We start from the raw sequence: 288,358 nt of genomic DNA, 5'->3' as shown, positions 1-288,358 counted from the left end.
ACCCATGAACACTGGACTACTTAGTATGATAGAAAAGCATAAAATACCTGAAAGACCAAAGCTTTATCTAGTCAGAAATGTATCTTTGTGTAAATCCAGTTTAAAGGCTGTCTTCAAACTGTGGGGAAGCAACAACTAGATGATGAAAATAAGATCTTTCACCTCTGAAGTACACATAATTAATCACTTCATTTCCTCTCGTCTGTTGCTACTTCATGTGAATATTAGAATAAATCAATCTCAAAAGTATTTTTAAAGAGTCCATTATTTCTTACACATTCAGCCTAACAAATATCTGGATGGCTAGGGGCATTTCACAAAGCACTACAGATACAGAGGTGATAATAGATCGTGAGAGTCGAGTATTAAGTATCCAATTCTAATACTTGAATTCCCTCTAAAGCGTAGGTGCCTTTCCCTGATGCTGGACTGCTATGCAGTGAAGTCAATGAGATGAATGAATTTCTGACTGCTGATCAATCCTTACTGCAAATCTAAGCAGTATTAAATAAAGTATTTACAGAATGTCTCATAATACACAACACAAATGTATGTATATGTTCACGCCATGCAAATTCATGCAAAACCAGACAAAAGAAATTGATTAATTCAGAGTGCTACTTCACAAAGTCAGAATGACTATCCCTTGACAGATAAAATGAAAATACACCCAAATAAAAGAAGAAGCTCATTGGGCAGTTTCTTATTAAGTCCCAGTTTGCCACACTTGGGAATGGCTGAGCCAAGAGTTATATTTAAATATTAAGGTTTCCCGTGCTCAGATTTTCAAAGACAGCCTTGCAGTTCTGTGATCAGATATGCCCAGCTCTCTATAGATGATTGAGTTAGAACATTTAAAGATATCATTCTGACTCTAGTCCATGGAAAATAAACTGTTGCAGCTGGATACATATGTATGTATATATGTATATTTCTGTATGTATATGTGTATATATATGTGTCAGCTAGGGAGTTAGAGTTCTTTGTGATGGGAATGATTAGATATAGTTTTGAACTCTAAAATAAGCTTTGCAAGGCTGAAAATCCTTAACAATATACTCTATTGTGGTTTAACCCTGGCCAGTAACCAAGTGCCACGCAGCCAGTCGCTCACTCCTCCCCGAGGGATGGGGAAGAGAATTGGAAAGGAATGTTATACTTTCAAGTATAACAACATAATAACAACAGCAGCAACAATGACATTTATAATGAAAAGGAAGGAGAGGGGGAGAGGAATGAAATCCAAAGGGAGGGGAGGAAAGAAAACAAGTGATGCACAATACAGCTGCTCACTCCCTGCTGACCGATGCCCCACCAGACCCCGAGCAATGATCAGCAGCCCCAGCCAACCACCCTCCCAGTACATGAGAATGATGTCTCATAGTATGGAATACCTCTTTGGCTAGTTCAGGTCAGCTGCCCTGGCTGTGTCACCCCCCCAAGTTTCTTGTGCCCCTCCAGCCCTCTCACTGGCAAGACCTGAGAAACTGAAAAGTCTTTGACTTAGTATAAACATTACCCAGCAACAACTAAAACATCAGTGTGTAATCAACATTGTTCTCACATCAAAGCCAAAGCACAGCACTGCACCAGCTACTAAGAAAATTAACTCTACCCCAGGTGAAACCAGGACATCTATGAGCTAATGGTTCTTACTCATTTTCACTCATTATTGCTATGTAATCAAAGCAGTCAGCCCTTACCAACCAAATCCTGCAACACCTCGAGGCTAATCCCGTATTGTTAGCTCTGATGGCAACAGCCCTTGATGATTTTAGCTACTGAGGTCAAGATTATCAGGTTCACAGGCATGTCAGTAAAAGAAGCCAGATTTGAAGTCAGTAAGTGCATAGGTGGGTGCTCAGCTCTACTCACCTTCTCAAATTTGTGATCTTGTCCCTTTGTGAGATGTTTCACTTTCTGGAGCATTGCCAGCCTTTGGCCTCCACCCTGGACTATGTGCTGCACAACACTTGGGGCAGAAGAATAGTTTTCACAGGTCACAACAGGTGCCTCATTCTGATGTGGGCTGTTTTATTTCCATTGCTTTGTTGTTGCTGTGTTGTTTCGGTTTTGGGTTTTTTTTTAACAGATATATTTTTTTCCCCTCCATCTCTCATGACTGTGCTTTCTCAATGTTTAACAGCTGATCATCAGCAAGTTGTAATTCTCAGGTGTCTCCTTGCAACCTGTGCTCATATTTTCAAAGCTTTTGTTGTTATCCCAGGTGTAAATTGTATATCTTAACAAGAAAAACATGGAATCAAGGTCTCTCTCCCACAGTAATTTCTTATACCAAGTTGGTAAGAAGCCTGAAAGTCCAGGACTGGGGTCTTGCTAACTTAGCATAAAGCACAATTAGCAAAAGGTCTGTTGCTAGCATGGCAGTACTGGTTTTATTAGCTTGTATGGGTATGTTATATTAGCATGCTTGTCTTTGGGTTCAAAAGACGATAATTTTAAAGTCTTCACAGTGCTGTTGTATGTTTATGAGAACAACAGGCCTCCGTTGCAGCTATGCGATTATTGTAAAAGGAGTTTTCTTATCCTTAGTGAGTCTTGTGCTCTGCTTGCTCAGTTTCATGCACCATTTACAACCCAGACTATGTAGCAAGGGAGAGGTAAAATGGCTAAAGTGGTTGTCAATACCTAGACAGTATTTCCTTTGGAGGAAAAAACTCATCAGCTTGTTTTTATGAATTCCCTGACTGCAGTAATACAGTGAATTTTCTGTGGGAGAAAGAATTATTTTTCTTTCCACCTTAAATTTTCTAAGAATCACAATGTTGGAAGGGTAAGATCGGTTGCGAAAAAGAGGAGATAGATCAGAGATTTTCACAAATAGGACTACTGTATATCCAAGTATCCATGAATATAGTTTTAAGCGGGGTTTGGTCCATAAAGTCAGTTGGGACATAATGTAAGGGGTTTGTATATTGTAAGAGGATTGGAGTATTCATTAGCCTAGTCAGATTTGAAGTGTGGGCAAATAAACTCTGTAGCACAAATAAAAAACTCTAAGAATGAGATAAAGCAATAAACTTTTTAAGCTGGCAGGTTGGTTCATTTCTATAAAGAAAAAGGATCACCAGGATGTGATAAATTAATGATGATGTACAGAGGCTGCCGAATTATTGCCCAAGCTCGCTCCTGCCTGTCTGCTAGGGAATTTGTCCTGTTGCTATTGTCTGGAAATTTATTACCTTTATGTCAGAAATAGATTTGTTTGAGAATACGTTCAGGTGAGTTGAATAGGCCTTCAAGGTCAACTAGAAGAATGCTATAACGATGGGCTATATGCAGATGATGGGTATACCTTAATGGCAGTCATTAATCATCAGACTTACCCACTGCAACGTTCTCTAGAGCCTCTTTTTTCATATAAGGGACTATCTTTGTTCACTCTGTGAAATATCATTAGGTAACTCTGTCTCGATAGGTTGTTAATGCTAAACCTATCCTAACACAGTTTAATCAAAGACTGTATTCTACATCTTTAGCTAAAAGCAAACACAATGGCAGTTCCAACCTTTACTTGCACACTAAGGGGTACAAGTCATAATGTCTGAATAGGTTCTTTTTTAATCAAATATGACATTTTAGTTTGACGTATAGTTTATTCACATGGTTTAGAAAATACAGGTTACACTATAACCAGAACTCAGTAGGATAGCCCAAAACTAAAGCTAAATAAGAAATAAAAAGAAGTATACTGCTCAGAAGTCTTTCTTCTCATCCCAAAAGTGGGCGGACTAGAAAATACAGTTAATTAAAAAAAAAGTGAAGTGTTACTTTTTTATGAGTATAAACAAATCACTTCCTCCTGAAAACCACTTTCAATCACCTAAATGGAAGATTTCATAAGAAACACTTGTCAAATAAGAAAGCACAAAAGAATATTTTTAAAGGTTTTACATATAACATTCGTACATACTTAAAAATAGTTTGAAATACATAATACTGAAGAACATACAGTGCAGTCAACAAAATAAATGTTTTGCTGCAAATTGTACATCATTACACTACCAAGCACAAAATACTAAATAATGAATTTGACAGTAAATCACAATCCTAAATTCCATTTAGGGGAAACGAATAAAAAGAATTGTGAGAATAAATGCTGTCAAATGTAAGCTGAAGAATAAAATCTGTTATAATTCTTTGTATAAGATTCAAACCATGAAAAATAAAGTGAAATCTGTTCTAAAACAGTGGTATATATTTAACTTACTATTCATAGAAACCAAGTTTGGTAGGTTTTTTTGGTTTTTTTCTTTTAGTTTTAATCAGATTCCCATTGTGTTCATAAAATAGAAATATTTCATATCAATCTCACAGTGTCAGACTAGAAGAGGTGCTTAATTAGTACATTTAAACATTTGATAAATGTATTTTTCTGAACATACATATGTTTGAAATTTTTAAAAAAGTTAAGTGAAAAATTCAGGCAAGAAACCATGTCATTTGTTTGAAAATGGAATTATTTCTTGTCTTTTAAAATAGATTCATTTTTTTCATGGTTCCTTGACAAATGCTTCCTTTCCAACCCCAGTTTCCGGGATTCATAGAATCATAAGATATCCCGAGTTGGAAGGGACCCATGAGGATCAACTCCACACAGGGCAATCGACAAGTTAAACCACACATCTAAGATCATTGTCCAAATACATTTTGAATACTGATGCCACTTCCCTGGGGAGCTTTTCCCAGTGTTTGACCACCCTTTCAAAACTTTTTCCTAATGTCCAATCTGAACTTCCCCTGACACAGTTTTAAGCCATTCCCCACGTGCTATCATCGGACACCAGGGAGAACAAATCAGCGCCTCCCTCTGTGCTCTCTCGTGAGGAAGGTGTAGATGGCAATGGGGTCACCCCTCAGTCTTCTCTAAGCTGGACAAATCACGTATTTTCAGCTGTTCCTTGTATGGCTTCCCCTCTAGTCCTTTCACCATCTTTGCTACCCTCCTTTGGACACATTCTAGTATTTTTATATCCTTCTCATATTGTGAATCCCAAAATGAACACTGTACTCGAGGTGAGGCAGCACCAACACTGAATATAGTGGGACAATCACTTCTTTCAACTGGTTAGCTATACTGGGCCTAATGCACCCCAGGGTACAGATGGCCCTCTTGGCCAGCCAGGCACATTGTTGGCTCATATCAAGCTTACCATCAACCTCATCCTCTCTTTCTGTAGAGTTGCACTCCAGCCTTTTGTCTCCCAATGAATACACATGTCCAGAAAATGACACCATCCCAGGTACAGAATCTGACATTTGTCCATGTTAAATTTCACTTTGCTAGTGGTTGCCCAGCTCTCTAATCTGTCAAGGTTTCTCTGTAAGGCCTCTTTATCCTTGAGGGAGTCAATTGCTCCTCCTAGTTTAGTATAGTTGACAAACATAGTGTGCATTCAACTTTTGTGTCCAGGTCATTGATAAAAGCATTGAAGAGAACTGTGCATAACATTGAGCCCTGGGGAACACCACTAGTGACTGGACACCAACTAAATGTTACCCCATATAGTACAACTTTTTGAGCCTGACCCTTAGCCAATTGTTCACACATCATATTGTATACCTGTCTAGATATGTGCTGGACATTTTGTCCAGAAGGATGCTGTGAGAGATAGTATCAGAAACCTCTCTAAAATAAATTTTAGCACACACACCCCGCCCCGCCCCCCCCCCCCCCCCCCCCCCATATTCAGTGCCTCCCCTTCATGCATTAGACAGGTAACCTTGTCATAAAAGGAAATTAAGTTAGTAAAGCCTGATTTTCCCCTCATAAACCCATGTGGGCTTTGACTGATGACTGCATGGTCTTTCAAGTGTTTTTCAATAACTCCCAGAGTAATCTTCTCCATAGTTTTACCGGGTACCAAAGTAAGACCGATGCTTATAATTACCAGAGTCTTCTTTCTTGCCTTCTTGAAGACTGGAATAACATTTCCTAGCTTCCAGTCAACCGGGACCTCCCCAGATTTCCAAGACCATTAATAAATAACTAAGAGATGTCTTGCAATAGCATCTTCAAACTCTTTCAGTACCCTGGGATGAATCTCATAGTCTTATGTGTATTCAGTTGCAGCAGCAAATTCCTCGTTATATCAAACAAACATTGAGAAAAGTTGTGAGTAAAAAGCTGGCAATACTAGATGCAGGTAATTTGAGCTTTTTAAGGTCTTAAAATGTATACTACTTGCACACCAATGAGCTCTTGCTACTGCCTGTAATGACTGGGGTAAGTAACGTTCCTGGTCTGTGTCTCAGTTTCCCCTAACCCTCCTTTTCTTCTTCACTTGATGAAATTGGAAAGACAAGGATCATCCCTCCCAGTGCATGCTGACAGTATGGCCCTGTGAGACCTGCACTTCAACTGAGTAATCATGGTAATTTTTAAAATTTTTTTTGATAGGGTATTTCTTTCTGTCAGTTGAAGTTATTCCTACTACCTCACTCATCTTTTGCTTATACCCTGAATCTGGTGATGCTTAGGAGAAAAGAAGAAACTGGAGGCATGACAGAGGTGGCTCTTAACAATACAACTCTATTCAACAACATAAAATTAATCTAACTTTTCTTAAATGAACCTTTTGTAATTGTTTGTCATTAATGATGAGACATCCAGAGCACAGCAGTGTAGGGGAGCTTGAAATCTGTAGGGTGCCAGGCTAGAAAATTCAAGATAAAGGTTCATCTTTTGTGAAAACCAATTAAAAATTCCTCACAGCTTTGCAATTGCAAGTTAACTGAAGGAGGAAAAGCTCACACAGGCAAATGTCCCAGGTCATGTGCTTTCTCCTGGATTCTCTTGTTCTTTCTGTGAAACCAGTAGAAAGGAATTCATGGCACAGTGGTCTCAGGCAGATTAATTTTCGTTACCTTGGGTAGGAGTGAGTTATCAGTTTTCACTGATCAGCTAATCCAAAATGACAAGATAAAATGACTGGGAGTATGCCCTTAGCTATCTGCAGGTCATGACTCATGCACAGAACATGGGGCATCACTCAGGCTCTCAGAGCCATCATCCACAGCTCATGTAGCCATTGTCCCAGGCTGTTCCTTTGGAAGAGGAAAAGGAAGTATTTCATTTGAAAGGGAGGGAAGAGAGCTGCAGGATGCAAAGAAATGACGATTAGAGACTTTTAATTGTTCTGGAAAAAAAACCCAAAAACAACCAACCAAAAACCAACCACAAACCCAACAACCAAACCCACCAAGGATTTGTTATTGTTTTCTTCTTCATCCCCTCTCCTCACAGAGTAGAAGCTGCTCTGCTGGGAAGTTCTCATTTCTGTCTCTTCTACAGGCAGATGCTGGAAACTTTAGAGAAAAGACATTCCTAGCACAACAGCTTGCTGAGGGGGCCACAAACAAGGCAAGTGTGGCCGGGACCATCCACATAATTTACATCTTTTCAAATTGGGTTGGTGGAGATGGAGATACTCACAAGTTCAGGTGAGAATCACTTCTCACTGTGTATGCCAAAACTGACCAACAGAATATTCTCTCAGAAACTATTCCTATTTGTTTTCCCATTTATTATTTTTTTTAATATTTTTTTTCTCCTTTTATACAGAACGAACAGTAGATTCATTTATTTCCCTTTTTGGGCAAAACTTCACTTCTACCAATCTCTTTTGCAAGAATTACCTTTGTCTAAAACCACAAAAATACCATGAGGTGTATGAAATCTTTATTTGTAATTATTTTGTATACCCCCACTAACTTTTAGAAAACTATTCTAGCTGTGGTCCTTTATCTGATCTTGCCAAGGAAGCTGGAAGATTCTACTCTTATGACAATTTCAGATATTGATTTTCCTATCTGTAGAATTATAAAGCTGCTGGGAATACAGGTACTCCAGGTAATCCAGTCCAACCCATCAGGATACAGCTAAACCATTTGTGACAGAAATCTGTCTAACACTCAGTGATAGAGATTACCTAAATTTACCAGGCAATCTATACTCTTACTGTGGTGCCTTTAGGACAACTTTTCCTTTGTATCACCCACATTTTTCTGCTGAAATCTAAATATATGTAAGAGTTCACATTCCTCCAGCATTTGTCTGAGTAGGCAGCTATCACAAATGCAGGTCTTCTTGTAGGCACCAAAGAACATCAGATGCTGAACATGTCTTAAAATCAACCCATCTTGTGTTCAAGCTTGGGTGACATAGGTTTCAGTAACCATTTGTAATCAACCAAATAAGTGCTTTGGATTTTGACTTTATTAGGATTAACAAATCACTGAACATATCTAAAAGTAAGCCACCTCTACTAAGGTACTGAAATTTTGAAAGAGATCCATAAACACTCAGTTTTGAAAATGTTGACTGAGACACGTATCTTATTAATGTTGTCTTTTTACTCCTAGGAAGTTATTGGATAGTACAAAAGTTGGTGATAACCAGGATATCTGATATAGGTATTGCTCAACCTATTTTTTTGAAATATTTCTTTGAATAATTGACATTTAAAAAACTAAATTAGCATACTTTGAATTATTTAGAAACCCTCAAGTGCTAAATAATATGTTTGCTATTGTACCACCAGCTTTTTGGCATGTACACTGGCAAAAAAGCTCTTATGATACTCTCAATTTTATGTTGTGTTTCCATTCAGATTGTCTGGTGAATCTTGTTGATAACAGCACCTAGCTTGCACACAGAATTGTCTTTCAAAGTATTAGCACACGTATAAATTCCAGTAAGCATTTGATCACACATACTGGAACAAAACTAAGGGACTCTACCCGAAGTGTGTGGGAAGTGATTCATCATTCCTTTTCTATTCTGGCTTCTCCATCATGATAGAACATTGAGAAACAAGGATTTAAGTGTTTTTCCCCCTTCTTCAGAGCACTGATGTTAGTCAAAGTCTTCCCTGCCCTAGGAGCTGCCCAAAGCCTAGCATAGGTTGTTCAGTGAAGGGGCTGCTCACTCACTTTCAGTGAGGTATTGGCAATTTATGCAAATGTTAGCTGCAATGGCTGTTTAGGTCTGTGATTATGTGAGTCCTGAAATTACTTTTGAATAGTTTATGTTGAAAAAACAAGCATTTTTCTCTAAATGAAATGTTAGTTTAAAACACAAACAAACAAATGAAAAGTTGTTTAGCTCGACATCTGACAGCAGTGTGCTTATGAACTTACTATAAACATCTTTTCAGAGACATGGAGAAATTCTGAGTGGACTCATACTAAAGCATTATTTATGTGTCTGTTTCAGTTCTGTTGATGGCAATAGGATGTAAATACACATACACGGCAAGTCTCGATGTATAAATGGGGTCTTGGAGCAAGTTTCAGAAATGCAGTGGCACTGATGGCCAACATTTATGCTTGAAGCAGACACAGCACAGGAGAAAGGCTGTACTTGTACTGCACTACTCATACGCTTTGATTCCAGCCTGGAAAACCTACACATGGGCTGTAATGGCTCCAGCAAAGCCAGAATTTCACCTGGAGAATACAATACTGTGCACACCCTTCTGAGCCTTGATCTAAAATTAAAATTATTATTCTGTGTTTACTTATTAATGGATAAGCAAGTTACTGTGACAGATATTATTTTTTGTGAGTCAGACCATTAGCTGATGTCCTAAAATTATATGTTTTAAAACTCCTTAGCAATTTGGTAATCTTTTATTTCTTCTCCTCCTACCCTAATGTAAGAATATTGTATGTATACAAGAAATTGTGTACAAGTTCTATGAATGATCTGTGTTTTTGTAAATTAACGGAATGTTTCTCTCTCACACACTGCATATTATTCAAGTATCCCAATAACTGATGCTTACAAAGTAGTGTGTTTTGCATTACGAAGAAAAATAATCCTTCTTCTAAGATATAACACAGCAGTATCACCACAATTTCCACGCTGTTTTACACAAAGTTATGTCTGTATTAAGGTAATATGGACACAAGACACTGAAAATTGATTTTCAATTAAATATATTAGTCATATTCTAACTCTAGGACATCACTAAGCAATCATCTTAGCTCCAGCCTCTTCAAAAGGATCTTTTTAAATTGCCAAATTTACATATAAGTGCATTTTCAGTGAGTGTACTGTGTTTCTCACAGAGGAGCTGACCTAAACTGGTATTTTCCTTTTCAGGATGTATAGTTAGATTTAAACATTCATTATTTAAAATTTAAAAAAAAATATATAATTTCTTTCAAGTGAATTAAGTGATTTTTTTTCCTTTCCCAAAAGGAAAATTTAAAAATGAAAATTAAATATATTTTATTTATTTATAATATAAATAAATTAAAAATAAATAAAAATTAAAATAAAAATTAAAAATGAAAACAAATCAGCATTTTGTTGCTCTCCAGCATCAAGCAGCTTGTCTTCTCCATACTAATAATAATGTTCAGATACTTGCTTCCTCCCCCTGTTGTCTCAGTACTTTCCAAATACTATACCTCAGAGAACACATGTATGAGAAAGCTGTATTTTTAAAAGCATGATTCCAAACTACCCCATGATTGCCCTCATCATTTGGCTGCCTTGCACAATTGAAAATAATTTTTTATATATATATGCATTTTTGATAATGTGTGAGTTACCTGGCAGACCTAGAGACAGAAATCAAACCTTTGGCTTCAGTGCCATTTTGAGAGAGTTTTACATTATTTTGCTTCCAGATTTAATATGATGTATACCTCCCAGGACTGTCTTCTTAGTGGCTCCAAGCAAACAAATAAGGCATATTTCATTGATTATTGCTTTTCCTAAAAATGCAAATCCAATGCTGTTTATTGATATGGGCACAGACCTAATGCAATATTCCGGTTCCTAAGAAAGATTAAGTCAGATTGTACCTCATGGTTCCCTCTCTACTCCTACTGAGTGGTCAGTAGGTGTTTATTTCCAAAAATCTGTGCCAGCTTAAAATATTGCCACCTCACACTATTTTTCATTTTCCCTTCCCTAGGTACAGCTGTTGCTACAGCTCTGCTAGGGAAACATATAATTAGGCAAAAAAAGGGAAGCTGTTTTGAGCATGTCTGGTGAGTATTAGAAAATATTTCTATACAGTCCTTGATATCAGCAAAGCTATAGAGCTGGAAATCTCCAAAGGGTGATAAATGAGCACTTGGGATAGGTAAAAATCTCACTGCTTGATCCAGAAGACAGCATCTATCCATGCTATTTTGAGCCCTCCGGCCCATGATTCTTATGGAGAAATTATGACTATTTGCTTGATTCAGCTTCTAATTAACCTCCCAGCACTGATAGCTCAGCACAGTCATCAGCTGTGGGATGTTCTGAATCAAGTAGCACAGCCTGGACTTCATTTATATCAGGATTTGGCCTGGCTCATTGTATTTGAAGAACTGAAGGAAGAAGATAAGTGAATACATTGTCAAATGCAAATTGATTCAGCACTCAGCTACCCTCATTCTTTTAAAATCCTTTGACTAGAAATTCATTTAGTCACAACATAGAAGCCCTTGGTCTGCTTACTGACACCTATGGAGAAGCTGTAGCATGAAATCTCTCATTACAATTTGTTCTTAGCACTGTTCCAGGCACTGGAAGGCATGAATGACAGAACATGGTTCCCATGAATGCAACAGTTCAAAATGAGACAAATTTACCTAAAAAAATCTATTCTTCATATTCAGATAAATTGACTTTGTTTTATGAAGAAAACTACCAATGGCATACTATAAAAGATACAATAATTCAATCTCACCGGCTGTTTTGCTTCTTATCTAAAATTATGTCTTCTAAAGACCTCATCTCCTCTGTTTCATTACAGCATTCAATATTTCGAGAATGTAATAAATGCTAAAAGAAATCTTAATACACAGCTTAGCAGGAATCTGACAGACTGAACAGAAAAATTTACCATGAATTGTGTCTCACCGTGCAGGGTGTATGCCCGAACCCAGCTGACTGGAGGTGCAAGGTTGATTAGGGAGACCTTGATAAAAGAAGAAGATGTACAACCTGACTTTGTAATCCCAGTTTGTAAATGAACTATTGAGCCTGCAGAGAGGCTTGATTGAACACAGGAATAAACTAACAAACCAGCTAGCTACTCCAAGATGCAGCAAGTACAGATGTGGAAGGCAAGGTTGTGATGCTGTTTGTACAGGGTGACTGTGTATTAAAAGGGAGTGAGATCCTGAAGGGAGGACGTGCTCCAGTGCATATTATCATCTGATCTGTAATGTTCCAGCATTTACTATCACAATATTGCCTAAATAAGGTAACAACTGATAAATTGAACACGTGTCCTAAGGGCCTATGTTCCTGAATGATGGGAAATACGACCCTTGGGGAGAAGATGACTGTAAAGTCTTGAGGTTTGTTTTTTCTTCATTTGCTCCCCACCAGACTTGTCTAACACATATTTAACTGTTCTGAGTTGATCTGTCTAATACTGCACATATAAAATAACAAGTATATTGGGTCACAACAACCCCATGTAACAGTACGGGCTTGGTGAAGAGTGGTTGGAAAGCTGCCTCACAGAAAAGGACCTGGGGGTGCTGACCGACAGCCAGCTTAATATGATCCAGCAGTGTGCCCAGGTGGCCAAGAAGGCCAACAGCATCCTGGCTTGTATCTGAAACAGTGTGGCCAGCAGGGCAAGTGCTGGGCACTGGTGAGGCCGCACCTTGAACCCTGTGTTCAGTGTTGGGCCCCTCGCTGCAAGACAGACACTGAGGTGCTGGAGCGTGTCCAGAGACGGGCAGCGGAGCTGGTGAAGGGTCTGGAGCACAAGTCTGGTGAGGAGCAGCTGAGGGAACTGGGACTGTTTAAGTGTTGGTCTCTTCCCCAGGTTACAATAGAACAAGAGGAAACAGCCTCAAGTTGTGCCAGGGGAGGTTTCGATTGGATATTAGGAAAAAATATATTCACTAAAAGTGTGATCAAGCATTGGAACAGGCTGCCCAGGGAAGTGCTTGAGTCACCATCCCTGGAGGTATCTAAAAGAGATGTAGATGTGGCACTTCGGGACATGGTTTAGTGGTGGACTTGACAGTGTTAGGTTTACAGTTGGACTCGATGACCTAAAAGGTCTTTTCCAACCTAAAAAGTTCTATCATTCTAAGATTCCATGATTCTAAGTGTATGAAGGTTCTTGCCTAACTTTCTTTTGAGCACTATGGCACATTTTAAGCATTTGCCTACTTATCCTTTAGATCTAGGAATCTGTGCAACACAGGATTCTGTAATCTAAGGTAAACAGCTAAATTCAAATTCTTCTCTCATTTATCCCTGTGTAGCTAGGGACTAAATTCCCTGAAGTGAATAGGATAATCCTGGTGTAAATAGGAAGAGAAGTATGCTTCTTTAGTTCTTGTAAATATTCCCTTTAGAAAATACTTTTAATGTGTAGAGCCGATTGAACTTTGAATGCTAACATGTTTTCATTATGGAATAAATAGAGCCTTTGAAAAGGCTTTTTAACTTTTTCTCTGTAATGTTCAAAATTACTCTGTGGGAACTAGCTCTTTAAAAAACCCCAAAACAAAACAAACTGAAATCTCCTTCTCCCCCAGAACCTTAGGGGTTCAAATTAAGTCAATAGAAATCAAGACCTTCTGTGGGCTGAGAGTAAATGCTCTTTTCCTCTGTAATCTGTGACCTCCAATAGGCCATTTTATTTCTAATCTCATGCTTTGCATGCTGTGAAGAATGAAATGTATTTAATTCTTTGACTCAGCCTCCCTTTATGACTGCATGAAAGAGCTGGTGAAAACTGCAGGTGAAGTTTAGTAGGAAAGAATAAAGGAGAAAGTGCTCTCACGCATGTTCCTGTATTCCTAGGGCTGTTGCAAGTGTACACACAGCATGGGAGATTACCTACAGTGATAAAATCGAGGGTTAGAAAGAAATTCAGTTCTGGAATGATAAGAAAGAAAGATAACCACATTTTATTTGTTTAGGATGGGAGAGGCTCTTTGCGTGACTCTAGGACTACCTCTTCAGTGTTTGTTAGAATAGAATAGGATAGAATAGAGTAGAGTAGAGTAGAGTAGAGTAGAGCAGAGTAGAGTAGAGTAGAGTAGAGTAGAGTAGAATAGAATAGAGTAGAATAGAATAGAATAGAATAGAATAGAATAGAATAGAATAGAATAGAATAGAATAGAATAGAATAGAATAGAATAGAATAGAATAGAATAGAATAGAATAGAATAGAATAGAATAGAATGGAGTTCAGTTGGAAGGGACCTGCAACAGTTATATTGTCCAATTGCCCAAACAGCAGCATAGCCTTTACTTCAGAGCAGTTACATCATTTCCCTCTGACTTGTGGGAAGCTGCAACTCTTTTTAATGCTGTTTGGCAAAGCAGATTGCTGTGTGCATGCAGTGACTATTTGGTTGCTTCTCAGGGAACCTGTCTGTTGGACCATTTATTTCATGTCTACCTGTGGCTGATAAAAATGTTTCAGGCTTTGGAAGAAATGCAATCACTTTTAGCCACTGCTGCTCTTTGGAACAAGATGGATCGTTTATATCTATACTAGTGAAAGAAATGTGTTCGAGGAAAAGTCTGAAACAAAGCAGTTCATACACACCCAATGAAATATTTTTATCTCCAAAATAGGGCATGTGCATGAAAACAGCCTACTGGGAACAGTGCTTGCTGCTTGCTAAGCTGCTGAACTTGGAAATGCATGAAAGCCATTTCAAGGATCATTCAAATAATTTTAAAGTATATTCCATTATTGTTAGCACCCAGGAAAGTTTCTAGACACTGTTTAATTTACTAGTAGAGGTGTAACCACAGAGGACCTGGGGATTGTCTGGCTGCAACAACTACTCATTTGCAGCCTGTATTTTCCTCTTTTTATCCTCAATGTTTCTATGTAAATGCCAATCTGCTTCTTTCTGTTCTTCCACTAATATTCAACGCTTTGTCTCCTCTACCCTCTAATACTAATATTTTACCCCCTGTAGTGCTCTTAGTATAATTCTTTATATCTTCTCACTTTTCTTGTGAGTTCACTCTTTTCATAGGCAACACTTTTACTGTACTCCCACATACATATGATTCTTTCCCTCACCTCTATCTTTTTCCTCCCCAGCCTAGAAGGAAGAGGCTGTTCCTCCATTTTCATCCTCTCCATACTTACCTTTGACATTGCTGGACATTTATATTATTGTTCAGTGACTGAGATGCATAATTGAAGGAGATTTTATAGAATTATCCTTGCTGCCTATGTCATAGAAGACAAAGACTTCATACGAAATGGAGAAAAATCTAATGGAAAACACCTTTCTGAGACAGTAAAACAAGTCTATTATGGAAAAATCTCATTTTTGCTCAGTGAGCTAATGCCAAAGATTCCACAGCAGTGGGATTTTCTTACGGTGCTAACAGCTGTGTAGAGTTCTGCCCACCACTCCAGGTAACATTGTCATGGTTCTTTTCACAATAATCAAACTATCTATCCAGTCTAATTTTCCTCCATCTTCCCACTAATATATTCAAAGAATCATGTAATGGTTTGGGTTTGAAGGGACCTTTAAAGATTATCTAGCCCAATCCCCTGCCATGGGCACAGACATCTTGCACTAGACCAGGCTGCGCAAAACCCCATCCAACCTCACTTTGAATACTTCCAAGGGATGGGGCATCCACAGCTTCTCTAGACAACTTGTTCCAGTGTCTCACCATCTTCAATGTAAAAAATTTCTTCCTTATGTCCAAGAGAAACCTGCCCTCTTCCAATTTAAAACCTTTGACCTTTGTCCTGGTCCAGCCTTTTGACTGTTTTTGTGGACCTCCTCTGGACCCGCACAAACAGGTCCATGTCCTTCTTGTACTGAGAAACCCAGATACAGACACAGCACTGCAGGTGGGGTATCACCAGAGCAGAACAGAGGGGCAGAATCACCTCCCTTGACATGCTGGTCATGCTGCTCTTGATGCAGCCCAGGATAAGACTGGCTTTCTGAGCTGCAAGTGCACGTAGAGATCTTTGTCTTCAGGTGGAAGTTTACAAGCCAGAACTGAACTTTGTACATGGAGGCATACAATAAGCAGAGCATGGGACACAGAAATTCAGAAAGAGGAATTTTTCCAGTGTCATACTGTCAGTAGGGAAGTAGTAGAGGTTTCCAGCACACTCGCGCTAATTTTTTTGTCTCTTTGGTGTTCTGCCAACACCAATCAAGTTTTTATTTGAGAGGCAGTATTTTGTGGCATGTGGCATCCCTATTTCAGGAATAATAAAGGCAGATCACAAGCTGGCTTTTTAAGCTATGATATGTCACCTTTTTCTAAAAATGATTGTGCGACATGATTTTCGCTCCATTCTACATGTCACAAAATGCCGCAGTCACCTCTGATTTATTGATTTATATATTTGTCAGTATAGTCAATTCTTCTTCTGTCTAGAAAAAGTATAATATAAATTATGTCACATATATTAGCAGCATACATCAAAGTAAAATTCAAATACATTTAAAAAGAAGATTTATTCTAATTATTATTGAAAGAATGAACTGAGGGATGAATAACTCAGTGGCTGTATACTTTTGTTCTGTATCTTCATATCTTGCCTTATTTGTGCCTTTTTTTTTTTTTCTTAAATCTAGGATGGACCTGGAATTCCTTTAACTGAAAACCATGTTAAAGTTGTAAGACATGGTATTTTTCAAACAGTAGACAAAATAAAAGCCAATCAGATAGGTGTTTTTAATTTCATGATCCTTAAAAATCCCCACAAATGTTGCATATGTATTTGACATCTGTGCTGCCCTTCTATGATCTTATCAAAATTATCTGGAATATTTACAGTATAATAGGAATTGTTGGCCTCCCCACTGCCAATGCATCTGAATCTGCTCTTATGTGGTGGTCTTTCTAGAGTGAAATATGTTGCACTTATGACATGTGTCAAGGCTACAGTTACATTTGACAGGAGAACATGAAAAGCTGAAAAGTAACTTGCAAATATTTATCTTTTAGAAAACTAAACTTTTTCAGGAATAGTTTTAGTAAATGAAGGTATAACGTCTAAATGATAAGCAAAGCAGTAACTGACCAGTATTTTTCTTCATGAGACACTTAGCCATCAAGCCCTAATGAGCAAGCCACTTTCAACCTCTGAGTAGTGTTACATGTTCAGTTTGTCAAGCTACAATGACAGTTTTCATTCAAAACTCATTTCACTTATTTTTAGGCATTGACAGCATAGAGCAAATGAAAAAACCCATGGCATATCCAGCAAGAGATTCTCAGCTCTATCATGGATGCTTTAAGATGCCTGCTAAGGCAGCCTATCTTAACCTACTATCAGCCCACTATCAGGAAATTGTAGATAGCCTTTGGCTAGATGCTTAACCAAACTGCCCAAAGACGAATCCTACATGAAGCTTAGTGAGCAAATCAGAGCAGTTATACTGCACAACATGCAAAGTGTTTCTTACTGATATGCAAGTAATTTGAAGTATACATGAAGTACACATTTTTGTTCAACAGCAATGGAGGCTTTCAAAGCAGAGTTCTGTCAATATCCTCAACTTCTATTTTATTTTTTGTCATTATTTCCTTTATTTATTTATGTATTTATTCATTCATTTATTTATTTTAACTTATAAAACCTAGATGTTTTGTTGTTTTTGTTGATTTTGTCCTTGTTTCTTAGTGATAACTTCCTGTTATGGATGTGATGGCGTGGACACTTACTTCAGACTAGAAAGAGACTGCAAAATCCAAATGTCAGAATCTCTTTATATGAGCCATTAACTAATACTTACAACAGAATCATGTCTGATTGTTGCCAACTCTCAGCTAGGCCTAAGCCAATGACAACAAAGGAAAATGTTCCAAATAGTTCCCAAAATCACACTCACTTCTACTAATACCTTTCATGTTTTATTTCAAGAAGAAATAATATGATACCCTGAAGCACAGAGAAAGTCTTGGGGTCATCTAAGGTGGAAAATGTAGTACCTTAACCAAAAGCTTACACCAGGCTCATTGCAGTCCCATATTGACAGCAGATGTCAGTATTTCTTAAAGGTTATATATATTAGAAAGCAAAAAGTGCCCTGAGGCTTTGAAAAGGATTCTGGGTGCTTGTGAACACTCTAAGTGATCTAATTTTGTAAGCAACAGATTTTGTTCTTTTCATCACCTTATTTTTAAACTGTGTTGAAGAAGGTGTTTGTCATTGAACCAAAGGACTAACAATTTAAATTTATGTATGGTCTCAATTCTGAGCAGTGCTGAGTAGCCTGAACTTAAACATGGCTTTAGCTGGGGTTGGAGGAAGAAGTTGCTGTCATTCCTAAGCAGCTCCCATCACAGTCAGTGGGGATATGAACTTGAGATATGGAGGAAGTAATTAGGTCATGATACAAGAAGGCAACCTGCTAATCTCAGAGTGGGATGAAAAATACCATGTAAACTTTTAGAATTTGTTAAATATAGAATAAAGGTTGAATATAAACATTTCAGAGACAATGATGTTATTACCAAATAACTTTCAAATATATGTGTAAGAAAACAGATTTTCATCCAAATTATTCAATCCCTTACACCATTTAACTCAAACACGTCCATCTGTTGAAGTCTTTGAGACTACTCATAAAAGTAGTTGTGCATAAATCATTAAAATTCAGAGCAAGGATTATAGAATCTTTCCTCAGATCATATGACCTTGAGTGACCTGTTGGAAAACGGTTACACCTATACAAGCTGAGGAGCTGGCCCAAACCTTTGGCTTATCAAAGGAAGAGAAATTTATATTCACTTCAAAGATCAGCTCCAAACGTACCTAGTAGTTGTTAACGCTTTTAGACAGTAGGGAGTCAAGAGTCAGAAAACCTCATGTGGTGCTCACAACGAACAGTTACAGAATTAATGTTGTTCCAGCAACTACTCAACACTGAGGTAATGTCAGAAATACTGTGCACTTTTCCAAAATGCTGTGTAGTTACGAGGGCAGCTGTAGTCAATAGCAATGAAGACATGGTTACAACTTTCCCCAATGCTAAGAGAGAAACCTAGGCATAACAAAGGCAATGGGAAAAGTTTTAAGATATATTTGATTTACACAACTATAATTGTCCATTGGCATTCCTAACATGCACCATACCTGGATTCATGATATATAAATTCAGAGAACACTTTACAGTCTGAAAGATCCCCAGAAAAGCAAAGAGTATAGAATTATAGGCTTACTTTGATCAGATTCAACTTCTTGCAGGTGCAGAATTGGTTTGTGTTTTGTATGAATGAGATAGGAAATCCCCTGAATGACATTTCTGGCATTCCTGGAGCTGCTAACCACTATCACAATTATTACCACTGAAGGTAGAAATGGAAATTATACCACCTAACTTTAGACTACACCAGTCAGTCAAGCTTCTCTTTATAGTTACTGGAGAGAACTAAGCTGTTTTAGAATGTCATTCCTATGACCAAAGACAAATATCCTCAGGAACAGAAGACTCCACCATAGAAGTGTTTTTTCTTTCCAGTAGCTATAATGAAAAAGGTAATGGAAAACTAACACAGATGTAGATATTTTCTGTATAATCCATATTACCATGTATATTTGCTGTGATTAATTTCAGATGAGAGATTTTGTAACAGAATAGATGGTAGTTGTTTGCAGAGCAGAGACTGCTCCATTCCAGGTACCCCTCTATGGAACCTCTGTACTGCAACTGACTGAAGCATAACTTCTGAAAAGCCATATAGCTTTGGTTTCAAGACATGAGGTATGGGGAATCTACTTTTTTTTTTTCTTGTGATAAATATTTTTGTTTCCTATGATTAATACAATGCTATAAAAAACCACTCACACTTAATTTCTACTTGGCATTTGCCTGGTTCTATGTTTTTATGTCATATGTCTTTCCCTTATGGATAAAGGAGCTGAGCCAAAGGTAATTTCATCTTTTAAAACATCTACATGCTGTAATCAAGTAACTTCTTGGTCCTCTAAGCTAAATAGCTTAAGCTCTTTAAAAGTCCCAATGTAATTTTCCAGCCTTAACATAATTTTTGTGGCTTTTTTTAACCCATCATGTAATGCCCTTTTACAATTTGAAACCAGGAGAACCTAGAATCAAATGGTCTGGTGAACTGAGGGCATCAGATCTATTACATGTTCACTATGAAACAGGTTGAGTGGAGTTAAAATTTATAAAGTATTCATCAGATAAAAAACTTCTTAAAACCTTCTGTCCAAAAGAATTGCTTCAAAAAATTACACAAGGTACTGATGTAGTATGCAACAGAAGGGGGCAAATTAGTCTCATCTTACTGTGTTTCAAAGTTGTCTAAACATCAAATGATTGAAATTTTATCTTGAACTATTTTGTGTAAACATGTGCAACAGAATGCAAAAAACCCAGCCAAACAAAGAAAAAATGAGCAAAAGTAGAGAGTAACATGAGTACAACACTCAGTAAGCTCTGAAATGTATGCCATCAAGGGTGCTCAACTGCAACAACCTGGCTTGATGGCTGCATCTACTCTTAATTCATAGACAGGGTAAATTAAAAAAGATGTATTTACTAATCCTTAAACAAATTCTTTCTCTGACTTTAGTCCTGGTGGCACTCCACTGACTGGTTCTATTTATCAGGCACAAAATTCGCCATGTGAGTTCAAGTGATAGAAATATTAAGGATTTCCACATTTAGATTAATTTTGACAGCAAAATTTTGACAGCAAAATATTTCCTCATGTTTGCAGATATCTCACCTCCATGAGCTACACTCAGTTCTGCTTACAAACTGTGGCTGGGATCCTGCTTCTTTTGTCTGGGAGTAGGATTAAGTCCCATGATTTTTTAAGGGCAGCCCTCTAGGCAGTTTTAAAGCAAGTGGTAGGTACGGGAAAGGTTTTATAAACAATCCTGTTAGGTGTTAATAGGATCAGAATGATTACCTCTCCTATCATACTGAAAATGCACCCTCAGAGAGATTTTTCTTCACACTATTTATACTTAGGTAAGCCCTCTGCAGAAGTTTCAAACCAACCACAACTTTAAAGTAGCACGAGTCTGCACAGGCCAAAGAGATGTTATGACACATATCATTTGTGGTGGAAGAACAAGCTTTTACATAATCTCTCTGACACTTGGTACAGATTTTGCATCATCCCACAAAACCCCCTTCCTCTTTATAAGGAGTGGAAAGAAACAATGTTCAGAGAGCCAGGAGTTCTGGCCAGTTTGGGGTAGTAGAGAGTTGTCAGTTAAACAGCCCAGACTGGTCTAATATGTGTGTCAGAGCTGGTCAGCGAATCATGATAATCAGGCCTCAGCTTTCCTCCAGCAAAGCAAGAATGTTCTCCTTGAAGCATGCCACAGACTGAAGTTTAGCCAAAATGAAACTGTTGTTTCAGGAAAGACAGCGAACCCCTCATTTCTCACAGGCAATTGTAAAAAAGTAAAGAAGTAAGGTATCTGAAGTCTTGCCAGCTCATTTGAAGCAGTGGGTAGTCTACCAGCTTCTGACCAGAAGCTCTTGCTACAGGATTCTCATACCTCAGAAGGACACCCTGCTGATCAAAAGGCAAAGACATTTCTCACTGTGAGAATACGGATGTATTCAAGTGTGCACACATACATACACCAATGCTTCATATGCACACACATACCCATCCACACATATGTCAGGTGCCAGGAAATAAACCTTTCCTGGCCACTCAGTATGGCCATTACCACATACAAAAGTGCAATCCTTCAAGTGTCGTTCTAAAAGTTGTCAACACAGACTTCAACACTGCTCACTTTACAGGTAAATAACACAGTATTTATGCAAAAATACAGGAGAAAAACAAGATTTGTAATGTTACAGTGATGATCTCTGAACACATCTAGAGAAATGCCCTTTGTGTTTTGATTATAAGACAAGTAAGTTAACTGATAAATTCAAGAATGGAGAATTCTCCTGCTACTCAGTCTGGACATTCATTCTTAAATCTCTTTGTGTTCTATTTTGTGTTCATTCTGATGCCCTTGATTACCATACAGTTTAAGGAATCTTTCACTGTAGCATCTACTACCAATCCTGATAATGTCTTGGTGTTCTTTATAAGACAGTGTTTGCTAATGACCAGAGAAAACACCCAATCAAAAGAAGTGGTATTTTATGTTATTATTAGTATTTCCACTTTGAGCAAACTAATTGGACTAGAGTTTAAACTAAAATTTAGAAAGGCTATGACAAGGTGGAGGAGTTGGGAATGAAGCAGTGAAGTTGAGCCTAGGAAAAAGGGCAGGGGAGAAAGTGCAATTTTAATTAATCAATTCTCACTATCCAAATCTATTTCATTTGGTGATAAATTAATTTTCCCCCAAGCCAAGTCTTTTTTGCCTGTGCTGGTAATTTGTAAATGATCTCCTTCCCGTTATCCCAACCCATGGACTATCTCACCTTCTTTCCCCTCTGGCCTTGCTTGAGGAGAGGGGTGTGAGACAGAGTGGCTGGGTAGGCATATGGCAGCTGGCAGGGGTCAAGCCACCACACTAGCCATTTCCTTATTCCATACTCTATATTATTTTGGAATCAGACTTTTCTATCCCAAAGCATCTATTTTTTGCTATAAGTTTCTCTTAGTCATGTATTGTCCTTATAGTCTCTTTAAATGAATGTTTTGATACATGTCCTAGAAAAACACACAGGCATTACCTTGAGCCTTGGCTTCAGTAAGAACATTTCAGGCACATTGTTCCATTTCGATTGTCCTCTTCATTCTGTTTTATTTTATACCTCCTGTACTTAGAATGTAGTATTTTCTATCTTTTTTTCTGAATGACGTCTGGCTATGATGTGGACCAAAAATAACTTATCCTACGACATTGCAGATATTGAATGTGAATAGGCACCGAGCAGTAAAGACTATTGTCTTACTGCTGAGAAATTCTCATTCCATTTCATAAAAAAAAAGATCATAGAAAGTCTGTGGTACTTGTCCTAACTCTATAAGACCTCAGGTTCCATGACGCCAACATAAGGAATAAGCATAACACTCGGATACTTAGACCACTTTAATGCAGGTCTTCAGGTCAGCAGCTCTCAGTGCCTTATATACTACATTACAGGGAATAAGAGACCTGTGCAAACTCTGGAAATCAAGGAGAACAAAGAACTGATAAGCTTTATGATCAGCGTAACAGGCAGCTGTAAAAATGTTCTGGCCACTGTATTAAACCTAACCACTTGGTTAAGTTTTCTCACAGTAAACGAGAACTTCAGCAATTGATCTGAAAGACAATTTTAAAGTTAACACTTCTGATTTGTAAAAAAATTACAGAAACAAAGACTTCATGTCTGAGTAATGTCAACGGTATTATTAGCCCATGTATTAAATTAATATTGGTCTGAGATACTCAGAAGATACAAGCACCTGAATAACCAAAATGGTAATATATCTGTATATCTTTTTGGAACCAGACTTTTCTATGTATCATTTTCTTTTAGTCTTTTATAGGCCATATAACTTCTTCAGATGACTGAGATAAATTTGCAGATATTAACATGGGAAGTGAGGACAAGAAGTAGCAAAAGAGTATGAGCTGGGTCTGCAAAATGTAATAGGCAACGGAGGCTGGCAGCAGGGGATGACTTGACATGATAGTTAACCTCTTGTAATTAAATGAGGTGTGGGTGATTGCTTCAGCTGAGGGACTGAAAGAGACCTGACACCATACAGGCCACTGAACTGAAAAAGTAATTATCTTCACAGCACAGACCAGGAAGCATAACAGTCACACAATATTCTGAAGAACCTTTTCCAACAGAAAACACTGGTCATGCCAGGACCAACACTATTAAATTCTGCATATTTTCACAAATATATCTAAGCACTATCAATTATTTCAGGGTCCTCTCCCAATATCTGGCAGCTATTTCCCCTGGTTTTACTTCTGATTTAATCTTATTGATACATAGACATTCACATAGAAAAGTTCTGGATAGCTTACTAGATCTTTTTATTTTTCATATTTTTTCATATTCACTATTCGCTATTTAGAGTCCAAACAGCAAGCAGACATCTCTGTACAGTGTCTAACAAAAAGAGAAATTAATCTGCATCTCACAGTCTTAGTCTTGACCCATGACCCATCCTTGTTCAACCATTTTATCTCAAATCCCCAGATAATTTTTCCCACAAAAAATTTGATTCTGATAAAGTATTTACTTATGCCTTCCATTTTCTCTTGACTGTAGGAATGCTAAGATGTTTGGACTTTAATAAATATCTAGAGTTTGAAGAAGTATAATATACACATATAATTTGTGATCAGATTCAATCAGGTAAGATATTAAAGACTCTAGAGTCCATTTTTCACAGATGCATTTGGTATTTTATACAAGCTTTTCTGCTAGCAATCTAAGAGGGCATTAGAGATGTAAGGAAAGAACCATGCGTTTGCCATGTTCTAAAACAATTTCTCTAAGTCAAAATGCAAAACATGATAAAACATTGTGAGGAAGTTACCCCCCCCCCCCAAAAAAAAAAAGAAAGAAAATCAGAAAACAAACAAACAAGCAAAGAAAAACAACCTAAAATGGGCCTTTCAGAAATGATCAGTATTTCCAAGGCCTTCTTTTAGGGAAATCAGTAGATTTACACTTCATCATAGTCGTAGAACAGATTTAAAATAACAGGTGGCTGTATTTTATTTCCCTGAGAACATCTTACAAATCTGGTTTTAGGAGGTTGAATGGATATGGTCTATCAAACCAAACACATCTTTCATGGGAAAACAAAAACACTGAAATCAGTATTTTGGTGGAGTTTTTATTAATTAGCTTGTGGGGGTTTTTTATTTCATATGTTGATTAATGAAAGATATAAAATATCACAGCAGAAAATATGTGGATGTTTAAGGTCTAGAGTTAGGAATGTAAAAGTTATTATCTTAGTTAATATCAGCTGGTTACCTAAATAACCTTTTCTGATAGTAGCACAAGCTGCCTTTCAAACATAGAAGAAATATCTTAAAAGATAATTAAAAGACCTGAAATTAAGGTTTACTTTTATGACTTTTTTCCTGCCTTAATAAGGGGGTCATGAATGATATGTGTGCTTGTGCATACATGTGTAAAAGTGTTAAAATTGTCTGGATTCTGTTTGTTCTGCTAATTATTGGTAAATAAACATCCACCAGTACTCCCTGGAAATTTTATTAAATTTAATATCTCTAGTAAAGCTATATTAATGAAATTTTTAAGTTAGCACTTCTGATGTAAAAAAAAAAACAAAACCAGAGTTATAAACTTTGTATGTGAGTAATGCAAACAGTACCATTAACCCACATGTCAAACTCATGTTAGCCTGACATATTCACAAGGTCTCAAGAGCAGAATGATGAAAACAGTAATATAGTTATGCTTATCCATCAGTACAGGATGTATTACTACTCAGAAATCAGCTTCAACACTGGGATGTCTTAAACTAAAACAATATAAATAGATCCCATTTGCAATCTAAAAACTAATCTTAAAAATGTCAAAGTTCCAAACTTATTAAACTATTAAAAATTGCAACATTATTATATTGGGGAAAGACCATAAGTTTGCACACAGAGTCACAGAATCACAAGATAGTTGAGGCTGGAAAGCTTCACGATTGAGTCCTCTCTCAGACAGGGACACCTAATGCTAGTTGCCTGGAGCCATGTTCAGCCAGGTTCTGAATACCCTGCAAGGATGGAGACTCAGCAACCTTGCTGGGCAACCTCTTCTACAGCACATTTTTTTTAAAAAAAAACAAATATTAAATTGATGACCTATTGTTTCTCTATTCTCCCACTGATTAACTTGACTAAGTTTTAAACCCGTCTTGGATTAGAGCTATACAAGGGACAAGGCCTGGTTCTGCCATTTAGCAGCTTCAGCACTTTACATTTCTTAATTCAAAATACATTTTCTTTAACATTATACACCATTTTTTCTTGGAGTTAACCTTATACTAGGAAGAAAATGTTCTCAGAATTTAAAGTGGAATGCAAAACTTCCCTTATACAAGTACAGTTTTAAGTATGGTCATGCTGCAAGAGAAATTACATAGAAATTTATTGAAGACAACATCAGCTAATTATCCACACATTGATTTAATACATCAGAATGAATGAATCTTTTCAGAATACCAGTCTTCCCTGATGTCACTTCCCCGCCCCCCCCCCCCCCCCCCCCCCCCGGCCCCAAATCAAGTGAATCATTTCTCGGTCCTTTGTTCCCACACACTCTAGAATTCTTTGGTTATACCACATACTGACTTCCAAGAAGTATGGAAAGAGTCAAGACTGTAAAGATGAGCACTTCTTTATGAAAAAAACTGATTAAGAGCACTAGAGAGAGAAGTATAACTGTAACCAGCATTTGCACTGGCTGTTTCCCCCATTCTTCCTTCAAAGGTCTCCTTCACATGCATCAGTTCCTGCTTCTACTCACTCACAGGTGAAGAGCACAATGCAGTGAAAGGCTCACTGTGAGAGAGATTCTTACTTCCCTAAACAGAAACCTTTGTCTTCAGTTTTCTTTAAGAAACCTTTTCTTAACTAAAGAGAAACATCTTCTGAGAGTTCTTGAAATTCCTCACACCTCTGAGTTCTATATTACCATGTACAATTATGCTGTTATTGCATGAGGACTCGTACCAAAACCAATAGATGGAGAGTTTGGAGGGATCAAACAGCTCTTAATAACAACAACAACAAAAAGATAATCAGCAAAACTAAATGTGTATTATCAGTAACCATTCTTTTTGTGGCTCTTTGGCATTCAGTATGCCCTAAAGAATCCATTTCTGTAAGATGAATTCTAGGATAATGCTCAAGAAACTTTGGGGAAGAAAGTCCCTTCTTTATAATCTCTACTGCATTACATAACAATTGTGAGTTTGGTTAATTAGTGCAATTAACAGGCAGTGCTCAGCAGTCTGAGGCAGCTCCACTAATCTGTCACTTTACCTTAAAATGAATCTTTGCATTCAAAATAACACAGGCAGTTAGAGTCCTCATCTGTTGTCTCTTGATGAGCTTCCCACTCCAATATACCTTGAAGATAGTGATCATGTTTTAAAGCTGCCCTCTAATAACTGCTCCTTTTTCTGTCCTCTCCAGCAGTGCTTGCCCACCCCAGTTCCTGTTCTAAGCCATCATTTCACAGACTCATGAAAATGAAAAACCCTCCTTCTCTGCCCACTTGCTTCTACCAGGAGCTGCAAACGCCTCCCACATTCCCTACTTTATACTATAATTAGAACAAATATTTGAAATACAAATACTGTCTACTTCTCCTGCTGCAGTCTCTTGTTGCTCTCCTGTCACTCTCCTGTACTGCCTAGAAAGACTTTGAGCCTTATTGAAAATCATTTTTTCTGGTGATTTTTTTTTTTTTTTTTTACATAAGGTTTTTGTTTAGGCACCTCAGCACAAGAAATCTTAAACTGCTTTGTTACACATGCTTAAGGGTCTGTGCAGGGCCTGTATTGTCTTTAGAGCCACCAGTAGGTCTTTTAGCTCATTCTGTACCTCACCTTCTCCCTCAGTACTCACAACTTCGTAAGCCCTGGCAATCAGATATTCTTACACTAATTATTTCTTTTGAAGCAGACAATAGATGCTGTGATGCATTTCAGTCTAACTAAAACATCCTTCATTTATTGCTTTGTCCCTCAGAAAGTTCCCTGTGCTGGAGCTGGACCACTGTTCTCTCTGCCTTGCACAACTGAACCCAGTACCACAGCAGTGGTCCAGACTGAAGGTCAAGCTTTGGTAGAACAGTCTCTCTGGAGACAACCTGAGGTAGGCTAAAATGCAGCAACATAACTACCAGAAATGAGCAGAGAGAGAAGTTCATATTTTTCCTGTCACTCATCTGTTTGCTTGAAAACAAATAGCAAACCAACAGCAACATACCATGCATCTACTAAGATCTACTAAGACTACATCTTCCCACCCCCATCACGATGACTCTTCTACAGACCTGCTGAAGTCCCACAAATCCACCAGACTGTGAGCTAGCAAGAAGATATTCTAGGGTAGCTGGGAACTTTTATTGTTAGGTGTGGTTTAGGCAATAGAGGCTTCTTTTCACTTCCATCATGATTATTACTCTTCCAATCTTTTATTTAATGTTTCTGAGACTTTGACACCCTTGAATTGTTAAAGGGAACTAGCCTAAGAATGAGAAAAATGCTGAGGCAGGAGGGAGGAACACCGTGGTTTTACTGAAAAGACACCTTACAGATCCAATTTTGAAATCACACTAGTGTACCTGGTTTAAAGCATCTTTGATTGGGGCAGCTCCCCAGACACTCTCCATTAAAAAAGAAAGTGTGGGTAGGTAACCTTCTGCCTTTCCTTCAGTGGCTGACACATCAGGGAGTGGTCTTGGAGCCCTGAGAAGCGCAACTGAAAAGCATTCCCACTTCCATCACCAACTGTCTCTTGACACCTCTTCTGTCTGTGTTTCCAGTTACAAGAAAAAGATTGGGCTGGAAAAAGAAGTCAAAGTGGGACTCTACCTGAACCCACTGTGAAAACAGCAGTTCTTGTGAGGCACAGCTGTTAAGAATTACACTAAGATCATAGTCAGACTGCCTACTAGGAAATGTCCAGTTTTTTTCAGTTGGTGATCAGTATATAGGTGCTATTTGAATTCACTGATGGCATGAAAAGTGCAGGATTGGAAGGCATGGGGCTCTATGTCTTTGCTTTGCTGAGTCCACATAGACCCTTTATTGTATTGTATTGTAGAAACTGGAAGAGGTGGTGGAAGTACAGCCCTCTACCTGAATACTTCTGTTTGTTTGTTCCTCCTTTCCTTGCCTTATTGGAATCTGAAATTCTTCCACTGCCTTATCTGTATACAACTGAGAACCATGGAGCACTCATCTTGTTTGCCAGAACAATGAGATAAATTCACCTGTACATGCATGCTTATAGCTGCGATAAAAGAACACTGAAAATTGAACATTAGAAATTAAAAGAGCAAAGTAGAATAGTTTCTGGGGTCTGGAATCAGTTCTATCTTGTGTTTGTATGCTCTGTAATTAGAGCTGCATTTCTGGTATACAGGAGATGTTGTCTTCTGAAACGTAGTTCTGATTCAAATCTGACCAAAATGTTTTTTCTTAATTTTTATAGCAAGCAGAAATGAGAAACTGACATTATTGTCTATTTTCGTTGGAGATCTTTGGGTAAAGCTTAATGAGCCAGGCATGTTTCGAGAGAAATATCCGAGGCTCAGCAAACAGGGATGCTCTTACAAAACTTCTTGTATGCCCAGTGACAATTTTGATGCAATATTTTATTTTGTAATTTTGCACAGTCTTTTGTAAGCTATCTCTGGCTGATTCAGGCTTCATTTCCACAAGATAGTTAATATGTGTCTTTCCATCAGCACATGTAGGATTTGATCAATGCTTTTTTCTTCTGTGGCTAGTGGTACCATGGTTTGTCCCCAGTATCAATCTAACATACTGTTGTGCTGTACACCCAGATCTGGAACTTGGAAGTATTCCCACATATGCAAGATTAGACTTAGCATCATAAAGTCAATAAGAAGTTTTTTATTTATTTCCACTAATCAGCACTTTAAAATGAATGATTAATTTCATTATGAATTATTTTGGGTTGTTAATCCATAGATTTTTTTTTTGTTTGTTACAAGTGTACAGTTTCAGAGAAGACAGGAAAAGCTTAGCTTGTTTAGCCTAGTGAAATGGAATCTCAAAACGGTATGATTGTTCTCTATAAATATACCAGGAAAGTAAATATCAGAGGAGAAGAAGAGATGTTTAAGCTAAGGAGAATATTGGCATAGACAGAAAAAAAAACCTGATTGTGAATACCAGGTTTACAGCTGCAAGAATCTGAATGGTTTTCCAGTTAGTAAGTGAGGGGATGAGAAAGAAAAAACTGAAAAAAAATTAGGATTCTGTGACATATTTGCCTGAGATAGCAAGGTCAAAGACAAGTATCTAAGAGGTTCCCTCCTGTATAGTGTTCCTGTATTTAATGTGTTTATCTTCAGAATGATTGAGACATCTGGCTGAAAATATCAGCACAGTGCAGAAATACTCATCTTGCATATATCAATCCAAATGGTTTATTCTTACTTGCAGTAGGAAATTGCCAGCAGTAGGCATCTGAGTCTTATTAATGAGCGGTACTACAAATCTCCCCCACACTATCAGTAAGTGTGGCATACACAGGTTTTCCTTAAAATAAATGACTCAAGATTTAGGATTCTGTAAATGAAAAATAATTAAATAGCAACCACAGTTCCTCTCAGACACAGTTCTAGGCTCCCAACTCTTATATCTCCATATAGCTTACAGATCAAATTCTGCTCTGTAAGTGCACTGCTGTAAATACACAGGTATTTCTACTAAGTGACCCTCTTATTTTTTTGATGTACATGTGGAGGTGATGTTAGTTGATTGTTAAGGTGATCAGATAGGATTGTGAAGCCTATTCCAGTGCCTCTAGAGAAGCACTGATTTTTATTTTTTTTTGTCTTCTCCCCTATAGGAGCAGAAATAACAAGGGAGTCTAACACCAGCAAAAATTAAGACCTGGTGTTACTATGATATTAGTGTGGTGCAGACATACTAAAACTACTTTGGAAAGATCCAATTTATTTGCTAAATCTAGATGGCGCTACTATTGGCACTTTAGCTATGACTGAAAAGGGTAGATCACCACAAATTCCAGCTAAGCATTACTTTTATATTTAAGAGGTGCAATGGGGGAGAAAAGAGAAGTGCAGAGACAACCCATGAAAGAACCTAGCATTATGTCTTTACCAGCTGTCAATATGGTTTATAGATGGAAGATGACTAGCAAATTCCTGTATTGCAACCCATAGCCCTTCTCAATTGTTCCCATGTGCAATAAACAAGATAAATAAGTTTATTATATTGCCCCTAAACTTCTACCCACACCCTGACCAGCTTGTTTAATGTTACCTCTGCTGTCTCACTGATAGCCTTCAGTCAGCAGCAGCATCTATTAAGGGAAGAAGCACGTGCTCGTCTTTAATCCGTCAGAATAATATACTGAAGACAAGTAGATGATTCTGTGTCTATGAAGAATGAAGAAACAATTATTTTCCTAAGAGTGAAGACCAGGCAATTCAGCTGATAACAAATAGAAACAGCAGTTTTGAGAGTGGCTGGTTGTTGCCAGTGAGACTCATCCTAATCTGCACGAAGGGCAGAGGCCAGTGGCTCTTCTCTGCCTGATTAAGGATTTGCCTGCCTTGAATTTGATGAAGCATCTCAGAAGACTGGTGAATGTGGGAAAGCACGTGTCTTTTATGCATAAGGGCTGCATTAAGTCTTAAGAATTGCTTGATAACTAACACTAATAAAAAGATAAATAGATAAAAAAGACTGCTCTCTGTGTGTAGCAAAGGTACCCAGAGATACCTGGCCCCTAGTAAATCAGATAGATAGCTTTCCACTGGACCTGCTGGAGCAGGCACATACTGAAGGAGAAAACATGAACCAGGTTTCTTGATGCTGGGTATGTTGCTTTTAGGAATAAGTTAATGCAGAAAATGCTGTCTTTAAAAACATGCCCTCCTAGTGGGGTGCTCTTCTCACCAAAAAAACTCAAGGAGAGGAGTCTGCTCAGAAACACTGTCCTTAGTGTCATATTGTTTCCATTTCCGTAGCAGCGTACCGGCCAAAGGCCCCCACTAACCAAGGCATTTGAGTAGGACTACAGGAACAGTAATAAATCTTAAACTGAAGTGCCATAGATCGTTACCTCAGTTCTTCTGTAAATCCTTGTTTATTTTACTGTTACTGCCTGGAATAAAACCATATTGCAAAGCTGCTAGCCAGCATGTAACGTTGTAATACTGGGAGTAGAAGATTCCACCAAAGTCATTAAAAGCTTTGAGGTTTACTGGGAAAGCCTTACCACACTAGGAAAGGAAGCTTGTTCAACAAAGTCAGCTGCTAGATACACCATCATGAATTTATTGTCCTGGAAAGATGAAAAGGTCAGTGATCATGATTAGCTCTGTAACACTTGGCTTCCAAAGGACTGCAACTGGTCAGGTCTCCGAGTTGCTCATTGTGGTGATACTCCTGATTTCACCCCAAACCTTGTGAACTGAAACAAATGAAGAACAAAAATATGGCACTTCAATAAACTTTTTATACTCAAAATATGAATAAAATTTCACTGCTGACTGTGTACATCTACTTTAACAATATGCTATGTTGAAAGGATTTTGTTCTTTACTCATCCTCTCCAGCATGCCATTTTTGTATGAAGGAGCACTAGCATATATGTACAAATTGTACTCTGTGGGCTTAAGCATCACATGCCTCTTTCACCATTAGTCCAAGGGTGTGCAGATAGTTTTTGCAGTAGTTTAAAATAGTCTTCAAGAGGTAGCTAGCTGATTCTTCATGGTAATCAAAAATGTTCTTGACTGAAGGGATGTTTTCAGAGATCATAACTCTACTGCAGAAGTATTGCCCTTCAGTTCCTCTTTACCGTTCTTATGTGCCACAGAAATTCTGTCACTAATTTCCAATTTTATAATTCAGTCTGAGTGACAGTATGTTCAAAGTCCCACTCATTAGTTCTCTTGGTGATTGAAATAGTCCTTACACATCAGGGTGCCTATAAAATAAGCTCCTGTGATCATAGAACCCTGAAGACAAATAGCTATATGTGCCTCTAGCACTGCCTTCTTATTCGTTTTCAAAAAAGTAAAACATTAAAACAAATAATTCTAGAGACAGCTAAGCAGGGGACAGTATAATAAGGAAATACAGTCATTTTTTTTCCTTAGTACATTTTCATGAGAGGCTGTGAACGGATTGTAAAAGCTTTGCTGTAAATAGGCTTCCCGATATAGCTGTCTAATAGCTCCAGGATTTTGACAGGACCCCAAAATGCATCAGCCACTGCAGAGGCATACAGAAATCAGTATTAGTATTGTGCAACAATTTGGGCCAACAAAAATCTGAGACAAAAAGGTATATTTAAACAGACAGTACATGCACTTACAAGAAATTGTTTTAAAAGCAAATTTATGAATGCATGTAATGAAGACCATGCCTTTTTTAGGACTGCGGCACCCAGCTTGTTCAGGCAGCTGAACCAGGACCTCAGTTGTAGCAGCTAAGTGCTGCCATCTCCGATTAGCAATGCTGCTTCTGCAGCTGCTTGCCCCAGGCATCTTTTCAAATGTCGGAAATATTCCTGGAGATTTGAGCAAGTTTAAATGATGAGGGGGGAGGGTAGCAATAGTCTAGGACAGAAATTCATTATGAAGGGGCAAATGGAAAATCTAGAATGGCTATCGCAGAAGTCTTCAGTGTAAGTCTGAGGAAAGTAATGATCTCATCCATGTCCACTGAATTCAGTAGGAATTGATTCAAGTTCATAAAAAAAGAGTGGTAAGAACTCCTAAAAAACTTCTGTGAATTCTAAAAAAATCAGTTAGAATGTTCTCATGATTTTTGTAATTTATGCATTTGTTTACATAATTTTCTGAACTCAATTTCTTTTCAAGTTACTATTCTCTTTCTAATATAAGTAATGGATCATTTGAGCACTGTGTGTTTGTATGTATATAAATATGCATTATGCATATATATATATAAACCATTTTCTTTCATTTATAAAAATGGGTGACTCAGAATGTGCCCCTAAAACCACTGAAATTCTGTACAGAGATGTAAGAAACTGCTGCCAGAAAACTCCTTTAAGTCCTTAGTCATCAAGCTTTTGTCCATTATTCTTTCTGCCAGAGTACCTCATCAGCTGACGTTTCAGGCAGTATTGTTGCCCTAAGTCATAACACAAAGAATAATTTTTTTATTTTGTGTTTTATTTGAGAAATAAAATGTAAAATCTCATTATCGGGTAGCTAGATGATTCAATGTGTGTATTTTAGATTTTAACTAATCTTAAAGTTTAATGTGCCTGAAATCACAAAAAGAAAACTACTTACTGAAGCAGTTTACAGTTCAGATGCAGTCTTGCATAGAAATATTTAAACATTTTAGGCTAGCTGTCTTGGTACATCTATTCCTGAGTCTCTGTACTATACAACAATCCAAGGGTTAATCTGCCATGGCAAGGAGCTGGATTTACCTGGTTATTTACATGATGGATGGATGTATCCTAGCCTGCAGCCTGCACGGTGGATAAGCTTATAACCAGTGAGCAGCCACAGCCAGTGTGTGTACTTTTTCCTTCCTAATCTTATAAGCAATGGTGAGCACAGGTTGGTTTGTGACGAAATGATTCATGTTGTTGGTAGTGAAGGTCATCTCCTGCTAGAGAAATTTGGCTAAGTTAAGCAATATCTTCCACAAATTGCTGGGCTGTCCTCCTGAGCTCACTGGCAGCACCCAGCTCTGGGTGACAACTCCTCAGCTGATGTGCAAGGTGCTTCCCCAGGGCCACCACGTCCACCTCACCTACAGGGGAAGATACTGCTACTGCAGGTATGCAAATCTCTTGGGACCAGGCTCTGGTGTGCAGACAGCCATGATAGCATGATGGGCCAGACACACACAGTCATCCCTGCATTTTCTCTGACAGTCTTAGCAAAAGAAAGCCCAGGTCCATACAGATGCTTAAAAATATTGATTTCAGCAAGTGCAATATTTTTTTCTGCAGCCTGGGCTGCATAGGTGAACCGTGGAAATTCACTCCTGTCTTGGAATTGGTCTGCCTCCTTGGTTTTTTTTATACTTCTAAACATTTTCCTTGCTGCCAAGGAAACCTGGCGTAGGAAGAGCAGTTCAGATGGCTCCTGTTGCTAAGGAAACGACCAAGGATGCCTGCAGACCTCTGTGCAGAGCTCTTAAGTACAGCTGTGCACTTGGAGGGCTGAGTTCCATGTGGATGAAAAGGCTATGGAGAAAACAGAATTGCTATTTTTCATTTTGTTTGATATCATGAAGGTCTTTAGCATTTAGTGTCTGAGATGGATCTTCCAAAACCATAGCAGTGAGAGTATCTCCCGTATTCCCTTAGCACTATTGCCTGCCTGTACTTGCAATCATTTGTGTACAGAGCAAATAATCAAGCAACATCTGTAACTGCCCTATCCAATTCCCCTCAGTCTCATGTTGAGTTATTCCAAAGAGATAGACAGGAAAGAGACATAGACAGATGTGATCTGTTTGGAAATGCAAATGATGACTCTTCAAAAGTTTTTTGTACATCTGTCTAGTTAGTATACAAAACCAGCAGCAACCTTCTAAGAGCAGTAGAAATTATATGTATTGGTAAATCACATGCTGGAAGGGTATTAGATTAATTCTTGAGAGTCCCAGTGATATTTCAAAAGTGTCTATTTTGTGATGAGTTTATGTATGCAAATTCATGTAGCAAATCCGATGACATTTCTAGTCTCCCTCAAGGACTTACACTTGGCTGCTCATTAGTTGACCTTCATGGGCTTCTTATCAGATATGCATAGGCTTGTTCAGCTTTTTTACTATAATAGTACTTCTCTTACTAATTTCAGCTCACACGACACAAATTGTTTGCCTTGTAGCTTAACCAATGGTCTTATAATAATAAAGATTCAAAACTAATTGCTGAATGAATTATTGACCAGAAATAAACTGAACACAGAAGGCAAGTAACAATTCAAGATGTGAAATAAATAAGATTTTATATGTCAGTCCAGTGTGTTCAGTGCACATACTGAGTGTTTCTCTTCTAACAGGTAATTTTTAAGCCATTCCTGTACATCATTTGCAGTATGTGAACTCTGGGTATATAGATTGTTATAGCCCTTTCTCTGCCTCAGTGTTTGAGGCCCTCAGTAAAAATGCTAACAGGTACACAAGCCATTATGCTCTGCATCTTGTGGAACTGGCCAAATAAAAAGCAGCTGCATAAATTAATGACTCATATGGAAAGCTGCAAGACCTTTGGGTTTATACTAGCAGCAGAATAGGAAGCAACAGCTGGAAATGAACTGAAAGCCCAGCTTTTACCTTTTGTATTAAAAATGTAGTTGAGGTTGCAACAGTAGAACGCTGTTTTTCTTTAGCATGTCTCCAGACACCAAAATACTGACCATATCATGGTGAAAAGAATATAGTTCAGCTGCACGTTCAGCATCTCTCTGTCTGCCAGCCACAAAACTAAGAAGCTAGTCACACTTTATCTTTGTGTTCATTGTGAGCAGTTAATTTGTGAATCTGACTCATCCTTAGTAGTTTTGGACACATCTTTGAAACACTATATTGCTCTTTTCCATAACTGTCCTTCCAAAACCTTGCCAGTGTGTTACCCTGTTACCACACTGTAGTGCATGGGGGCTGTGAAGAGTCAGAAAAAAATTTAGACATTTGAGAGGGTTTTGAGAGGATACCTTTGCAAGTTAGGCACTTGTATCAAAATGAGATCCGTGGTGGGAACAGCTGACTTCTTTCCTCAGACAGGCTTTCTGAGACAGAAGAGTCCAGGAGAAGTAAGAAGAAAAAATGTTTCTTTTCTTGCAAAGACATCAAATTAAGAAACATAAAATCACATTTTTTACTGTAACAAGAGAAGTCTCTTTCAGAGAATCATGAAAACTGAGAGAAGTAGCAGCTTATTATTTCACTATACCTCTTGAGCAGAGTGCTAGCTTGAAGAATAACACACTACAAGGTCAAACTCTTGGTCTAGATCAGTCTGACTATGCAGTTTAAAAAGCCTTGGTCTTCCATAACCTGTACAGGTGAACTAATGAGAGGGCAGGGTCAGGTTCACTATTTTGCTGTATGACCCTAAACTATAAAGTTTCATGACAAGATATTAAGTAGAACTGGTACATTATAGTAAAAATCCGTCACAGAAATAAATCCAATATTTCAAGAAGAAATTAAGAAATGGTTTGTTGAAAGCAAAGCCCAGCTCTGGAATCCAGCTTCTTTAGATATTGATAAATAGGGAATCATGACTCACATTGCCTTGCACTGAGATGTTACCTTCAGGAAACAAAGGGCTAGATGCAGTTAAAATCATATCTAAGTGTCATGTAAAGCTGTGCTAAAAGATTTTTTTTTTGCTGCTGTTTTCCACTATTCCAATAAAAATAACTGAGTTCAGTGTTAAACTCCACACTTCGTACAAAGAATCCTCTGATCCTGCTGAAAGATGCTTTCCCGAAAAAGATAAAAGAACATGTATGACCAGGGTACTCAGAGCAATCCTGTGGAGAAGTGACAGTCTAGCAAGCAACGGTCAGCAAGGTTTAGGTGCTGTATACCTACCAGAAATCCCAGGAAGACCCCTGGGGAATCTGTTGTTGGTCCATCTTTGTGTTTTTCAGAAATCACTTGAACAACCAAACTCAGGTTGAGTCTGATGGGGAGCCTGTTATTCAGTTAGTCATTGATTTCTAGTTAGTCAGCACTGTGAATTCACTGCAATGCCACTCTTTCTAACCCTGGTGATCTGTGATTGGGAGCTGACTGGCATTTTTACCCAATGAAAGTAAATGCTCTTTTCCCAAGGGTACAATAATTTCTAACACATGGATAAATTCCCCAGTATTTCTTTAATGGTTTACCCCTAGATTTCTTATTTTCATGAGTTTACAGAAATGGTCATTTTACTTACCTATAAAAAATGATGTTTAGTTTTCCTGAACACATCTGAAATAAAACTCCATTTCCACAAAACTATAAAACTGAGATGAGTGACTTCAACAGCTGTAGAGAAAAACAAAATTATGAATTGGGAATATTAAAGCAGGTGGTTCAGAAGCCCCTGGTTAGAGGTAAGCAATAGTTATGGCTACAATTATGATTACTTGTGCACAGTTTATGTTAGAAACCTATTAGCAGGCAATGAGAACAGATCCTGTAATGGCAATAGGGAAATGGTTTTCTCTAATGAAGCAGAACTACGATTCTGACTGGGAAAGAAAAAGCTGTTACTATGGCTGGAATAGGAGAAAAAATGAGCAAAATGTTTGCCTAGCTCATGATGATTTTCCTTACATGATTTTCAACTCACTGAAGATTTGAATTTTCAGGGACCTAAAGATTATTCACATTGAAACACTGGTAAATGTGAAGCTGTTATTATAAAAATACCAGTTCACCCATCTTGAAAAACATCTGGAAAATGTAGATTAAACACATTAGCGGAGTGAAAGATACAGGTAGAAGCACACTACTCAGAGCTCCATGATCCAGGATTCTCTTCTTTCTCTTAACATAGTATTACCACACCTTAGTTACCACTTACTTACATTTTTTCAATAATCACATACCACTGGTATAGTAACAGTGTGTATCCAGGAGATCAATACCTCTCAAGCTCTGAGCAGTTCACAGAATCACAGAATGGTTGAGGTTGGAAGAGCTCTGGGAGGTCCTCTGGTCCAACCCACCTGCTCAAGCACTTGGCCCAGGACTGTGTCCAGATGGCTTTTAAATATCCCCAAGGATGGAGACTCCACAGCCTCTCTGGGTGACCTGTGCCAATACTTGGTCATCCTCACAGTAAAATGGTGGGTTTTGATGTTCAGAAGGAACCTCCTGTGTTTCAGTTTGTGCCCATTGCCTCTGGGGCTGTCAGTGGGCATCACTGAAAAGAGCCTGGCTCCCTCTTCATTACAGCCTTTCATCAGGTATTTATACATATTGATGAGGTCCCTGCCCTAAGCCTTCTCTTCCTTCGGCTGAGCAGTCCAAGCTCTTTCAGCCTGTCCTCATATGAAAAATGTTACAGTCCTTCCATCATCTTAATGGCCCTCTGCTGGGCTCTCTCCAGTAACTCCATCTCTCTCTTGTGCTGAGGAGCCCAGAACTGGACAAAGCAGTCCAGGTGTGGCCTCACCAGGACTGAGTAGAGGGAAAGATCCCCTCCCTTGACCTGCTGGCAATGGTGTGCCTAATGCAATCCAGGATATCGTTAGCCTTCTTTGCTGCAAGGACAGTAGTTCTTCCATTAATGGCAGGTGTCTCACTAACATTTGGGCAGAAGCCAGCTATTAACATAGTGTCTTTCTGGTTATTTGTTTAATTCCTTTCACAGTGAAGAAGTTGTGGATGAGGGATCACAAAGATTCAGTTCTCCTTCCAGATTTCCTAAATGTGGTGAATAAACTTGGGCAAACTATCAGACCTCTATGTAGCTTTTCCTGAAAAAATAGGTATCAGTATTTCCCATGTGTGAAGTATATTGAGACTTATTCATGAGAAAGAAATTTAAAAAATGTAATTTTTTTATATAAGAAATTGAAAGCTACAAGAGTTATATTATGGAAATGTCCAGCAATAGACAGAGCTTTGTCAATGAAGTACCTTTTGTAATAACTCCATGCAACAAAGCAGGCTGGGGTCTATCTGATGAGAAGCAACTTTGGAGGGCAAGACCTTGCCAGACACTTGAATCAAAGCAAAGGACTCATTTTTGCTGCAACCCAACAGAAATAAAATCCCAAGTGCTGCAAACAGTCAGATTTATTTTTTTTTCATTCTCATTTACTTTTGCTTTTGGAAACATTTAAATATGTTCAAAAACTGTAGAAAAGTTAGTGAAAATGTTTGACCTAGTTTTGTTTAGTTTTTATGATGAGCTTTTGCCCACCCTTATCAAACAAAGGGAAGTAGGACTCTTCTTGTGATGGAGCCATAAGGACTGCTGCAGTCAGGCTAGGCAGGAGATAAGCCCATCTGGGAATGAAGTGGTAAGCAGGATCCCAGCTTTAGGAACAGACGTGTCTTCCCAGCAAGATTCCTAAAGGTGCGTCAGTGGTAAGTTTTCTTATATCTTTTCAGGGACAATAATGACAAAAGCTATAGAATAAAAGATTTTTGTCTTGATTTCTGCCTACATTTCTATTTATTTCTTTACTTTTCTTTGCTTGGAGTTTACATTCACCATGAGTGAGTTAGTCCTACAGTTCTACTTGCAAAATTTGCCTTACGTTAGCAATTCTGTCTGAGATCACATTTCAAAACTACACCCAGCTGTTTTAACTCGGAGGATTTGACTTCCCTCCCAGTGGCGTATAACCACCAATTCAGATATAATGACTATGCAGCTACCCTATTTTCTGTACCATTATAAATCATCCTTAAGCAGTAATCCAAGCATCCTTGACAGAGGTCACAGTTGAGACACCTGTCTTTGAAGGATCACAGTGACAGGAAGCTTTCTCTTTGGAAACCATCAGCATTTGCTAAACGCCCTACATTCCCTGTCTCTGTAAACGCACAGGTCTGAGCAGTGGGATGATGACAACCAAACTGTAGCAATGTTTCCTGAAAAGGAGGAAGTGATCAAACCTTATTTATTCCACTAACTCGTAATTTGCTCTGTGTGCTGGCTTTGACCTTGACTTACTGCCAGACGCCCACCCAGCTACTTTATCACTCCCCCTCCTCAACAGGAATGGGGGGAGAAAATGAGATGAAGAAAAGCTTGTGGGCTGAGATAAAGACAGAGAGATCACTTACTAATTACCATAATGGGAAAAACAGACTCAACTTTGTGAAGATTCATTTACTTTATTGCCAATTAAAAATAGTGTAGGATGTTGAGCAGCAAAGACAAAACTGAAAAAGCTTCCCCCTACCACCTGCTTTTTCCCAGGCTTAGCTTTACTCCTTTATTGCCAACTCTTCCACCCTCCACCCAGAGTGGCACAGCGGGATGAGGAATAAGGGTTGTGGTCCCAGAGGCTCCTCTCCGCTGTTCTTTCCTCCTCACACTTTTCCCCTGCTCCAGTGTGGGGTCCTTCCCACAGGAGACAGTCCTTCACAAACTGCTCCAGTGTGGTTTCCCCATGGGCCACAGTTCCTGCAGAAAACTTGCTCCTCAGTGGGCTCCTCTCCATAGGTGGCAGCTCCTGCCAGGACCCTGCTCCTGCATGTACCCTCCATGGGATGCACCATTTTTCAGGGCATATCCACCTGCTGCAGCATGGAGTCCTCCGTGGACTGCATTGTTGATGTCTCCTCTGATGTTATTCTCCACAGGCCGCAGAGAAATCCCTGCTCCAGCTCCTGGGGCACCTCCACACCCTCCTTATTCCCTGACCTTGGTGTCTGCAGGGTTGTTTGTCTCATATTTTTCTTACTGCTTTCTCACAGGTGCTGCACACCATTTTTACCCTTTCTTAACTATGTTATCACAGAAGTGTCACCAGCATCACTGACAGGATCAGCTGTGTCCTGTGGTGGGTCAGACTGGGTGGGCTGGCACTGGCTGTGACCAACATGGGCAGACCCTGGTCTCTTCCCACAGGCACCACCCCTGCAATCCCCCTGCTGCCAAAACTTTGCCACAGAAACACAATACACTGTGATAGTCTCTCTGCTATTGCAAGCATGTTCATCCTTCATGTCACCTGGCTTAAGCCTTCATTTCACATCCCACTTTCACAAACTGTGACACACACACAGAGATACCAAAGCCATTCTGCTGGAAGCTCCCACACTACAGTGAAGCATGTCTGGCTCATGTCATAATTTTACTAAATATCTTTATGACAATGTTTTAGGGATTTTCACAAACAGTGACACACACACACACAGATACCAAAGCCATTCTGCTGGAAGCTCCCACACTACAGTGAAGCATGTCTGGCTCATTTCATAAGTTTACTAAATATCTTTATGAAAATGTTTTAGGGAGATTTCTCTGTAATTTCAGGAACTGTTCAGTACCCCCATATTTTCTAAGTGTTCTCACTTTCAGCAGTGGAAGATGTTCCACTTGATATCAGAAGCATGGCTGACAGAGCAGAATCAAAATCCTTGTCTGTCACAATGTGAGATTTCTGCCTGTTTATCATCCACAGTTTGGATAAGAAAGCAGGTGATGCAAGACCGGCAAGCAGCAAAGTTATGCAATAAATTAAAAAAAAAAAAAGAATTCAAATACTCAAAACCAGAGGGAAGAGTTTATGTTTTCTCTTATATGCTATCTCTGGGGCTCTGAACAACTGCAAGGCGAACGCTGTGATGTCCACTACATCAGACCTTTTACTGACATCAAAACAGCACATCCTGTACATGGCCTCAGACACAGGGGACAAGCGTGCTCACACTACAGAGATATCGTGCTGTTGGAAGCTGTCTGCTAAATATAGCAGTAGGACTGGTTGGTGTAGGTCCGGTGACTCTGTGTATGTGTCAACGCCTTTTAGTCAAGCGTCCCAAGGACATGCTGTTTAAGTGTGCAAGGGTGTATCAGTCTATTCAAAAGTCCTTTGCCCTTCCACCTTAATGGCTGAGTCTTGTCACTTGCAACTGGGTTTCACAGAGGAAAGGAAAGTTAGGCTTCCTCAGCTTTTACAGCAATGGAAAGCTGGGTAGAAGAAGAGGTTAGTCTCCCCAGTTAAAGCAGGGGTAACAGCTCATCTGATGTATGTTATGCAATCAATATTATGCTTGGAAACAAGAAGTTGTAATGACTCCAGCTACAGAGAAAGCTTTGATCCAAGTTCACACCTTAGCAGATATGAGGTAATTTAAGTTACAAACCCACCAGAGCCCAAGCTCCATTAGGTCCAGTGGCCCCAGGGCTAGCTGGTTTTCTCTATGATCAGGGTTCTGTGATTCTTAGATCCAAGTTTCACATTCTTACTTTTTCTAGAAACCAGGCCCTTTTCAGCCAAAGGCTACCTATGTTTCAACCAGGTATGACAGACAGAGCTTTCAAAGATACCAGTTTTGTGGAAACAGGCTGGAGGAAGAAGGGAGTTTCTGCTGTTGCCTCCATTATGGAAGCCTGGCATCAGAGGTCACACAGGCAGAGGAACTCAACCCTGCATAAAAAATTTGTAGGAAACTGGGCTTCTTTGGATCTGAGTCTCACAGCGATGAATCTGGACTTATAGACCTCAGTGACCATCCCGTACACCAGATGTCCAGCCACGGAGGTCAAGGGGAACAAGTTTCAACTTTTTACACCTCAACAGATTCAGATTTATATCAAAGCTTGTGTTCAACTTCAGCCTTTTTTGTCTCTAGGGCATTTGAAGCCTCTGGAACAACGATGTGTTTTAGTCTGGCCTTTCTCCACACCCATGAATAGGTTCTTCTGCCAGATCCAATTTTAAATAAGGAAAGGCTATTGCTTCTGCAGGAAGGGAGGTTTAGGATGAAGGGATCTCAGTGCACAACCCATACTACTACTTCTCAAAATTTTTCTAGGATATAATATAATGGGTTGGGTTGGGTTGGGTTGGGTTGTTTGGGTTTTTTTTTTAATGTTTTACAGTCTTTTAAATAGCTTTGCATTGAAAAACCATCAGCAATCTGTTAGGTATAGGTTAATCTATGACATAAATTGAAACAGAAGCACAGTTCCAAAATAAGTGCTGTTTGGTGTTTTGTCTTTTCTTAGATAAGTTTTTGATATTTCCAGCTTGGCTGACAGGCTGAGCTGTGTCCTACAGTGGGTCTCTTTGGGAGCTATCTGGAATTGGCTTTATCCAGCAAGCAGCAGACCCTGGCCTCCCCTTGCAGGTGCAGCTTCTCCACCTGTTAGCAAAACCTTGCCACCAACACCTTCCTAGAATGAAAACAGAAGATGGACATGTTATACACTGGACAACCAGAAATATTGCAGTGAGAGAGCAGAATCCCAAGATTTTCCTCCATGCTCCCATGAAGCATCCTGAACCTCTTTCTCCCTCTTTGCTTAAACTCATGGATCATGTCCTGCTCTGCATTCTCCTCTCAAATCAGGCACTTTACATGGCACCTGCTTTTTTTTTTTTTATTATTTGATTTGCCTCACTTAAAAACATTCAATCAAAATTTCTTGCCATTGTGTTACCTTTTAGCAGCTCTAAAGATATGAGAATGAAATTCTGTTTTAAAAAGGCAAACGTGGTGAAAAATAATTGCATGTACTCATTGAAAAAAATGCAGGTTTGGCAATAGGGTCACCATCCGTATCATATATTTTTTCCCTTCATTTTTTTTAAAGATTTTCTTCTTTTAAATTATGTTGTACATATTGATGTTGGGTATCCAGTCCTTATTTAAATTCATAAAATGTACAGTAGATAAACTTCCTAAATGTAATGTATAGTTTGGACTGTGAAAATTAGAAATGATTGAGTTGTTTTAAGCACCAAAAAAATCCAGCATGTAGAAGCTCAGTATATTTTAACATCAGATGATAAAATTAAGATGATAAAATTCTAATTATTTTTCTTGTGTTGTTACAAATAAAACAAAATTTCACACAGTGATCTCATTCAAAATATGGGATTTAGTTGAATATGTTTTGAATTCTGTTTAAAATAATCTCTGAAACTTGTTTTCCCTCTTTTAATGTTTGTTTATCTTTATGCGAAACTTAGGAAGAAGTTATTCATGAAGAACAAACCAACCTGTCCTGGTTTCAACTGGGATAGAGTTAATTTTATTCTTAGTAGCTGGTGCAGCGCTGTGATTTGGATTTGGTTTGAGAACAATGTTGATAACGTGCTGATTTTTTTTCAGTTGTTTCCAGGTAATGTTTATACAAAGTCAAGGACTTTTCAGTTTCTCAGGCCTTGCCAGGCAGAGGGCTGGAGGGGCACAAGAAACTTGGAGGGGACACAGCCAGGACAGCTGACCTGAACTAGCCAAAGGGATATTCTATACCATGTGATGTCATGCTCAGTATATAAACTGGGGGTGGTGGCCAGGGCTGCCGATCTCTGCTGGGGGACTTGCTGGGCATCAGTCGGGGTGGGGGTGGGAGGGTGGGGGTGGTGAGCAGCTGTATTGTGCATCACCTGTTTTCTTTCCTCTCTTCCCTTTGGATTTCATTCCTCTCCCCTTCCTTCTTTTCATTATAATGGCAGTTGTTATTATTATTGTTGTTTAAATTCAATTATTAAATTGTTCTTATCTCAGCCTTCAAATTTTACATTCCTTTCCAATTCTCCTCCCCATCCCTCTGGCGGGGGGAGCGAGCAGCTGCGTGGTGCTTAGTTACCAGCTGGGGTTGAACCACAACACAACCACCGAAATGACAGGCACCTGCTTATCCAGTCTGTCAGCTTATATTGGAAGTGAGTACATAGCAGCAGTTAATCTCACCTGTAAAATTATAGCCACAGAACTAAATACTGTTCCTAACTGGTACAACCAGATGCTGAAAATATGCTTTCATGGATTTTCCTTTCCATTTTTAATGCAGTATATTTATAAGATACACTACACTAAAAAAACAGTGTCCTTTTCAGTTAACAATTTCACTAATAGCCAGGCTAGTATTACCACTGAAGCAGAAGCTGGAATTAAACATCTCTGTCTGTCTTTATCTAGATTTTCATTATCACAACATCATTTCTCTAGATACATTAAGAAGAAAAGCCTTTTCTTTTCTGAGTGCACAGTGAGTACAATGCTACCACAAATATAGCACAGTAGATTATAGCACCACATTTCCTCTGGGTCTTTATTCTCACATCCTGTTCACCTCACTTAGCATTATAACATAGCTTCATAAAGTTTTTTGCATTTCCTCAAATGCACCTTTTCATCATCCAAGATGGTCTTTACAGGCTGATCGAAACAATCCATATTTTGCTTTCTGGTGGAGTTATCACATGATGTTACAGGGGAATCGAGGCAGAGGATGGCTGTTGGGAGGTTCTCCTCCCAGGGAAACTAGAAAAGGATGGTCTAGAAACTAGAAAAAGTGATGGTCGGAGCTGATGATGATAAAAGACACACAGAGTGGAAAGGAGGCATGACGGACATGATATGCAGCATGGATGAACATATAGATTTGACCTTAGGTATTGATATCAGAAAGGTTTTCTTTGCAGTACTGCATTCACACTTTTGTGAGAAAAAGGCAAAAGAAGGTTTTATTTACCGTTGCTGCTCTATGTGCAATAGGATTACATCGCCTACATTTTGCTTATCTCAGTACCAAAAGAGCTTGCTGAGATGGAAGCACTGAACTATTTCTGCGCTGTGTCTAGAGTGCTGTGCCATGAATGTCTCTGTAAGATAAGGCACCTACAGCAGTGAAGACAAGGCCAGTAACATCCAGTTTGCACAGCTCCTACCCACACCCTGGTTCAGTGCTGAGGCTAGCATGAGATTCGTGTTATGCTTACTGCTCCATAAGCCCTTAGATTGCTACTGATGGTAAAGCAGCACTTAACTTTTGGGTACTTCACCAGTGGAGACCATGCCATGAGACATTAAGGATATGTCTATACAATAAATTAAATATAGTCAAAACAGTCTCCAGTACTAAGAACAATTGGTATGCAACAGCTGTCTCCATATTCTCAAACTTCCCTACGCTCCAAAAATAGGCAAATGCCTTTCAGAAATTGTCCCTGGCCTGCTGTAGCTCCCAGGCCATTCCCTGCTATTGTCTGAGAGAGCTGGCTAGCTCGCAGAGGTGAAATTTATGGCTCAGACTTTTCTAACAACCTAGAGTGAATTGATTTCTACAGTACAAGTGATGTTGCCTGGCACCATTTAATTTTTGACTACACTAGGACTCTGTTTTACAACTGGCTTATACGAACAGGCCTTTGCTTCCATGCAGGACTCCAGTAATTTAGCTGGAATTCTGCATGATAACAAAGTCCTAACGCTGCAGGTGCAATGGGAGTGCTGGGACCAAGTTGAGAGGAAAGATAAAATGTCAGTGACAGGTGAGAAAAAAATTGGAATACATAGTCATTAGCCATGAGGAAAAAAAAAAGTAGGTCAGCCCTACTAAAGGCACTTGTAAAAGAGTGGTTTCAGCAGGATTTTGTTGTGGACAAGATTCCAATCAGCATCTGTAACTTTAGTAACATAAAAAAAAAAAAAAAAAAAAAAAAAAAAAGAGCAATAGGAAAAATATTGCTTCTAGTCTTTTAACTTGACTATGGGAAAATACTTTGTTGGCTTTTTAACTATTTTACTCTTTTGCAGTATGTACACAGTGTTGCAGAGACCTTGGCCTAAATTTAATGTCTTAGGAGCACCAAAATATTACCTGTGGGTTGAATTTTTTAATGCACTCTGTTTTCCAGTCATGTCTGCAATTAACAAGTAATTCATGGGAGGAAAAAAGATGCGATGGAGAAATAATAGATTTTGAAGTGACCATTAATTAGAGCTGATCAGAAGCTGATTAATGTAGCTTCTGTTTTTAAAATAAATTCGCTTTAGTAAAAAATTCTGTCTTTTCACAGTCAGAAACCCAAAACTGTCTCAAGAAGAAATGCAATTTTCATTAATAGAGATTAGTACTACAGTGACTTGTGGATCTAGAAATATTTTTTTAAGGTATGAAATATTTATTTTATTTATAACAAAGATATAATTTGCATACAACAATATAGCTTTTATAATGCTGATTCCATTTGAATCTGACTCCAGAGAAATTAAGGGAAATATATATATATTGCAGAGAAGGACTCCAGATCCTGTATATGTTAGTATCTTAAAAAAGGCTACAAAAGTAATAAAAAAAAAAAAAAAAAGCCTAAAAGAATTGTAACAAAATGCCTCCAAGGAAAATTACACTAGGTTAGGTGCCTAAAAAAAGAAGGTATCCAAAACAGGATGATGCTTTGGAACCACTTGACTTTCTTCCTGGACTAGCAAAGGTGTTTCAGTGGCTGCTGGCTGTCCAATAGTATAAATTAATTAAATTTAGATTAAACTATTCATCCTTAAAAGACCTCAATTTCTTACAAAACCAGCAAAAATCAAAATAACATCATCATAACACCAACAAATGTGTACTATTTACACAGACGCCACCTCCCATCCCTTCACCACAATTACCACAAAAATTCCCCACAATTATTCGGCTTTCTAACATTTTCACCTATCAAGTGACTCTATCGCTCTCCTTCCACCAAGCGAACAAGAAAGAAAATAAGATAAAAAGCTCTGAGTCAAGGTAGGGATGGGGAGGTCACTCAGCAGTTACCATCACAGGCCAAATAGACTCGACTTGGGGAAATTAATTTAATTTATTGCCAGTCAAACAGCAGGATAATGAGAAACACAAACAAAGGTAAAACACCTTCCCCACACCCCTCCCTTTTTCCTGAGCTCAACTTCATCCCCAACTCTTCTAGCCTCTCCCTGTGAGCAGTACAAGGGTATGGGGAATGGGGAATGGGGGTTGTGGTCAGTTCTTAACACTTTGTCTCCGCTGCTCCTTCCTCCTCACACTCCTCAACTGCTCCAGTGTGGGGGTGCCCCTGTACTGGATCTGGCTGAGCCCCACATCAGCCCTCATAGCGCTGTGCTTGTACTGGTGACTAGAAAGGTGGTGATGACACGCCAGTGTTTTGACTACTGCTGAGCAGTGCTCACACAGCATGAAGGCTGCCTGTCCAACCTCCACCCTCCTCTCACCAGCAGGCTGGGGGTGGGCAAGATCTTGGGAAAAGACATAGCCAGGACAGCTGACCCAAAGTGACCAGTGGGATGGGATATTCCATACCATATTATGTCTGCTCAGATATAAAAGCTAAAAGAAAGTAGGAGAAACACGGGGGGGCATTCATTATTTACAGTGTTTGTCTTCTGAGGCAACTGCTACACATACTGAAGCCCTGCTTCCCAGGAAGCAGCTGAATGTCACTTGCTGATGGGAAGTAGAGAATAACATGTTTTGTTTTCCTTCACTTCCACATGTGTGACTTTTGCTGTTGGTTCATTGAACTGTCTTTATCTTGACCCACACTTTTTTTCATCTTATTTTCTTACCCCCTGTTTTGCTGAGGAGGAGAGTGATAGAGCGGCTTGGTGGGCACCTGGTGTCCAGTCAAGGTCAACCCACCACAGCCTCCCATGGGAGACAATCTTTTATGAACTGCTCCAATGTGGGTCTTTCCCACAGGCTGCAGTTCTTCAAGAACTGCTCCAGCATGGATACTTTCCACAGGGTACAGTCCTTCAAGAATAGGCTGCTCCAGCGTGGGTCCCCCATGGGGTCCACAATCCTGCCAGGAGCCTGCTCCAGCATGGGCTTCCCATGGGCTGCAGCTTCCTTCAGGGCACATCCACCTTCATCTGTGTGGGGTCTACACAGGCTGCAGTGTGGATATCTGCTCCACTGTGGTCCTCCATGGGCTTCAGGGGAACAACCTGCCCCACCATGGTCTTCACCACAGGCTACAGGGTGATCTCTGCTCTGGTGCCTGGAGCATCTCCTGCCCCTCCCTCTTCACTGACCCAGGTGTCTGCAGAGTTCTTTGTCTTACATTTTCTAACCCCTCTTTCCCACCATTTTTTTACCCTTTCTTAAATGTGTTATCATAAAGATGCTACCAACATCAGCGTGGCAATGACAGTAGCTGGTCTGAATACAGCATAGTATGCTGCCTCTGTGCTGCTGAAATGAACTGTTTTTCAGGAACAGATTTGCTTTCTTGCTACAGGCAATTAAATTACATTTTTATATTAGGTATTTAGCTCCCACTTCAAGAAAGGCCACCAACCTTTACTGATCAAGTCGGGAAGCGTGAAATAAATTGGAACTTTCTCTTGTCTCAATTAAACCTTTTCAGCTAGTATATGGTTTGAAGGAACTAAAAAGACAAGTTTTCTGATGGTGTTTTGGGGATACTGGCCACAGTTAAAGACGTTCATCTTGTAAACAGAGGAGTGACACTACCGTTATGTAGGTCGGCAGTAAATTCAGTTGCTACTTTTGAAACCAAAAAGGATCCTGCTGCTCTTGGCGTACATCTCCTTTGCATGACCATGAAATTAGAGAGTCCTGGGTGAACCAGCAACTGCAGATGAATTCCTGAGATTTCTTAAAATCCAGTAAAGCAAAATGTTAGGACCTAAAGGATATTCTTTGATAAACTGCTTAGTCTTTTTATGTTTACAATAAATGTCAGATGTTTACAATATGTCAGATGAATCACATAGAAGTGCCCATTTTTCTCAAGTATGGGATATTTGATAAGAGGATTAGCCCAGCTGTAGATCTTTGCAACTAAAACAGGAGAAATAAATTCCAGTTTTCACACACTTTTGTATACCATAGTCACACAGTTATAGGTACTTCTCTGAAGCCTAACAATCCAAGTTGGCATGTTACATATAGTATAGACAGAAAATACTACCTGAAGACACCTCCACTATCATCATCAGAGCAGATGTATAAAACACTCTACCTCCCTAGTTTAACTAATTGAAAAATCTAAGGGATTCACTGGTTATCCAAAAAGAAAGGAGAGGCAAAGAATTTAGGTTATCTAGTCAGAGAAGTAGGTCAACATATTCCCTAATTTAGAAGGAGAAAATAAACCATAATGAGAGCAGCCAATCAGGATAGACCTTTTTTCTTACATTTAAGTAAATTATGGAAATTAAGGAAAGATCAGAGAATCGTTGGAAAGTTACAGCTCTCCCTGAGACGTATCAATCGTTTTCATTTCTCACATACAAACATAACACTGCCTCCCTTTTAGGCTGCAAATTAAGAAAATTAATATACAAACATGAAGTTTGAATAATTTAAAAGTGTGATGGTTAACCTCATTTCTCTAGTTAGTAAAAGGAAAGGAAGTCTTCAGAAAATATTCTTTGTTGATATTATAGTCCAATTCTTACTTTCTGGTGGCAACAGAAGTTCAATTTAATGGCTTTGAAAGATACACCAGTAATGACCCAGAACCAAAATAAGCATCATGCCATTAGCAGGCACTCAGCAGGCAGTGAGCAGGTGGAAGATGATTTTGTGATTCAGACTCAGTTCCTACATATAATGATCCTGTTTCCTCTGAACTATCTGAAAACTGCCCAAAAGGAATCAGAGAGGACAGATACGTGCAAGATACCCACCTTACTCATTCATGAAGGGACTTTTTCAAAACATTCCAAGAGCTGGACGAGGTGGACAGCCATGGAGTTTAGTCCTAGAGTCAAAACAGAGGTTCAGCAATGTGATGTACAAATCCAGATTAGGATCCCGAACAACTGTGAGTCTAAAGAAATCTGTGTTACACATCTAACCGTATTGTCCAAGCTGTGACTGAATCAATGCTAATAAACACTGGTTTGCCTGGAAATATTCTGAGGCATATTCAGTATACTTATATAGACACCACCTGTGACTGTATTTGGGTGAGTCCCTTAACTCCTCTTTACTTAATTTTTTTGTATGTTGATGCTTTATGCAGAAACTGCAGTGATACTGCCTTACACAGAAAAGCAAACCTGGATACATACTTTGGGTGTTATGTGAATGAGTTAAAAAAAAAAAAAGTAGTAGAAGTAGCCCATTTAGAGTGCTGCATTCTCATATTGCATGCTTTATTTAGAAAGGATTTCTTGAGAAAATATACTAGAAAAACAACATTTTCTGTATTCTCCACATCCACTACTTTAAAAAGAAAGAAAAATTCTTATCTGAGGGGCAAAAGAGAAGAGTCGTAATTTTTATGCCCTTTGATTAACCTGAGCAATGACCTCTCTGCATGATTTTCTACACTACATGACTCAGCTATGGGAAAGCATTAATTCTTGCAGGATGTTTCCAAGCAGAATATCTGCATTGACTCCCTGTCTTCTCTCAATATTAATCTAAGCATCATAGGGATGATGAATTCTTCTCATATCTTCTACCTTCTCATAGTATTTAGGTTGTTGTGTTTCAAAGTAGAATATAATCCTCAATAAATTAAAAAAAAATAATATAACGGAAGATTTTCCAGAAGGTAAATTATAACTAATAACTTGCTACAGTCATACTCCATTAAAAAAGGTCAGCAGGTAAGACTAGGTGCTGCGTTCCGCGGTTTGCATTGTGCTAGACTGTTCCCATCTCCTGTATACTTTGTTCCAGAAGAAAACCCTGAGGTGTAATATTCCCACTACATGTAGTGCATTTGTTGGGAAAATATATTGTGAGTTTATACATGGGTGAAAGCAGCTGTCATGTGGCTGTGACCAACCAGCACACCTCCACAGCAGAGAAGAGTTCAGAGAAGGGCAAAAAAATCAATGAGCTCAGGGAAGAATGTACCATAAAGAAAACTAAACTTGTCTCAGCACCAGGGAGGCTGGAGGGTAATGTTAGTTTTAGATAAGACAGCCGCACCATTGAATCATCAGGTTCCCTGAGATAATACAGAATAATGTCTTCCTAAGCTACCCAGATAAGCATGCCAGGGGTGGGAGGGCATACACATGGCTCAGCCCAACAGAAATTACAAAAGCTGGTCAACTACTAGAACAGATTCGGAAGAGACCTTGATCAGGCTTCAACTCAGGCGTGCCTTCCTAGAGACTGGGGACACCCAGCATCGTGACAATGAGCATACAGAAACTGGTAACCAGAAACATGTTTTTACTACGATTCACCCAGTACACTGCAAGTGGTATATTATTTTTCTGTTGTGATTTCAGTACATTGCTGCATTACTCTGCTAAATCAAAATCCCAAATATACCAAATAAGTAAATTTGATGGTTCTCTCCTGGTCAGAGAATATTGAACTCTGAAAGTGGCAAATGTGGAAATGTTTTTCTCAAGATAGTCAAGACAAAAGCTAGATCAAATGTTAGATCAAAAGTTGAAGTGGGTCAACTGAAATTTCAAATAATACCATCAGAGTTCACAACTCATGGAAAGCAAGGCATAGGAAGCATACAGTCCACACCTGGTTCTCATCCCAGTTTTTAAGTCACAAAACGGATCACACCTGTCTCTGAGTTCTAGGAATATTCCCATGTCCCAGTCTTTCATTGTTGAGCTGTAGACTGTCTGGGATACTCGTAAACAATTAGTTACTCCTAAAACTGCAGATTAATACTTACTATGAGATATATATATATATATATATAAATTAAGAAAACTTCCATGGCAAGATTGTCTATTATGCTTTTGTAGGAAAGTAAAAGAAGACTTGTAGACAGGGACACAATGTGTGCTTGCCTCTGCAAATCAGTGTGAAACGCTACACAAAAATAGCTAGCTTTCAAAGCATAAAGAACATACTTACAAGGATACATTAGATCAAACTGTCAGATAAATGTCACTGGGCATTTTAAATGTACAAATAAAATAATTTGGAATACTACTGTTTTGGAAATTTGTAATAACATTGTTCCTTTTTTATTGGTAAAATATAGGGAAAAGCAGTAGTGTTTCAATGAAGAAAGCATACCAGATGATTCTCTCTCTACTGTTGAATAAAAGACTGTGATAGCAAATAACACAGCTGTAGTACCATAGTATAGCATTGAATGCTCCTTGAGTTATTTATTTTCTGTGTTTAGTAAGGTGTATATATATTTTTAATAGAGGAAGTGTATTTTTTTTTCCTTAGAGGATGTCAGGTTTGGTTTTCTACAGTGGCTTTTATTAAGAAGAACTTGTCAGTCACTTCCCAAGTGCAAAGTAGAAGTAAAAATAAACTTGAGGCTCTTTCACTCACAGCCTCAAACACCAAAGCTGGTGTATGAAGCCAGCTGATTTGCTGCATGTGCCATGTCTCTTCACACATTTCATTGAGTGAGCAAGCCACAGGGGGAAACAGGGTGACTCACAAATGAAAGTAACAAACTGCAGCACACTTTGACCAGATTAAATTAGTGAGAGAGAACCTTCTCTCAATAATAAAATAAGACTGCTTGTAACAGACAAAGCACTGGGTTTTGGGGTTTTGGGGTTTTTTTTGGTCATTGTGACATATGTCATAAGGTGAACACATAAAGCAGTAGGTGACAGTCTACATTCCTCTTTGCAGTATGTGGGGTGGATTCAGCCACACAAACATATGTGTCTACTGTCACATTAGGCACTGTGGGGGTAGCCTGCAAGCTTCTAGCTGGAGCTCCAGAAAGTTGTAAGTTGCCTGTAAACATGCCATCAAGTAGGTATCTGAGATAAAACAGGATTTTTAAAACAGCACTAAATGTCTGTAGGACAACTCAGGCCAGTTCTTACCTTCTTTGCTGAAGTATATACGTGTTGGTGTCTCTGTCTATCTATACACATACACATGCATGTATGCCACCCACAGTCAAAGGAGATAACCATCTATATTTATGTATGTGTGTGCAATTTCCCTTACACAAACACATCCATCCTCTGCATCCAGAACAAGGCTTTTTACAGACTGCTGCACCACATACACCTTCTGACAGGCCATGTCACCTCAACCAGCTCTGCAGTGTTCACTATGCAATTAATGCACGACATTACCTGCTCTCCAGGTAACGTTATTTTTTTAAAGTTATGTAGTGATCATTTTAGTACAAGCATATTCTCTTTTTTTTCCCTTTAATCTAGATGACCTGGTCTTCTAATGGGGCTGATGGGTTCTTCCAGAGAAGAGTTAAGCACCATCTGCTTTCACAGACAAATTCCCAGTCACCATTTCCCTGTTGTTGAAATATTGTCAATCATTTGCTAAGGTCTAAGATTTTTAATAATACTGGGGTTTTTAAAGTTCCAGTTTCTTCTCTGCCAGAAAGACTTTTTTTTTTTTTCACTATTTTTTATTTTTTTCATTATTTTGTCAGCAGACAACATTTGGCTAAGAAGAAATTTACTCCTCATTACTGAACATTACTCACTACTCATCACAGACCATATTCTCAATCTGTGAATCAAGTGAATCTGTGCATCAAGTGAGGCATAAAGGGGTACTCAGGCTTTCTCCACAGGTGCTCTGTATTGTTGATAGCAATACAGAGAAGGTAATGGTTAATCAAGCATATCGCCTCCCTTCTTCTCTTTACTGCGTGTGAATTGGGCACAGTCTTGCTCTTTTCTCCTGTCTCAGAGTGCTAGACAGCGTGTTTGATTTGGTGAGAGGAGGAAGAAAGCAAGTCATCCTGGGAAGCAGGACTGCACTTTATGTTTTGCCATAGAACAAGGAAGAATCAAAGTCAAGACTGCTTTTCAAAGATGGGGGTTCATTTCTGAGGAACAGTTTCCCCCCTGACTGAGTACATACAGACTGAAATCTAAACTGGAAATTGTTGTATTCTGTATGAGCAATGCAGCAGACACAAGTTACATCTATCCAATATATTCAGTTAATAATTTCAAATGAGCATTGCTTTGCTTTCAATAAAAGGGCTGACACACCTTCATACAATCAAACAGTCATACAATGATTATAAATGTATCCATATTTTATTTAGGAGAGATGTTTTGTTCCAATTAGAGAGGATTACTGTACAATAATTGGCATATCTCTAAGGGCTGCTTTCTATGAAAAGGCAATAAAAAACCTTAATTCTGAAATGCAAATTGCATTTAAACCAACACTTTTATTCTATTTCAGTAAACTCTGATCTCAGTTGGAAAGAACTGTGTAACAATTATATTTTTGTACAAGATGGGAGGAGTGGTGTGGGATATCGTCCGCTATAGATGTCCTTGGATCAGTCATGTTGGATGGAATTCATTTCACCTGTCTTTAGACAAATATATGTTAGTCATCTAGTTTAATCTAATTTTCCTGGACTGCGTGGAGACAGATGGGCACCCACACAAGACAGCTGAGCCACCCTCAGCTGTTCTGCATCTATGGGATGGATGAATTGTACTCCAGATCATCTTATGTCTTCCCAGTAATTAAAAAGAGGGCATAAATGGCTAGTTTAGAACAGATACCTAAATTTTCAATAGCTGAAGCTATGCTACATGAACCCCGAGTCTTTGTCTCAGTGTGACTCAGTTCTTCATAGTAATGCAATTTCATCATTAAATTAATGCTTGTATTGGGTTCGTGCAGCAAGGCTTTGGTAGTGGAGGACGGGCTGCAGGGATGGCTTCTGTGAGAAGCTGCTAGAAGCTTCCCCTGTGTCCCACAGAGCCAGTGCCAGCCGGCTCCCAGAGGGACCCACCGCTGGCCAAGGCCGAGCCCATCAGCAATGGTGGTAGCACCTCTGGGATAGCATATTTAGGAAAAGGGGGAAAAAATCCCAACAACTTCAGCCAGAGAAGAGCGAGAACGCACGAGAGGCACATCCCCGCAGCCGCCATGGCAGGCAGGAGGGGCAGGGGGCTCCAGGCCCGGAGCAGAGGTTCCCCCCAGCCCGCGGTGAAGCCCACGCTGAGGCAGGCTGTCCCCCTCAGCCCGGGGAGGCCCACGGAGGAGCAGATCCCCACCGGCAGCCCCTGGAGGCCCCACGCCGGAGCAGGTGGGTGCCCGAGGGAGGCTGTGACCCGTGGGCAGCCCACGCTGGAGCAGCTCCTGGCAGGGCCTGTGGCCCCGCGGGGAGAGGAGCCCGGGCTGGGGCAGGTTTGCTGGCGGGGCTGGGGACCCCGGGGGGACCCAGGCTGGAGCCGGCTGTGCCTGAGGGACGGCACCCGTGGGGGGACCCGGCTGGGGCAGGGTGTGAGGACTGCAGCCCGTGGGAAGGACCCACGCTGGAGAAGTTTGAGGAGGACTGTCTCCTGTGGGAGGGACCCCACGCTGGAGCAGGGAAGAGTGTGAGGAGTTCTCCTTTGAGGAAGAAGGAGCAGCAGAAACAATGCCTAGTGAACCGACCGTAGCCCCATTCCTCATCCCCTGCACTGGCTGTAGGGAGGAGGCTGTGAAAATCAGGAGTAAAGTTAAGCCTGGGAACAAGGGAGGGGTGGGAGGAATGCGTTTTTAAGGTTTGGTTTTTATTGTCTCATCATTCTACTCTGATTTGATTGGTAATTAATTAACTAATTTCACAAAGTCGAGTCTGTTTTGTGATCTCTCCCTGGCCTTTTCTCTGCCCATGAACCTTTCTTTGTCTTTTCTCTCCCCCATGCAGCTGAGGGGGGAGCAATAGAGCGGCTTTGGTGGGCACCTGGTGTCCAGCCAGTGGCAACCCATCACAGTGCTGGTAGGTTTTAACTTTAATCCACAAGAAGTTCTAAATATACTTTGACTACATACATCTTTACTTACAGGGCAGTTCCACTGACATCAATTCTATTGTTCATATAAGAGCATCATTCATTGTCTTCTTCCTTTCTAGGGGAAAATTTGTTTCCATTTCCTTTGTGCTTTGTTCATTCTCTCTGGCCTTTTCTAAAGCTGATAAAGGACTAATTGTCCAGTAATTAAAAAATAGGAAATTAATAAAAAGTTCTACATTTCCAGAGTTTTTCTAGAAATGCCAACTGTGACTGAATACAATATAAGGCAGCAACTAGTAAGAACTTTATAAACATCTACCTGCAAATTTTTAAAGAGTTGACTAAGGAGTTCTCTAGTTACTGAATACTGATTTTCAATAATTCTTGCAATATTGGGAAGGTTCCTGAAGACTGGAAAAGGCTAATGTTGCGCTTACAATGTTGCTCAAAGTATTTAAAAATAGACCAATCTGACCAGCATCAGTAAATACGGGAATGGCTGACACTCTGTTAATGAACAATTAAGAGAATGATTAATGATTTATGGAAAACCATTAGATATTTTCCATGTAGTTTGCTCTTTTAATGATCTCAGTTTGGGTATTAAAGGTAATGGATGCTGGTGTAGCATACCTTCACTTCTGTAATGATAATGACTCAATATTCTTTGACATTTTGATTAAGAACTAAAATGATCTGAAATTAACATGATGCACCAAGTGCATGCATTAAAAATAGCCATGACAGATCTCAAAGATAATTAGAGAATCAGCCAGTGTGTTTCTGAGAGAGCAGAAGGAACTGCAAGAGTGAGTTCTTAGCTTTTTGAAACATGCAGTTCTTTTCAATAACTTAGAATAAAGCAAAACCACTGACAAATATTGTTGATGGCACGTATTTTTGGAAAATAGTAAGTATGAAGGGAGAAGGTGAATTCCCCAGGGCTGAGCAAATGGATTGCCTTGTCTGCTAAATGGAAGCAGATAAGATGCTTTTTTGTACTGTCAGTGGAAGTTAAACATCTGGAAAATAGGTGTTATTGAGAGAACAGGAGAACTTCTGCTGGTTGGCGGTGCTTCTGGAAAGGACTCTGGGTTGATGGAGGAGCAACAGCTGAACTCTTACAGAATGTCTGTAAGACCAGTATACAGTATACAGACCCAAGCAGGACTTGGGTGGCTACATTTCCTTTATACTGATAGAGCTGTGACTGTCATCTTATCCACATATGCCGGTCACAATTTGTGAGGGTTGTTGATAGCCTGGAAACTGAGAAATCAAAAATCTTGCCTTATAATGGCATCCTGGGAGAGGAAGCTATTTTGTTTATCAAAAATTCTAGAGTGATAAAGACTTCCCTTCAGTACCTATACTGTGATAACTGGATAACAGGTACTTCAGTCCAGCTGCCAAAGATATAACAAGATACAATCCATACTGGAAGTCGGATTAGGCAAATTAAGGTTAAATTAAAGATGTATTTTTTACAGTTTCAGCCTAATTACTCACTAAGAAAATTTACAATAGTTCCCAGGGCATATTCCTGACATTGAACATTTAAAACTAGGATACATTAGTCATTTTTAAAAGTCTGATTCAACTAAAAATATGGTAAAATGACATGGCTGATGTTAGAACCAGCCAGACTGTTTTCTTCCAGGAAGTCTCAGTTGAGGTTTTTAAACAACAGTGAATCAATGAAGTTGACCTAATAGACGCAGATACATTTATTTTTGAAAATGTTTAGAAGCTCTTAGCATCCAAAGTTCAGTCACTTGCTCAAGGTCATGCAGAATGTGTGCAGCAGAATCAGACACTAAGCCATGATCTCCAGTACTCTTCTTTCAATATACCCTTCTTTCTCACCATTTGAGGACCATTCAGACCCAGCAGTGTCCCCATTCTGAAAATCTTGAGTGTTGAAAATAAGCAACAGAAACAAATGCAGTTGCAAAAGCTTTTGTTTCTCATTAATTTTCAAATCACTTCTAAGCTGATAAAGCACAATTCAACCCACACTGGATGCTATGCATGGTTAACTCAGGGTGGTGGTAGGAATGTTATTACTTCAAATGAATTATTTACACCTAACTTCAAAATCTTTAGTTTGCATGCTTTTTAGCTCCAGTTTTTGTTACAGATTTGCTAAGCCATCTTGTCACGCAGGCCATCCTGTTTTGTGCAGTACAGCCTCTACCTAATGCTTGTCATACAAAAAATTCTCTACTACACCAACAGCCACCATCTAAGTCTCCAAAATGGCCAACGAAACCTCATGAGAAGCAGTCTACTTTTTATACGTACTTACTTTGTTTAGCTGAATGCTTGGCATCATGGTACTATCTTTTTTACCTTTAAATATAAAGGATTGACATTCCTTAAAGGATATTGATCCTTCATGTTTTACATTTGACTGGAACTCACACCCAAGCATAAGACAAATTTAAAAGTAAGAGATGTGCATGCAGAACTCAGAGTCTGAGATTTGGACTAAACACAGTGGTGCCCAAGACTCTTGTGGTATTATACCAAAACATGTCGTATGAGGCACATGGGCTTGGACAGATGGCTGGCATCACAGGAAACAGAGACAAGTGTGCAAAGACAATTAAAAAAATATATAATTGAGCTTTAATGCTTTGTTTCCTCAAGTCCACCTACACTTCAGATGTTAAAAAGAATTAGGTCTCATATAACCTAATTATCTATCTGCCCAGATAAAATTACGCATTTCAAAGGATCTTTGTGGCACATTTTTTTTTTACTTCAGCTTTATTCTTTTTTCTTTTGTTTAAAAATGAGCCATTTCCCCTAACTTAGTGTGCATGAAAACTAGAAAGGTAATTTAAGTCACCTATTCTAGGTATTTGAGGTTTTTTTTTCTAACTACTTAACAACAGCTAGTTAAGAAAAACAGACAGTGGAAAAAGAGAGAAGTGGGAGAGCAATGTATTTTACAGGCACATTAAAAATTCTCATCTGTGCATCGGTAAAGGTGTAGGTGGCTGAAATCTGTTAGGTATGTAGTAACCTAGCAAGAAAGGGGTTACTCAGTTTCTTTCTTCATGTAGTGTCAACATAATTGCTCATTACATTAAAACATTACCTCAAAGGATCCCAAATATTTGTTAGCATGGGTGTTTCTTCCCCCATAAAAGTGGGCTCAAATAAGAACCATTCACCCACAGGCTTCCCAACAAGGAAGCTGGAGACATGAGAATTCATGTGTCAGCCAGCCTGCGAACCAAGTCTGGCTCATCAGGCTAGGCAATACGCAAAAGAAAGGTTACTAAAGGTTTTCTCTGTCTCATATCCAGTTCACCGAACAATTTTTTTATTGTGGTCAGGAGGGCTTTCATAATATAGGGCTCAAACTTTGGTATTTCAATCTAGCACAGTATAATCAAAAGTTACTGGCTTTGTTTATTTTATCTTCAATCTATGCTGTTATATTACAAAACCATTACAGAAGATATCAAATGTTTTGGGATCTAGGATCATTATTTACAGTGCAGGAGGCAGACTGTGAACATCCCATAACAGACTTTCTATCTGTCCATATTGCTTGTTAGGGGTGTTTCTTCTTAAGCACATTAGTCAAAAGGAATGCTTTCAAATGATCGAAAAATACTTAGTTCAACTAGGGGCCAAGGCTTTGCATCCAGAACAGTTACCTTTAACATTCTACAAGTTGTATTACCTGAGGAGTGTGTCAGCCCCTCACTGGAGCACCAGGACCTCTTTGTAACCACATTCCAGGGAGCGTGGCATGCCATGGGAAATGGTAGCTATTTTGTCCTTTCACAGACATTTTTATCCTAAGAAGCAGCACCGAATAAGGAGATCAAAGATTGCTGTCCTGGAAGGTGTTACCTTATTTTTGATATTGCCTTATCTTACCAGGTAAGAAAAAGAACAGCAGAAATACCATATAGCACATGCCTTTGCGTCTGCTCATAATGCACAACTCATTGCACAGCCCATATCCACTGAACACCTTTAACAGCCAAGAACAGCAGCAATAAAACAGGAAAAAAAGAAGAAAAAAAAGAAAAAGTAAGTGTAATTTTCCCTGGGAAGCCAAGTTTGTAGCAATTCCAGGATCCCTAGTGCCTGAAGGCTCTGACTTTATGTGAGGCTGGAGCTCAGCCCCCACTCAGCTATGTTTTGCAGGTGAGCAACTTCATGCCTAAAACTGTCAGTCCTGGAATAATCCGTAGCTATCCCACTGTTACACACCCTGTCATTCTGTCAGGCAGAATTTTGTAGGTTTAGGAACACACTGCTTCCAGGGTCTTAAAGCAATTCATTTTCATTTCCAAAGTAAACGTGCCAGATTCCTTAACACAGATCTAGGAACACTGAAAACACAAACTTCTTTGTAGGGCAGTTCATCAAGCATCCAGACAAAAATACTTCCAATCTGACATGTTAGAAAGTAAACATTTCAAGCTCAATGAAATAGAATTTTCTGCCAAAATAGTTTTAGTTGGATTTTTCCCTACTATGTCTAACTTTGTAAGTCATAAACATTGAATGAAGTCACTACACTGATACAGTCAGCTAGGGGCATTTCTGCAGGGCAATCAATTTCTTGAGGTGTCTGTCCAAGTGGACAACACATACCATGTAAGTTAGATCTTTGGAATAAGATTTTAATAGCTGAGGCAATAAATCACTATGTTTTATTTTCTCTATACATTGCTCATGTTTTACATTCTTAACTTTTGTCATGTATTTGTTTCCCTTGAATCTTTGTTTTCCCTGCTATGTCTGAAAACCCTGTGGCTAAAAGTATTTGTTGTTTAAATATCTTTCTTATGGTAAGATATCATCCAAACTGGAATATTGTGCATCTCTGTTGCAGGGAAAGGACCTCTAATAAGTAATCAACATCTGAACAAGAGAGTTTATGTAAGATTTATTATGGAATCAGACTTCAAAGCAGCCTCACTGTGTGCCAAATCTCCTAATGAACACCATTTTTCATCTTACTGTATATTGTACATGATCCAAAGCCCTGCATGCGCTTTCTGAAGGTGAGAAGAAAGCCAGCCATATAACATGTTACATATAAAAATAGAAGTGCAAAATGTCAAATCCCGAACTCATAAGATCCTTGAGAATAGTTCTGACATATCAGGAACCAGGACTGACTCAGGGTTTGTACCCTGACCTTCTGCCACCCTAGCGAAGACAGTTCAATTGTTACTGAAACTGTTCTTCTGTGGAATTTTACCATCCATTTTTAAAGCTAATCAGCACAGATTTTGAAACACCACCCTCCAAATTGTGGCATTGGAGGAGCCAGTCCACAAGAGTCAACCTGCATAGCTGAGGCAGCAACAGGGACCTGGGGCGCGAAGCCGTTCAGCTGTCCCACTGTCAGCAATACCTGCTCCTCCAAAGCCAGACCTTGAGTGGTCTTAGTGAGATCACTGTGCCTCTGTACTGGCATATTCAGGCTAAGAACACACCACATTGAATCTCTGCCTTATCTTTATATTACTCAAGTGCAGGTATTTATTCCCAGATTATTTTAACAGCTACAATAGTCTGAATGTACCATTTGCCTTAGTACAATCCCATTGCAAAGTAATGCAGTCAGGACTTGGGTCTTCTTTTTATTTTAAGCTGATGAAGCCTCTGCCTGGCAATGGTCTCCTTTCCACTATGACTCATGTCCTCCTGTGTCTCAGTGATCATTTTTATGTCAGCATTTGAGATTTTTATTTGGTCTGGAAATAGTATAACCAGCAGAGATTTATCGGTTATAATTGTTAGCTGACATACCTGACACTCAGTCAGAATGGTTAACTCAATTCCTTATAAAAATCCAACACCTTAAGGAATGAACTTCAAAAAATGGAATGTGTAGACTGTTAGATGCCAAAAGTTTATGCATTCATGTCTCAGAACAGGCTCAAATGATCAAAGTATCCTTAAGATGCTCTATCATTACAAATTGTTCTCATCTACAAAATAAGTCGCTTTTTGAGAAAAAGTTTTTAGGGAAAGTTTTTGTACCTGAGGGCATAACAGAAGTTTCCTATGAGTACAAAAGAAAAAAAGGTGTTAGGAATTTAAACAGTTGGACAAGAAAAGACTAGCAGGTAATTTTGATGATGGTGACCCCTTCCCTAAAACCTAGGCTCAATATCTGCAAGTTTTTCTTTTCAAAGTTATTTTTCATATTCATTAGCACACTGATCTTTATCACTGGCTTTCAGAACAATGGGTCATGTTGGCTGGAATACTAAGAAAAATGAAGATACGTAAGATAGAAAATACGTTATTATGATGTTTGCACCCCCAGACTGGTACTCCCTGTGGATTTTAATTCCTTCTTTTTTTTTTTTTCCCTTCTTTTTTTTTTTTTTTTTTTTTTTTTAATTATTGCTGCACACAAAGGGTAATTTTCTAGGGCTTGGTATTTTTTGTTCTTTAAGAAACATTAATTTATAATTAATAGATAATTTAACAAAAATTTTGTAAGTTCTAATTGTTTAAAATTGGGTCTAGGAAGATTTGTAAGTTTGAATTCTGCTATTCCTGATGCAGTGGATGACAGCTGAACTCTGCTAATGAATCTAAGAATAAATGCAAATGGAAACAAACGTTTCAAAGAAAGCTTCAATTTCTGACACGCCATGCCAAGGACCACCACAAAGGTATTTATCATTACAAAGGAGCATAAACTTTACAATGTGCTGTTTTTCCTCCAGAAAATGCTGTTTTTTCAAAAGCAAAGTTTCTGTGAATATGTGGCTTTTGGTAAATCTTCCCTGATTTTCTGCTAAGTATTGTTCTTAGCTTCTTGGCTAACACCACTAAGCCTGGCATGGACTGCCCTGGTGGGTGTCCCTTGGGCCTCCTGGAAACCCTCTCAGCTGGCTGCCCATGTTGGTGGTTGCAGGAGGCAGCCAGCCCACCAGGCCGGACAGGTCCTGTGCTCCAGGCGCAGGGCTGGTACTTGGTCTTCAGAGTGTTTTTCCTCCATGGCCTGGGCATCCCTTTTCCATTTGATAGCTATTCTGCAAAGGTGGGCAGTGCAAATGCTGTGCCAGTATCATTTGGCTGCTGATCGTTCCATAAAGCACACATTATTTTTCCAACACTTGGCATGCCAATAAAGAGTGACCCTTTGGACAGGGTAATATGCACATGGTGATCAAATTTGGAGGCACGCTTTCAAGACTTTTCCTCATATAGGAACTGCTGTAGAGGCTGCCAAGCCCCTATGGACTGGCCAAGGAGGCAATCCTTATATACTCCACCTACCTAAAGTCTGTAATGTGCACACACACACCAAGAGACAGATTCAAGTAAGTGATGTTTCAACTTGTTGGCCACATTTTCAGTATCCCCCAGTAAAACAGTTTTTTTTTCTGTTAAGAAACAAAACTTAGACATCCAGGTGTGTTTTACAATATTTTTCGTTACATTTTCTATACTATATATAAGTAAATCTCTAAAATAATGTGTAATTTTGAAACAAGAATCTGAAACTCTTTGACTATAAAGATTAAACATTTATTTTTGCTAAAAAACCTGGAAAAAACAACACATTTTTTTAGCTTAAATACATTTATAGAAAAAGTTGAAGACATTTCCACAAATTTTGGGGAATTTTTACCCCAAAAATGCTGTTTTAGTAGGCAGCATTCATATAGATTGTAATGAGAAATATACCGTGCTTAGAACTTCCTCACTGCACTGTTAAGACTACCAGACAACCTAAATCAAAAAAGAAGAATTTGAATTCTTAAAAATAAAATGCACATATTATGTGCAGTTCTCCTGTAGTCTCTAGAAACAGCCTGGATTGTAACCTTTAAGATATCCATTTTAAATTAGTCTTGAAGAATGCAAACTTTGAAAAGCAACAGAGTTGAGAAGGTGTGGGAATCATGGAAGTATTTATAATGCAATTTCGAATAAAATTATTTTCAAAAATGATATTCCTGTGGACTCAAAATTTTTTTTAGGCTGCAATACAGATCTCTCTGGTTTTGCTCAGATGCTTTTAGAAATTTAATTAACTTAAAAAAACCTCAAATTTATACAATACAAATAATGAAACAAGAAGGAGTGAGAGTGTCACGAACAAAATAGCTACCATATTTCTTGGTGTGTTGAAAAAGAGACTTCTTGAACAAAAATGCTACTTCCTCCAATCTGATGATGTGCTAGGTTTTAGACCAATATAAATTGAACCTAAGTGAAAAGTGGGAGAGAACTGGATTCCTGGCTTAATGGGAAATTACTCAGATTTATTTATTTTTACTTCTACACTAGAACAAGGCCAAAAAAGTCAGTATGTCTTATGAAACAAAATTCTTATGGAAAACATGAAAGTCCCCACTTCAGGCTAATGAGCATTTTTTTCTCACTTAAATTTCTCACTTCAAATTAAATTTTTAGAAACCCTGTCCTGGTCTGAATCTTTCATAATGCTTGGCTTCCACCATCCAGTGATTCAAGGTGAATGCTGCTTTCTTCAAATTGCTGACAGAGAAGAAAGATCGTTTGGGAGCAAGGATGGGAAGAAGGCAGAGAAGAGAAGAGCAAAAGGGAAGGACAAACAATAAACATAAATTTCCAGCAACTCTTTCCAGAAGATTCAGCTACACCCAGTCTTTATTTTTGACACTGTACCTGGTGGTGCAAATCAAAGTTCTTCACCTTTCTCAAAGCTGCTTGGATTTCTGCAGAATGAACTGAAATCAAGAAAAAGGTGGTTTCAAATTCTCATTTTATATTAATCTCCCCAAACCCCTCAACATGAAACCAGTGCTATTCCTAGGAATCTTTCACCACTATTTAACCACCTTTAACACATCCTAACAAAGTGTTTCTTCACTGAAGTACTCTGAATATTTGTGTGCTTGCTGTGCTGATTTTTATTCTTTGAAATACAAGACCTTCCATGAATAAGGTTCACATGCTTCTCAGTAGCTTACAGTGTGTTGTGTCCCCTGTACGCAATAACTGACACTGTGATTTTTTCCAGAAAAAAGGGGTATCATCATTTTCATATCTCAGCACTCCGTATCTTCCTTCATCTCTCCTGCAATCTACAAGGAACAGAGACATGCAAAACCAAGATCCTTTAGGATCTCTGCCTGTTCTTTAAGCTCTGTGGAGCTTTTTCTGCTGAATTCCAGGGTGTGGAAACAGTAAAATCTCAGTCCAAGGCATTCTGCTGTTTCTGTGCCTGGCTGTTTTGCAACCATCTCCCTTTTGTGTGTTTTGCCCCAGTCCTCAGCTCCATGCTTTGCCAACATGGGCATCCTGGCCCATGGTATCAGTGTGTGCTGGCAAAGAGGACACATGGGTTGCTGCTTGTATTTCTGATTTCTGATGACAGAGTCCCTCTCCTCCCCATCCCTTTCCTTTAACAGAAGAAACACCTGGGGACATATAAGTTGCGTAGGTATGTATGTACAAGTACAGCTACTGCCTCTTGTCACTGGAGACTCGGGGTTGTTCCAAGGTGGATATTTGACGTGAAGCTACAACTCAGCAGTGCATCAGTGGTCATTGATAATTGAGGTTTTCCCAGATCTTCTATAGATCAGGGTTTTCACATAGTGCAGAGGAAGACAGGCTGATACAACAGCAGAGGCCTTGAGAAGTGGAGATGCAGGATGTGGTGTAGGGGAGTACAGGGATGGGATGGTAAGAGATGGGGCAGAGGCTGGCACTGGAGACCTTATGGCTATAAACAACTCACTAGTGGTCAATTGCAGAGACATTGGACTGGACTTCAACAAAACACATTTTGGGGGTTGAATGACCCTGAATGAATCCTAGAGCGAGTAAGAAGAAACCACCAACACGGGCATACTAATCGTCCCATCAAAGGACTCCAGACACTGACAGCTTCATGTAATAGCCCCAGTGCCAACACCAGGATGAAACCAGTGAATTTATGACCCTGAGGAGCAGAGGAAGATGAACATAAAACCAGGAAAAGGGGTAGAAAACAAGAGAAGCATGTATAACGAGTTTAACTGCATTGTTATCATTACTGGAAAATTTTCTGCATAGATGTATTCTTTCCCTTTCTGCAATAATTACTCTTGGATTAGCAACGATTCTTCAATTAGACTGTTAAGATTTTAATTATACTAATAAACGCTTGAGTTTATACAGAAGATGTGTTTTCTTTTTTACCAAAACAAATTTTTTTTGAGTGAAACACCAGGTCCATATCCCAATAAAGAAGTAAGAAATGTACTTACTGGTATAAACAGTAACGTTAATATGACAAGAAGACATGGGTGTTGTCAGAATAGCATCTATCGGTTGTAATATTCATACTGGGGCAGGCCACTACATGAACCCTTGAAAAATGTCCTTTTGCCCTGCCCCTAAATGTTACCTGCTGCAGAATGATACATCCTGAAAAAAATAAGCAAAATATATGGTTATATGGAGCTGTGTATGAAGCTGTCTGCTGCTTTGCCTTCTGCTGAAACAGTCTCAGATGACATTAAAAGTCAAAGAATCTCTCTTAGCTAACAGACATCTGCAAGACAGGAACAGTGAATTCAGCTCATCCCTGGATTTCCATGCCTACCTGAATGGACTGTTATTTTTCTTTTATGGAGAAGACTATCGGACCCTATGTTCTGAGTTTTGTTACTTCCAAAATATACAGGGTTTAAAGCTTACAGCAAGCCTATAGTTTAAAATGCTTGTTTCTTGAGTATGTGAATAAAATCGCTGCATATATCAAAAGAATAAGAATTACAGGCTATAATCCATTACCCTTGAGTCACCATCTATCACAGCCAATAGCAATTTATTAGTGTCGGAGAAAAAAATGGCATTCCCCTTGTCAAGATGAATTCTGAACAGCCTGTTATTCAATGAAAAAGCCATCATACTCTCCTTAATCAGCAGACAATAGTAAATTAAGACAAAACCCAATGATGTTTCTTCCTTTAATCACAATTTAAAGAGAAACAAAAAGGCTACAGAATGCTGATATGGGTCTGCAAGGGACACAGTGCACTGGTGGATGCCAGATGCAGAGTGCAGCATTTATTCTATAGGCCTATGAGACAAAAGATACCACCAGTAATTAAGGAAAACTGGTCCAATTGCAAATGGTGAATAAGTTAAATTTTCTTACAGTGGAAATCAGTAAGACAGTCAAAAGCCATTGGGCATGTAAATGGAACAGGAAAAGCAGATCTATTGGGCATACTTTGAGCTTGATCTCTTTCCTAATTATTCTGTTTGTATTTTAATAGACTGACTATTACTTCAGTGGTGTAACTCTAGGTTGGTGCTGGTAATGAGATTATTCAAGATTTTTATTTGTAGACCTGAGGAAGTTCCAGATAGTGTGACTAATATATTCTGCTGTGACATCCCTTCAATAAATACACCATTAATTTCTTTGCTTTTTCCTTAGCTAAAAATAAGTAGCCATAATTTACACAGTACTGTCAGCTTAATGCATATTAATTATGGCTGTAGGAATTCCCATCAACCTCTCTAAGCCCTCATGGGTTTAGGAAGTATGGCTTGCTGCAGAACCATTTTTTTAGTTACCATTTTGACACTGATAATTCATGCTACAAAAGATACTTTCACTATGCTCCCTCTTTCAAGATACCCTTTACAAGGGTTATTTTGTTACCCCCTTTCTGTTTTGTCTCTGGTTAAAACTAAATCCTACAGATGCAAAGGACTGACAGATTTTGTATGAGAAAAAACAAATCCAGTCTCAGAAGATATGATTTTAACACCAGACTCAGATCAGTAATCCTAAATTTTACGAGCTCCTATGAGTAAATGCAGCTCTTCTACTCTCACAGAAAGCTACAAACTAAATTAAGTCTTTGATCATGAAGTAGACCTTACTCACCTCAATAAATCATGGGGGAAGGCAATTTGGCAGCCTATTTGTCAAAAGACAAGTTATGTGAAGACATGTAAGCAAATGTAATAATTTGTTCTGTTTTCTGCATTCTATTCACTGATTTTGGGAGGTGGGGAAATGTCTTCAGGCAAACAAAATGTGAAGGACTATCCACTAGAAGATTGCTGCTGGAAGGAAACCACCACTTTTTTGGCATTGAGGAGAATGTCACAACTTAAAACAAACCTCAATCTTTGGGCTTTTTCAATTAAAAAAAAAATCCAAAAAATAAAAAGATTTTTATGTTCATTCTGTTTTGCTTAAAGAGCTAATCTAGTTTTTACATATCTACAACTGTTCCCACAATGTTTTGCTCATAGATTCATGGCTTGGCTAAACTGATGGTTGGCTATTAGCATGTGTGATTATTTCAAGGCTCATTATGGCTCTGACTTAGCACATTGTTTTATGGGAGATGGTGAACTTCCTCTGATCTCCCCATGCCTGATCTCCAGGATTAACACCTTCATTCTTCACCTGAAAGCAGGTCTGAAAATCACTAGACCCCTCCATGACCTGATGACATTCACCATAATGTGAGAAAGGATTTTTTTTCCGTCTGAAAAGGAATTTTTCCTAAATTCAGCGAATTAGCTTGCACCCAAATCTTTTCTCTCAACTGTCTGAATGTGAAGGAAGGAGATTAAAATCAGAGATTAAATGCACTTGGGCTGCTGTGGAGCCATCAGGGAAGAGTTTTATTTTTATATCAAAAGTTAATAACCTCTAATTTTCCCCTTTTCTTTTTCAGGAATAATATCATACAGTTTATAGTAAAAGGAGCCTGAGAGGTGAATCAGAATGGTACAATATTGGTAGAAGTGCTTTTGCTTTCGAAAACATATGGTAGGAAATCATGTAACATTATGAACATTACGCTACCATGTGAATAAAGCTCATGGAACATAACATGCCTACCTTCAAAGATTACTTCTGAAAATGCATTGTAGAAAGTTGTGATAGACATGAAGGTCTTCTGATTGCAGTGCATCTGTTCTAAACAAGAGACAATGTTTCATTGATTTAAGAACTTTTACTTTTTTTTTTTCCATTTAAAATGCAAAGAAGGAGTTTTGTGCAAAAAATTCTTGCTTGTTTTCCCAGCTGCATCAGTTTGTCCAACATAAAAAAAAAAAATCCCCTCTCTTAAAGTCCTGTTTTGGTGCATATACATACTGACGGATGCTGATACATGCATCAAACCTACATTTATGCAAGTCAATAATCAACCGATACACTGACTGAGCAAAGTTGATACAGTACTATTTACTAAATTTTGTACCTATAATTTTAAATATTCAGTTCTACAGTGCATTCAAAATGTTAATTACTAACTAGATCTGATATCAATTCTAATTTTCCAAGAAATAATTGTTGCCATATTCCTCTTTTTCAGACATGAAGACAATCTGCTATATATCTGAATAGCGATCTTTGGTTTTATGTTGTTTATAACAACAAACTGTATTCTGAATTAGTCTTTTTTAATCCTTCATGTATAATTGCAGCTTAAACAAACTGATACTAAATATTCTGATGGTATATTTATTTATAATGATAAATCATTGTTCTGCTTCTTTGTTCTGTCAGGATGTGAGTAAATAAATCTGATATAACCATGAAACTTATTTGCATGTTTGGAAGACTATTAACCTTAGGGAAATTGATTTATTTGCACAATTCAAAGGAAGTTGTATTTGTATTCCTTTTAGAAGTATGGCACATACTTCTAGTACATAAGTGTTTACCATTAAAAAATTTCTAAAAAGTTATCAGACTCATTTTGAGAAAAAAATATTTCTAAAGTTCCTGTATCATAAAATATAAGAAGTCATAATGCTTTAATTAGACATGTAACTGTGGTATAAAAATAGGCCAACCTCTAAAATCAGATTGTATGACATTACAGATATGTAAAAATCAGGTTTGGGGGTTAAGTATTCCATTTGGAAACAAAATAGCTACATGCTATAGTTATAGCGTTAAACTGCTGGCTTCTTTCAAATGTCCATAAAGGAGAAGAAAGCACATGTGTTCAAAAGGTTTTTCAAGCATTATTAAGTCTAGCGCTGTCTAATTTGATCATGGACTCCATTCTGCTAGCCTTCCTCATCTTAATCCATTTATTGTAAGGGACTCTTCCAGGGCTAAACCTTCAGCCAGGCTGAAAGCATTAGCCTTCATTTTGTAGAACATTATTATCTAATTGAGTATGTGTCTGTATTACTGCTTAATATGAAAACAATACATTTTTCTATGCATATATTTGTTTTTGACATTTTTGATCCTATACTATATTTGTAGTCATCATTTTGATACCTTGTTTAACTTATAAATAAGAACATTATAGCTATCTGAAAAGTAAATTAACTGCAAATAAAAATCCAGATAAATCCAGTTAGAAGCTATGTTCAAGCTATGCAGGAGCATGCAAATACTGGGGTTTTAAATCATGGTTGTATTACAGATGTGAGAGCCTCTCCTAGTTAACGTCTTGATCTGTATACCCTGGTAACATCTTGCTGTTCAACGAGGAGCCATCATATTTTTTACTGTAGTCAGGAACTATGATTCCAGGGTACGTTACAATATGCATTAGTCAGTAAGTCTAAATGCAATCTATATAACTGGCAGCAGCTATTAATTTTCCTTGTGGGAGAACTTTATGTTTGAACAAAAACCAGCTTTCAGGATAAATTCAGCATTGGATCTAGATCACATTAACTTCCCACAGGTCATAGAAAACCACATAAATCAGTGAAATTTAAAATCAAGACTGAATTCAGAGCTATCATACTATACACTATAGTTTATAGTATCAAACTATATCATAGTATTATTATATTGCAGTATAGTATCACAATACATTACACTGTTTGGAGAATGGATCTAAACAAGACTATAAACTCCTTTAAATCACTGAAAAAAATATTCCAAAGTACCCAGAAAGAACTAAAAATGTTTAGCCTATATCACAGCTTGTTTTTACAGGCACCTTTCCAGCCTACGGACCAGCTGTTGAGCTTTTGCCCTTCTGAGTTCTAACTAAAACATTTCTCCTGTTTTTTTAGGAGCATGACTGCCATTCTTTACAAGATGATGGCAGGAATATGGAGAAGTGGGGATGCACAGAGGAAGAAAGAGAAAGGCACAGATTCAACCCATTCCTGGAAGCTATCAGAAGTGCTTATTTCTGGTATTATGCCCATTTCATCCCCCAAGTGCCTCTTCAGCAGTTTCTTTCTTTTATTTAATTAACTTTCTTCAAAGGTTTTCCAGCCAGAGACTGAAAGGAGACAGCACTATGCTACCATACTCGCAGATCCCAGCCCCTCATCTGAGAGGAATTTCCCTCAGTGGGTCCTCCTTGAAACAGGTAGATAGCAATACACATGCTGGGTAAGAGCATCCCTAAACCTACCTTCCTTCCTTCCTTCCTTCCTTCCTTCCTTCCTTCCTTCCTTCCTTCCTTCCTTCCTTCCTTCCTTCCTTTCTTCCCCAAAGCGGATGCTGTTAACAGATAGGTAGGCAACCAAGAAACTGGGAGAAAGTTAAGGTGACATAATTGATTAACTTTCTAATTAGACTGACATTCAAAAAGATAAACCTATATGTTGTGAAAAAGGCATGACAATCTGTGTGACCTAAATTCATCTCTGTAGAAGTAAGAGTGCATCCATGTGGAATAGCTGTCCTGCTTTTGCAGGACAATTCCTTATAACATTTCCCCCCAGGCTGGCTGTTTTGATGAGACTTTTAGCTTTGCTTTCATTTGGGTCCCACGTGAGCCCAGTCAGCAGGAGTCTGCCCTGACTAAACCATTGTTGTCCAGGGATGTCAGGGAAAACTTGTGAGACTGAGACAGTGCTGGCTGTTAGGGGCTGCCGTCATACCAGGCAGCAGGCTGAGTCCTGCCCAAGTAGGGTGACCTATGGCCAAAGCACAGACCCACAGCCCAGCCCTGCTGCCTTCACCACGTGCATACGCTCAGGAATTTCCTTTGGTGTTTTCTGTTTGAGGTTTTCTGGTGATAAAATACTGACGGAACAAAAACTGAACCAGTCATGTCTGGGTGAAGGGAGCTTTCACTGGAAAAGTTTAAAGCTGTAGGGGGATAGACAGAAGAAAGGAAATAAAACCAGGCTCTGAAGACCAACTTATCTAACTATAAAAGCAATTAAGTGGGATGCAGAATGCCATATGACTGTAGAGGTTTGACCATTTAGGATTCAGTTTGTACCTACTGCTTTGTGGAAAACTTGGAGATAAGTTTGTTGGTTGTTTGTTTTTTTTCTAACTGGATGAGTAATAGAAATGTTTTTGAAGACTTGAAATTTTAAAGGGGTAAGAAATATGACTGTCTGCATTCAATAATTATCCCATCACTGTACCATTGACATATGAGCATTGTCTTAGGAGATATCATCCTGAAACCTTTTAAAGCCATTCATTTTATTTTAAAGTCATAAAATCCCTTGGTTTTATCTCCCATCTCTAATGTAAACAGTGCTTTTAGAGCCAGAACCAGGCCAGTTTGAAACATTTTGTTCTCATACTCAGGAGGGACTAAATTTAAAACCGCTAGTGAGCCAACACCTGCTACGAATAAAAGATAGGCCCAACTTCATGCTCCAAATTTATTTTTCAGTGCATATGGGAGATGAGGTAAATCTCCAAGAGGCTGCTCAAAAGTTTCTGGGGGAAAACACACATAAGCAACAGTACTAGGAGCATAAAGTATCATGATAAGGGAAAAGTAATTGTTTCAAAGGATTATCACTAAGGGACAGCCCAAATTTGTAAGCATTTTGAGATTTTATTTCTTTATACCCCAACTGGTTAAAACATAGAAGTAAACTGCATAAATCTATTTCAGAAGAAACTGAATACAGAGAAGGAAATAATCAGAGGCTGTGGCAACGTTTGATTCAGAGATGTAGCTGATGAGATCAGACTTATATTTGTACTTCTCAGAAAGGATGAGGGCCAGTGAATCATGACATTTCTCTTCTGGCAATGAAATGTACATTTAGTTCTATTGTATGCCCAGAATAAGATTTTAAAGCATTGCGTATGTTTTCTTCACGTTCTCCATGCAAGAATGAGTGTCACACTGAGAGGACTGACTCCTTATGCCATTAATAGGCAGAAAAATGTATTTTGCTTTAGATATAATTTGAAACATCACTTTTAAAAACATTAGTTTTCCCACACTTAAGTTTGGGTTTTTTTAATCTTTCATTTTTTATATATTGTTGTACACAGAGCTCCTATAGAGAGCCACAGTCCAAAAAAAAGACTGTCTGAATGACAAATCCAGCTGCATGCAATCACACTGCTTTTTTATCCTTTCTACACCCCTCCCTGAAATACTCTTCTGCCAAGTTGTCTACCAAAATAAGAAAATCTAGTTAGCAGGTTTTCTATAATCACTTTCCCCATGCTGATGAGTTAATATTTATCCTTGTATTCTCCACATCCATTTGATTTATCCACCTGTGGACGAGAAGGGATATTCCTTTATATACACATAACTGTAATACAGGCATGATGGCATAAGGCTTCAGTGAAATCTCCAGAAGCACAGCAAGGATCCTGGATATGTGCCTAGGCTGCTAGTGTATGCTGAAATCAATAGCGAACCTCACTATTGCTATTGTTTTGTGTGCTAGTTGTATTTAGGATGGCATTGTTATGACAAGATGAAATACAAGTTTTACTCCACTGTGAATAAAATCTCAGCCTTCAATACAGAGATAATCTCTTCCTTAAATATTAGTAGACAACCTAGCTTGGACCTCTAGGAATCATCATACTACTTCTAGTGCTACTGCTACTACTAAGAACATGAGGAAGTTTAAAATTTCAAAACCACAATCTAACAAGGAAACAAGAAAGGAAATAATGTAAATCAACTCTGAGGGCACCAGGGCAGTACTGTCAGACCAGATGGAAATTATCAGTACAGCTTTTCATTTTATTGGATGCGTTATAGTCTCCTGTCAGCAACTTTCAGAAACCCCTGGAGTTGTCTCTGACAGGGAATTTTCTGAATGGCATCTGTTAAAGCAATATTGAAAATAAAAAGTTATTTGTTTTTACTGCTATTCTAACAATAGCCTTGATAACATACAATTTACATAGTTTGCAGACATATAAAAAAGCAAAGCAGATACAGACAAATCTGCCCTTATCTGCCTGCATGCTGCTTAAACTTTGCAGATATGCTGTTACAGATCCTGTTGCATCCATTTTAAATTATAAGGCTATTCTTTTGCTGGAAGATGTTCCTCATCATTATTATCCTCTTTAGTGGAGTTCAACAAATAGAACAGATATTTGGTTTATAACTGAAGTGCTGAAGTGGTACTTAATGTAGTAGAAACTCAGAATATTCCCCATGAAAGTAGAGAAAGCTGGACCATGACACTCCTGTTTCACATTGTGAGTCCAAGACAGCCTTTGTATCTTGACTGTCTTTCCCACCAATAATTTTGCCATGACCTGTTTTCATGAAGTTTGTAAAATCAAGCTTAAAGGCAACTCCTCAGTTACAGCACATCCACAGCCCCCCTCTAACTGTAATGGAGTTTTACCATGTTTTTCATCCCATTTTGTGCAGGCTCAAAATTAGGCTCATATTTCTCACTGTTGTTATAAACAGGCAAACACGCTGGCTTCATAGAATCAGAAACTCTTTGTGTTGCCTCTTTGGCTCCAATTTTGGTTTACGAGAGCTGTTCAGTTTGGCAAGTTAAACATCACACTTCTGCTCCTGACTTCTATGGCTATCAATATAATGAGCTAATTAAAACAGAAAAATCAGCTCTCTGCTACCTACAGAAATGTGTGCCTCCCCGTTCTTCTTTGTAATGGCTAGATTTCAACTTTGATGACAATGACATACTATCTAAAAAGTATCCTCATGGTTTCTAAGAAATATCATTAAACCTGATTTAGCATAGCTGCTATCTATTTACATTTCACTCATTCCTGTATGGATGAAACATTAAAATGTAGATATTTTGTTTAAGTAGATGAGGACAAAAGCTTTTTTCCCCCTCTCATAATAGCTGTTTATATTTCATTGGAAAATCAAGTGATGAAAATATTTGAAAATTTGAAAACAGACATTTTTATACAGAAAAACTGTAACAGCTTTTACCCCAGCCTGATAGTAAAAGTAGTTCACATGTTTTCTGTTATTACTCTCTTCCATATGACAGATTTCCTGTCTGGAATACATTTTTCTGTAATGCATTACTGCCTCCCGCTCCTGGGACTTCTATCTTTAGGGAATCATTGAAGGCTGAGCCTGACTGGGGAAGGTGACCAGAAGGAGAAAGTGGCAACAGCAGGAAATTACACTATAACTTCTATGACACAGGCATTTCTAAACAGAAAAATATATTTTCAGTGAATTGCATTAGATTCCTATGTGCAGTGCTCCATTGTTTTAATTAAAAATTTTCATGTGATCTGGTCTGCTTTGAAGAAAAATATCTTTAATCAAAACTCAATTTCCACTAGGAAAATTTGGGGTTCTGTTGTTTTGCTTTGTTTTTCACTATGAAGTGTAGGTGTAGCATTCAAAGGTAAAACATGGCAGAATTGGACTGAAAGCTGCTGAACTCTACAGTGTAGTTTTACAGAGGTAGAACAAGCATACACTTGTTCTTTTTGCACTTACCTGAATCCTCCACCCACGGCAACATATTTCCAACACTTTCTACATCCTCAGCTGTGCTCCCACAAATCCTAAAGGGTATGAAATACCTTCTTTAGGTGCTCCACTATTCTGTGAGGGAGAGGACCTTGTACTTGTATATGGTCACTGTTTTCCTGTGATAGGAATTAACAAAATAAATAAATAAATAGATTAAATAAAAAAATATTATTTTAAAATGCCTGCAAAAGACTTTCCATATCAATGTTTTCTATTTTCACAAAAAAATATTGAAGACATTATAATATGAACTTTAAAGAATTTTAATTTAAGGAAGGTATTCTTAAAATCATACTGAAAAAAATCCATTTATTTATGACAATTATTAAGGACATATTTTCACACTATTTTTTTATTAACTTTGATATAATCTGAAAATATCAAATCACTAATTATAAGCCAATATTATGGAATTCACACTTGTTTAAGTGATGAATGCAAAAAAAATATATTATTCCCTTGCTCTTCTAACTACAGCTCTTACCACTTCATTCCTAACGTTTCCGACTGTTAGTATATTGAATTCAACAATTCTTTTCTGGAGAAGTTAGTAAAATACAAGCATTTTTACAGAGTAGTGCAAAAGCTGGCCTGTAGTGTATTCCTGGATCTACTCCAAGAGCACTGGTGTCAGTAAAAGAGTCTATTAATCTCAGTGATCTTTTATCAGGCTCCGCAGAAAGTGTGGTATTGCAGATTTCCTTAGCACAGAAGTAACAGAAAAAAGCTTATTTTAATAAAATTCTTGTAATCAAAAGCATTGTAAATATGTTATTTCTATTTCAGGATAGGATGGTAGTCGATTGTATCTGAAAATGTAAAATCTTTCAAAAATATTTTCCTCTACAGACTGGAAACCCAAAGACTTCAAAGTGATTTCCCACCCCCACCCCCTTCCCCCACTGCATTTCCTGCTGGTGTTTTAGTTCCTTCAAATATATTTAAAATAATAATTATTTTACTTCCAAAACTTTCTAGTCTTGGAGGTCTACCACATCTCTCCTTCCCACTCTTTTTTGGACATGTCTATAATATTTTTATCATATCTCAGAAGGGATTTACGCTTATGTTTTCAAATGTTTTCTGTAATCCTTGTGAATCCTACAGATTTCAAAACACGTTTTCTTCAACACCTGGAGTGGCCTGCTTTAACCCATTTTTAGTCAAGCAGTCTGCTGTACAGTGTCTTGTATCCCAATGACATATTAACATTTAGATTTAAAATGTTAGCGTTCAATGAGACACTGTACTACACTATCTTTAAATCATTTCATCTATCACTTTCTTGCCACACTTTTATGTACGATATGATGAGAGAACTAAAATACTTATGACCATCAGTATCTGTGATGATAGAATGAGCCAAAAACTTCAGGGAAAGGTAAAACCCATCCTTCATCCAGTAGTTGGGAAAAGGAATCAGGCTTTTGCTGGTTTAGATCTGATTCACAGTAGGTGACTAAGAACATGAAGATGGAAAGCAATTTGGATGAAAGCAGTTCCAACACAGGTGTTTGTGATTGTAAACAAGGAGAAAGAAATTCCCATGTGGCAGTTTTCCACAAACTCAAGAAAACAGTGAGAGCTTCTGAGATGGTTCTCCAAAGGATAACATGGTTCAGATGAGCAAGCAGTTTTTAAAGGGAGGCAATATTAAATGTGAAGGAAAAAACTGCCCTTTTGTTATACGTTACCATTGCAGTATCAAAAGGCTTGTAATGACCATAACATTAACAGTCATATAAAAAAGAGGCTCACAGAGAAAGTAACAAGGATACATAGAAAAGTATAGTACAAGCTTGTACTTCAAGGAAAAATAAATCACTTAATGGAATATACAAAGAAACACATAAAACTGAAAAGGCACAAAAGGTACATTAGAAAAAGTAGAGCAGTATAGGCCTCTGTAAGGAAGACAATAGGTTTTTGACATGGAAAAGAATGAATTTGTGTTTTTTCTTTATTATTATTATTATTGTTGTTGTTATTATTATTATTGACATTTATATTAATATTCATGTTAATGTTATTTATCTAACTTGTTTCAAGATTCTGTAAAAAGGTTAACAATAGCTATACATTCAGCACAATTACCAACAGAAGCACAGGTCAAACCAGAAAAAATGGTATTTGGAGTTGTCAGCAAGACAAGAAGTATACTGCAGGATTTCCTGGAGGAAACACAAGACCTCAAAGATCTTTAATGGGCAAACACCATAGCTATTTTTCAAAAGGTATAAAATGAGTAGTCTAGGAATTTATAGATCAGGCAGACTTGCTTCAATATCAAAAGGGATCCAACAAAAAAAAATGCAGCATTAAATTTGTAAGTGTTGAAATATTCTTGATGATAAGAGAAGATGATAGTGAGTGTGAATTAACAATAATTATTATGCCAATTATATGCATTTTTCTTCTTTAACCTTTTAGACCACCTGGTAAGAGACAAGTAGATTACTCCATAGTTGTTGCCTTATGTAAGGCTTTATGGTATCCCAAATTACATTATTGTAAGCAAAATAGAGAACCATGGTCTGGATTCAGTGATTTTGTAAGGTAGGTACTAACTGAAAGACAACATTCAGACTAACTGAAAGACCAGTCAAAGACTTCAGTTGAACTGAAGGACCCTATCAATGAAGTCTCATAGGCAACCTCTGGAGAGCACACTGGGGAAATGTTGTGCTGATGTCCGGGATTTGGGTCCTCCAAGCCACCAGGACAGGAGTTGGCTAGAGCACATTGTGAGCCTCCTCTTCCCTCAGATCTTGCCTGATACTGTTTTCACAGAAGTCAAGGAGAAAAAAAATTGAAAGGCAAGAATATGAAAGAGGGAAAACTGGGTAGAGACAACTACCACAACAATGCATCTCAGCTTCAACTGAATCATAGGGGGAAAACAAGTCATCGGTGAAATGCAGTTATTCAAAACTGACAAGCATCTTACATGTGAGACATGAAAAGTCCTCAGAACTAGTTATGCTTTGATGGGAGTACCTATGTCCACTGTTGGAATCCACACCTTCCAAACTGCAAACAAGCTAGGAGTTGGAAAGAGAAAAGTATAAGGCATAAGAAAATAAGATATCTGAACAAAGCATATGTAAATTACATTTTTGTGTGACCTGGAAAAACAACCAGAAAAGGTGACATGAACATGTTTTTGAAAAGAAGCTGCTGATTGATTGTTCCATCTGTGTTCCTTATGGGCAGGAGGAGCTGTACCAACTTATTCTGCAGAAAATCTGATTTAGAAGAAATATTAATAATATTAGTAAAAAATTTTTCTAACTTGAGGTTTGTTAAATGACTTCAGCAAACTGCATCACAAGGTCAGCAAATTCCTATCAAACAGGATTTTCAGGAACTAATTAAGCAAATATTTGGAAGGACACCAAGTGTAGGATACACTTAATTCTGCTTTACAATATAGGATGAATTGCAGGGTGCCTTGCAGCTCTCCCTAGACCTACATTTTTATTATTATGTATATAACGAGCTTCAACATCAAATTGTTTTCACAGTCTAGGAAATGATGACCTGAATGTCAAATTTGCTTATGCTGATTCATGCTAATGTAATCAGCTAGGTAACTGGTGTTTCTACTGATAAAACATAACATGGGCATGAAAAAGAAAATAAATTTTACATGGGTTCGATCCTAATTAAATGCAAAAGAGATATACTTATTCCCAGTATTATGATTATTCTGGTTCTCTCCTAGTAGGTAAACATTCATATTCATGGAGATCTGAGGGACATTTGTATTCCTTACTCACAGTACTCAGAGTACAAACAGGATCACACCTGATTTCATCATAAGAAATAAAATAACTATGGCAGTGGTTTAGGATTTGCTCTTTTGTTGGCCTTTTCCTCCCTGCTTCAGCTGAGAAATATTTACTGTATAATGATGGATCACGTAATCTTACTCTATTTCTTAAAGTATTAAATAACCTTTCTTTGTTTTCTATGTCTAACAGCTTGCCACATGGTGTTTTTCAGTGAGGGAACACAAGGTCTTCAGGTATCTGTTGGCCTGTATTGGACTTCCCATTTTACCCAACAGTGCGGGATTTGGCAAAGCCATTCACAAAAGCTGTTTGACAATAGCAGAGAGGAATACAGGGGCAATGAACAATTTGACACTCACCGCTCTTCCACCTTCAGGCCTTTCAGAGTGACCAAAGAAAATCTTTGGTCTGAATGACAGTCTTTTGTTGATATGCCATGTAACTTGCCTCTGGGGTTTTTGATGTATCTTTTTGCACGCTGAGCCAGCCCAGGCTCTCAATAGTATCTGTCATAATAACATGACTTTATTTAAGTTTAAACTTAAATAAACACCCTCAATGAACAGTACCTCTTGAGATGGTCTGCTACCCACAGCAAACACATTAAAATCACAATTCTTATACTCACCCTCCTTTTTCTTGATCTCTTGTGGGGTGTCTCATGGCTACCATCATCATCACATCTACCCTCGGATCCAGAACTTTCCTTCCCAGTACTTCTTCGAAGTGATGTGCCAGCAGGCTAATAGACCTCTCAAGTGCTGACAAATTGTTTCATTAATACTATAGGTAACTCCCTCTTTCTTTCCAGTGGTTACTAGAACCTGCAGATGCCATTTTTGTGGGCTAACACAGTATGTCCTTATGTCACCAGGTTTCTATGGATGGAGCTGTATGTCCCTGTCTTTTCTATAATCTTTATCAAATATTTTCTTAGCATTTGAGAGCTCAGGTTTGCAGTCTGTATTTCCAACTGACAGTTTCTTCAGCACTGCAGACTTCTAAATAAAGTCCTGAATTAAACTGTTTTTTTTAAATAATGACATTTAGAAAAGCATTAGATTTCTAAGGAATTATCTACGATATCGAGATATAATTTTATCACCAATTCACAGTTATGTTTCTATCATTTGATGTAAAGATAGGAATAGAATATCTAACGTCATCCACCACAGTCAGTAAGATGAAGTCATCATAATTATTACCAGCATAGTAAGAACGTTTCTGATAGTAAGTGACAGGATATAACAAGGTATGCTTTGTTGATCTATATTAAGCTCATTGACTTGCCAACAGTTACTGAGAGACTTCAGGTGGGTTTGTGGGGTTTTTTTCTTTCTTTTCTGTGCATAAGTTGAAATTGCAGTTTTGATAAGTTTCTTAAACTCTTTTGTTCCTTTTCTCCATATTCATGCTGGCTCCTAACTATAACCTTCCAATGTGATTTAAATAATTCACAAAATATGACACCTGCTGATGCCAGGGTAGGATATGCCAGGGAGGCAGTGTGGTTTCCATTGGAAACCTTACAAAGCTTTTACATGGGAACATAACATATTAGCCTATGTTTTGCTTTGAGTGTTAAGAGTTTTATGAAGCCAGAAGTCCCAGAGTCAAGCCTGAGGAACAAAAGAAAAAGCTTACAAGGAGTTCAGGAAGCCACTTGATGATTTTCACACAACTCTGTTAATGACCACTGAAGTTTTCAAAACCTTGGGTCTGAACTAATTTCTGCCAGTCTGCATGTAATTTCTATTGGCTTCATTAGTGCTGGAAAGAGGAGGGTGGAATTCCAGTTAGCGTATTTGGGATTGCATGTGTGGTCTGTGTTTTGTTGTTTTTTTTTTTTTTTTTTTCCTTTGGACGTGGTCCTACCTGTCCTTCAGAAACTCAGCCAAGCAAATTTGGAGACATTTTTTATTGCCAAGGAATCTTGATTCATTGACTTATGTGTTTCCCGCCTACTAGCAAAGAACCTGCATTGCGAAAATTTGAATACCCTCATCTCTGACCATCATACGCATTCTCTTTGTCTTTGGGACTGTGAGACTATACTGCAACTTAGGAAAACCTCAGTGTGGTGAATAAAGCAGCCTCTGCCTTCACCATTATCTTTGCTGGGGAGCATCATCAGTAGTTCCTGGGTCATTGCAATTTTTTTCTGGGCAATTCATAATTACCTTCATAAGTACAGATTTAGGCTTTTCTACTATGGCCACACAATTTACTTCATCTTGCAACAGGTCCCTCCAAAAGCTCACCAACTGCTTTAGAGTATCAGAGAAAGGGAAAGGACCCTCAAGTCTGTAATTGATCACACATTAATGTGAGGATTGATTCCTGCTGTTCTGTGGAAAGAAGACACCATTATTTTAAAACAAAAACAAAAACAAAAACAAAACCAAAACCAAAACCAAAAACAAAAACAAAAACAAAAACAAAAACAAAAACAAAAACAAAAACAAAAACAAAACCAGCAGCCGGAACCACTGTTATAAAAACACCCATCAGTGGAATTGTTTGTACTGATGGGATCATAGACCTGATTTTTGGTGGGGAATTGCATTGGGTAATTGCATTTTGCACAAAATGCGGTTCAGTTGAATGTGAGATTCTTTTGCCTTACTCAGTTGTGTATTGCTGTTACATTTTGTTTAATGACTACCTCTGTCTCCTGTTTTCAATACAGGCATCTGTATTTCGTCGGTAAGAAATGTTCTTTGTCAGTGAATTCTTGTCCAGAAGCATGAATTTTGTTAACATGTGAAAGCAGTAAATTTTCAATGAAAGTTGAAATCTAGCATTGTGTTGTTTTGAGGTTTTTTCCAGGTAGATGGAGAAGTTCTTATTTGTTAATTATAATTGTGTTTTATTATAGATTTTTTGCCAAATATAAAATAAAAATAAAAAGAATATCTGTGTTCAGTAATGTTTATAATTTAAATCAATAAAAGGAAAGGAGATAAGCAACTGCTTTCAAAAGGAAAGATGCAAATCATACTTAAGAAATTAATGTGTTTTCCTTCACTCATTATTTCCATATTTCTTTTAGCTGCAAAGGGGAAGAGGGCCAAAAAACCAGCTACAGTCATAGATGTGGTAAGGATTTTTTACTTTTCTCCCTTCAAAGAGCTACTGAACCAGAAAACAATTTCGACAGCAATACTTGCCATCAGCAGTAGCAAAACATGTAGACCTAGTATTTTTCAAGATGCAATGCATTTCCACAATTCTTTAGTAAAATGGCCATGGGGACTATTTAAATATGATATTCATCAGCATTATCCAGGGCTATGCTTTTTCTTTTTTTCATTGCAGCACTCTACCTGTACCAGAATGAAAACCATTGTGTTTCATCAGTCAACAGCCTAGAAAGAGAGTTTAACATGCTGGTGTAACCTGTGCTTGGGTCAATTGCAAAAATACATCCATTAGAAAACAACCTGGTGCCCAAAGAGCAGGTCAATCAAATATACCTAGTGTTGCACAAGTGACTGTGGAAGAACACTTAAAATTTGGGCATAAGTTATCTAGAGAGACGCCACATTCACTCTGATGTTCCCTTCAGGTTTGGTTCGTTGCCTTCAGAAGTTTTATTCTAAATATGTATAGGGTACTTGTTTGGTGTTCATTGTTAATATTTTGGACCCAGCTGTGTTTTTATAATACATGATGCTGTCTCACATCTGTACATGGGCTTATAGTTCATATTTTTGGATGATCATTTGCACGTACAAAACTTTGAACAAGACAATTCCTTTCTGTGAATGGGGTTCTTAAAAAACAGCATCCTCATCACAGCTCCTGTAGTTAACAATGTTTCACACCCAGAGACCTCTATTATTATTGCTACCAGTGGTCCATATTTTTATCTCTAGAAAAATTTGAAAAGCTAAGCTTTAGAAGGAAATAGAACTGTCCTTGGCAATTCTACAAAACTACAAACTAATTCACTTCAAAAAAATCACTAGAAAACAAAATAAATGTCATTCCTGATACCATCACAGCTATAACATTTAAAGTCTTTCTCATAGTGCCAATAACTTGTTTTATCTTTGAGCAGGCTGCCTGACTGTCCATCTAAGAAAGAACTTCTTTTCATTTCATTTGAAAATACAACCTTTAAAAGAAAAAAAAATAAATTTCATTATTTTGGTATAGAATGCCATTTAATTATACATTGACTAAGAACTGTAAAATTTTTATCCATTCTTATTTTTGTATGCTATCACTGGCTTTTGGTTTGCTTTTTTGTTTGTTTTTATTTCTTTTTTTTTCCTTTTTTTCTTTCTCAGTATGTTATTTACCATAGTTTAAACCATTTCCCTGAGACAGGCTATGGATTGATATTGTCTGCCAGACAGCCCTGGTTTGTTCCATACATTTTGCCTGGGGCCATATGATGATCACTGATTCTTTCCAAATTTCTGTCACAATGTTTGTCCGCTCATTGTGCTGAAATAAATAAATTATTAAGAGCTACTGGATTATGTTCTCTACAACACTTGAGTGAAAGACCTTCACTTACCTCTATGTAGAGCAGAGTACTTCAGATAATTACATTTTGCCAGAAACACACTTACAGGTTTTAGCTATCTTTAGAACAGGAGGCATTGCAAATGATTATGCAGTGTGGTTTTCATAATTAAGTATATATTTGTGGTTAGGAGATCTGGCATCAACTTCTTCACTGTCCTCAGTAAGGCTGTTACTTCACCCAGTTGCTGACTTGTCAAAGTCCCTGCACAGTCTTTCTGTTTGATTTTATCCTCCTGTCTTTCATTGCTATTCTCAAACTGCCATTACTACCTAAATTCACAGAAGATGAGGCCAAAAGTCCTGCAGGGCAGCACAGGGCTTCCGTGGTGGCCCTGTGGAGGCTGTGTGCCTGCGGCAGGAGCACCAGCCTGATCCCTGTTTCCTGGCCACACTGCTTACCCGTGTCATGAGCTCCACGGAGCCACCCAAGACACCTCTGTACCCAACTAGATAGTGATTGCCAGAAACACAAGTCCTCAGTTTTCATGTTTAGTGGTTTAAGCACCCTCTGATAAATAGTTACTCTTCTTCATTAAAGGCAGGGATGATGACAGTGGTATCACTATAGGGAACAAATGGCACCTCATCACCACTTGACACCACCCATGCTGTGATGGATGCTTTTAACATAAAGCGCATATACCGTAGCTCTGTAGTCTCAGGCAGTGCTGTCACAGCGTACTGATAATTCTCAATTCATTCTGATGCTTGCATGCCTGCACACAAGTGCACACTCTCCTACACATATGCTTATCTAGTCATCATAACCATTCTCAGTTAAAAAAACATAAATTAAAAAAATGAAATTTTTCCCTGAGAGAGAGATATCAAAATTCTCTTAAGTGGGGATATTGCCTTAGTGTCTATTTAAATAAAGCAATGGGAAGGTTGGTAACTGGCATTTGTGTGTGTGGTTTTCCGTGTACTTATTGTTTCTCAAACCAAATGTCTAAGTGAGACAGTAATAATAAGGAAAGAATGGGAAAAAATGTATGTAAGAATGTAAAAGAATTAGAAAAAAACACACTTCCTCTCTTACAAAGCTAAAATGAATTTGATAGCTTTATGATGAATTAATGAATTATATTTTTGTTTTAATTTTGTTTATTTTGTTTAAATATGTGCAATCACACACTTAATAATGTATGAACATGCCATATAAAGTCTGACTCTGAGTTACTTTAATGTCAAAATAATTAAAAAATAAACCAAAGATTTTAAATGTATAAAATTTGAATATTAAGCTATACAAAGTGGGATATAAAAGTGCAGTAAATGATAGCTCAAAATGTGCTTTCAAATTTTTGTAATTACTTTCATGTGAATAAAGACTATTTATGCAAAAATAGATCTACACAAGTATCTTCAAATGGATATTGGTGACTTAAACATGAAATAAATAGTTAATTGTTGGCTTTCTGAATTGTTATAACATTTATTCTTAGGATAATATGGCATTTCCATGACTTTTATGTCATGGAAATACACGTATGTAAATATACATTTATGAGTATATTTGCCAAGTGAGTAATAGAATTATCCACACATAAATAATAACAGTAAAAAAAGTCTATGAAGAAATGAACAACCAATATAGTTGCTCTGAATTTCAATAAATGAGCACAACAGACAAACATACCTTGCTTCAAGGAATCTCAGCAATATTCAGGTCCAAAAAAAGAACAGTGCAATTGCATTTGAGAAAATTAGTATCAGCAAATGTGCACTGTAGAGCACATAAACATTATTATTATAGCCAAACTATGCTCATTCATGCACAGTAACTTCATTTACTCATATCAGATTGATGTAATCAATCAACATATATATAGTCTCTTTACAATAGGCACTTCCCTGCAAATAGATGACAAAATTAAATTGTGAGAGGGTGGGTAAATACTCAGCAGCGTTTGGTGACATTTGTTTAACAGCTAGTTAGAGGGGTCCAAAAAAACCCCCTAAACTGTATGGATAGTTGAAGCCCAATGTTCAAGCTCATTCCCTGACTTTTATTTAGTACATTTTTCACCATGGTTATATTCATTGTGCTACGGTATATACGACAATTTTAAAACAAGAAATAGGAAAAGACATGGTAGCTTTTCTTTGTGAAGCTCTGGGTATTTTTGCACTGTCAAAAAACTTGGCTCTTCATTGCACTCCTGGGCCTTTGTCCATATAGCAATACAGTTATTTTATACTGGAGTTTCTTTTCTGAGTGTTCCTCTCCCAAAAAAAAGCTCAGCATGGCAGGATAGGTGTGGAGCACATGCTCTGCCCCCCTCCCCTCCTTGCCAACACTATCCCAGCAAAGTCTGCACCTCCGAGCACCCACCCATGACTTCACGTCACACCCCTGGACATTCAACTTACAGCTTTGTTTCTTGCCATAAAAAAATAGCACTGTAGTACAGTCCTCAGACTGTTTTGGATGCTTTGAACAGGGTGGGGGTGGGGGCACAAAAAGTAAATAAACAAAAATATCCCCCAAACCTCACAACTACAAGAGACCCCAAGCAAGTAAAATCTGATCACTACAGTTTAGGTTTGCCAGTACATGCGCAGATTCTGTGATCATGTATGTCCTCTGTTTAAAAATACAGATGTTCTCTGTGTATCATTAATGACATAAGATGAAACCTTACCAAGCTCCATTATAAACAAAGGGCTGCTTGTTGAACAAGACAGTTATGAATAGTTTCATGTCACCCACATCTTCAGGCAGATTGGGTAGCAGCCTGAGAAACACATTCATTAATGTCTGGGTCCTTCTAGATCATAGGTTGGAGGTTGCCTAATGAAGATTAATAAAGAAAAACAGAAAGTAGAAAAACAACAAGCATTTCCATTCATATCGTTACCTAGAATATTCCAGGTGGGACACCAAGACATAGGACTAAATGCTAGAACTGGAACACTGCCTCTGTATTACGTAAAGAGACTTTAATCACAGGAAGGAAGACTGTATATATTTTCCTTCAGCTTCTCTGTCATTTTCTAAGATGGATTTATTTTTTATTAGACACATGCTTTTACAGGCGATAGACAGAAAATAGCCAATGTTCAGTTTGGGTCATGTCCTGCTATCAGAGAAGATTTATTTCTTCAGATGAAACTGGCAAGGTGCAGCAGATGGTGACTGAGACCATTTGTTGCCAAGAAATAAAATATTTTACAAATCCATGCAAAATACAGAGTTAACTTTCCATGTGAGGTAATTCTGGATTAAGCTGACTTCCTCCAAACCTTCCCATGAGCTTCAGTAGCTTTGAAAAACATTTCTGAAAATACATCTGAAAATAATACTTCAGAGAAACATGTCAAACAAAATAGCAAAATTAAAGAGCATTTTTGGAGCATAGCTAGGAAGGTCAGCTGAGCTTGACTTTCAGAATTACTGGTTATGCTCCTGGTGAAAAATTTCCTCATCTAAACTGCTTTTGATCTTTTAGTACAAGCCAGTTAAGTTGTGAGAGAGAATACCACTGCAAAAAAACCATATCTGATTCCTTAAAAGAAAGTAGTTCTCTATATAATGTCTGAATCCAGAAGTAAAAAGCCAGGGAAGTTCAAGCATGTCTGTGTGTGATTTAGTGCTTCTAACAGGGTTATTAATAAAGCATTTTGGGCTTCTAAAATAATTTTCTCTATCATCTTGTGATAAAGAAACAACTACAACACAGCACGCACTGCTCTCAGTGTGGGGTTTTTTTAGAATAATGAAAAAGAGGGAAATTTGGATTATTTCTATACAAAGAGGATATTTTCTCCGCTGTAGTTGGTAGGACAGTATAGCTGGGGTGGTGGTCTGGGTCGGGGGAGAGGCATGCTGAGCCAGCTGTTGAGAGCTGGCTGTGGATGCTGGGGTGGGAAGGAGCAACCCAAGCTGTAGGTCCCCATGCCCATGCCTGCCCTCGGGGATCCCAAAGGACTGGGGGGCTGCAACCAGCTACGCTGGTGCCTGCGGGTGGAGAAGCCCACCCCATCAAGCTGGCATGGCACGTGCTGACTTAAGGGGAATCCAAAGGGGTCTGAAAAATGTCTCATACCCATCCAGCTGTTTGACTGTCACTGCCTCACGCTTGAATGACAACTGGCGATGTTTCAGCAAGGTTACCAAGGCAGTAGAGCTACGACTATTTGTGTAATTAGGCTGATGCAGTGTCACTCTGAAAAACAGTCAAAAAGGAGATAAAAGAGAAGTCTCCTGAATATCTCAAATTGCCTGCATATCAGTGCAAGAAACATACATTAAAAAGAAAAAAATCCTTAAGAAGATAGAAGTCAATACTTTAATTGGCTTATCAGAAGCTGACAAGAATATTAATAGAAGTGTACAGCTTGGTCAGGCAACAACAAAGAATATTTATTTGCATAGAAGTGGTCAGTAATAGAGATCAATGATGAAAAGCATTTGTCCTGGGTGTTTTAAAGGGAATAAAACTGAGAAGAAATATGAAAGCAGTATTTTAAGTATGCGCATGAGGGTTGCAAAAGTGAATTTAAAAAGCTCTTTCCACAGGACCTGGATGACATAGCTTATTTATTGAACACATATAATTTATGTGTTCCTTATCAGGGTTAAGTAAGATGGCCCATCCACCTAAGGCTGGTAAATTGTCATGGTTGGGTAAGATGACACATCATGATACTGAGTCCTTTCTAACTCCTACCTGCAACTAACTCCTAACCTCTCCTCAAGCTTTTGTCACACATATGAGATCTCCTTTGTTCCTTCCTTGCTCCTTAGGGTCATGACTCCCACAAAAATCAGTTTATTAACAGTCCAATTAAGTTTATATAACAGTTTGCACAATTACAAAAGGAGGCGTTAGTCTAGACGTGAGGAGAAGCTTTCTACCAACACTGGGAATTGTGCGCTAGACTGGTTTAGGTGGCAGGACTATGGTATTTCCAACTTAAAAATAGTATAGAGCTGTACAAGGATCTGTCAGGCAGCGTTCCGTGGTGGCCAGTTCTGCTTTAGGATGTTTTAATTTCTCCACCACAGCACTCCTAGCAGCTCCAGAAAGCTACTCTCCAGTGAGACACTGCAGCCACCACCCCTGACGTGCTTCAGGACTTACAGAGGTCCTAATGCAGAGTCTGAGACTGAGTATCCTGCCTTTTTTGTGTGTCTTTTCCTCTAATAGTTCAATTACTCAGTAGCTGTGTTTTGTGTTTTGATTTTGGAGACCCAGCTTGGTGAAGTGGAAAACAGATCTGAGTGCATCTCTCAGCTCCCGCAGCATCACTGCATCTCTTGGGGCTGCTGCATTCCTGGCTCCAGCAGCCCTCCCCTGTGGCTGGAACAGTGATGAAGTGAGAGATGTCTCCCATATCAGGACAATAATTAAGGACACTTTTGCACCATGATCGCGGTCCTGTTTTCTGTCTAACAGGACAGATCAAACCCAGGGCTATCTGGCACCAGTGCTATCCTCTCATGGGGCAGAGACAGCAGAACCAAGAACTGGGAAACGTAAGGCTGTGCTCCATGAAGAGGATTTCTACCCCATTCCCCTCCTGTAGGATTTCTCCAAAGACCAAAAATAACCTAACTGAAATTCTTTCCAACATATGTTTTGTTTATTAACACATAATGGTGTTATGTCTTACTGTTTACGTGGGTTATTTCTTTTCACTAACAGTAACCTATTAACACTAATGCAGAAGGTTAATTTTAAAAGATTTATTGTCTCTAAATTAATTATATTAATTTAATGAGCCATCAGACTTCAGCAGTTTTCCCAGATAGAAACAAGATGGAAAAGTGTCATTATTATTATTTTTTTTAAATTACCTTCTTCAAATTTAGCATTTTTGATGGTCGATATTGCCTGTTTTGGAAACTGTTGTTTAGGAGACAAAGCATGAAGAAGTTCTTTATTCATGTGTAAGGTATGAAAGCAGCTAGCGCACAGGAATTTTTTTCTAGGGTGACAGATGAAATGGTTCTAACATTATGAAGTGATTTAATGTTAAAACCAAATGATGACAAATACAAATATTTTAGCAGAGGGAAAGGTCTCTATAGACATAAAACTGTTACAGAAGTCACATCCAGAAAGAAAATGATTTAACAGTCACAGGACCTCAGTGATTAGAATATTTGATTTTCCCATAGGTCAAGCAATCTCTTTAGTTTTGGGAAACTATTCATAGATTTTAACGTGCATACTAAAACTAAAAATTCTTGAAAACCTTGACAGTTGCTTGCATAAATGTTACACAACTACACGAAGGAGTATTTCCACCCACAAAATTATTGAGGGGGGTGGGGGTGGGGCGTGGGGGGAAGATTTCTAGCAAGTCATGAAATACTACATTATGTATTTAGGCAAAGTCTTTGGGTAGCAATGATGGAAAGTGTATAATCTCAGTGAAAGTGCCAGCATTACATTGTTTTACAATGGATATGATTTTAACCAAACTCCAGAAGGCAGTTATTGATAAAGCTTTTGGATTTCCGTATTCAGGTCTTTTTTGCAATGTATCTAATTCTTTTTCCATAAAGTCTTACTCGGCAAAATCAGCATTAGCTTTTATAAGTCATTATTACCAACAGTGCTGTTCTAGTTTACACAAGCACAGGCTACTCTATTGCACTAAACATCTTTTTTGCACTTTTTGTACACTTATTTATTACCATTCTTTTACAGCAACAACATGTATTACTTCAGTAGCATTCCAAAGTCTTTAATCTCTACCTCAAATTATCTAAACAGCTGCTTCAAATATTTTTCTCCCCTAGAGAAGTGTCATGAATAAAGCGGATGACTGTTAGAAACACATCTTCATTATCTCTCATTCTGACATTTAAAGTATATTTAGATTAACTGTATCTTTTCCTTTTGCATTCTTATCTGCATGATCATTCTAGTTATTGTATTCATAGTCAGGAATTTTCAGAATTTTAGTAAATTTAAGAGAATGCATCAGAGCATTTACAAAATGTAGATACTCAAGACTGATCTGGAACAAGTTGAAGTAAATGTAAGGAAACGTTAAGGAACTGATTATGAACAAACTGATTTATTTCAAAGCGATGAAACAGTTGTTTCAATATTTTTCTCAGTTCTGCCTCTGATGTCTGAGTAATTGTGATTGTAGAGTCTTTACAGACCCTGAAAAAGGCAATTCAGTAACTCCACTAGGCTCCACAGAGAGTGTGTAGAATAAGACAGTACAGGTCCAAATTATGTTCACATCATACTCTGTTGCTTCATAGAAATTTTCAGTTGAAAAATAGTGCCATGAAATACAGTTACTCTTTTATTGTGTCTCTCAGTTGTTTATCCCATCTCAATGTCTGACAGGTCTAAATTTTCTTACTGGAAAATGTAGTACCCCTTCAGCATCAGACCATGTCTAGGTTGAGGGCCCAGAAGGCACAAACCATAGCTGCCTGCCCAAGTCCTCACTAACCCTCACTTCCAGTTATGGCACTTTATAGACCATGTGGTGCCTAGAAAATGAAAGGACTCATAGATTATCAAGCAATCTGGATCTTGACTTAAAAGAATGCAGTCGAGACGATGTAACTCATTTTACTCCATACGCTTACGGACATGACATTTGTAAATTCCTTATTCCAAGTTGCAATATTGCTTACATGTCCTTCCCAGAAGGCTATGCTCGGTTGTGTTTCTGTGGGCTACAAGGCTGAGATCCGTTGCAGATATTTATATGAAGGCTAAGTGCCATGTTCTGTCTTGAGGAGAACGTGGCATTCCTGTGGCAAGATGTATCTCATCCATAAAAATATTTTGCCTAAGCATTTTGTCTACATTGATTGCAGTGCAGCTTATATACAAGAAAGTATCTCATACAAACATCTATACTGCAGTTTTTTTAACATCTGGTGAGGTGGATCTCACTGGAGTTCTTAGGACCTGCATAGAAATGAGACACCCATGGAAGCAGGATCTGAGCACCATATTACATGCTAAGCTATCCTGAGATATGGAGGCTTCAGGTTCTTGAGGAGATGACAGTATGGCTATGATAGATCTCTATTTTCTTGATCCCAGCTAGTGGTCCCACCATAGCATTGATGGAAAACATACTCTTGTGTAAATCAATCACCCTTCCCGCAGCAAGGGCAGCAGTGACCAGAGTCAGGGAACAGATGCAGCAAAGCTGTTGCCCCTTACTCCCACACAGTCAGTCATCAAGCGATGAGTCTAAAGCTCTGTGCACTAAGACATACCTGCACAAAACACCCAGAGAGAACATGCTGTACTACACCTTCATCAAACAAATCGAATGGCTGTGTGACTATATTATGGTGAGTATGGTGCCATAAAATACTGACCAGCTTCTCTCCTTCAATAAAAAATAGCTACACACATACATGATACACATTTTTCAATAAGATCGTACATGGTTTTTATTCATTGGTTTAGAATTGAGCATGAAATTCTATAAAGTGTGTGAGATAAGAAATAAAAGAAAGAGAAGGGTAAAATTTATTCTTTATGTGAGCCTATTTCATGCCTTACACAGATGAGCACCTTACACAGCTGTGCAGGGACCGCAAATTGTCTCCACAGCACCATCTATCGGTATTTCCTTGGCCATGAAACGTGCTGCTGAAAATACACACCTGGGAGCTACACACCACGCTTGTTCTTCCCACTGGCCTGTCCAGCTTCTGTCACTTCTCTCCAGCTAACAGGTATGGACACAACACACTGGAGGAACTGGGGAATACAATGGCATCCATTTATTTTAAGATAAATAGGAGCTTGCTCTCTCAGAATTACTCATTAATCAATGTTCTAAAAATCTACGCAACAAATTATCCTGCTTTTCTGTTTCACATAATCAAATGTGAAGTAAATTTCTGTCAGAATTTAACATCACTAGGAGAAAATAATACCAAAAATGTAGTTAAGGACTGCATTAAGCTCTTTGAAATCCAGGAAACCAATTTCATACTGTTCTATTACACACACACATACAAAAAAAAAAAAAAAAACAAAAACAACAAAACCAACCCAGAAAGCTATGAAAGCACTCTAAAATGGTAACAATAAAACCTTTAGTCAATTTTCTTTTAATTTCTTTCTGCCTAGCTATATACAAGCATAAAAGATCTGGCAAAGGATTTTTTTTCTAATTGTTAAAGGAAAGCAACTTCAATCTTGAAACATCCTTCAATATCATCTTGATATCCTGTGGCTCAATGTCATCAATATGACCTGCCATAGAAAATTACATATGACCATTATGCTTAACTGTTAGTGAGTCTCAGTATGCATAGCAAGACTGGTTATAAGCAATCCTTCATAAACAGAAATAATCCTTTTCCAGCACTTTACATTCATGAAAACATTTAAAAAAAAAAAAAAAGATTAACTTTTTATCTAAAATGCAGAATCAGTGCAGAACTCATTCTAGGCAAATCTCTTATTGTTACTACTTACAGGGCATTTGATGGTTTTAAAAGTATTTATGATTTCTTCCTAGGTACTGAGTGCACAGTCATAACGGTGTTATAAAAAGAGGTGATTGCGATATTGTAAGGAAGAAAACCAAGTCTCAGAAACAGGACAAAAGACGTATTTACAATGTAGGAAGAGAATCGATGTCTCAAGCCTGAATATCTTCCATCTCCTACTCATTCTAGTGTCTGTCTGCAAAATGGGTGAATTTTATACGCTGTCTGAGGTTCTACACAGTCTCAACACAACCCACCACCAAGATGAACTGTTATCCTGCAGATTGTAGGAAACAAATCATTAATATACCGTAAAAGCCAAAGTTTTAAAAACATCTCACTTTATCACACAATTTAAAAGCATCACTGATGTATTTGTCTGGTGGAGAAGGAAAATTATGGGTTTTTTTAAAGGCTTGGGTAATTAGTCTGTGATTTTCATTTACAACAGAGTTCCAAACAGAGTTTGAGGAAAAAAATATGTATGCTTTATCAAAGTGTGAGTTGAAAAAAACATGGAAGTGATAAAACTGCCAAAAAGCACCTTTAAGGACAGGATTCAGTTGCCTGATGTCATTTTAGGCACTGCAGAGCTCTTGGCTGGCAGGATATCCCGTCTGCTCCTTTGGCCAGCTGTGGATCTGCTGTCAGGCTGGGGTTACACCTGCCAGCCTTACATGGACCTTTGGGATACCCTAAGGAACCTAAAATGGTGCTGATGGTTGGGCAATGGAATTCCTCATTTACAGTCCTATTGTCTTAAACCATAATGGGCACAAGCCAAATTCCTGTGCTCGAAGCCACTAGTGCCCTGCTGGCTTTTATGGGACTCTGCCCAAGGGGAAGAATTGCCCGTTTTCAGATGTAAGGGCCAGGACAGATATTTGCTCTCTTAAGCTACATATGCTTCCAAAGTTGAATCACGCTGTTCAAATGGCATCTGAGAGTGCAAACAGATTGGCTGCATGTCTTTCTTAAAAGCATGAAAACTTAGTTTCCCAAAATATCGTCTGTAAAAAGGGGTACACTAAGTTTTGGACAAAAAATGTCTCATTACAGGCACTCAGAGAATCCTAAAATAGGAAAAAAAGCTACTCTTAGAAAAAAGTTCACATGTTTCAAAGATATGGAATCCGCAACTTTCACATGTGAAATCTTCCAGTATTTAACTCTTTTTTTAGTTAGAAACAACCTACTTATGTACAGTTCAGGTTTTCCTTGCTAAGACAAAAAATCAGTTACTCCTACTTCTCATGAATATGTTAGCAGTCTCTTTACAACTGTCTTTTAGACAACTATAAACTATATAATACAGCTTAAAGGTATCTTTTCTTAGGCAGAACAAGCCCAGTTGAAATATTTCTGGAAGATGACATTACCTTATCATCCATGATGCTGACCTCTAGGCTCCCTGAAGGTGTTTTTTTTACACCACTGCCAAACATGAGGTCTGAGGTTGATGTAAAGTGTTGCTTGGCTAGAGCAAAATCATGATTTCTCATGTGTTACACTCCCACTACTACATTCTGAACAACTACTGCTTTCTTGTCAATACTGCTGGTTTTGCAGCAGCTTCTCATGGCTGACTCTCCGAGCGCATGTGCCATTAGAACCTCCCAACTTTTCCTACCAGCTTTCTAAGTATGTCACCACCTTCTTTCTTTTCAAGTGCTGTTCTCTGGTGTTCCCATTCCTGTTATTTCAAACTCACTTTTACCAGATCCGAGAGGCCTTCATCTTTACATTTTCAGCTGTTCTGCCCCAATAAAACAGAAAAAAAAAAATCTTTACACTCTACCTGCTGAGGATGTAAACACACATCTTGACAATTCCAAGAGAAGTCTCCTTTTTTTTTCTTATTTTTTCTTTTTTTTTTTTTTTTTGGGGGGGGGGGTGGTGGCGTGGGGTGGGAGTGGGCGGGTAATGTTTTAGCTTGTGTTAAAGATGTTCAACTACCTCCTCTCCCAAATTGTTTTGAGGTAGACCTCTTTATTGAAACCCTGTTTTTTCTTCCCTTACAGACCTCTGAGGTATCTGCCTTCTCTTACAAGATCATGAACACATTCTTGGTAATATAATGTTGCCTTCTTTTCCCAGCCTTTCTTTCCTGAACAGCCTGTACCCTTCGACATCAACACTACAATCCTTTGATTTATCCTACAAAGTCTCTGTCTTGCCAATTAAGTTATAGCTTTGTTTGTGTAGCAAGACATCTCGTTCTTTCTGTTTATTCCTCATACTGTTAGAGATGCCTAAAATGTCTGGCTAGCTGCCCTGGAACCCTGTCTCTTGTTTCTTTTTATCTCCTGACTGAAATATCCCACTTGTTTCCAAGATTTCAGGTCTTTTACCAGGTTAACACCCTTATAAACACAGGTAAAGGTTTCAACTCTCTCAGAAAATGAGAAAGTGATCATTGCTTAGGTTTACATTTACTCTTCTTAAACAAACTGTGCTTTGCCAATGTTGCTGAATGCTTTTGCCATGTAACTGTAAGGATCATGATTCAAACACCTAATGTTGTGTGTCTGTAGTGCTGGGGTTTACATGTGACACAGGAGTCCAATCTCCTACAAGAGCCAAAAGGGATCTAGTGGATTCAGGTGCCGGTGCACGTGTGTCCAGTGCCCTGTGAGATGCTGGAGTATCTGAACTAACCTCCAGAAAGGTACAGGTCGCCTATAAGACCAGTTCCTTGGCAAGGCAAGACAAACCTATCTGTTTGCCTTCTGCAGGTGCCTTGGATAGCCTTGAGAACCTCAAACAGCATGAAGTACCTCTGCTCCAGTGTTTGCCCCCTTCAGCAGAGTGCTTAGTGACTATTTAGCTCATCTGGAAGTCAAAACTCACATTCAAAGCTGAACTTTTCTCTAAGATCCCATGACTGTATTGAATAGATTTCCACGGACTCTAAAGTGAGCTTAAGACACTCAGCAGTTCAGATGTGTACACCTAAATTTAGATGCCTTAAATCTGGAGCTGAATCGTATTTCTGCACTGGGTTTGATCTGTTAGACCTGTGCCTTCCTAAAACCTCTACACTGAAAGACTGTGTCAGAAAAATCTCAAAAATGTGACAGCTGGGTATTCTGAAAGAATTTAAGTGCTTACTTGGAAGCACAGACATTTGAAAATCATGGATGACAAAACCTAAATGGCTTTGAAAAACACCAAAATTTTAAAGGATGTCATTCTGCTATTAGTTAAAAAAATGGAACAGACAGCAGTGAACTGTAGTGCACCAGTTTCCACCCTCTGATGTCAGAAAAATAAGCTTAAATCATTCAAAAACTCTGGGTAGGAGAGGAAAGGAGAAAGTGTTTGTAGCATTTCAGTAAGAATAACGTGAACTCTGGAGAACTGACAAATGTAGCTAGGTAAAGGAAGTTTAATTGCTTGCTGTCCACTAAAAATATGAATTGTTGGGATTTAAATAGTAACTAAATGGGAAGCCTACTTAGGATTCTGCATGCTTCTAATGTAATCTGCAAAAATAAAATTAAATAGCAATTTAATTGCCAATAAGCTAAGGGACCTGATTTCCTCTTTTAAAATACAAACCCAAGTATCTTCTCACCTGAATAACTTGGAAGTCTTGAGAAAGTCAGACAAGAATCTGCTTGTCATGACCTAAAATTAAGATAAAGAAAATACCAAAATTTGGTATTGGAAATTTTTCAGTAGTTTACTTGTGTTTCGCCCTGTCTTCACCCCCAATCCCCACCCCCCTTTTAATGAAAACAAACTAAAAAAGAAACAAAGCAATATGATTCAAGAATCTGGTTGACCTGGCATAGAAAAAGAGCCTGAGTGTAAGGGCCCCACAGCTGAGGTCAGTACTTGCTTTAAGGAAAGTGTTACTGTTTATTCACTTCCTTGGATCAATGTCCTTTGCTTCTCTTTTCCCTTGTATGTTCTTGTCTCTCTCTTCACTCTGACCCTTTTCCCCCACTAAACCTTCACAAGAGCAATTTCTTCACCAATAAATGTTTCATAAAGATCAAATATTTCCGCTGTCTGTTCCCCATCATTGTGTCTCCCCCCGCCCTTCTTTCACAAATTCCTCATGTTCTTCAATAATTCAATAAAAGGAATCTCTTTTTTCTCAAGTCTTGAAAACTTGAGTTTTGACTAATGGTATTTAAGCACATAAATGGCAATACGCTGAGTTATGTGGAAGGGAAGCTTAACAGTATGGAATGCCTGGTGTGGGCTGGCACACAGAACAATTTAGCGCTTGCAAAAAGTTCTGGCTGGGAGAAGTACATGGCTTGTAACAATAGAACTAACAGAATTAACTTGTTACAGATTTCATAAATCAGAATAATACAGAGAAAAAAAATGTAATCCTTATTCTTTGCAACAATGTAGTCTCCAAAACAAACATAGATAAAATTTTAAACTGCAACAAGGTATTATTGTACTGTGTGATTTCACATTTTACACCATTGCTAATGAGTAATAGACCAGTGGAAGCATATTTAAAACTACATGAAAAACAGAAACCTGAGAAAATCTTCCTCCATGTATCCTAAATTAATAAAAATTAATACAATTCATGTTTTAATTAATTGGCTAAGATTATTTTAAAGAACTGCTCTGAATTTCTTTCTTATATATGTAAATCTCCATCTTAGTGAAAATTTCATAATCCTTTAAACTTTCGTGCTACTAGTAAGAAAAGCTTTCATTAATACAAAAAGAAAAGATGCTGAGACGTAGGAATATTATGGCACCAGAGCAAATCTGGTTAAACCTTCTGCATTGCTTTTTCTTTCCTCTCTAAAGATAATGAGCCATCTCTTCAGGTAAGCCAGTTCAGCTTCACTGATTTGGGTAAAGTTACATTGATTTGCATCTGCTGCAGATGTTTTTACTGGTACCCATTGATATCAGAAGGCAAAATCAATTCGTATTTTATAAATGCTCCAACTTGGTCATATTTTTCAAGCTGCTTTTAATCTTTGGTTTTCTCTTCGTAGTGGTTCATGACATAAAACAAGAGATATGCCCCAGTGATATTTGCACAAACTGCAGAGGGAAAAATCCCAGTCTGCTTGGTATTTTGGATATATAAGATTTAGCTGAATTGCAAATGGTCAGCTGCCAGGCGTGCGTCAGGTGTTCTGAGGAGAATGGTGTAACATGGGGATAGAAACAGAGAAGATCCCAAGGGCAACGTAATTTAGTGTGACACTGTGAGCACATTAAAGGAAGGCCCAGTTACCACATATCCTCTAAAACCTCAATATGTGATATGGGTTTCACAGAATGTTTAATTTTCCCCCTATACCTCTCTCTCCCTGCCACAATGCTTACTGCTGAGAAACAGTTGGCAGCTAGCTGCCTGCTAGGAATAAAATATACTAGCATAAACTCAGAACGTTGCAAAGATCCAGACCCCACTGTCCTGAACCAGAGATAAAATTGTATTTACTTCATTTTCATCTGAGTAATACCACAGAGATTTTATCTGAATGTTAGTTTAATCGGGAATTATAAGCATTGCTCAAGACCCACAGGAGGCTGCAAACAGGTTATCGTGTGTAAAATGCCAGAAAGTGTAAAGCACATTGATAGTGCCATGTTGCATTCACCGCTGAAAAGGAGAAAGGTCACAAGCGACACATAAAAAGACAAAGGAAATACTATTAGAGGTATTTGCTTGTGGAAAATTAAACATTACACTCAGAACTTGGCTTCTCAAGACCCAGTAAGGAAATGTACGGGGGGAAAAGCACGCTGCTCTGGGAAAGTGAACATCAAATACCTCTGAAAGTAACTCTTGTCTACACTTCCAACCTGCAGTAACACAGTGTGGTCTCAGTAGTGGGCATAGCATGCACAAGGGGTACAAACGCTACAGTAACAGGCAGATCAGCTCACACTAACAATTTCAATGCAATCTAATGGTGTAGCCTTTCCCACACTTCATTGCAGGCTTTCAGGCTCTCTGCGCACTAGGGAGCCTCCACTTACCCAATTCTCTCCCCTTGCTTTTGTGTGGATGTGCACGTATGGGTCTATGTATATACATGCATTGCACACACGTATGCGTGTGTACTAGAACAACTGGCTCAGCTTCCCATAACAGCTGCTTTTGGCATTTGATCTGTATTTGAATCAACACGAGTTGATCTCATGAGTTCAATTAACATCTCTCAGGGGAGCCATGCAGAGGCCTGCTTCAGCGAGCCTGCATCACATGCCGCTCAGCACACTAGCCTGCCTCCCGAGCAGCTCCCCAAAGGCACGATGTTTCTGCCGAAATCCTAACAGATTTGGGGCACATCTCAAATATGCATGCCGGTGGTTCCCCACAGCAGCCCGATGCAGAGGCTTGATGCTGCAACCGTGGAAGTCCCAGAGCAGAATCAACCTGCGATCGGCATCCTCACCGCTCAGCTCCGGCCGCACTTCAGGCGGAGTAGCTGCATCACAGCTTCGCTGTGCTCTGCTCCCCCCGGAGCCGTGCTCCCCCCGGAGCCGTGCTGCCCGTGCGCGCAGCTGCCACCCAGCCCGCTGTGGCTGCCAGCTCCCTAACGTTGGCTGTAGCGGCGTTTTCAGGTTCGCCTGCCTGCTCAGGCGCTTCACGGCTCAGTGCGCTGACGCCTGCGACAGAGACAGGAATGAAGCGCAGCACGACGGACACTCTCGCTCTTTGCATTTCTTGCACAAACACACAGACACACCCCACACCCCGCGGCCCGGGCAGCCGGGCCCTGTGAGGGCGCTGCTCGGCGGGCAGCGCGGAGGCTGCCGGTGGCCGCGCTGCCCGCGCCCCGCTGCGCGCCCCGCCGGGGCTCGGCCGCGCTGGCGGCTCCTGCCCTGCGCTGCCCCGGGCTAATTTCAACCCCCGTCCCCGCGGGAACCCGGACTTGGGCGCTGTTCACCCACCGGACGAGCCCGGCCGGCGCGCAGCGGTGTCGGGCGGCAGTCAGCCCCGCGGCGGGGCCGGGGGTGGCAGGGGGTCTCGCCCGGGCTGGGGGCAGCGCCCGCCGCGCAGCCGGGCCACCGCAGGCTTCGCGTACGATGGCAGGTTCCCCCCCAAGCTCCGTGTCTGCACCGTGTCCAGAGCACAACGCGGAGCCGAGTCCAAACGCTTCTAAAAAAAGAAAAAAAAAAAAAGACCGGACTATCTTGTCGTGCATCTTTGTCTCCGCACGTTGCGTCTTTTTCCTACCATTTCTAAGCTCGTGCATGTAAATTCCCAGATTTTTAGGGAAAGAAAGAGCAAAGGGAGGAAACGCTGTCTAGCCTTATTCCGCCCGATCCTCTACTACGCATCCTGGCTCGGCTCGGCCCCGCACCCCGTTAGCGCCCAGGCCGGCCTGCCCTGGCTGCAGCGGGCCAGGCTGGGGCAGCGCAGGGCACGGACGCTGCAGGGCGGCCGGCGCACGGCAGGGCGTACCCGGGCGCAGCCTGGCCCGAGCCCCCGCTGGGCGGCGCGGCCGGAGGCTTCGCGGCGCCTCAGGAAGGTGCAGCGCGGCCGGTACCGGGACCGCCCAGCCGCCCCGCGCTCGAGGCGCACCGGGAGCGGCCTCCGGGCAGGGGCACGCACAGTACCCCGCTGCGACTGCAGGTAGCGGCTTAGGTCTTTCCCGGCTGCAGAGAGACGTAACGGCAAACTTTCTGCGGCGCGGGCCGCCGCTCGCCGGTGCGTTCGCCTGCGAGCGATCCCGCGCGGTGCGTGGTCTCGGCTCACCTACAGCCGGGCTCCCGCTCCAGGTGCGCGCCCGCCTGCGCCTTCCCCCGCGTCTCTGCCCGGGGGACACACCTGGGTGCGCACCCGGCCGCGGAGCATCCGCGCAGAGGCAGGGCGGTGCGCGGAGCCCGGCGGAGCCCGGCGCGGAGCCGCGGTGCGCGGCGCGGCCGCGGGGGGGCGCAGGCGGGCAGCGGCGGTGCGGGCGCGGCCGCGGGGGGCGCCGGGCGAGGAGAGCGGCGCGGCCGCGGGGGGCCGGCGGGGGCAGCGCGGCGGGGGCGGCGGGAGGGGGCCCGCCGAGGCAGAGCTCGCCGCCGGCCGGGGAGGGAGAGCATCGGCGAGGACGGGAAACCCCAGCGCTTGCCCCTCTGCGCTCTTTTTGCCTTTATTTCCGTGTCTTTCCTCCCTCCCCATGCTGCGCAGCCTGCGCTTCGGTGGGAACCGTCGCATCGGAAGGAGCTGTTACTTTTTACAGCCGGCATGAGGCTCCCCGAGGGAATAAGGAGGTGCCGCACTAAGCAGCCGGGGAAGGACCTGCCTGTCATCTGTTGCACCGGAGCCCGGCTGCAGGCGCGATCCCCGCAGCTGGAGGTGATGGACACCCGCTAACTCGTGGGCGTGTATCCGAGAGTGCCTGCATGTGTGGCAAACATGAAGAAAATAAAAATGGGGAAAAGTGGCTGAGATGGATGAGAGCCAGTGAAATAAAACAAACACCTTTTAACGGGATTTCATTTACAAAAGGGTACTTATTCCAAGGGGAAATGTAACCTCTAAAACTGTTGGAGGAAGATGCCGGCAGTCAACGCATGCACCTAAACCAAGTAAGTTGTCACCAACTTTGATATATTCTCTTTCTGAATCTTTGACTCCCTTCTTGCCCCTCTACCAAAAAAAAAAAAAAAAAAAAAAAAAAAAAAGTCCCTAGGGCGGTCTGGGGTAACTTTTGCGCCGACGCAAGCGTAAAGCCACATTGTGCACCTCTTCGGTCACAGTCCGGAGGAGCATTGCGATCCCTTCTTTTCTCTTGCGCGTAGTAAGCGTGTGCTGTTCGCTCGCAGCCGCTGCCGTGGGACGCGGCATCCCTCGGTGGCTGGGCGCAGCGTGACACCTGCAGGGCAGCAGCCGGCCGGGCACGGCGACACGGTGGGGCGCTCCGCGGCCGCCCCCCGCGCCGGGCAGCAGCGAGGGCGGACGCGGGTGGGGGGCAGCGCGGCCCCACGCACTTGGGTGGGCTGAGGGACCCGCGCCGCTGGGTGCTGGCGGGGAGCCGGGGCGCAGCTGGCGCGTCCCCGCTGTCCCCCTGGAGAGGGACCCGGCTCCCCGGCGGTGCGGTCCGCAGGGACCCCCTGGGAAGGTTCAGGTCCTGCCGGGAGCCCCCGAGGGGAGCCGGCGGAGCGGCGGGCAGGTGGGCAGGGAGCGCGGCGGAGCGGGCCGTGGGACGGCTGCTGGGTGCGTGTGGTGCCCGGTGGGGCTCGTCCCCCCTCGGGTTCACGCTGGCAGCAGCCCGGCGGCGGGCGGGCACCAGCCGCCCGGTCCTGTTGGAAAAGCAGCTGATGCTCCGGGGTCTCGAATGCGGACAGAAAATTGCGCTCTGCGGAGGGGCACTGCTGTGGGATGCACTGCAGCTGGTAAAACCTGCAGCCTCCTTCATCTAGTATTTCCCTGTTTTTACAAGAAAATGTCGTTCATGCACTTTTGTTTCACTGGACTCCGTTCCTGTTAGCATGGCAACCAAAATTTAGATTTCTCAAAGCGTGCCTCGTGAGATGGATGTTGCAATGCTAAAACACCTTTGAGGTGGAAGAAACTAAACCCGCTTTCCAGTCTGTCTTTTTCTTCCAGAGAATGGTTACTACTCCAAAAAATGAATGAAAAATAATAAAACTGAGATTGCACCTCAGTTTTGTCCAAGAAAGAAATACTTCTTTTTGTAAGAATTGTGTTTTCCTACAGTACAGACAGAACAGGAAATAGTTTATTCTAAGTCCTACACACTGAATTAAATGCCAGTATTGCAGCACCTTTAAATCCAGTCTACTTGAAATTTCAAATTTAATTGTACTGCAGTGACATAGCATGTTTCAGTGTTTACATTACTTTCTCCAAAGCCGAGGCCTGGATACCTTTGTAAGGTTATCTACGCAAACATACAGTTTTTTTTCTGATCGTTTAACCTCATTCTCATAAGCAAGAGTTTTCTGTACAGTCAGCGAAGCCAGACACCTCAGTAAGACTGCTTCAGAACTGTCTTAGAATAGCAGAAATTCTGGACTTACAGAAGACCTGAGTTTACACCCCTTTTTCAGGCAAGACTCCAAAATAGGCTTTGTACTGTAATATAAAAAAGATCTGAAACTCTCATGCACAGTTTAGCTTTCCTTGGGTGTTGCCTTCTATACTGGAAAACATTGGTTTTGCTTGCAGAAGGATCAGGTTCTTTAATATAATTTTTCTTTTTCTTCTGTTGTTCAGACTTAGGAACAGATGAGACTGTATTTGGAAACAGCAAAACAAAAATACGTCTGTCTTTTAAATTCAACTTCAGCCACTTATTCTGGCTCTATATATAGTAGTCATGGCCCTTAAAATAGCTCCAGAAAGAAATTCCATTTCTTTTTATCTCATCTTATTTAGAGCCAAATACTGCTAGTTGGAATTTAAGTCGATTGAGGTCACTATAGATCTGGTATGATTTTGAATGTGCCTGCTGAAAATGCTGGGTCCTGAGCAATGTGGCTCCACTCTTGGTGAAAGTGGATTTCCATTATTCCACGTTGGAAAGCCCGCCAAGTATGTATCAGGGGACACATGTAGAGAAAACACTTAAGGGGTTAGCTTTCACCTTTTTGTGTGTGTGTGTGTGTATATTGCCTCACTTAAATGACAAGTAAAAATGAGCATGACTGCTCTTCCCAACACCTGAGACCCGTCTCCATGCCACTGCACTATTGAATCTGTCAGTGTTTTCTGGGACATGATTCATTGGAGTGAGGTGGTAAAACCAACAGGGAAAATCCTGTGCAGCATCTCTGCCTGCCTCTAGTGATTCTGGTAATCAGTGCTAAAAGGGACTGAATTCCTTTTGAGAATGATGACTAAAGCACCATGGCTTGTCTTGTGGAAAGGCAGCAAGAAGCTGGAAGAAAAGACTTTTTTTATAACCTGTTTCAAGAAAAAGCAGACAAGAATAGAGGAAGCATTGTTCTATTCAGACACTTAATGGTTTCTATGAGTGTCAAATTTACTGTTACCTTTTCTGTTCAGATTTCAGTTGTGTTGGATTATATTCTGGTTGCTTTATCAAATATAATATTTAAAATTACTGAAAACAGGTTGAAGATAAAACTTTGCGTATAAATCAATTTTCCATCACCATGTTTTGTGACAACAAAAAAAATCCCAGAAACCATCTGTTTTAGAAGCCCTGAATCCATTGAGGATGATGAGACAGACTTGCCCTTACTTTACTACACTGACACTACTTTTAAGTAGTGTAGTATATAGCATTAGTATAACACTAGCAACAACGGTGCCAGGATCCTCATGTCCACTGTGGTTTGCTCCTGCAAAACAAATTCACCTGATTAAATACATATTAATTAATACAGTTTTAAATAGTGAACACAGAGGAAGGCTGAGCAAATTAAATCTTTTTGTAACAGATATCCATGCAGAAATCCTTCATAGGTGCATTAGCTTTCAGTCAACTAGAATTTGAAACTGCTAGAAGAGGAACACCTGGAAATAAGACACAATTCTTTTGCACAGTGAAGTTTTTAAAGACATTAAAAGGGTTTTTTGGTGTGCCACACAGGCAAAAGCAACAAATAAATGAAAATTATTTGTTGTAACAGGTTTTTCTTAGAGTTATGGCTAGGTTTGGGTTTTTGCTCCCTTCAAACTTCTGTTTTGGTTTAAATTCTCAAAGTACTTCTTCCACTGTTTTACAACCACTTATAATTTAGAAAGTGACTGGTGTGAAACAAAAACTGAAAGGAACCTTGGGTAAAAATTACTTTTTTTTTTTTTTTTACAGCTAAGCTGTTTTTCAGAGACTGTGGGCTGAAGTGGGACAGGAAAACTTCCTTAAATTTGAGTGAATTTTACATATGTCTAAGAGTATGAACCCGAACAAACCTAACCTCTGAAGTCTATGAGAGCTTCTGCAATTGCTTGGTTGCTGAGCCTCTGCTAATACACTCATCAGAAAAGCTTCTCACATACCTGTGCATGTCAGGTGAACCATCTGAATGCTATGACAATAGCATTACCTGTTATATTATGCAATGGGTAGAGACAGGAACAGTGGCTAGAGAAAGATTTTTCACTGGGCTTTCCTGAGACAGAGGTTGTGGGATTATTCTGGAGATACTTTCCACATATAACTGACAACTTCTGAGGAGCAAGCAACCTTTCCCCAAGAGGCAAAGGCCCCCATGCCACCACTGGTGCGTGGACAGTCATTGAGCAGCCAGGTCTTGTGGTGGTGCCCCTAAGGTCTTCCAGTCCTAGGTCAACACATGCTGGTTTTCCATGACACACAAATTATTATTTTTATTATTATTAAGTGATTACTTTTATCAGTTTTAAGGACTAAAAATACAGCCTTCCTTGGCTCAGAGAATTGTAAAGTTTATGCTACCTGCATTCACATCTAAGAAAAGACTTGAAAAATAGATACCAGGGTCCTCATGTCCTGGTGGCAGCTAGTCATGTGAAGCACAGTTCAGTTGACTTGCAACTGCCACTCTAGATGGATGCTGGTCTCCTGCAGGTCTTGTAGCATACAGACAAGCCTTTTGTAGCTATGCCTGATACCCTGAACTGACATGAAATACCTGTTCGTCAGCTATTGAGGTGAACCTGTATGTAGTGTCTCTCTTCCTTTCCCGGAAAGAGAAAGGCAGATGCAGAAAGTGAGCCATCCTCTGTATTTTGTCATCTCCTTTATAGCAGAGCAAGCATCCTCCAGAGATGCCTGTCTCTCTTTGCTAACTGTGCAGTAAGACCCAAGACAAGGAACCTTCCTTCTTAGCTTGGATTCAGCTAACCTAGCTTGTGCAGATCAGGCTGTACAGCATAAAGGTTAAATAAGCACAGAGGTCAGTAGATCCAGGACAAATGGTTGCTATAATCAGACTAAAATGCATATTAAAAAAACCAACACCCAAAAACAAAACAAAAAAAAACCCCAAACCAAAAAACCAAATCAAAACATGCATACACATGCACATGCTCCAAGCTGCTGTGCTAACTTTAAAACGCTCCGTAAATGGCATGAACTCACAACTGCCCCTTGAATGCACACTTCTGGGAGTATGCCAGCTGCCACCTCTGCAATCCAGTTTCCTCACACAAGATTCTTCAAAATATATATAGTCTTTTGCAAACTGTCAATTACCTAAAACATTTGTCACTTTTCAGCTCAGGTGTCTGGTTCTCATGCCAGTCAGCGAGAGGCAGCAGCTGCTAAAGAGATGACATTTTTCTCAGTGAAGGCCAAGCAGCAGGGGTGATTATTAAACTAGGTCATAGAGAATGAGAGGGAGGAGCATTAGTACAACTGTCTTATCTGCCCCAAAATGTGTGGTGACAAGTTGGCCTGACCCGAGAGCTTTGCTGCTCCTTGTGAGAGAGATAGAGGCATTCTGTGGGTAAAGACCTTCCTGCAGGAGGCTCCGTATAGGATCGACTGAGAATTCAAATTTCTCATTTTAACCATCATTTAACCAAAGTACCCATTCACATCAGAGGAGGACAGCAGTCCTAGGAAAATCAATGCAGTCCTGTGTCCATTAGATGAATGGACACGGTTTTGCCTGTGTTCCTTCTGTGTTACCCTAAATCAGGGGAAGAATACTAAAGGATTCTATTTTGAAGATAAAATCTCTAATAGTTTAGCAGATTAGCAGTTTGGTATCAGACTTGAGAGTACTGGACTAAGAGGGAGCAACAAATTTGCTCCCAATGAAAATTCCATTGTCCTCTGTATTTATATGGGTTTTGATTCTAAGAATTGATATATTTTAAATTTAGTTTGTATTTGCCAATAAAAAATTTATTTCATGCATTGATTGCTACTATCATTTCCATTCTAAAAAGTAGAACAGGTCAATTTACTTTTTGAGTAGAGGAATGAACAGTAGGTTTATCAGAGAAGACACAGGGTCGTATTGTCTCTGATTTAAAATTAACCCCAGTACATTTTTATATAGTAATTTATATCAAAACCATGATTGCTGACAAATCTTGAAAAGCTATAAAAAGGGATTTTTGTACCAAAGCTCAGGGTTTTTTCATGTAGCCACCACAAATCTGATTGCCAGTCATAAACCAACCATAGATGTTCCTTGTATAGTCACTGGAGAGAAACGGAAACCTCCAGTGGACAAATTAATCCATCTGATTCATACACCTGACAGAGAGTGGGGGGAATCGGGTATTTCTTGTTGATGATTGTTGGATTTCACACAGGTAAAGTAAGGCAAGGTGAATCTCACCTTACTGGTATCAAAAAAATAATTAAAAAAACATATTCAGAGGGGACAGAATAGAGATGTCTGTTTTCTTCTAGGGTCTCTCAGGGTCCTATAGACCTTCATGGTACTGATGCAGACGATGATGTCACTTCGTAACAATAACTAGATGACTACAACGTAATTCAAATATCCTGTTGTCTGCTTTCAGAATTTTTAGGAATTTGTGATTGGATTGGGTAGCTGAAATACGGCTTGTAGCTGTGGCAATGGGAATGGGAGTGTCAGCTGGACCCTTGTAAAAGAAGAACGCACTGTCCTGGGCACTCTCATCCTGCCTCCTGCGAGTGCAAGGTGTCTCTTCTGGAGAGAACATGCTGCATCTGTGGAGCCAGGGAAAGGAGGCACAGATTCTCTTCCGATGCTCTCAACATTGACATCTCCACAGTGTACGTTAGCCTACTGAATACCTAATTACAACAGAAATCATCTTTCAGTGATGACGGAGTGGTTTTAATCTCTGTTCCTGTGGAAATGTTCATTATTACCAAAACACTTCAAAATAAATCCTTTCGCTATGCTTCAGCGTTGACTGCTACATACAAACTGCCTATCTTCCACTGGAAAATAACTAAAATATCCCATTTGTGTTTCGCTCATACTGGCAACATTTTGTTTTAGTTTGGGAGAGATGCTTCCCTTTAATTTTTGCTGGTAATCACTTAAAGCGATTAGTACTGCTGTCAGTCCCTTGAACTTGTTCATGCTACTTGGTGAGTTTGATTTTCACATTTGGTGTGTTCTTTAGTACACTTGTACCTGCAACACTGTCAATTTAAAAAACGCATGCTTTCCCTGTGGTGGCTTTATTTAACCGCCTAGCAGATACCCTGCAGAAGGAATTCTGGCCATGAATAAAACCAAAACCAAGTTGCCTGCCAAACAGTTGTCTAGTTTGCCCTAAGCCTCTTAGCTACAAACCCGTCATTCAACAGGCAGTAATTGCTTGTCTTTGAATTCATCTCGACACCTTAACATCAGACCTGTGAGTCAAAGCTAGTCTTTATAGCTTTTAGAAGGAACCTAGTAACTTCAGAGAGTGATTCATGTGACCTATCTTGAAGGAAATTAATTGCCCTCTGCAGAGCGTGCATTTCTTCCCATTTCTAATAAAGAAAGATTGGGGTGACAAACCAGCCTTGGATGCCAGTGTTTTGGATTCCTAGGTTAGCAAATATGAACTACGCCTTTATTTTTCAAGTGTTTTAACTCAAAGTACTTCATCACGCCACATAATGATTAATAAAGCCTCCTAAGACTAATATGAAGTATATGCTATACTAATTTTTTTAAAACTAATCGGAAACCTGGCACCTACGGCACAGAGATCACAGATTGCAAATTGATGGCATAATATTATATATATTATACTATTATATACTATGTATAAAATACATAGTGTGTATATGTACACACTATATATACGCCATGTATATCATACACTATTATATAACATTATATATAATAGATGGTAGGTATTTGTACTAAATCCCGTGCTATAACTATTCTTGTATTTTCTTGTAAAAGGCATTGGGCTTAGTACAGAGCAATTGCAAAATAATATTTTGGTCTGCCCACTTAATAAAAATATTTTTGTTCATGATTGTTTTAACTTAGTGATATTAACTTTGAGCATATTTATGCAGAGGCCAGTTATATCAAATACTGGCGTGATCTGAGATGATTTCATTTACTGCTGCCGTGTCTTTACGTAGAACTAAACTTCCACAATTATTTTTTTTTTATTTTTTTTTTAGGATTTGCTTCTTCTACAATACCTAAAACAAGCACACTGAGCATGAGTTCGATTATCTCTTCTTTTGAGTGTGAATTTGTTCACAGGGGAGGGAAGCAGGGCATGCTCAGTGAGCTGGGTTGCCTTTCAGTGGTCAGGCACTAGTCCAGCCTCAGAGCTGCGCTGACTTACTGAACTGACAGCACACACTGGGTTTTGTAGGGATGGGTTGGGATAAAAGAAGGATTTCTCGCTCATCCCCAGAGTGCTTCCTCTTCACTCACTTCTTAGAACCCACCCTCATTTTGCTACCGCTTCTGCTGGCTTTTGACCAGGTAGGAGCTTCCTTCCATCTGAAGTATTCCTTTCTGAAAAATAACCTTTGGGTTAACTGCAGACAGGATCCGGCTTTTTAGATCTTTATAACTAAAAAAATGATCCAGTGCATAAGATGGGATCTGGATATATGCCTTCAATCCATTCTGTCATTTTGTTTTCTTAAAAGAACATTACTCTCATAATAAGCTATTTCCTTGCTTAGCACCTTCAGTGAAGCACCACACTGGTTTACCAATGTCTTCTTACTGATGTGCTCTTGTGCATTCACCCTTGTCAGCTATTAAGGTTGGATTTGCCGCTTGCTCAGCATGTCAAGTCCAGAAATAGTAGTTGAGCTCTTGGTGACACTGAAGAGGATTTTATTTGTCTTCAGTGTTACGAAGCACCAGAATCTCTGGGGAAGAGCCAGCCACCTCACCCTGAGGAGCAGTGCCCATGTGTGGGTCTGCAGTTCTCTCTGATGAGATGGCGTTCAAGGAGCTCGTTAGCTGGTCAGTCCTCAAACTTCTGTAGTTCTTCAGGGCACTGCTCATAACACCTGAGAAATGTGTAACTTAGCACAGCATGTTTTGCACTACCCAAAGCCCACGTGATAGAGTCCTTACTTTCAGGAAAAATCATTGCTGATTAATTATGCTTCTCAGTGATAATATACCACCAGGCTTCTCTTAAAACCAAGGTTTTGCTGACTTTGGGCAAGCCTTTTGAGCAAGGGCATGAGTAGGACTTTGAAGAGGAAAGAAATAAGTTGACGTTTCAAAACAAAAATGGACAAAACAGTAGGTGTTTTCATTTCAAAGCAGTCATATAAATAAAAGGCGATAAAGACCATGACTGTTGAGAGACACTAGCACATTCAGATAGGTCAGCTTGTGCTCATATTCTCCATAATATTCCCGTTGACAGTTAGATAATAGGTATCTTTCAAGGCTTGATTTCCTTCTGGAAACATAGTGGTTTGGCAGAGAAGTATGCTGGGCAAAATGACACTTTAGTCATTCCATTAGTGCTTTCTTGCCTAATTGTCTATTTACTGATATTTTAACACTCTTTACATAAACCCTTTGCTACAAAGCAAAGCCTACAATAAAAGTATCTAGAACAATCAACAGCTCATACTGGCAAAGATTTATGGTCAGCATGTGATGGAATTAATTTTGAAGAAATAAAATGCTACCTGGGTTTTGTAATTTAACCTTAATTCAAGAAAGTATTAAAATGTAAAATCTTGGTGTTCTACTAAAAGCAATGCTTCAGAGCATGCTTCTTGTTAAGCATTGACTTTATTCTTCTTAGTACAAGACGTTTGCCTGAATCCCAGTTTAGGGAGTATAAGGTGAATGTTTTACATACGAAAACAAAGAAAAACATCAATATTACACAAATGTGTATAGAGAATCCAGCATCACACATGCTAGAACTATATTAAAAATGTTTCTGCCATGCATGTTTGCATTTTCCTTTGGAAGTGTTGCTTTGGTTCACAGAGATGCAGCCTATTACTTGATTTTTTTCCATTCCTTTATCATAGCTGTCTGAGAAAACTCCTTTTATTACGTGCTTTTATTACATAGGTAGCTGTCACTAAACAAGCCTATTTTATAGCCAAAGATGACATACGCAAAAACTCTTTTAGCAGCTTTTGCATATTGTAAAGCTTCCTAAAATCCCACAAGTTGCCTGCCTTTCAGTTTATTTGCATACTTACTTGTTTCAGATTGTAACTGTGTGTGCTCTTTGAGCTTAGAGAAATATGAAGATCACAGGTGAATTTAAAATGATGGTGATGTCAAAGTAATTTGAAATTCTAGCACCCTAATGTGAAATTTTACAAAATACAAAATGAAACAATTGTGCCTTCTCATCAATCATACATGCATTGGTTCAGATGGAAGATGTAATTTTGGAAATTTGCCCCCTTGGTTCCAAGAGAATTATAATGCTCTGGCAGCTTCTTGTTTCTTCTCAATAATTTAGCAGTTTATGAAAAATGTATTGTGTCTCCTCCACTCCAATGCAGTCAATGCAATTACAAGTTGTGGAGAATCTAGTCCAAAATCTTGCTGCTGTTGAGTATTTTAGAAAAATGTGTAGGCCTAAAACGTTAATCTATTTGCCGTCATTGCCATGGTTGCACCCTGCATCTGCCCTGTGTAATGTTGAGATGGCTTTCAATCATTTTCTCCATTCTTTATTTAAGTATTTCTTTCTGTTGCAGTTCACAGACTGATATAGTGAATCTTTTCATGGAGGGAAGCAGTGAATCTTTGCTTTAAGTACACTGCTATAGTTGACAAGGACTAAAATCACACTGTATCTGATTATAAGAATTCCTGCATCTTTCTGTTGCTGGGAAATTGATTTTAAGAATGAAAAATTAAGTAGGCAATGACACATGTAATTTTTACACAAACCTCTTTTTAAATAGTTTGTAAAACATTCAGCAGCCATTCTGAACAGATTTTTTATAGAATTGCTAGAAAACTGATTGCCATTTCAAGATTGTAGCACATTAAAGCAAAAAAAAAAACCCCAAAACAGTCTTGTAAGTCTCTGTTATAAGCAAAACTCTAGAGTATTATTACATATTCAGTATCTTCAGGCTGTTGTTCATCATTCCAGTAGATCACATATATTTCATTGAACGTGAAGTAACACAGTTTTAATGTTTTACCTACTTATGTCACCTGTGAAACCAGGTGTTGTTATGCAGGAATCATCAAAATTTTTGTTCAATTTCCTCACTCTTGCTTAATGTCTTGTAATAGCTCAATAATTCTTCTGAGTAAGAGCTCAAAACACTGCAGCAGAGCTAATTTCCAATGCAGGCATTCCACTAGCCAGTTTTTTTTAGGAAAGGTAAATAGTTCTGTTTATATTTTGATAATTTTGAAGGAAATAGTAGTGTCTATACCCATAATCTGAAAGGTTTACAGATTTATGGATGCCCAGATTGCATTCTGTGCAAAAATATGTTTATAGATACTTATAGTTTTATGTGTATTTACATTAACGCAGATACCTTTATATACACACGTAACAGAAGAACACATATGTATGCTTACAGATAGAGATATTTATGTGCACTATGTGACTGAGACATATTAAAGGTTAATTTTTGCTCTGGTGAGTAAAAGAGAAGAGCTATCCAGAAGTCAGGAATATAGCCCATTGAAGTGTCCATCTTGTGTGTGTACACACAGAGTTATCTGTATCTCGTCTGGGAATATTTACCTCTCTCTGCACTTGCTTATGTGATTTAAATGCTAAGTGTTTGAGTCCAGTCCTTGGCCAAGTATGGCTTCTTTGCCACCCCAAGCAAGAGCTGTGAATTGGAGTGTGATGGCAAGCCTCCAAGACACAGAAAATTTGTAGCCATCCAGAGGCAGTTCCTTTCCTCACAAGAGTCTTGCAGGAGGTGGAGGCTTCTTAATAGCCAGCAACTTCTGGGCATGGAGCTGACAGCCCTGACGCTGTGCAAACTTACAGGCAGCTTCTACTAAAGAATTTTTTTCTTAAGCCGGGTAGCAAATACAGCTTGACTAGGACTGAGCTAGTATCTTTCACTTTACTTATTATCCAGAAGGTAGTTTTTTGGTAAATATTTACGCAGAAATAATAACTCATCCATTTTGAAAACACAGCAGCCTATTAAGCAGCTTCACGTAAGTCTAATGATAGCATTTTTAACTGTTTGATCCTTAGATGAACTGCACATGGCAGCTGTGCAGGGAAAGCTTTTGAGAGGAGGCAGGATACTCTTGTGCTCTCCTGCTTCAGAACTTCCTCAGAAACCCGCTTCTGAGTGCGGAGACCACAGCGTGCATGCTATAGAAAGAAAAGGTAGTTGATCCTTCAGCATCCTGCTGGTGGTTTCACAGAGCCATTGCAGCAGCAGAAGCGTGGGAGCTGACAGCGTTTTGCGATCTCCTGCACTCGGGTGCAAGAACTGGTAGGAAAATAGAGGAGGAGGGTACAGGTACAATGAAAAAGGGATTTTAGAGTAAGCGGTGTATATTATCTAAGCCAATCTAAAAACATCATCCTGGCCTGACAGTTTCAGTCCCCCTGTGACATGCACCTGGAAACGTTCCTGGGTGATTGGTTCAAAAAAGCAGTTACTTGAAACCTCTGCCAAATCACCTTTGTTGGCAGAAACAGGAAACACATAACCACCATACTTAAACTCTTCATCATCTCTGTGCTCACCTGTCTACGACACACTGAGCAAGCAGCCCCTTTTTTTCTTGAACTTGTGAAGCAGCTGCACAGGGTGACTGAGTGTAAAAGTCAGAGGGGCAAAGACAGCTAATCCCTTTGACTTCTCCAGATAACGATGTTTGAGTTTCTCACAAACTGCTCCTTAGAAATTACTTTTCTAATCTTCATTGCACACGCTTAAAAAAAAATATTTAATTTTTTTTAGAATTGTGGCACAGAAAAGTTAAATCACTTCTGCCTCATTAATCTTTAATATCTATCATCTGCAGATAATTTATCCAGTTCCTTTGACTGCTAGCTAATAACTTATACAGTGGAACTGGTAAATTCCCAGATCAAATAAGGGTAAGTGCTAATACCAGGACAAAATTAATATAAGGATTTGGCTTGGATTGCCAGGTCAGAAATTAAAATGATAGCCAACAGCTGTACACAAAATAGATTTGGTAGTTCAAGTGAAGTAAGTAGCAGCTGTCTGAAGAATGCAGATAAAACAGAGACTCGTTTTTGCTGAGGTCCATAAAGCAGGCTCTTTATTGATTTGGTGATAGGTTTTCAAATAAATGTTTTCACAGTTCTTTCCTTTAATAGTCTACTGCTTAGCTCCTTGTTGTTTATAATAATATATTCCCTTTATAATCATTATAATTATAGTACTGTGGCATAAAAAAAAAATAAATACACAAGGTTGGAACACAGACAGACCTGAGGGCATTGGGATTCCTCCTCCAGCTGTCTAAACCTTGGATGCCAATGCAAAGAAACTGAATAGCCCTCCTCAGGGGCAAATCATTGTCTTCAAGTATACTAGAAACTGAATCAACCTCTGAAAGTTCTTTTTTGAGTAAGAGATCCCAAGTAATTATAGCTTAATATCTCTAGACTGCTGACAAAGAATCTGTTCTTGATCAGAGTGGTGATGTTGCAAGAAGAGTGACAGCTGCTAGCCTCATCTCTCCCTTTTTCCCTTTGCTGCCTTTCTGGGTTTCAGTAGTGATTAGAAACATGACTGACCTAAAATAGCTAAGTACAGGCACCGCCAAATTTCCTATAACATTAAAACCAAGAAGAGGACATTTCCAAAATATCTATATCAAGTTTTATTTAAAAAAAAGGAAAAGAAAAAGAAAAAAAAAGGTTGCTACAGGATTACAGGTGTAAAATGGATTAGAGATGAGAACAGAAAACAATAGTAATTAAGACCAATTCAAAAGAAGATTTAACAGCTGTTCAATTCCAAAAGATTAAGAGAATGTTTAAATAAAACACACAGAATAGGAAGAAGCACACCAGGGAATAGAAAATACTAAAGAGATTTCAAAGAGGTTTTAAGGGTAGATAAAACCATGGCTTGTTGAAGAGGGAAGAGATGACTTTAAAAAAGAAGAGATTGAGGGGCCCAGTGAAGCCAGATTACAGTGAGCCAGAAAGCCAAGAAAATCACTTGCTTTGCCACTTGCTAGTGTAGATGACTGAAATGGGTACTAGTAATTTGACAAATAATAGTTTTTAGGGCATACAATAACCAGAGCTATTGAACTGCATTTGTAGTGTAACAGTGCTGTTGTCCTCATACACAGGTATGTCTTCATTGCTTTCTGACCTATAGTGTCTGGCACATTTAAATAGAAATCTTAGCTTAATGAATTTATGAAATAATTTATCATTTCCTAAGCTCCAGCCCTGCAAAGATTTGTTTTATGCACTGTGAGTGATTGCCTACCCAGTTAAGTCAGTTTGCTTTGCCACTGACTTCAGCTGCGGTATTACTTCCATTACTGAATAGTCATAATGCCTTTAGTATTTTAGCAGCATTCAGGATTGAAAGACACTGTGAGTGGTGGGACAAACTGGCTTACTGGAGTGTTGGCAGTAGAGCGTGGAACATTTTACCGTATACCATCTTGGAGATTTCACATGAAAGAAATCAAAGGGTACATGAGAATGTGCTTAAAATTGCCTGGGAAAGCACAAAGAAAACAAAACATGATAATACCACTGGAGCCTTAAATAACATTATCTGAGTGACACCAGAAGTCAGCTATGTAGTATCATGGATGTAATTGCTGAACTTTAGCAGTCCTGGCAGCTTTTGAGAATCAAATGAATCATGTATTTGGGTGATACAAAATTCTTTTCATATTTAATTCTCAAAATATTCTCTAGCTGTTGAATAAGAAGCAACCCAGACCAAGATCTACATCAGGTCTTGGCAGTCAAGTAGGAAAGACTCCAAACAAAGGAAAAAGTTGTAACATCTCTTAAAATTAATATAATGTAATAGATAGATGAAGCTGGGCAATGGAAACAGTCCTTTTTTCAAATAAAATCAATTGAAAGTGTGAGACTGCCATTTCAGGTGTCAGCTTATCTTGATAATTTGTGTTTTTCAGAGCGCTGTAAAAATGGTGTAACTTTCTCTAGAAATAAGTGTTAATTTCCTAAGTACAGGGTATGTAAATCTCATTACTTGTGCATAGTAACACAGTGAACTGGTAAACTGAGGTGGATTAAAACCTAGAAGATAACTGAAATGAAGAAAATAACCTGTGTTGAAGTTAATGGAAGTTTTTCAAGTAATTTTAATACAGTCACAGCTTTACTGCTTCCATCTAAATTCTTTAAGCCTAATAGCTTGTGTTTGACAGTGGCAAAAACCATATTTCTAGATAGGAGTACAGTAACAGGAAGCATATATCATCATTTGTTGTATTTGTTGTACTCTCCCAGACTCCAACCACTTCAGTGCACGTTATTTCTTTGCCAGATACAGTTTCTCTGTGTTTTGTAATCCTCTGCAGGTTTGTGTTTCATGAACTCAACCAGTCTTCTGTGTAACCCATATATACTTCTAGCATCTTCACAATTCTTCAGCAATGAATTCCTCAAGTAACTGACTGAAGACTCATCAGCTCTTGTTTTTTCTTGAACCTGACTCCTACTGCCTTCACTTGATTGCTCCTGGATCTCATACCTGAAAAGCCAGTGAACAATTAATCCATGTCTGTCGTCTTCTTGACACCCATAATTACACAGACCTATATTAGACCTTCCATCTGTCATTCTTTTACAGAGTGAAAAATTGTAAAAGACTTTGTCGTTCCACTTCTGGAAGCTCTTCTGTAAGTTTAATCGTTCTAGTGCCCTTCTCTGAATGTTTTCCGGTGCTTCTGGCTCCTTTTTTTTTTTGAGATAAGGAGCCTAGAAATGCATTTTCAGTCCTTTGTGCCACTCTGAAACTAAAGACATATATATTTCCATTAGTATGGATGAAGGAAATTCTGTTTGACAGGAAATGGGCATATTAATTAGATAAAATTAATCTTATCTTTTGGCAGCCATGACTCCAAATTCTTTGTCTTGCCTCTTGTTATAAAAGAAGAGTTACAGAATACTTTCCTTTTTCCTGAAGCCAACTTGGCAGAGGTAGCTGAGACACGTGGGAATATAACTGGTCATGACTCATTTAGGCTTAGACAAGAAAGGAAGATTTATAAAATATCTTCTATTTTGTTTACGGAAGTGTATTTCAATGCTGGGAGCTTAACTTCTGTTCTTCTCTTTGAAATAAAGATCACACAGCTCTGTAAAACCTGAATCATTATCTTGTGGAAGTGCTTGCTAAGAGTAGTAATCAGTCCTTTTAATTCCTGCACATGTGTTAAAATTCTGCTTATTGCTTACTGTAGCATATGGATCTAATGCAAATTGTACATGAACTTTCATTACTCACTTCAATTTTCACTGCTTTTGCCCTCTAATGATTCTCTACCCAGCTGAACTTGTCATTTCAGTTTGTCAAAAACGTATCTCAGGCAGGCTGTTGAACTTGGAATTTAAGAGAATAGGAATTTGCTGAGTATTCAATACTGAAAATAAGAGCAGGGAGACTACACATAGAGCCGTTCAGAATCTACTGTTCTTTTCTGTCTGTTGCACTCTAATTATATGTGCCACAAAGTTGCAGTTCCTCTTTTTCTTCAGACTTGTGTAGAGTTTCAGTGTATGTGCTTCTCTTCAAGGCATCAAAGGAAAATAAAGCGGAGATCCTTTAGCAAAAAGTTAACAGTTCATTTGTTTTTTCCAATTTGCCCATTGAAGGGAAAGGAGTCATGATTCAACCTCATTTCTCTCACATCTATCAGGAAGGTTTAGAATTGATGTTATAGTAGTGTTGAGATGCATTCATAGTCAAGTTCCCACTCAGTTGGCATTGACAGCAACATAACCCAGCCACGGGCTACAGCGATGCTGATTTTCATCAATCATGTTTTGAAACTTCGCACATGCCAAAGGGTGATGTCAGTTCCCTAATACCACAAGGTGTTGTCTTTGTTACTGTGTATGAACAGCTGAAGCAGAGGGAGGGCTGAGTATGTGAAAGCCACACAGAAAGCCCATGGCTGAACTGCTTCCAAACTTTGAGGAAACATTAACCTTGGAAGTGTTTTACTGTCTACATACCCATCCTGTCTTATAATCAATTTTTAATTACAAGCAATACAAAAGTGATATGATTCTATCATGCATATCTGTGGCAGAGCATTAGGGAAGATAATCTTATAGTTCAGAAATGCCACAAAGTCTAAAACTTAAGTCAGTGCTACATAATGTGAATAAAACACCCTTTGTGCTTTTCATTTTGTTGTGTTGCTGGGTTCTTTCCTCAGCAACTGCATCACAAAGCTTGTTCTGCTTTTGACGTGTTTTGATCTGGGATTCAAATATTCACTTGATTTCAGCAGTGCCAAGCATCTTGATCTTATTGACATAGATCACACTGTTTGACAACATTTCTCCTTGCAAACCCTTGAGACATCACACATTTGCATTACTTGTTCAGAAGGAAAAAGGCTCAGCCTGTGGTGACTCAGTTTGACTTCTGCTGAAAATCTTGACAGAGTTACAGAACACCGCAGATAAGCTTTAGTCATATTTGACTAAAGAAAAAAAAAAGGTGAAAATATAAATTAAGTGGTGACACATACAAGCATCCTTGAGGTCCCTCAGTTTTCTCTCTTGGGCATCAATGATGAATAATACTTATTGTTATAGGTGGCCTATTCTGCTTATGGGACCCAGGGGGTTTCCTCCTGTCCCAGCCCAATGGATGGGAGGCTGCAGTTACATGTCCCCAGGTCCAACCTGCCACCGTGCTGATCATGTATTCCCAAAGGACAGATGTGCATGTGGGCACGCACACATACATAGCGTGGCTGGCCACATAAATCAGCACAAGCAGAACACGATGCCTTTACCAGCTTCTGCACCCAGTACTCAAATAAAGGTGAACACCAGAGAAGGTCTGGTCCTGTCCTTCTTTGTATGGAAGCCCCTCTGGCTGCTGGCCTTAAGCGCGCAGTGTAGCCTGGAGCTGGTCCCAGGTCCCCTGATCTCCCGTGGTTGCTGGCACCTGCACCTATGAGTTCCTTAAGCTCACTGTTCCACTCCAAATGCTGGCACTCAGACCCCTTACCCTGGTTTCATGCTACCCAGTTTTAAGTTTGCTAATATTCAATCCAAGCCACTCAGAGTAGAGAGCACACCTGCACAGAAGATGGTTAGAATTAAGATTTAATGAGAAGAAGGGTCAGACTGCGGTGATCAAGTGCAGGGCTCAGTCAGACAAGTGAACTGACCAGCAACCTGCCTAAACTTGACCAGCTCCTTTTATCCTGTTGTCTCTTTAGTTTCCTGTATTTGTTTCTTCCTAATCTATGACAATCCCTTCTTTTCCCTGCTTTTGATCGTTAGTCTAAACATCCCTTAGTAAGTTTTGCGCATTCCCTAGCCCACCCTAAAACATCCCATAATAATTTTTCCACAATCCCCAAAATATCTTCCCCCTGTGTCTCACATGAAGTCCTTTACCCTGTAGGCAGTAACCCCATCTAGCTGCTAGCATGGCTTTCCAGGGAAGCTGTACTGCCTTGGCTCTTCTGGGTGTGTTTCACACTGCAGAGTGATTGAATCATTTGCCTGCAAGGATCTCAGAGAGCAGCCAGGTCCAGGTGCTCCCTTTGCATAGGTGGGCTATTGGGGTTCCTCCACCTGACGCAGCTCCTCTGGTCCTCAGGGGTCACCATCTTTACTGCAGTTAGCCTTTAGTCAGATAATGTAACATATACTGTCTTTGTGGTTAAATGACTGAATGAGCGGATTTGCCAGGAGTCATCTTTGTGGCTCATTTCACCTTTTTAGTTATCTCTGTGAAAAGTCCTGAATGGCCACTGTAATTTGTACCGTATTTGAATAAAGTCAACTCCAAATAAAACTGGACAATGTAACAGCAAATCTTCATTTAGGGAAAGGCAAACTGAAAGAATGCAAAGCAGAGAAAAGATTTTGCCCTTTTTAGTTGATGCTGCTGGACTTCTGACGATGCTAGTTACACACATGGTACTCCTTTGCTTTCTTCACTGTGTCATGAAGAACATACTTAGCTCTTTCTCAGCAGTTTTAGGGTGGGCAAAGTAGTAGCTCTGTACTGTAGCTCAGCGCAGAAGTGATCCTGTTTCCTTTCAGTGCACATTATAGTAAAAGCTGATACTGTGCTCTTCAGCTTCCTGGACAGAAGATAACAAGTGCATCATTCATACTCTAGATGAACTCCTTTGTAGCTTAATATGTTATCTTCCCTGATCCAGTCAGACAATTTAAACTGTCTCTGTGCCACCGATGCATCCAAGACTGTTTCATATTTTATAAAATCCTGGTTTACCTGGAGGAGTCTATTAGATGCCAGATTTTTGCTTTCTTCCCTAGTGAATGTAAGTTGCTTGAAAAGCATTGCTGCTTCATTGTTTAAAATCTCTGTGATCTTTCATTAAAATTCATTGTTCCTACTGTGATGACAATTACACGCTCCAGCTAGGACTCTGCTGAGACCCTGTGGTGGGTTGACCCTGGCTGGATGCCACGTGCCCACCAAAGCTGCTCTGTCACTCCCCTCCTCAGCTGCGCAGGGGAGAGAAAATAGCACAAAAAAGCACATGGGTTATCATAAGACAGGGAGAGATCACTCACCAGTTGTCATGGGACAAACAGACTCGGCTTTGGGAAATTATTTCAATTTATTACCAATCAAATCAGAGTAGGCTAATGAGAAATAAAAGCAAATCTTAAAACACCTTTCCCCCCACCCCTCCTTCTTCTCAGCCTTACCTTTACTCCTGATTTTCTCTCCCTCCTCACCACCGGTGGCGCAGGGGACAGGGAATGGGGTTGTGGTCAGTTCATCACAGTTGTCTCTGCTGCTCCTTCCTCCTCAGAGGAGAACTCCTCACACTCCTCCGCTGCCCCAGCGTGGGGTCCCTCCCACAGGAGACAGTCCTCCTCAAACTTCTCCAGCGTGGGTCCTTCCCACAGGCTGCAGTCCTCACACCCTGCCCCAGCCGGGTCCCCCCACGGGTGCCGTCCCTCAGGCACAGCCGGCTCCAGCCTGGGTCCCCCCGGGGTCCCCAGCCCCGCCAGCAAACCTGCCCCAGCCTGGGCTCCTCTCCCCGCGGGGCCACAGGCCCTGCCAGGAGCTGCTCCAGCGTGGGCTGCCCACGGGTCACAGCCTCCCTCGGGCACCCACCTGCTCCGGCGTGGGGCCTCCAGGGGCTGCCGGTGGGGATCTGCTCCTCCGTGGGCCTCCCCGGGCTGAGGGGGACAGCCTGCCTCAGCGTGGGCTTCACCGCGGGCTGGGGGGAACCTCTGCTCCGGGCCTGGAGCCCCCTGCCCCTCCTGCCTGCCATGGCGGCTGCGGGGATGTGCCTCTCGTGCGTTCTCGCTCTTCTCTGGCTGAAGTTGTTGGGGTTTTTCCCCCTTTTCCTAAATATGCTATCCCAGAGGTGCTACCACCATCGCTGATGGGCTCGGCCTTGGCCAGCGGTGGGTCCCTCTGGGAGCCGGCTGGCACTGGCTCTGTGGGACACAGGGCAGCTTCTGACAGAACAGAAGCCACCCCCGTAGCCCCCCCTTACCAGAACCTACCACGCAAACCTGATACAGCCCCAGACTAACCTAATGCTTGACCCACTAAATTCACAATACCAGTTCAAAAACAGCACTCTTCACATTACATCTTAATTTCTTTACAATTAACAGGTCTCACTTCTCATTAATTAATTTCTCCCTTTTCTTCTTGGTGTTATTGTACTTATCTGTAACTGTGCAAAACAGATATTGTTTACCCTGAAGAATCACATTTCCTAATGGCACACTTACTATTAACAATAGCACATTATAAGACAGGGATTGGTCAGTGATTATTTTATCTATTTTTTTACAATGTTACGGTTACATTTTATCTAGTTTTACAAAGATGAATAAAGAAACAGACATCCAAAGTTTTCATTATTCATTGGTGTAAAATAATAACTAAGCATATTTCCATTTTAAGGCCAATTGGGATGAAAAGTATTTACACATACATTTTGGAGGTAATTATCCACAGAAATTATTATCTGTTCATGAGAATTAAGATAATTTTGTCATCATGAGAATCACAAGTGAGTCATAGAGAAACAGGGGAAGAGAGAAGTCCTGTCAGCCAGCTTAGACCTCTCTGCTCCATCAGCATTGCTAGAAGTGTAGCTAATGAAGGAACAAACCACAAAGGCAGACATTAGAAATATATTCCCAAGCAAGGCATCTGGATCTTGCAGTTGCCAAGTATGGTCTGTTTATACTCATCGTAAATGTTAATGCTATGACTAGAAGAGAAAAAGGAAGAAGAAGGCAGGACAAAAGAGCAAGTCGCAGCAGTAGCAGAACATGGTAGTAAGTCATCCTTCCTGGAATGGACTGGTTATGTTACAGGAGATGAGGCCATATTTCATTCTAATCACTGGGCTTTGTGTTTGCAAGCTGTAAATAATAACTACTGCCTTGGAAAAAATTATCATAGTTCATAAAAGGACCTAAAAATTCTAGATGAGTATGGTTGGACTGTACATTTCACTTAGCTGACTGTAACAAGAGAAAATACTTCAAGAAAAAGTATGATTTTGATTTTTCATAGTACTTTTAGTGCACCATATGAAAAGCTAAGAACTAAAAGACAATGTATATTAAAAATACTGCCAACAGGTACTTGCAAAACAAAAACTGTACTAGACTTAGAGCAGTGAACTCCACAGTAAACACTGTAGTATGTGGGTGGTGCTACTTCTGCTGTTCATATACAGTAAATACCATTTCACTTTTGCTTGAGAAAGAATACTTAAAATTGCAAAATAAATGTCATAGTGTAATCAAGTAGTTAACATTTAGAAATGGTACTATATTGCTTGTCCATAGCTAGAGAAACTAACATTAAAAGATTACTTTTTAGGTACAAAATTTCTAGACATTTCAGCCTAAGAGATATTTAAATTTGCAGAAAAAAATTATATGCAGTGAGAAAGAGCTTAAAAAGATACTCAGCTTTATTTGAAAATAATCACATCTATATGGTTCACACAGGTGATACTAAGTACCTGAACACACCTGCATATGCCAGTGAAATGTTTCATAAATAACTGCCAAAGGAAAGTGCTAACCCTGAACTCGATAGCATCCAAATAGTTTGGAAGAAGATATTAATTTTATGTAGAGCTTCTTTTTATTAACAATTGTAACAGCAAACCAGCATTTTTCTTGCATAGAGTCACCTTTCAATAATTGTGTTTATCTGTGAACATTTTAATCTTTAGAAGTTGTTTCAAATGTTTCATAAGACAAGGGCAGCTGTTCTGTAATTTTGAAGATTTCTATGTGTTAGGCAGAGCAAAAATGAAGAAACCACATAAATTTTAAGATTTTTTTGTTTGTTTAATTATTCCAAAGCAGTGAGGCATGTACAAATACCGCATAATATACACACATGTACACAGTGTCTCAATAGCTTAGTCACTTCAGGGCAGAATATTGTCTTAAAAGGTGGGTGCCCCTCTCATTTTTTCTCAGTCACTGTGGGTGAACTCATGAGCACAAACATTCATAACTGAACAGAAGCTTCAAAGTTTGATAAATTCATTTCAGGCTGATCTTTGCAGTGAAAACAAGGAAGAATCTCATCTGCTACATGCTAAAGATGAGGGGAAAGCATTGCGGTAAACAGAGCAAACAGAGACATTTAAATGCCTGCAATGGTATGGACATCTAGCTATGTATTCAAGTGTCTGATTATGGCACAGTGAATGCCAGATAATCTCCAAAGTTCTTCCTGTGGTATTGATCCAAAGATTTCTTCTGTCTCAGACAAGCCAGTGGTTTATTGTCAGTAGGAGTCTGTGCCACATGAAGGTTCCCCACATGCTGCAATGATTAGTCAATAGTGGAGGGTGAATATTTGCGAATTGCTCTATGATACAAAAGAAAGAAGAAAAAACTGTAGAGGGATGAAGCTGGGTTAATTATCATTAATAATATACAGCTGTGGGCTGGCTTCAGGGGCGGTGGGTTGGTTGATGTAGATAAGGTGCAGCTGTGGCTGGTTCTGTTAAGGGGTTGGGCAGCCGAGGAAGGGAGAGTAGCTGAGGAAGGGAGAGGAGGAAGAAGCGCATGGGGTGAGGAGAGACCAGGAGAAGGCAGCAGAGGGACTGGTGTGAAGAGTATGTTGGTGTGAGATGGTAAAAGACCTTGTTGCAGCTTGATAGTTTGGAGAGTGCTGTGACAAAAAAATTATTTATTTCTAGCTTCCTAACCATCACATAGATTAATCACATTAGACGTAATCATGTGATGGATACTTCCAGGCTGATATAATACCAGTCAAGACTGCTAGTGCTATTATGATTGCCTTTAATAAGAGGAAATTGTTTTAATCTGATGATTTTTATATTCTCAGAAGAATGTTTTCTCACTACTATTTGTTCAAATTATGATCTTGGCTTGGTTCAGTTTCCGTGAAAATTTTGCATGTCAGAACTAGTTCCTCACAGACACTCCTGACTACATGAGCTAGACTTACTTAAGCAAGGAACAGAGATGGTGTCAACTGACCACAAGAAGTAGATTTACAAAAAGCACACCTCCTGTTATACCTGTGCTGCTAATGACAGTTGTTTACCTAAAACATTCTTAAAATACTCTTCATTATGGTGATTCCATAACCTTTTCTTCACTGTGCTTACAATTAAGAAGTTTTCTATTGATGTCACAGATAAGTTGAAATGAATAAATACAAAACACAGTACAAGTGAAGAAAATGCATGAAAGTAGGTTTTAATAAAAAAAAGTCTAGTTAAAGTAACTGCTACCCTGTACATAAATCTTTTGCAAGCAGGCTGAGCAGCAAATGGAGACTCTTGGAAACTCTCTTGTGCTGTAATGAGGATATGGTGTCTGTCATTGTGGAGGTTTTTCCCTGTATAAGTCTAATAGGAATTTAAAAATATATTCATTTAATATATATGATTTCTAGAGCTCCTAACTTCATTTTGGTTATTTTTTTATGTGTGGTTTTTTGGTGTGTTTTGTTTTTTTTTTTTTTAAATGGATAAATACAGTGTTTTAGAGCCAGTCCAGTATGCCTATGTACATTTTAGATGAATGTATGAGTAGGCCAAATAACTTCATTCCAGATCCATTCTAACTCATAAATGTTGACTTAATTTTGAGTTTTGAGTCATGTCAATCTGCAAGATCTTCATTAAGTTCAGTAAGGGCAGTATTAGACGTTCTTCCCCTGGCAGGAATAAGAAAAAGAGCTCTTCTGTATGCAGTTGTGCATGCCCCAGGTAAAATCAGTTTTACAATCCTAATTCTGTGATTCACTGGGCAACATGACTCACCCAACAGTATCTTGAATTCCAGCCTGATGCTCTTTGCTCACCAGGTAACTGAGCAGAAGCGCAGCTATTCTGAAAGCTTTTGTTCCCCTTCCTAAAATTCTGTCCTAAGCACATTATACAAGCGTGATCAGACTTCTCGCTGGTACAGTAATTGTGACTATATATGAGTGTATGTATAGTTCTGCAAGGTGGAGCTGCATGCATGGGTTCTTTTACTCAGTCTTGCAATATTTGTCTTTTTATCCCTTTAAATGGTGGTAAATGGGGTATGCGCCGTTCTTCTGGAAAAAAAAACATATATGTAATTCTTAAACAGGCGCTTAGAATTTAAGCACACAGTGAACTCAGAGGCTACTTTACTTTTAATAGTGCAGGATGAATATCTGAGGGAGGAGGAAAACAAAATAATTAAATGTAGGAACATAATCTGTAAGTGGAACAATTCCATAAAAATTTTGTTAGAGGCCAAAGTTAGATCCACTAACTACACATTTAATGCCTTTAATTGGCCACACTGCTTGCATTTCAAATTAAATTTGCTTTTCATTTATATTAAAAGTTGCTTTTATGCAGTGGCTCTGTAAAAAAAGAAATCTCTGCATGTGCAGGAAGAAATTCTCTGAATACTTTATGTCACTTGGCATTTAAGGATCTGAAAGTATGGCACATTTCTTGAATTCCTATACATAATTTTGTAGCGAAATTCTGGCATGTATTACTCAGTCTAAACCAGATCTTTGTGTAGTTTCCTTTCTGTCTTGGATTTTTGCTTTTCAGGATATGGTGGACAGGGAGCGATGTAAAACAGTAAACCCAAAAACTTGTAAGTAAATGTAGGCAACAAAATGACCTGAAGTAATGGTCTCCTTAGAGGTTTGCTGCATGTAAAATGGTACAACTCAAGGCAAGATGAGAAGGTTTTCATAAGCTGAATACATTCAATTTTTTATATGCTCTGTGCCCCTGTGCATTCATAACATCACTTGTAATGGCCGTGTAGGGCAAAGCCTTCAGAGTACCTTTAAACCACGTTAAACCCCACTGAGATTTAAGTAAGTGCCAGAGTGCTTTCTGAATCAAGGATAGTCTTCTGCTAGCTCTGTAGGGTGGTTTTAATAAAAATGCATTTACAATTTATGTTCATGTCCCACCTCTAAATTTAAATCCATCACCGATGCCATTTTAGAAAAAAAAAAACAAACAAACAACAAACCAAACAATGGCCCTACCCATAGCAGTGATGTGTTACAAGAGATGGTAGAGAAGAGTTGAGGGTGAGTGTTCATTTTATGCAGCATCCCCTGTGATGCTTCGGTTCCACTGCCCCTTTGCCCTTGTGCCCTGTGTCTCAGTGCTGATACACTGCCCTGCAAGGTTGCACTGACAGAACCCAGTCAGACAACGTATCTCCTGCTTGTGCGTAAGTATTGGAAAGGCAACTGAGAGATGTGTACCATCCATACCTTGAGGATACAGACAGTCGAAGGCTTATGCTGTTCCTGCCACGCTCCTATTCAAAACCTGACAATCACTGTCCTACTTTTACAGACCTAGTTTAGATTATGGAAACATGGAAACACTCACTCAAGCAAACATTGAGCTTACTGGCCTGAAAAAGGACCTGTTTTTTTTTCTTTTTGGGGGAGGTGGGGGAAGGAACATCTTCCTGCTGGGATGGGATTTCCTTTTGTTGCTTTTTCCAGCGTTCTTAGTATCTGAGCATCTCTTGACAATCTCCTAGGGTGCCATTTGGCTTTTATGGATGAAATTCTTGTTAGGCTGGGATCAAATGTTGTTGGCATAGCAGCACTATATTTTGGAGGAGTTTTAGGGAAGTCCATGTTTGGACAGCTTTTCATGATTTCTTCAGTCTTTCACTGGTTCAGTGCTTCATGATCCAGCTATGTGAAACCCGGCTCCTTGACTAGAGATCATTTGCAGAGTTTGTCTCTGGGCAGTGCTGTGAGTGTTTTCTAAATTGCCATGGGTGTTGTGGTCATGGGAACTTGAGGACCTGGCAGCCTTACTGAGTACGATGGGTAAAAGCTTTTACCACCTGAGTTGGTAATCACCAGTGTTCCTTTATCAGGAAAAAACTTTACATTAGTCCATGCCTAGTGACCCACACTGACCTTATCTCCCAAGCATGTATTCTCAGCTGTGCAGCACACACAGTCATGAGGACGGTTTCCTCCTGTCTGTCACAGTGAGTCTGTGTCCCCTCTTGAGCCAGCCTGGGGTTCCCTCACTGGGAGGGTCCCAAGTTATGCTGACAGATCACCACAGACATAATGAAGATTCATAAAGTCATTTTCCACCTAAAATACCAGAGGGGTGGAATTTTATTCTAAGTACAGGTCTTAAATATGCAATTTTAGGGTCTTCCATAAACCGGTGAGTCTGGAGTATTAACCTTTTATGCTTTTATGTTCTATGTTCTGAAGCTGCTTTAGCTCTGTCTGGACTGCATTGCCGTGTTTAGTGATAGCAATTGCATTGTTGCCTCTTTGTAAGATGACAGCGTGTTTGGCAGATTTTATCTAGTATGGCTGGTCCAACCTTGTAATAAAAATGTTATTTTGTTTTCTGGACTAATTTACAATTGGAGGAACAGATCTCAGGTAATAGCTATTTTCCTTTGCTGTTGCTGCTACTACTGCTGTATTGTTTTCCTCAGCACTGCATACCCAAAGGTTTCTGTGGATCTTAAATTCAGCCAAATACAGTGAAATACCCTCATCAGTGTCTTGTAGGCTTTGAGTGTAAGGTAAGCCAGAAGGACTGCAGCTCCTTGTGGAGATGCAGTTGGTGAGGTTGGGGATGGGTGGAGGAGGAAGGGCAGAGAAGGACATAGCCTCTTCTGTGGTGTAACAGGAAGCGTGGGGCCCAGAGGGTGGTGGTGATGGGCCGCTCTGTAACCCGACAGCTCTCCTTGCCCTCCCCTTCTCCATGTAAGCAAATCCATGACTGACTCTTCATCAGAATGACTTTCAGTCAAATGAAATATAGTCTTCTCTTTTGCGTTTGGACTAAGACATTAGAGAGAGGACTTTGCCTCCCCCCAGGCCATCAGCTGCCTTTGTGCAGCAGTGCCAGTCAATACAAATTCAGCCTCAGACTTTGCCTGTAAAAGAGAGATAATCTCTCGTTCAGGGAACAATTTCAGCTGGGGTTTGCTGGTTTATGGACACCAGAATACAATTAGCTGGCAGTGAGACCAGCACTGTGCCCCTCTCGGCAGGGGCGTCCTGTCAGCGTGGCCGGAGCAGGGACACGGTATCAAGCACTTGAAGACAGAACTGACAATAAACGCATTCTTTTCATTTGTATTTCTAGCTCTTTCTGAACTAAGGCTTCTCGCAGGGACTGTGAAGTTCAGAATTGTACCTTCTAGACAACGCAGTATAATTCTTCTGTTATTTATCATGTTTTCTTGAATAATAACAGCACAAGCTGTAGAACCTCCCTGAACGTATGTCTTGCAAGGACTGTGTTTCAAAGTCATTGCTGTCGTGTTACGTCAGTGTGCTGTGTTTGAATGTCAGTGCCATCTATCACAAATAGGAAAGTAACTTCCTGTGAAAATAATTAAAAGAATAGAAATGAAGTTAAAATGAAAGCTACAGGCTTTCCCTGTCAAGCATCTAGCTTGCGCCTCTTCTAATATATCATTAATTAAAGCAAAGTGTTCCCATAAGTGTATCAATAATTTCAAAATATTACAAAATCTTACCTTTATTTGAGCTGCAATATTAAATTAAGGAAAATGTAGCAGGTTTTATTCAATATTTCTTTATTTGCTTTTCTCTGTGATTATTCCTCAATATGTAATATAAAAATATGTCATTCCTAATTAACTTTTACAGTTACATAATATTTAACTGTTACATTCTTCACCCTAACTGGGAGAGAAAACCTCTGTCTTTTGCTGACATTTTCCCTGTCAAAAGACTTCTAAATTTACTGAGACTGTTCATTATTCCTGCTTTCGTTTAGCTGATTTGTGATTTGCATCATCATGCAGCCTCGTTTATCCTTCAGGCACTGAAAACCAAAGTACAACCAAGGTAAATTTTTACCAAGCAAATCAAAACCACACAGCCAAAGTAAAAATGATCTTCACAACCAGGCTGTCAGCAAACACAGTGTGAAGACACTATCTCAACTCAAGCTGCTCGGCACTTTGTGGATAGCAAAACTCATTTGCAAATTAGTATTGGGTGGGTGGCACCTGAGCACTCCCTCACCTGATGAGGAGAAGTCTCTCATGGAGCAGCAGGGTGTGCATTACTTCTCATGGGGAATGTTTAAGAGGCATTTGGACAGTGCCCTTAATAATTCACTTCAACTTTTGTTCAGCCCTGAAGTGGTCAGGCAGTTGGACTAGATGATCGTTGTATGTCCCTTCCAACTGAAATATTCTATTCTATTCTAGCCCAGTCTATTCTAAAGACCTATCCCAGGCAGGTTGGTTGCATCTCTTTGCCCAAAGGGAAGAACAGAGAAAACAAAGTAATATATAAATTGTGTGTGTCTCTGTTACCTCAGTACAAGGCTGTATATGGCTGAAGCCTATTCTTTTACCCACGTCTGTAGACAAGTCACAAAACACCAAGGAAGATCAAGGCCTCATTCATATTGTAGAGGTCAAGATGCCCAGGTGGAAGAGACATGCAATTCATCTGACTAGATGTGCCTGGCAGGCAGAAATGCAGTGTGACGCCAGCGTGTCTGGCCAAAGGTGGGCAATGTGGTCCTCAGCTCCATCCTTGTCCTGCCCCTGTGCTTGGAGCCCAGGATTCCAGAGAAGGTTGCAAATGGGTTGACCCAAGTCTCTCAGCATGTTTGAGTGGGACAGTCCAGCAGCAGCTGAATCCCCTGAGTATGGGGACATCTCCCCTCTGGCCTTAGTGGGTTGGAGGCTTCTGTTTTCTGTAACAGGGTGGTACATAACCTGTGATAGCATTTTGTAGTGAGGAACGCAGGACTGTTGGCAGATCTTCACAGACATCAGGGGTGCTGGCAGACCAGCGTAGTTAAGGCGCGTTAAGGATCAGTAAACTCCGAAATAAGGCTTGAACCGACATTTTTTGCTCTGTGGAGATTCTTTAGCAATACTGCTGTGGTGCCTCTTGCACCGTATCCTAGGTGCTTGCTAATTCTCTTCTTTATGAGGGTCTTTACATGAGAGCAAAACACCTACTGAGGAAATGAATCAGCGTTGCACGGTTCAGCTCTTGGTTTATTTCAGGCAGTTAAACATGGGCACATGGGACATTTTTTTCAAATTTCTAGTTCCATTAAGGTGTAATGAACCTTGCCTGAGGGTGCTTTATACAGATCACCTGAATCTTTTATAGCTGCTATTTGCATATTTTATATAAAGAACCCTGAATCTCAGTGTGGCATCCCTCTAACTTTATCAAACAAATATGAAGATAATAAGAGGGAGGCACCAACTTGCTTGCAAGAACAAGTGAATTTCCCCACACAGACACACACACACAAACCAGAGGTTTTTATTAATTAAATTAGATTTATAATGGAATATTTCTATAGGAATAGCTAGCCGGATTGCTTTCCTGTTATGTGAAGAACAGAAATTTCTTTTAATATAATTTGGTATTTATGTGACTTAAAGATTGTGTGAGCATTTTTAATGAAGTCACCTAAAATGTTATATATGCCGTATTTTGTAACCTTACATTTTGATCCAAAAATCTGTTTAGTGTTACAGAGATTTGGATCTATTTCAGTCTTGTATAACATAACTGCAATTGATTTTTGTCTTTAAATATGTAATCCATAACAGAAATGTCATCACTTTTAATAGCATAATGTTTAAGTATTCAAATATGAATACAAAAACATAAATATCCCAGTAGGAATGCAGACCTGTTATATGGTACGAGCATCTGCAGTAATAATATTTTTTCAAATAGTTCATATTACAGTTTGTTCTGTGTCCACTCATTTGGTAATGTGCACTTAACAAATTAAGACTTAAAAAAATGTACATCACTGCATCTGAAATCTGAAGTAGAAAGTAAAGAACGTAATACATTCCACTAATGAGATTCATGAATTGCCATTCAGTGCCAATCAAAGTCAGTAAAACATCAAGATAGTAAGAATCAAACAGATTAAAATTGAGTCTGACATTTAGGAGCATAGTTGAGATCAGAATTATATTTTAGATGAAAACTGCAGGGGGAGATTAATATTTTCAGAATGTTGAAATAATCAGATTTGATATATTTGGAACGATGTTTCAAAAAGTTTTAGTTATTTTGTATTTAATTTTTAAATAATGTAAATGCACTATTAATGTCAAAGTTGTAACTTTTTTTTGTACTTTTGATTCATCAGTATATTTTCTCCCCACACTTCCATCTCTCAGCATTTCATCTTCTTGAGGAATATTGAAATAGTCTAATTTGGAACAAAGCACAATTTTGAAACTTTGAAATCCACTGTAAAAAGGCATCTTGATCCTCTGCAGAGTGTTAGTCTGTCATTAAGTAATGACCCCAAACTAAAAGACTTTGTCAGTATTTCAGCATGCAGATTTCATCCTATTGTTTGGCAGCACATTGTGTAATAAATACTCTGTAAATTGTAAGAGTTGATTAGCACATTCATTAGCTGTTTGGACTGTTGATATGATGACAGAGTTTTAATGTGATTTGATTTATGAATTATTGACATAAAACATGTTAAGTATGGAAGTCTGCAGAGAAGAGAAGGCCCAGATAATACACTCAGACTAACTAGCTATTATTACAAGTATCATGCGTTTCATGCCAGCTTTCTGGGCAGCTGGGGCAAAGCTACCACCTCTGGCAGGGCCTTTCCATGTTATTAAATTTTCCTGAAAAATTACTTTGTGATAAGTAATGGAAAAGATAAGCAGAGTTGTGAGGGACAAACTGAATGCACGTTGCTCTGAATTTGCATGAGTTTCCAAAGAAATGCAACACCCAGGGCTCTGTGCCTCTGAGCTGAAGGTCTTCTGTAGGCAGAGCAAAGGAGAGGAGAAAGTACGCAGGCAGTCTGTTCACATCAGCTTTATTTTCCTGAACGTTTCCTTGGGTTGTTTCTGTGCTGGGGAAGAGAGTAGAGATTACCTAGTACAATTTAACTGTTATGCCCTCTCTCTGCTCTGAGTGGCATTAAATTCAGTGGTTCCTGGAGCTCTGTCTGTAGCAATATTCCCTGCCTGGAGCTACACCAAGGTGGAACAAGTAGCTACACTGGGAAATGTAAGAACAAATTAATGAAAATTTAACTTTTAAGTTATAGGAAGAAGGAGAAGGAAAAAAAGAAATACCAAGAAGGCAGTTTGGTTTTGTTGGCAGATTTGTCAACACAGTGTCTCAGCTACAGTCTCCACAAGCCAGAATTGCATTGATAACCAACCTTTGTTTTTGCCATTTCTGTTCAAGCTCAGCAGGTTCCTGCACCACACCATAAGGAGCGACATATTCACATCACAGGCTGGAGCTCCATGTTTAATTCACTAACACCAAATAAATCCAGCAGCAAACATAGCTCTGATCAAAGTACAGAGGAGGGAAGGTGTGTGTCTGCGCACTGTTCATATGACATGTACGTGTACTACATAGGCACTGATAGCATCCCTGGGCAAGGGCTGTAGAGCCATGTGCTGGCATTCACACCACCCAGCACGGGGGCACTAGATGCCTCCTGGTGTTAAGGACTAAACTCACCCTAAGCCCATCTGCACTGCCTTTAGTAACACCTTCCGAGCGTGTCCGAAGGACGGGTGGGTGGAGGTTATGCGTGTGTGTATCAGCACAGCAGACTGTTTTCATTTGAAAAGGCTATGGGGAGTGTAATTTATTTTAGATGATAATTGCTGGCTTTCTCTTCTTCCATACAAAGGAAATCAACAAAGCAGACATTATTACTCCAACTTTAATTAGATATTTCCACACCCTCTAGCTTTCAGGTTATTGTTTTTTCCCAGTAACTTTCTCAACCTCTGTTGCTCTTCTGTTGGAACAGATGTAGTCTGTAAGAGCTACTACAGCAGCTCTTTAAAAAATTCTCATCTAAACTAGCAGTACTTGCTACTAGTAGTTTTTACTCTTAGTTCTATGTGAAAAAACTGTTTGGTTTTTTTTTTCAAATTTGGGTATTTTGTATAGAATTAAAATTGTATGAATCAAACAACTTATAAGTAGAAAATAATTTCTTTGTCAAAAAAAAATTGTCATAAGCTATTTCTGCAAGCAGAAATACGTTCTTGCTCATAGCAGTGGAAGATGATGCAGTAATTCACCTGATTTTCAGTAAAGCTACTGATCTCAAATCTGAATTTGATCAAACCAGAAGAATAGACACACCTCAAAAGGTCATACTTGATTTGAGAAAATTTGTGAGCAGTATATAATCTGGTTTACATTTCCTAACACAGAGGCTTAAATAGAAAAGAAAATAAATAACTGGACTCTTATCTTTCTCTAGCAAGAAATACCGTAAAAGATGGTTCTACAATATCCTAATCTCAGCTATGTGTATTATTTGCTTTGGACAGTTCTGGTGGGACTTAAGAAAATGGGGATGTTTTCCCATGTCTGACGCAAAACAAAAAAAAAACCCTGAAAATAAGCTGAAAAGGCACTTATTTCCAACTGAGTTGTGTTTCCCTTTCAGAGTACTTCCTGAATCAATGTCTTCCACACCTTATTTAGAAGATACTGTAGCAAAAAAGAAGCACCAGTTGATTCCCACCTTTTAAGACAAAAGTTTACAATCCTTAATTTAAGGCAAAGATTAATATGTTTTACTTTTAAATTAGGAATTGCACCGAAGAACAATTATTGGAACTGTATGTAATGATACCACTTTTGGTGTTCTGTGTTAATATATTTTGACTACTTACCAAAAAAATTAATAATCATTTATTAATCAATTTGATAATCATTTCAGCCTTGTGTCCTATTACATTTAATAATTCAGGTGGTGTCAGTAACAGTCAGTCAGTGGTTATAGTTTAAGATCCTATTTTCAAGTCTGCCTTCAGAAGCGTTCATTTGGAGACGATGTACTACATCCACTTAGTGAGTAAACGTCACTGATCCATTAAAAAAAAATAATTACAATCTCAGAGCAGTTTCTTAAATATAGTCTCTAACACAGATGAGAAGAATTTTGACATGGTCCACAGAGAGGAAAGAAAATGTTTAATTAATTAGAAGACTCGAAACCTTCAGTTATTCCACAGACTTCTTGCTTAATTTTGGAGAGATGTCTTTTAAAATATTTTCCGCATGTCATTTTGGTGGATGAGAAGGGCCACACTCACCAGAAACACAGCAATACTTGCAAAAATGCTATGGCAATGGACAGTGCTTTTGTTGGCATAGGTGATGTCACTTAGGGTGGTACTGGAATTATTTCGGGGAAGAGTCCCTTGAAACATGAGACTTATCCCACATTCCAGTCCTCACATAGCATGTTTCTATCCAGAGTGCAGTCTGCTGAGGGAAGCTGATGATGGCTCTGGTGCTCTCCTCCTAAACCACCATCTTCTTCCTTCCCAGTAATGAAGGTTTTCTTTCTTCACACTTCCTTCAGTCTGCAGTGGATTGCACCCTTTTTCTGCCAGCTTTCTGCAGCTGGTTTTCCTGGGTGCTGGCATCTGAAATTCCCAAGCTGTTGTTCTGGATCACCTGCTTCCCTTTCTGCAGGTCTCCTGGATTGCTCCCTGAGCACCTGCAGACCAAATTAGCGGCAGCTTCCCACATGAGCACGGTTCCTGGGTCTCAGGTGGGACTCATCCTGTTTGTTGCCTGATCCCAATCCCTTACTGAATATATTGTGATTTAAAGTAGCTGTCCCGTAGAATTTAATCATAAAGCCAAAGGTGTTGTTGCCTTCTGATTAAATAGAGGTAGATGCTTGTCACAAAAAAGTGGCTGCCTTTGTGGAAGAGCTTTCTGCGCTTATAAACAAACAGGCAATATGCAGTGGATTAAGCAATAAGCAAGCATTTCCACAGCTCTCTGTCAGGGTTCACATGTCATCTGGTGGACCATGATCTTTTTTTGGACCCACAAGGAACAAACTGTGATATTAGAGATGTTGAGCTTCTGTTCCATGGCAGCTACACTTTGTGTACATGCTGCAGGGATAGTTGTTTCTAAACATATTGGGGTTTTTTTGTGTTTGTTGTTTTATTTTTTAGTTTCCTATGTAGCCTTAGTGTCTCTTTAAGACTGTTGTGTGGGAATGAAATGTTTAGTGCTGAAGGATCGGATCCAAAAATAGAAAAGAAGTAGTTCTGAACATAAACAATCATGTGAAGTACAAACCCTAATGATGAATATCATTATTAAAAATAGGAAATGGTGGTAGAAATGCTACTGAAGTATTCATTTCTAGTAACAACTTATTTGTTCTGTCTCCAGTAAGATAAGTGTCCTGGAGAAACTCTATGGAAGGATGTGAAATTGAAGGTAGTAAATCAAAGTTTCACAATGCCAGGTTTTAAAAGCTGTAGTGTGCACTCCTTTGCAGCAGAAAGTCTGGAGAACCCTTCCTTCTGGCTGCTCTCATGATGAAATTATTTACATAAATAAAAGCAAAATTTGCAGAAGCTGACATCTCCTGGAATTTGGTCTTTCAAAGCTATAGCAGCTGAAAACCCTGTTGATAAACATATGGGAGTTTTAGTGCCATTAATTATTTACAACCACTGTTGTGGCTTGAAGGTGGCTTCTCCTAAATAACATGTAAGAATACGTCTGATGACGTTTCAGCCCATGTGTCCTCTTTCTGGAAGGGGTGGTATGTGGGGCAGATGTTGATGTTTCAGTTTACAAGGTGAAGGGTCGTGGAATGTTTTGAGTCTTGATTTAGGACCAGGAACAAGCCCTGTGGCTGCTTGGGAAGAATATTCTCAGCTGAGAAGCAAAACATTCCACGGTCCTTAACCAACTCAAACATCAACATCTGACCTTCACACAGTGGCATGAATGAAAAATTTAAAATCCAAGAATTGTACCATTTTAGATCTGAGTTGTCCAATGTGCCTGGCATTGCCATACTGTGACTCCGTAATTTTTAGATACAAGTTGTACCAGAGACATTGTGTTCACCTGACAAGAAAGGGAAAAATAAGTTTTCCAGTGGTTCATCATTTTTTTTATATAGCAAGTATGTAAATGGCTACAGGGGCTTGGGTCAAAGAAGTTCGTATAAATTCATTTCATAATAGATGAAAATAAAAAGAAGGTTTCCTTAAGGATACTATAGTATAGTCTCCCAAAACTGATAAAACTTGTCAAGCTTCAGAGCAGCTACTTTGAAACATGAACTAAACTAAGACCTAGTTTCATTAAGGTTTAATACACATACTTTATTAAGTGTTAAAATTATATGTCACACCTTTTTTTTTTTTTACAAAAATGATTGTTGAAATAGTTACAAAGGTGAATATTAATTCTACTATGCAAAACAACTCTAAATCTATAAAAATGTGTAGTACAGATCTAAAGAACTATCTATCCAAAGCACATATTAATATATTATTAAGCTTTCTCCTGCTGCCTTTCATTACTCTTCTGTGTCCCACATGGGAAGAGTTTGTGGGTTAAATCCATTTCCTGGGTCACATCCTAAGAGTCTTGCTACTTCATTTAGGCATGTCTAAATCTAAGCAAATCCATGTCAGCCTCCCTTGTAGTCCCCGAGATCTCCAAGAGGAATTAATCTGATCCTAAAGGAAATATCTTAAGGTATTTACGAGGAATCTCCCTCTGCAGTGGCCTGTTTCACTACACTAACTGTCAAGGAGGACTCCCCTTAGTTAATCAACTAAATTTAACTATGCTTACTGTAGACAACTAAATTTAGACAAGTAAGCTTAGGTGGGAGGAATTCCTCCACAACAGTTTACATGCCAGTTAGAAATGATGATCTCATTGTCGTGGGCAAAGATGAAACTGGTTGTTTGTCTTGGTGAGAGTGAAGGCATAGTACAAGGACATGGGGAAGCTTTCACGATTGCCCCATTCTGTGTCTGTTTTGAGAAGCTACTGGAGACAGGCATTAGTCACTCCAGTATGTTCTTCAAGCAATTAACTTTAAAACTGATTGATAGTCATTTCATTTCAAGTCATTGTCTTGTCACAGTTAGATGATTTTCTTTGCCTGCATCCTCTCAGTCAGGGTGAAATAGTTTGTTACATTCTTAAACTGCACAGCCTTGGGTACACTTGCAATGTGAATTAATGACCAGGGATCCAGAAAAGTACAGAAAAATCTCAGTTCTTTTTTTCCAAGTCTGTTTCTGGCATAGTATGTGATACTGGGCATTTATAGCACTGTTTCATTTTTCATACATCATCTATTACATTCCACAGTAACTTTTGCAATAACTACCATGATGGCTTTGTATTTCTGGTATTAGCTTTTAGGTATTCCAATAAGACAAATCATATATTTAGGTAAGTAATGAGGTATTTTTTATTTATCAACTAGACCACTGTGGAAGGTATAGTTCAGAGCATCTTATTTTAGCTACTTTTTAAATATTATTATTATTTACAAGCTCAGGATGGAGGAATTAGAAATATTCACCAGCTGACTGACAGAATCTTTGATTTTGCACTTTGCAACTGCTCTCTTTGAGGTGGAGAGTGATGGTCTTACAGGAGCGGTAACTATTTGTGGTGCATTAACTGGATGCAAGATGACAGCCTTTTTCCCTTTAACACAATACTGCAAATTTGATGGAATAGTCCTTGGAGTTTCATTATTCTGCAAATGTCCAACTATTAAAAAAAGTCGTAACTGGATCCACTTTAAAGGTGGTTTAAGTAGCAGGAAACATCTCATATCCCCTTTACCTGGCAACCTACCAGACTGCTTGACATCTCTGTCTCCATCCTCCAACAGCATTTTGCAAACTGTACAAGTAGAAGATTCAAGTCATGCAAATGTATTTTCAGAGGAAATGTGTGCTGAAGATGTATTTGACCATATGATCCCTGTAATTTAGAATATTGCCACGTCTAACTGAAGCAAACATTAAAAAAAGAACAAAGATTTCTCATGTGAGGAACTTTTTTTAAATTTTTTTTTAGTAAAGATCAGAAATAGTATCACAATACAATGTGTCTCCATTTAGGCATTTGTAGGTGGTGTGTGGAGAACATTATCTTAAGAAAAAAGAATATACAAAGCATCTTTATTCAGACTTAATGTGGCAGTAAGAATTAAGCAGATTTGCTTCTAAAACGGCCACATGATAATTAATTCAGCAACTCTAATGGTTTTCTAGATGACAGAGTTGGTTCTGATCTGTAAATGAACATAAGCAATTGGAAATCCCTCAGTTATTGTTCCTTGGAGACCTTACCGGAGATAGTTTTAATCATAAAATAGTTTTGCCTTGTCTTACGACTGAAGCAATATTTCACTACCATGATTGATTTGCAGAATTTCTGAAGAATAGTTAAAAAAGCCAATGAATCTTTCATATCATTCTGCCTATGTTGGTCCATTATATATAATGATATTACAAAATCACAAAAACAGCTGCAGAGGTTTTTCTTCAGTCAAGGGGATAAAACAGTAGAGGTAGCTAGAGACAAATCACTCTTGACTTTTTCTGGAGTCAGTACAAATCATGGTTAGAGTTTGAGAACTATAATTTTAAGTCTGTAGTGCCATCCAAAATTAAATGACTTTTCCTTGTTTAATGATTCCCTGTTTAATGATTATACTCTGCGTACTTGATCTGTACAGTAGAATGCATAGAAAACATTAATCCAACTACTTTCCAATGCATGTTTAGAATCCAGATTACACACCAGCAGAGCAACGTTTTTCTATGGCCAGTTATAACTGAAGAGTTTATAGGGCAAGAATTATAATTTTCTGTTCATTTTCTCTATTTGTAGACCATATCATAAATCTGAACATATTGTGATTACAGTCCTGCTGTAATTCTAACATCATGCTTGGTAAAAGGCATGTCTTGAAATCCTCTCCTCCCTGAAGGTTTCTGTTTTATCTCCTTACCCTTTAGTACTAGCCAGTCCTGGATGCAGAACTGAACACTGACTCTTCCAGCCAAGTGCTATAAGCACTAGGCATTGGCATCACGCTCTCACCCCTTCTGCCTACTCTAGGTGATTTTGAATCTCTTCTTTAGTGGCAGAATTCAGAAGGAATACTCAAAAATATGATCCTTCAGAATAACATTGTGATTAGGAGATATGGATATAAACCATCTCAGGATAATGCTTTCAAGGTTTGGCCCGGTACTCTGAGCACTGAGCCATTTTCTGAAATGCAAGAATCACATGCCTTTCTGGTTTGAAAGCAGTGAGGCCAGCTCATTTTCCTGAAAAACAGGTTATAATGCATTACCTTCAAGATGAAGACTGTGAGTCTTACCTGAAGAGGAATAACTTCCTATAGATCTGTGAATGGAGACGGGGAGAGCAGACACAACTCTCTTCCCACAAAGAGGTGGGGTTTGAAACACGGAATTATAGAATGTTTTGGGTTGGAAGGGACCTTTAAAGGTCCTATTGTCCAACCTGCCCTGCAGTAAGCAGGAACATCTTCAACTAGGTTAGGTTGCTCAGAGCCCTGTCCAACCTGACCTTGAATGTTTGCACTGAATAGTCCACCCATCAAATCCATATCTCTCCACTTCAGAGAGAAGGATGTCACTGGGGACTGTGTCAAAGGCTTACAGAAGTCCAGATAGATGACATCTGTAGCTCTTCCCTGTTCCGTTGGTGTAGTCACTCCATCATAGAAGGCCACTAGGCTGGTCAGGCAAGATTTGCCCTTAGTGAAGCCATGCTGACTGTCTTGAATCACCTCACCTCCCAGTCCTCCATGTGCCTTAGAATAGCTTCTAGGAGGACCTGTTCCATGAGCTTCCCAGGCACAGGGGTGAGGCTGACAGGTCGGCAGTTCCCAGGTTCCTCCCTTCTACCCTTTTTACAAATGGGTGCAGCGTTTCCCTTTTTCCACTCACTGGGGACTTCACCTGACTCCCATGACTTTTCAAATGTTGTGGAGAGTCGCTTGGCAACTATATCAGCCAATTCCCTCAGGACTCTGGGATGCATCTCATCAGGTCCCATAGATTTATGCACATTTAGGTTCCTCAGGTGGTCTTGAACCTAATCTTTTCTTACAGTGGGAGAGACTTGCTCCCCCAGTCCCTGCCTTGAGGTCCATCCATTCGAGGGGTCTGTTTCTTCCAATGTTGCTGTCCACAAATGGAAGGACAAAGGAAAAAATAAACCTATTCTTTGGATTCCCTTACAGACCATCCCAAGGCCCTGAAGTCTTTTGATTGCCTTTGGACTTTGTTGCATCTTAATTGCCACCTGCATGGAAGAGCGGAGATGGGTGATAGTCCAAGGGCTGTACCAGGCTAGGAATTTTGCTGGTGATGTCCTTAACTCAGGCTCCAGTGAGGCAGCAGATTTCCCTAAGGGGAGGGTCTGTCTGGCATGTTTTGGACCCTCTGTTCCCCTCAGAAGGGAGTCTCGTACCACTATAACCCATCTTTTCTTCCTTGTGGAGGTGAATGTGATATGGAGGGTAGGTCTTTCTGACCTCAGCAACACCTCTAGTGTAAATGGACCATCATCCACATAATCCATTCACTGATCTTCCAAATCCAAAGCCTCATGCCTGTTGTGTAGAGGCACCTGGGAAGGCAGGGTAGTCAAGGAGGGGGTTCACCTGCTGTCCAAAGTGTGGGCTTGCCTCCTTTCACACCTTTCCTTTAAGTTACTGCTTTCTGCTTGGCAAGGGGAGATACAGGGTCCCCTTGATTTTGTTCTTTTTTTTTCCAGTGGCAGTTCATGTTTCGGCCTGAGGGAAGGCAGACCATGGTTCCAGCAGTCTGTCTCTTTCTTGGACTCCCTGAAGCTGCTTAACCTTCCTACTTCTTGTAGCTCTGCCACCCAGCTGAGCAGATCACCCACCTGGTGACATCTCACACAGCTGTCCTCCCTGCTGCCATCTGTTAGCAGTGAAAGGCTATGGCACACTCTAGAGCCTGAGATCTGGGTGGCTGCATGTTCTTACGGGAGCTCTGCTGGGATTGCCACATCAGTTCTGGTGAGGACATAGCTTTCTGCTTGGTGAATACCGTATCTAACCTCTTTCTGGGAGGGTCATGACGACCAGCTGAACTCACCTTTTGAGCTGGTAGGGTGACAATGCCCTTCCTGCATGTCCCTCTGTGCATGTGATCTCCTTGGTTATATTTTTTTTAAATGCTCTCATTTTGAGACCCCATCCTGAAGGATTTAAGTGTTTCAACACTAGAGTAAGAACCTATTCATGCACTGAAGACCATGCTGTCGTATAGATAACTGAACCCTTCCTTTGATCAAACAAGTGCATCTTAAAAAAAACCCCAACTGACTCCATGTACCAAGCACCAGAACCCATGAAAACAACCTCAATACTCTCAAGTAACAATGTGCCAGGAGGAACGTTCTTAGTTATTTAATGTTCAGAGCAATTTATGTCAGCACTAGAGTTTGAACTCTGAAAACAACAGGTTCAGCTATAGTTGCATCTGTAGCCTGGTATCGTATCAGCAGAGTACCCTGTAAGTGAATCTGCTGATTTTCCTCCTCCTTTCATGCTTTGTTTGGCACTGCAGAGCAGCCTGAATCATGTGGACCAGATTCCTCCATGGGACCTAAAACCAGAGCATGCCTACCACACTGCAGCTGCTAATACACAGCTCACAGGACCACGACAGAGCTCACCTGACGTAAATCTGAAATACAGGGCTCTCAGCAATTTTTGTTTCACTCCAGAGGTCTGCTTCTATTGCACTGCATTATTTGCTGAGGCAGATGCGGTCTTAGAGTCTCTATTCCTCTCAGCATCACAGCAAGAAAAAATAATGCTCAAGTTCCGGCACACTATTGTGACCCACTTAAGGCTTGCAGATGCTTTTAAGGAGCACAAAGCAGGTCTAAGCAAATGGGTGCCTGCCTTGTGTGGTTCTGTGTGGCTTGGTTCTGTCACATGCAGATCTGCAGAAGCAGGTGGTTTCTGAATAGAGCCAAAGCAGCGGGGCTTTTGCCACAGCAGACACAGGTACAGGTACGCCTGCTCCTGCTTCCTCTTTGGTGGTTGCTCTTGATCGGGCTTGGTTTGCAGAGTTAAAAGCAGTGTTGCAGTGTTTAGTTATTTCAGCAGTCACTCAGGTGCTCTCATCAAATCAGACTGGACTTGTAGAGTAGAAGGAGAGCTGGTTACCAGCCAATTCAGTTCTTCACTTCTACCTTCTCACCTGACACAAACTGAAGTTTGGCACATAGGCTGCTAACAGTTTTTTCAAGAAGGCTGGTTTGTTTTCCTTTATACTCGCTATTTTTGGTTTACTCTGGTTTGGGTTTTTTTTAGAGGAGAGGCGTGGATGAAATGAAAAGTTGATTGAAGAAGTGTGAAAGTAAAGGTAAGGATAAAGGCTATTGCTTCAGAGATGGCACATGTTACTGAAGCTGTCTTATGCTGTCACCCCTGAAAATGTGGCAGCAACAAGTTGTGAATGCACTAGAAAGCTTTGCCCATTTTTCCCTAGCAAAGCGCAGACATATAGCCAGTATACCCCAAATCTTTCTGCTTAATAGATGTCATAGATGAGAACAACTGGGATGAATGGCTGTCAATAAGCAGGCTGTTCACAACATTTACTTAAGTAGGTTGGTGTAAGTATCATTAGAAATAATGGGGTGAAAGTTAGCAAAGTAAAATATTAGCTGAATATCTGGTAAGCATTTTGATTAGTGAAGTGTGTTGGGCTGTGAATTTTTCTCTCCTAGTGTTGACATACTTGCATATGTATTCATCATTTATATTCTGTGCTTTTTTGCCTTTCTAATGTGATATGATAATCATGTATCTATGAAAATTATTGGGAAATCTTGGCACCTCTGATTTAATCCTAGCAGTATATTATATATCTCTAGTGGGGCAAGTAGCAAGCCAAATATCATAGATCAGAAATAACCAGATGGCAGCCCAGAAGGGCTCTGACGTCTGCTCAAATGTGGAGTAACAGGGTACCAAACTGTGGGATGATGACACCCGGTTGCCTGCTAGCACTCTGTGTCAAGGCAAAAACTTCAGTTGCCCCAAAAGTGGAGCAGTGCCTGCAACAGCATCATATGTGACAATAGCTGCTAATGTTTTATCTCTTCATTTTCTCATCAGATATGGATTTAATGGGAGACATTCTTGACTTCACTACTGGTAGCAGCAAGTGCATGTCAGACTCTAGATTGTGCAGTGAGATGCAACTCCACAGGCATCTCCTGTCCACCCCAGTATGCTGCCAGCATCTTTGAAGTCTCAGTCTTTGCTGACCTCCTGACACCAGGGGGAGAAGAGACATGCTGCTTTGCATCCCTCTGACTCAGTGTGTGGCTTCTTAGAGACTGCACAGTTTGACAGTAACACCCCTGGTGTTGCAGCTGCCTTGCTGCACATTGTATGCATTCTTCCTTCCCCAGCAGACATCTAAATGCAGCGTGCTCCTTGGCTCTTCCTAAGGAGTAACCTGGCAGAGGATGTCGGCTGTAGAGACAGCCAGTTTCCTGCCTTGTCGTGAATTTCACTGACCCAGTTCAGGTAAACTGACTCTTCTTTCCCTACTGACACTTATTGTCCTGCTACAATTAATTACAGGTGATTGCGGGCAGCCACAGGGAGTCTGTGAGCTGGAGCTTTTCCTGCTGATCAGAGACACCAGATGGTTTACCTCCATCATTGGTTCTTGGGCAGAGTGACACTCGGGGTGTGTGGGGCAAAACATGCCTTGCCTGTCACTCCAGAAGGGCATGGGTCTTCCACTGGGTTTGTGTCATAACCATTAGTTCCCTGTGGACATCTTTGATATCCTGAGGTATCATCTCATACCTCTCTACACACCAGTGTTCAGGCAACTGATTTCTTCTCAGCATGTGGGATTTGCCTCCAGACCCGCATAGGATCTACATGCAGGCGTCTGTAAGTATGCTAGGTAGTGTGTAGCCTGGAAAGCCTTGCAGCTGACTGGCATGTAGGTACCTAAGGGGTGAGTTAAATCACTTTGTAAGTGCTGCTAATTCTACTGATGATGCCAAAACGGCACGGAGTAACTGCTCAGAGATGAATTTTGTCTTTAAGCAGCAAAGGTCTTTATTTTGTGCAACGCTGGGGAGCTAGCCGATTCGGACCTGACAAACTAGCTCCCAAGTTTTCAGTGAAAAGTCAGGTAATTTATACAGTTTTCCTGAGAGGTTACAACATCTTTACATACATACTCATTTGATTTCGACACCTAATAATTCTATTCATAACAGGTGGGATCTAGGTGGAGTAAACCTTTCAACTTTCTTTGTTCAACGATTTCCTGACTCATGGTCTCCTTATCTCCTCCAGATGTTCACCTTATCTTTTCTAATTATTCAGAGTATGTTCCTTTAACATTGTCAGTGGTACATTGCTTTACTTTAACATCCTCAGTGAAACTTTTTCTTATTCAGAGTACTTTTCTTATTGTTCAGAGTACATTCCTTTCTCAACACAAACAGAGCATCACCCAGAGCATTGTACCAAACTCATCCCGGCTAATCTTTTTAAGACTTTGCTCTGTTTCACTGACTAAAGTTGTGATAATGTTGCCTAAAGGCAGGTATCTAGTGACATTTGAGATGGCATCCTGTTAGCCTTCTACCTGTGGGGAAAGAAGGATATAATATACCCTTTTGGGCCAGTCCCCAGGAATTTCTCAGCTGTGTAAGATATCTTAAAAGTCATGGTTTAAAAAAATCTAATCCTATCCAGGCTACCCACAGACAACAGAGGGATTTTAGGGACTGACTTCAAATGTTGATGTCTACATTTAGACATTTAATGTTGGTGTCTTAACCCTTAACTGAATCCTGCCCACAGTTTTATCCTCCAAAAAGAAGTAGTCCTAAGGGCTTGAGATTGCCTGAAGCAAAATGCCAAGAACTTGCCAGTAAATGGTCATCAAATATATGCAGCACCTTGACACAGGTCTCATCCAAACAGTTGCTTGCTTTTCAGAAAAAAATATGAGTATAATTTCAGGGTCCCCTGCCACTAGTATGATTCTCAGTTCTGTGTAATTTACTAAATTCAGATGGACACATTCTGTTACTTCATCCACTGCCCCTTTTGTTGTTGTTTGTTGTTGTTTTGTTAGTTTCTTTTCTGGTCCAGTCCTGTCAGTTGCTAAGCCACTGCTAAAAATGGTGAACATTTTGTGCTCTTACTGATATCCACAATATTCAAGATCAAGATACCCTCATTCAGTCAAACTGGGTAATTGTTTCCGAGGAGAGGGTTTTATTACCAGGTGGGGTTTTTTTTTTATCTTGAGGTTGGCCTCATGCTTTCAGACAATTAGCTTGATGAAGTTCTTCCTGACCATGCTACTGTGCAATGAGCAGTGGAATGACTCTGCAAAGGTGATGTCTGAATTATACTACCTTTAATTAGTCCCACTTGTTTCACTAAGCTGATAAGTGTGATTAGTGTAGAAACAGTTTGACCTCTGAAAAACAAAGTTGCTCTTTTTTTACCATGAGAATGGTTACTGCAAATGACATTAAAACCTCTTCCAGTGTGTCCTTACTCAACCAGAGTTGAGTAAGCATTCAAGTAGAACACCTACCAATTGCAATTTCATTTCCCCCCTTGTTCCAAGCAGTGAGTGCAGAGGGCTGAGGGATGTGTGCTTCAGTAACATGCTGTCCCAGGCATCTGATAGTCTTAATTTTTTGCTGCTGTAAAAATATTACTTTGAATATTTTGACTCTTCATGTTTCCCAAAGGGAATCTTCGTTCTATTCATAAGCCTTAACTTTAAATGGCATGATTTTAATTTGTTTGTCTGCTTTTCTCCTCAAAGCTCTGGTAAAATAGTACCAACTGTTTTTATGGTGGATGATGTGATGTTAACAGTTCCTGATTATTTGTTAAGGGCTGTTGCATGTCTAGAGCTGTAGCTCTTGATGGAAAGAATGTTATTATGTAATTTTAGATTTCCTTGAATAGAAACGACTGGTGTTGGCCAGAACATCATCAGTGTGCAGTGTTCACTATAGCTGGTTGTGGCTGGATGGGTGGTGATGTATGTCATGTGGGGCAGCACAGCCCAGCAGGGTCTGATGGAGACTCCTGCCAAGGATACCAGTTTGGTTGTAGGGAAGCAATGGCTGGAGGGCATGTTGCTATAATGAGATGTGCTTTCAGTGAAGATGTTACTGTCAGGCCAAAATAATTTGTTTCTTACTTAGTTAATGCACGTCCTGCACATCGAATTCCTAACAGAGTCATTGTTAGTTTTCCAGCATTTTCTTTGCCATTTCATTTGTGACCTGCTGTTCTCCCTATATATCTGCCTCGGATACTTGTTTTTCTTTCATCACTTCTTAATATGTCCACTCTTATCTACTTCATAGACAATTTTATCTCTTGCTTTGCCTCACTCTTTTACTCCAGCAAGTTTCCCTGGCAGCTAGAATTCATCTTGGCCTGGATCTTTGTCTTCCATCTTGCACTTACTTGGAGTCTTAAACCAGTTTATTTGGTGTCGATCTCCTATGTTCCAAAATCTATGTGTAAACACTTCAACATTTGTTCTGATTTTATGAAATACAATCTTCTGAGAACCTGCACCGACTCGGATGGAACCTGATAGTATTTTTTTAAAATCATGTTTAGAACTGTGATGCTTTAGAAAAATTTGCTGATAAATCAAAACACTGGCCTGATCTCAGAACATGGCAGTGTAATAAGCGAGAAGATGAAATACAGAATGCTGCAGCTATTAATATGTAGACTTACATTGTCTTTACAAACTCATTGGTTTTTATAGCTACACCAAACTGTTCTCATTCATATCAGTAATGTTACTTTATTCCTTGCTCCCAGGAAAAATTTTATTTCAGAAGTTTGGTATCAAAGTACATTATTTTCAATTTCTTCCTGTTCCCTGAAGTTCAGAAAGAAAGCTGAATTCCTTCTTAAAGGGAAAACGAAAGTGCAGGTAGTCTATCTATTTCCACTAAAGATACCTTTAATCCATTTAAGGTGAATCCCAGTGTGACTGTATTCTACAAATGTAATATGAAGGCATATGTTGGGGAGTTTGAAAAGTTATTCTGTGAGCAGGTGCTAGAACTACAAAAAATAAGTATGCATTGTCTATGAGTAACTTCAGATTGAAAATCAGGATTTAAAAAAAGGGTATTTTGCAATGATATTCTAGTAGGTGCATGGAGTCAAGAAACAAATTATTTTCAAGACATTATGAAGATTACTTAGTAGAAGTATCTACCAGTGTTACTAATAGCTGGGTTTACTTTTGGTTTATGTGGGTTGTGCTCAGCCTCATATATTAAGCTCTTATCTTTAGAAAAAATAAATTTGCAAATGGAATCTCCATCACTAGCAGCTGAGTTTGAAAGAAATTCATACACTCAGTACATAGCTGTGCAACATTATCAAGAAAGGGACTATGGAGAATGTAGGATACATTCACAACGATGATTAATTGCAATAGCTTGCACATGTGTATTTGAAGACCATCTTCTTTAAGTAGCTTAGGGTCAATTTCACCTTTTAGAAAACTAATTTAAAGGAAAAGTAGCTATTACTTCCCTTACCAGGTATAGTGGATTGCACATATATATCCCTTGAATATGGGTGAGCTTCTTTTATCTTTGAGGACATTTAATGAGATTTGTAGTAGTCACCAATGGTTTGGTATGTTGGTTTAGCACAGTATCTGAAAGAGGACATGTGCCACAACTCATGGTGCAGTCCATCACCTGCTGCTATAAGTATTCATATTTAGAAGGGAGTTAGAGTAAGAAATACAGGTTTCCTGAGAAGGAAAATCTTTCAAAACAAGATTGGTCTATAGCCTGCAGTTATGCTATTGCATTATCTGATTTACAATAGTGACAGGAACCTGCATATCCCGCATATCAGGAGGTATTCCTAATCAAGGTAGGGGCATGTCTTCCTTTATATATTTGTCTTCCTTTGGTTTTGACCAAATGCAATTTCGTATTTGCCATTCATTTCAAAATGAACTTTTTGAACATCTTTGGTTCAGAAGCTTATTCAACTGCAGATAGACGTTTAGGCCTAGATTTATATCCACCTATGCCAGTAAAAAGAAAGAAATGGAGATTTGACTGAATTGCTTGCAGCAGGACTTAACTTCTCTTTCTCTAATAACTGTAGAAAGATTCCAAGACAAATATATTCCAACTTAGAAACCTTAGCAAGCTGTCTAAATTTAGGTAGCTTGAATCTAGGTACAGCACCACTGAATGTGGTTAATGTCTACAGTATTTCCCTCTTGCATTCACTGATATAATACGGATGTCATGCTATTTACTTGGAAAAAAACTCTACCAGTAAACACTTTAAACTTACCTTTTTAGCCACTTGATGATGGCCTTTGTTTTGCCTTACTGGCAAATCTGATAAATGAAATAAAATGAAGAAAGAACAAAATAATGGCTCATATTTATGTTCCACCTATCATACCAATAAAATAAAATGGTGGCAGATATAGTTAGAACAAAGTTTTCAGGAACAAAGTTCAGGCAGTTCACAAGGATCCTTTGACATTCATAACTACAAGAGGTCGCAGGGTCAAAGACTTACTGATTACTAACAGAGGCAGAGATATATGTAAATAAAGAGAAAAATTACTAGAACTCAAACACTGGGGAGGAAGCCGATTGCTGCAAGGCTGGAAGAAAAGAATTCTGATATATATGCATCATTGCAGAATTAAGTACATGCATCATGAGGTTTCTTTTGCTTTGCCTTTGAGACCAGTTACTTCACTATTGCAGGAAGCAGAGTATGAAACATTAGTCTAATCTGTCCAGGAGTGCAAATTACAATATTAAGCATTTATAGAATAATAAAAACCATGATTTTTTTAATTTGATTTTTTTGCATACTGCTGAAAGCTTATTCATGGAAAACATCTGAGGAAGAAAAGAACATGGAGCAGATTAAAGGTTGATGACTATGATACAGCCTTGAACAAGGTGATTGTAGGTCTAGAACCTGATCAAGCAAAATATCTAAGCATCAGATAGGGACATATTAAAATAATTGAACAAGAAGGCAGAGAAGTGTGTCTTGGAATAACATGTACACTTCAGATCACTCAGAGAAAATGATATGGCAAAGAAATAGTGCAAACATGGAAGGAGACTGAAGATTCAATTCAGCTGCCTGCTTGTAGGCACCTGTTACCGGTTGAGTGCCTGAGGGTACCAGGGGTTTGGGGTGTGACACAAGAGCTGGAGGGGACCCTTGACCTTTCAGGGCAGCAGCTGGGTGACAGGTAGGGCACCGTGGGGCATTTCAGGTGGCATCAATGTGCAAGGAATAGGCTGGAGCTCAAAAGGACCCAGGTTTGTGCAGACTGGCAAAGTGAAGTCTAAAGGAAGGACGGTGTTTTCTCCAAATATTCTGAAGGAAGGATAATCCTGTCAGGAGTCCTCAACAGCTGAACCTAATTTAGGATTGAGGAAATTATCTTGCCAGAGAAATGAGGCTTTGTCCACCGCTACTCACAGAAGCAGCCGAGGGGAAGGTAGGTCAAGCAGGGGGATCCTAACAGCTTCTAACAGGGAGTCTGATCTGTTCAAGGGAAGATTTTCTGGGAGAGCTTCCCGTGATAAAGAGGCTGGGTTTGATGACCCAGGAAGCATCTTCCAGTTCTGGCTTCTCAGGATCAGGAAGCAGCGCTGATTTTCTCTTGACTTGCCTTATGACAGAGTTCAGATGAGGTGTTTGTAGTAATCTTGCAATCTGTGAATCTCTCATAACATCTAAGTTTCTTGATAGCTAAAGTAATGTTTCACAGAGATTCTGGTAACCAAATTGCATTTTGCTGAAATTTTAATAGCATTCCCTGTTCTCTTCAGCTTTTATTTGATTGTCTTGCTAAGCAGGTATGCTCAAACTGAGAACTGGTTGCAGCTCTGAGTTAGGCAAGTTTGTCTTTAGATGAACTTGTCCCCTCTGGTGCAGGAAACATAACACAGAAGCGTTGCTTACTTTCTAGTTCTAGAGGGAATTGAATGTTTACTTTTTAAGCTAGATGAGTGAAAACCTGGCCTAAAAGAGTGCAGAATTAATCCTCTGCTAGTTGGAAATCATGACAAGATCCATTTTCCACAGTGAAAGTTTTCTATATCAATTATTTCCTACTTTTATCTCTATCAAATATATTTTTCCTGTGAATAACATGCTGGATTAATTGTATGTTTGGGAGAGGAGTCATTATTTAGGTGAAAAGTCTTTACATAATACTTAATAAAGGAGCTCATAAATGAGTGTTGAGCTAGATTTGTTGTTAGGATTTTCAGATGATCTGTTTTTATAGGTTATGTGTTGTAATATGGTGATGTACGTTCTTTTGACCTTTTTCTACCCAAGGAAGAAAATACAAACTTCATGAAGGGTGCTCAAATTTTTGCAGCTATAACCAAGCTCACATAATTACTGCTGGGTCAGGGATTATAGAGCCCTATGGTAGACATGCCTTTGTAAGCCAGGGAGTCCACATGACAGCTTTCTGGTTTCACCACTTCCTAGCAATGAGAATTCTCTTATTGTAACTATTTTTAATTTTCATTCCTGTTCTCATATTGCAGGAGACTTTTAATCTTGAATTGTGATTTGGGCATATGCATCAATAACAATTTGGCCATGCAGGGAAATTTGTGGGAAGCAATGTTCCCCTGGATTTAAGCAGCCTTATGTAATACCTCATCAAGCTATTCATTAGTGTATGTTCTGTGCTATACATTTAAAGGTCCTGAATGACATGAAGCTGGCATTTAATGAGTTATGTTAAATAGGAGTTGTCAGGCTTCTGGCTTTCTCTTCTGTTCTTTGAAGTCTATTGCTACAAGGGCAGGAAGGGGTTAGTCATCACATAAGAATAGAATTTATTGAAAAAAAAAATTATTATTGTCAGACTTTGGTTCAGATATTTATTAGGTTTTGGTATTAAGCTAGTTAACTAACTGAATTCCATATTTGATTGATTTCAATCAAATTCTTTTGTTGAGGTTTATAGCCAATGGGCAACCATCTTTTCCAGACTTCTATAACTACATTTTATGTTACCTAATTAGATTGTGGAATATTGTCTACTATTGAGTCTAATTCTTTTGCTTTGCTGTCAATTTGATTTTTATTTGACTGATCATTATAATTCTTTTTACTTGAGTTAGTGTGTTGTTATTGGTAGCTGAACTTAGGTAATAAGTTTTCTTGATTTTATTGTCTTACGAGGTCTTTTAATGAAATATATTAAAATGCACTGACTCACGTGTCTCTAAGCAGTGTGAGGGCAGGATCATTAAAGATCTGGGTGGAAACAGGCCAATAAATTCCAAAGACCGAACAATTTTCCCTAACTAGTCTTTATTTCTTGCCAGCTGTATTTTTTATTTTAGTTCAGCCTCTTTCGAGGCTCCCCACAAAATACACATACCACCCTGAGAGCAGCAGCCAGTAATAAATGTTTACATGAGCATATATATTTGTACACAGAGCTCTTCACAGCTGGCTCTCCATTTGTCCTAAATGCTAGAAAGTGTTTTAACGTACCCTCAGGGTGGCTTAGCTGGTATATCTGAAAAGGGACACACATTGAGTGTTTTTATTGAAGACTTGCTAATAAAGGTAATTGGGCAATCTGCCTAAAACCTCCTTTTTTGGGCCAAACTGCATGCTGGCTGGACCTTCATCCTACGAAGCATGGATAGACATGTGGATCTGCACATAAACATATACTGAAGCTTCAAAAAGTCACTGCCACTTGTAGCATAACTCCAGCAAGTAATGCTCCTGTCTTCTATTTCTCAAACTACCCTGCCTCCTCTCCCCATTCCTCCTCAAGTGAACTTGTACAGTCAGACCATTTCTGCCCAACCATAGTTTGATTTCTCAAAATTGTGTACTTTTTCTTTTCCCATGCTTTCCTCATTTGTAGGAAGGCTGCCCGCCCTCTCCGTGAGCAGGGGGCAGCCCGATCCCCACGTCTCCTGAGAAGTGTTGCGGTGCTGTATGAATGCTGCAGGATTACATCCACATAGCATAAGGTCAGCACTACTGTTGGAAATGCTGGAAGAAGGCCTCCTGTGTAGCCAGATGACACTGAAGTACTTTCTCTTGAAAATTATTGGAGAGCTGCTTGAATTTACCCAGGAGAATAACACCAGCCAAGGAGACAGGGAGGTCAGCTCAGCTGGATGGTGCAGTCACTCATTAAGATCATTACCTGTGTCATTGCCTTCTCTGTCATTCCCACCCCAAACTGGCTGCCTACTGCATATAGGCTGGGCTGACGTTGTCATTCAAGCTCCCTCATTTCAAAGAGCAAGTTCACCTCAGCGAGTGGAAAGCAGTCCTTCCTTTGCTCTGGTATCAAGCTTAAATGCTTCAGTGTTCCCCTCTGAGCAAGAACAAGTGGTTCAGGCTTCAGGGTCATTCCCCCACTTTCCCAAGGATATTTGCATACTGCTACCCATCAGCAAGAGGTAACCATACATCCTGATTTTTTCAAAGGATGCTTCTGTCTAGTTTAAATAAAACTGGGAAGATGAACTAATTTAGCATGTGCTAGAGAGCTATTATCAGATACTTCTGTGAGCTTGTGGTGCTCATTTTTTTTCATGTGTGGAGCTATCTGATTTTTGGCCCATAAGGTAAGTCAAATTAGGCTCAGTTTTGGCTGTATTTTGAAGAAGCAAGTTCTTTAATATTTGTTTACATTAACAATGCATAAAATGTATGCCTGGCCCCAAATCATCCTAGCCCTATATGATCTGTTAATTTATTATATCTCTCAACGATGATTTTTCCATAATGTTCTAAAACAGATCTTTTTATATTTCTCAAACCTCAAACTGATACCAGTCCTGACCTTAAAGGTCACTGTTATAAGAACCTGTCATTCTCAACTAACATCTGATGTGATGTCAGCCCTAGAAGATGAAATTTTCCTCCCATTCCGTGTAGCCTAAGTGAACTCACAGAACATCCTTACACTATATACATAGCACTATGCTATAAACCCCCAAAATTGCTATGAAATTGCATCCTGTCTTAAAACTGACAAAAACCCATCTAGTCTGTGTCACTGCACTGAAGGTTTATCGCATTCAGTGTCAGCATTTACACTCTTCTGGGACTTGATCTCTTAAACTGCTAGTGTAAGACAGTGGGAGAGTTTAAGCTGTCATACATCCATTGTGTCTTGGCCCCTAAGTTATTCTTTCTAGCTGATGTCCTGCCTTGTTGATTGTGGAGCCAGAACACATATAAGCAAGCAACATGACAGCCTGCCTCTCATCATCCACTGACAGCAATATACTATGTCACTTTTTTTGCTTTACTGCAGCTTGGATTATGGGGTACTTTAAACCCAAGCACAAACAAGACATTTACCTCTATTTCAAATTAATCAACAGCCTCATAGAGAACTTACACCTTATTGCACTATTCTGCTTGCATGACTCAGTGTTTTGGACTTGTGCTATTGTTAGCTTTTAAGTCTGAAGCGGATCATAGTCCTAACAGTGAAAAATTACTTTCGGGTGAGGACCCCATATACTGTATTGCCAGCTATAACAATTGTAAATTACACAGTGCTAGCAGGCACACATGGGTAGTGGAACTCCATCACCTGCAGCTGAAGTTGTTAGAAGCCAACATCTTCCTACACAATTTGCAGGCACATTTTAGAAGTTAGCATGGACCCCAAGTTATTCCCAATAGGCAGTTCTCATCCAGCTGTCTTATTTTGGGACCAAGAGAGTTTAACAGTACGGGCACAGCCTACCCAGTCAACCTCAGTGCTAGAGGCATGTTTAAATTACTTGTCTAGATATTTGGTTATACAGCAGTATCTGGACTGATGCTGGGTTCGAAAATCAAAGGTTTATGTGCATTTCTTTTGTTCTTGTTCAAATGAAACAGTCTGTCCTGGTGACTGAAAGTGAAAGAACTTCATACTTCTTTCAGTGAGTGATTTATCAGAGCTAGAATCTTGCTTTCAAAAATTCCCTTTGAACATAATTGTTACTGTGTATCAAATAGTATTATCTGTCAGATCAAAGCTGGTATGTCACAGTTCTATTTTAGAAAGAAAATTTAATACTTTCATGAATATAACAAACGTCAGAAACTTTCCTTTACCATTAAAAGTGTGTATAAAATAGTTTCAGATCACAGAGAAATCTGCATGCTACTCACTTGTCATAAATGTTCCTGTTTCCTGCGCAGGATGATTCCATAGTTACTTCTTAGGAAGTTTCACTTTTTTTTTTTTTTTTTTTTTATGCAAATAGCCTGAAAAGCAAACTCATGAGCAAAATCAAAGTTTACTTTGGATGACATCAGAAGAAGCTATATAGTATAATAATGCTATAATAAGCCTAGCTTAGTGATCAGCAATGGAAATAAAGTCTCTTTAGAAAGGTAATGTCAATGAGGAGGATTTCAGAATTTGCATGTGTGGATACTATGGAGTGCATCTGTGTCCATCCAGCTGCCCATCTGCTGAAGGAGGTATGTGGTCATTGGGTGTCTTTTCCTGTCTCTGAAAGGGTTGTGATGAATAAGCACAGGTACTGTGGCTGGCAATAGAAGTGTCTTGTCACAGAGGCCCTTGGTGCTTGTTGGTGGGTCACTCTGATACTCCTCTTTCACCTGGCTATGATAATGTTTTGGGATAAGGAAAAGCAGGCAAGGGAAATGTGAGTCAGGGTCCTCCAGAAAAATAGTGAGGATATGATCGTACATGTAGGAGAAGCAAATAAGGCAGAAGCAGAGGTTAAATAAAAGCCAAGGAATTCTGATTGCATTTTTTTTGAGCTTTGACTTTGATGGGGAAACAACTGTGTACCTGTGGTTATAATATGTGCATATATATACATGAGTAGCAGCAGAAGATAATTTATTTTACCATCAGTAAAATTAATTGTATCGGCTTTTCTTAAGAAATACCAAATTATCAAATAATGATAAATAGAGTGGAAATGTCAAAGGTTTGCAAAGAAGGTGGAATATTGCCATTCGTCCCTGAAAAAAAAATATGGAAAATACAGTCCTATATCATTTGAAATAGTGGTCTGTGGCCACTGTAAGTTAAGCTGCCTGTTAAGAAAGGAATCTTAACCTCATAAGGATCTATTTTCTGTCAAAGTATGACGGTTTTCTTCTTTTTTTCTCCTGCTCAGGTGCTGATGATGTTTCCCTGACATCTGCAGCAGGCAGGAAGCACTGTATAGAGAGTGTGAGTGTGTGTGTGCATTTTGATGGGTGCAGCTGCTGTAGGCTGATGATAGCTGACTATCTTCAACTATCATAGCTATTTCTTTTTCTTTCTTTTAATTCCGTATATCAGAGAGGGAGAGATGCTAGAAAATCCAGTAACTTCGTAATTACCAGACCCTCCTGAGAAAAGATTTAACTAAGATTTCCCCTCATTTTAAGCAACTGTTCTGAACTCTAAGTTACTGGCTGTCCCAGGTCTGTGGAAATTTTCTGATGAAAGAACTGCTGAAAAACTGGCTCTGTTTTTGAGTCTATTCACTATTTATAGTTACCAGTGTAAATGAAAATACAAGCTTTCAGAATCTCAGTATGCTCTCTGATACTGGTTTGCTTACTTTCATCTAAAATCCACCCCACATTTAATTTGGAATAAAGATTAATGCAGGTGTGTCTTAGACTTTTTTTTAGCACAAAATGTAATTGTGACTTTTGCTGCCACAAAGATTTTAAAAAAAAAAAAGCGTAGGGGAAAGGATTCTAAACCTAATTGACTGAGTCTTGAGTTTAGAAAGGAAATTAGAGTAACCAGGAGCCTACAAACAAGGGAGAAAGGACTGATCAATACAGTAAGCTAGGTTTTAGAGGTCACAAAGTCCGGTAATGTGAGAGTAGCCATAAATCAAGCTGAGGAGGCCCTTGAAAGGAAAATTAAAACCAAATTAGTTTTTAACCATGTTAATAGACGTGTATGGCTTTTCTCATCATAGTGTAGCTGTCTAAAACAAGCCAGGCAAATTACACTTGGAAAGTGCCTTGCTCTCAGCTGTAAACAATAAGGGCGGGAGTCAGTTGCTAAAGCAGAATCTGTGTGTTTGGGCCATTTGAGATGTCCAGGGTATGAGCACAGGGCTTGCATTGTCCCAGGGGTAGCAGGTATGACAAGGGACCTGCCAAGGAAACCCGTGCCCTTCTGTAGAAACAGTGGAAGGTAGGTTGAGATACCATAGGCAATGTGAATATATGATAATAGATGTCAACATTAAAATAAATCAACTATGCTCCTAAAATTAAGTGAGATGAATTTTCCTTGCGTACCCCATTTGGACACATCTCATGCCATTAGAGAAGCACTAAAACATTCTGCCTGGTTTTCTGTCATTGCAGATGGCTTGACTCTAGGGGTCAATAGATCCATTATATTTCATGTGTTATAATTACTTACCTAATAGCTAAAAGCTTTACCAATGCCAAGTTGCATTGTATTTTAGATTTAGTATTGTATTTCCAAAACCTTCCCTTAAGTTCTTAAAGTATATAGTATATAACATGGTCAGACTAATGGCATGAAATTAATTGAATATTTTTAATAATAATGTATATAACATTATTCAATATTTTTGTTAATATTTGTTCCACGATTTCTACGGCTGGCTTGGTGATGAATAGCATATTTGCAAATACTGATAAAGAAAATCATAAAGAAAACACAGAATCATGGAACGATTTGGGTTGGAAAGGACCTTAAAGATCACCTAGCTCCAGCCCCCCTGCCATGGGCAGGGACACCTTCCACCACACCAGGTTGCTCAAAGCCCCATCCAGCCTGGCCTTGAGCACTGCCAGGGATGGGGCATCCACAGCTTCTCTGGGCAGCCTGTGCCAGTACCTTCATTGTAAAAACTTTCTTCCTTGTGTCTGATCTAGACGTGCTCTCTTCCAGTTTAAAACTCTTGCCCCTTCTCCTGTCACTACAGCCTCTGGTCTCTCTTCATCTTTCTCATAAGCCCCCTCTATATAATGGGGCTGCCCTAAGGTCTCCCCAGCACCTTCTTTTCTCCATGCTGAACAATCCCAAGTCTCTCAGCCCTTCCTCATAGGAGAGGTATTCCAGCCCTCTGACCATTTTCATGGCCCTCCTCTGGACTTGCTTCACCAGGTTGATGTCTGTCTTGTGCTGGGGACCCCAGAGCTGGATGCAGTACTGCAGGTGGGGTCTCACCAGAGCAGAGTAAGGGAGGAGACTCACCTCCCTCAACCTGCCAGTCATGCTTCTGTTTATGCAGCCCAAGATACAGCTGGATTTCAGGGCTGCGGGCACACATTGCTGGGTCATGTCCAGCTTTTCATTCACCAGCATCCCCAGGTCCTCCACAGGGCTGCTCTCAATCCATTCATAGCCCAACTCTCTGACCCTGTTTGATGCTGGCTTGTTTTTCTAGTTGTGGGAAAGTTTAGGCAGGTGTTTTATTGGGTTTTACCTGTATTTAGAGAAACATGCACTTTCATAACAGATACATTTGCAGCTATGACATAATTATCTAGTAAATATTCTTTTGAAATTAATACCTCTTTGTTTTGATATAGTGAGGCTTTGTTTCTAGCACAAATTTTAATCCTAAAACATTTCACAGCTGGGTTTAGAGTTAGTCACCACAATTTCAAAATATTCTGTGCATATAGTGGTCTAGTTACTCAGGTATTCCAGAGACACAGTATGTTGTGTAATATCTTCATGTAAAGTGCCTTAAAGAGTAAGGTTCATCCTTGCACGGCTTGATATTATTAAGTTTTTGCTCTTTTATTATAAGTGCTTTACCTAAGTTCCTTATCTGGATTAGTAGAGCATGGATTAGTAGATCAGAATACTGATCAATGTTCTGTCACTTCCTAAAGCAGTAGTATTTTTCAGTGCTATCAGTTGAGTCAGAGGAATCACCAAATGTCTTGCAAAGCCAGGTGTGATGGTTTGTTTTCCTTTCAAAAGTACAAACCAATCCACAGCTTATGTAGAGAAAGGATATTGTAATACTTCTCCAAACTGATCAAAGTATTTGTTTTGCTTTACCAAGTCCATTATATGTTCTTCCTCAAGTCAGAGAAGGTTCCTCCAAATTGAATAAATTGTATTAGATATGTTATGTTTTAAATACACCCAGTTAGGATTATTGGGATGACAGGCAAGAGCAGAACAATGCTGAAGATCAGTTCTTCCCTTTGTCTCGAACTTCTTTCCCAGTCCCTAATTCTCCTCACCAACTTCAACAAAGAGACAAAAATAATTCCTCCAGGATATGAATTTGAGCCCCATGAGTCTGAATATTTGGATGACTCAGGTACAATGTATCACATGGTGTTTATTGGCTTCTGGTTATAATGAGAGTCTGATAGGTGATTACATTCCTGTTTTCAGGGCAAGTTATTTTGTCTTTATCTCTCCTCTGAAGTATTTTTGTTGTGTGTCAGGTGTATGGACTCTGTGCAAACTGTAATTCCACTTTTACTAAGTTTTGTACCGTAAATTGTTTATTTTCCTTCGTTCCTCTCATACTGGTCTAGTGTACTGGACCTCTTTTTTTCCGTAGACTCTTGTTCCTGCAGAGGAACTCAAAGCAAATGGAGGCGTCCTTACTGTTGCTGGCTACTCCTAGCTCTTACAGCTCTCATGGTGTGCCCATGTAAATCTGTCATACGCGCATATTTACATGTGACAGCACAGTATCAGTCGTTGCATAACACTATCTAGCAGTAGATAATACAAAAAATAAATGTTTTATTTTTGTAAACACCATGAACCCCTGAACTGTTATCTTTGATGTATATATCATCTTCCAGGAGTGTACTGTATCAGCAATCAATCTCTACTTTCTAACTGCATGTAAACATATTTCTGGTTATGATAAAACTTAATTTATGGCTGATTGTTTTCAGGAAATGGTACAGGCAAAAGAGAAAGACTAGCTGAGGACAGTTATTTAGAAGAATAACAATGTGTGTTTAATGTGTCTCTTCTGAAAGAGACAAACTAAGCTTAGATCTAATTTTCCCCATTCAAGAATCACAAAAAGGTAAACACATGAGGTTCCAGCAAGTATTTTCCTTAGGGCTTATAGGAAAGCAATAAAAATAAGTCCTCAGACTTACCATAAAAACAAAGAAATAAAACCCTCTAAAATCATCCTCATGATATCATCATAAATCCTGTCTGTAAATTGCTGTACTCTTCTTCTACCATAAGCATCTTTATGATGCCAAATTTGACTAATACAATTTAATTGCTGCTTTAACTCCCTATTAGGAAATGATCCATTTATTTGTTAACTGTGCTTTCAAGAGAGCGGAGCTTTTAGCAATAACTTTCCAGTTGCAGTCATTCATTTTTTTCCAGGGGTCTTGAGGAACACTTTGTAGATATTAAAAAAACTGAATAATGTTTGTGCATTGTTGTGGGTTAACATGTTTGTGCATTGTGGGTTAACACAACATCTGCCTGACAGATGTGAAATAGACCGCCTATGAAACCCAAGTCATTCTGAGGTGGCAGCTGGAGGCAGGCAGGATGCCCTTTAGCATCCAGCACCAGATGACAATTTGTGAGCAGTGGAATGAAGCCCTAGATCTCCATGGCTGTAACAGGAATACAGCAACCCACCTTTCTTGTAGATACCTGTTGAACATCTACGTTTAAGTCTTTTAATTTGGAGCTGAAGATATACAATACTTTTTTTCTTCTTGAATCCAACTTGCAATTTTGAAAAGCAGGAATGAAAAGCAAACTGGTAAAATACAGTACACTAACAGTAAGAATGTGATACCTCTGTTCCAGGGGTACAAAACTGTGCAATGTATATGTACTTGATTTTACTTTGAGATTAAAAGAATATGATCCACAAACTGTGCAACCTCTAGCAGCCCACTGCAGACTAATACCATCTTGGAGGGATAATTGGGAAACATCTTGAAAAGGATTGCAATTTGCTTAGCCCCTATATATGGATCTAGAGGGAGATTCTTTCTGATGTGTCTCCTTTGCTGTCTCCTGCCTGCCTCAAGCTCTGTTGATATGCTCTGAAAAACAAAGGAAACAGTAAAAGCTTTTGTGCTTACCTCTCAATACACTGCATAAGGAGACTGAAACCTATGGATTACTACGTTCCTCACAGTGTTTAGTGAAATTTTTGATGAATCAAAACTTCACAATAATAAAAATACATATTATCTTTTCTAAACTAGGATCTCAATAGAGGTATTTTGGTTTTTAATGCCTGAAGGAAATGGAGGACAAGGCAGTGGGTTACTGTAACTTGCATTGTCAGTTGAGGGAATGACAAGAAACTCGAGTTGACTAGTATGTTGTTCAGTATCTAATTGAACAGCTGAAGAAAATATTTATTGTGTACTTTGTTCTTTGAAGTAAAATTTTTCTCTTCCCTCTTTTGTCAGGTAGAAGATAGAGCCAGGAGAAAATAATCTTGTTAGAGGGAGTTATTTTTGCAAAGTCTTTGAACAAAGTATGAAGAGTAAAAGCAGAAACATTAGATGCTTTATTATATGTAAGCCTTTAGAGTTGTTTTATAGTTGTAGTGTTTCAGTATTAGTTCTAGTTTAGAAATAAGTAGTTCAGAATCACAACCATGATTACTATCTATCAGTCCTTGGGAATTTATCTCATATGGATTTTGTTTGTCCTTTTAGGTTCTGAATTCTAATTTATACGATAGTAAGTGCTGGTTGGAAAAGTATTTTATAGGAATGTTTTTTCTGATAGCTTATGAGATTGAATCAAAATCTTAATACAAGAGCTCACTGCTGAATTGTGCCTGCCACACATAAGTCAGAGTATTTCAACAGTACTAGGAAGACGTAAATACTGGTAACTATTCCAACACTAACATGTTCTTTCTGCCTAGGCTAAAGAAACAGATAAGAAGGGCTGTATTTAGTTGTCCACACACAAGCATCAATGACATCTGGATTGTGTAGGATATCAGAGACATTTGTATGGAGGTACCATATGTGCCACTGGCCTTATGAAAGACCCAAGCCATGGTGGAGTGCAGATGAGATAACTAGTTCATCTCAAAGAAGTCTAGGTACCTTAGATGGGCAACTAAACCAATCTCCAAATGACAAAACCACTACCACAGTCAAGCTTAAAAGGTGTAGTGCCCTGTAGTCTACTGGGCAGCAGCAACTGGGTATAAGCATGCTCTCAAACTGTTGGCAACATGAGGTAGTGGCACTTAATGAAGAAATTAAGGAGGAAGTGGAGCTACACATTTGGTGCAAACTACATTGTATTGTATCACCTCATGCTTGCTACAGTTTTAGGGAATACATATGAGCAAACGGTGTGCTGGCAGATACGCTTTGACTTGGTAAGTTGCAACCACTTGGTTGTATGTTTTGGTTTCCACATTTTGCTGGTGATCTTACAAGTTCTGTTGATAGAGGCCATTTGTACTTGTTTCAGCATCAGGTTTTTACTATGAGTTTTAAATGCTTATATATTGCAAATATTATTTTGGTGCGGTGTACCCCCAAAACATATTATTAATTTAACCTTTCTTTTTATATTGCAGAGACAAAGTATTAGAATGGCATAAAATATGGCCCAGTTCTACTACAAAAGAAGTGTCAATGCTCCTTACAGAGATCGTATCCCTCTTCGTATTGTACGGGCAGAATCTGAACTGTCTAATGCAGAGAAAGCCTATCTGAACGCCGTGGAGAAAGGAGATTATGCCAGTGTAAAGAAAGCTTTGGAGGAAGCAGAAATTTATTTCAAGATCAATATTAATTGCATTGATCCCCTTGGAAGAACTGCACTCCTTATTGCAATTGAAAATGAGAACCTTGAGCTCATTGAGCTGCTCTTAAGTTTTAATGTTTATGTGGGAGACGCTCTGTTACATGCCATACGGAAGGAGGTAGTTGGTGCTGTGGAGCTGCTGTTAAATCACAAGAAGCCCAGTGGGGAGAAACAGGTATGTGCAGGATTTTCTCTAGGTCTGTAATCTACTCTAATGAAAAGAGAATAATTGTGCAAAGGGAGTAAGCAAAAAGAAAACCAAACCTAACCATCATCCTTGCACACAAGTATTTAAAATCAGAAAATTAATGACTGATACTGTGTGCATTTTACTCATACCATAAGGTGTCTCTAGAGCCTTTACCCCAAGTCTCCCAGCCTTTCCTCATAGGAGAGCTGTTCCAGCCCTCTGACCATTTTTGTAGCCCTCTTCTGGACCCATTTCAACAGGTCCATGTCTGTCTTGTGCTGGGGCCCCCAGATCTGGAAGCAGTACTGCAGGTGGGGTCTCACCAGAGCAGAGCAGAGGGGGAGACTCACCTGCCTCAACCTGCTGGCCATGTTGCTTGTTCAGCCCAGGATATGGTTGGCATTCTGGGCTGTGAGTGCACGTTGCTTGCTTATGCTCAGTTTTTCATCCACCAGTATGTTCAAGTCCTTCTCAGCAGGACTGTGCTCAAGCCCTTCATCCCCCAGTCTGTATTGATATTGGGGATATCCCCAATGCAGGTGCAGGGCCTTTCACTGGGCCTTGGTGGTCTTCATGAGGTTCATGTGGTGCCCACTTCTCAAGACTCTCAAGGTCATCTCTTGACATGGAATCAAATCTGCACAGATCCACAAGGCTTATCAGTTTAATGTAGTTAAGTCACATGAGATCTAGGTTCCAGTGAGAAAGGGCAAACATGTCCTGCATCCTTCCTACCTGCAGCCTGAATAAGGTTTTCCACTTAGAGCTGAGTGAATTGTTAACTGCCTTCTATATAAAGCCAGAATCGGGCTTACATTTAACTGATCATGCACAAAACTTCCTTCCTGGAAGACTGTGCAGTAAGAAAAGTCAAGCTTTTTCAAGCCAGAGCTTTGCACCCATTATAAACTCACTCAGAAGAATCTTGAAGTTGATAAACAGGTTTTGCCCATGACACCTCTGACATGGTAACATTATTCCTGCAGATATTGTGGGAAATCTTTAATGATTCAAAGATCATAATAATTCCAAAGAGAATATTAGTGGTAAGATGTGGTCCATTTAAATTAATTATTAAATTCCCTTTAAAGCTGATGAAGGTTTCAACCCCTCCGTGTGGAGGTCCCTGTCTCTTAACTCAGCAAGGCAACACTGGGAGACATGACCCAATTGATCGGTCTTTCAGCCCTGTCTCCTCCAGTAGTCATCCATCCTATCAAGTACAGCTAGAAAGGTACAAACTCCTCTCCCTTTCTCCCTGTCTTCTCTCAAAGGAAAAAATCATTATATACAGTCTCATTCATGATAAATTCAATGCCTGCTCTGCTTCCCCTTGCACTGCTTTGAGACATCTCTAGGAGGGAGCTAGACTCTTGCGTATCCTTCTCATTTTAAGAAAATACTGGGGACAGGATAACATAGCCCATAAATTCTGATATTCCTAGGATTCTTGCAGGAAGAAAAAACTTGAAAATAGTTACAATATTGTATTATATTTTCATCTATTTCAATTTTCATGTATTACAGGTACTGTATTAATGTATTTCAATGAATAGTATGTTGAGATGATTACAGCCCTTTCACAGATAATACATGCAATATACTTTAATTACAGTATAATGCACTCACTATGGATAGAATTGCAGATAATAGGTAAAGAGTGTAATTTTTGCTGATAAAATAACATGAATTCTATGCTTTTTTTCTTATGGAAAGAAAGAAATACAGTAAGTCGGTCTTTGTACAAATGTGTGTCTGCTTTGTCTTCTAGACAGTAAAAGCAGAGCTCCTTTGTAATGGCAACAGGTTTACATCACAGAAAGGGAAGAAAACTAGATTCACATTAGATTATTTCTCAACTGATAGTGCAGATGAGAATACAACTTACAGGAATTTCTCAATGCAGTGGACCAGGACCTGGAAGGATCAGTGCACAGCCCTGTGTCAAAACAGTTAAACCACCTGTGTCTCCATTCTCCAGCCTCGATAGTGGAAGTTGCCATGTGCAGAGTGGAGTTCATCTCAGTTGATGTTAGCCATCTAAGGCTGTGTCTCATCTCTGACCTGGCTGCCTGGGCTTCCCTTACCAATGGACGAAAGGGGAGATCCCTGGAAAGCAGCTCTTGCTGTCTTTGTCAGTTACTTAAGATGGCATAAAACACTTTTTGGACTAGCTGGAGAGAGAGTCTACAAACTTCCTTACACTAGTTTCCTACATTTCAGGCTGTTGTTTAGACTTTTTGGTATGTGCCGCAGCTACTGTAATGGAAACGCTTGAATACAAAACCTTGGTTTAGGTGAGCTTCATGCTGTAGCAGACGAAAGATAGGTGTACTGTTTGGGTGCATTCTACAGTGTTAAATTAGCCACAAACTGCTTTGCTCCAAACTAGAGGTTAGCTCTCTGGGCCGGAGTTTAAGTGCATAGTTTCAGTGCTGGACTGCACTGCTGGCTGGTGAGAGTGCTGCTTCTCCTTCTCGTCCTTTTTTCCCTGGTTGTACTTGCTGAGGGTCTTCCCATTACTATAAAGCATGACAAATAATCATGAATTATTTGAACAGAGACATCTTTTGCGTCTGTACCAGGCTACGCTTGCCCATTGCAAATGCTAATATTGCTTGCAAGCCAGTGCTTTAAAAAAAAATGTTCTCTAAACAAATAGATTATTTGCATGCTCATGGTGTTGTTTGCACTGGAGACCCCAACAACCATTAAGCATCTGTGGATGCCATCTGTGTAGATAGTCATGTTGGTTCTTTTCTAGAAACAGGACATGCTGAAGTATGTATGAAGAATGTAAAAGTGGATTACATTTTTACAGTAATGCTGCAATGAAGCAGATAAAAGTGTGCATATTTAATATATTATTTAATAATCAAAAGTACCTGCTGGCTGAAAAATCATTACAGTAGGCTAAAGATATAAAATCTGGATGCTTATAATTTTATACTAAAATTTACATTTTCGCTGTTTAGACAGAGATATGAGATATGTCTTTTTTCCCTGGAGAATCAAATTCTTGTGAAACTATTTCAAATTGCAACTTGACTTTTTGTTTACTTTTATTTGTAAACATCTGACATATTGTTTAGATGATGATTCATTTTCAGACTCTGTACTTTTAATGACATGATATCTTTGCCTGTTTGGTTTTCCTTTGTTGTATAAAGCTAGTCATGTGTGGTAAAGTCGTGGCCCTTTGAAGTTAGTGGGAGTTTTGCCATTGATTCAGTGAGGTCAAGATTTCATCATTTTGCTGGGGTTTTTTTGCCCCTGATGGAGTTATTCACGGAGGAGACAGATAATAGTAAGAAAGATACGTGTGCTAAATACTGCCAAGTTCAAGAAACAGTTTAGATTCCCAAATATTAAATTACTGATGAAAGTTATGAACATTCAAATGCAGAAAAACCCCAATATGACTCATGATTTACAAGTCAATGAATTAGTTCTCACTATTTCTTTACAATCATGAGTTAATATACTATGTATGATGCATAGCTAATTTCACCTTCATACAATAATGTAATTGTATTTGTAAACCAAAATAATTTTTACGCATAGGTTTTCCTACATAATTCAAGACCTCATTGACAATGTCAGAAAGCCAGAAAATGTATCTTCTTGTATCAGCAGAAAGGTACAATTCTGCAGGACTTCTGAAATGTATCTTTTGAAATAAGTGATTTTTCTCCAAAATTTAATTCTTTAAACAATTAAATGTCTAAATAGAAAAGGAGGAAAAATGAAAGATGTTAATTCTGACCAAGAATCAGTGCATTTAGTTAAAATAATATATTTTTGCATTTTTTGAGAAGTTTTTCAATCAATATCTTCAAAATTAGGAGATGCCACTGAATCTTACTCTTTAATACTTCTTCCTCAAAAAACCAAACCAAAACAAAAACCCCAAACCAAACCACCACCAAAACCCAAACAACAACAAGCAAAAGTCAGATCTCATTAAAGGTATATCTAAAGTCTCTAGTCTACTAACCACTCAGCTGTTTGGCTCTAGCTAATACCTATATGTTTTGTGCTTTGCATTTCAAAGTCCTTATCGGTTACAGTGGCCTTGAGCTGATTATCAATATATGGGTACATCTGGTGCCACCTGGTGACTACAGATGGGGCATGTACCTTTAACAGCTTTGAATTGTATCTGACCCCTGTTAGGCAGTTTGTGAGTATTTTGTGGTACACATTTATGGAACTCAGGAAAATCATGTTGTTTGCATTATATTTTCTACACTTCTTTAGCTGTAGCAGTTGCTAAAGTACACGTGAAAGAGAATAACACAAATTAAGGTGAATGAGTTGAGGAAACTTGTCCAAGTACTTTTAAATTACCAGTTCCTCAAAGCCATATGTCCTTATTTATCTGCCAAGTCACTTGTTGCTTACCCGGATGGATAGTTGAATGCCGAATTAAGAGGGGAAAAAAAGCTGTTCTTTAAAATTTGGTATCTGCAGAAAATGTTTTTATCGTGTTAAATTGCATGCAGCATCCACATATGGGATGGGGGATAGGTAGAATAAAAAAATGCGTAGAATACCTTTATTTAAATCGCAGTGTGCTCTACTGCTTGAGGAACCCAGGCATCGATATCTGACTGGGTGCTGACCACCTAGGTATGCATGTATACTCAGCGAAGACTGAAGCAGAGGTGTGGCTGTCTTCTAAGGATGCTACAAAGCACGTAAATGAAGCTGAAGAGTCGGTTATTAAACTTGAATCTATGTATTTGCTAACAGTCTAGATTTAGGGCATGGGAACCTGACGGCAATGTTTGCAGGCATTGCCTGGCTAGCAAAAGCACACGGTGGTGCTTTTATGCCTTCCTGTTCACTGTTAGATGTCAGTCTCATGATACTGTGGGTATTTTTATAGGTGGATACCCTGGGGACAGCTTTCTGCAGATGTGTGAAAAAAATACCATGCTAATGGCAGACTAGCGTTTACAGACATAAGGGAATTGGTAGAGGAGGGAGAACTTTAGGACAGGGAGGGAGCTGATTGTGCTGATATGTCCTTGGTTCACTCCTCTGGTGTGGAAGTCAATTAATGTGAAAACACTGTTGGGCACAAAGGGAGGGTTGTGGTAAGAAAGTGGAAGCTGGCCAACTCCAGCCCCTGCAGCTTTCTTCCAGTTAGTTTGGAACTGCAAATTTTTTAGTCATCAAGGCAGTTTGGGAGGTAAATCTCCTATATAGCAGATTACTCTGTGGGTGCTTTGGATGTACAGAAGAAAGGTCACACACAGTCTTTCCCAGAGCTGCTGGTGTCCTTAGTGAGACTTCTGTCCCGGTCTCCTGTCCACTGGCCAGACAGGTTTCTCTATTAACAGGAAGATCTTTCTGCCTGTAGTGCATCAGCTCCTTGTACATCACCTCTGCATTTCCAGGTTGTCCCAGCAAGGGACACAATATCTAAAATTTCCATCTCTTGTTTGGTCAACATTAACAGAACAGTCAATGTGTAACAGTCAGTGCATACTTTCAGATGCACTAGCTTAGGAAACCTTTGTAAGAATTGCTTCAATTAACTCTCGCTCTGCAAGAATGCTGTGAAATGTGCATTTCATTTCCTGAAGGTCTTTTGGATCAGCTTGACTCCTCTCTCCTTCTGTGTGCTGTGTTCTTACACTATGTGCAGAGAAAAGAAGAAATTGCTGGCATAATGCTGGAAGTAGGAAGCTGAAAAGAGACTATATCCACCTCCTACAACTTTCATGGCCTTTTTGCTTTCCTGGGACAGCAGTAAAATCACATCGTAAACTGCTTTATGCAAAATTGCTGCCTTCTACTTACTGTGCTAAGAAATGTTATACATGTTGAATTTCTCCATCTCATACTTGCAACCTGTGTTTCTGCTGCTTGCTCACTCCCGCAGAATCAGTCATGGTTCCTACCAGTCAAAGTTGAACCAGGGAGCCAGGCATCAGCTGCTTCAATGGACTGGCCTCTAAAAATGCAAGTCCATGGTATAGACGTGTTTTCATTGGATTTCATGGATTTTCCTGGAAGTGTCCCAAAGGGCCAAAAGTATAAGTTCAATGTGTTATCTAAGTATGGGGAGGAAAAAAAAAAATTATTCAAAGAGGCAAAACCTAAGCCGCCAAAACTTAAAATTTACAGACAGGCATTTCTGAAGGACTGAAAGATGCAGCGTATTCCTTGGTGAAGAGTGTATTGCATACGGGTACCAGAGACAGGGTGCAAGAGTCTGGCATGTGGTTAGGAAGTGGTAGAAGATACTGATACCTGAATTAGCGTCTCAGCACCTTCCTGCGCTCTTATTGCCTTTCCAATGCTAGTAGTTAAGACAGAGGTGACCACAGCAGGGATTGTCAATGCCACCTGGTTACAGTGGACCTGGAAATGTCCATCTACCCTGAAGTAACATGTAGTCACTCTGAAAAATCCTCTTCCACCATCCCAATTCTTCCCATGGTTCCCATGCATTCTACAAACATGGTTAGCTACTGTTCGGGTTGCACTCAGAACTATGGATTCAAGTTTCTGATTTCACTACCACATTCTGAGTCTCCCTCAGGAAGAGCATAAGGATAGTTACCATTTTCTCTCCAGAGAGACTCTCTCAGACTGTGAGCAATCCTTCTTCATCACATTTAAGGACCTCTTCAGTAGTCTTTCTGGTCATGGTAGGCTTTACAACTGGGATATTCCTGAGCAGCTGGGTGAAAGGTATGGCATGTTCCAGCCTTTATCTCTGAGGGAAAGGACTGAAATGAAAGAGACAAAACTTTTGTGTAGAGGGTAAGGACAGCAAGCTGTGATTATATGCTTTTATTTTCCAAGGAAAATGGCATCTGGGAGAGATGGGTGAGGTGAGAAGTCATATGTAAGAAGATAGCAGCTCTGATACTTTGCAAACCAGATGTGAATCCAGGAATCTGAGGCAAACACAACCTAATTCTGGTGTATGCCACATGCACAGTGCCTGCCAGGGACATTTTAGCCATGTGTGAACAAGAGGATCCAGAATGTTAGGAAGCGTTATCCAGGTGGACCAGTAGGAAAGCTTGCTATCCTGGGACTTTTTGAGAAGTGGGGAAAGAAGGGGCATTATTTTACTGTTACAGGCTAAAGTTATATTTTATAAATCTTGATGCATTTAGCTGATTGATAATTATTTGGAGTGTGGGAAGGTATAAGAGGAGGTGTTGACAATACAAGTTGTCTTTCACTTGGATCTACTGCGTGTAGTTATCAGAATAAACAATGATTGATCTTATGTCAAAATGTGTCTCTTTATTTTTAGCAGTGTTGCCATGTACTTTTGGAGAGAATAAAAGGGCATAAGAGAACAGCCAGGAGGAGGGGAGGGTCCTGTGTGAGGATGTGTCAAGGATGTTGTACAGTATAGTTTCCAGACCACTGGGGCAGGCTGCTACGTGGATGTTCAGGCACTCACCTAAACTATCTGAAAGGGGTTACAGAAGCAAGGCCAGATAGCTTTGCAGGCAATGTGTCTTCAGTCTGGCAGTATTCCCAGAAATATAAGAATTCTAAAGGTGAAAAGTCAGGAACCAGCATGAAAGCAGTACAGAGCCTGAAGGGTCATCTTCCATTCCTGAAATGCTGGCAGTGTAGATTCTGCTCTTCTGACAGAGTTCCTATCTCCTAGGAAATTCCCCATATGTGCTTCATTACCCACTCTGTTCCTTTCATGTCTCTTAGTATCTTTGGACTTGAAACTGCCCTTTGAGGAGTCCCAGGGTCCTCTGATGAAGCCAGTGCTCTTCTCAAGCTGCTCATAGCCCAGCTACAGTCTCAGGCTCAGGCTCCTCTTAGCATGTGCAGAGCTTTGGCCCATTATTTTCCTCCCAAGCCCTGTGGGATGGTACTGTTTTCCCAGCCCTGCACTGCTCCACAACCCAGTGGCATACATGGGGAAGTTGCTATGTCAGAGTTGTACCTTCCCCGGTAACAGTGTGGGTCGTCACAGAGACGACCAGGGAATACATACAAGCTGTAGGTCCAGCACACCTACACACCAGGCTTTAACTGCAAAGGTGTTGGACCTGTTATTTTAAGATGTTATTTTGAATTTTCACCTATTTACTGAACTGGGACTTATATTGGTGAGGCAGGGGCAGGAAGAAGGAGAAAGATTTTATGAGCACCGCATGATGCCTTGTGGTTTTTCTTATCTAAACCCTTTCTACAGTAACTTTGGAAAATATCAGTTGCAATCACTTGTGTAATGTTCTTCATCTGTTGAGATTAAAGCATCATTAATGTTTTGAAAATGTCTCCCACAGAAGTTCATGAACTAAGTGCCTTTTTTGAGTGTTCTGATTAATGACAGTCTAGCTAGTAATGAGTATGGAGGAGGCAATGCAAAGCTATTTTGTCGGGCTTGAAGTACACAGTCTTGAAGTGCAATGTGAGGGCACAAAGTTGGTTCTTCCCACTCCTAGCTGCCTGAGTGGGTAGCTGGATATTTTTTTTTCCCAGTGGCATGTGATTAATTAGAATTTTCTGACAGGTTTTAACATATTGATAGACAGAAATGAATGGGAGAAGCTGTGTAGGGAGATGTTTCAGTTTACTGATGAAATAGATGTAGTAGCCTATCCACATGTTCATTCTTTCATATAATCGTGAAAAAAAAAACCACACATGAAAAGCACATGAAAAAAACAGGTAGCTTTTAAGGAGAGGTGTACTGTAAAGGTGGAGATGAGTAATTGCATATGAGGTGGAGATACGGATTTACAAAAGTATTGTTCTTTGATTTTTTAGAGGGATGCTGGCTGTTTTCAAGTTCAAAAAATGCTGTGCTTAGGTGTCATTACGTGTTGGCAATAAACTCAAGCTGTCTGTGTTTATATGCATCAGAGGTAGGGTGGGTGGCTGTGTAGAAAAACCTGTCACAATTACTGAAGAAAGATTCCAGAAGCTGGTATGCTGGTGCCATCCAATAGGGCTGCTAGCAGGTTCGATACTGAGGTAGGCAATGTGTTCCACAATATGCCCCCATCACCTTGTAATGAATGGTAAATCATAATATTCCAAAATTGAAGCAGTGGCAAAAGAACTATGGCAAAATATGGAGAAAAGTGATAGTTTCTTGACCTGTAAAAAATGAACCATTTTTTTGTTGGCAACATAAAAAATAAAACAAACCCAAACCAAAAAAAACCAACTTACTAGCAGGATCCTTACAGATAAATCCTGGCAGGTGTATATTCTTGATGATGGCTTGCACATGCTGTGAATATAATCCTCCATTTTAGCAGTTTGCTGAAGTTCAGAAGATAATGATGATGACGAATACAGATTTAGTTCAAAGACTAGTGAACCAAACCTATACCTAAAGTTTAAGTGTTGCAGATTCAGAAAGATTAAGTGCTTTTCTGTCATTATTTGCTGTTTTTTTCATACTTCTTGTTTTCAGCTCATGCTGGAAATGAAAACAGTTTTCTACCACAAGAAGATGAGTGCAGATAAGCAATACACATTTGAAAATCTAAAAGAAATAAAAATCTTTAGAAGCTTAATGCAAAAAATAGTTCTGTGGGAAAGTCAGATTTCTCCTCAAGAATTCTCCTCCACATTTTCCCTTCTTTTTATATTTGTTGAGTCTCACTTTACAGCACTCACCCAAGTTTGCAATCAGAATAAGGACAGCATACAATTAACAAAAGAAAATGTCAAAAATCTCTGCCTTCTACAATTAGCAGTGCTCTACTGTCCTCTTTATAAGCCTCCCTGCCTGGAATAATTTTTGCCAAACCTACCTGCTTTTACTACCTGACAACTCAACAACTGCAAAGATAGTTTCAACTAAAGATTTTAACAGCCTTTCAGTGCTTGAAAACAGGTTAAGTATCAGCTCTGAGGCCAGTAGTATAGTACAAATCTATTAAGACCAAGAGGTTCAACAAGTAGAAACTTTGAGGTAGTCTTGTCGTCTAAGGTCTAGAAATCCCCATAGAGTCAATTATCTTTACATTTGGCTGTGCAATGTAACTTATGAAGTTAACAAATTTATAAACATTAAAGCAGTAATATAAACAAACCAGTATCTTCTATGCCTGGAGCAGCCTCTCAGGGGACAGTTAATGACTTTGCCCTTGATAAAACAGATTGAGAAGATCTGCACTATATATAAATAGAAGTATACAGTTGTATGTAAGGGGTGGAAGTCAGCTCCTGATTCAGGTATCTGAAGCTGAATGCGATAGATAGATAGTAGCAGTAGAGCCAGGGGTCTATGCAGAGATGTCCCCTGCATCAGGGTAGCCGTCTGCCCTCCACCTGTGCTGCAAAGGGGTGGGACCCTCCAGTAGGTCTTGTGTCATGTCTACGTAGAGCTCTGATTCTCCAGGGTATTTTAAATGGTTCTACATTCTACATGGTGTGTCTAGATACCTGAATCACTCCTTTAGTGCTTGCATATAAGTCAGGTATCTGAGCTCCCAGTAAGGTCAGTGAAGAGCTCGATGGTCTGCTGATGAAATGCACGTGTCTACTGTAGGCTAAGAAAAACAGTTCTCTGGATGCTGCTGACTACATCAGCCAGGGGACCAGCTGGAAGGATCACCTGTAGTGGATAAGTGTAATGTGAGGCATCCTAGTATGTCTGAGATGTGTATGGGCCTGGCAGTTATGACACAGGACCTGTACAAGACCTGTGCCTTTGTGGTGAACTGGATGGAGGTCATACAGGACACCTGGATGTATTTGAAATAGCACTAGACACCTACATGGGGGCAATTGAGATGAGCCTCAGATTTGCGCTCACTATCACAGGAGCTTAAAAATCTAATTCACATAACAAGTCTATAATTAGGTGTTTAAATCTAGGGATAAATGCTATCCTGTGGGTTCAGCTACAACAGACCTCCTCTCTGACAGTGTCCAATGCAGAAACCCAGGAAAGACTTTAGGAACAAGACCACTGAAGTCCTATTGTTGAAAGAAACTATTTCAAAGGCACAGCACTTTCTGATGGACATAAACTTCCAGGTAATCCCAATGCTGCAAAATGGTCCACTGAAAAATATTTTCGGAGCCATTCCAGACTTCTTCCTTGTCTGTGAACCACTGTGCTGAAATGGAGTCACCTCGAATTTGCCTGTGGAGATACCTCTTAAACAAGTTGTATTCAACAAAGAGTAGAACTCAAAAGACTGTTCAAAGTGAACATTAGTCTTTGAGAATCAAACATGCAATCATACCTAATGATCTTTAAAATTAATCACTTTCCAAACATTCAGCCATTGGAAAACCATATGAAAATTCACAAAACAGAAACATGCCACTATCAAGAAACTTGCTTATTTATGGCCCTCCATCATCAACTTTGCTTTTGTCATAGTCCATCCATTGTCAAATTGTCATCATTTGTCAACAGTCCTGGCTAACTGGGGAGGTCCCAGAAGGCTGGAGGTTAGCCTGTGTGATGCCCATCTACCAGAAAGGCAGGAAGGATGATCTGGAAAACGGTCAGGCCTGTCAGCCTGACTTTGGTGCCGGGGAAGTGAGTGCCATCACGTGGCACATGCAGGACAATCAGGCCCAGCTACCATGCGTTTATGAAAGGCAGGTCCTGCCTGACGAACGTGACCTCCTTCTGTGACAAGGTGACCTGCATGTAGTGGGTGAGGGGAAGGCTGTGGATGTTGTCTGCCTGGACCTTAGTAAAGCCTTTGACACTGTCTGCCACAGCATTCTCCTGGGGAAACTGGATACTCGTGGCTTGGATGGGTGTACCCTGCACTGGGTAAAAGCTGGCTGGACAGCCAAGCCCAGAGAGTGGTGGTGAATGGAGTTACATCCCACTAGTGACCAGTTACAAATGGTTTTCCCCAGGGCTCAGTACTGGGGCCAGTTCTGTTTAATGTCTTTGTCATTGATCTGGACAAGAGGACTGAGTGCATCCTCAGTCAGTTTGCAGATGACACCAAGCTGGGAAAGAGTGTTGATGTGCTTGTGGGCATGAAGGCTCTGAAGATGGATCTGGACCTGCTGGACCAATGGACCAAGACCAATTGTATGAGGTTCCACAAGGCTCAGTGCCGGGTCCTGCACTTGGGTCACAACAGCCCCACGCAGCGCTACAGGCTTGGGGCAGAGTGGCTGGGAAGCTGCCCGGTGGGAAAGGACCTGGGGGTGCTGGTTGACAGACACTGGACAGGAGCCAGCAGTGTGCCCAGGTGGCCAAGAAGGCCAACAGCATCCTGGCTTGTATCAGGAACAGTGTGGTCAGCAGGACTAAGGAAGTGATCGTCCCCCTGTATTGACACTGGTGAGGCTGCACCTCGAATCCTGTGTTCAGCTTTGGACCCCTCATTACCAGAAAGATGTAGAGGTGCTGGAGCCTGTCCAGAGAAGAGCATCGAAGCTGGTGAAGGGTCTGGAGCACAAGTCTGATGAGGAGTGGCTGAGGGAACTGGGGTTGTTTAGCCTGGAGAAGAGGAAGCTGAGGGGAGACCTCATTGCTCCCTAAAACCACCTGAAAGGAGGTTGTAGGCAAGTGAGGGTAGGTCTCTTTTCCCAGATAACAAGGATTAGGATGAGAGGAAATGGCCTCAAGTTGTGCTGTGGGAGGTTTAGATTGGATATTAGGAAAAAAATTTCACTGAAAGGGTTGTTGGACATAGGAAGAGACTGCTCAGGGATGTGGTTGAATCACCATCCCTGGAAGTATTTCAAAAAAATGCGTAGATGTGGTGCCTCGGGACATGGTTTACTGGTGGACATGGGAGTGTTAGGTTTACAGTTGGGCTTAATGATCTTAAATGTCTTTTCCAACATAAATGATTCTATTCTAATATTCCTTCCTGTTAACATCCAGCTGAAACAGCCCAACAAATTCTAAAGTCACAATGAAGTGACTGATAGAGTCCATTAACATGATTGCAGAGGCTTACTCTTCCTAAGAGACTGCCAATTTAGCCTGTCAATTTACCAACTGTTTTCTGGATAGAGGATACATGTCACATACTGTGCTGACAGAAGTGTTCTAATTGTCCTTTAAGGCAGTGCCAGGATCTATTTCTTCCACGTCTTCACCCCAGAATGGCAGGAGGCAAAGTTATTTCCCCTTTTAATTCAGCTACTAAAATATTGCTGATGATTAGTAATAAAATATTATCAAAGTTTGCAGGCTTGTCACAATATGTGAGGCCTTCTGGCAGAAAAAAAGGAAACCTGAAATATCTACCCTCAGAGCCTTATATTTCATATTACATACTGCTGAGATGCAGCTGAATATGTGCATAAAATACAAAGAATTCTGCCACCATTTTATGTGCTACCAACCAGCTTTATGACATCAACTGTAAGTACAAACAAGCTGGCTGACAAGATGGAATTTCTCTTCCCTGATCATTTAATCCTCTGTTACTACCATGCACTCAATTGAGTAAAAGTGTACTTACATAAGCTCAAAGAAAAACAATTTCCCTATCGTAAAGCACATTAGGAATACCTCTTTACCCATTTGATTACTAGGATGCATGTGTATGAGATAATGTACAGATCAAGATCCACAGTCAGTGAGTAAACTCAAACACAACACTAAGACTAACTTGAAACAAGGGGAAGTCACAGTATTGAAGAGTTTGCGCCAATCCATTCCCCTTGGCGCCAGTTTCAAAGGCTTCTTTCTAGAAATCTACCCTTAAATAACTCTAACTACTTATTCTGCCCCTGGTCTCTCACCACATAGGGCAGGTTATAATAATGCACGCCTCTCCCACTTCCTCTTTGATCTCTTTGCAGTGAAAATTCAAAAGGATTTTTTTTTTTTTATTTCTGGCGCTTTTCTATTTTTTCTGAAACCTCATAAGCAGTAGGATTGTTCAATTGATTCTTGCATGCAGGGAGGATCTTAAAGCATCTGTCATTAAGGAATTGAACACAGCTGAGAATATCATTAACCTGTAATAAAAATCAATTGCCAAACCTTTGCCTGTCAAAAAAACTTTCATTTTTCATTCCTAGCTTAGTTGCCTGAGCCTTGGTCTCCTCTTTTTACTTCAGAAAAAAGTTCTGTTTGTATCTATGAAACATAGAAAACTTATAGTATGATTAAAAACTAGAACTGCTGCTAAATAACAAACCACTGAATAACATACCAGGAATAATATACTTATGTAACAGATTTCTATGTCATTTTTCTGCATCCTCTGCGGGTTTATGGAGTTTCTGTGTCCCTGCCATACTCTTTTGTATTCCTTCCTCATACTATTTTGAAAAAATATGGAACATTTTACTTAGTGTTTTGCAAATTTGCCTGATTCCTACTTTTTTCTTTAAGAATATAACCCTTTTAATTTTCTCAGACACAAAATTTACTTTCCAGCCATGAAGCTATCTCAAATTACTTTGCAATGCTAAATAATTGCAATCAGCTGTAAAGAAGTTTAGCTAATTCCCAACCTTCCCTCTGAGACACTCCTATCTCCTAAACAGTTTATTGATACCTAGAGAGGCTACTAATCTGTTATTGTTCTTGCTGCAAAAGCTCTTCTTCAAGAACAGTCTTTGTTAGCCAGTGGGACGTCTTTTCTTGTTTCTAATTCATGAAGCTCAGGACAAAACAAAGGATCCATCTCAGATTCTAAGAACTCATTTTTTCTAACATTTCTCTCAAGACCTCACTGGATAAGCAAGCTAATTTTCTCCTGCCTCCCCAGTTGAATATTTGAGCCATTTTGGGAGAAAGCAAAAAACAGGGATAAGCCAGAGCTCTTCCACATTTTCCTGATCAGACTGAAAACATGGGGTGTCAGGAAATGGAAGGTCAGACATAAACTTCACTAAAATTATTTTGCCTTTATGAAACATTCTGTGTTTGAGAAAAGTATCTGTGCATGCATTTAAAACCATGACTTGGTGAAGGACCACACTAGGTCTACTTTAATCATTCAGGAAGTTGCAATATTGGCTTCACTCATCATGCAAACTTTGAGAAAGGCATATATGACCTTTATTATGAAGCAGCAGAAATAACTTGAGTTCCCCTTTAATCATTTCCATAATAAGATTATTTTGCTTTCTTAGTTGTCATGTTTTTCCAAACCATTTCCAGTTTCTTCTTGCACTGTCCCTGAGTAAAAACACAGTTTGCCTGTCATTTTTCATTATGAGCACTTGAGCAATGCCCCGAATTCTTCCTTGAAAAACTCCTCCACCTAGTTTCAAAAAGATACGCGCTGAGAGAGCAAGTATGAGTTTCAGAGCTGGAAATAAATTCAGAATATCCTGACAGCCTTTTACTGAGTATCTACTTTTAAGTCATTTCCCATCCTTGCTCACGCTACTGACATTGAAGGAAGGGTATATCCATCCACTAATAATGCTCATAGGAAAACATTAATTGAAAATGACCGCTCTTATGTAGGGGCTGTATTTTGGATTAGCTGCCAGAGATACAAGGAGGAGGATAAAAAAGAGAATTTAAGTACTGAAGTCTTGTGTCATCAGTCACACCTAACAAATGCATGTCCCACATCTTTGAAATCAATTATTTTTTCCTCTGATTCTATCTGGAAATTGTCACCAATTCATTTTGCTGCATTTCCTCTCCATTCTTTATTCTCCTTTTTCAAGTAAAAAAAAAAAATCTATACTTTTACACACCAGGGAGTTTCCTGAAGAAAATAATCCAACATTCTACTTGTAAGCACCTAAAAGAAAACATGGACATGAATAGCAGCCTACCAGGATTTATCAAGAAGAAATCTTTTCATAACAGTATAGTTTTCTTTCATCGCCAGATAGCAAGCTCTGGATGTTGGGGAAAAGCAGTACATATCATATATAGCTTGAGTTTTGTAAGATTTCATAAACTGTCACTCAAAACACAGTCTACGAAAACCACTTGTAGAACAGTTGCCAGTAGTACCTGGTGACACAGGCTGAGTGACTCAAACGGAGGGGTGAAATGAGCAGTTCTGCAGGGGTCTGTCTCAATCAATATATTAATTCCTGGCATTTAGGATGAAATAGAGGTCATCTTAAATCTGTAGACATCACAAAGCTGGGGGGGATCACAAGGCTGTTGCAGGGCACAATTAGGGATGGTTTTGGCAAAAAAAGAAAAATTATTTCTGTAATAAATAAAACAGTTCAGTAAGAAAATGTGTAAGCTTCTAAGTAGAGAAGAAGTAATCAAGTATATATTGGAATTGAAAATGATTAAGATAACAGTTCTGCGAGGGGGCTTAAAATAAGACTAACAGGAAAAGACTGGACAATATAATATTACTGTGCAAAAGTCAACATCGTATTTGGTCACATCAGAATGGGCACAGATTGTAAGCTATACATGAATTTGTCCTCTGTTATACTCAGAAGTGGTAAGGAACATGCAGAAAGAATTAAGAAGGTTCAGAAAATTAGAAAGTCTTCCCCATAAGGAGAGTCTGAAGGAATGAGTGTTTAGAAGAAAAAACTGAAACTATAGTAAAGAAATAACGTGTCTTCTGTATCCACGTTTTGTAGAGCAAGACATTATAGGCTCAAACTGGACAAAGGTAAAACAAAGTCAGAAACATTGTCAGGAAATGGTGCAACGTATTAACCCAGGACTGCAGGGCTTTAAGAATACATTGGTCAAATACCTGTGGGGTTTGATCTAGGTATAGATACCATACATTTGGTTCAAGGGAGCAAACAAGACCTTCTGACAAGTTCCTTCCTACTGCCCAGTGCTCCTATTGCTGAATTCTTCTTGCACTGTTTGGCTCAAATGTTCTGCAGATGTGTTAAGTATATACTGTTGTTTGTATAATGTGGTTATGCATGTCATCCTCGTTGTTTCCAAAAGTGATGTTGGTTTCAGTGGGTTACTAAATGCTATTGTAATTCTTTTTCTTAATATGTGACATTAATGCCTTTTGTGCAATGTGGCTGGCACAGACTAGAAGTCATCAGTCCATGCTGTGACTATTGTGACACACAAATTGATTCAGCTGTAATAGGATGAGCATGAAAAAACATTAGAAAACTATAGGCTGACATCAGGTAGGTTAAGTGTAACTGAAAAAAAAACCCAACCCAAAAATAAAAACAAAAAAACCAAAAAACTTTGAGGTTTTGAAAACTCAGCTTGTACTTGGAAAAAAATAGAATGAAAATAACTCAACCTTGTAAATTTAACTGTGCAAAATTCCCATATACACAAAAAGGCAAGCACTGAAGCCTCCTTAAATGTGACAGGGATTTTGTATTAGCTGTGGCAACATCCCTGTTGCCAGTCATGTCCCAGCAAAGCTGAAAATAAATTTTCAGCAAAATAAATAGACATGATATTCTAACTGGGGGGAAGTTATCCTTTGCTAACAATAATGCATATTAGGACAATTAGTCCTGATCCTTGGAAATATTTTATCACACATGGGATATATACACTGAGAAGGGCTTGCAAGGAAGCAAAAATGGCAGCTCTCTACCCTGCCAATAGGAGACAGACAAAAGCAGCTCCTAAAGGTAACACAATCTGCATTAGCTGTTCATACCTTCCTCTTAAAAACCCTGGAAGAATGGCCAGAATGATGAATCCAGTACTTTTGAAAAATACGTGTCTTGTATCCCAGTAGTGCAAGTTAGGAAGCATGAGCTGTGGTTAGCTGTGGGTTAGTATTAGGATGAGATAGCATAGCCCATCAAGTTTTGAGCTAGTTCAGCATACGGTTTGTGTCTGCTGAATAAATTTTTTGGGGGCTGTATGCTAAGGGGAGTGTTTACCTTACCCAACTTTAGCTATCTAAAATTAGATCTCTGTTTTGGGTTGCTTTTCAAAAATTCTCTCTCCTAGACACCTTTCTTGGCTGACTTGAAATATAATATCTTTGTAAGAAAATATTTGGGACATTTTTTAAAATTAAGGGTTAGAATTGTCATAAGAAAATATTATAATCACAATAAGCAAATCTGAAATAAAATAACCTTCTTATTGTTAAATTATAGGCAAATTTTGGAGCAAAGTAAGGTTTCAAAATAAATAAAGTAATCCAGAATCTTCCATTAAAAATGTCCACGCAAAAAATATTTTATTTTTTAATTATTGATTTTTCCCTATATCTTCCTGGCATCAATTCATAACTGGATTTACATCCTGGGTTGATAAAACATGTGCTCAAAAAAGTGTATCCAACTGGGAAAAGAAGCAGAAAGAGTTGGTCTGCCTTGGCAACCTGGAGTTACTGGCAGAACTTTTAACAAAACCCATGTCCTGAGGTCCAGATAGGTTGTCCAGCTGTTATTGCCTTGAGTCAGATTTATGTTTTTTCTTTGTCTCCAGGAATCCTCCACTTTTCTCATTCATAACATCATTTGGAAGCTGACAAAAGATACTTCCATCTCAAAGCTGCAGCCCAAAGAAACCTTCCCACCATAAAGTCTCAACTTGTGGTTAGGATTTCATTTTGGCTAGTCAGCCCTTTCATTTTGCTATGAACCACAACCTATAATTAGCACAAGAGTGAGGTTTTATGGCCTTATGCATCTGGCATTCAGAATTTTAATTGGAGGTCTTAATATGTTTTATATAAGAACCAATATTTTAATTTTTTAAGCACAATTTAAGACACAATATTTTATTTAAGACCCAACAGGGTGCGCATCACTTAACCTCAAAATATGTACTGCCCCATTTTTGTCATCTCTCTTGCTTGTGGTTAGACTCCAGAGGAAAGAAATCTGGAAGATGAGCATTAAACACCTTGACAGCATTGAGCTGAACTGTGGGCATGGAAATGTTAAAAGACACAATTTGTAATGAAATCTTATCTGCTGAACTTAAACAGGCTCCATTTCAGATGTTTAATAAGTATTCAAAGTATGCATTCTTAAGAAGTTACAATATCTAAAAAATTTAATTGCACATTCATACATGAAATGAAATGTTTATTTCATGCACATTTAGTCCTCAGACTATTGTCGATTAACTTTCAGTGCCTTAAAGCAAGGGTGAGGTTTGGCGGGGTACATCTGCTTCCTAAAAAAAAAAACAGACATGGAGGCAGAATGTTATAAAAGGAAAGAAAATACTTTAAGTAGCACATTAGAAGTGTGGCACTTTACCGTTAGGAAATGTAGTGAGGCCAAGGACAATAAAAAAGTTGAACCTTTTCCAGGGAGGCCAGGGAAGCTGCCTATGGAAAGCAGAAGATGATAGCATACCAGATGGGTGTTGCATGGCTTAGGATCACACACGCTGCTCAGAAATGATGCTGTCCCTGAGCTCAGCTTGGCAACTTCCATCCACTTGCCTGCCTTACATGCTCCATGGCCCAACAACATACCAGCTGTGCAATGCACAGCAAGCACCGGGGACGAGGAAAACGACTTTCCGCCAAATCTGGGGCCGTGGTTGCAAGCCTGCAGTTTCTGCAGTCTTGTGAGGATAGTTTCAGCACAGCTTTCAGGATAGACTGTGTACAGACCCCTTCAGTGGTGTGACAAGTGAATTCAAGTTATCTTGAAGTTCTATCTTCAAATTGTCTGATAGTTTATCAGTGACAGTGCGTGTGAAAGGAGTTGGGGTAGGAGGAAATTTTGAGTCCTTCCTGGTTGGAGATACTTCCATCATCATAACCGGGATGTATTGCAGCTGATATAATAATATGAAAACAAAGAGAAGAACTGAACAAACCAGAATGTAAGTCAGAAAACTATATATGCATAAGGGTAACTTGTGTGCAGTGGGCTGTACTGAAATGTAGAGTTCAGCATTTTCAAGGTGTTTGGCTGATGACAGCTATAGAGCAGTAGCGCTGAAGCAACTGGTGAGCTTGATGACACAGCTTTATAATATCAATTTTCTTATATAATGTGGTGCTGCAAGAGATGACATATGTATTCATCTTGTTACCTGTTATATATACATTTTTTATTTTGCTTCGGACTTTTCCTTCAATCATGCTGTCATGATTGATGTGACTCAGAAATTTATTTACCTAACTACTTTCAGCCATTGCAGATTTCCTCTCTTTTACAAGCAAAAGGCAAAATAATAGTAAATAAATAAACCAAGACAAGAACCAGAAAAGCTATCTGTTTGCCCAAGGAAATAGGTTGCTTTACATAGATTTTGAGCTCTTGCACTTAAAAAGTAGGACCTACTTTTTAAGTGCAAGAGCTCAGAATCTCTCTGTTAAGATACTGCAGGAATGAGAACCATTATGAGAAATCTGGGTGGAGAAATGGACACACCTAGGGTTTCCATTTTTCCTCTTCCAAACTGACTATTACCTTTTCCTATTTCCTGGATATCTCAGAGATCGTCAGCAATCAATAGTCAGAAAAGTCAGAAAATCAAAGACTCTACTTTGATGTTATAGGGACAGAAATGCCAGATCTAACTGGCATTAATTTAGACTGGATTTCTCTTTCTTGTCATAGCAAAGGGGCTTCTCTTCACACCGACTGTACACGGAAGTTAAACACATATTGAAGAGGGCTGTTCCACTTAAAATCTAAAAAGAATTGTTAGATATCTAAGTTGGACTCACTCATTCCCACTTAAAATAAGTGCAGAGAAAATGAACGCAACAAAGAAAATCCAATGTCCTTGAGCACTGAAGTGTACAGACTTTCAGCTACACTTTCTTTTCGTTTTTTTTTTCTTTTTGCCTACTCATTCCCATACAGATACGCGCACAATTACACACAATCATCAGACTGCTTTGCCTCAGCCCTATAAATAGTGCTGAAGTAGAAAATTATCAGCAAAATATAAGAAGGCAAAAATCACTTGGCCTTTCTAAGTTTAAGCAGCCTCACACTTGACATACTAACTCCAAAGTGTATGATACAGTTACACCACTGCTAAGCCTTGGAAAGTCACAGTCAGTCACTCTAAGACCTAGTTAGCTTCCTGTTCTCCCAGGATTTAAGGATCATATGCTGCCTGTGAATGTTCTGTCAAAGCTTTAGATTGTGTGGCTAATATCAATGTGTACTGGTTATTTGTTTTGGCTTCTCTAAAGAGAATTATTTTTCAGCAGTTTGAAAGTAAAATTCATCATAAGTCTGGTGACTTCAGAGCAAGTACTCTGGGTCATCAGTTAAACGCTGAAATATTGAGTGCCATGAGACCACTCAGAATTTCAAAGGAGAAGTACTTCATTATGCTCCAGATGAGGGAATAATTTGACCTTATTGCTTTGGCATTCTGTATATCTTTGGTTTAAATGAGTAGGAAGTCTTAAAATAGAAGGTAGAGGGTCAGAGGTTAAATTCATGATGTAATTAAAGTTGCAGTCTTAGGGTTTGCCCTTAGTTTAAATGTTTCTGTAAGTTAAGGCTGAAATGATTTAATACACACTTCTATATTTGGGTCAATTATGATGGTATGAATTCCAAAAGGTGTGCATTAGCCTTATAGCTTAAGATGAAAGGTTTTGATAAACTATGAGAAAAACAAACAGCTTTTGAGTTAATGGACCCCATGTATAAGTCAATCATTGTAATGCCATGTTGTTTGAAGCTGTCTCTGTTAAATTTTTAGAGAAGATTGCAGTTAATGACATGTTAAGATAGCCTTCAGTTCTGTCAGGGCTTGAAGCAAGTATTAGTTTAGTCCTGACACAAACTACAAAGATAATGACATGCTAAGTGACAGAAGAATACTCTGAGCAGTTGGTGAGTTTGGAGTTACAGCTTTGTATCCTTCAGTTTTCTGCCCTTGCAACTCTCTCCTCTGCTCCCTGGTCGCCTGACCCTGGGGCCAAGACGGAGTCTCATTAGTGGTGGTGGATGCTGTCAGAGCACAGCATATCCCTCCCTGTAAACCCTTTTTAGACCTGATAGCCCAAAATGCTTCTGCTAATGCACAGTTTGGGACTCTTCTGCCATTTACATCTCTTTCTAGCCTCAGAAACGTTGGCCACAGTTGCAATTGGAGAGAGCAGGAATAGTGTGTGTATGCATATGGTCTCTTTTTTCCCTATATGATATGTAAGTAAAAGAGAAGATAAATCTAAGACTGAAATAATCAGTGAGGTTTGGGGTTGGAAATGGGTCTCATTTTCCCCACTGACACCACAGACAGGTGTAGAAACAGATACGGATTCCGAGCCCCGGCTTAACTAACTGGACAGGAAGAATGAAGCGATCCGGGCATGTGGGCATCCCCAGAGGGGCTCTGCGCAGTGTTCAGGCTGGCTGTGACATGACCCAGAGGTGCTCTGGAAGAGACCTGACAGAGCAGTGTGGACATAGCCAGAGTCCTCTGAGAAAACATATGCCCAAATCGTGTTTCTTGTCCTGCCCTGAGACTGGGCACAGCACACAGACCTTCTGCTTATTCTTGTACCCAAGTGTCTCCCCCATCCATCCTTACCTTCAGAATATTCTCAACTGGATTCTTTACCTCCCGAGTAATTTTAAACCCGTATTTTTCTGTATGCCTGCACACACTGCACTGTTTTGTTTGCACCTCAGAATAAAGAAAGCAGAAGAGAACTTGCTCAGGAGCTGCTCGGCTCACAACTACTGGTTGTAAACATCTCCTGTAAGCCTGCGGGGAGGACTGTGACAACAGCTGCTCCCTTTGCATGGTGTCGTGGGGGTGGGTGGGCTAGCTCAGGCATCCCACAGTCCTGCTCTAGAACAGACTCTGAGCCAGCCTTACCCAGTGCCAAGCCAAGTGTGCGTGTTTGAGTGTGTGGGAAGGGAGAAAAGGGATTTCTGCCCCTTGCCTCCACATACCTTCTCAGAATCCAGCACAGCTACTCGAGGTCAGCAATTCATTATGGCCAGGTGGGGATTGTTTCCCTAGGGATGTGCGATTACAGTCCTGAATGCCAGATCTCTAGTCTTGACTTTCCACCCCATTTTACATGAGTAAGTGGCCACCTCCCAAAGTAATTCTCTCATGCAGCTAATTAGTGCTTCAGGCCTCTGTTTTACAGCCCACACACATAGCAGCTCTTATGCATGGACACAGTTCCACTGAACAAACATGAGCTGTTTTACACACAGAACAGCTAAAAAAATGTACAAAATACACAGTGTCTTCATTAGAAAGAGGGAAAAAAATATCCATGATCTATGTATTTTATTTATGGATTTAGATCCATGGACCAACATTTCTTTTCAGCTTAATTTCATTCTAGTTCTCTTTTCTGCTGAGTTTCTGTCTGATTTTGTGCATTTCTACTTCTTTCCCTCCCAAGGCTCTAAACATAGCTCTAAATATAAACACTGTTCTCACATGCTTTATGTGTTTCCTATTAACTTATCCTCTTAGTTATCTGTGTTTTTTCCACCTGGCAACAACAAGGTCATTCTGCCGTCATAATACTTCTATCAAACATTTTTTCCTCCCTGCAATGGCCATCTATTTCCCTAGCTTCCAGACAACTTGAGTCAAAAGTTTTCTGGTTTTCTTCCTCCTAAAGGAGCATCACTCATAGCACCTCACTGATGTGGACTGAGTTTATACTTAGTTATTGAACTATGGACCAAAGGCAGTCCGTAATGATGATGCCAATAACATTTTTGATAGACATTGGCTAATTACACTTATATAGTTTCATTATACTAGTCTAATCAGCTGTCTTGATCTGGGAAAGACTTTAGAGTCTGGTATTGTAAAATAAACAAACAAGCTTAAAATGAAAGACCTTACAGTCTTCTGATAAAAAGGACTGAAAATACAGAAATGCACACCAGAAGAGGCTTTAAAAATGCTTTCTTGGGGCCCTTGTTCTACCAACTCCCCCATTTTCCAACAGAGAGTATGTTTGTGCACGTGAGTTTAGAACTGAGCCTTAAGAGGTCACACTCTTTGCAGCAGGTATCTTTGTTGCTCTACACTGTCATATTTCCAAACTTCTCTGTCAGAAAACTTTCTCATTTACTTGCATTTTATAACTAACTTGTCCGAGTCCTTCAGAGAATCACAATTATGCCACCCTGATTCTCTTCCTTATAAAACTGAGATTAACCCGTGAGAGATGGACAAGCTTTTCCACCTTGCTCACAGCTGGCACTTCAAGGGACACAACAGGAGGATTTGTGTCTGACTCTTCCTTGTTTATCTAATCATTTGCTCCGATGAGTCATTGCCCATGAGCTGTTTACATACAAACAGGTTTTATGAAAAATCACACCCTGTTTATAGCAATTTATTAACTGGAAAGAGCCTATTTTAGCTAATTGAATTGTTATGTTTAAAGCGTTTCCTTCAACTCTGGCCAGAAGCAAAGACCTGTCAATAAGTGTACTACCTGGTGAACTATTCATAGCTTAATTTTCTATGGCTCTTGTTCAATTAAGAGGCCTGTAATTGTTTTTGACTTTTTTCACAGGTGCCACCAGTGCTTCTGGACAAGCAGTTTTCAGAATTTACGCCAGATATCACACCCATTATTCTGGCAGCCCACACCAACAATTACGAAATCATAAAGCTCCTTGTGCAGAAGGGGGTCTCCGTGCCCAGGCCACACGAGGTCCGCTGTAACTGCGTCGAGTGTGTCTCAAGTTCAGACGTGGACAGCCTCCGCCACTCTCGATCCAGACTCAATATCTACAAGGCTCTGGCAAGCCCATCCTTGATTGCTTTGTCCAGTGAGGATCCTTTCCTTACTGCTTTTCAGCTGAGCTGGGAGCTGCAGGAACTAAGTAAAGTTGAAAATGAATTTAAGTCGGAGTATGAGGAACTGTCACGGCAATGCAAGCAATTTGCAAAAGATCTCCTGGATCAGACACGGAGTTCCAGGGAATTGGAAATTATTCTTAATTACAGAGATGATAATAGCTTGATAGAAGAACAAAGTGGTAATGATCTTGCAAGATTGAAACTGGCAATTAAGTACCGTCAAAAAGAGGTGAGTGTGCTGGAGAATAATCAAGCATATTTAGTAGTAGTAATGTGGTAGATAATAGCCTGAAATACATCCTTTTAACTGAGACAAATTGATGCTTATCTTTTTTTGTTTTACAAGGTTTCTTCTTTTTTATAGTTTTAATTAGATGGATTTGAGGAGCTGTTATAATTTGATATTACTAGAACTTAAAATCTTCTGTTATAGCACAGAACCAAAGAAACTCTTCTCCTTTTGCACCTGAATAGACATAGTCTCTGGTAGTTGTGTTTTGAAGAGCTCTTCAATAATAGGATGAGAAATATATATAGCATACTTCAAATTAGCTTTAATTGTGTCTGACAGAAAAAAGAGACTATGTGTTTAAATACCTATAAATTACTACAGGTACCTCTATAGAGAGGTTTCTTTAAAAACTAGCTATTATGAATAGATACTGAAACATAAGATTAATAGCAATGCATGACTCCTCAAAATTTTGACATTCAGATTCTTTTTCATAAAGAACCCAAAGTAGAGATACCTGGGTATTGGTTTCCATGACAGTTAAAAATTCATGAGTTTGCTTCACTGATACAAATATTCAATGGGAGTTAGAAGAAGTCTGCATTTCTTTTAAAAATACTGAAGTTCTTATGTGCATGCAAAGGCAAAGAAATCAAGACAGTAAAATGAGTTAGGAAGACAGTTCCCCTGATATTTACAAAACTTCACTTGATCCCTGCTCATCATCATGTCAGAAGGTGTTTTATCATCTCATTTGGAACGTGTACATCCAAAATCATCTGAACTGTGGAAGCGTGTAGGCAAGACAGGTGCTGTTAGTAATTTAATGTTATTTGTTCATACAAAATACAGCAAATTCTCAAGAAAATTATGTGTTACATTGAACCAGTCTATCTATCACTGCTAAATCTCTTTTCTGCAAAATATAATATTAAATGGATTAATATATTAAGTATGTTAGAAAGGTTTGCAGGAACAATAACCAAACATGTAATGATTCTGTTGTCCATTTGAAATACAATTTAGTAACGCTAGGAAGTTATCGTGAAGTACTGCTGGGAAAATATCTCAATTAGTCTCTGATTTCATAAGTCTCTAATAAGCATTTTTTCCGTCAGGAAATGTATTGAATAATTTTATATGTGATAGTATAATGTTTTAGGCAACATATTCACTGCCTTAAATTATTTTCAGATGGTACTATTCCAGACTTAACAACTACTATTTCTATTTATTGAATTGCCAGTCCTGTCCTACAGACATTTAAGAGATTCTAGCTTGGACTTCTGTTTTCCAAAGGATTCATGCATTAAAATGAAATTCTAACTTCTTGTTTGTTTTTTTAAAATGTAAATACAAAGCTTGAATTTTCTTAACTTGAGATAAAGACAGTGAAAGACTTCTGTAGGATGCAATGTTTTTTATAGTTGCATCTGATTCCTGTACCTCATTAAACTGCAGTAATACAGCTGATTACACTTCATTGATTCTTTGTAATAGCAAACATTAAAGCAATACTTACTTAGCACAACAATTCCAAATCAGTGCATCTTTTATAGTTTACATATATTTTTCATTTCTATAAATATTTCCCACTACCCCTACCATTTGAGTCTCCCTGAAGTAAAATCAAGCTTTATTAAATACTTTTGCTGTGTTCCTAAATGTAGTCCCTACTAGATGCTGGAGCAAATAGTAGCCACTGTAACTGATCAGTCATTTTATTTCTGATTATTATAACAGTGTTCTGGTAGGTACAGGTCCAAGGTCAAGACACTTACCTCAAGCATAATAAATGCTTGGATTCTGCCTGTCCTGGTGCACATGGATCATGATGAAAATAGATCAGATGGATCTTTCTGTTTCTTGTGATAAGGATGTTGCAGGAGCCACTGAATCCAGCAGCCTCCAAGGGATTCTTTCAGCCCGGTCACTGGAGCCCAGCCAAGAGCAGGTTCTCCATCCCAGGCACAAGCATACTGACTGGCCCTGCTTACACATATCCAGCCCCTTGACTGCCTTCTCCTCTCCATTTTGCCATGCTTATTCCTTCCTAATCCTTCCCCACCCTTTACCTTTCCCCTAATCATACCATAATAAATTTTACATAGTCCCACAAGACCCCTCTGATAATTACTTTGAATTTCCCATGAGTCTCATGAACAACCTCAAACAATCCATAACACTTGCAGTAAAGATGTTTCCCCCTCCTTATGATCAGATACAAAGTTGAGGTTGGCCCTCCTTCAGGCAGTTGCAGCCAGTGTTTCAGTGGCCTGTTCATCAGAGCATGAAGAGTCTTGGTCTTCATCATTGTCTCTGTTATACCCTGGCTTCTGTGTAGAATGTAACACTTTTCTTGATATTTTCTATTTCTGTTACACAAGTAAACATTAACCAGATAAATAAATGAACAAATAATTTAATGAACCAGATGCTCTCACATTTCATATACCCTTACACTACAACTATCCAAGGTAAGCTTGATGGCAAGCAGCAGAAACAGCTTACAAATTTCATTTTAAAAATGTCAGGGAAAAAATGTGGACTGGATTTTAACTAGCCCATGAATATATTATTTTGAAATTAACCTATTTAAAAATACTGGTTTGGGGTGATACGTCTGCTTCCTTTACCCTATGTGTCTCAATCACCAAGAGCCAGTTCTCTACCAAAGACTATTCTATTATGACAGGAGCAAACATGGATTTGCAAGGTTTTTTGATGCTATTCAGTTCTAGTTATTGTTTGTCTTCCTTGTAACTTGCCTGGTATCCTGCAAAACAATAATAGTAAAACAACCACAACCCAACCCCCCCAACAAATCAGCAAAACAGATAGCAATGCATTGTCTTCCCTCCTTAGCTCCCATCCCTAACATTTCAACCTTTATCCACACTATTACCAAAGGACATTGCAATAATATATTGGAGCTGAGGTCAGAGCTCCATGAGTAAGCAATGAGGTCTGGTTGTTCAGAACATCCAGTCTAAGTCCAGAAATCACAGCTAAAAGTAACAAAATAATGAAGAATGAGGACAAGTAAAATAGGAACATATATCCTTTTACATTGCTTCTACAATTAATTGCTCAGGAGTTAAAGATTACTTTATTATTATTATTATTATTTCAAGTTGAAAATAACACTGAATGTTATTAGCAGTAATTCCTCTTGGCATTGATAAGCAGGTATGAAACACATTAAAACTAAACCTTGTAAAGGATCAGAGTAGGCTTTAGATAATTTGGTTAAATCTCAGACACAAGAATGGGTAGGAACAGCAGTTGAGGGTACTTGTAGAAGCAGACAAGTGGATGGTTAAGTATTTTCTTTGTGTGAATAAAGGAAAATGGACAGACATGAAAAAAGATAATTAAACAAGCTGGAAGTTGTTGAGGAGCTTCTAAAATTACATAGTGTTTGATCCAATGTATATGTAGAAATACCTTATAACAGAGAAAGGCTCTTAGAAGTGAAGTGATTAAGCCATGCTTGGTATAGGGGTCTGCCAGGCCCTGGTACCACCTCTGTATTATCATCGTCTCTGGAAATGAAGAAAACACATTCATTCTCAGAGCTGTCTGGATTGTTCATGGTCACCTGATTGCCCCTGAATTGGACCTTCTCCAAAACCCCAGATAGTTTATGCCAATTGGATTGGAGGTTCTCCACAGTGAAAGATGTTTATCTTCTGCATTTCGATTCCTTTCGCACTTGCCATAAAACTGTGATCCTCGTTCCTGTACTGTGTAAAGGCATCTCAGTGGTGTCGATTCTTAGTCCGTGAATTCACGTCAGAGGGAGTCTACGATGTATTACCAAGGAAGAAACTTCACTAATAAACCCATCCACCTTCTTTCATTACTAACTAGTGAGGTTAAAAGAGGTTTATAGTTTCAAGTTTACGCTGCAGAGTAATGTCTGGCAAGACTGTGGGTAATATCTGTTCCGAGTCAAGTGGCAGAACCAGAGGGTATGGGCAAGCATTAATGTTTTGTGTTCTTGCCCACAATTTCTTTAGCATAGCATATGGGACAGAACACTCAGGGTACCGTTTTTTTCTGATCCTTTTGTACCACTGATGATGTTTGATTATAAGCAAACACACATTGCTGATGCTTCAGGTGCCTGTTTCTGACACCTACCATTGCGTGGGCTGCAACTAACAGCAGACAGGTTCCTTGAAGTCGTGCAGCCACTCTGCATTGGGCACAAACATTTTGTTGTCTAATTATCTACTGTATAATATTATCTCAGCTAAGGGAGACTGGTTTTATGAAGGCTGTTACTTACAATTTTATTGTGCTAGACTCTAAGCATGCAGTGATCATGGGGAAATAGTTTCCTGTTTTCCTGAACCAAATAAAGATGTTACCTGATTCAACTGCACTTTCATTCAAGGATATAGAAGGGAAATCCCCAATTCTGTATATGATTCACAAGCAAAAATTATCCTACCTGTAATAATAATAATAATGTGGCATTCTGAGTTCAAGAAAATTACAAACCCCTGGTTGAACAATGCACAACTGATAATTAGTAGACAGTCGTCTTTGCCACTAATTGCAAAATGCATGCTCTGTGCCATATATAGAGAGAATTTTTAATAGAAAAATCACATCAAAACCCCATTGTCTCACTCTTCAGTTAGCTGTGGTTTAGCTTTGGTTCTGTTTAGGCATTATGCACGTATCTGCACGTATGTGAAAAAGTGCTTACTGAAATGCTTACTAATTTTAGTGAAATAAAGAAAGAGGGAAGATTAATAGACTGAACCAATATCCTCTGGTTTCTCAGTAAGTTTAATCACTGCAATTTAAATACTTATACTAGAAGTTTATATCTCTGTCTCATTTTGCCTCATACTAGAAGTTTATATCTCTGGTTCATTTTGCCTCATACTAACTGGCCCATGTCATTTAAGCTGTAGCTGTATAAACTGAAGCATAGGAGCAGGATGAGGTTATAATTATTGGCAGTACTATCTCATTTTGCTTTGATATAAGATACTGGGATATCAACACAGAAGAAACATGAATTTTTAAGTATTTGTTAAGATTTTCTTTCACTTTTCAAGTAAATAAAGACTAGCTGCTTTTGGTTTGGTTTGGTTTGGTGTAGTTGTTTGGGGTTTTTTTAATTTATTTTTATTTTCATCTTTCCCTTCCTCTGTAAATACAAGATTATTGGAAAAATTGGAATACTTGATATTAGCTGAATGTTAAGTGGGTTACATTCTGCACATTTCAGTTTGTCACTCTGGAAACGTTTTAATAAGCTTTTATCTGCCTCTGTCTTTAAAAACTGAAGTAAATAAATCGTTCATCTATCATTCATGCATGATTATGTATTAAGTTGAGGTGTGGATAAAGAAGCAAGAACTAAATTTGCTAAAAGGTACATTCAAGAAGGACACTTTTCCTGATCCTGAATTAACTTTAGAGGTTTGATTTAAATCATAGAACCATTTCTACATGTTCATTTCTCTTTTCAGTAAATTTCTGTAGAGCTGAATAATCAATGTTTACCAAAAATTCAGCTGCTTAATTACTAAAAATCTCCCAAATACCTCTAGTTGGTCTTCTAGCAGCAGGCGCTGGGTTTCTGAGATGTTAGCACCTGCAGAGCCTGAACTGGCCAAGGGGCAGAGAAAGTGCGAGAGAGGGAGTGGATTTAACAGTTTAACACAGTTAAACATGCTTGGCTTTAACAAGAGTACAGGCTTTATTAATAAGAATCTCAAGGAAATTATTTCAGGGAAATCAGTTTCGTATTAGCTTGCTCACATATTTGCAGGCAGAAAGGAAGTGAGATAGGGCTCCCCTACATATGAAACACACATCATGGATCAACTGTTTTTAAAATAAACCTGTATGTTCCTGTAAAACACACAGCAATCATTACTGATACAAGCAATATCACTAAATTATTAATTGATTAATTAAATCTTAAATACAATAGTATGATACTCACATTTCATAGATAATTTCCTGTGTTCTAGGAAAATGGTGCTGCAGGATAAAAAAAAAAAAAAGTTGTTTGTTATTGATAATAAAAGCCATCTGTTTGCTTCTGCTCAAAAGACAACTTTTCCAAATGGAATCATCAGTTCTTCAATAGTTTTCTTTGCAAAATACAGCCTCAGTGAAATGGAAATGTTTCATAATAATGTCACAAATTCAGTGAAATTTTCGGTGAAAACATGTCAAATCATTTCAAATTTGTCATTTCACGTCCATGCTAAACACTTCATTCCAATGAAGTAAAACATTTTGTTTGCAGTTTCTTCTTACTTCACTCAGACATTAACATTTTTGACAATGCGATGCTTATACCTAGTATCATCCATATCATATTATACAAAGCAGGATAAACATGGTAGAAAGCAAAAATTATTCATTATCAAAATTAAATATGTCAATAATGCCTAGAGAAAATAATTTTAAAGTACTGAAATGAAAAGTTGCCATGTTCTTAGTAATGTTTTTTAAAGTTTAAACTGCCGTTCTGTTGGGAATGTTGGCTTTTTGTTCAGATATGGTATATGAAATATGCTGGAGATGTTTGTATAGCTCCTCTGACGGCAATATAGTTCAAGAGTCTAAGTCAAGCTTTGTGACTCTGAAAGAGAGTAGAATTTTCCTTTGGAATAATAGATTGATTTTGAGTAATTTTAGTAGCCATTATCATTAAAGTCTTTCAAATGCATAAACCTGAATTATTGACTCTGCAAGCAGGAATGACTTTTTTTAAAAAACCAAAAAACAACACAATAAAACACACCTGAAAGATAAACAAAACCACAGCAGCCATGTGTTAGCAAGTCACCATGTGTGAATATTTCTCAAAAGACTGGAAAGGTGCAGTCAAAAGTCTTCATGTAAAAAATAACAAAACCCCACAAAAACTGGCTCTGATAATATTTAGACATTTTTAACACCAAAGGAAGATGTGTTTAGTCTATGAATTGCATAACTGAGAGGAGTGATGGATGCACGTTTGGGTGCACGTCTGCAAAAGACCCATTTCTGCAGACTCTCAGCCATAGTATTCAAAAAGTTTGATAAACATTTTTCCAGGCAAGAGCGAGGTACTTTAAAACAGGTAATATATTTGCTTCATAAATTGTGTAAAAGTCTCTGTGTTTATAGCTAAAGTCTCCACAGATTGCTAAATAGCATAAATCATAGAAGTAGCTTCTTTGTTATACATACTTAAAGTTATACTGTACTTGGTTACAGATTTGCACAATCATAGAATCCTTAAGTTTGGAAAAGACCTTTAAGGTCATCAAGTCTAATACCAACCCAGCGCTGCCAAGTCCACCACTAAACCCTAAGTGCCACATACCTCCAGGGATGGTGACTCAACCACAACCCTGGGCAGGCTGTTCCAGTGCTTGACCACCCTTTCGTGAAAATAATTTTCCTAATATCCAATCTAAACCTTCTGTGGCACAACTTGAGGCCATTTCCTCTTGTCCTGTCGCTGTTACTTTGGAGAAGAGACTGACACCCACCTTGCTACAACCTCCTTTCAGGTAGCTGGAGAGAACCATAAGGTCTTCCCTGAATCTTCTCCTGTCCAGGCTAAACATCAGTTCCCTCAGCTGCTCCTCATCAGACTTGTGCTCCAGACCCTTCACCAGCTTCGATTCCCTTCTCTGGACACGTCTTTCTGGTAGTGAGGGGACCAAAGCTGAACACAGGATTTGAGGTGCGTCCTCACCAGTGCCAAGCACAAGGGACAATCACTGCCCTTGTCCTGCTGGCCACACTGTTCCTGATACAAGCCAGGATGCTGTTGGCCTTCTTGGCCACCTGGGCACACTGCTGGCTCCTGTTCAGTGTCTGTCAACCAGCACCCCCAGGTCCTTTCCCACCAGGCAGCTTCCCAGCCACCCTGCCCCAAGCCTGTAGCGCTGCGTGGGGCTGTTGTGACCCAAGTGCAGGACCTGGCATTGAGCCTTGTGGAACCTCATCCAACTGGCCTCAGCCCATTGATCTAGCCTGTCCAGACCCCTCTACAGAGCCTTCCTGCCCTCAAGAGTCCTGCCCAACTTGTATCATCTGCCAGCTTACTGAGGATGCACTCAATCCCCTTATCCAGATCATTGATAAAGACATTAAACAGAACTGGCCCCAATACTGAGCCCTGGGGAACACCACTTGTGACTGTTCACCAGCTGGATGTAACTGCATTCACCACAGCTCTTTGGGCTCAGCCATCCAGCTAGTTTTTTTACCTAGCAAACTGTATGCCTGCCCAAGCAATAAGCCTGCAGTCTCTCCCCGAGAATGCTGTGAGAAACAGTGTCAAAGGCTTTAGTAAAGTCTAGGCAGACAATATCCACAGCTTTTCTCTCATCCACTACACGTGGGTCACCTTGTCATAGAAGGAGATCACGTTTGTCAAGTGGGACCTCAAAACAGAATGAAGTGTAAGTGTCCTTGCAGAAGCTGTACTTACTGCTGCTAGAGAAAAATGTGCTTTAATTACAGGGTGGTTAGCACATTAAGCACATCTGCTTAATACAGCATTTAATTGTGGTGAAGCAATCCTCCTACAGTATGTAAGCGAAGTCCTTATACAGTCAAAAGACAGAGGTATGCACTGAGGGAGGTCCTGTCTGCTCAAGATAAGACATATAAGTTAACTCCAGAGACATCTGTCTCTGCTCCCTTGGCTGGGTAAGGAAAGAGAGTGCTTCAATTAGACGAATTACTTCACTAGGCATAGAAAATGTAGATGCAAGTTTGACAACTTACTGCGTCAGCTGCAATTTCTACCCTGTGGTAACAGAGATACCAGATTCTGAAGGCTCAAGAGCCCACATAAGGGGAAATGAATCTCATCACTAACTTTTTAATGATGTCTCAGAAGGCACTGATAACTTTGAATGCTATGTGCTGCACACAAGTTGCAGTCCTGTCATCACAGTTCTAGTTAAACTATTCATGAACTGGCACCAACATCTTTTTTATTTTGAACACTTGCTAGAAGTAATTAACTCAAAGAGGAGGAGACTTGCTGTTAATGAAGTACAGTGAAAATCTTTCATTTCAGTTCCTTTTCTGCATCTTCCTTAAAAGAAATGTTGCTGTGATGTCTGCCTCGAGCAGGATCAACCAGTAGTGCATATCCCTAATCAGCAGTGCACACCCTTCTGTTACGATATGACTGGCAGCAACAGAAGTTGGCTTTTGGTTGGAAGGAGTCACTAATAATGCACATACAACTTCCCTACAAACCTGGGGTAATTTAGCACCATGAGGTATTTTTTTGTTTACTTACAATAACAAAAATAAAATTGCTTAACAAACCAAATTTTAGAGAAAAACAATCTTGAACAAGGTGAATAAATAAGATAGTGCACAGGATTTAATTTTGAATGTAAACCTATAACTGTAGGAATTTACAGACCTCTTTTCTCCCTCCATATACTTGTTGGGGATCTGGCTGTTCTTCCTCCCACCACTGCAACAGCGCCTAACCCACTGCTCAGGTTACATGGTTTTGCTGGATGATGAGCCCCAGACTGAGCTGTGGAGGGATTTACATCTGCCAGCTGCCTCCATTCCTCCCATGGCCTCCATCAGCCATTCCTAACTGCTGCCACCCCCTCCCTTGTGCAGCTCCTCCTTTGTGCTCCCCACGCCTCCTGCCACAGCTGCACCAGCAGCTATGCTTCACTACTCATGGCAAGTCATTTTGGCAAAGCCCAAAGGCTTCAAATAATTTGTATTATTTCAGCTCTAGTAAATGCCCTTGTAGCATGAAGACCTCATACAGGCACCTGACTTCATAGAAGAGTATTTGACTCCTTTCTATTTTTTGTTTCTAAGCTCCTAGGACACTCTTAAGCAACCCCTCCTTCCTCACGCATCTTGTAGGCATCTCTTACACAAAGCCATCTGTTTTCCTGTCCAAGATCTAACCTTTCCATGCCTGTGCTAGGTGCAGTTGGCCTAAGGTAGAGTGACTGCTTAACCAAGGCACATTTGAACATGCTGGCTGAAACTTTTGCATGGTGTTGCAGTGCGAATTTTTCCCCTGCTTGGCAGGACTCTCTCCATCAAGATGATGTTTATTGAACAATAAAAGAAGACAGCTAAATTAAATTTGTTTTAGGCCTGTCTGCTAGTACTTTCAACCTACCTCCTCTTTGTTCCACCAGATCTCCACAGACCATTCTTCTCTTCCCTCCTTACCCCATGTTTTTTCTGCAGGTCTTAGTTATCAAGATGAATATAATAAAGGATTTCTTCATCCATTGCCTCCATCAATATGTACATCCGTTATGTAAAAAAAAAATTATGAGAAAAACAAACTCTTGTTATATGAACTCACTCTTGTGCCTCCAAAGAGATCAGATCTTTATTCAAATTTTTGAATAAAGAATAAAATTTTCTAAACTTAAAATTCCAGGAGTTAAAGTAGAAAAATAAAGAGAGGTGTTGAGTATAGTGCTGGTATGATGAACAGGAGCTTCTGTTTGTGGAAGTCATATAGCTCTCAAGTTTCACTGTTGGCATTTGAACTTCTAGGGTAGTTTTTAATACTGAAAAGAAAATATTCATACTAGACTACTCAAAAGTCCTCCTTACAGAGACACTTGGCTTTCTTCTGTAAATAATAGGATGACATTCTTCCCCACTCCATTCCCTCTTTATCAGATCATCATCAAGGCATCTCCTTTGGCATGGTCTAGCAGTGTCTCCCACTCTCCTTTGTCCCCCTTCCTTCTAGCCCAAGACTTGATAAAATCTGATGCACAGTGGAGGTTTCATTGCCAGCAATCTGATAAAGTTCATTTGAACTTTGAGTTTTCACAATCTGTCATTTCATGGTTAGTCCAAATACTAGAATAGCTTTCAGTTAATAATTTGGATTGAATGAGACAGCTGGGAAAACTGGGAACTTCCCTGGTGGTTATTTGGACACAGGAGACTCTGTATTCTTATTTTACTGTCTCAATAGCTTTCCTTTGTGATACGTTTAAACATACTTTCTCCTTTTTATTGGCACACCCTAGGAATCTCAAGATCCATGTTTATTTCTTTGTCAGTCTTTGTCTCCTTTTTTTCCCCTAACACTCCTCTTTTGTTACTGAGTTACAGACACCATTATCCCTTGGCTGTGCTCTATTGCCCTACCCACAGGGCCGATACTACTGCAAATACTCCTGGGTCCCATCCACTGCTGCTGCTGCTTTTGCCTCCCAAAGAGGGAAGCTACAGACAGCAGGAGGTAGAAAGAACCTGAGATTAAGATACAAACATTCCCTAGGCAGAACACCCGGAGAACAGCGTCTCACACCCATGCAGCCTCATGCATTTCTGTTGAACCTTGTTTTGCCTAACTTGATGACTCCATCCTGGGACACAGGGCAGATCAAACAGGAATCGTAGGACTGAAACCTCTTGTAAATACACACGGGTCAGTCATGAAAGGAAACTTATTTCACATACTCAGTTACACAAGAAACAGTATGGTTAAGTAGACAGAACAGTTACTTTTAGTCCTTTTGTCACCAGCTTGCTCAGTAATTTTGGGAAGCTGATTGTTTGTTAGATTCACAAATCAAATATAGTTATCAGCAGTGTCTGTCTAACTTTGTAAGTATGTAAACTCCCTAATCACCTAAAGATTTATGGAATAATCACTTGGGTCACAACCTGTGCCTCTTGGCTATTCATCCAGTCACTGGATTTTGAGTATTGTGTGTTGAGTTTTCCTGGTGCATTATTCATACCCCAGGCTTCCTAAGTCTGAATGTGTGCTCCTTGAGAATGCCATAACCATGGAGAGTTCCCCCAGGCTGCCCTGCCTTGAGATTGTCTCAGCCCTTTCTGATGAAGCTGACAAGTGTGCTTCAGATCAGATTGCAAGGTGGACTTTGGGGCACAGCTACCTCACAGTCTATACATACACCTTCAACATCAGTTTCCATATCTGTCCCACTGAGCAAATCTTCAGTCACTTTTCTTTCCACAAGAACTTAGTGCTTTGATCTGTACGGAGCAGTGTGCTTTCAGCCACTTACCACTATCTATCATGAACTGGGATTGTGGATAAGTTTTGCCTGTTGTTGATGTGGTTTGTGTTATGCTCAGCACAATCAGGCCATAGTTATAGATAAGGGCCCCTTTGTGCCATTGTAATACCTTCAGAGCAATAGTTACATTGTAAGGCTGGTTGCAGCTCCTGATGATGAAAGTGAAGTTGTTTTTTGGTTTTTTTTCATTTCTTAAGGCTTGTATGTTACTTGTTTTGTGGATAGTGCACTCACTTATGACAATCACAAAACAAATAATCTAATGCTTCATTTCTGCTTAATGAATTAAACTAATTTAACCTATCTCAGCAGAAAGAGGGTATGGCTAGAGCAGCCCATGGTACTCATTGACAGCTTCTGCTTTTGTATTACTTGATAAAGTTCCTGCTTAGACCTGCCACAGAACTGCTCTGTTTCTTACCCTTCAATTAAATTTTGAGGGTTTTTTAAAGTTTGTATCTACCTAAGAGAATGTCTTCTTGGGATAAGAAAGGAATTTTTTCTTTGTTTGCTTCTGTGAATACAGTATCATCCATTTTGTCAACTTAAAATAAATTCTTCTTTCTTTTAAAACATTGCAACAGAACATAGGCAAAACTCCAAAAGAAATTGTTATTGTTAGTTACAGCTTCAGTTGCCTGGAAAACAACACATAAATATCTGCTAAGTACTGTTGTGGGGATTGAAGGAAGGACTGGGGGGGAAAAAATGTTGAGTTTTTACTGAAAGACTGTGAAAAGCTTGCTAGTTCTGTTGCTTAAAGAAATCAGTTTTATTTCATCAGTATCATTAATGAATGTAGAATATAACCAGTCTTTTTTTCTACTTCTGTGTTGGTTAACTGTCCTGGTAATTTCACTTACATTTATTTATATGGTGCTAAATTTACAGGACCTGACACAACTTAAAACCAGTCTAAAGGCACACTGAAACACAGTAAACAGAGGAATGAACTGAAAGCACATGGGTTTTTTTCAATGGTATTTTTATCAAATTTGGTCTCTCAATAATGGAAGTAGACCATTAAGTAGGTTGTATGTGCTGCATTTCATGCTTTGCGGACTGGTCTGCTTATCTGATATGTAACTGCTTTCAGTTTTTTTTTTTTTTGGTTTTTTTTTTTTTTCCTGCTTAGGCAAATGCTTAGCAAGTCCCAGAGACTGGAGATTGCAGGCTTTTCCTGTGCACATCGCATGCTGTACACTCCACATTAGAAGGTGTTTCAGGGATTCCACAGTTCAACAGTTTTCCTTTTTACAATAACCCATATTTCCTGTGTCATGTGTCTCAGTCTTGTGCAGATGCCTTGGATATACTTGTGCACGTCAAATGGTGGGAGATATGTAGGAACTGAAACCTTGTTAGGACCTACCTGTTGTTTACAGATGAGCTAAGTGGGTAAATGCCTGTTAAATTCACTAATTTACAGTCAGTGGGTCTTAGAGCATGATTCAGCTTAACAGGTACTAACAATCAACTTAATTTCCTAAGCACAGCTGTCTAGTGTTATTTGAGATAACCCAAGTTATCAATGGTGAATAAACAGAGCTGGTAGATATGGCACAATGCCTACAGGGGTTATGTGCCCTTTCAGACCAGGAACCACAGGCCAGAATACTTCAAGACATCTGAAAGAGCACGAGAAGTTTGTATGCAGGTAACTTTGGATCTCCAGATGTAAGGCAGATTCTCTCCTAGGATCCATTGACTGTATTAACTAGATAAGCTCCCATCATCAGTGACTAAGGCACGCTGCTTACATATGCCTAAATTTAGGTGTTTCAAACTCACACTGGATCCCTAACCTGTAGTAGGCATTCATAGATGAATAAAATAATATTGTGGAAGTGTCTATTCCTCTCTAATCTAAAATGAGATTATTTACCCTTTGCAGCTACCTTTGGATGGTGAAGAGGGGTTCTGATAACTGAGAGCTCTATTTTCTATAGCTAAAGTTATAGTGGAATTTATTTCAACTTGGGTGTCCAGTTTTGCAATATTCAGAGTTTCTTTGGAATGCTGTCATCTACTAGTCATAGCACAGGAAGGAAAATGCTTTCTGATATCACTATTTTATACTGTCACTTGCCCCTCAACACCATGTACAACAGCAACTGGCAGTGTTTCTTAGAGAACATAGATCACACAGCTGTGGTTTGCTAAGGACTGTTTCTTTTCTTTACTGCCCAGTGATTTATTGCTATCCTTAACCAGTTCCATACAGCTATGTGTCCATTCTGGAGGGGTGGATTTGCCTGTCCTCTGCATATGTGAGTGAACAGCATCTTGACCAATTAGATAGGTTGCTGTGTTTCTTTACTTCATCTTTATTCTCCCCTGATACAATGAATCCATCAGTATTTCCACTGAACTTTTAGATTCATTCTTTGCTTGAATCCTGTGATCTCTATGGCATCCCCAAATAGGTGTTTCATAATTATTCTTTTTAATCTTTCTGCTTTAATTCAAGTCCTGCCATTCTAATTTGATATTTACTGTTTCCATTATTGTGCTCATACCAAATACTCCTCTAGCAAAAGATGCAAAGTTTTAGCAAGGCAAAAAGCTAAAGAAATAGTTGTTGAGGTATTTTGCAAAAATAAGACATTTTGAGGAAATGTTTTCACTTAAGAAAGTGAAAACTTGCTAGGGAGAGAATAGGCTCAGTTGCTGGTGGGCACTTGCAAACAAGCAAGGACTTGATAAGGAAGGATTTTACAGAATGTTTTGAAGAACAGGGGAAAGTCAAATGGGAATGCATATGAAGAAGAAAGAAAGAAATCCAGAGCTAAACATCCTCTGGCATATGCTTTGTTACATCAAATCATGGCTTTTATGCTTTGACTGTGTTTAATTCCTGAATAATATTGGAGAAATGTGAGGGTCCCTAACATTTGTGGGAGAGAAAGACCAATGCAGATCTTCAGCAAGTAGAAATTGCTGAAGGTCTACAAAGTACAACATACCTGTGCTCTGTTGCTCAAGTACAGGACCTGGCTCATTATTTTTTAGGTGGATGAACAGGAAAAGAAAATGTTTTACTCTGCCTGCTGAGCAGAAAAGATAATAATATTTAATTAGCAGGGTAATGTAGTCATTTAAATTAGAGGTTGTTCTAAATAGCTGACCTTAAGGGCTTCGTTAGCAGCCCTGTTTTGGTTCACAAAAAGACATGACTCAGTGATGCAGTATTTGACATTAAGACAAGTTGAAGGTGTCACAGGAAGTAAAGAAAGGTTTGATATATTATTAATACAATTAATTCAAAGCTTAGACTTTTTTTTTTTTTCTTCTGTCTTCTTAACGGCATGCAGAAAGTAACTAGAAATAGCCATTCCTGTAGTGTGTTTGTGCTGTGAGTCCCTGACTCATTCTGCATAACCTCAGGTATTTAACTAAGGTACCTATGCCAGCAGTCTGGGCTGGGGTCCATTCATAGTTGATGGGAAGAGACATGTCTCCAGACAGCAGCTCAGACAGTCTAAGAACTAAATAATTTTCGTCACTACCTATGTTACTTACACTTATTGCAGAGGTGACACGGGATAACTAGATTTGTTGTACAGACTAAAAAGAAGGTAAAAGTCTTTGAGAAGAATAGCATGTAATTTCTGGAAGGTAGGTAACAGTGGGAAAAAGCTAATTTTTTGAAGTCTTCATATTCTGTTGCTCTGAGAACTAGAAATGCCTGCTAAGCTGAAATAGATGAACCTGTTTACAGGAATCCATTATAATGCATTACGTGATTTAAGGGTCTGCCTTAGCAGGTAAATTCAGAGAGAAACCGCATTTCCCACAAAGACTTATCTATATTGTTAATATGCGGTTATATATTTAGGGTTATTGGGCTTAGACTCACTCTAGAGTTCATTAGAGGGGGAAAAGCCTAAACAGAGGATCTTTAAGTTCCCTTTCAACACAAACCATTCTATACTAAAAGTCTGTCTTGGTTTAGGGACAAAGCCTCACTTGTGCAATCTGGAGAGGTCATGTTTGAGTTATAGAAATGGTCAAACAGTCTCAGATCAGCTCTTCCTAAGCAGTTTAATCTTTCCAGACCTGAGCTGGTTAAAATTAAGAGCCAGCAATTTGAACAGAAGTACACTAGCCTCCGAGTTCACTGGACTAACGTCAAGAACTAATGTTCTTGAACCTGCTCTTCACCTTTCAATGAAATATAACTTCTCTTTGACCATCATTATCCATGTATCACCTTACAGAAGAGCTGGAAATGTGTCCCTAGATAATAGTTTTATCGAACTTGTACTGTTTCCCCCGGCAGCAGCTTCCTCCAAGTAAAACCAAGTATTTGGGAGCTGCCATCATGTCGTGCTGGGACTTTTTTCACCAACATACAGAGACTGAGTGATGATTTCAGATTTCACCTGGAGGACTAAGCATCATGCAAATCTGCATTTCAGAGATTTGGTCTGAGAGAAAAATCCTCAATTTTACACAAAGAATCTCAAGAAAAGTTATGCAAGAGAACTGTTGTTAGACCTATGACAGCCTGTAAGAGTCCAGCTGTGCTTAGTCATTTTTTCATCATTATTTCCAAAGCTGGAAACCTGTAGTGAACTCAAAATCAATCAAAATCTTCACATGTAAGACAAAGCTGCTATATGCACTGAAAAAAAGCTTTCTTTCACTGCATTCTCATACAAATACATTAATCAAATCACATTAAAGGTGAATACCACAATCACATTTGAATGAAGAACGTTCATAATTTTCATTACCATAAATTAAGGTTAGGTTTTCCTAACCTGGCTATGAAAAATTGTCCTTTACTCTATACCTAACCTTGGCAAAAGTAGTGTGGCAGTAGGAGCACTTTTTGTTTTCAGTGACAGATACTTCCAGGTATAATCATTGCAAATTATGGTGTATAAATGATGGTTAAACAAAACCTTGTTAATACTTAGGACTATATTGGTTTGAAATTGGCTTGCTTTTTTGTTGCAACGTTTTCAGTTAAGAGTATACATACCTGACCAGAGAAACACTGCTTGGACACTAACTAGATTTGTTGCCAAAGAGATGTCATTTACCTTGAATTTAGCAAGACCTTTCACACCATTTCTCACTATATTGTTATTACCAGTTATCCTTAGAGTATTGAGTGCCCTGAGCTGGAAGACAGGGATGAGGAGCAGTATGAAGTCCCTACAGCCTGGGAGGAAACAATTAGTGATCTGCTGCTCCGCTTAGACACATACAAGTTTATGGGACTGCATGGGACCCACCCAAGGGTACTAAGGAGCTGGCAGAGGAGCTCTACGGGCCACTCTCCATCATTTATTAGTGGTCCTGGCTAACTGGGGATGTCCCAGAAGGCTGGAGGTTAGCCAGTGTGATGCCCATCTACAAGAAAGGCAGGAAGGATGATCTGGAAAACGGTCAGGCCTGTCAGCCTGATTTTGGTGCCAGGGAAGTGAGTGCCATCACGTGGCACATGCAGGACAACCAGGAGATCAGGCCCAGCTACCATGCGTTTATGAAAGGCAGGTCTTGCCTGATGAACGTGACCTCCTTCTGTGACAAGGTGACCTGCATGTAGTGGGTGAGGGGAAGGCTGTGGATGTTGTCTGCCTGGACCTTAGTAAAGCCTTTGACACTGTCTGCCACAGCATTCTCCTGGGGAAACTGGATACTCGTGGCTTGGATGGGTGTACCCTGCACTGGGTAAAAGCTGGCTGGACAGCCAAGCCCAGAGAGTGGTGGTGAATGGAGTTACGTCCCACTAGTGACCAGTTACAAATGGTTTTCCCCAGGGCTCAGTACTGGGGCCAGTTTTGCTAATGTCTTTATTGATGACCTGGACAGGGGAATTGAGCATACCCTGAGTAAGTTGGCAGATGATACCAAGTTGCAGGGGGGACGATGACGACGGGGAATGTTGATGTGCTTGTGGGCATGAAGGCTCTGAAGATGGATCTGGACCTGCTGGACCGATGGACCAAGACCAATTGTATGAGGTTCCACAAGGAGAAGTGCCGGGTCCTACACCTGGGTCACAACAACCCCACACAGTGCTACAGGCTTTGGCAGAGTGGCTGGGAAGCTGCCCGGTGGGAAAGGACCTGGGGGTGCTGGTTGACAGACACTGGACAGGAGCCAGCAGTGTGCCCAGGTGGCCAAGAAGGCCAACAGCATCCTGGCTTGTATCAGAAACAGTGTGGTCAGCAGGACTAAGGAAGTGATCGTCCCCTGTATTGACACTGGTGAGGCTGCACCTCGAATCCTGTGTTCAGCTTTGGACCCCTCATTACCAGAAAGATGTAGAGGTGCTGGAGCCTGTCCAGAGAAGAGCATCAAAGCTGGTGAAGGGTCTGGAGCACAAGTCTGATGAGGAGTGGCTGAGGGAACTGGGATGGTCTAGGCTGGAGAGTAGGAGACTCAGGGGGGACTTTATGGCTCACTGCAACTATTTGAAAGGAGATGTAGACAGGGTGGGTGGTCTCTTTTCCCAGATAACAAGGATTAGGATGAGAGGAAATGGTCTCAAGTTGTGCCATGGGAGGTTTAGATTGACTGTTAGGAAAACATTCTTCACTGAAAGGATGGTCAAGTATAGAAGCTGACTGCCCAAGGAGGTGGTGATATCACCATTTGTACACGTCTTTTACAGATGTGTAGATGCATTGATTATTTAGTGATGGACTTGGTACTCCTTGCTTAACGGTTGGACTTGATCTTAAAGGACTTTTCCAACCTAAATGATTCTATGATTCTATCCAAGTTAGAATGTTATAGTCTGGATAGAAAAGGAAGATGGGTCAAAAACTGGTTGGATGGTCAAACTCAAAGGGTAGTGTTTATTGGGTCATACTCTACTTAAAGATAAGTAAAAACTCTGCAGTGCTGGAAGGATATGTACTGGCCCGTATTTATCAGTAACCAGGAGAAGATTCATTCTTGAAAAGTTTGCAGATGATACCAAGTGAGAGAAACCAGCTGATATGCTCAAGGCAGAGCTACCTTTTAGAGAGACCAAGACAGGCTAACAGGACCCTAGTGAAATTCAAAAAGGACAAATACTAAGTCCTGAACCTGGGAAAGTAGAAGCCCCTGCAGTGACACAGGTTGGGGGCTGACTGCCCAGCTGCAATGCAGAAAAGGAGCTGGAGGTGTGAACACCTCTGGCTGAACAAGGGCCAGCAGCAAAGAAGATTAACAATATCTTGGGCTGTGTTAAGAGGAACATAAGTAGTGTATTGATGTAAGCGATTGTCCCACTCTAATCAGCACTCATTCAATCACATCTTGATACTACATTCAACTTTGGGTCCCTCAATACAGAAGATACATCAATAAACTGGGGCAAGTTCAGTGAAGGGCCACTGAGATGGTGGGGGCTGGAGCACTTGCCCACCAAGGATGAACCGAAGGAGCAGGGCCTGTTTAGCCTGAAGCAGGGATGGCTTTAGGGGAGATGAACATTGCCCCTCAATGACTACGGGGACGTCATCGGAGGATATGGAGCAAGGCTTTTTGCAGCGGTTCACATTGGAAGCACTATAAAGAATGAGCATCCATTGCAAGAAGAAAATTTCTGACTGAATATGAGGGGAAAAAAAAGCTTTCCCCATGAAGACAGTCAGGCAGTGGAACAGGTTTCCCAGACAGGTGATGCTGTCTCTTTTCTTGGAGATTTTCAAGATTTAATTGGATAAAGCCCTGAGCAGCCTAATCTGATCTCATACGTGATCCTGGTTTGAGCAGGAGGTTGGACAAAAGACCTCCTCAGGTTCCTTCTAGCTTGAAGTATCTGTGATCTGATGACAGGAGCTGAGGAGCCATATGCATTGTAGCCAGTGTGCTGGGAAGTCTCCATGAAGCTGTCATCAGGTGTACAGTGGATGACAGATACTTGCCTCTCTCTTCTGTGGTATTAAGAAATCTGGCCACATTAGTCTTTCTTGTTTGTGTTTGCTGGTATAGGCCTGGAATTTCAGCTGAAAATGTAAAGAGATGAATGTCCTATGAAGTCAGGCTGAGAGAGTTGGGGTTGTTCAGCCTAGAGAAGAGAAACCACTGGTGAGACCTTATAGCAGCCTTCCAGTGCCTAAAGGGGGCCTACAGGAAAGCTGGAGAGGGGCTTTTTACAAGGGCATGTAGGGACACGACAAGGGGGAATGGCTTTAAACTGGAAAGGGTGGATTTAGATTAGATGTTAGGAAGAAAGTCTTTCCTGTGAGGGTGGTGAGGCACTGGCACAGGCTGCCCAGAGAAGCTGTGGCTGCCCCATCCCTGGCAGTGCTCAAGGCCAGGCTGGATGGGGCTTTGAGCAGCCTGGTCTAGTGGAAGGTGTCCCTGCCCATGGCAGGGTGTTGGAACTAGATGATCTTTAAGGTCCCTTCCAACCCAAACCATTCTTTGATTCTATATTTTTGTTTTATCCTCTTAACCCTTGACACCTTTTAAGGGTACAGAAAGAATATTGCCACTGTTACTAAGATTATAACAGTATTCCAGGGATATTTAACTTTAATGAGTTTGAAATAACCAAGTAATATGACTTTTCAAATGATTAAGGAAGGAAAAGGGTGGATCAGTATAATATTATTTATTACTTCAGAAGATAGAACATGAAAGTGTTCAGTTTACAGCTTTTTCTTTTTTTTTTCCCCAGGAAGGAAACTTAACTTGGTATTAGTAGTAAAAGCAACAACAACAAAAAAAAAATTGAACAGTGTACTATTTAACAATTGTATATAATTCTTCCTGTACTAATATTTCAACAAATATGATAAACTCTCAAAACATTTAGGTGGAAATTATTAGACATGCACTAGATTAGGCAGCAGTAAGTAACAGAGAGGAATAAGGAGTCTTGCCACCATCACCTCAGCAAGGGGGAATTTCAGTAGTAAATTTGAGAAGGTTATTTGGTAAAGAAGAGGCCTTGCTTCCCCAGTTACAATATTTGATAGTATTAGCGTGAGACATTTACAGCTGCAGGCTGGATGTTGTGGAGAAAAATAGATACTGAACATGACTGTAGTGCAGGAGGCATCACCCAGCCTGCCTGTGGGTCAAGGCAGAAGTCCTCCAGCTGGCTGATTTCATTAAAGCCTGTATGTTATGTATAAGTGCGGGGGGGGGGGGGGGGAAAGGTACATGTGCAATCTAAATTTAAATTGCATATCACATAGGAACTTCAGTGTTTTTTTAGAATTGTCTGGGATATTTTCTGTATTCGCTTAACTCTTACTATACTATAAGCTTTATTCTTAATTATAACATGTGTCTGATTCGTGAATCAATTTCAGTTTAGGGAATCATGATTTCATGCATATGATCAGGATACATCTGTTTAATATCACAGAAGAGTGTAAAGAAAGCAAAAAAAAATACTCCTTCAGAGTACCAGTGAGTTATCTTTCACAAGGATTAAAGAGCAGCTTTCTAAGAAGTGTACCCTTTCTGACTTGTTGGAGCAGAAGCTAGAGCATTCATGTCATGCAGGCAGGGACAACAGCCTGTGGAGTGTATTTCTGTCAGGGAAAAAAATCTCTGTTATTTGTTGAGGAAGAATGTTTCAAGGACTGAAACACAACCTTTGCATATGTTATTACACATATGTCAGTTCCACCTTTAGCTTTTTGCAAATTATCATTTTCCTCCACATTTTAAAATTAAATATATTCCTTTACCTGGAACTATAAGCCAATGTTTTCTATTCCATCTCCATAAGAAATAGCTACGGAAGTTGGGCAAACAAAAACATGTCCCGATTTAATTAGTTTCTAGGAGCATGCAATGAATTTTAGAAACACCAGTCTCACACAGAAACATATGATGTAAATCACTAAAATGTGTAAGGAACTGGTCTTTGGGATGTTGTCCATACTGCTAAATGAAAGTAGACCATAGCCTGACCCTATGACCAAGTGATACTAAGGGATTTCTATGCCAACAGGCTACAGCAAGTTGCAGATTTGCCTTGCACAGAGCTGGCTGGAGAGGTCAAAACTTCAGCCAGGCAAGAGCAGATAGGTAGTGGATGTGACTGAGGTCCAGTGCTCAAACTCAGTCACTGTTTGATTTCTTCAGACTAGGTGTAGCCTGAACATCCCTAAAAGTGACACATATGTAAAACTCAAGTAAACCTGGATCTTTGTTGATTGCTTCCTTGCTCTGGTTCTTCACCATGAAAGAAACCAAGTGTTCAGACATCTGTCTGTACAAGAGCAGTGAGAGTAGCTTCAGGTTTTCATTAGAGATCCCAAACTCAAATGTTTTGCCACAAACAGCAGAGCTTCATAAGGAGGAAAAAACCCTACCCAAGGATTGTCTGCAGGCTGGCAGATGCTCGGTACACAGAATTTCATTAACAGCTGTTGTAGGTATCTTCACATTATGGGAAAGCACAATATTTCTTTGGTCAGTTCATGAGAGGTCATTTTCTCCAACCACAACCTATTCTTAAGTGTACTGGAGATTTTGGAGAGCAAGGCTTTTGAACAAGAAATTCTGCTCAGTGCTATTCTTTCCAAGATTCGTGTTCTGTGTTTAAACCACAGAAGCTGCACATGGTGGCTGTCAACCAGCCGTTCAAGAGCAGTGCCTCTGAAATCATCTAAGGCAAAACCGGGAAGAAAGGTGAATTGTACAGATAATGAAAAAATTGGAAAACATAATCTCTGAAGGCCAGAAGTATCATTCATGAAGGCCACACTTGACTGATCTAATTGATGTATCTGCTACAGACTCAAGCGCATTTCTCCTGCAGATGGTCTCAGAATAATGCTCACTGAGCATCATTGCCAAAGACCTATCATTTCAGCTTAGTCTTTATGCAGGAACTGGGTGATTAATCTGATTTCTCAGCATTTAACATTCTCAGATAAACACACAGCCAAGTTAAACAAGAGGAACTTAAAGATGAAAAACATTAAAATACTTGAAAAGAAAGAGAAGCAGATTGAGTGACTATATACATTCTGTTCCTAAGTATTAATGAAACTACAAAGCCAGACCTCCCTACAATATGTTAATACAAAACTTTCAAGAGAAAAATATGCAGTATATTGTTTTATTCAGTTTGAGTGCCTTTGTAATCAGTCTGTGTTTTTATTTCCCCTCAGCCCTCTAATTTTGTATTCAGTCAGCCTTCAAATGAGTGTTATGCTTTCCAGAAAATGGATTCATACTGGTCTTGGGGAACTTTGGCATCTTCAGTTTCACACAAGTTTCACATAATAAAAAATCACTTCTAAAGAAAGTGGGAAACCTTGGAGTTCAGCATGACTCTGTTGTTTGCTCTCTTATCACTTGGCTAGAACAGCATAATTTTGGAGTCAAGAACAGTTACGCTTATATTCATATTTCACATGAGGGTACAGGATAGCACCTCATAAAGCTGAGCTAACAGAGTGAAACCTAAATTTGCCTGGTGCTAATGGTTGATGATTACCATTGTTTTTACAGAAAAAAATCAAATAATGTGTTAAAATATCACTAATCCAAGAAAGTTTCTCTCACAGAAACAGGCAAAAAGCCTGAAAATGGAGAAAAGAAGGAAGAAGAAAATTTTGTAGTCAGTTTTTTTTCCAAATAGCTCAATACCCTGCCCAAATTTGAAAGGACATTCAAAAAGAGAAAATGGCACTAAGAATGTCCCTCTGCCTTGCCTCGGCCTCTGCAAAAAACTGCACAAATGAAGAACAGGGTGGTCTCCAACGATGCCAATAGAAATTTTCAGATGAGCAAGTAATGCCCAGAGGAAGAATCTAGCTTTTCTAGTCACTTTCCTACCCTTCCCTCACTCAGAGCTTTTCCCGGCTAATTTTTCTCCAATTAAACTCACACTGTGTTCTGTGCTTCAGTTGCTTTCAACATATTTGCAGATCCCTCATGAATTTTGAAAGGTTGGTTTATTAATTTGTAACTTTTCCTTCTGGTGACATGGCAACTACAAAAGTAGACAAAGTGGTACAATAAACTGGATGTGCGGAAACTTGTTGATTCTGTCATAGAACAGGAGTATAACTAACTTAAATTCTAAGCCCTTCTGGTTGATCAGTTAATGCTTAGAAGCTTTACCAATACAGGACACAAAACCAAATTGGATGTAAGAAACTTGCTATAGTGTTTGCTCGTTGGTCCAGAGCCCAGTGAACCTGGGGTAAACAGACTGTTCTTTATACAAGTGGCTATTTGTTTCCAGTTTCAGTTGATAGCATGACTTACATGAACTGTATGCTATGAACAGTGCGTGTGATTTCTACCTGTGTTAATATATGAAGTTGCTTAGAATATGTGTAGAGGGATGAAGCTGGGTTAATTGTCATTGATTAATATACAGCTGTGGGCTGGCTTCAGGGGCGGTGGGTTGGCTGATGTGGATAAGGTGCAGCTGTGGCTGGTTCCGTTAAGGGGTTGGGCAGCCAAGAAAGGAAGGGAGAGCAGCTGAGGAAGGGAGAGAGGAAGACGCAAGAGAAGGGAGAGCAGGCCCTGGATTAGGTGAGATGAGACGAGAAGGCAGCAGAGGGACTGGCATGAAGAGTATGTTGGTATGAGATGGTAAAAGACCTTGTTGCAGCTTGATAGTTTGGAGAGTGCTGCAACAAATATGTATTGATTTTGGTCACCTAAAATGACCTTGGACTTTTGTGCTGATAAACAAAATGTGTTTGTAGTTTCAGTTTATTCAGCGTTAGAATGAATACTGTAAGAATGATCAGCCACTAATCTCTATTCTTTTATCAGTTAATTTATTTGATAGAAACTATTGGTACAGACAAGAAACTTGGTGTGAGAGGTATCTGAAGACTGCTTTGGAAATAATAGGATTGAAGTGACAGAGACCTAAGCAAATACTTATACTATTATGTCTTTTTTCCCCCCACACATGATGCACAGATTATTATACCACGAGTGTTTGGAACAGCTGAAATGGTTTTACATATATTTTTTGCAATAATATGGTTCAATGATATGTGAGACAGGCTCTGCTTCTTTTCAAAGGGAATACCAATGGTGAAAAAGATCTTAGTAACACTTTCTATTCCTAGAAAAGTAATTAAAACCTAAATAAATAAATTCAAATCTGTAAATGCAATTACTATGGCTCTTACTAAGAATTTTGTTGCCGTAGAAAACACTGCTTGGCTTAATATACTAAGTTTGTAGGATTATAAAACATACTTGGCTGAAAGATATCTCTCAGGATCGTGTGGTCCAACCTCCTGATCAAAACCAGGCTAACGCTGAAGGTTAATCAGGTTGCTAAGGAACTTGCTCTACAAGTTTTGAATATTTATAAGGATGGAGATTCTGCATCTTTCCTGGACAACCTGTGCCAGTGCTTAACTACTGTCATAGGGCAAAATATTTTCCTTAGATCAAACTAGAATTTCCTTTGGTGCAGCTTATGATCATCGTCATCCTTTCATTGTGCTCCTGAGAAAAGCATGCTTCTATCCATAACCTCCCTTTTATTTTGTAAGACAGCAAGTGAGTTCCCACCATTAATCTCTTTTTGAGGCTGAGCACACCCAGGTCCTTCCGTCTGTCCCTGTACGTTATGGGAGCCAGCCCCATAGCCTCTTTGAGGTGTCCTGTTGGAGTCGCTTCAGTTTGCTCATGTCTCTGTTGTAGTGAGGGACCGAAAACAGGACACAGTGCTCCACGTGTAGTCTCACGAGTGCCAAAGAGTTGAGAATTACCACCCTTGTTCACATGCTGGCTATACTTCAGCTACTGAAGCTCAGGATATACTTTTTGCACTGCGTGGGCCCAGTCATATTCAGCTTCTTGCTTAACGGCGTCCACAGGTCTTGTCTGCAAAGCTACTCCCTAGACAGTGAATTCCAACCTGTGCTGTTGCACAGGTTATTCTCTCCCAAGTGTAGGACTTTGCATATAAATACCGGTCTTATTTTGTGTTTGCTGTGCATCAAAATACACCAGCTAGGTGTGTAAAAACAGGGATTCAGTCTAACAGAAGCAAGTTCATATTGCATTCTATCTGCAGAAACTTACAGGGGTTCTTTAATTGTTTTTCCCTACAAAAATGTTTTGAATTAAAGTGAGTCAAACACTTGCCCAGAATGGGAACCAGAAGTATTGTACCAGCATCCCAGCTCTGATATTTGGAGCTATTTTACACACTCATCCCAAAGCCCCAAAACTGGTTCCCTTTTCTTTACAACTGGGAAGTCTAACAAGGCTATTCATGCATAGCTGGTTCCCAAGGACTACATTCTAGTTTCACTTGCCCTTGCCTTTTCTAAGCAATTAATCAGAATCACTGCAATTATAGATAAGTCTTGACTTATTAAATAGATATGTAATAGTTTTCTCTGTGTGTATTCATTTTACTGAGAAGGAGCAATGAAACAAATGAGCTTCAGCTTGTGTTGATGCAGCAAAAAAAGAAATTTGAAATTTTAAAAATGCAGTGTCATTGTTTGTATAATAATGTTCATTAATCCTTTTAGTGAAACATTTCAGTCTTCACTTTTATGTTTTCCTTTTCTTTTGTCTTCTTCCTCCTCATATTTGAAGTTTAACAATAGAATAATTACAATAAAAAAAGCCTGGCATTCTCGTCTGTTCTGGGTGAGAGCAGTGTAAACTCTGGAGTTCATGGTGAAGGCTTCTATGCTACTTATTTGTTTTGCTACAGGACTGAGCTGAAGCAAGCTGCCCTGGTGTTACACAAGCTGTGTGCTCTGATCCTGAGTGAGCTGGCTAGTTCCTTTAATGACGCAGCTGCAGACAAAGCAGAGGAAAAGTAGGCTCAGTGGTTTAGGTCCAGCAAGAATCATGATTATGGTGATAGTCTGCTCCAGTTGGCACTAGGCTTAGACTGGGTGGACATGGGTTAATGGTTGGACTTGATGATCTTAAAGGTCTTTTCCATCCTAAATGATTCTATGAGAAGATTTGCAGGAATTGGCACAGGAATCAGGGCTTCAGGCCCGAGGTAGAAAACAGATAGTATAACCATACCCAATGGAGTCCAGAACATAGTCCCTAGTTTTTAGAAAGGAAAATGTAGTGCTGATCCAGTCAATAACATTAAGGCATTTAAATTGCAATTAAATGTTATTTGTCTTAACAAATCAGTCCTCACAAAGTAAGTGCCATAATCCACATATATAATCTTTGGGGGAAGATAGAGAAAAGAATATGCAGTGATGTCTCCAGAGGGAGAAACAATCTACCAAATTTAGGAGTCTACTTAATGAGGTTGGGACTTGAATCTGTCATTAGTGCCAAGCAAATATACTTTTCACAACCAGTAGATAGAGAATTTTGACATCTAAATTTGAAGTTAAAATAACTAGAAGAGCTTGGGGTTTCATTAAATATCTGGGAAAATACTTTGAATACAAGAAGTAAAATGTTCTAGAGAAAGAAAAAGTAATTGGGTTTAATTCTCATTGAATTGGAACATGATCATTGGAAAATGTGTGTGACAAAGCAGCAGACCTCAGAGCTAACATTTCCTACCAGCTTGGCTGTAATGGCAGTACAAAGTGGCACAACAGAGAATCTGGCCATGACTTTAAAAAAGTATTACCAGGAAAGATGATGATAAACATTTCCTCCCCACCCACCCCCCCCCAAGATCTTTTATATTCATCTGTTAGACAATGGTATTAGGGGTAGTTCTTTGTGTTACAGCATAACACACTTCTACACAAGTCTAAAAGGAATTCACTTTCCTTTGACAGCTTTCTTTTCTAGATGACAAATCACGTTATTTTCCTATGTAACATAGACTAAACCACCCACTGATCTCAGAATGAGAATTTAATTTGGTTCTCAGATTTTGTTAAACTACTTTGAGTATAAAAAACAGCACTCTATTACAAGTGGGTTGGGGTTTCTTTTTTTTGATATCTGCATATTTCCTAATACAATGAAATAAATACTTCAAGGTAATATTGTGCTATTGACTTATTGTGAAGATATACTATTTATAAAAAGAATTATTTTTATAAAAGTATTATTTCTATAAAGACCTTATATAGTCAATAGAATCACTTGTGTTATTTCTTCATCGTTTCCATTGACTGAAGGATATGTATTACAGAAAAACTAAAGACCAGATTTGATCAGCAGTAAAAACAAAAATCTGGCTATGTATATGTTTGGATATCACTAGAATCAGGCTCTGCTATTACTTACACCAGATTATTTTTGCTGGCACTATGAATAATTTCTGATTTTCACCAGTCTCAGGGAAGAGCCAATTCCCAGCATGACAGCTAAGAGAATGAATACCAAAACATTTTCAGATGGGCAGACTATGAAGGAGCTAAAGATGTGCAACCATGAATAATCATTACAGCAAAATCCCTCACATAATTACAAACTGCTGGAAGCTATTGGAAGCCATTGTAATGTGAAAATATAAACTTGCTGATTGCTAATTATATGAAGACAATGTCAAAGTCAAATAACATACAACATAATACTGACAGTAAAAAAGATACTTTGAATACCTCAGAATGTAGTATCTCCAAATATGGAAGAAAAAATATACTGCAGTGAAAATATGTTGGCATAGACAATACAAAACTAGTGAATTAATGTCACAGAGTATTTCTATTTCTGATAGTCATAAAATATTTGTGAAAAATATATTTTTAAAAAATGTTTTTTAGCTCCCAGTTCAGCAGAGGACTTGTAAGTCTACTTAGCTTTACTATGTGATCATCCCAGATGTGATCCCATCTTTTTATACAGGAAGTCTCTTGGGGCTTTATGCATGTCTTTTTTCCATCCACCTCTACTGTTCCTTTCTAATAGAAGGGTTTATAACAGAGTATAAATCTCTTATGACCAGATATTTATTTATTTATTTTCTGGAGCAAAGGACATTTTAGTGGATAAATCAAAAAGAAGTGTAATAATTCAAGATCAGTAATAAAATATATTAATGAAACTTACCTGACCTGTGTAACCATATGTGTCATATGAGTAGTGTCTCTGAGACAGCCTACACAGGTGGCATTTACACTGTGCATCCCAGGAAGATTTCCTTGCTCACGGTTCCTGTATGCACTCAAATACTTATTCCATGTGAAGACAAGATGTGTGGGTACACAACATCTTCCCCTCATTTCCTCTGGAGGACATGGGTCCACAAGGACAAGAAGGGAGATGCAGTGTGTAGTAACAAGCTCCCGTTCTCTAGGTAACTAAGGAACAAGACTGTGATGTTCATCAATGAGTATACTATTCTTCCATCAGGGTACCCCAACTGTTCCCCATTCAAGAAATTCCTTCATTATTCAGGTAATGTAATAAAAGTAGGTATCATTACTGAACGTATTTTGCAGCATATGATGACAATCTCTCAGCCACAAAAATGGAGCAAGTAGTCAAATTTGTGAAAACTAATTTGGACATTTTTAATAGTCATACAATTCCTTGATAAACGAAGCAGAGAAGTGTAACTGTAACAGAAGTGTCAGCAAGAGATTTAGGGTAGTTTTACAGCTGTCTGAAGAAGACACTAGGGAGTGGTTCATATTGTATGTTATATGGCCAATGGAGCTCAGAACATTTGAAAAAAAAAAAAAAAAAGGCTGGAGTAGAGATGGATATTTTTGTTGCTTCAGGACATTGTTAAATAACCCTACCAACAGTGGTGTTAGATAAAAATGGCATCATGAAACTGGGTATCTGGACCTCTCAGAAGTGCATTATATCATCTGTAGACACTGTGCTGTGGTTTCTGTTAGACCTTTGCCTGCAGTGCTAGAACTGCTTCATTATGCATGCAGCTCTTAAAATGCAGACGTAGTATTTATATGCTTGCTCCATACTATACTATTAGTTGTTGCTTATGTTTTATGTCTAGTAAGTAATTGAAAGTACATTACTGATCACGCTCCCCCTAACTCTAACCACATCAAATGTATAGTCTATATTAGCTTTCTCCTATAGTCAGAGGATCTAATCAGTGCTAAAACTGTTCTGTCACAGTCATAATTTGAAGAAAAGTATTAGGTAATTTCTTCAAAAATTATAATTTATAAAATTGACTCTTTGGTGCCTGGGATTTGAAGATTTTCTGCACTTACTGAAAAACTTCCTGTGCCTCAGAAAGCAATCCTTATCTTTTAACACATCGTACCGTAGCGATGCAGTTACAACACAACAAAATCTACATGGGTATTAGGAGACAAGAAACAATTTTTCAAGCCTGCTCAGAAACGCTTTCTGTATTAACACTGAAAGTTTTGCATATTTATCTGTTTAAGGTTTAGAACTGAGCAGCTACTGCCCACCCGTTGTGGAGCATCCTCCACATTGTGCAGTCAACAAGCATCAGCTCATGGCATGAGGTAACTCTGTGTTAGTTCTGGTCTGCCTAGCCCCAGGACAGCCCAGTATGTGATGGACATTGGAAAAAAACCCTTTTTTTTTACCTAATTTCCTCCACATTACAGCAAGGGAAATTCATTCTTTTTTATCCATGCTTGGCAAGGAGTAGGCCCCCTACATCTACCCCCAGCCTTTGCTAGCCGCTGGAAATTGTTCCTTCACCTGGGTCCTCCACACCGTGCGAGCAGCCCAAAGGTCTTGAGAAACAGGACACAGGAAAGACTTGGGAACCGATTACTTTTAAGTGAGAGGGTATGTAATGGGAAGATATTGTGAAGAAGAGGAAACAAACATGGATCTGGCACACTCTGGGGCAAAGAAAGGAAAATATTTTATTCAGGAATTAGTCCATGAGTTATACTTTTTCACTAGTCAAGTAAAGCACTAATCTGTGCCTACCCAAGCAAACTGAGGTGAAAAATTTTGTGGGAAGACCCCTGTTAAAAACCTGGCAAAAACATAACTTTGAAACCATCTGCTCTGACCGCATACAGTATTATTCCAGACATTTCTATCTTGAAACAAACACCCTGAAACCTTGCAAATGCATTTTTCCTAACGGAAGAGAACAGTCTGTTACTCTTCTTGAAGGCTATTTTCAAGATGCTTATGGTATGAGTAAATTTTCTTGTCTTTCACAACAGTCAGAGACAGCTTCAGCACTGGTGTATGGTAGCAAATACGTCTCTGCTAAGGACATTGGCATTTCATTAACAAACACCAGGTTTGAAGTTGGCTCAGGTTAACATTTCTGACAAGATCCAGACATATATAGAAAGATGTGTACTGACTCTTGTTTCATTCCAAACTAAGTATTTCTTTTTTTTTACCAGTAGTAATCCCTATGATTTAGGAAACTATTTGAGAAGGTACATATTATTCATCCCCAAGGGAACTTGGCACCTGTATTTATAAGTATTATCAAACTAAAGTAAAATCTCAAACTAGGTGCATGTGATTACAGTTCAAATCTGAAATTACTTGGTGTAAATTAAAAATGTTATTATTTAATAAGTAAAGAAGTTTCTGCATAGCTTTCTTAAGTCTTCAGCTAATGATTTAATCCAATGTATTTATATATGCATATGTGTACCTGTATTTGGTTTGCCTGGCGATGTTTTGGTGGAGGTAGCTTCTGTGAGAAGCTGCTAGAAGCTTCCCCCATGTCCCACAGAGCCAATGCCTGCCAGCTCCAAGACAGACCCACCGCTGGCCAAGACTGAGCCCATCTGTGGTGGTGGTAGTGCCTCTGGGATAGTGTATTTAAGAAGGGGGGGGGGGGGGGGGGGGAAGAACCCCAACATCTTCAGCCAGAACAGAGGAGTGAGAATACGTGAGAGCAACATCGCTGCAGCCCCCCAGGCTAGTACAGCAGGGGCAGGGGCACTCCAGGCACCACAGCAGAGGTTCACTGGCAGCCCATGGTGAAGCCCACGGCAGGCAGGCTGTGCACTGTAGCCCATGGAGGACCCAGCACTGGAGCAGGCAGATGCCCCAAGGAGGCTGTGACCCGTGGGCAGCCCTCGCTGGAGCAACTCCTGGCAGGGCCTGTGGCCCCGCGGGGAGAGGAGCCCGGGCTGGGGCAGGTTTGTTGGTGGGGCTGGGGACCACACCAGAGCAGCTCATGAAGAACTGCAGCCCATGGGAAGGACCCATGTTGGAGAAGTTTGAGGAGGACTTCTCCTGTGGGAGGGATCCTACGCTGGGGCAGCGGGGGAATGTGAGGAGCCTCCCCCTGAGGAGGAAGGAGCAGCAGAGATAGTGTGTGATGGACTGACTGCAGGCCCATTGCCTGTCCCCTGCACCACTAAGGGGAAGGAGATAGAGAAATCGAGGAGTGAGGTTAAGCCTGAGAAGAAGGGAAGGGTGGGGGGGAAGGCATTTTAATATTTGCTTTTATTTCTCATTAGCCTACTCTGGTAATAATTTTTTTCCAAGTCTTGTATCTTTTGCCTATAACAGTAATAGCCGAGTAATCTCCCCATCCTTATCTCAGTCCATGAGCCTTTTGTTATATTATCTTTCCACTGTCCATCTGATGTCAGGGAGTGATAAAGTGGCTTGATGGGCACCTGGCACGCCAAGGTCAACCCACCACAACAACATAAGGAAAATGCTCCTCTATTTTTTTCTTTTTCTTTTTTTTTTTTTTTAAAAACAAAATGCAACAATTCTGGTTCTCTTTGATGCATATGTTGCTTCTATTCCTTATCTCTTACATCAATTCTAGCATGTTGCTAATCTGTGTCCCCTTTATAAAAGAAAACATTGGGAAGTGATCAAATAAAAATAGGACATAAACCCCTGGAATATACTTAAAGCTTCTTTAGAAAGCTATCTGAAAAATATTAAATTTTACTGGATTGGGGGGGGGGGGGGGGGCTGTGCCAATTCAATATTTAGAATAATATTTTAAAAACTCAAATACCAGCATGGAGAACAGACAGACCATAAAATATTGCACGGTATAGGAATATATCCCAACAAGTATTAGTGAAACACTGGAGAATGCTCGTGCATAGCTCATATTGTGCAAGCATTATGTAATGTATCTGTAAGAGTTTTGTCAGTATAAAAGCACGTGAGCCTGATTTTTAGGGAATTAGCAGGGAACATACTGAGAATAGCTTTTCATGGCTGTGGAGTTCTTTCATTGTTTACAGAGCTCAGTCATGCTTCTCCTTTTCATAGTTACTTCCATCTCTTGTTCTGTGAATTCCCCACAAATGTTGCTGGTTGAATAATGGAAGTATTTGTGAACTTGTTTTTCAGTTTGAAATCAGCTTTTGAGGTGCATGTGTTTTACAGTCTGTTGGCTCCTTGTTTACTCGACCAACAGGGAAGTCAGTCTTTATTGTGAAAAGAGAATTTTGATGGCTTTGTGCTATACTTTTTGCATTGAAGGAAGGGCAGGCTGACCCAGCCCTGTCTTACTGGTATTATCAGTATGAGTGGGCTTGCACAGGCTGTGGATTTTTCTTTTTAATTTCTAGCCAAAAGTTACTTACCATAACTTAAATAGCATGGAAATGACTTTACAGAGATAACAAGAAACTAACTGTCTTCCTTTCTTCTTCTCTCTGTAGTTTGTTGCTCAGCCCAACTGCCAGCAGCTGCTCGCATCCCGCTGGTACGACGAGTTCCCTGGATGGAGAAGGCGACACTGGGCTGTGAAAATGTTGACATGTGTTGTGATAGGACTCCTTTTCCCGGTGTTCTCTGTGTGCTACCTGATAGCTCCCAAAAGCCCATTAGGGCTGTTCATCAGAAAGCCATTTATCAAATTTATCTGCCACACTGCATCCTACTTGACTTTTCTGTTCCTGCTGTTGCTTGCCTCTCAGCACATTGACAGGTCAGACTTGAGCATGCAGGGACCACCACCAACCATCGTCGAGTGGATGATATTACCGTGGGTCCTGGGTAAATGTATTACTAAAGAAAATACAGTCAAAAGTGTTTTGACCCCTGCAGTTTTGCCAAGCATTCCTGGATCAGGAAGATACAGTAGAGAGTTCTGTCATGAGTCACTGACCTACCAAAACAGGCAAATAGTCCATCTTCTGCAATACCTAGCAAGAGTAGTACACAACTTGGGAAGAGTTTAAAAATCCAAAGTGTCACCACCTGTTGTATTACAGTGAGCCAAAAAAAAAAGCAATTGGGGGTTCCTTCCTTTGAGTAAGCAGTGCCTTGAAACATATATGTTGATATTCTTTTTGATATCTATTTTCTCCAGGCCAGAAATTGTTCTGGTTCTTCTAAGAGTCCATTTTTTCTGTTTGTTAGTCTACTTCTAAAAAAGGGTCCCTTTGCCACAATAATGATTTTTCATGTATTAGAATGAAACAAAGTGTCATTTCTGGAGCGTTATCACTAACCTTAGTTACCTAAAGTATGCTTCTTTCTAATATGACAGATCCACCTATTGCAAATAGAGCTGACCAGGATTTTTGAGTATTTTCATTAAAATACACACGCAGAGTATTTTTTCGATGCAAAACCATTGATGTGAACTTTTCAGTCAACTTCAAACAAAATATTTTACATCAGAATATGGATGTAAGTACGGATGCAGGAAAATCCCCCAGCACTTTTAAAATGGAAGAAAAGATTAACATTCTGTCCTGATAGTTAACAAAAATTTCAGTCTGGGATTACTGAAAGCCTACTTTGTGTGGGCCATGTTGGCCTTGAATGTCTTCCTGTGTGATTGCTCAGGCTGGTCATAGTGGACCATCCTAGGTGCTCCCTGCCTTTGCACATCTACCCTGCTAGATGGTGTGTCTCTTGGTGTGCCATGGTCTCTTTCCTGTCTCCTGTTTTAGGAACCAATACAAGTTGGACCAAGTCAAGCCAAATATACTTGGTCTTGACTGAAATGAAATTGTAGGAGGAGGGACTTAGTAGCCTTAACTGCAAGAATTTAAGTTTGATAATTTAAATTGTCACCACCTAGACAAGTTAATGCACAAACTTTTCTGAAATGTTTTGGTCAGGCTTTGATACTGTTACTTCTCTGTTAAGATTCTGTTTCTCTTTGCTTTTTCAACTTTTCCCAAACACCTGGCTTTTTTTAGAGCAACCAAACTAACAAGGCTTTTGGTATAATCGATCGTGTACAATTTACAATGCAGTGTTGAATTTATAGTACACTAATTAGCAGTGCCTAATACTCCAGAGAAGAATGAGTCAGTGGCTTTTCCTCTGTATGTTCCTTGGTAGAGCACTGGGGGAAGCAGGAGGCATGGTTACATCTGCCTTTCACTTAAGAAAACAAGCATGCGTGACTGAAAACCCTGTGTACACTCACTTGTTGGGAACCTCTCAGAAGGACCTGGCTTCCACAGATTAACTGCTTTCTGAGATTTCCCCCATGATAGCACAGCATAAAAGAGACCTCATCATCAGCCTTCACTGTAAGATGTGCTATCCTTTGCTGGGTAGATATTGCTACTGTTATGAAAAAGCCAATACCTAGTGTTATTGCAAAGGAAGTAATCAATCTGGTGGGCTGCTTAAAACGACATTTCCTACAGACGAGTCAGACTAACTTCAGTGGGTGAGATTCACATATAAATATTTAAAAAAATTTCCTCCAGTAAATTTTCCCAGTTTTGTACCCTCAAGAAATCAGAAACCAATATAAAACTGATTACTTTGATACATTAGTTCCTTAGAAATAAATGCTGCAATGCTGAAGGGAAGCAAGGGGCTCTTCTGTGCTGTCCCATGCCCAAAGGAGATATTAGTACATTTTCTGTCTGGCCTTCCAAAATAGCAGGTGTTCAGTGTCTGTCCAGTTTTCACAGTATCATGAGGCTGAAGGATGCCAAGAACAAATGCATAGCTGTCACATAGACCTTGACATGCCAAAGTGGGGTTTATTATTAACCTGTCTTTTTGAAGAAAGAAATTAAAGCCCAGAGAAAAAGGCACAATTTGAGAGGGGCAAGAGATAACAGTTTCAGCTAAAGGCAGTTCTAAAATTGTGGTGACTAACTCCTCTCCAGAAAACATGCAGTGGGAAGAGGAAGAATCTCCATTTCCCTCAACCTCTGACACTGTTGTTTACTTAGGAAAGGGGTTAAGTAACTCATCATCCCAAAATACTTGTTTGAAGAAGCCATTGACCCTGATAATTATGACTGTCAAGATGACTATAATTTTTAAAAGCAGCATTAATATTTGAAGTATATGGCCAGATAATGCCAGTACTGTCTGTGCTGAATAAACCCTACTTCTGCAAGCAGTACAGCTTAAGTCAAGGGAACTGCTTGCATAAACAGGTATTCATGAGCATGAATAGAGATCAGTAGTTAGACACCATGTGGTCAAATAGGTTATGGTTAATCTAGACTGTAATCTTCAGAGAAACTGTGCCTTCCAAAATCTCTTGCATCTAAACCTATGTATTTTATACACTAATGTCTAAGTAGTTCGTAACTAGTGGTTTCCTCTAGTTCCAGTTTCAGGCTTGCTGGATTCAGCTTTCAGGACTGTGGTTGCTGCAGTGCCTTAGCCCATCCAAATAGTAAGGCCCCAGATTCACTCATCGTAATCTCAAGCAATTCATTAGGGACCCAAGTTCTGCCTGTCATTGAAGGATACAGACACACATCTCCACAGGACATAACGCCTCACAGCATATGATGAACACGTCTATTCCCACTTTTTTTTTTTTCTAAAATGAAGTTATTCCAAGGCAGAACCTAGTTTTCATATTCATATACATACAAACTGTGGCCTAGTAATCTTTTAATAAACTAAACAATTTTATTTAGTCCTTGTCTATAAGGAAAGTTAGTTTCCAGGTGACAATTTAGTCTGTCATCTCATCTCTTCAAACTATACACTTATGCAGTATCCTTAAAAAGAGTAAATGCTTCACTCTTGAATTACACAGGTGAGCCTAAATCTGAAGTACATAGGTATATCTTTGCATTTTCTGGATGTCGATGAAAAACATGGATATCTGAGACAAAACTACTGTGGCTTTAGTGTTGTAATTTTTCTCTGAAATTGGAAACATGACCAAGTAAACCCTTTCCCCAGAGCAAAGGTTATCCTGGAGGAGCATGTCAAAACTATTAACATTTTAAACAATAGAATTTATTATTTGTCATCCTCTTAATTCAAATAGCTCTGCAGTCGGTTTTCAATTTAAGAGTTATCTCCCTTAAAATGAAGGCAGGAAGAGCAGCTTTCCTTTCCAGGCTTCTCATCAACATGAATTTCATAAAACTTTAAAAGTTTCAACATGGTCTGTAACAATCTAGGTGCTCCAACGATCAAATAGTAATTAGCATTTGCCTACTACTACGTAATAGAAGGCTGAATGTGCATAATTAGAACATATTAAAAGTGTCACTAGAGTAGGAGGCTCAGAGGAAAAAACTGTATTGGGCTACATTTCCATGGAGACTATCGATTTTACATTTAAAAAGTCTCTTAAGGAAACTTCTGTATTAATTTTGTCTTTTACATGATTAGATGATTACACAAGTGGTGTTACAGTATGCGGTGATTATCTGTGGAACAAGAAGTCAGTATAACAAGGCTAATGTTACAGCTTTAAGAAGCAATTGTGGAGAAATCTTTTGGTAAGAAGAGTCAGAACCTCCTTTCTTTTCATTTAAGCAAATAAGAACAAGCTTTTACTGGTAGGAAAAATTAATTTTGTTCTTGTTAGCTATTGATTCAGGTCTCCCAGGCATGCCAGATACTTCACACTGCAGAAACAGGCCTGTTTCCTAAACTTGAGAATCCATCACCACTGAAAAAAAGGACAGGAAAAACAAGAATCCCATCTTGTGGAAAAAAGTGAGGAAGAACAATATTTTCCATCATCAAATTCCCCATCCAGCTGCTGAGTGGCCTCCCTCTGAGCATAACAGTGATGCAAAGGGGAAATCAGATCAGACCCAGCCTCACCCTCTGTGTGTTTTGGCTGCAGCTCACCTAAGGATCATATTGATCCCTACAGACTTGTCATACCTGTTCTGCCCTAAACCCTAGCTTAAAACCTAGCAGCGACCATGATAACTGTCCTCATGGTGGGCATTTGGCTCACCAGGAACGCTATGAAATTCAGAGTAGAAAGCCAACAACCAGACAAACTTAGTGCTTAGTAGATGTTGTTAAAAAGCTCCCTGCCAGTTTTTCAGGGTGGCTGCAGCAAAAATAACATTTTTAGGCAAATTTGTTTTGATGAGTTTTTTGCTCTTTTATGGACATCTTTAAATGTTCATCGTAATTATGTTGTTCAGAATACTGCCTGGAGCAGGAATGCAGCCTTACTGGATCTCTTTAACAATGTGTTCCTCATCCTTTCTGTCAGGGTGGTTTATGCTATTGGAGTACGTGAATCTATAGAGAATGTGGGTGTTTGGGAACTGTGCAAACTGCAGGCATTTGTGGTCAGCAAACTGCTGGTGGGAGGTATGGGAGTGTACAGTCTTGTCGGTACTTAGCACAATGTATATCCAAACCAATGGTACAGCATGACACTTCAGATGAAGTGAACTTAGAGGTGGCAAGTACACTGTGCATCATCTTCTAAATTTGGTCAAGAAAGCGTTGTGTAAAATACGAAACAGTTGGTACAAATCAACATGTTCCAGGGAGCAGATATAAAGGATATTATGGCCATTGAGCTGAACCAGTACATAACCAGTAGTGACAAATAAAGTGCGGAAGAGAAAAATTATCCCAGACAAAGCTGGAACACAACTTCAGTCATAAAGAAGGATAGTGCACATCATGACCAGTCAACGCCATCTAGTCCAAACAACTTCTCTACATGGGCTAACTGCAAAGACAGATCAGATTGCTAAGATTCTTGTCCAGTCAAATCTTGAATTTTCTCCAGGGACCAATATTCCACCACCTCTCATCAACCTGTGCCTGTGTCTAGCAACTGGTAAACATTTTTCCTGGTATAAGCTGTAATATCCCATGCCACAACATTACCTCTTGTCCTTCCAATGTGCACCTCTAGGACAAGTCTGACTCCAATTATTTGTCAGCAACGATTTTGTTAGTGAATTACAGCAGTAATATCCCCCCATTAATGTTCTCTTTTCGAGGCTGAACAGATTCAGCTCCCTCAGCCTCTTCTTGTACGTCATGTGGTCCAGCCCCCAGTCAGCTTGATGGCCTTCCACCGGTTTCACTTCAGTCAGCTAATATCTATTTTCTGTTGGGGATCCCAAAACTGGACCCATTAATGAAATTATTTATCTAAACATCAGAAGAGCCACTTCTTGTCAGGACTGCATGAATCTTGACGCAATAGGACCTTTTACTCAGTTACTTGTAGGTTTACCAGGTTTTACATATTTTAAGATGAACATTTTCTGTGTAGATGATTGTATTTTATTCTTTGCTTATTTGTGGTGTTGGCTGATATGTGGCTTTTTTTTAATGTAAGATTTAATATAGAATCGTCTTGCCATTTGCAAAACTGAGCAGATGAAAAATATCTTATTGTCAGTATGATAAAAAAGTCAGTAGACTTTTCCTTTGTGAAAACATTTTAAATGGTGCCACAATCTCCAGTTAAATATGAGTAGCCATATGTATTATTGGGTATTCTAGTAAAAATCTATACTAAATTTGAAAAAAAAATCTGTAAATGTGTCTCCATCAAAAATGGAGCTACAGACTGTGCTTTGGTTCCTAAATCCCATCCAGTGTCACAATCAGCCTTAACGAGTGGCTCCTAGTCACAGGGGCAGAGGTGTGAACCCTGGACAAGGATACCCTTGAATTTAGCAAACCTAGAAGCTTTTGATTTATCTTGTCTTCAAATCCTTTCCTTAGTCATTCAGGATGAGATGCAGTTTAGACTAGGTGGAGCAGTGCTCTGCCTATCCTTACTGGCCTTTTACAGTGTTTAAATAGAGTACAGAAAATAAAGGGAGTTCTCTTCCTTAACAATGACTGCCTGAATGTTCATTTTACTTACACTTACATTAGGTATGGAAAACTTCCCTCCCACAGGCAATGCCTTAAAACTGCAAACAAGGACTCTGCTTTTACAAGATAATATAAAATAATCATATATATAGACAAGTATCCAATGCAATTAGATGTTTTCCTGCAGTCACAATAGTTTGCTGATGGAAGCAGGTTTTGGCAGGATCCTGACTCTTTGGACTTCGGTTCTGTTTTTAGTTGAGTACCATTGTGCTTGCTCCTCCAGCTTTCAAATATTTCACATAAACAAACGTTTCAAATAAAATGTAAAATTTTAATTTTACAATCATATAGCTTGAGGATAGAGAAAAGGACTGCAGTGGGCGTGCAAAGCCTAGCTTCCTGGCAGGCACCCTGATTAAGGAGGCTAAAGATACCTGTTGGGTTTTTTGTCTTCTTTAATTCTCCCTCCTTAAGTTTCCCTTTCTTCCGTTTTTAGCAGGAGTGGTGAATGTTTCACCCCCACACTGTTGTCCCTACCCTAGTACTGACCTGGGACAGAGGTTCAGTCTTCCCTCAGGATGATAAAAGGCAGGTTTCCTGTTCCCTGTGCAAGAATTCTATCCGTAAAGCTGCAGTGCCAAACATTCACACTACTCTTAGGGGGTATAGTTTAAGCATTTCAGGAAAGGAAGGTGTTTTGGACACTGAAACTCAGTTTCATAGCTAACTGAAGCCCTGAGATACGCATCTTAGTGCTGGTGATACGCGGTGTTTGAGACTCGTTCCTCTTTCCAGTTCCTGCAGTTCCTCTTGTCTGGGTGGTCTTAGTACTCAGTATTCATAGGCTGTGCACCTCAGCTAGGCACTTGAAACTCAAAGTGAGCATAAAATACAATTTATGGGGTATTCAGGTCTCTTGCATGGTGAATTTTACTTTCAGTACTGCATACTTAATTTAGACATTGAGTCACTGAATATTTCAATGACTAAACCCCTTTACAGGACTGGGCTCCCAAATATGAAGTTTAAATCCTCAGTATTAAGATGCTCAACTCCTTATGTTAATAGGAGAGAAGGGGATGAGCAGTTTTCTACATCCCTAAATATCCACTTCTGCCCTTGCCTATTGCTGTATGTATGGTGCCAAGCTGGTCTGTGCAGGACTTGGAGCTTTTGAGCAATGCTGTAAAGACCTTTCTGTGTTTCATAGACAAGCTCTACATTAATTTATTGTGCCTGCAAGTCTTGTATCCCTTTATGGATCTAAGCCGTGCATGCTTGAAAACTGTATTTTATACTATTAACTACCTGGTAAGACTGTCTTCACTATATTATTCTAGCAACACTGAGACAATATTGTAAGTGCTGGCAAAGATAAGGGCCATGCAGATGTTTGGAGATACAACACTTTAATATTAGATTGCAGTCCCGTACATGTTGGATACATATTACTTTATAAATTAAGACTGACTGTGGTAATAGATAGGGTATAAGCCTTGCTCCTTACCCTCTCCACAATATTTTTGTGAAAGCAAGAAACTGTTTTATGTATTAGATCAATTTTGATAAATATATGCCACAAAGAGTTCCAATGAAGCTGTGGGGATTAAAGGATAATGAGTAAAATTATGTATGCTCCACTCCTCATGTTAACCTCTTGAGCTTAATAGGGATTTACAAGCAGTACATGAGGATATACTTTTTCTTTAAAAAGATTTATAGGCTCTTATGCAAAAGTACCTGAGAGAATAGACCAATACTTTTGGCTGGCTAAATTTCTGTCTACTTTAGTGCATTGTCATTACTGTAGAGCAGAGTTCAAAAGCAGAAATGTGCAGAATTTCTGTACTCTGCCTCCAATATATAGGTACCTGTACATAGCTCCTTACACAAAACTCAGGCATTTAGCAGGTTTGGTTTTATGAATTAGGAGGTTAAATCAAAGTAAACATAACGAAAGCAACTCAGGTGCCTACAAAGAGACACCTTGTCCTATTTTTTAAGTAGTATATACTTACAGAGAGGTTGTTTTCCTATGATAAATACTCTAAAGGAAACCTGTACCTCTTTTGGCAATGCATGAGGTGGCCAGCTTGGATACATAGGGTGTCTAAAATGATGCTAGAAACTTCTGTTTAAGCACATGATACATTAAAAAAATACAATATCTTTCTTGTTTCTCTAGATCATGACAACTACACATCGCTGTCTACAGTCCATTGGTGTGGAAGACTTAAATGCACAAACCTGAAATGGTTTGGATGAGCATCTTTGATTAATTTGAACTTTATCAACCCTACTAGCCAACTCATATTGAATATAACAGTCAATCCAGGGTTACAATTTATTTTTGCATACACTCCAGGACAGTAAACATTTTTTCTTGGCTTATACTCCTATTCATTACCCAAACCCTATTTTACAGAGGCAATAAAATAGAAGAAAAAGGGCCCATAATGTTAATATAGATGTAGTAAATTAAGTCTCCTTTAATCTTCCACTATGACAATGAACTGCAATTCATTTGCATTTCAGGACATTTTCCAAAGGAAATTCAAAAGAGTGCTTAAAAAAAAATATAATTAACTACTATTTAAATATATTAGCTTTTAGCATTTATAGGAGTACTATGCAAGTCAGACTTCTTGCTGTTCAAGTTATGAAAGAAAGTGTGTGGTCTAAGAATACTGGCTACTGTCCCTTCTAAAGATACTGGGTTAAGGGAACAGCTATCCCACTTACGTGGATGCCTTACTGCATAAATTCTGAAGGAACTGAACAATCTGATGCTATTGGACTAGGTGATGAAACTAAGCCATAAATATTTGAGGGACTATTCAATGCTGACTGTCCAAACTGTTTGCACCTGACATTCCACAGCGGGTGAAATACATATATAACGCCATAGTTCATAATGCTACGCCTAGACCAGTTTCATTGCTGATGGTCACTGTTTCTTAGAAATTATGCTTTTCCTTGAACACAAGAGTGAATTCACTTCTGGTCCTGAATACTCTGAGTTCTGATAGAGTATAGTTCATCCAAAAGACTCACATGCTCTATAATCCTTGCATTGTTCATTACCTTTTCACTGCACTTCAGAGGCATTACTAAACTCATCTTCACTGCTTCTGTGAGGGAAGGAGTTAAGTTCAATTGTACAGATAAGAAAGTGAAGATAAAGAGTGAATTGAGGTTAAATACTAAGTAGTCTCAGTGTTAAGTTGTGTGCACAGATAATTCAAACCAGCAATTCCCAGACTCAGCTTGCTTGAGTATAACCATATTGGGAAGAGAGCTGGGACATAGATTGTGCCCTTGGCCATGTCATTCCCAACTCTTTGCCTGACCTGACACAGGACGCGGACACTGTGCACAGTTCCTTTCCCAAACAGATATTTCCCTGTCTCCATGGGAAAGCAGAAGGCGTGTGTTTGGTTTTGTCCATGTTCCTTTGAAATGGCTGTCTTCTGTTAACAAAATATGCCCCAGAGATTCGGAGCCCCTGATTTATGCCAGGATGCCTCTTTGTTCTTCTTGTTACCTTCATATACCTTCAGCAGAGATCAGTTCATCAGCCCAGGTGTAAAACAAAAGAGATATTTCAGGCTTTATCAATGCTTACTGAATTCCCTGGAATGACTTAACTTTGCCTCAGAGAGCTGTATTAGCAGCTTGTCTCACTTCTTGTTGGATCTGTGAAGAACTCTAGATAGCATAGTAGAGCAAAGCTGAGTTTGTCAGTTAAATGGTTTCACAGTCCAGTGAAAATATGTTCTCCAAGAAACATACTAAAAGGTTGTTGTTTAACTTGGCATGCAGAGATTTGCCCTGAGGAACCTCTTGCTTCCCATCACTTAGTGGTAAGGAACAAAAATAGCACAGGGGAACTAACCTTTTGTGGGAAAGGTAAGGCCAAAATTAGCTAGGGATCCACAAATCTTTTAAAAAACAAAAATAGCTCAGGGTACTGACTTTCATATCTTTCTTTGACAAATCTCAAAATTATTATTTACAGTGAGACTTTAACCATAATTATAAACAACAAAAGGCAGTGTTGTGGAGATGGCATAATGTTTTTGTGAAGTTCCAAAGTTTCTGGAAAATTATTTTTGTGGTTGCTCAAGATTCAGTACAACATCCAAATTTAGGCAAGATGTGTCTCTTTTTTTTTTTTTCTCTGAAAGATTTATACACCTTTAAATGGAATTTATAAGGGATTTATTTATTTATTGTTTGTTTCTTTTGCATGGAAATGAGAGACGTTGCTTAGGAATAAAATTACAGATCTAGGTAGCTGCAAATTGGTAAAGGGTCAGTCCAAGATTTTTACATCTTAAAGTTACCTGCCAACCTGCACAAAAAGATACTGTATCTATCCCAAGGCTTTATCCAAAGGGACAGAAAACTCATAAGAGTATTGAGCTGCTGGACCTTGTCAAAGTCCCAATGTTTCCAATGTTTGCCAGTGGAGTCTTTATGAACAGAATAAGTATGTCCACATTTTTTAAACAGTATCTCAATGTCTAATATCCAAAGATTTCAAGACTAGAAGTACAGCTTCAAAATCTAAGTCTATAGGTAAGTACATAAAATAAAAGCTAGTCCTATCAGTGCATATGTATTGATTTATCTACAGATATAAAAATCTACACATTGATCATATGTAGTATGTGATACCCATTACTCAGTTCTTAAGGATTTTTTAAAAGTGTTATGAGGTAACTTTAATGAAAGATGTTTTTTTTCTAAGAAAATTCTTATTTTATTTCAGCACCTTTTGTTCTTCAATAAGAAGCATTTTAGTTTCTGTCTGTTTTCTTGCTTGGGTAAAATTTATTGTTACAATATGTAGGGTTTATTTTAGAAGAAAGAACTTTTTTCATCAATGTTCAGAACTGTTTACTGCAAGAAAGAAAATATATTTACCATACAGATTATTCCACCCCCCCACCCCCACCCCCCCCCACCCCCCATATTTATCTGATATATTTTAGTCCCTTTTTTCCATCAGGCAAACTTGACTTCAGTCAAATGGTTGCATTGATCAGCTTGCATGTATAATACTTCACAGTGCTGTGTGAAACCTCTCCATGGTGTCTGTTATTCCCAGGGCCTCATGTGGTCTGTGGGATTCCTGCCCTGAATTTACATCTTGTTTCATTCCATTAAAACCACAGGGTGTTTAATGAAATTTGTTTCTATCATCTCAGCCTGTTTAAAAATATCCGTGCTATTTTCTTTTACTGCTCCAGTATCTAGTTATAAACAATGCAACAAATGCTTGAAAGTCTTACCTTCAACTTTCCAATTTAAGTCCTTGATTAATGAGATGGAAAAGCTGCATAACGTTGATAATCTCCTTGTAAGTGGCAATAAATCATAAAAGCAGGTTGATGAGGAACAGGTATAAGAGGCAGGTATAAAAATCTAACTGGTGTGGAGAGATAGGAAAGACACAGTTGGAACAAACAGACAACCAGAATATAACAAAGATTATCCAGGTAAAACAGTGACATCTGCTCTGGGTGGAACTATTTCAGCTAAATACAGGCACCTGGAAATTAGAGATCTGTTTTAAATCAGCCTAATCCTCCATGGCTCACTTTGCAGTCAATGGGAAGATTGACCCACCTGCAGATGACAGGATTATTGCCTTGGAGATGCTTGTTGTCTCTCTGGAAGTTAAAAGAGAGCTTTAGACAATTATCTGCAATCTGACTGTCTACTCTTGCTTTTAGATCTACTCTTTCTATTTAGCTGGCTCCTCTTAGCAGTTTTTCCCTAGCACCTGTGTGCAGGCTGGTGGTGTCCCTTCTGCTTTGCTGAGACATCATCTTTCTTGCTGCTGAGCACATAGCTCTGACATGAGCTCTGTCACCATGTGATAACGTTACTGCTTTGGCACATTAATAACACGCAATACCTGGACTCTAGATCTCTTTCCTACCTGTAATAACGCAACTATTAGACGGTCTTATTGCTGCATGTCTTCTATGTCAGGTTCTGTTTTGGAATTGCCCAAAAGTCTCCTTAGACAATAAAGCCAGGTTGTGTCCAGCTATCCATAAATCTTCTAAATAGAACAGGGAAGTGTGCAAGGTCACAGAGAAAATGTTTTTAAAAAAGTATGCATATAAAGAGATTTTCTTAGTCTTTTCCTCATTCTCCCAGTGAATGTAACAGAACAAAATTGGCATATGGTACCAGACCCTGTGAAGATAAAAGCTGACTGACTTCTTCCCCCCCTGACCCTTCCTTCTTGCAAAAAGATATAATTATGATCTACAACAAGATTTTAAGACCTCTGGATGAGTGACCATAAGTTAATTCTAAACAGAACAACTGGGAATCTCTCATGGCTCAGAATAGCTCCATCAAGTAAACTGACCAGGCCTTAGAGGAGTCTTCAGCTTTGCAGAAAGGCTCTGGGATTCAGAGTACACTTTTATAGGATAACCCTTCAGGCACACTTGGGAGGATTTACAGAACTCCAGAGATCCCTGTTCTTCCAGCATTCGCTGCTCCAATTGAGCACCCCTCAGTAAACCTAGCCATAGAGATCTGGTGCCTGCAAAGACTCTGATCTCAGCTTTCATGGTGAGATTGCCCTGAAGTTGTGGTTTATAGCTATCAACATTAGGACTTTGTACCTTCAAAGATCTGCCTTCAAAAAGACATGTCTGGAAAGCCTGTGTAGCATACATGGACTCTGTGTCTGTCATAAACATAGCATCCATCAGTCAGCCTAGTTTCAAGTTTCCTGGAGCCCCATCAGATCTCAGTAACTGTATTTGTATAGAGAGTTAGCACTTAGATTCTTTGGCTGGCAAAAAAAGATTGAACTGTCACATCTCCAGCCAAAAAAACATGTAGTACTTCCAGTTTTCCATTATCATTTGCTCGAAAAGATTAAGTCCTGCATCAGGCTGAACATAAAAGTTGTCTTGAACCAAGAAAAAATTTAGAAACACCATCGTTATGACGTCAAAGTATACTCAGAACTTTCAGCAGCCAAATGACTTCAACTTTGTTGGTAGTTTGGATTAGTTGTGTTTCTAATTCAAAATGATCAAATTTACAAAGGCTATATACTCTTTTCCACTATTCTATAATAGGTCGGTATTTCTGTTAGTGTCAACTTTACAATCACACTTCATCTTCTAAAGCCCAGGAAATACTTGGAAAAACAGTCTAGCTTTTCAGTCACAAAACAGATCAAATGCAGCAGCATTAGTCAGCATTTCTTTTTAAATCTGTGCATAGTTCTATTGTATTTTAGGTAATGCTATCAAAGCATATGATGCTGAGGAACAGTCTTACAGAGAACAGCCCTGTTGTGTTTGTGTCAGTTCACATCTTTGCCTGGTTGTGAATCATGGAGAATATCTCAGCAGAAGACTTTACTGAACCTGCACGCTCTCACTTAAACCTTCATCTTAATAATCATCCCAACCTATTTCTGCTCTGTTTTTAAAGCATATTTTAAAGCAAATGCTTAACTTGGTGAATTACAAAATAATTTATATTTAAGCCTTTTTCTTCGAGCATCTTCCATCAATGCAACTGCCTGCTTTCTGTGCCACAGCAGCATTCCCAATGTCAGGATCCTGGGGCTACATCTGTATTATTAAATAAACAAAAAAAAAACCAACAAGGAATTGTTCTCTAACACTGAGGCTTAGGGGCCATATCCATATTACACAGCCGTTGGCTCCAGGTCTCCTCTGAGCCTGGAGCCAAGTCTCCTCAGGCTCCTGCAGCACAATAGTGATTTGTGTGTGCTGTTCTGCAAGTGGAGCAAGGGTGACTCAGAGCAGTGTCTGAAACGTGAGGGGTATATTGCAGCCCCCAAACCAGCTGCTTTTATAACCTGGTGATGTTTAACATGTTATGCCTAAAACATAGCGGAAGAGCAAGCAGGGATATTTGCAAGTACACGGGCTGTGTGTTGAAGGTTGGATGGGACTGTGGTGGGAAGTGGGAGCCAGACTGCTGTCATCATGTTCATACTGTGTGTTAGGAGCAACCAGCTCTTGAAGAGTAAGTAGATGAGTCATTTCACAGGCTGAAATGGGCAGGCTTTTAGGAGCTTGCCTAGTAGCCCTGTGAAGCTGTGTTCCCTTTGTGGTGGTGCTTGGGCAGTTAGCAGCAGCAGTGGGTGCTGTTAGTGGATATTGACCCCTGCCACGCAATAATGTTCCACGATTTTCTTACTGTTTCTCATCAGAATTGATTGCAGCTTGAAAATACATGTTAGTTTCTTAACAGTGCTATATTTTGTGTATTAGTTTCATCTGATAACCTAAACACAGAGTTGCAGTCAGCCTGTCTAGGCTATTGTAGATACTAAAATGGGTGTATATCACTTTCCTGTCTACATGTTCGCATCATGGTCCTTTCTCAGAATGTGTTCCCCGAGCTCTGCAGAATGCTGAAATAGTGATGGGGGCATAGTTGAAAATGAACCCTATGAAAATAAGTTGCTGGACCGATCAGATGATTCAGGTACTCCTAAGGCTTGTGATTACTGATGATGACACACAGAAACAAGACAGGAACTTGTGGCTGAGATTTGATGGGGAGAAGGTAGTGAGAAAGGGAACCTTTCCTTTTGAAAGCAATCAGGAGACAGAAAGACTCAAGCCAAACCACTACAAAATGAAATTGTACTCCTCCCATCTATACCCCTCCTGCCTTCCAAATAACTCAAAAACCTACCTGGCTTGAACAAAAATAGACCAGGAATCACTTTTCAGGGATCATGTTTGAGAGAAGACACAGGTTTTCCTGCAGTCAACTAGAAGACCATTGAGACAAAATGTTAAGGTTCAAGGTGAATTTAGCCCTGACTAGAGTAATGCAGGTCCCTATAGGGACCCTCTATAGACCCCTGCACAAAATCTGTTCAACATTTTCTAAAGGAGCATGTGATAAGCAGGTGGAGAAAAGCAATGTTGAATTAAATGTATCTCAACAACTCTATGTGAGAGACTGGGTTGTTGTGGTGAATTTTGTCCCTTTAATGAGCACAACAGTAAAAAATTCCTTTAAGAAAATAATTAACTGTAAAAAATTAAAAGCTCTGTTCATATTGTGATCAAAAAAGCTCTGTAGGGAATAATATGAAATATGCATCTAAGTGTTCCATATTGTTTTATGATACCATATTATACAATAGTGTGGAGTATCTTCTTCAGAGAACTATTAATGTTTATAGCATCACAGTCTCCACACAGTTGTCTCTGGAGCTGTTGCACCAAGTTCATGTCAGACAACTTGCAAAATTTCCCACTGGGACTGAATACTTCTGTAAACACTTTGTGTCCAGTGCAATGTGTGCTCTGCACACTTGAAAATAGTTTTCATTCCTTCATGTCCCAAAGGAAAATATTCTGCTGGAGACACTACTCTTTCTGATGGAAAAGGGACACTTCAGTTCAGCATGGACAATAACAATAGAAATTCTCTTCCGTATTGTATGGGTTCCAACTGAAATAAATTAATGTGTTGGATTGACTCCTGCTGTCATAGATTTTCCAGTTTTAATTATATTGCAGCAGATACCAAGGACAGAGCTGGCAGTGGTGACTGGGTTTAGGACCCTTTTTGTACTTATTAGAATACAATGGGGAAAGAGATTGGAGAAAGCGCAAGAAATTGCCCTTGTACAAGCAGATGATTTTTTTGTTTTGTTTTGCCTGACAAATTAATTCTGGAAACATTAATGGGAAGATAGAATTTCACCTAACTAGATGTGTAATTTTGAGCACTTACCCACCTTCCCTTTATAATTAATGTCAGGAGAATCAATCTGTTGTGAGATAAGTGTCTAGAATACTCACAGCCTTTTTTATTTAATATACATGCTTAATGAATTATGTTCTATTTACAGGTTTTATCTGGGGTGAAATTAAACAGATGTGGGATGGTGGACTACAGGACTACATTCATGATTGGTGGAACCTCATGGATTTTGTAATGAACTCCTTGTACTTAGCAACAATCTCTTTGAAAATTGTTGCATTTTCAAAGGTAAACTTTAAAAAAAAAAAAATCAGTAGAATATTTAAGACAAATCAGGCTTCTTCAAACTTTCTTCTGTATTTGGAGGTTCTCAGGCTTAGCAATGCAAGAGATGTATGATGTGCTCATTGAATCTTCTCCAGATATGACAAGAAACTAGACCAGGATAAGAATGAACAAAACATTGTGATTTATAATTTTTTTTTTTTGTTCTGGGACTACACAATCTTTTGTTATTTGATCATGAATAGTCATAATGTCATTTTCTTGGAAAAGGGAGATCACTTGTAATATTTAATAATGTTTGCACAAAATTATGTTTTGAATTAGTCTTTGTGTATTTATCAGTAAAAAAATAATTACCTCTAAGACAAGTTTACACACCATGCAAAACTTCCAGACAGGACTACAAAAAAATACATATACTTAAAATTGGGGGTGGTAGTGGTGGTGGTGGTGGTGGTGTATGTGTGTAAAGAGCAAAGTTTTAATTTGTGTTGAAAATTTCTGATAAGTGCAACATGAACAAGTAAAGCTGGAAGGAATAAGATAGTCACTTGAGGCTGGTTATGTTCATTTTCTCATCCTTTTCATGGACTTCTTATGAATGATTTTATATTCCCACTGTTTGAAGTATCTTCCAGAAAAATAGCCCTCCTTTCCAAAGCTATGGAACATATTGCATTTTTGTATGTATTCAACATCAATCCATAACATGATAGAAATTCCTTATAAAATGAAAGATTTTAATCATAACAATGGTCTCAAGGACAAGGAAACCACATCTGAAAGGAAACTAAAGCATCTTAGCATCTGTCATGGATCTTATCACATCCAAGTAAAGTTAACAAGCCCATTTTTACTGGCCATTGTGATCAGCACTGTATTTCAGCTGTTTCAAATTCCCTGCCACCAGCTACTCTGCGTGTATGGAAGAAGTCTCTCCCCAGCCAAGGATCTTTTGGCTGGAGAAAGAAGAGGATACAGCCATCAAGTAGCTGGTTACAGCTCCCTTACCCTCAAACAGCAGCTGTTCCTGCTGCAGCCCTGCCATAAGCATAGAGGAACATAGGAATCTCTGATTTATATCATCTTGTGTCTCTTCACAAGTGCCTACATGTCAGCCAGTCAGGGGCAGGGGTGACCAAAGACCTGTGATCTGTTGACATCAGCGTCCTCCTGTGACAAAAGTTTTCTGGCGTGCTGGTTCTCTGGCTGCAATCCTTTGGAAGTGTTCTCACTCAAAGAAATTAGAAGCTGTTGCCTGAAAGAGCAAGCTGCTCACAAGCGTGAGGAGAGCTGTCATTTAAAGCTGATGAAATGCCTTTTTACACACAAGGGCGCCTTATCATAAAGTGACCAGAAAATTGTCATTTCAGCATCCCATGTATCAAAGCAAACAGTTCATGGAAAAGGCATGTTTCCAAAGCATTTGTGATGGCCAATTATTCACTTTAGAATAATATTTGTTAGAAGACATTTCATCTCCCAGACAGCTTCTGCTTATGGTAATTAGATTCCAAGGTGACAGTATCTGGGATAATATGCATCCATTACTCTCTGAATTAGTGCTTGCATGCCAATCATAATCAACACAGTGCATAAAGCACTATCTTTGGTTCTGCAGATATTATATTTTTACTGTGTGTGCAATGTTGCACCCAAATACCTTTTTGTTCCTTAAAAGAGCCTCAGTTCTGGTAGTCAATTGAAACACATGATGAGGTAATAAAGAGACTAATACAAGTGTCATTTAATATCCAGCCACATTTTCTTCAAATACCTACAACAGAATTCCCCACCTCTATCCCAGAGGAGATTGAGAGAATGCCAAATGTAACCAGTGTTTTGATGTAAAGCTTTTATTTTTGTTTTCTAAACCTTGCAAGACGATTTTTTTCTGAAAGAGCTTTTCTGTTATTTATTAATTCAAATATATAAATGCACTTCTTAGAGGTATTCTACCTCCTATAAAACAGCTAAATCTACCTAATTAAACATTTTTACCAACTCCCTTGAATAAAATTATGAGAGTGCCCTCATACTACTCTCTTGTGTGATAAATGTTCCCAGAGAAAAACATAGTGTATATTGCCCATTCAAGGCTCTCCGACTGACACAGTGGTTGAGCAGATGGATATTATTTGCAGCAGCTGGTGGAATAATGTAAAATACACCAAAAAAGTGTAATTTCAGGATGCGAGAACTGCTAAGATAATTCAGTTACCTGTTTCATTGCCAGTATTCAAACAAAATGAGTACATCTCGTGTTTTTCAAAGGGCTATGCTTTTTGTCTCTGATTTTATATCAACTTGTGAGGTCTTTTTAAATTATCCAGTATATCCACTGAAAATACTTTCTCCCCAATAAATAATATTATAAATAGTGCATTGACACGTTTAATGAGAGTACAAGATAACAGATTTTAAGCAACACATCTGTTTTGATGGAGGGTTGTAGATATAGATAGACATCTCGTGCTCTAAGAGAAATGGTTCTTTTTATGGTTTTGGAAGATAATTTAATTTGTACTATTGCATAAAGTTAGGTGAAGTGCCAACTTATATGCAGACCCTGCTTGCTTTATCTTAAATATTTCTTAAACCTGAGCATTTGACCTAGTGCAGCTTGTTCCCAGTTCTGCTAGAAACTGCATGGAAGTTCATATTACTGATTATGTGTCTCAGCCACTGACATGAAAAGCTAGTAAAAAGGTTCCTATTCAAGGCAAGAACTCTGAAAAATAACTAAAAATACATTGTTTGTCTCAATATTTACTGCCTTAGTGATCACTGTGTCAGATCTACTCTGTTCAGTAGTAAATAAGTTTATATTTCTCTTCTGGCACCAATTCTGCAGGAGCAAACATTGACTTTGTACATTGTAAAGTGTTTTTGATTAATGTTTCACCAGATTTACAGACAAAATGTCCATTTACGTAGGAGTATTAATGCACAACCCTCCCCCCAAAATTATGGACTCAATTCCTAAGTGTAATTACTGTTTTAAAGCTCTTTGCTAGATCAGCCCCCCACCCTTTTCCTACTGCTGTTCCGAAATTCAGCATAATGTATGCAAAGATTGGGACATACATTTTAAAATAGGAGGAGTTCACATTTGCATATGACCTTTCAGGAAAGGATTTAAAGTACTTTTGCTGAAATGGGTATTATTTAACCTTTCTTTTGTTATCAGAAAAAAAGAGGGTCACATTTGACCAAGGTCCAGCAGTCCATTGAACATTCAGGTAGCCTGATCTACATGTCTGTTTGATCTTTCTTGTTGCTTTCATGAGTTCTACAGTTAGTGACTTTTGTTTTCATGGGAAAACTGATCGCTCAGCTTTTTTCCTCACAAATGGTTCTGATACTAGATTTGCATTTTAATTCCTTTGAGTAAGGATCAAGAATTATTATCTTGTATTCCCTGGGTGATATCACACAATCATCATATATTTGCCTTGAAACTCTACTGTTTATATGCTGCTCAGTTTGTTTTCTGATCTTCTTAACTTCCCATTGATGTGCCATGTACATTTCATTCAACTGACAAGCCAATGATAGGTATCATTTAATCATGTTGAGTGATGGCTGGCTTGTTACAAGTCAAGAGGTTGTGTTTGCATTTGAAGTGGGGAGAGAAATTCCTCAGGGTCACAAAATAATAAAAGAAGTACTAAGTATCAACATCATGGTTTACAAAAAGCTCAGTGTTGCTATATTTGCTCTTACCGTTTTCCATTCCCTAGAACAATAACCATTTATTTATTCTGTATAGAACGTAAGAACATCAACAAGAATGAGTGAGAGAACAAATGCTTCAGTTCTGCATGTTTGGGGTTGTTTTGTCCTAAAATACAGTTTTTCTTTTTTTCATATTCTCAATGTTTCTGTTTTTAATATGCTTAGTCTTTTTGTGCCTCTGCTTTCTTCTCCTTCTAACACGTAAGCTTCTTTGTTCTGCTGGTTGTTCTTCAATATTTCTAGATTTCTTTTTCAGCATCCTCTAGTTAGTGGAAGCAGTTTTGTTGTCAGAACCCTCTTAAACTCTTATATATATATATATATATATATTATATATATATATATATATATAACTTGCTGCCTTCTTTCAGCTATTATGTTTCACAGATAATTTCCAAAATTGCTTCTCTGGCCTTCACCTTTCTCACAATTTTTAAGCCAAGTATTTCCAGTCTCTTAAATCACATCTCTTCAAAACTGAAATAACAGCAATCAATTTCTACTTACAGTCATGACTTTTTTTTGCATTGTATCTAAACATGCAGCAAGCACTTGGGCCCCAGAAAGGCACAGTCAGTTAAGCTGAAATACCGTGTGCCTTTGATTTCCCTTTTATAAATAAGGGGTCATTTATCTTTTCTGACTGTTTTAATGCACCAGTTTTGTGTCTCAGTCCAGAACATCATAGATAAATTCCTTTCTTCTCACCTTTCTCCTTAACCTCATCTCTTCTAGAAAAGGTGACATTGTATACATCTTGTCAGACTACAACTATAAGATAGCCTCTTCCCTACCCCAGTAATCAATGAGAAGAAACAGAAAGTTAAAGAGCAACTCATCTGACCTGTTTGGGATATCTGCTTCCCTAATACACTAGAAATGCCCATTTTTCTTTGTGGACTGTGAGAGGAGGGGACAGAGCACAGATGTGGCTGTCCACACCTGGCTGGTTTAACTTTATTCTTGCTCTTTTACTTTATCATTTGCTATCCTTATTCAGTGTCCTCTAGTTCCGTGTTTTCCTCTCCTGCTTGTTTAACTTCCTTGGAATCTGCCACTACTTGGTTCATCTAAAATATATCTGCAGTTGGATGCTTTTGATTCTCTAACAAAAACTCAATCTATTCCTGGTTTCAAATATCTTCTTTAAATTTTTTTCATTAATATTTTTCCCTTATTCCTCCAACACACCTTGTGTATTTTTCTGTAATCTGAGCATCTAGTGCACTGTTCAGCACCTAGTCTTTGCTTGTACTGACAATTGTCCCTAGTTATTTAACAGGTGCAAGTTTTTACATACCAGGGTTTTACAGTTCCATCAGAATTCAGTCAAATCCTGTGTCATATTATTCAAAGAGAGGCATTATAGAAAACATGCTGAGTTCTCATCTCTCTTTTCTCAATAAAAATTGAAAATTCTGCTTCATTTTCTTCTTGCTTTTATCTCTTAGCTGATGCCTCTAGTAACTCAGTTCTGTTTTCTACTGCCTGTTACTTCATCACCGATCTTGAATCAGTCAGAACTGGACTGAAGGGTAGTAGTGGATGAAGCAGAATAGCAACTATCTTGGAGCTACAATGTCAAATGCAGTAAGACTTGATTTTACAGCATGATCATTAGGGAGAGGATAGTCTAATGAAAAGAGTACTGAGCTATGACTCCAGCAGGTCTGGATTCAGGTCCCTACTCTAAACAGCAAATATCAGTGGTGGTTGAAATGTAAGGCTGAGTAATTCTTAACTCTGCAACGGACTACTGCTCTCCAGTTTTGCAGTTCTCATCCCCAAATCCACAAGACTGTCAGATGCTATTGTTGCTTGTACATAAGTAAATAAAACTGTGGCAGGGATGGCAGTCAGGCACTGGGACTGTCTGACTTACACTACCAGTCAGTTAGAGCAGCTGTAGGATTGTGGGGTCCTGTGCCAACTAGCACTGTCCAAGACAATACTCAGTTCCCATCTGCAATTTGAATCATAGAATGATTTGGGTTGGAAGGGACCTTTAATTCTCATCTATTCCAACCCCCCTGCAACAAGAAAGGACATCTCCAACTAGATCAGGTTGCTCAGAGCCCTGTCCAACCTGACCTTAAGTGTTTCCAGGGATGGGGCATCTACCACCTCTCTGGGCAACCTGTGCTAGTTTTTCACCACCCTCATCATAAAAAAATTTCTTCCTTATAGCTAGTCTAAATCAACTCTCTTTTAGTTTAGAGCCATCACACCCTGTCCTATTGCAGCAAGCTCTATTTGAAAGTCTATCCTCATCTTTCTTATAAGCCCCCTTTAGGTACTGAAAGGCTGTAATAAAGTCTCCCCAGAGCTTTCTCTTCTTCAGGCTGAAGAACTTCAACCCTCTCAGCCTTTCTTCACAGGAGAAGTCTTCCATCTCTCTGATGATTTTTGTGGCCCTCAGGTCCATGTCTTTCCTGTGCTGAGGACTCCAAAGCCAAAAGCAGTACTCCGGGTGGGGTCTCACTGGAGTGGAGTAGAGGTGCAGAATCACATCCTTGGGCCTGCTGGCCATGCTTCTTTTGATGCAGCCCAGGATACAGTTGGCCTTCTGGGCTACAAGCGCACATTGCCAGGTCACGTCCAGCTTTTGATCCACCAACATCCCCAAGTCCTCCTCAGCAAGACTTCTGTCAATCCCTTCACGCCCCAACCTGTACTGATATTGGGGGTTGCCCTGACCCAGGTGCTTGGCCTTGTTGAAGGTCACATGGACACACTTCTCAAGGTTGTCCAGGTCCCTCTGTATGGCATCTCATTCCTCAGATGTGTCAACCACACCAGTCAGCTCGGTGCCATCTACAAACTTGCTAAAGGTAAACTTGATCCCACTGTCTATGTCATTGATGAAGATATTAAACAGTACTGGCCCCAATGTAGACCCCTGAGGTGTTGCAGCACACACAAACAAACTACTAGGCTGTAACAAGGCCTTTACCATCAGTGAGAGCCTACTGCCCATCTGCATCTCCTTCCTCCAGAGGTCACATCACACTGCTCCTCCCCCCTCCAACAATCCTTAGGGCTATTTAACTACTTAGTGGGAATGAGCTACAGCTGCACATTGTCCATGTCAATCAACCCACTGCCTCCACAGCAAGGCCACAGCTGTATACCATCAATGCCAATCATTCCACTGCCTTCATTCCTCTACACTGAGGGACACCGCTTGTCACTGATCTTCATCCAGACATTGAGCTGGGGACCACTACTCTGGATTCAACCATCCAGCCAATTCCATTTGTGGGGGGCCATGTCATAGGCCTTACAGAAGTCCAGATAGATGACATCTATAGCTCTTCCCTGTTCCACTGGTGTAGTCACTCTATCATAGAAGGCCACTACGTTGGGTCACGCAGGAATTGCCCTTGGTGGAACCATATTGATTGTCTCAAATCACCTCCTTGTCCTCCATGTGCCTTAGAATAGCTTCTAGGAGGAGCTGTTCCATGAGCTTCCCAGGCACAGGGGTGAGGCTGACAGGTTGGCAATTCCCAGGTTCCTCCCTTCTACCCTTTTTACAAATGGGTGCAGTGTTTCCCTTTTTCCACTCACTGGGGACTTCACCTGACTGCCATGACTTTTCAATTAGCATGGAGACTGGCTTGGCAACTACATCAGCCATTTCCCTCACAACTCTGGGAATAGCTCATTGGGTCCCATAGGCTTGTGTCAATTCAGATTCCTCAGGTGGTCTCAAGCCACTCTGAGAGCAGTCATCTTTTGAGCATGAGAGTCATGTGGAAATGTTGTGGTGCCTGGCTATGGTGTTTCATCTGGCCCCAGCAACACAGAAAAGCCCCTTTCCTGACTATTGAGGGTGTGATCAGCAGCTCTGAAGGATGCATCTGGGTGTCCCACAGTAGGTAAATACAGACTGCACCATAGTCCCTCTTTGAAATCTGCTTCATATTATATTACCCCATCATTTTAGAGTGCCTCATAGCATACATTCTGTCCTCTAATAAATTCTGTAAAACAGATAAATGAGACCAAAGAAATAGTAGAGTCTGCCACGGTAGTTAAACCTTAGTTCAAAGTAACATCTTTCATCTTCAAGGAATTTTTTGGTAGAGCTGAAACAGTGGAGAGTCACAGTTCCATGGATCAGACTTTAATAATGAGACACACAAGCAGTTTGCCATGGTTCATTCATAAACAGCTTTTTCATCATTGGTCCTATGTTAGTGATTAAGTAATATACTTATTCGTTAATTAAATGTTTTCTTCCAACTTGCCAAAGTTCTTGTGTGTTTCTGTCCATCATTGTCATATCCACACTGTTCTCCAAAGAAATAACTTACCTGATTTTACAGCTGAAAGTTTCTATAATTCTAAGAACCCAGGTGTTCAAAACTGTTCCTTTTCCTCTGTCAGAATTTTTAGACTTGCTTTTGCTACTGTGAAAATTAAAGGCAAATAAAAAAAACAGGCGAAAACCTGGAAAGTGTAGACCATCCTGCAGATAAAAATGAAGGACAAGTACATGGGTGTTGGTCATTTTTTGTTTTCCTAAAATAAGAAGCTCTTTTGAAGACATGTTGCTTTCTGAAAGGTATTTAGTTTCATTGTATTATCAGAAAATTAATTGAACAGCTTATAAAAAACTGACATACTTTTTTGTGCATAAAGATAGAGAAGTAATTTCTTCCCTTCTGCTTGTTTTCAGTATAGTGGGTTAGTTCCACGGGAGAGCTGGGACATGTGGCATCCAACCCTGGTGGCTGAGGCCCTGTTTGCAATTGCAAACATCTTTAGCTCCCTACGCTTGATCTCATTATTCACTGCAAATTCTCACCTGGGACCTCTGCAGATATCTCTAGGAAGAATGTTGCTGGATATTTTGAAGTTTCTCTTCATATACTGCCTTGTGCTGCTAGCTTTTGCAAATGGATTGAACCAGCTGTACTTCTACTATGAGACAAACGAACCCGGCAACTGCAAAGGAATACGATGTGAAAAGCAGAATAATGCATTTTCAACGTAAGTGGCTGATCTATTTCTATCTTCCCCTTCTGCCCACAGTATTTTAATCACTTAGATGTTGTTTACAGGGGAAAGACTGCCTATTTTCTATTGGTATTATGGTGGTGTCCTGACAGACACATCTAAAGTTACCCTAATAAGAAAAAAACAAACCCCCCCACCATTACATCACTCTGTAATAATGTTCAACCCATGCCACAGTGAAGTCTGTACAATTCAAGATAACTCAAAAGATCAAAAGATAAAGAGGAGGGGGAGATAGTACGACATTAGAAAGTACATATTTAGAATTAAGGGGAAAAAGGTCACCAGATCAGAGCTTGCTTATGCAGGCAGCTGTTGCTCTGCATTTCTTCCATGTCTACTTGTGGGCATTAAGTTTGATGTTCTAAAGCATGAAGAATCCTTGTAAATGTGATAGCTGAGGCAGGAAAAAACATTCAGTCCAAGCTTCTACTGACCCTGAGTCTACTTTACACAATCAAAGAATATATTCTAATTTCTGTTTTAAAGTTGTTTTTTTTTTCTTTCACTTAAAAATCAGTTTTACTTCACTCTGTTCTGTAGTTCCTCTATCGTACCAAAACACTACCAAAGGAATACTAATTCTTTCATCTTTCAACTTGCATTCTGAACCAAACGTCTGCTATAAATACCTGTTCCATATTACCTTCTATGAATCGTATCTAGGCTGTTTTTAAAACACATTTATTACCAATGGCTTCCTTCTTAACGTAAATAAACAACACCTTTTATATCATCTTAATCAAGTAACTTTGCTCAGACACAGCATATTTATCTTGCATATTAATGGCATCTTATGCAGGTCTAAACTTTGTGTGATCTGAACAGAAAAGCATAGGGAAATTTTTCTGAGTGGAACATCGAGGGAAGCGATGTTATTCGTCTACTAGTACTAGTGCCAGAAGATGGTGTCAAGGCAAACTGTGGTGCCTTGTGAGTTTGTTCTGCAACTGTGAGCAGGGGAGAATAGTGGTTGTTCAATTTTTGCTCAGACAAGTGTAAACCATGCAAGAGACTCCAGACCCTTTACCACTCGTATACACTCTATTACGGAAGCAGGGATTCAGGATCTAGAATTTCCATAAGTCCAAACACACTGCCCTCCCAGGTATCTCTGCAGGACAGCACTGTACTGGATTCTGTGTCACAGTTCTGTTTCACAGGTGATGCTGCATGGTAGGAAAGGGTCTGAAGGGTTAAGTTTGGTCCAGTTCTGAACAACAGGCCCCAGAGTGCAGGACTGCCCATAGTGGTACAAGTCCCCACAGTTCAGCAGCTTCCCTGCTCCAGGTGCAGGGGGGACAGCACTGGTGGCCCACTCATCTTGTCGGGGTAACCTGTTTCTGGTGTCAGGGTGAAGGAGTAGGAGAGAGGCCATGGAGGAAACTCACTGCAATTATTGTCAAGAAACTCTTCGGTTGAAACACCATCACTGAGTTACATTTGGATCCTTATTCTACCTTCTACAGTCAAGACAAAGGGTCAAAATACTTCAAAGGAAGGTGTCTGAAATAAAATCTCTAAAACTATATTTATGCTGCAGAAGTTTAAACAAAACTGGCCTTTTATTCTCAGGCTTATTTATAGATTCAGTATTCTATATCTAGAGCCTCAGATCTGAAACATTAAGCTACTGTTTCCCTAGAAATATATTCCATATTTGTTGCCTATATTGTGGTAAGTATCATTCATCTCAATCAAGTCAAGCGCTTTTGTGTGTTTGGGGAAAAAAACCAACAATCTGAAAAGTACATGTATTGTTATTATACAGCTATTCCCTTTGGGTTCTGTCTTTCAGATTATTTGAAACGCTGCAATCATTATTCTGGTCTATATTTGGACTCATCAATCTCTATGTGACCAATGTGAAAGCAAGGCATGAATTTACTGAATTTGTTGGGGCCACCATGTTTGGTACCTATAATGTAATATCTCTGGTTGTTCTACTCAACATGCTAATAGCCATGATGAATAATTCTTACCAACTCATTGCTGTAAGTTGTTGCTTATCCTTAAATAATTTATTATACATACGTTCTGTCTGTTCCTATATCCCATTTTTCTGGCAGTAAATATTTTTTACAGACAGGATATTGGGACAAATTCTGTGATTCGTTCTAATTTTTTTGCACTTTTCTGGAAGGACCCAGAAATCAGGCCCAGCTGTACTGGGCAAAGGGGAATTTCCCCACAGCTTTGAATGAGGACTCTGCTGCAGAAGCCGGCTTGTGGGTTGGGAAGGGTGTCCTGAAGCTGCTGGAAAGTGGTATGGGCCACAGTCCTTCCCAAGCTGCACTGTTCCAGGACCTCTTCTGAGAAAGAGACTCTGCCAAAGATTGTTCTGCCTCTGCTTTATTTTTAATAATTATAATTATTAACCTTCAAAAGGCTGTTACTTTTAGATTTTTGTGTAGTGTGAATATACAGTTAATAGAAATTGGATGCCCATGTTTCATGGACAATTTTGGACTCATTAGCAGTTCCAACAAAAGGTTATGGCTTCTCATTCAGCAGTGTAGTGTTTTCTCCTTTAATGAAAACTGTCTTTATCCTTATAAGAGCTATTGGGTTATTTTTATTTCTCATCTGTCTATTAAGGAGGCTAATGAAAATAAACACTGATTCATCATATGATAATTCAAATATGATCATGCAGAAAGCAAACAAACCAAAGAAAGCGTCACAGCCTTAAGACTTTAAAATGTACCTTTTTTCTAATCTAGAAGTTACAAGTTTTCCCACAAAAGAAATACTGACTACATGACAACGCTAGCTGGCCAAGTCTAGTACACAAATATCACAACATACTAGCATTCATCAAAAATACTGCAGGTAGAATACTTTTCCTACTACAACTTCTAAATAACTGGTTCGATTACTGTATATCTGACTGAATATTAAAGGCTAGGGCTAGACCTGTAGTTTAAATTCTTGGCTACTATATTTGTTGTCCAAATCTAATATTAGTGATTTAAACTTTTCAACTGCTAGGATTCAGCAATCTTTCCATGGACTTTAGTTTTGATTTTTTTCCCCAAAACTTTTCAAATTTATACAATATTATATAGAATCCAAAAGAAATAAATAAAAAACCCCCAACCAAACAAACAAAATAGCCCACACAAAACCCACTACAACCTATTCCAAATACATAATTCTGAAGTAGTAGGAAAAACAAGATACTTGACTCAACAATTTTAAGTAGCCTCATGATTTGTTGGATAAACTGTCTGTGAGTTTTTGGGGATGGCAATTACTGAGAGAGTGCATGAGACCTACAGACTTGTTGAAGCTGCGACAGAGCAGAGTAATTAATGTGATCTGTGTGGAATAATGATGAGCTGCTATTATAACAAAACAACTCTTCCAGAACAGTAGCATTTTTCTGCTTGTAATTATCCTTTGTTGTTTGAGATACTTTTAATTATTTAAAAACCTGTAGCAAGGAAAGAAAGGTTGAAAGTAGATATATACAGTACGTATCTAACATCTCTTTACTAAGTAAAGCAGCTTTGCTTTGGTTTGTTTTGTTACATACAGACCTTCTGTCAAAAGAAGATGCCAGTATTTTAACAAGAAAATTCATTAGTATTTCAAGCTTGTTCTAGTTTTAGGTTTTCAGATTTTTGTAGAGTTTTGTTTCACCTTCTTAATTACAGCAACATCTGTGCTGATGTTGTTTCTTGTGTGCAGGATCATGCAGACATTGAGTGGAAGTTTGCTCGAACAAAACTTTGGATGAGTTACTTTGAAGAAGGAGGAACTCTGCCCACTCCTTTTAATGTCATACCAAGCCCAAAATCTCTGTGGTATCTGATCAGATGGTTATGGAGACACCTTTGCAAGAAAAAAATTAGAAGAAAGCCTGAGAGCTTTGGAACAATAGGGGTAAGTCCTGTGTTTTGCTCTGCCTGTAGTCCTCCACTTCGCTAAACAGATGAATCTCTCAGCCTTACAGAGCATCTGAAGTGGCAAATAATGTGCACGTGAATTAGAGAATAATTCTAGCAGTGTTTATTTTTTACTTTCCTTTCAATGTATTTGACTGAAGAGAAGGCATCATTGTACTCCTGTGCAATGAAAATATACACTGTGACTGTGCTTCATCTACTAGTAATGCAAGAAAGATTAAAAGCATTACAAATACAAGAGATCAAATGTGTATACTTGTCTACCAGTCCCAGAGGTGTGGTTGATGATCTCTAGCTCAAGTGTCACAATGACATATCGTGAACCACAAGCTTGTGTATAAAGCATTCATCATGAGATATTCTGTCTCTCTGTCTCTCTCTCTACATGTAATGAAATGGGTTTACCCTAAAAGCATTCTTACCAAAAGCTGTTCCCATTAAAGAAAACCTGTTGAAAGGTAACAGCATTTACTTGGAATTGCTTACAAGTCATTTCAGAATCACATCGGTACCCTGTTCTAACAGTGTTGATTAGCAGAGAAATTTCTAGGAAAAAAGAGGGGATAAGACACCCAAGGGGAGCAAGAATAGTCCTGCACCTGGCTTCAGCAGATGCCTGTGTAATACCTCGGCCATAGACTTTCTCTGGTAGCTGCAGTGGGTAAAGCAGATTTGAATTTGTCCCACCTAGCTTTATCCAGTTGACATACCTGTCAGCAGCAGTTTTTCTGCATTGTCAGAGCAAATACCTGGGCAACAAGCTAACTCACCAACAACGAAATCTCTCTAGTTATGATTTATGCATTTCTCATAGTGAGCAAAGCAGTACCTCAGTAACTAGACTGCAATTAGCCAACTCCAACATAAAGAAAACTATTGAGGGTAAAATGTGTATAATGGCGCTTTCCCTATACCTTAGGGATTTGGTGAATATAAATGTTTTCAAGCCTTTTAGGAATGCAGGTAGCAAAGCATTAAGTGAGAGTGTGGGAGTGTCGTGGGGAAGGGGAAGAGGAAAGCCTTATAGTTCTCATGCTGTTGACCCTGGTAGCAAAACTTCCATTCATTTCAAAGAAGCCAGGGGATATGATACAATTCTTTGCTGATTCATTATTCTATCAACCTTTTCTTTGCATTTCTCCCCAGTTTCTTGGGAAGCGAGTAGTAAGGATAGGCTTTTCCTACATTTTCTCCTGTCGTATCCTGGCATTTGGTTTAATCACCAGATATACTTGGAGGAACAAGTTCACATGGGTGTACAGATATATGATAAAGAGGACAAGTGACATATAAAACTAATACACAGTTCCTAAGCTGATGAGTGGATTTTGTCCTCTTTGTGGAAAGCTTCTAATCGGGCTTATTGCAGTATTCTGATCTTGTTGGCCAGTATCTATATTGTGAAAGCAAAATATGCTTCACTTAACTGTCATACTTGTAGACAGGAAAGAAACAGACAGAAAAGAAAGCTTATAAGCATAAGGATGGCATAGAAACAAACCAGTAATACAAAGAAGGAAGAAACACTGAAAAAAACCCATTGGAATTAATATTAGAAAAGAAGTGAAGAGAGACAGTGATTTAGATAGAAATAAAAACAAAAGACATGAACTAGCATGAATGGTGAAGAAGTTCAAGACTCAAACATCCCTGTGTAACCTAGCAAGGGAAAGAAGAAAATGCAGAGACCAACAGAAGGAAAAACTGAGATTTTGTTAGAAAGAGAAAATCAAGAGAGTGATGTATGTGTGTGGGGAGGAAAGTAGGCAATGCTTCATGGCATTTGTTAAACATTTAGTAGGGATGATTAGCTAGTGTAAACTGATAGAGTGATATTAAAATTAATGGTATGATGCCAATGTAGAGCTGAGGATCTAGGGCTGGTTAACACAATAGCCCTGTTTGACTGAATCAGATCCAGAATACCCTTATACATTCCAGAAAAAATTCTGGACAATATTTTCTATCAGACTTCCCATCCACGGTAAGGGATTTTTTTTCTTTTTCTTCTTTTTTTTTTTTTTTTTTTCTTTCAAACTGCAGCTCTGGGACTAAACTCATTCTTGGCTTTGTGGAATAATAAAGGAAGAGACAGGGTGCTCTCAGCCCTATGCTGAATGGCATGATGAGGAAGCTGGTTCAGAAAGATCACCCCCCAGGTCCTGTGGCTACATCTTGATGGGGTACATAAATACCACCATCTAGATATGAGCATCTTGGGTTTTGAAAAACTGGTGCAGCAAAGGGTCAAAGGGCAGGGAGTCTCTCTCACTGAGCTGGTTAGGAATATTTCCAAATAGATTTTTTTAATTATTTTTTTTTTTAATGGAAGAAATACAAAAACCTTTTTCAAGACTCTTCAGCTTCAGGATGGAATTTCTGTTTGGAAAGAGAAGAAGCAGGTACCAAGTAAAGAAAATAGCTTGGGCTAAGGGAGACCCAGGTTCATTTCTATTCTCCAGTGGATATTTAATTATTTACCCCAAGCAGAACAGCTCTGACAGGAGAGATTTCCATCTCAAAATCATTAAGACCCTGGGGGGGAAAGGTACTCTCTTGGGACAACATAAGAGAAGTAGCTGAACCTGACTTCCTTACGATTTGAGTGTGAACCACTAATTACAGAACTATTTGGCAGCGGAGGACACAGGTGAGTGAGAGATGTAGGATGGTTTTGGTTAATTTCTGTAGAATAAATTTAAAAAAAAAAAAAAAAAAGAGTTTGATGAGAGACACTGGAAATCCAAAACAACTGTGAGACAATAGTGCCATATCCATTGCTAGTTTCCACTGCAGAGTAGGTACTTAGCTGCAAGTGCAGCTGGAACCCCTGTGAGGGATCCATCCAGCAGCTATCATGGCAACAAGACTTCCAGCTGCCTGGAAAAAATGAGTGGCTGTGGCTGACCAGGCATATTCAGTCCACACATCTGGGCATCTCATAAAGCTACAAAGTTCTTCAGCTAGTTCCTCAGCTATAACAGCAGCCCCATTAGGGCTATCTGAATTTGGAACATTGTGCAATATCCAGGCCCAGTAATGCACCCAAGCTCCAACATGGATTAAGGTGTGGGTATGCCCTATGTGCTCTTGTTTCCACATTGGTAAAACCTGTCCATACCCAATCACACATCAGAGTGTGAGAGCCTCTGTTTGCTCTGGTGGTCAGTTCTACACACAGTTTGGGTAGATGTAAACCAGACACTGTTAACTGGATTTTCCTGAAGAGGTTAAGTGGTTGGAGAACCAATGGGCACACCATGGTGATCTCACAGTTTGTTCTGGGGGAGTGTGCTGCTTTCTGGTTTTGAAAGACTTATTCACATCACCCACAGCTCAGCCTTGGCTTCCCAGAACTTTTTCAACTGTCCCAGCCAATTACATCACAAATTAAATTTAGAACCTCTGTGCCCTGTCAATCAAAGGGAAATGAAGAGTTTTCTCTGTCTTTTGTTTGGGGATCTTAGAAGACAGCTCCCTGATTCCAGCTCACTGGAATCTCCCCTGTAATAACTCTGGCCTCAGAGCTACAGCAAAGATAAGCTTTGGGGAGACTTACTTCTTTCCATTGAGTCCTGCATTATAAACTCTGATAATTCCCTGTGACCAGTACTGGGGAAAAAACACTGTAGACTCAGTTTCAGGCTCATTTTCTGACATTGGCTATATGGATGTATGGATGCCGTGTTTTCTGTAAGGCAGAACTCAGATTTCAAAACATTTTGTTCTGAAACCTCTAAATGCTATCTTTCATGTTAGGAAGCTCTAATCAGTGGTGACGTACTATGGTGTTTTCCAGTAGAAAAAGCAATAGTGTGCATCCAAAGGCTGAGTCAGTGCTGGAGGATGCAGAACAGACGATAGACAGAATGGAGCTGACTTGTTAAAGCCAGCATTTTTCAAGGATCAGGGATGATATCTGCGTAAGAAACCTTAGTACCAAAAAGCCAGGAATCATAAGCTAAGAATGAATCAAGGATGTTTTAAACATGTCACCAACAATCCACTGTAAAAATATAAATAGTGTACACTTGAAAGTTCACTGTATGCAGGCAGAACTTGTAAAGCAAGGGTCAGGGTCAGGGTAGTTTACATCAGACATGCTAGTGAAAGGATTTATCTGGCTCACATAAAGAAGAAAAATGTCAGTAGAAAGAAGTGTGGCATGGGTACTTGGGAGGACCATCTACAGTGCTTCTTATAACAAAGCTACCATGGGAAAGAACAGTGTCTGCAGGGAAGTGAGGTGCCTCTGCAGACAGCTGATTAATTCACTTCTTGGAAGTCAGTTCTGTGGTTCCGCTATCCTTTGTTATAGTGGGACAGCTGAAGCAGTGTGTGGTGGAATCAAGGAGCAATTTTTCAAGGGACAGGTTTTTAATCCAAAGCAACGTGCTGCCCAGCCGTGCTGGTGGCAGCTTCTCTCGCCACAGCTACAGCTGAAGGAAGGGCGTGATGCTTGCATGTGATCTGCTAGTAGTTCAGCTCTACTATTAATCAGACAGAAATCTTCTACCTTTCAGATTTCAGCACATTTTTATTTTCTGTCATTTTGACAGATCCCAGGTATGCAGCATGCTCGTTAACTATTATCACAAAGTATCTCCTACACTTAAAACCCTGAAATAACAGCGTGTGCTGCTCTTTATATATATATATGTATAGCAGTTCTGTTAATTTTGTCAGCTCACTTTTGCAAAAGCCAGATTAGTGGTGTAATTCTGTTGATTAATCTGAAGTTTGCCATTGGGTGTTTTAAAGCTACTCCTGTGAGCCACCTGAAATCCATTGCTATTTCAAAAAAGAAGGGATGTAAGAAAAGAAACCCCAATTGTACTAATTTCCTAAAATTACATTCTACTTTGTGTCTGATCAGTCACCAAAAAGTGTTTTACTTGTAATTTTAAGTATTTCAGAGAAGAAAATGGAAAGGATTGTCAAGGATATCTTCAGTAATTTTTTTTTCATGTGTGTGCTTCTGATGTCTAGATAAACAGTTAACTCTTTTTTAGACATTCAGATTTTTATGCCATTTTTCCAAGCAACGTGAATGATAATTATTACCATTTGCAAAGCAAGCCTCCGTTCGCCTTCTCCTATTCTTTGCTCTCCAAGTGGAAAATGATGCAACTCCTAAGTCAGTATAAGTCTTGTATTTTCTCTGTAATGTGTGTTATTGAAAGTTGAGCAAAGAAATAAACTTTTAATCTGGAATGGAAAACACTAATCTGAAGTGTTTGTTGTATAGCCAAGGACCATCTCATGGGGAAACCTCTTTGTCAACACACATGAGGTCTTACCCTTTTTATGGGATGCTTTTATTCAAGACGAGGAGTATATCCCATGACTTCAAACAATCTTTACATTTTCTGGACCTTTATCACTAAGCAGTTTGGGGTCAAATGCAGACATTAAATTTGAATTCCTGCTTTATAAAATATATAATTTGATAAAACATTTCAAAAGGAACTCTCAAATTTCTGACTGCTAAAGAGATTTTTCTTCCAAGCAATGCAAATTACTAGGCATGGCATAAGCAGAAAAACCAAAGTAATTATCACTACTAGCAGAAGTACTATTAAAGCTTCCTAAAGGGTATTAGTGCCCCCTTTGGAAAGCAATAAAAGTATCCCTTTCCAATTTCATGATCTCATACAATGTTGTCATCAGATGAGTGTTTCTTCCCCTGTTGCTAATTTTAGTCAGATTTTACTTTTATCCCTTTGTCAGCCATAGCATTCAACACTTGTTCATGCACGTAACACTGTGGTTACTTGAAACAAATTTTGAACAAGCACAAATTAGGTTGAACAGGTAAAGAAAAACAGGCTGGCTGAGAACTAAATAAGGATGATATGAGTGTTAATGTGATTTTATTTATAGTGAATAACTTGATTTTCAGTTGTATTTAAGAAAAAAATTCATTCTGCTTTCAGAAGGAATCAAAATGCAATTACGAACTGGAGACTAAATCTGAACAGGAGATAGAGAACTTCTGGGGGCAATAACTTTGATAGGTTATGTGTACACATAATTCCCTGTGCAGTATGTGTGTTTCTGTGTATGAAAACACACCATTAAATGCATTCTCTTTCAGCTTCTCAGTGGTATGGATTGAAAATAGTTAAGTGCAGTAGAACTGTTCTGGACACATTACTACACAAAGAAATGTATAGTCATCCCAGATTGCACTTGTTGACATTGCACTGGAAAAGCCACAGCCTCCATTTCTAGGAGTTTCAGAATCGGTTGCAAAAAAACCCGCCAGCCATTTCTTGTTATGAGTACAGAATTAAACCTAGGCATTTATTTTGTGTTTCACTGTAAAATAAAGCAGACAGCAACAGCAGAAAGTATTCTGCTAGACAAGAACCAGCATTTGTTTTATTTATAGGTGTTATTTGCTTTAGCTGTACTGAATTGCATTTCAATTACCTCTTTAAGTGTTTTTCCCTTTACCTGTGAGTCAGATCTGTTGTTGAGAGCTCTTTTAGCCACGGGCTCCCCCAGTGCTCTCTCAGCGGGAATGAAACATCTCCATCGTGCGGTCAGTTGTGAAAAATCAGATTTTTTTATTTTTCCTTTTCTCCTAGAAACCGGCTAAAGACGGTGGTGGGAGGGTATCAGCCTTCCCAGGCCCTCCACCCTTAAACACCAGGAATTTCCATCTTCCCTTTGGATGAGGCATAGCTACAGAAACACAATCTGGAGAAATCCTGCAGATAAGATGCTTATGTATAAAGCCCTACCCCACAGTGGCTGTTCAGAGTGACTAGGAATGAGTGACTTTCCCCTTTCTGTTATTTTTTACCCAGCCCAACCACACAGCTACCACATCCCTCAAGTTAATTACAAATAAGAAATCAACCCTAAAGTGTAAACCGATTCCGAGTACAGGGAAATCGATAATCATAAATTGCCAATCAGTTTCAAGTAAAAGATGACAGAATACCCTACTGTGCCTGCCTCATTACGCAACGGAGGTCAATTTTAACAAGTCCCTTGGATGTGCTTTTATGCTGTTTTAAGATGCTGTAAGTGTTCCGTTTTGTATAAATACAATCAGTGGTCAGACACCTTTTCTCGACAACAGCAGACATAAGAAGCCAAGTTAAACTGTTAAGTATTTCTGTTTCTTCCACCAGTCAGGGATACTTAAGGTAGAGAATAGGGAGATGTAACTCGGTATGCTATTGAGGACAACAGTAATCTGAGGACTAAGTCAGGTCTTTTTTCCCCCCATCATCTTCTGGAGAGCCCTTAGACTGGCAGTATGAGCTAATGCAACACTTGCTTAAAGCCTGTACCATGCTTTTGTCCTACCACATTTCTTTTTGCTGTTCTTCAGTTACTAGCCTTCTTACCCTCTCTCCTTATCAACGCCAAACTCTGTATTGCAAGCTAAGTTTCTTTCTTCCATACTGTAAGAAGGAAATTTTCTCTTCAGTATGGTTTTATAGCGCAGGTTTTGGTTAGCTCTGTTTTAAACGAGACATAAGGAGCCATAGCAAGTGTCTTGCTTACACCATACTTATGCCAAGCTTTTCTCAATTCAGTAAAATACGGTTCAGCCTGTGCAAGTGAGTGACATCATCACATTCACCTTCTTTTTTAGATCAGTGACTTTGGGGTTCTGCAAGCAGAGACCTGACTGCGCCACCACAGCCATGCCAATGCTGCAATAGCAGCACATTGACGAAATCTAGAAAATCCATTTTGCCTTTGCAGTAACAGCATTCTCCCTTCTATAAAGTTAATGACAGGCTTTGCTCCAACAGTGCCATTTTTCAAGGGACTTTGAACCATCTCTTTTAGCTTGCTAGATACCACATATTGCACAGACCTGCTGTTTTGCCGTGCTGTATTTTACTACCAGACAGGGATGCATTATTTTTGTTCTTTTCTTTTTTTCAGAGGAGAGCAGCTGACAATCTCAGAAGACATCATCAATACCAGGTACAGGCCCGTGTTTATTTTTTGGGTAATTATTTTTCTATACCTCTAAAAGGTCTTCATGAGGGGAAAAAAAAAAGGATTTAATGAGAAAGAAAAAAAAATGGAACACACACACAAAATACATACTTATTTCATTATCAGCAAGTGAGCGTAGTATTTTTGGTGTTCAAAAAACAGCATTTGAGAAGTAGAGTTGTCTGCTTTTGGGGTACAAAAGGATATTTCCAACAGCAATAATATACTAACCAGTATTTTGCCCACTGTATACATGGATTGCCTATAAAAAGGCAAACACATAGTCCCAGCTCCCTGCTGGGATTCATCAGGATCATATGTGCAGGTCACTGACATGCTCCATCAGAACCTGCTCTCCATACCTCCAGCTCTGGTCTCCCAATGAGAACTTCCCATCCCTTAACAACTCCTCTGCCCAGATCCCCTGTAAGCTGTTCTTCTCCATCTATCCTGTGTCGGCCTCTGATTTATTGAGATTATTCTAGCACAAGGAATAATTTTCAGATTTATTTTGAATTTTTGTCGTGTTAAAAGGGCTGTTACTTAAACAAGATGGGTGTACACTTGTAGGTTTGGTAATTAATGGATTCCATATTGGAAATGACTAGGTAAACTAGGACTTTTCCAACTAGAAAAGGAGACAGCTGTGGGAAGTACAACAGGGATCTATAAAATCATGGAGAAGGTGAACACAGAGCAGCTGTTTACCATCTATCCACAAACTGAATACGATACACGTACTACACTGCATTAATAAGGCTGTAGGCAGCACTTTGAAGGAAGTGATTATTCTCCTCCAGCCCACACTTGTAAGACTGTATCTGGAGCAGCGTGTCCTGTTTTGGGCCCCCCACTACAAGGAAGATGTTAACAACCTGGAAGGAATCCAGAAAAGGGCCACCAAGATGGTTAGAGGGCTGATATAAAATTAGAAGCTCAGATTTCAGCTTGGAGTAGGTTAAGGGGATCTAATTGCTGTCTTCAATAACATAGTGTGTGGTTAATAAGAAGGAGCCAGATTTTTCTTGGAGGTGCACAGCAAAAGAACAGGAGTCAATGGACACAATTTGCAGAAAGGGAAATTCTGTTAGGAAAATTGTCATCACAGTGAGGGTAGTAAAGAATTGGAAGAAGTTGCTCAGAGAGGCTGCAGCATCTTCACCCTCGGAGATATTCAGCACTGGACTGCACATGGCCCTGAGCATGTGTCCAGGCATCTCTTTCAAACTAAATAATTTTAGAATTCTTAGAAGTAGAAGATAACAATGGAAACTATAAGAGAGCAGGTTAAAAATAAAACCCCAATGGACTTTTATTCCAGCTATACTGTGGAATTTGTTGGCAGAGGATTTGTGGATGCTGAAAGTTTACAGAGTTCCAAAACACATAGGAAAACCTGTCACAGCCCATTAAACCTAGAGCTATCATTTCTGATTCAGAAAGTCTTTGAATCTCACATCACGGGAGGCTTGGGAGAGTGTAGCTGGAAATAACATTAGACAACTGCACTAGACTTACGCCCCTCATGAGGCATCAGCAGCTGCTCACTGTCAGACTGCATGTTACTGGCATGAGACATACCTTTGGTCAGACCCAATACAGCCCTTCTCAGGACAGTAAATATCAGCACTTCCCATTGAAAAGCAGAACAAATTTTCAAGCAGACCTAAAGTTTGTATATTTTTTGTCATGTACCTGAAGCACAAAGAAGTCCAAGCAGGCCCAGTGAATGTAGGTTTAGTAACTAATACCAAGAAAGCTAACACAATATTTTATATTTTTAGGAAGTTATGAGAAATCTGGTTAAGAGATATGTTGCAGCAATGATAAGAGATGCCAAAACTGAGGAAGGACTGACAGAGGAAAATTTTAAGGTATGCATTTATTTATATGTTTATAGGTGGTTTAATAAGATATTATAAGAATGTGAAGTATATTTCTTACACTCCTCAGTTGTTCAGGTAGCATATAACTTCATTCCTAGAGTAGTGTCGGTGTCCTGATGGACCACACACAGATAATATTGTACATGGATGCCAGCAAGTCGTCTCCTTGCTTTAGCCGGAGCAATAATCAGTTTTATCAGCTAATTTGAATTGTGCCCATGTGAGAGGGGCACCAAAGTGGGACTAAGTGTGTGTAACAACCTATTTGCTGAAACAAGATTCAAATAGTTTCAGCACCTTATCAAATAAAATTTTTAAAAGACAGGAGTTGCGGTGGCTGAAAGTAGCCTGCAGTGATTAGCTCTGACTTAGCTACTTGCTGCCAAACGTAGTGGAAATGCACGAAGCCCTGCCTGCACTGCTGCTCACAGGGAAACGCTTATGCATGCGTGTGTCCCCGTGTGTGTGTGTTTGTAAAGGGGTGGCGTTAAGAGCTGATCAAAATGCTGTTATTATGATGGGATAACACTGTCTAGCAGGTTGGCTGTAGGTCTTCAAGTTGTCCATGCTCCTTCCTTCACCACTGTCAGCGATTTCTATGAGTAGTCTAGGCTAAGACACATTTCTTCTCAAGTTTTCTCTAATAAAACTGCTGATCACTTTTCTGTCTCACCTGGAAGATGGATTAGACAGTCTGCAAAGCACCTTGAAGATGCCAGGTATTATTCAGATGGTAGTTTATTACTGATACATAGAATAAGCCTTTTTTGGGTTTTTTTTGTTTGGTTGGTTTTTTTTAATTACAAGAGAAAAAGTCAAATTAGATTTCATGCTCTGATGTTTCATCTTCCTAATTTTCAGGAGTTAAAACAAGATATTTCAAGCTTTCGTTTTGAAGTTCTGGGTTTGTTAAAAGGAAGCAAGCTGTCTAATTTGCAGACTGTAAAGATGAACAAAGACACTGCCTCTCTGTCAGAAAATGAAGAAACTAGTGAGAGTGATGGAAACAAGAAAGGAAAGAAAAAGACCTTCAGCCTTTTTGACATAACAACGATGATTCACCCAAGATCAGCCACTATTGCTTCTGAAGCACATAGCGTAAGCAATGGCTCAGCAATGATGGTTTCAGAGTCCACTAAGGAAAAACAGAAGCGTGTAAATTTTGTAACAGACATAAAAAATTTTGGGTTATTTCACAGACGATCAAAAACAAACTCTGTGGAGCAGAATACAAATAAAATATACACTGTTTCTGAAGAAGTTTCCCGTCAACAGGCAGAAGAACAATGTGAGAAAACTGCTGAACTGGAAGAGGGAGAACTGACCATGAACTGTGAATTAAACATCCAAAGTCCTGACAAAAAATGCGTGTTAACTGAGTCACAAAATGGTAGTGACTCTCCAGATTCACTGGAAGAGGGAAGTATTTGTGCTTCAGAAGCAGAGAAAATGGAGTTGCAGAACTCAGAACCAGCCACACCACAGGAACAGCTGGACAAGGAGTTGGACATTAGCATTGACTGTGATGGGAAACAAGAAACAATTGATCAGGGTGATTATGTGATAACAAGGTTGTGATGCTTACAGGAGGAAGCATTTAGAAATATATATATTTTGCATAGTGCTTTTTTCGGGGGGGGGGGAGGGGGATGTTTTAAGAATTATATTAGCAAATGCAGAGTTACACTTTATAGTACTCAACTGTGGCACATGATCTTGTAACATAGTAGTCAAGAGAAAGATAATATGGGGACCTTCTGTTTTGTAGCCTGCTTTAGCTTTCACAATTCGTTTTACATTTTTTAATAAATGGAAGCATCTTGTATTCTTGTACTGTTGCAATAACCCACAGAAACTTTTTAGCTATCTTTTTCAATTACAACAAATGCAATTTCTCTCATATGATAGTTGACTCCTATGATAAATATTTTTCTATGCAAATAAAAAGTAGCTTAAGAGACTTGTAAGCCTTTATTTAACTTTGCAGGTTCTTAAAAATATTCTGGGCACCCTGATAATCATAAGCGGCTCCTGTCAGCATAATTCATGTCAAGTTTTTAGAATCATTATTTAAATTGCTAGAAACCTGATTTGTTTCAAAAGCTATACAGAATCAAAGATAAAGTATATTATTTTATTTATTGAAGGAAAGCTGTAAATTATGAAAGATCAGTTTATTTGATTATTTAATTACAGCTTTTCCTTCCCAGCAAGAGGATTATCACTGTCCTGATACCATTGTTAGAAATGCATTTGCAGGACTTGAAGACTATAAAAAAATGTTTCTTATAGTAAAAGAAATATCTGTGGCTTGCTAAAAACTGATGACGGATTGTTCCCCAGAAATCTGTAATCATAACAGCTACTGCTTCTTCAACCATTTATGTTTTCAAATGTGGACAACCTATGCACTTTAATATTCAGCTGCTTATTAGCTTTTGCCTTCACAATACACTCATATTTGCTAAGGGAAAGATACTTCAGGAATAAACATACAATGATCCCCTGAGTTCTTGGAAAAATAAGGCAGTTTGTCAAAGATTTTTTTAAAGGCAAGCCTTAAGAGAGGTTCTTTGACAATTTCAGAGTTTGGGGGAACCTGATTGGAGGTTTTATAAAAAATACATAGACATTTTAATGTATAAAGAAAACGTAATAGTATTTTTCATAACTGATGAGTGACTTACTGTCTTAGTCAAAACCAGTATTTTTAAAATTAAACAGTCTGTTTCTTTTTAAGCAGTGACTGGTGTCCTACATTATTAAAAAAATAATTTTACAACTGACCTAAGAATGACCACCCTCTAATGATCAGCACCATCCTTCTCTAACCTTGGAAACACATGAATGATTATACCATGTCAGTGGGGTCATTTCATTCTTAACTTTGCTAGCACTGCCATGATAGATTTTGTAGTTCATATTAGCTTGTGTTGAGGAACCTCCAGGTGCATAGAGTACACTTACATTCCAGATGGAATCCATCACATGTAACTCCCACCTGGTAGGACCTGACCTAAAGCTATACCATTCTGGGTCTAAACTACCCTGGTACTGAACTGAATTTTGAAACTCAGTTCAGTTTCAAACCCCTCTACACGTTTAGGTGTGTTTTCCAGCACTAGTTTACACATGCTACTCTCCCTGAGCTCACATACTGAAAGCTTCCTTCCCACACTTCTATCTGTGCCATGGCACCTAAGAGTGGATCAGTTGAACCAAAATGGAAAATATGAGCAGTAATGGGAAAATAGTTTTGTATAGCTTTGCAACAATGCATTCAAACCACATTTGATTGCTAAGGTATGGTTGATTTCCGTCTTGGCCGCTTGACTTTGTGGACCTCCGCTCTTTCACGTCTCTCTCCTTGTCCACCTTTAGATTGTGAGCTCCTTGGGGCAGGGCCTGTAGCTTTTCTGTTTGGAAAGCACCTGAATTATTACAAGCATAACAAGAAATAAATAATAATAATAATGGTGGAATACCTTCATATCATTTTTACTAGGTCAACTCTTTTAGAGAGTTCTCTTTTCTACTGTAGAATCTGTGCTAAGAATGACATGAAGCCAATGTTTCAGTGTGGTCACAAAGTTCTCTATATTCCAGTTAACAGTCCTTCTCCACCACTGATTCTACTTTCTCATTCTTCGTCGTGGTTGGCAACACCTCGGAGTCCTAAGCTTACTTTTCTTTCACTAGCCGAATTCAAAATAGTCCTTGCTCCAAAGAGCTTTCAAGGCATTCCAGCCACATGGTTTCATTCCAGACAAAATGTTCCAGAGTGGGGTATTTATAATGCCACCAGCACCCTTATCGGAACAAGTTAACTACCACAGGCCTAAGAGCTCTGCATATTATTATGCCTTAGTAAGATGCAGTTTCTCCAGCACATAAAGTTCCCAACAGGGCAAAACCACAGGACAGTTAACCTCAAACATCAGCCATGTCATCACAACTCCACTGTGCATGGAGTTGGTCCAAGTCTTGGAGTAGGTACAAGACAGAACAGCAAATACAGCACAGGTGAGCAAGATAATTAGGAACAGGGCCGTGACATTACATTGCATATCATTAGGTGGTCAGTCTTTCACTGTCTTTTCTTTCTTTTACAGCCAGATATTGAAATGAAGGTCTATTAAAAAAAAAAAAGCATACTTCAAATCAACATTTACTCTATTTTTATGTGATTCTTAGGTATCGAAGCCTGACACCAATAAGGATCTGATCCCATTCCATTCAAATTTGATGGCAAATAAGTACCTCATTCTGTGAGAACAGATAAGGGCCCAAAATATGTCCAAATTTAACACGGTGGTGGACTTTTATTGCTTTGCAGACAGCCCAAAAATAAAATAAAAAAAACCACCTTTCTTATTGGATGCCACCAAGAGGACATCTGTGCCAAGAAAGTTTTAGAGGTGCACAAAGCAAGGTTTGTAGTGCTGCAGCAGAGGCATTATTAAGCTTTGCAAAGCTAAGCATACTTTCTCCTCAAGAGAAATAAAAAGTTCAAACCCACCCATCCCTGCCTGCAGCTTCCATTAGCATCAATATGAGAGGAAATCAATAAAAACAGGATATAAACCCCTATAAAAGACTGCCTTTTGAAGCAGAGCTGAAAATAATGAAATGTTTTGAGGAGTTAGAAAACTGACTGGATACAAAGGGGTTTAATCCCAATATTAGGCTGTTCAGAATGGTTAATTTTTTTATTATTATTATATTTATTTATTTATTTTTATTTTTTGTAAGGACAAAATCTAACTGTACTTTGCATTTTCATCAGCTTCTGGAGAAAGAGAGAGTGCACAGACAGCACCACAGAGCTCTTGTACCCTGGCATAGCTGGGCAGGAGTTAGTTTGAATTCTTGCAACCCAGCCCTTACAAGCACAGCAGGTCTGAGTCAAACCAGACCGGGTAGTGGGTGTCTTTATCAAGGTTGTTTTGACTTCCACTCTCCCCAGAGCACACCTTGAGTCACAGTCAGAGGTCAGTGATGCAAGGACTGCATGCTATACCTTCAAAACAGAGTTGCAAAAGCTGCTTCTGACTCTGCGTGCTTTGCTGGATCTCAAGGGCACTGCAGAAGTGAGTGCCATGCATCAGAGGGTTCAGAATGAGAGTCCCTGTGAGCTGCCAGAGGCCACTGCGCTACCTGTATATTGTACAATATCATCGGAGAGCTAGCCAGGTAGATGCCTTTCAGGGAGGAACCATGGCTCAGTGGCTGGTTTTATTCTTGTTTTCTTGATCCACAGATTGAGACCATTATATTTTGACTGGTGTGGGCCAAACACTTCACATGTTGTGTTTGTATGAGGCACTTGACACACAGGAGTTTTTTACTTTTTTTTTTTTTTTTAATAGGTTGGGATTTAATTAGAAATTCTACAACTTTCCTAATCTGAGTTTTTCCTGTGAATAAGTAGTATCTAGTTCCAGGAGAATGTTTATCATAGCTGTAACTGTTGAGAGCTATAAAATGTGAGGACATTTCTGGTATTTTTGGACCCAAAAGTTCTTCAACAGCATGTTTGAAAGAAGAATGTGTTCCTTAACAACATCCTTGGACCAGTCTTTCAGGAGAATTTTTGCATAGCTTTTTTTATTATTATTATTATTTTTATTTTTATTTATTTTTTTTAGAATTTTGCACCAGAATACACCATAGACAAAAGACATAAATTATTATACGACAATCTCAAATTTTACTATATATGTATTGCAGGCTATAACATCCCATTTCCTCTCTAAACTTCAGATGGATATTTAATCATATTCTGGGAAACAGCATGAACAAGAGAAGAAGCAGATCATGCTTAAAGATTGTGATGAGGCAATGAACTTTGAATACAGTTCAAAACATTTGCTATCATGTTTTCTCCTGGAAATGTAGAGGTACAAGTTGGACGACAGCACAATCCATCTTCAATTTGAAGTCTCTTAAAAGATACTAACAGCTTTAGTGAGTAGCACAGCCTCAAAAAAAAAAAAAAGTACTGGAAATAGTAATGGTAGTGTTAGTGATTGCAGTAGTAATAGTAGTAATGATAATAGTAGTAGTACATATCAGTGTAATAATAGCAAACCTATGCAATCACGCCTGGGAAATAGAACTCCTCAGTTCTAATTCCTGCTCTAAGGTTTGCCTGTTTTCCTTGTCAAGCAACCATTTGGTAACACCAGTAAGCTGTCCTTGAGGACAGATGTCCTCCAACATAAGTACTCTAATCCCAAAACTAATAATCTTACTTATCTGTGTTTCATCTCTTTACCTAGTTGAAGCTTTAGTTATGGACCCTACATTCACTACAGCAGGAACAGATTAGCAAGCCTTTGAGAAAGTTTATGGTTAAGTAGCTGGACATGCTCCAAAATAAACTGCTGTGGTTAATGATGAGTTTGAACCCTCCAGATATGAAGAAGAATTGAATCCATTGAACTAGATCAAATAAAGTTCACTAACCACCGATGTAGTACTTGAGAAGTTGCTTTATTTGTTTAAGTGTAAAAGAATGGAGCAGTGATGGCTCCTTGTTATGATTAAAACAACCAAAAAAAAGTTGCAGCCTTCAACTTTCATAAACATAAGACTGTGAGAGAACTCAGTTGATTTTATTACAGGTCTGTCCATCATGTAATTCTCTTCCTAAATCAGTCAAATCCTCTGCTGTTGTTAAATATAGTTGTGAAATGTTTATACACATGAATCATTTCAATGTTTATATTTGTACCCTTTGGCCGATCACTATCTTTTAACTCTATAGCTTTTCTCTGACTAATGTATGTTCTCGCTGTACTCTTTACCTTTCAGTCTTGGGTTTCCTTGAGTGTAGTCTAAATCAGTTATGCTATTTTCATTTTAACTAAAACTTCCTGCTCTCTTTAGTTGACTGTCAGAATTACAGTCAAGTGCTACTCATCCTTAGTAAGTACTGCTGTGGCCTTTTCAGCCTGGCCTTTAGTTCTTCATAATCCAATACACATCTACTGTGGAACTAAATTAGTACATTCACAGGCAAAGACACCTTTCCGTTTCAAACACTGTCCTTAGCAACAGATTAATTGTCTTTGACAGAGATCTTTGCCTTATTTGTACCATTTAGAAGGAATTTAGATAGCTATCTATGTCTAGTAACATAGCTTTCCAATAGCTGATAAGTGAAATGAATACCAGTTCCACATGGTTCTTCAGTATCTTTTCTCTTACCTCTCTTCTTTGACAGTGCAATTGATGATGACCTTGTTGATAATGCAGTCTCTTTAAGGCAACATACTCATTATTGCATTTTAAAAGTATCACAGCTGTGCTGGAATAGGGACAAAGGAAGTATCCAAGATGTAAAATAGGAGCTTCCAGAAAGACTGAGCCTCTAAAAAACGCTAATGCATTCTAATTGCTAATTACCATTACTAATGCTTCCTAGTCTGGAAATTAATAATGGAAGCTCACACATGCAGAACTCATGGGAAATTCTTCCACTGCATAGAATCAAGAGTTAATTCATAAGAGCTTGCATACTTTTTATTCAATGGAACTGCAAAAGCAAGAATAACCCAGTCTATATTTGTTTTGTATGCTCAACTTTAAAAAAACCCAAGGCTTTCACAATAAAATTATTCCATGAATGTTTAAACAGGCAATAAGTCCATGGTTAGTAATAATAAGTTAAAATAAAATAACCTTCTAGAAATCCATGTGTTTCAATTTAGCAGGTTAATGAAAAGACTTTTTTCCTGTAATAGAAAATCTTTACAGATTGAAATACTGTATCCCAAAACTCCAGTGCCCATTAAAAACAAACAAACAAACAAAAAAAAAAATCCCAAACCCCAAACCCCAAACAAAAATACACAGATTTCTCAGACTTCAGAGATTCATGGGTTTCCTTAGTAAGAACATCTTAAAACATTGAGCTAACCTTTCATAAATTTAATGGACAGCATAGAATGCTCCTTAAATGTGGCCAAGTGAGGACAGTAACTGCAAATTAACCCATTCTAGTTAATGACTAATGTTTTTAGTATGCAAAATGCAATTAACAAGATGGGAGATGCATACATCACCATTTTCTGAAAGTGTCAAGTATGTTTTAAAATAAATGCAGTAAGTATTCATACACAAACAGAGAAATTCAGTAAGTTCTACACAAATGCTCATTTCTGCAATCATTTTTATTCCTTTTTCTTCCTCTCATCTTACTTGCCTGATGATTATTTTTTTTTACAGAGAATGTGTTGCTTCCCTAAAAAAGATAGATATCTTACACTTTCCCACTACATGTTTCTAAAAGTAGACAGTAAGACCTAATAATGCAATATTTTATGTTGCATCACCTGGAGTATAACCTGAGACCTTGTGTCCATAGGATCACAGGATTGTTTACTAGGCAATTGTTTTGTTTGGATTAATTACATGTGGTATTGAGGGATATCATTCAGCCATATTACAAACATGAGTACCGATATCCAGCTACCAAAGCATGGAATTATTCTTTCTCTGTGACTAATTTAACTGAATCCAGTTCTATGCCAAGAAAAAGAAGTAAGCAAAAAAAAGAAAATTGAAAGAGATACTTTTTTATGAAATTAAACTTAGTTTAGTGTTTATTACTATCCTTAGTTCCCTTCACTTTTATTAAGTAAAATTAAAGGGTTTGCTTTTTCAACATTAATTTTTAAAATGACAGAGTTGCTTCTTTGGTTTGCTTTGCAAGACACCCAGACTTTGTATTCAATAATTAATAAGAATGTCATTAACTGAGAGATTGTAAACCAGGAGACCATTAAGGGAGACCTCATCTGAGAACTGGTTCTCTTTTTCTTTTCTTTTTTTTTTTTTTTTGCAGGATTGTAATTTCCCAAGAAATAAAACTCCCTGACCATTTCCAAGATTAATTTACAGTCCTTGAATTATGTGGCTCTGATCTGAAATCAGATCCATATGGAAGAAACATCAGGATTTCAGCCTCGGAGAAATGTGCTCTGCTCATTTTAAGAGTCTACAACAATTTTCTCTTAGGAGAGGGGGTATGGGTATGATTTATAGTCATTTACCAGTCATGTCTAAAGAATAATAATAATATTAATAATACAAAAAACAGAAATGCACATTGTATGTTGGAAAAACAGAGAGGATAATCCATATTTCAGTATTTAAGTAACAGACTTCTATCTAAAACATGCCAACCCAAAACATAAGTCCAAACATCCAGACCTTTAGAAGGTCACACTCAACCCCAAATCTGGCCCAAAGTTCCCCAGAGAAATGAATACTGAAAAAGTTTATTCACTAAGGACCATGTATGGTGGGGAAAGAGCACTTCATTTTGGGAGCTACTTCTTTGTTTGTTGGTTTGTTTTCTATTTGCTGAACACAAATAACCTCTGAAACCTGAAATATTCCCACAGACTCACACCCTGGAGCTGATGAAGAGAGAACCAGATGTATGATACTGAGCCAAGATTTATCCAGCATGGTCAGGATAAACAAGTGATGAAAGACCAAGTGAAAGCAATTATAAACCTGAAACTGGCTGTTAGTACTGCAAAATACAAAAGTTTTTATAAGAAACTAGGAAAAACATGATTTCCCTGGGAATTAAATTTTCCACATAAAGACATATGAAAATCTCATTTGAAGGATTCACATTAACTTCTGAAATCACCTGAGATTTGCTTACTTATCTATGACACTGTCATCAGTGTTAAAGGAAGCATGATGACATTGACTTACGTTATCTTCTGACTGTGTCAAAGTGATTCTTCGAACTAGGAGCAACATTCCAGGCTTTATTTTGACTTATTTTCCTCGCCTGTTTATTTCTCAGTTTGAAAACCAGAGAAGGAATAGAACTGGAAGACAGGCTTTATTTAGTTGATACCCTTATACTTCAGACGAGAATAACTATCCTATTAAACAGACATAACGATTCATCCCAGGCATAGGTGCATTGCAGAGCAAGATGGAATAACTCCTCATTCTACATCTGGTAGATATAGGTGTAAGGTAATAGATGTGCTAGAACTTTAGAAGTAAATTATAACAATATTACAGTGTATAATTGCTGCATCTCCAGGCCAAGACTGCTGCCTATTGGAAATATTTATACCTGCAGCTGCTGCAGGTTGACTCAAGGCTGAGCTGCATGGTATGAACAGGAGGGCTATGCCTCCTTTCCCATGCCAACTGAGTGGGAATAGCCATAGCGAACAGAGTCTGTTAGGAAAACGCAGCATGCCAAGTCATGCCCTCAGCACCTGCTTCAGGAACCACACCAAATCATTCAATCAATGGTTCTTTGAAATCAATTCAATTAGTAAGTGACATAGATGAAAAACATACACACCTCTGCGTTCACTTCGGTTCTTTCTTTTCCAGGCTTCGCCCTGGTATTCCAAATTCTTCTCCCTTCTGTTTCTATCTGTTTTTACTATTGACTTCTAAATTCATCTCTTCTTCTTCCACCATTCTTTTCCCTGTTCTCACATCTCCTTGTCTTTTTGCATACTTCCTTTCCCATCTCTGCCCTCAATGTTCACTCAGTTATGTCATTCACTCAAAGACAACTTCTGCACTAGTATATTCACTCTTCATATATTACAAAAGAATGCAATCAGTCTTTCAGTCTGATCAATCTTTTCTTCATCTTATGTGTTGTGTGACTCCAAAAAAATATTTTTAAACATTTGTCAATACTAAGCAAAAGGCAGAACACCAAAGAACACTTTCTGTGTCAGGGAGTCATCATACTACATGACCTTTCTTCACCTGACTTTGGGTCATGATGCAATAAACAGACACTACAAATACTGAAGAGTACTCTAAAAGCTTACACTGAGAGTGAAAAAAATTATATCCAGCTGAAATTACAGTTGGAATTTAGCTCAAATACAGTTTGGTGAAGACATTTAGCCTAATACACCTACTCGCGTAATAGGGACATCTGGCTTTTAATGGTGACAAGCAGTGAGGATTTAAGATTATATTTCCTCATTCTAATTTCCAGCTTGGCCTATTTTGTGTTTTACACCTTCCCATCTGAGGTTCATACTGATGCTTTCAGACAGAACCATTTCAGTTAATGGAAGAGGGAAGTGAACATGAAGACGACTAAAGCATTCCTACCATTTGCAGGAAAATTTACTAACTGATCTTTGTTCCTTTTTCAACCTTTTTAAATATAAATGATTTTTTTTAAATTAATTGAAATAACCTATTATTCTTTTATTTATTTTTAGTTTCATACTTTGTTTATTGGCTATGAAACAACGCTTTTGCTTTTCAGTTCTTTCCCAGAAATGTTCTATCCTTCTACTCCTTGGGAATATCTTGTATTTTAATAGTGTATTTTCTGCTCTTAATCATATTTTGTTTGCTAATAGCAACCTTGCAATCTTTGTATTTTTCCAGTAAATGACTTGGACACTTTTAGGATGCTCTTTTGATTTGGCATCAAGGCAGTGAACAAGCATATATTTTTTAATATCCAGGCATGCTTTCTAACGCCTAGATCATCTCTTTTCACATGATATGTTTAAATGATGACAACAGGAGAGAAGCTGATGTTTGCTTTATTGCAGTATGACTTTTTTAACTAAACATTGAAAATGAAATACTTCACTGATCTACCCAGAAGCAGACTTAGGCATTTCTATTAAAAACCTAAGCTATTAAAGAATAATGTGTACCTTGTCAAAAAAAAGGTCCTTTGCTATCTCTTTGTTTAGCACCTAAGCTTCCTTCAGAGCTTTTGAGGATTAGAAAAAACAAACACCCTGACTATCAAGTTATTTCAGTTACTCTGGGAAAAACCTGAAGAGGCAAAGGGAAAGGAGATGTTTCCCTCTGGCTTAGACTCCCAGGTGAGGACTGGTCCTCTTTCCAGAATATTGTTAGACCTGTTGTGAAGTACACTTGGCTCAGAAGAACAGGTTCCAATTCTTTCTCTCTCTGAGGTGCATATCTCCAAAAAGTTTGTCCATAGCTCAAGGATCTTGGGTAGCCTGGAGGAAGCTTCCCACTCTTATGTGAAACATATACTGTCAAGGAAGTCTAGAAGTTCCAAACCCCAGCTAAGCACCCTGAACAGCTTCTGCATTTCTTATATTAAAAAAAAAAATAAAAAATAGAGCAAATCTAACAGGAAAAACTAAGATACTTATTAATATAGAATAATCTGGTGGATTTGGCATTCATCCTGGCTACAGCGCACTGTCTCTGATGGGACTTTATCATGGTATCATCATCAGCAAGTAGCTAGGTCTTCCCCCATGACTACTGGAATTTTCTCAGCATTAGCCTATTCTGGTATGAAAAGCTAAGCACAACTCAATCTTAGCTGGAAAATGCTTGGCTTGCCAAGAGTTTGTATCCCTCTGCCACAATGAACTAGAAGCTGCACCTTAGCCCAGGCTGCAGAGGGTACTTCATTTGCAAAGAAAAGCAGCCCACCAAGCAGCTGCTGTGACTTTGTCAGCAGGACCTCCACCATAAACTTGAGCCCACAAGTATTTCTGGAAGCATCCCACCCCACCCACTAAATCCCTGGGAACACAAATACATCGAATGTTACACATTCATTTGAATCCCATAACAACAAAAAAAGCTGAGAGGTGGCTTAAAATAATTTCTCCCTTGTCCTTGTTTCTGTCTTGAACAAATCCAGGAGATTGATGTCTAATATTCAGTGAGATACAAGGAGCTGGTGTTTGCAGCATTGTATTATTGGTTTGACCTTGCCTTTGAAAAAAACGAATCTAGGAAGAGATTTTGGTGACTACCTATTGCTGCATTCATTTTCAAATTGTCCATTAGTTTTTGATGGCTTAGCCTTGATGCTTATCTAGAACTACTTCTTACCTATTTTTATCACTTCTGTGTTGTAAAAACTGAAACTGAATTTTCAGACCTTTACAGAGAATGTACAGATCCCAGGTAACATTATGATATTAAGGAAACCTTTCAGAACGTCTAACAATCCTGAATATGTCCACAATATAATATTTTTTTTAAAATTAGATAGGACAAAAAGATTGTAAAATAAAATAGACTTTTTATACAAGACTACAGTGGCAGATTCCAGGGGAAAAAAACAACCAAAAAAAACAAAAACTGAAACATTGGAGTAGCTTTATAGGTTTGAGGCCAAAACACCTGGAAGACCTATTTCCAAAATGGTTTTAGGACACAAACAGATGAGTGAGCTTGACTTTCCATACGTGAAATAAGTTAACCTGGAAAACATGTTTTATCCCTTTTTTAAAAAAATAATAATTATGATTTGTAAATTCTACTCTTACTGACTTGTATTTATTTTGGAGAACTCTGTTGTTTCAGAAAACTATTGGAAAAAAAATATTTTTCACCTCTTGAAAGGAACTTACTTTTACCAAGAGCAAACAGTCCTTAATCTACAACACCATTTGCTTAGGTTTGCACATACAACTACTCCCGCTGCAACTGCAGCTGGATTGAACGTACACATGCAGCTTCCCCTGGCAAAATGACTGCCTTTCAGTTTTGTATTGCTATGTTGACACTAATCAGTCAACAAAGCCACAGCAGTCTCTCTGCACTGTAATGCAAGGTGCTATCAACTGCACAGCTGATGGGGTTGAAAAATACTAGAAACTTCAGGGAAAGAGCAGTACATTATTATTACTTTCTCTTCATGTCAAATGACCAACATAATTTAGCCTCCTGTAATCATCACAGTACAATTTAAATCTCAAAAATAATTTTCGTTATGAAACTCAAAAATTGTCCAGTTTTGGTAGAAAGCTGCAGGCTTCAGCTCTGACACTCAGAGGCTCTCATGGACTTGTGCTAAATAGTTTGTTGTGATGTTTCTGTGGTTTTTTTCCTTTAGCACAAAGAGCTCCCTAGGCCTCTGGGGAAAGCCAGAAATGTGAAATATAGTCTGTCTTTACAGAATAGGCTCTAGAAATTTCTAAATATTGTTCTATTTGTACTTTCTGACTAACAGGACTTAATTCTACCTTTATAATGAAATTCTTTGCAATGTATTACATCTCACATCCCTAAGGACATATAGGAGTCTGTAATGACGGTGATTGGGGCTGTTTTTAGTTTATGTTGCATTGCACAGAATTCTGCTCCTTCCTCAGGGCCTACTTTTAGGTAGCTATTAAAGTAAACCAAGATACATGCACAGACCCTGCTTGGATTTCATCTTTAGATCCAATATGCTGTGCATCAAAAATAATATCAACAGTGTGAATGCCCTGTACTGCTCTGTTCTGCAAATGCACAGAACCAATATTTCAGCTTTTAGAAACACTAATTTTTTTGCCCATTTCCTTCTTCTCTGTTTATACTTTACTTTCAGCTTACAAACAGATTATCTGAGACACCAGTGGTGAGACAATAGTAAAGATGACTATAGATTTGAGCTCAGCATCTACTTCTTCTGGAATAAGTATTTCTGATTAATTGTCAGATGTTATGGAAATATTTAAAGCTTTTTTTACATATAAGAAAAGCAAACTGGTGAAATTTCCCAGTCAAGTTCTTTTTTGTTTACTCGGTTTTTTGTTTTCTTCTGATCACTGATTTAATTTTGTATAACAGATTGCAGGAGAAACTACCACTATCCTATGCACACCAAACAATCACCTTTGCATATTTTCATTATATCTAGTTCCTATTGGGAGTAAAGACATGAGTACAACCCTGTAACTGGGAAATACAGGGCTTACCACAGACTGATCCTACTGTTAAAATGGGGAGTCGAACAAGACATTATTACAATAATGTCCCCATGACAGTCATTACATGTCATAGGTGTGGAAAATATCATGATAACTGGGAAAAGGATTTCAAGGATTTTTTATAGAAATCTATTAGACTATCAGTTCCCCTGTATAACAGTGGTAAGGAAAAAAAAAAGAATCTATAGCGTTTCTGAGGTTTTGGAGACAACCATGCCCTAGAAAACAACAGCAGGTGAGATCCTAGTTTAAATATATACCCTGTAAAAGTATTGAGCTGAGAAGGAAGATGGATTTAGATGACTCCATAGGATTATTTTTTTAAAACAACTTAACATGAACTTTGAATAGAGCTTTTACCAGTTTACATGTAGCTTTTTTAACATGGGTGTATTAATTTACCTTGTAATCATAATTCATAACACATACTTACATGACTATTTCCCTTATTGCTCAGGCCATACAATTCCTGCTAACTTATTTAACTTATTTAAATTATTTTAAACTAACCAGGTTATGAATTCTGGGGAGCACAATTTGGGCTATACCTTGTATATAAGCAGTTTCTTCTGTGTACTCAATACCCCAACCTGAACTGTCTGTTCTTGATGAGCTCTGATGAGTCACATGAGTTTCATAGCGGCTGATCCTTGTTAAGCTTTCACCTATCTAAGGCAAAGCAGTCAAAGTGTTACAAGAAGCTTTTAAAGTTCATTCACATCTACAAAGTATTTTAGTGAGTCTGTTTTAAATAGTTCATTGGAAACAAGTATTTTTTTGTTTTTTAAAAAAGTATTGCCACGGTTTAACCTCAGACAGCAGCTAAGCACCACGCAGCTGCTCGCTCATTCCCCCATGGGACAGGGTAGAGAATTGGAGGGTAAAAGTGAGAAAACTCATGGGCTGAGATAAAGACAGTTTAATAAGTAAAGCAAAAGACACACACACAAGCAAAGCAAACAAGGAATTCATTCACCACTCCCCGTGGGCAGGCAGGTGTTTACCCATCTCCAGGAAAGCCGGGCTCCATCATGCCTAACAGTTACTTGGGAAGACAAACACCATCACTCTGAATGTCCCCTCCTTCCTTCCCCCAGCTTTATATACTCAGCATGATGCCATATGGTATGGAATATCCCTGTGGTCAGCTGAGGCCACCTGTCCCAGCTGTGCCTGCTCCCAGCTTCTTGTGCACCCCCAGCACGCTTGCTGGTGGGGTGGGCTGAGAGGCAGAAAAGGCCTTGGTGCTGTGAACTAAAACATCCATGAATTACAACACTGATTCCAGCACAAATCCAAAACATAGCCCATAGTAGCCACTATGAAGAAAATTAACCCCTGCCAAAACGAGTACAAGTGTTCAGATCATTCTGGTACTTATTTATTGTAATGTGTTTTGGCTTAGCTTAAGATCCGTGCCTGCTCTTTGGGTTTAGAAAAAGATTATGTGGAAGTAACACAAAAATAAGCCACAGCAAATTAAACTTGCTTTAAGCACACTTTTGTTTTGATCGACTTTGTATGTAAGAAGCTGGAGTCTGCAATAATGAAAGGCTAATTTAAAAGACTTGAAATTGAACTGTTATAGAGGCAATTATCCTTAGCTAAAGGTTTATGGGTTTATATCCAGAGTTCAAAGGGAATGTAATATGAAGTACCCTTTGCTACATCTGTAAGGGGGAATAAAAAGTCCATTACAGGCCTTATAGCAATATGGCACTGTGCTTAAATCTGCCAAGCACCAAGAATTACAGCTGAAATGCTTTCATGCAGGTAAGTTTTCATGTTCAAATCTCCTGGGTTCTGTTGCCATTTGTTTATAATAAAATGATCACTGAACTTTTACATCCCTGGTTCATCAGTTCACAGAAACAAGAAAAATCACATTCTGCTCTACAGAAGTCAGCTGAGTTTCAGCAGATACTTTTGAAAAGAACTTGAATAACTGTTTTTTAAAAAGCTGTAGATATATAATGTGAGGGTGTAAAAACAACAGATACCAAATGATATCTAGTGAATGGACAAAAGGCAATGAGCAAAACCTGAAATACAGGAAATTCCATTTAAACATAAGAAAAAATATTTTGCTGTGAGGGTATTCAAACACTGGAATAGGTTTTCCAGAAAGGTTGTGGAGTCTCCACCCCTGGGGATATTCAAAATCTGACCGGAGACAGCTCTGAGCAACCTGCTGCATCTGACTCTGGTCTGAGTAGAGGACTGGACAAGGCGATCTCCAGAAGTGCCTTTCTGCCTCATTCTTTTCTAGCTTTATCCTTTTAAATCTGAAGAGCTTGAAATTCCATCAGTACAGGTGGAAAAACTGCCATACAAACATATCCTCCCCACTGACAATTTCTTTACTGTTTTTTTTTAGATTTGCAATGCAGTGAGTTCCTTGAAGCCTCCAAGAAGAAAAACTTGAAGAATTGAAGAGTTTGCCAGTAGACAACCCAGGAGTCAAGTCCTCACCTTATCTGTTCACTTAAAATGAGAACTGTATAGAGCCTGGCGATGCAGGCTACTGTGTGGTAAAGGACACCAGGGGGTACCACTGGGTAGGGTACACAGAATGTACCTCTGAGGTCAGGGAAGCCAGATGACCAGTCCTAAGCTTCTGTACACACTGAAACCCATCCATCCTTGAGAGGTGTGTGTCCAATATGATCAGCTCTCCCTCCTTGAGAGCAAGCCCTCAATACAGGAGGTGAGAGGGGTGATAGCAAAGCACCTTCTTCCAGCCCGTGGGAACCTTTTTTAGATTGACACGTGCTTTTTCTTATAAGGAAGATGGGCACAGAGGGAATTTTGTGCATCTGAGGAGGTTAAGATGCATACAAAGGTTTTCAATTCCATAGTATTTCTATTGCAGCAGCCTATATTGTCCAGATAGTCTGTAATCATGCTACAGTCAATTACATAGTAACATGTTTGTTAAAATATTATTTACTTTATAAACTGCAATGATTTATTTAAAACTCTCACTATTTAGTATGTGAGAGGATACTTACTGACTTCCTAGAGGACCCCTGCCACAGTTAACTATAGATTTTCTTTGAGTCATTACTCTCATTCCAGCATCTGCAGTCCTTAGAGAAATGTTTACTTCAGCAATCAGTAACTTGATATGGCTATAATGTATAAAACAAATGAAGGAAAACACTCTGTTTTGGAACATAACCTTCTTTAGTAGAGTAGGTGCCTTTGAAATTCCTTTTTCATGTTTATGTGCGGTCACTTATTTTTAATCTGAGCCAACTACAACTCAGCTATAAAACTGAAGAGCAAAATAAGCCAGTTTATTTTTTAAAAAAAACTTTTTGCTAAATTGTGGGGTGTTTATCTGAAAATAATTTTAAAATACTCAAGTATAAAATATTTAACCATGAGGCTTCTTTTTTTTTTCCATTCAGCTCATATGAAGCTGCCACTAGACTCAATTTTTTGGTAATGACAGAAGAAACTCCTCTCACTTCTGTTGGTTTCTGTATTAGGTTCATCTTCAGATTTGCATCCTCCTTTCCATGACACTTAAGAACTACAACAGTTAGGTAAAAGGTAAATGCAAGACATGATTTAAGTGAACTGTTGCATTCTTTCCATTTATAATTTCCTGGTCCCAAGCCATAGCACTGGCCCAGACTCAAGGAAGGACAGCTTTATCAGTTCTCATTAGTCCCAAAAGAGTAAGCAAAGTAATCTGAATACAGCCCTCCATGGACATAGCTCCTCAGCTTTTACTCTGAGGGGAGGGGAAGTAATGGCAGTAGTAGATGTGTCTGGTTGCTCCTCTTGCAGTGCCTTGATGCTTCCTAGAACAGGAATGTTTTGCCTTCCTTGGAAGAACTGATTTTGAACTTAGATGGTGAGCTCTATTTAGCACCTCTGATTCTATGTCTAGTGTAAGACAAAAGACAAAAATGTTTCAGTCACACAAGGTGAACATGCTGCAACCACATCAACACTTCTTATTGAATAGAAGAGCTCAGTTTTAGTTTGTGTTTTCTTTTGATGCTGGTCAGACTGGTTACTCTTGAATAGTAAGAATCTTCTATTTTCTATTTACTTTATTTTGCTGACAAACATCTTTACATTTCTGGGGTCTATCATAGGGGTTGGGTTATTTACTCCTTCAATAAGCTTTCTAATCTTAAGATTTCTGCAGCCTCTTAAGGATTTTCAAGCATGACATATAGTTCTGTACTGGAACACAGCAGTGGGAGCAAGCTTCTCTATAGTCTGCACATCAACATGAACACACAAAACACACACTAACCCACACATCCTGCCTCTGCAATAGATGCCAGTGATATCATTGCAACCCAGGACCAGTGCAAAGTTCCTTCGCTCAGTTGTTTTTACAAGATGTGTTCTACCAAATTTACTTTAGGAAATCATTCCCTGAAATCCATCAAATTAATATTGCTGTTTCCAGAAGCTGTTTGTGCAAAGGAACCTTGCCTACAGAAATAATCACGTATGGAACACAAATCTTATGTCTTTAGATATTCGGGGCCTATAAAGATAGGCAAGTATTAGCCCTCAACTGGATAGGAAAATAAATAAAACCGTCTGTGGCAACCAAGTATGCTCCATAACTTGATTGATTTATTTGCTGAAATAAATGCACATGTTTAATTTTTCATTTCATAAATCATACAGCTCCAAGGTAGCTGCTGAAAAGATACCTAGTGAGAACCTCTGTACTGAGAAGTCAAATTAATCAAAGCCTTATGAAGAAGAAAAACCCTCAAGACATCTTGTGATTTAAATCGAAACAAATCCAGTCTTGTCTTCAAACACAAATAATTAAAAAGAAATACCTCAAAATTTTATCAGGAAAATCAGATCTTTCTTATGGTGGAAAACACAGCTTCTTGAGACAGGTAATACTATACAATTCTTGGGAGGGAGAAGTTAACAGTTCACCATGAATACTCAGGAAAACAAAAGGATGCACAACACATCCCACCCTTCACCATGCTAAACAGCTATTTAAGAACCGTCTGAACAACCATCCAACTCTACCCTTCCTCCCAGGCTGTGGGGACCTACACTGCAAGGACACACACACACTCTCATCAAAAAGCCACCCCTCACATCCCTAAAACACAAACCCAGGAAGGTGGTGAGGGTTTGAACGTATCTTCATGACTAACTGCAGCCCCAGTCCTTGCTGGATGGGCTATAGAACAAAAAACCAAGAAAGGTATGAAGTTTTGGTGGGGGGTGTTGGTGGCGGGTTGATTTGTCTGTTGCATTTGCTGAGCTGTTTGGAACCAGCTGGAACTGTCTGTGACTGGAACAGGGCAGCCCCAGCCTCCCTCAGCACAGCCCACCCTGCAGCCCCACGGTCAGATGTTCTTGTTATTTAACGACAACTGTTCAAGATGCTCCCAAACATTCCTCCTGACAATGAAGAGCAGCTATGTACTATATAAGATCTCAGTTATTCAATGTTCCTTTGTCTTAAATCTTTGTCTGAACTCTTAGCTGTCAAACCGGGGTTCTGCAGACAGAAATTAGATGTTTCAAGAGCTTTTGTGTTTGAACTGAGAACCTGAGAACCAGACCAAAGCTGGGTGCCATTTCTGATGGCACCTTCAGCAAAGAGGAGTTTCCTAGACTTTATATGCATGTGGCTACCCAATACAGGGGGCTTTAGAGACTGGGTTGTGTCCTCTGTTGCATATCTTGTGTCAATACCCACTTCAAAAGTCCAAGGCTTCAAAGGTTTTTCTTTCTTCAGCTTTGATGTTAACAGCCAGAGCTTTAAGGGAAGTCTAGGCAAAGCATCTGCATAAATGTGCAGTTTCTCTGTAATGACACAAAGCCCACACACAGCCACAGCTCTCATTAAATGTTAGCTGTATGTTTAAAAGTCTGATGTGAACTTCATATACAGTTCAGACTGATTATAATTTATTATGACAGCTTCATTCTCATTTATGTGTCCTCTATTTTACTTTACTCTGGAAGTCTTAAGGCCTTCCTTAAAATGTGTGCAGGCTTATTTCCTTTCCAATTCAGCCATCCTTATCCTGCCAGAGGGAGCTGTGTGAAGTAGGAGGCCTTAAGTGTTTTTAAGCAATGGTGTGACAAAGGGCAAAGCATTTCGAAGCACTGCTAAAAATGACAGAGAAAAGCATTACTTTTTTCACTGTTAACCTCTATGCCTACACCATCTGTTAGAAATTAAGATCAATCTTAATATCCCCAGGGCTGCTGTTCTCCCATCTTTTGCTCTTCATCATCCTCTTTAACTCCAGGTGTTAATTACAGATGGAGGATTATCATATTGAAATTAAGGCCTGTGTGAGCAGAACACAGGAAGAAACTCTAAATTAATTTAGACACAACCTTATATTAAAAAACGAAACCTTGGAACTGTTGATTACTCATGCTTGAATTATCTAGTATTACTCCAGTTAGAACTGGAGATTATTATTCAGCTAGAAGTAACTTAAGGCATAATATTGACCAAGTATTGATCCATACAACTTTGATGACATATTCATATCAAGAGTGGTCTGTGTCACACTGGTCAAATACAGAAGTCTGAAAAAAAGCATCCAGACTCACTCCCAGGAGCTCTCGGTGCTCAGCTCAGAAATACTTTTTATGGAAGCATTAGTACACAATGTTATTATTCTCTAGTCAACTTTCTGCAATATAAACTCTACAGAAAGAACCATCTGATACATGTCTACCAACTACAATATGCTTTGTGTGTGATGCATATCACAGAGAATCATATTATACCTTGGATAAATAGAAGTATGTACTTTGTAACTTGCAGTGCACTGCAGAAGTCGCTTAAACTGAGCTTAGTGGCTTATTGCCACTTCTTTCTTGCTTATTTCTCCCATCTATCATTATGGTAATTTCTTGCATGGGCTGCCTGATTCATGTAAGTGGCAAGAGTCATTACAGCAGAATTTGATAAATATTTATATATCCATTTCTTGTGACAAACAGATGGATGTGACAAATACATCTGACTTCTGAAAACCGACAACAGTAAAAACCAGTTGCAGATGGAAGACCATCAAAGAGTAACCAGGACTCATTCATGACTTCTTTTTCCTTCTCTCAGTCCAAGGGAAGAGTGCTGTAGCCTTATAATTTAAGCAAACGGTATTGTTAACTTAATGTTTAAGTGAACAGTCCTGGACTTCCAGAAAGATAATGCATCCCCATTATTTTGTATGAGAACTGGAGCAGGCGTTAAATGTGCAAGTGCTATTTTCTGCCAATTTTGCAGGGGATGGGGTGTGGGGAGTGGATGTTGAGGGTTTGTTCCTGCAGTTTTACAGGTTACATGAAGTAATTGACAGGATACATTTTGTACTATATCACTATAACATTCATTGCCTGATAGTTAAAACAATCTGATATTTTATCAGGGAATATAATTTACCTGTTAATTGGGTGCAAAGAGGGGCATGGTACCATTTATTCTTTCTTACTTCAGAAGAGTCCAAGATGACAATAAAGTTTTCTTCCCATAGACTTTTTTTCTTAATTACAAAATCTGTTTTGAATTTCCTGTTAGCACACTTTCTCATGCTTTATAATATCCGTTTCCCATTCAGTGTTCTCACCATCATTTATTTTACTGTAGAATATTCAAAGCATGTGTTCATTCACTGTAACTTAATTGATTAAAAGTTAAATGCCACCTTAGGCTTCTTTTGTACTCAGTGGAAAGAATCATAGAATAATAGGATCATTTAGGTTGGAAAAGTCATCAAGTCCAACTGTAAACCCAACACTGTAAAGCAAACACTGCCAAGTCCACCACTAAACCATGTCCCTAAGTGCCACATCTACACCTCTTTTAAAAACCTCTAAGGATGGTGACTCAACCACTTCCCTGGGCAACCTATTTTATTGTGTGATAACCCTTTTGGTGTATAAATATTTCCTAATATTCAATCTAAACCTCCCCTGGCACAGCTTGAGTCTGTTTCCTGTTGTCTTATCACTTGTAGCTTGGGAAAAGAGACTGACACCCACCTAGCTACAAGAAGAGACGTATTAGAGCATGATCCTTCCCAAGATAAATTAGGACCTCTGGAGAGGCTCAGTTTACGTCATTAAATGTAAAAAACCCAGGGGATTTAGGTATCTATTTTTAAATGTTTAAAGCTAGATGAGATTAATGCTACTTTTCTCTAAAAATCATCATTATCCTTTTTCCACATCAGATACTAAAGTCAACAAAATTGTAAAAATGTTCATACTTTCAAAAAAATGTATTTTTGTATGCTGTATGTACTCTTTATCAAACTTGTCACAACAGTCCATCAATGCAGCTCTAAGTAGTAATTATTTTATGTCCTTGTCATATCTACTCATCATTACCACCTCTTTACCCATAATGTGTTTTTCCATTTGAAATTCTAATATATTTATTGCAGGTAAAATCAGCATGCTTATATTAGGACCTTTTGCATGCTGTTTCAGGTATAATAGACCTCAGAATCCTTGGATTTTCCTATTTGTGTTTGAAGAACAAAACCCCAAGGCTATTTTAATTATAAAATAATTATTTAACTATCTAACTTGCTCAGTAAGGAATGCATACTGTTTGTATCATTACTGCTGAAGGGGTATTTGTATCTCTTCAGAGAAAATTTGCACTTCTTCAAAACCAAGCATCTTTCCCTAATGCTGATACACCCACCATGCTAAAAACCAAAACACATAAATACAGTCAAAATCCATCAGTAGAACAAAACATGCAGACACACAGAGAGAATCCAAAATCAATTAGTAGTGGGAAACATTTATCTTTGCAATCAAAGCTGTGAAATTGCTATCTGTATTATTAATCGGTCAATGACCATTTTCCTTCACCGTCTATGCATATAAAGCAGCTATGATCTTAAGTTATGAGCTGAGTAAATGAAAGAAATGAAGAAGCTCAATGAGTTGAAAAACACAAAATGTGTCTCAGACATTGTAATTGCCCAAGCCAGCAAATTATTATCAACTGAAAAATATCAGCTGCAGAAAGGCAGAAAACTTACATTCTGTGTTATATACAGCTCCTAAAGACACCCCTATTTCATCCAGAGAGGAGGAGTGGAAAACAGTGCTTTGAAAATGTAATCATTTACCGTACTTGCTGCCCATTCTCAGGGAATGCTTGGTAGGAAACATGTGATCCAGTAGCAGTTTTCCAGCTGCTTCTGATAGGATAGGTTTGGGATGGAATGAGGGCAGTTCTTTCACCAGCTCTTTCAAATGGACGTGAGGTATGTAGCTTAGTTCCGGTTGGGTGAAACAACTCATTGTGTGTCTGGGTCAGATTCTCATGGGAGCCCAGGAGATGCCCTTCAGGTCAGGCTGGCTGGACAGGAAAAGGGACAATGTTGATCCAAAACAAGGGACAGATGCCATTCCCCAACCACCATGGAAGCCCTGCATCCACTAGCAGCCACATGTCCCTCTTTTCCCCAAAGTCCCCTCCTCTTCCAGTTACATCTACACCCAAAAAACATCAGAGCTGCAGATGAGAGATGTCAGAGCTGGTAGCTTCCATCACCCCACTTCTTGCTCAGTCAGTTGAGTTCCTGGGGCCTGGAGTATTCCTGCATGGTGGCTCCTATCTTCTCCTCCTGGAAGCCCCTTCTGATGGAGACAGAGCCTGGGGAGAGAGCCACAAGGAAGACTGTAGTGTCTTCTACTTATTCTACACCTCTTATGTCTCTTCACAGCACCGAACTAGAGTCATGCTCAACAGGGTCTTCTTTCCCTGCTGATTCCAGCAAACCTGTTCCCTTGGCTATGTTTTCACTGGTTAGTGGGTAGAGACAGTTGGAATCTTGTTCATTCAGTCATGCACATCACTAATTAGATGACAAGGTATTTGTTATTTATTGAATGCATAACTACCATAATTTATCTTTTCTGGTTTAAGTAAGGTGGCCTCTCTGCCTAGCTAAAGTTAATTGATTTTTTCAGCAAGTGAGCTGATATGTCGTGATGGCTGAGCCCCTTTTAGTCTCTACCTATTACCTCCTACCTCCCTTGCTTCCAATGAGCATCTGTTTCCGTAGGTCATGACAATGTGCAAATTTAATTTATTTACAGTCAAATTATTTTTACACAATAGTTTGTGCATGACTTGCAAATATATGTACAATATCCACAGACGTAAATAAAGCCTTTCTGAAGAGTCAAGCCACCTTTTCCTAGCAGGTTTTCAAGAGCACAAGGTCAGAGCTCCCCATTCAGGGGCTGGTCTAGCACTTCTCCTGTGCATGTGGGGACAGTGGGAGGGCAGAAGAGAATCATGGTGCTGTGGACTGGAATCCTCATGGAAAGCATCTGTGGCAGGAATTTCTCCCCACCTTCATGTTTCAAGTGTCAGGAGCAGATCAACCTCACGTGGACTCCTTGTCACTGCTAGAGAGACATGACTAGTGTCAGTGTGGCTGTGCTGCTGGGCACCTGCCATGTCCACGGGACGCCTCAGGAAAGGGCTTATATATGGATGCAGCCTGATGGCACGACATATGCCTACAGATGGGGAGCACCGTCATGTGGTAGGACAGCTTTTACTTTGACTGGGCTAGAGCTGCTGGAAAGGGGGTTTTGTGAGTCTGGAGAAGAAGGGGGCATTGTAGCAACATCCTAGCATGTGTTGGGCAGAAGTCATGAGAGAGGCTGGGGAAGGCTATGGCTGGTCAGAGTGCCTCCCTACTCTCTCCTGTTGGTGTGGTGAGAGGTTCTCACCCAGGAGCTATGGTTACCTCACCACCACCAGTCCTGATTCCCGTGGGCAGGGGGGCACATGGTACCCATAATGTCTTCTCTTGGATCAAGGCCTCATTTCTCAGGCCTCATCAAGATTATATAGCTCAGTAGAGAATTTTCCCTTAAACTGGGGGGAAAAAAAAAAAAAAAAAAGAAAAAAGGCAGAAATTGAGTATAAGATAACCTCTCCCTAAAGCAGACTTTTTTCTGAAGTGCTGTTTCTGCACTGAATACTTGGCTTCCCATATTACTATGACAAATGTATGACCCTGTATTGTGGCATCCTACCTTCCAAAAGTCCTCTTCCAGTCCCTGAAAGTGAAACTTTGGCTGTACATACCATCAGGTGCTGTAGTGCTGACTTTGAAACATGTGACCTTGTTAAAGGTATCCTGGCTCTAGATTTTAAAGGAATTTAAAATTGCATGGAATTGCAGGTGGAATTCTTTCCATGTGTGAGAATGAATATTCTAAGTTGCTAAATAACTTTTAGATATTTTTTATTAGGTGATTTATAAATCTGGTGTCCATTGGAAGTCAATAGAATATGTTCATTTTTTACTTTGTCCCTTATCAGCTATAACTAGATTAATAAACTTATTTCTATTTGTATTGGTAGCATCTAAGAAGCTAATCCTTTGCACATCGCTAACATGAATCAATCAAAAACCTGAGTTTTAGAACTATAGGTACTAGTTATTTGCTTGGATAGCCTCAGTCAGTCACATAATATATACATTTTCTGATATTGATACTCTACAGCAGTCAGAAGTACTGAAGTGAGAAAGTCTCAATGTAGTTATTTAAAGAGGTGGTTGCCATGTGTCTAATAGTTTATCAGCTACCACTTCATTAAAATTCAGCATATTCAGTGGAGTTAAAATTCATTTAATAATTAGCCAGATTTGTGCCATCTGTAGTATATTCTTTAGCACTATAATGGCATCAAATGTACTGCAAAATGTATAAATTTACCCAGTCACTCAAACAATCTGGTAAAAACTTTTATGCATGACTGAAAAGGAAAAGGTATCCCTCACACAGAAAATGCATCTCATTTTGCAATAGTTATCCCCAAGGAAGATATTTCTAGCATCTGATATATATAATACAGTGTTTGGGCTTATACTTCATTATTTTAAGTGATATGAGAAAATATAAAACTTTCTTTTTGAGCCAGAATAATCAAAAAGAAATTCTGTTCATCAGCGTAACAATCCAGTCATTTTATACATAAACCCAGATGTAGAACAAGATGATCTTTAAGGTCCTTTCCCCAAGCCATTCTATGATTCTATGATCCTTCCAAGAACTTTCAAGAACCTGATTTTCAAATCACATCGGATCTTCTGTGGATGTAGATGCCTGTTTTGTTCCATGGCTTTTACTCCTAAAAGCCAATATTACAGTCCAATTCCTATTAATTCAGCTTTTCTGCAACAAGAGATTATCTGATACTGAAATGCTTGTTTGCAATGAATACTGTCTGCTAAACAAGTTGTGTCACTTAAAGGTCCATGAGGCAGACTCTGACTTTACCTATTGCACCTGCCTCTCATGAGGATGCTGTTTAAAACCAGTGCCAATGCCAACCCACAGCAATGACCTGTGTCATAGAACTATCAGTTTAAGTATTCCACAAGCACCACAACATAGGTAGGAATGTGTACACAAAACCACAGATAAGGTCCTGATAACATGACTACTTGAGTGATTTACTTTGGGTTCTTCACAATATATTAATGTATTTAGTAGTACAAGCAAGGATAATTTCAAAAGACAGATCTCTAAGTAAGCAATAAGCATATTTTGTGAAGCTATGGGTTGTTCACTGTAGTTATGGAAAAAAAAAAAGCCAAACCATATTATGTCAGTTTGATTAAACTTGATTCTGAATACAATAACCCCTCCCCCCAGTGATTAAGCTAAATAAAGTATTTCAAAAGCCATTGGGTTGTATTGC

The 288,358-nt window shown here is 39.2% G+C and overlaps 1 protein-coding gene across 1 annotated transcript; it reads left to right on the top strand.

Annotated features, from left to right (window-relative positions):
* Positions 1 to 102,237: 102,237 nt before the first annotated feature.
* Positions 102,238 to 264,344, top strand: TRPC4 (transient receptor potential cation channel subfamily C member 4). Its single transcript, XM_014286041.3, has 11 exons — positions 102,238 to 102,735; positions 163,245 to 163,649; positions 187,970 to 188,488; positions 221,994 to 222,330; positions 238,226 to 238,365; positions 246,785 to 247,098; positions 248,924 to 249,119; positions 250,819 to 251,013; positions 258,951 to 258,992; positions 260,792 to 260,881; positions 261,755 to 264,344. The coding sequence occupies exons 2-11, from the start codon at positions 163,272 to 163,274 to the stop codon at positions 262,469 to 262,471; spliced, it is 2,928 nt and encodes a 975-aa protein (XP_014141516.1). The 5' UTR covers positions 102,238 to 102,735; positions 163,245 to 163,271; the 3' UTR covers positions 262,472 to 264,344.
* Positions 264,345 to 288,358: the final 24,014 nt, after the last annotated feature.

This window comes from Falco cherrug, chromosome 2 (assembly GCF_023634085.1).
Source record: "Falco cherrug isolate bFalChe1 chromosome 2, bFalChe1.pri, whole genome shotgun sequence".
Classification (NCBI taxonomy): Eukaryota; Metazoa; Chordata; class Aves; order Falconiformes; family Falconidae; genus Falco; species Falco cherrug.
Note: the sequence above shows the minus strand (reverse complement) of the source record. Positions and strands in the feature narration are given on the sequence as shown.

What these genes read in the sequence shown, in the direction of transcription:
- TRPC4 (XM_014286041.3), top strand. Translation starts at nt 163,272, where the DNA reads ATGGCCCAGTTCTACTACAAAAGAAGTGTCAATGCTCCTTACAGAGAT. An exon ending in GATATTACCGTGGGTCCTGG is followed by an intron (nt 222,331 to 238,225) that starts GTAAATGTATTA and finishes TTCTATTTACAG; the next exon opens with GTTTTATCTGGGGTGAAATT. An exon ending in AAATTGTTGCATTTTCAAAG is followed by an intron (nt 238,366 to 246,784) that starts GTAAACTTTAAA and finishes GCTTGTTTTCAG; the next exon opens with TATAGTGGGTTAGTTCCACG.